General features: G+C 42.0%; 3 protein-coding genes across 3 annotated transcripts; 2 read left to right on the top strand and 1 right to left on the bottom strand.

Moving 5' to 3' along the window:
• Nucleotides 1-37,616: 37,616 nt before the first annotated feature.
• Nucleotides 37,617-120,062, bottom strand: HOOK3 (hook microtubule tethering protein 3). The gene is made up of 24 exons (XM_063455352.1): nucleotides 119,515-120,062; nucleotides 98,015-98,100; nucleotides 87,676-87,748; nucleotides 81,401-81,451; nucleotides 79,689-79,821; nucleotides 77,854-77,921; nucleotides 76,277-76,339; nucleotides 75,237-75,320; nucleotides 73,607-73,669; nucleotides 69,640-69,803; nucleotides 66,413-66,553; nucleotides 62,322-62,523; nucleotides 61,200-61,310; nucleotides 59,210-59,297; nucleotides 55,434-55,503; nucleotides 54,124-54,264; nucleotides 53,920-54,007; nucleotides 51,318-51,352; nucleotides 50,163-50,245; nucleotides 48,742-48,842; nucleotides 47,993-48,097; nucleotides 47,346-47,417; nucleotides 46,157-46,293; nucleotides 37,617-38,965 (listed from the first exon to the last, which is right to left on the bottom strand). The coding sequence occupies exons 1-24, from the start codon at nucleotides 119,569-119,571 to the stop codon at nucleotides 38,950-38,952; spliced, it is 2,232 nt and encodes a 743-aa protein (XP_063311422.1). The 5' UTR covers nucleotides 119,572-120,062; the 3' UTR covers nucleotides 37,617-38,949.
• A 17,642-nt stretch (nucleotides 120,063-137,704) lies between these two features.
• Nucleotides 137,705-159,726, top strand: RNF170 (ring finger protein 170). The gene is made up of 7 exons (XM_063455351.1): nucleotides 137,705-137,781; nucleotides 140,306-140,452; nucleotides 142,236-142,311; nucleotides 153,885-153,996; nucleotides 157,251-157,324; nucleotides 158,024-158,131; nucleotides 159,074-159,726. Exons 2-7 carry the CDS (start codon nucleotides 140,328-140,330, stop codon nucleotides 159,341-159,343), a joined length of 765 nt encoding a protein of 254 aa, XP_063311421.1. The 5' UTR covers nucleotides 137,705-137,781; nucleotides 140,306-140,327; the 3' UTR covers nucleotides 159,344-159,726.
• An 8,648-nt stretch (nucleotides 159,727-168,374) lies between these two features.
• Nucleotides 168,375-210,554, top strand: SPINK2 (serine peptidase inhibitor Kazal type 2). Its single transcript, XM_063457285.1, has 4 exons — nucleotides 168,375-168,447; nucleotides 169,738-169,775; nucleotides 200,836-200,945; nucleotides 210,426-210,554. Exons 1-4 carry the CDS (start codon nucleotides 168,402-168,404, stop codon nucleotides 210,469-210,471), a joined length of 240 nt encoding a protein of 79 aa, XP_063313355.1. The 5' UTR covers nucleotides 168,375-168,401; the 3' UTR covers nucleotides 210,472-210,554.
• The last annotated feature ends 13,252 nt before the right edge of the window (nucleotides 210,555-223,806 follow it).

The following is a 223,806-nucleotide window of genomic DNA, read 5'->3' as shown; positions in this document are numbered from 1 at the left end:
AGATAGTCAAATAGGAATAATTATCCTGTCAATTCCACACTGTGTCTGATTTAGTCAGTCATTGTGTAGGTGTTAAGTGCATATATATTAAAGACTACTAATCACTGAAATAGAAGAGTAATATTGCCAATGAAATAATCAAAAGAACACATATCCCTGAATTGCTGAAGTAAATTACATAGCAGGAAGCTAGCAGCTGCCTTACCAGCAGAATGGTGAACGATAAATAATACGATCATCAGCTCAAACAAATGTTCCATTAAAGCCAATTTGTGCCATTGCTATGAGCATGAAAGGTCAGGGAACCTTTACGAACTCTCTTTCTGCATGAAAAGGCCGGGTAAAAGCAGAGGTTGCCTTTGATTTTTGGTCCCCTTGAGTACCATATATCTATTGTATCATAAGTCTTTGATTCAGCATTGCCTCTTCTGTGTATTATTGTACACACACACAAATATATATATATATATATAGTTAATTAAAATTATTTAAAGGGGCAATAGACAATTCACATCAAACTAAAGCTAACTAGGAAAAATAGCAAAAGAATTGATGAAACATTAACTGAAATGTAATTGCTGTATGTGCCTTTGGTATATTTTAACTCCTACCTGCCAATCTTACCTGCCCACCTTGCAGGACAAAGAGAGCTCCTAAAGAGGGTGGGCAGACTAACTCTGAACTGGCTTAGTGCCCAGTCCCTTCCTGCATTTTGACATCTGCCTGGCAGATTTCAAAATGCAGGACAAGTCCCCAGGACTTATTTTTGCTGGAATAGTAACTCAAAATGCAGATCTTCATTACATTTTCAGAAAATTAAAAGTAGAGGAGTCAGCACTGGAATGTGATTGCTGGCTCCACTGGTTTCCATAGTGATTGCCCCACTTTTAGTACTTTAGACCACTTTTTACAAAATTAGGTGGTCTGCTAAAATGGAACACTGTCACTTTTCAGAACACTTTCAAAAATATCCCCAGAGCCGGCATGTCACTCCTCCCTGGCTGAAGGTAACACGGTATGGTGTAATAAATGTTATTATTACCTTTATCCCCCTACACACACACATACTATAGCTGCACCAATGACACCTATGTTAATCTGACTCTGACTTGATGGGCTTATCAGTAAAAAAAGATTTATGAGTTTAGCACCAAAGTGCCCCAAATGATTGTACCTGACCTCTGATTGTGTCTTCAAGTGTCTTCTTCCCCCAGTATGCACATTGCCTAGAATTCATTTTCTCAGTGTCCTGTGTGCCAGCATCGATTAATACTAGCCCCCTGCGTCTCAAGAGTATATATCCATCAGTCCCTTGGCCTTGGCCCACAGTCCCCTAATCTGTTACCCACTATGTCTTTATGTTTGCATACTTATAAAGTGCTTTGAGTCTCACAGGGAGAAAAGCGCTATAAAAATCACAATTTATTATTATTATTATTATCAGGAGATCTCCTACAACCAATAGCTCTATTTTCCTCCGCATTCTATCCCTAACTGCTGCCTCCCCATTTTTTCCCACTGATTTTACCCCCTTCTTTTCTTAAATACCTTTTCCCCGTCTTATCTATTGCTATCTCTGCTCTTATGTATTAACACTGAATTAAGAAACTCCGTTTTTTATACTAAAATTTAATGTGGTTAATCGTAAGATTTAAAAAGCAGACTCCACTGAATATATTTTATATATTTTTGTTAAAAAATGAAGAAAACTTTTTCATGCTGCATTATTCTAGCCACTTTAAAAAAAAAATATTTTGCAGCCTAGAAAATCTGAATTATTTTTCAATATAAAGCACAATAGACAATTACTAGTTTTTTCCCATCTCGATTCAGTGTTTGGCACACTAGCAACTTGTTCTTTAGGAACGTGCCTACTCTCACTGCTGGGAAATGTGTCTGTGAATAATGATCCCTCTCTCTGTTCTTTTACGGAAGACAAACAATTTGACATGTTTGGGGTCTATACATCAAAGGTTCTTTTTTTCTGGGTATAAGAGATATATGACACCTACTTATGTTTTTCTATCGAGTGTTCTTCGCCTAAGAAAAGTATGAAATGTCTCAGCCATTGAGGAATAACCTTCATAAAAAAACATAAGATGTTTTATTCCCCTCAATAGATACACAGCACAGCAGTCTTTGATCCCTTTTTGTTTTGTTGCAATTCTATACATGATTGACAAGTCAGCATTTTACATTTCACACTTGTCTAGCCTCCATCATGCTACATAATATGAGCCGTTCCCCTTTTACCAGCCATGGAAAACTTTAAACATGAACTGACGAAGAAATTTACCTATACACAGTTCAACACAAAAGGCATCGTTCATAAAAGAGATGCTGATCGAAAAGTGAGGCAAACTTCTGAAAGCTGTGTTATCACAGTGGAAACCTGCAGAACCAGCAGGAATATTCGATTAATATTTGTGGAAATTGCTCAACTAAAGTAAATAAAATAGTAAATAAAGTTCTAAAAGTGGAGCAATCTCTCTGTAAATCATTGATTTCATTGGATTCCACCATGACTCTTCGCTTTTTGTTTAGCTTACTGTCTCCTCTGCCAACAGTAGATCTTACATGTCCTAAGCAGCACTTCACAAATAAGAATACAAACTGTTCACTCTAAACATTCACTGCGCATGTATAACATAACTTCAGCAAAGAGTGTCAAAATTCTGTACTAGGCTGCAATCTGCAAACATATCCTGTACATTAGCTATAGATGCAGCACTTACTTAGCCTTAGACTTCTACATTCAGTTTAAACATATTGCGATTAGTCAGAATTATGGGAATATGGAATTCATCCAAATTCTGCAACTCCGAAACGCCATCACAAAACTAACAAAATGGGCAAAATGAGTGAGCTGTTTCATTTATTTGGGGATTCAGAGTTTCATCTTTGGAGAAGGTAGAGGGAATGGAGAAGAAGCTGATTTCTTTTGTTATGGTACCTAAAAAGCTTATTTTGTAATGATGGACAGTGAGGTCTGCCCAGTTATGTCGCTACATATTCTGTCCAATCAGAAAAAGATGATTGCTAGAAAACTATTGATGATTTTAGGACAGCCACTAAATGTTGATTTTATTAACAGATGAAGTGGACAATAGTGGGGAAAAAGGGTGAACAGTAATACATTTATTTAATAACAATCAGAGGCAGACCAAAAGTTATTGTATGTTTGCTGTTGCTGTGCCTGTGTGGGAGTGTGAGAGCCTGTGAGGTGTTTGTCTGATGAGATGGCTATTGCTAAGGTTATTGTTGTGCTTAGCCATTGCCAGTGCCAGTTACACCAAACTAATATAGGATTATTTACTGATTTAGTTTAATCCTATATCTTGTGAGAGACCAATAATTTTCGATTTTCTTGATGCTTCAATGCCACTGCCTGTGCTTTGCAAGTTGCCTTGAAATTCAAATCTTTTTTCCAAATTTCTAAAAGTATTCTAAAATGTGATGGTGGTTGTAATCTTTTAAAATGTCTTTAATGGTAGGGTTTTTGCCTGACTTGCTGAATCTTGCAGTGCAACCACACCTGCTACCTCCTCAGAGGCAAACTGCTGTCTATTTTTTTGTTGTTGTTGTATATGTCTAAAAGTATTTAAACATGTGGTGTGAAAATGCCCTTATTGGTTTCTGTGAACCCTACCTGACTGAGTCTATAGTGCTTTCTTAATGCATGGGCACACTGGGCAGTTGCCTGGGGGGGGGGGCACATGCATAAGGGACTTATAGGCTTGCCAACTTTTCAGCATGTTATTCCAGGAATTTTATGAGAACTTTTTAGATCCTCTTTATTAAAAGAGTACATGTGATATTGCTGTTGCGAATATATACCTTGACCCTGAAAACAACGTACACGCACTAATTGTACATAAGCAAGACAAAATCAACACACATAGTTTGCTGAAGCCATGTACCTATAATAAAGTCAAGGCCTGCTTTAACGCGGGGCAAATGGGGCAGCTGCCCCGGGCCCAGTGATTTCAGGGCTGCCAAAGCAGCTGCCCCGTGGGCCCCACTGCCCTCATGAAAAAAAAATCGCCATTGCCGCCAGCCGGGGACTAAATAGGCCCATCGGGGGACCCATCCACTTAGGGCCACCCGGTGGGCTTCTTTTTAGCAAGGGTCCGGTTGAGCGTTGTGGCTCTTTAACAGGGCCCCTTGCTTTTCGGCAGCAGTCTGGGAGGAAGTGACAGCCGCAAGTCACTTCTTGCCATAAAGAGAGGAGTCGTGCAGGAGGGGGCAGAAGGAGCCGCCGAGAGGGAGGAGGAGAAGGAGGCAGTGAGAAGGGAGGCTGCTCACTCCCATCAGCCTCAGGCATTGCACTGGACCCCAGGGAAGCCACCCTCCAGAAAAAGGTAAGACACTGGAGGGTGGGTTTAACAATGTAAATTTTACATGTATGTCAGCATGTCTGTCTGTGTGCGTGTCAGTATGTCTGTGTGTGTGTGTCAGTATGTCTGTGTGTGTGTCAGTATGTCTTTCTGTGTGTGTCAGTATGTCTGTCTGTGTTTGTGTCAGTATGTCTGTCTGTCTCTGTCAGTATGTCTGTGGGTGTGTGCATGTTTGTGTCAGTATGTCTGTCAGTGTATGTATCTGTGTGTGTTAGTATTTATGTCAGTATATGTGAATGTGTGTGATGGTCAGTATGTCTGCCTGTGTGTCAGTATGTCGGTTAGTGTATGTGCCTGTGTGTGTCAGTGTGTCTGAGTGTCATTGTGTCTATCAGTCCATGTGTCTGTGTGTATGTGTGAATATGTCTGTCAGTATGTGTATCTGTGTGAATCAGTATGTCTGTCAGTGTATGTGCTTCTGTCTGTGTGTGTTTGTGTCAGTATGTATATCAGTGTGTGTCAGTATGTCTGTCAGTGTATGTATGTGTGTCAGTATGTCTGTCAGTGTATGCGCCTTTGTCTGTGTATGTTTGTGTCAGTGTATCTATCGGTGTGTGTTTGTGCGTCAGTATGTCTATCAGTGTATGTGTCTGTGTGTCTCAGTATGTCAGTCAGTGTATGTGCCTGTGTGTGTGTGTGTGTGTCAGTATGTCTGTCAGTGTATGTATCAGTATGTCTGCCCGTGTATGTTTCTGTGTGTGTCAGTATGTCTGTCAGTGTATGTATCTGTGTGTGTCAGTATGTTGTCAGTGTGTGTATCTGTATGTAGTCAGTGTGTGTATCTGTATATCTGCATGTGTGTCAGATACACATACACATATACATACACTGGCAGACGTTATGTCTGTCAGTGCATTTGTGTGTGCCAGTATGTCTGTTAGTGTATGTATCAGTATATCTGACAGTGTATGTGTATGTGCGTTTGTTTGCCTGACAGTATATGTGTCTGTGTGTGTATCTGTATGTTATCAGTGTGTGTATCTGTAGTATCTGTGTCTAGTCAGTGTGTATAAGATGTCTGTATCTGCGTCAGTTTATGTGTCTGTATCTGCATGTGTGTGCATATGTGCCTGCATATCTGCACGTCTGTATATCTGTGTATCTGCATGTGTTTCACTGTGTCAGTGTATATCTGTGTATATGTGTATCACAGTGTGTGTGTGGCAGTGTATGTGCATATGTGCATACATCTCAGCATTGATACACCAACACAACACACAAATACACCGCTGCATTCAAACTTCAACACTACATACAAACACACTCCCGCATTGAAACATCAACACTACATACAAACACACACATTTTGGTGTTAACCACCAATAATATATAAACACACCCCTACATTCAAAAACCAACACTACACATAAATGCACGCTTGCATTCAAAAGCCACAAACAAACACAACCCTACATTCACACAAACATACTCCATACAAAAACATACTTACATTCAAACACACAAATATGGATCAGTGCTAAATGCAACCCTGCAAGCATTAGAAAATGGTAGAGCCCCGGCTGTCAAAGCATTGTTGGAATTGCGTGACAGATATCTACCTTCTGGCCACCCTTGCGATTGGGGGGCCCAAACAAATTCTTGCACCAGGGCTATTTCTACTTTAGTCCGTCACTGCGTTAGGGTGGAGGGCTTGATTGCATGCCAGGGAGTTAAGCGGGGGTGGCTGGGGCAGGGTCCAGAGGGCCCAACCAAATGCTTTCCCAGGGTCCAATCGATATTAAAGACGGCCCTGAATAAAGTTCTTCTAATATTTTAACAGACCATGTTACTGCATGTTTTTTTTTAATGTTTAAACACTAATTTTGTTGGAGGTACCAATAAATATAAGTTTGATTTTATCGATAATTTACATTTTCATTCTGTGAGTGGTTGTGTTGGCAGGGTCCCAGTGCACTGCTTTACCTAAGGGGATTATCCTGGTGTTAAGATTGCACTGTGGCTACACCTGCTACCTCTGCAGATGCAGTTGGTACATGCCAGAATGGTTAAAATGGGTCAATTGTCCACTCACCTTCTTCTTTCATTTTAAAAAAAAGCTTCATGCTGCTCCCTTTTTTTAAATTAACTTACAAAATTACAAAAGGAAAAATAATCATAATCAATAAAACTCACTTAATATAGCAGTGTATATATTTGTACTGCAGTACACTAATACGAACATTTATGTCCAAATATTTCCCAAATATTTAATTTTTTTTTAATGATTCAGATGACTGCATTTTTTTTGCTGTGCACAGGTCTATTGAGCCTGCCTTGAAAATGTCCAGTCTCATCCCTTACATTAGATATCAAATTCTGTACTGTGAGTCTGTCCTGATGATGTATGATCTTATCTCCCTACATTAGATATAAACCCAGCACTGACTGAGTCTGTACTGATAATATTTAGTCAGATCACCCTGCATTAGATATAATGCCAGCACTGTGGAGTTTTTTGATACTCAGACACACTAGTTTGCTTGACGGTCTGTGATGCACTCATACATATTGCATATTAGAGGGATTTTTTTTTTTCTGTATGTTTGGAACAGGGTCGGACTGGTAATGCAAATCAGAACTGGAAAAAATGTATGCCAGCCCTATAAGCATCGTGACCAGAGTTTGAAAATAAAAAACCAGGACACCCATTAGCGATATAAAAATCGCTAAAAAAATACATTAAAAAAAAAGCCCTGAGAAATACACACACACACATACACACACATACACATACACATAACCTATTCCTGGCCAGAAGTGGCTGTTACAGCGCATCCCCTTCCTGGTACTCAAATGAGTGTCTTTTCAGTTACATTGTGTAGGAGCATAATCAGAGCACATTACACACATATACTAGACTAGGGCCATCTTAACAGCACAATAGGCCCCTGGGCAAAGCAATGCACTAGGGCAGGCATAGGCAACCTTCGGCACTACAGATGTTTTGGACTACACCTCCCATGATGCTTTGCCAGCATTATGGGTGTAAGAGCTTTATGGGGGATGTAGTCCACAACATCTGGAGTGCCAAAAGTTGCCTATCCCTGCACTAGAGCCCTGCCTAGGCAACCACTCACATGAAAAATATATAAATTATCAGTAAAATTAAGCTTATATTTATTGGTACCTCCAACAAATACAATACATACAGACTGCTGAATACACACACACAGAGACTGCTGAATAAACAAACACAGACTGCTGAATACACACAAACTTTTACACACAGTCTGCTGAAAACATGCACACAGACTGCTAAATATACAGAGACTGTTACACACAGACGGCTAAAAACATATACACAGACTGCTGAATGCACACACAGATTGCTGAATACACACACAGACGGCTGAATACACACACCCACACACACAGACTGCTGAATACATATACAGGCTACTGAATACACACAGACTCCTGAATATACACACAGATTCCTGAATACACACAGAGACTGCTATACACACACACAGACAGACAGACTGCTGAATACATACACACAGGCTTCTGAAATACACACACATCCACACAGACTGTTGAATACAGACTGTTGAATACACACACACAGCTTGCTGAATACACACACAAACTGTGAAATACATACACACACAGACTGCTGAATACACACACAGACTGTGAAATACATACACACAGACTGCTGAATACACACACACATAGACTGTGAAATACACACAACAGACTGCTAAATACACACACACACATACAGCAAAATATATACACACACAGTTGACGTTCTAAGCCAATCGCTAGTTCCAGGTTCATAAAAATGCTTTACTTTTTTATAAATAGGGAGCTACTGATTGGCTTAGAGTGCCAGCTAACCGCTCTAGCCAATCAGCGACACCCCTACAGAACAGCACTCTGTGCTTCCTGACACTCAGTAAATAAAAGTGAACACATTAACACTGATATTTTTTTTACCTGGGGAGATGAGAAGGTCCAAAGTTTCCCTGCCAAGCCCAGGTACCAAAGCCTTATGATAGAGTATCCAGAATAAAGTGGAGGGTTCACTTCACTTGTCTTTCCTGCTCCAATCTCCTTTTCTTCTCCTTCATTTGACAGTCTTCTTTTTCTTCTGACACTGTCTTATTTTGTGCCCTTCTACTCCTTTCTCTTTCTGATCCCTTTATGTCCCTTGCAAACCCTTTCTGCTCCGTCTCCTACTTTATCTTTGTGCTCATTGCTGTCCCTTCATGTTCCTTTCTGCTCCTTCTCATACGTTACCTTTGTGCTCCTTCTGATTCTTTCTGCTCATTTACCTTTGTCCTCCTTCTGTCCCTTTCTGCTCATTGCTGCCCCTTTCTGCTTCTTGCTGACCCTTCCTCCTTCTTGCTGACCTTTCCTGCTTCTTGCTTACCCTTCCTGCTCATCTCTGCTCCTTATCCTACTTTACCTTTGTGCTCCTTTTGTCCCTCCCTGCTCCTTACTGTCCTTTCCAGCTCCTTGCTGAGCCTTTCTGTTCCTTTCTGCTCCTTTTACTTTACCTTTGTGCTGCTTTACCTTCCAGCTCCTTGCTGACCCTTCCTGCTTCTTGCTGACCCTTCGTGCTCCTTGCTGACAATTTGTGCTCCTTGCTGTCCCTTCCAGTTCCTTGCTGCCCCTTTCTGCTCCTTGATGTCCCTTCCTGCTCATTTCTGTTCCTTCTCCTTTCTGCCCCTTCTCTTACTTTACCTTCCTGCTCCTTGCTGACCCTTCCTGTAGGCTGTCTCCCCCATCCCTCACTTCATCTATAGGCTGCCTCCCTGTGCACCCCCCTCCACCCATCCATCATTTAGCTGATCTGTATGGGGATCCTCCTCTCTCTAACTTACCTGATCTATAGACTGTCTTTCCTTCCCCCCCCCCATCCCTCACTTACCTGATCTATAGGTTACAGAGACCGGACATATCCCATTTTAAATAGCCTGTGTTATCTACTTTTGCAAATGCATGCTATGATGGCACTCATTTTCATTCCTGGGCTACCGATCTCAAACGCAACATAGGCCCATCATACCACTCTGGCAAAATTCAATGTGTGAAACCTGTAATGGACAAGCCCTATATTTGACCCTGTAACTTTTCAAAACCCCATAAAACCTGTACATTAGGGGTAACGTTGTACTCATGAGAAATCGCTGAACACAGATATGTGTATTTTATTGCAGTAAAAGCCAACAGAATTATGACATTCACAGTTAAAATGCTATGCAGCACTTGGAGAATAAAAATAAAATTGTATTTTATTTATTTTATTCATTTTTAATTATGTTTCATATATAAATATCTGATGTGAAATAAAACACCCTATTTCTCCTGAGCAAAATGATGCATAATAAGTGTGACTGTACTTAATATGAAAGAGGTAAATTACGGTTGAACAGACATGTAGCTGAAACTCCTGGTTTTGTATTGGTTCAGAACTTCTGTCATTGACTAATCTGTTTATGCAAAAAAAACATCCAGGTCTTTTTAAAAATATCTATAGAATCTGATAACACAACCTCTTTAGGCAGTGAATTTCATCTTTATTGTTCTTTCTGTGAAGAACACTTTATTTTGTTATAAATAAAACTAATTTCTTCCAGTCTCAGTGGGTCTCATGGAAGAAGAGTTTTTTTGATACGTCTTTATATAAATATCAAAACAGGATTGATGGTATTTTTTTTTTACTACATAATAGGTTTATTTATTCACACACACTCACACATTTTCTATTTATTTATTCCATTAGATGTAAAATAGATTTATAGTGCCATCTTTTGGCATGAAAATTAAGTATATTTTTTATTCCGCCTGCTGTAGAAAATTAACTGTTTATTTATTTGTTTTGTATTTTATTTCATTTTTTTAATCTATATTTTTGGCAATCATTATTTATTTGATAATAAATACAAATGTAATCAAGATAGACTGAGAAAGAGAACAAAGGTAGATAACAATGAGTGTATAAAATAAACAAAGGTCGAGAATAAATCATTTTGCAACAACAACATCAAGCCAAGTATGACACCAGCTAGCTCACTGGAGACCACTTCATTTAAATAATAAGACTGTCAAAAGTATTCTGGCACCAAGTTATAGTTTTCTGATCTATTGTATAAAGCAGTCAAGGCTTTCATCCAATTAATTTCCTTGACCTTTGCCATCCATTGCTGTAGTGTGGGCTCCTCTTGAAATTCCAGTACAATGGGATCAATGATTTGGCAGCATTTACAAAATGTTTTATCTGTGATTTTGTAAATATATTTAGAAAGTATGGAAGAGAAAAAATTATACTAGGTGAAGTGTGTCAGTACCCATCAGAAATATGTAAAATTAAAAAATGTTTTTTTTTTTGTGGATGTGTTTGTGGGAGGATGGGGAGGGGGTGTGAAATGAAATATGAAAAAAGTACATTAACTCTACCCATTTCCTTTATGTGTAAAATAAAAAACAAATCAGTGCATATATAATTCGGTAACACAGTGGTTCCCAATCTTTCTAGGTTCAAGGCGCCCTTAATATTTCAGTATTTTTCCAAGGCACCCCAAGTCAAAATTTCTAGGTTGTATATCCTGACAGCGCCCCCTCCCCCCATCTTCATCCATGTATAGTGTGTGTGTGTGTGTGTAGGGGTGTAGTGTTTGTATAGGGAACAGTCATACACACAGTTAGTAATACACACACACATATACAATCACACACACTTGCAGTCACACACAGTTACAATCATATACACAAAAGCAGACAGTCACACACACACACACACACACAGTTACAGTTTCACACACAGGCAGACAGTCTCACACACACACAGTCACACACACATGGTTACAGTTTCACACACAGGCAGACAGTCACACACACACAGTTTCACACACAGGCAGACAGTCACACACACACACACACACACAGTTACAGTCATACACAGTTACAGACACGCGCAGTTAGTCATACACAGTTACAGTCATAGACACACAGTTACAGACACACACACACAGTTACAGTCATACACAGTTACAGACACACACACACACAGTTACAGACACACACACACAGTTGCAGTCACACACACACACACACTCAGTTACAGACACACACACACAGTTGCAGTCACACACACACACACACATACACACAGAGTTACAGACACACATACACAGTTACAGTCGCATACACACAGTTACAGACACACCCACACAGTTACAGTCACACACACACACACACACACACACAGTTACAGTCACACACACACACACACAGACACACAGTTACAGTCATACACAGTTACAGACACACACACACACACAGTTACAGACACACACACATAGTTACAGTCATACACAGTTACAGACACAAATACCCAAATGGAAGGTTACCTCTCTCTATTATGGTCAGTAATTGTAAGTGAGAAGTGGAAGCAGTGCAGCTCCTGGAGTTGTTGGGGAAGCAGGTACTCCTTCCTGCTTCCCTTTTCCTGTGCAGCACCAACACCGGCTTCTGGGCGCCCTTAGCTCCGCCTCTGCTGTCATTTATATCCCTGCCTCCTCATAAGCTCGGCCCACCGCTCAGTAAGCAACGCCCACTCGCACGTGTGTGTTTTGGGATAGTCGGCTACCCGGGTGGTGAAAAATGAAATCCTCCACCCGGGTAGCAGGTGCACACAGTTCACATCCGCCCATGAGTGAGCTGTGTCGGCTGCCAGGGCGCCCCTGTTGCCATGGTGCCCTGTGCGGCCGCACAGCTCGCACACCCCTAAGGCCGGCCATGTATGTAATGTTTGCGTTTGATTGCAGGGGTGTGTCTGAATTTAATGTTTACTTTTAAATGCGGATGTACATTTATGTGAAGTATTTGTGTTTGAGTGAAGGGGTGTGTTTGTATGTAATATTTGTGTTAAAGCAGAAAAAAGGAACCTGTAAAACAGGAACAGTGTAGTGTGTCCTGAGAATATCCTATAATAGGGGTTAACCCTAAATATATGGACTGACAAAAAAGGAGAAGGGAGGGAACCCTAGGACAAAAAGTCCAGGATACCCAAGTAGGATATCTCAGTGTGAACTGATACTGTTAAAAAGCCATAATTTTATTTATACATACTAGACATCAACAAAAAAAGAAAGAGTATAACTCCAAACCATGGGGACAGGAAAGTAGGTATTTATACTAGGAAGGGACCCCAAGCACAAAAGGGAGACAATCAAAGTATGTTGCTCATAGCCAGAAAAGCTGCTAAAGGTACTATAACCTAGAGTAGAAATGTCCTATATAAAGTTATAGAGCATAGAATCAAAACCCCCAGGGGTTAACTGCCTTTAGGAAATCTATAAGCAACTTTGTGTCCCATAGGTCACCCAGTTCTAAGAGTAGCAGGATATAGGTTTGTAGGTATATGCCAGTGAATCAAAAGTCTCTCTGCTGCACTTCTCTATACAAGACAGCTATGCTTTAAGACTGCATATCCCAAAATTACCTCCTAGTAATCCTTACTCATACTGAGGTACGTAAGTACAGGTCAATGTCCTACCTAGATTACATCGAACAAAATACCATTTAAAACTGAAAATTCCCCATAGAAAAACACACCCCAATTAAAGTGTAGAAACAATAAAGTGAGTTAAAAACCCATCCAATGGCAACGTTAAAATGCATTCTCTGTGGTCTCGGCACTAAGCCCCGCCCACTCTCTGATAGGCTTCTGACAATATGATGGACAGAGACAATCTCAAATTGCATTGATGAGGGCTGTACCAAGGGCAACCGAGAAGGGAAAAAACGCTCTCTCAGAAATTCCGGCACTAAGCCCCGCCCACTCTCTGATTGGCTTCCGGGAGTATGACGGACAGAGACAACATCCAATCGCATCGATGGGGGACGTGCAAACGGATACGCCCCCTATCCACGATCGGATTGGTTTTAGAACTGGACATGAGGTATAAAGACACGCTCAGGTAAGCGTCCTCATTGATAGCCTTTGAGAAAGGCGCTAGTTTAAGCGCCGAAACGCGTTAGGCATAGGATGGGTTTTTAACTCACTTTATTGTTTCTACACTTTAATTGGGGTGTGTTTTTCTATGGGGAATTTTCAGTTTTAAATGGTATTTTGTTCGATGTAATCTAGGTAGGACATTGACCTGTACTTAGGTACCTCAGTATGAGTAAGGATTACTAGGAGGTGATTTTGGGATATGCAGTCTTAAAGCATAGCTGTCTTGTATAGAGAAGTGCAGCAGAGAGACTTTTGATTCACTGGCATATACCTACAAACCTATATCCTGCTACTCTTAGAACTGGGTGACCTATGGGACACAAAGTTGCTTATAGATTTCCTAAAGGCAGTTAACCCCTGGGGGTTTTGATTCTATGTTCTATAACTTTATATAGGACATTTCTACTCTAGGTTATAGTACCTTTAGCAGCTTTTCTGGCTATGAGCAACATACTTTGATTGTCTCCCTTTTGTGCTTGGGGTCCCTTCCTAGTATAAATACCTACTTTCCTGTCCCCATGGTTTGGAGTTATACTCTTTCTTTTTTTGTTGATGTCTAGTATGTATAAATAAAATTATGGCTTTTTAACAGTATCAGTTCACACTGAGATATCCTACTTGGGTATCCTGGACTTTTTGTCCTAGGGTTCCCTCCCTTCAGAAGTCTTTATGTATGTATTCAGCAGTCTGTGTATGTGTATTCAGCAGTCTGTCTGTGTGTATTCAGCAGTCTGTGTGTGTGTGTGTATTCAGTAGTCCGTGTGTATTCAGCAGTCTGTCTCTGTGTTTGTGTATTCAACTTTCTGTGTGTGTATTCAGTAGTTTGTGTGTATTCAGCAGTCTGTCTGTGTGTGTATTCATCAGTCTGTGTGTGTGTGTGTGAATTCAGCAGTCGCTCTGTGTGTGTATTCAGCAGTATGTGTGTGTATTCAGCAGTCTGTCTGTGTGTGTGTGTGTTTAGCAGTTCGTATGTATTCAGCTGTCTACGTGTGTATATTTAGCAGTCTGTGTGTATTCACCAGTCTGTTTTTGTGTGTGTATTCAGCAGTTTGTATGTGTATTCAGCAGCCTGTGTGTATGTATTCAGCAGTGTGTGTGTGTGTGTGTGTGTGTGTCCAGTAGTCTGTGTGTATATGTATTCAGTAGTCTGTGTGTATTCAGCAGTCTGTTTGTGTATTCATCAGTCAGTGTGTGTATGTATTCAGCCATCTATGTGTGTATTCAGTAGTCTGTTTGTGTGTGTACTCAGCAGTCTGTGTGTGTGTGTTTTAAGCAGTCTGTATGTATTCAGCTGTCTATGTGTGTGTATTCAACAGTCTGTGTGTATTCAGCAGTCTGTCTTTGTGTGTATTCAGCAATTTGTCTGTGTGTGTATTCAGCAGTCTGTGTGTCTGTGTATTCAGCAGTCTGTGTGTCTGTGTATTCAGCAGTCTGTGTGTATGTTTTTAGCAGTCTGTTTGTAACAGTCTGAGTGTATTCAGCAGTCTGTGTTTGTGTATTCAGCAGTATGTCTGTGTACTCAGCAGTCTGTGTGTGTGTGTATGTATTGTATGTCTTGGAGGTACCAATAAATATAAGCTTTCCTCAGGGGCTTATTATGCGGGGTTTTTGTTGTTTTTTGCTTGTAACTTGTCTCTGGTGTCTCCATAAATGGGATACCAGGAGACAAAAATGCCAGGAAAGAGTATCGTGCATGTGTTTGGAGCCTGCTTGTGGGATTGCGTGTGTATTGAGCTAGTTGTGGTGTGTTATTGTGTAAATAGGTTGGTTTCAGTCGTGTTTTGTTTGTGGTATAATGTAATGTGTGTGTGTATAGGGGGCATAGTGTATATAGGGGATGTAGCAAGAGTGTGCATATGGGCTGTAGTGTGTGTATAGGTGATGTAGTGTGTGTAGGGGTTGTAGAGAGTGTGTGTTTCAGGAAAGTAGTATGTGTTTGCTTACATGGAATTTAGTGTGTGCATAGGGAATCCAAAATGTGTATGTCAGGAATGTAGTGTGTGTGTATAGGCAGGGCCGTCTTTAATATTGATTGAACCCTGGGTAAGCATTTGCTTGGGCCACCTGTACCCTGCCCTCCACCTCACCCCTACTCCCAACCCCCAGCTCCCTGGTATGCACTCACAGCCTCCACCCCAACCTACTGATGGAACTAATGTAGAGAGGGCTGGAATTTTGGGGGGGTCTCCCCTATAGCACAACAGTGGAGAAAAGATAGATACCCATCTATCGTACAACTTCCACTATGCTATGCCAGGGGATCTACCATTTGGCCATTCTTGTAGGGTTGTATTTGTGAGCAGTGTTTGTGCATTTGAATGTAAGCATGTTTTTGTATAGAGTATATGTGTACATGTAGGAGTGTATTGTATGTAATGTTACCATTGGAATGCAGCGGTGTACTTGTGTGTAGTGTTTGCGTTTGAATGCAGGGGTGTGTGTTTTTTATGTAGTGTTGGATTTTAAACACTTTTGTGTATTGAGTTGGTGTTTGTATATAATTTTAGTGTTTTAATAAAGGGGTGTGTTTGTATGTACCGTTTGTAATTGCATGCAGTGGTGTGTTTGGATGTAGTGTTGTCTTTTAAATGCAGATGTACATTTGTGTGCAGTATTGGTGAGTGAAGGGTGTGTTTGTATACAATTTTGGAGTTTGTATTCAGGGGAGTGTTTGTATGTAATGATTGTGTTTGCAGCGGTGTGTTTGCTTGCCTGGTTGTTTGCACATACATACTAACACAGATATACATACACACTGACACACAGATACACACATAAACACATTGATACATGCACACATCTTAACACAAAGATACACACTAACACAAACACACTGGCATATACACACACACAAGGACATGCACACACTCATATACACACTTTGACACACAGATACACACACTTTAATACAGACAATGGTGCACACACACAGATACACATACTGGCACATCCACACACATAGATACACACTGTCACAGATATGTACAAACACTCACACAGGTTTTCATGCAGGGGTGTATTTGTGTGCAGTGTTGGCGTTGGAATGCTGGGATGTATGCATTGCCACATACACACAGATGCACACTTACACAAACACTAAGATACACACAGAAACACAGACACATATGCAGTGGTGTATTTGTGTGCAATTTTGTTGGAAAGCTGGGGTGTATTTGTGTGCAGTGTTAGCATATGTGTGTGCAGTGTTGGCATTGGAATGGTGGGATGAATGCATTGCCACACGCATAGATACACACACATAAACATATATATATATATATATATATATACACACACACACATATACACACACACATACACTTTCACACACAAGTACACATACACTCATATACATTCATATACATTCATACAGATACACATACACACAGTTGTACATACACAGACACATATAGCCAGATACACATACACACAGATGTACATACACAGACACATATAGCTAGAGACACATAAGCCAGATACACACACTGACACACATAGCCAGACACAAACACAGACAGATACACAAACACAGCCAAATATACACACACAGCCAGGTACACACACACATACTGCCAGATACACACACACACACATCCAAATACACACACTGACATACACACAGCCAGATACACACACACGCACAGTCGGATACACACAAACATAGCCAGATAAACACACAAATACAGCCAGATAAACGCATACACATAGCCAGATAAGCACACACATATGGCCGGATGCACTGACTCAGACCTAGGTACACACACACATATCAATTTACATCATATTTTCGCCACTCTCTTTTCTCCTTACCTTTTGGGTACAAAAGGTTGGCTTCCCTGGGGTCCAGTGGGAGCTGGATGGCCAAGGCTGATGGGAGTCTGACTTCCTCAGTCCCTTTCCTCTTCCTGTGTATGCTTCCTCTACCTCCCCAGCTGCACTCTGTTACTTGGGAGGAAGTGATCTCACCTCACTTCCTCCCAGCAGGCAACATGAAAGGGGCCCAAGCCGGAGCACTCTTTTTTTTTTTTAATTCTTTATTTTTGTAGTGCTTTGCAAATCTTACAGAGTAACAGAGACATTGCATTTGGTATCAGAAAATATTAACTGGTAGAGTACATTACATGTCTGATTCACTGCACTTTTTGTTTAAAATTACATTATAACATCAAGATATTCATGCTTATGAGACGTATGGTAGGTGATGGTAGGTTGCTAAACACTCGTTAAGCATGCCGAGAAAGGTTGGAAAGGCCCTTCAGAACTTTTGCACATTTTGTTTCTAAATGCAAGCTTATCCTTCCTATCTAACCATGGAGGTGGGAGGTCGATTTGATATTCTCAGGTGCAAAAGGGCGCCCTTAAACTTATAAACATGAAACATAATGAGGAATTATCTGCCTAGTTAAGTTCGAAGAGAGGTAGTCTAGGCTGAAAATACACACCGCAGTTTAAATGCTAAACAATACTGTTGTTACTCTACTGGGTGCTGGTGGCCAGCTTCTGAGTTGGAAGTAGTTCTATGTTTCCCTACATGTTAACATTGGGAAGCTTATGGGCTATGAGTCTAGCTAGCAGGTAATACACACATATGGGGCTCAGAGAAAAAAAACCATAAGAATAAACATATGAAAAATCCCTCAGCAGGCACATTGAGAGTAACGGGCAGGCTAGGGTATCGCTTTAGGAAACTGGGCTGAGCACATCTATCCACAAAACTAACCATTCATGGTTATACAGTCAACACACTAGGTCTGGTTCAGGCTATTAGTAGTAAACGAGCTACGTTGAGTAAATCAAAAATAGACAGAAGGAGCTGAGTGGATTGTGAGTAAGCCAAGACAAAGCAGGTGTTAGATGGAGTTGGATTGGACATTCTGACTGTTGTTAAGGTTAAGATTGGGTAAATACACACTTAATAGGGACATTTCCTGGTTTGTCAGGGGATACTTATACAAGGCTGGAAATGTCTAATGTCTATAGGGTATATCTTACCGGGAGACCCTCTATGCGGCAGTCTCAGACTCCCTTAGGGTATGGGCATGACACTGCCTGCACCCTGGCACATCACATTAAATCAACCAATCAGTGGTGAATAGTTAAAGAAACAAGTAGCAAACTTAGTGAAGTCAACTATACAAATAAACAGATAAACATTATGTTCATAAGGTAACGTCACTTTTGTGGAAGAGATATTTCCATGCTGCCAGCACCCAGTTCCAGGGAGGAGCAAGTCCCAAGGGGTCCCGCACAGCCCCCTCATTTAGCCTATGCCTTCCAGTGTCAGAGCCTCTACTTGCAGCCCATCGCGGGACTCAGCCACCACACATCCCCCAACCCGAGGTCCCTGATGTCAGGCCCTTCTGCTCACAGAAGTGGAGGTATGCCGCAGGGCGATCAGTGTGGAACCTGTCCCCAGCATCCCGTCTGTTTCTTGCCCACAGTGTTCGGGTGGCGCTCGTCATGTATTGTAGGTTTACATGTGGCCCTTGACGCAGGGCTCCGCGCGAAGGCCGTGGTAGTATCGTGCTGAAGCTTGGAGGTAGGCTCACTTTCGGCCTCCAAGGCCTTTCCAGCATGCCTGGCTCTCTGATTGGCTTAAGGGTAGCCCCATGTTGCGCTGGTGATTTGCATTTGGCTTGGGTCACTCTGCGGGAATACATGCGTTTCCGACGCCATTTGGCTCGGGGCAGACACGAAGCTGAAGTCAGTCGCTGAGGGTGCCGGTGGTGTTCCCGAGATGGCTGCGTTCGGGTCTCGAGGATGGTATGATGTTGCTGGTACTCACTGGCTCTTCGTTGCAGCCGGCTCCAGAAGTTGGTGAGTATTTCGTCAACTTTTTCTTCGAGTGTAAGTGGTGCGGAGCTGGGTTGGTGGAGGCATGTGGTCTCCACCATCTTGGGTAGCTGGAGGTGCGTGGCTACTGCTTCTGCAGGTTCACCCCTCTGGTGCACTGTGTCCCAGTGGTTTCCAATGTGTGGATCGGGATCACCCCCACCGCTGCAAAGAGGGGGGGAACGGGGCAGCAGGGTGGCTTCAGCCAGTAGCGCTCACTAGGACAGGAGATCGGCTGCCTCTCCCATACACCGGGCACACTAGGCCGCAGATCAAAGTCGAGGTGAGTACTTGTCAGACCAGGCAAAAAAATGACGGATTACGATGCAGGCAGGTGTAATCTTGGTCTGTAGTTGATTTGGTATGATTTCTGCATTGCTTATATGCAATTTAGCCGTAGTTTTATTATTAGAGGGCCAGAGCTAGAAGAAAGCATGTCCGGCCATCTTGATACACCTCCCCCCCCCCCCCCCGAAGCGAAGCACTCTTAAAGGTCTGAAGGCCCCTGATTACATCAGGTGCTGCAGATTTGGATGCCGGCAGGGGTCCCACTGGGCAGCTACTTTGTGAGCAGTTACCCCCCAGGAGTAACTGGGTCCGGGGAAGCTGCCCCTTTTGCCCCCCTTTAAAGATGGCCCTGTGTATAGGTGATGTAGTGTGTGTAGGGGTTATAGAGAGTGTGTGTTTAGGGAATGTAGTATGTGTTTGCTTACAAGGAATCTAGTATGTGCATTGGGAATCCAGAGTGTGTATATCATGAATCTAGTGTGTGTGAAGTGTGTGTGTAGGGGATCTAGTGTTTGTTTTAAAGACCCAGAGTGTGTATAGGAGATCAAGTGTGTGTGTGTGTGTAGAGGATTCAGAGTGTATATAGGGAGCTAGTGTGTGTGTGTGTGTGTGTGTGTGTGTAGATGATCCAGAGTTTGGTAAGGGATCTAGTCTGTGTCTGGAATCTAATATGTTTAAGGGTGTAGTATGTGTGTTAAGGTGCAGTGAGTGTGTGAGGGGTTCTGTAGTGTATATATCTGTTTGGAAGTATTGTGAGAGTGGTGTAGTGTGTTGGGGGATGCTGTGTATATGTATGTCTGAGGGGTGTAGTGTGTGTGAAGGGTGTAATGGGTGTGTGTGAGGGGTTCAGTGTGTGTGTGAGGGGTGCGTTGTGTGTGAGAAGGATGCTGTGTGTGAGGGTGCTGAGTGTGATTGAGGGATGCAGTGTTTGAATGAAGGTGCTGTGTGTGTGAGTGTAGTGTGTGTGAGGGTGCTGTTTGTGAATATGTTTGAAGGGTTTGTGTGTTGGGGAGGCAGATGTCAATATAAATGCCTTATTTATTTATTTTTATTAAAAACAAACAAAAAAACGAGCATTGTATCCCCCCTTCCTTCTTACGCCTTGGAGGGGGGACCATACTGCAATCCCTGATGGTCCTAGTGGTGAGTGAACTCTAGCCTGCAAGGCTAGAGTTCACTGTCGCAAGACAGAGGGTTGCCCAGCAGAGCTGCAAGATAGAGCTCCTCTAGGTCCTCTCCTGTCTCCCTCCCCCGCTGGCAGCCGCATTACACTGCTTGTGGGCTGGTGAGGGAGATCTTTGATCTGACCACTAGCCCTTCATGAAATACAGCAGGGCCGGCACTTGGATAGCACAGGCCCTGCATGGACTGGCCGGGGAGATCTCGTGACCTCCCCTGCTGGCCTCAGCCCATGGCGGCCCACCGGGCATTTGTCCGGTGTGCCCAGGGGAGGGCTGGCAGCCTTAGGCCTGAGGGGCAAAACCAGTCAAGTGGCCCATTGCGCCACCAAATCAGTTCACCATCCATGCCCACCTTTTCCTGGTTTTATAACGGATATTGATGTTATGCTAATTAGTAGCTCTTTGCCATACCCGCTCCTTCACGGCTCTGACTTTCAATGTTGTCAGAGCACAGGCTGAGAATCTCTGATCCTGTGCTCCGACTCACTAACTGAGCGCCGGAACCACGAGGGAGAGGATATGATCTGACTGCACCTACTGCTGGTGCGCACCAGTGGACCACCAGCGAATCGTTTAAATTAAATATGCTGGTGTACCCAACTTGTGGGCTGTGTTGGCCGCCGGGTGCCTCTGTTGTCATGGCACCCTGCGTGACCGCACAGCTTGCCCACCCCAACGGCTGGCCCTGCTGACACACACTGACGTTACTACTTAGACATCCCTCAATATTAATACAGACATCAGAGTAAACACCAATAAACTGTGGAAACAGAGCTGATCCCCCCAAATTTATAAAGGTTTGCTTAGAGGATTTATTGTAAGATTAAATCATGCCTCCTCCTCTCTCTCCCCCATGTGCTGCTCTGTAGGCTGGGAGGAAGTGAAGAGTAATCACAGTCTCCCAGCACAACGCCACCTGTGGCTGCATGGGGAACAGCTGTTTAATGTAATGCTTGCAGGACGGCCATCTGCCGCAGAACCTCTTTGTTTCCGTCTCTGCAAAGGGCTCCAGGCACTGCTTGTTCTGAGTGTGAGCCACTGTAAATTAGGGGCAGAGGGCACTTGCACTGCGGTCAAGACGGGTCTGGACAGGAGGAGAGTGCAGTGCAATCAGTGCACTCCCCTCCTGTGGGTCACCAGTAGACTGGTGCACCTGCCCAGGATCAGAGCCGGTGCAAGGATTTTTGCCGCCCTAGACAAAATATAAATTTACCGCCCCCCCATGTGACATCACAATGCCCCACCCATATGATCTGCCATATGAACTAACGCCAGTGCTGCACACAGTGTGTGTTTACATTAAAAAGCCTGCAGGGACCAGCTATAGACACCAGAACCACTTCATTAAGCTATAGTGTCCCTTTAATGTGAGGTAAATTATAGATTAGTGTCACTAATAATATACTAGATTGCCTACTTACAATTAGATGAGGATGATGATGGGCTGCAGTTTGGCTCCACTGGTCTGGTGTAGAACAGGATCTCTGGAGGCTGTTTGCAACTGTGGTCACAAAATTCAATGTTCTGGGAGAATTGGAAGCAGCTCCATTTTTGGGGGGCCTCTTACACAGCTCAAGGTCTGGGCCCCAGGGCCTGACGGTGAGTATGCCCATAAGGCCCACTCATAAGTCCACTTATATGTTCCACCCACCCATGAGTTCGCTCACAGGGAGTGGAGTGTGTAGGGGATGTGTTATGTGTTATTGTAGAGGATCTAATATGTGTGCTTATGGTATGTAGTGTATAGGGATACCAGTTTGTGCAGGTGATGCAGTGTGTTTGTGTGTAGTGGAAGCAGTTTGTATTTGTGTATAAGGGATGTATTATGTGTTTCTGGTTGTGTGTAAGGGATGCATTGTGTGAATCTGTGTTTGTATGCATAAGGGATGCGAGGTGTGTGTCTGTATGTGTGTGCATTGAGTGTAAGAGATGCATTGTGTTTCTGTGTGTATGTAAGAAAAACAGTGTGTGTGTTTGCATGTGTGTGTAAGGGTTTGCATTGTATGTTTCTGTGTATGTGTGCAAATGATGCATTGTCTTTGTGTGTAAGGGTTGCATTGTGTGTGTGTGTAATGGATGCATTGTGTGTTTCTCTGTGTGTAAGGGAGGCATGTTGTGTTTCTGTGTATGTATAGGGATGCATTGTGTTTTTCTGTGTACGTATAGGGATGCATTGGGTGTGTGTGTGTGTGTGTGCGCGCGTAGTGTGAAAGAGCTCCCTGTCTTGCCCCCTGTCCTATAGAGCTGTCCCTTCTGTCCCTTAGAGCTCTCCCCTGCCCCTTAGTGGTCTCTCCTCTCCCCCACCCTCCCCTAGCAGTCTCTTCTAACACTTACCCACCCTCCCTGTGCTCTTCTCATCCACCCTCCACCCTCCCTGTGTTCTTCTCACTCCTCCCTCTGTGTGTTCTCCTCACCCCCCTGTGTTCTTCTTACCCCCCCTGTGTTCTTCTTACTTCCCCCCTTTTTCTTCTTACTCCCCCCTTGTTCTTCTTACCCCCTTCTTCTTACCCCACTCTTCTTCTTCTTACCCCCTCTTCTTCTTCTTACCCCCACTTCTTCTTCTTCTTAACCCCTTCTTCTTCTTACCCCATTCTTCTTCCCCCATTCTTCTTCTTCTTACACCCCCTTCTTCTTCTTACACCCCCTTCTTCTTCTTACCCCATCTTCTTCTTACTCCCCCTCTTCTTCTTACTCCCCCTTCTTCTTCTTACTTCCCCCTCTTCTTCTTACTCCCCCTTCTTCTTCTTACCCCCCTCTTCTTCTTACCCCTTCTTCTAATTACTCCCCACTCTTGTTCTTCTTACTCCCCACTCTTTTTCTTACCCCCCTTCTTCTTCTTACCCCCCTCTTTTTCTTATCCCCCCTTCTTCTTACTCCCCCCTCTTCTTACTCCCCCCTTCTTCGTCTTACTCTCCACTCTTCTTCATCTTACTCTCCACTCTTCTTTTTCTTACTCCCTCCTCTTCTTCTTCTTACTCCCCCCTCTTTTTCTTACTCCCTCCTTCTTCTTCTTACCCCCTCTTTTTCTTATCTCCCCTCCTTCTTACTCCCCCCTCCCCTTACTCCCCTCCCCCTCTTCTTCCCCCCTCTTTTTCTTTTCTCCCCTCCTTCTTACACTCCCCCTCCCCGCTTCTTACTCCCCCTCTTCTTACTCCCCCTCTTCTTACTCCCCCTCTTCTTACTCCCCCTCCCCTTACTCCCCCCTCCTCTTACTCCCCCCTCCCCTTACTCCCCCCTCCCCTCTTACTCCCCCCTCTTATTATCCCCATCCCCTCTTCTTACTCTCCCCCCTCGCCTTTTCTTACTCCCCCCTCCTCTTACTCCCCCCTCCTCTTACTCCCTTCTCCCCTCTTCTTACTCCCCCTCCCATCTTCTTACTCCCCCTCCCATCTTCTTACTCCCCCCTCCCCTCTTCTTACTCCCCCCCCTCCCCTCTTCTTACTCCCCCCTCCCCTCTTCTTACTCCCCCTTCTTCTTACTCTCCCCCTCCCCTCTTCTTACTCCCCACTCCCCCCTCTTCTTACTCCCCCCTCCCCTCTTCCTACTCCCCCTCCCCTCTTCTTACTCCCCCCTCCCCTCTTCTTACTCCCCCCCTCCCCTCTTCTTACTCTCCCCCCTCCCCTCTTCTTACTCTCCCCCTCCCCTCTTCTTACACCCCCCTCCCCTCTTCTTACTCCCCCTTCTTCTTACTCTCCCCTCTTCTTACTCCCCCCTCCTCCCCTCTTCTTACTCCCCCCTCTTCTTACTCCCCCCTCCCCTCTTCTTACTCCCCCATCCCCTCTTCTTACACCCCCCTCTTCTTACACCCCCCTCTTCTTACTCTTTCCCCCTCCCCTCTTCTTACTCTCCCCCCTCCCCTCTTCTTACTCTCCCCCCCTCCCCTCTTTTTACTCTCCCCCCTCCCCTCTTCTTAGTCCCCACCCCCTTCTTCTTACCCCCTCCCCTGTAGCGTGGCCGAGCTGCTCTCCGGTCCGCGGTGCCCGGCCGGAGTGATGGGAAGGTGCACGCTCAGTGTGCACTTCCTGTCAGTCCGGCCGGTTACAGGAAACAGAAACTCTGCGCGGAACAGGAGTTTCTGTTTCCTTTACCCGGCCGGACTGACAGGAAGGTGCACACTCAGTGTGCACCTTCCTATCACTCCGGCCGGGCACCGCGGACCGGAGAGCAGCTCGGCCACGCTACAGGGGAGGGGAGGGGAGGGAGGGAAAAGCAGCTGCAGCCGTCTGAGCGCTCTTTACAGAGCGCTCAGGCGGCTGCAGCATTTAAAGGGCCGGTCCGCCGCGGCCGGTCCTAAAAGAATTTGGGCGGCCTGGGGGGCAATTGCCTCCCTGCCCCCCGGCCCAGCCCGCCCCTGATCACAATGCCCCACCCATATGATCTGCCATATGAACTAACGCCAGTGCTGCACACAGTGTGTGTTTACATTAAAAAGCCTGCAGGGACCAGCTATAGACACCAGAACCACTTCATTAAGCTATAGTGTCCCTTTAATGTGAGGTAAATTATAGATTAGTGTCACTAATAATATACTAGATTGCCTACTTACAATTAGATGAGGATGATGATGGGCTGCAGTTTGGCTCCACTGGTCTGGTGTAGAACATGATCTCTGGAGGCTGTTTGCAACTGTGGTCACAAAAGTCAATGTTCTGGGAGAATTGGAAGCAGCTCCATTGTTGGGGGGCCTCTTACACAGCTCAAGGTCTGGGCCCCAGGGCCTGACGGTGGGTATGCCCATAAGGCCCACTCATAAGTCCACTTATATGTTCCACCCACCCATGAGTTCGCTCACAGGGAGTGGAGTGTGTAGGGGATGTGTTATGTGTTATTGTAGAGGATCTAATATGTGTGCTTGTGGTATGTAGTGTATAGGGATACCAGTTTGTGCAGGTGATGCAGTGTGTTTGTGTGTAGTGGAAGCAGTGTGTATTTGTGTATAAGGGATGTATTATGTGTTTCTGGTTGTGTGTAAGGGATGCATTGTGTGGATCTGTGTTTGTATGCATAAGGGATGCAAGGTGTGTGTCTGTATGTGTGTGCATTGAGTGTAAGAGATGCATTGTGTTTCTGTGTGTATGTAAGAAAAACAGTGTGTGTGTTTGCATGTGTGTGTAAGGGTTTGCATTGTATGTTTCTGTGTATGTGTGCAAATGATGCATTGTCTTTGTGTGTAAGGGTTGCATTGTGTGTGTGTGTAATGGATGCATTGTGTGTTTCTCTGTGTGTAAGGGAAGCATGTTGTGTTTCTGTGTATGTATAGGGATGCATTGTGTGTTTCTGTGTATGTATAGGGATGCATTGTGTGTGTGTGTGTGTGTGTGTGTGTGTGTGCGCGTAGTGTGAAAGAGCTCCCTGTCTTGCCCCCTGTCCTATAGAGCTGTCCCTTCTGTCCCTTAGAGCTCTCCCCTGCCCCTTAGTGGTCTCTCCTCTCCCCCACACTCCCCTAGCGGTCTCTTCTCACACTCACCCACCCTCCCTGTGCTCTTCTCATCCCCCCTCCACCCTCCCTGTGTTCTTCTCACTCCTCCCTCTGTGTGTTCTCCTCACCCCCCTGTGTTCTTCTTACCCCCTCCTCCCTGTGTTCTTCTTGCTTGCCCCCATTGTTCTTCTTACTCCCCCCCTTGTTCTTCTTACCCCCTTCTTCGTATTACTCCCCCCTTCTTCTTACACCCTTCTACTTCTTCTTACCCCCCTTCTTCTTACACCCTTCTACTTCTTCTTACCCCCTTCTTCTTCTTAACCCTCCAACTTCTTCTTACTCCCCCTTCTTCTTCTTCTTACCCCCTCTTCTTACCCCCACTTCTTCTTCTTAACCCCTTCTTCTTCTTACCCCATTCTTCTTCTGACCCCATTCTTCTTACCACTCTTCTTCTTCTTACCCCCTTCTTCTTCTTACTCCCCCTTCTTCTTCTTACTCCCCCTTCTTCTTACTTCCCCCTCTTCTTCTTACCCCCCTTTCTTCTTCTTACCCCCCTTCATCTTACCTCCCACCTTCTTCTTACCCCTCCCCTTCTTCTTACCCCCTTCTTCTTACCCCCCTTCTTCTTACCCCCTCTTTTTCTTATCTCCCCTCCTTCTTACTCCCCCCTCCCCCTCTTCTTCCCCCCTCTTTTTCTTTTCTCCCCTCCTTCTTACACTACCCTCCCCTCTTCTTACTCCCCCCTCCTCTTACTCCCCCCTCCCCTCTTACTCCCCCCTCTTATTATCCCCCCTGCCCTCTTCTTACTCTCTCCCTCCCCTCTTCTTACTCCCCCCTTCTTCTTACTCTCCCCCCTCGCCTCTTCTTACTCCGCCCCTCCACTTACTCCCCCCTGCCTCTTACTCCCCTCTCCCCTCTTACTCCCCCCTCCCCTCTTCTTACTCCCCTCCCCTCTTACTCCCCCCTCCCCTCTTCTTACTCCCCCCTCCCTCTTCTTACTCCCCCCTCCCCTCTTCATACTCTCCCCCCTCCCCTCTTCTTACTCTCCCCCCTCCTCTTACTCCCCCTCCCCTCTTCATACTCCCCCCTCCCCACTTCATACTCCCCCCTCCCCTCTTCTTACTCTCCCCCCTCCCCTCTTCTTACTCCCCCCTCCCCTCTTCTTACTCCCCCCTCCCCTCTTCATACTCCCCCCTCCCCTCTTCATACTCCCCCCTCCCCTCTTCATATTCTCCCCCTCCCCTCTTCATACTCTCCCCCTCCCCTCTTCTTACTCTCCCCCCTCCCCTCTTCTTACTCTCCCCCCCTCCCCTCCTCTTACTCCCCCCCTCCCCTCTTCTTACTCCCCCCTCCCCTCTTCATACTCCCCCCTCCCCTCTTCATACTCCCCCCTCCCCTCTTCATATTCTCCCCCCTCCCCTCTTCATACTCTCCCCCCTCCCCTCTTCTTACTCTCCCCCCTCCCCTCTTTTTACTCTCCCCCTCCCCTCCTCTTACTCTCCCCCCTCCCCTCTTCTTACTCCCCCCTCCTCTTACTCTCCCCCTCCCCTTACTCCCCCCTCCCCCCCCCTCTTCTTACTCTCCCCCCTCCCCTCCCCTCTTCTTACTCTCCCCCCTCCCCTTACTCTCCCCCCTCCCCTCCTCTTACTCTCCCCCCTCCCCTCTTCTTACTTCCCCCCCTCCCCTCTTCTTCCTTCCCCCCTCCCCTCTTCTTCCTTCCCCCCTCCCCTCCCCTCTTCTTCCTACCCCCTCCCCTCTTCTTCCTACCCCCTCCCCTGTAGCGTGGCCGAGCTGCTCTCTGGTCCGCGGTCACGGCCGGAGTGATGGGAAGGTGCATGCTCAGTGTGCACTTCCTGTCAGTCCGGCCGGTCACAGGAAACAGAAACTCCGCACGGAACAGGAGTTTCTGTTTCCTGTAACCGGCCGGACTGAAAGGAAGTGCACACTGAGCGTGCACCTTCCCATCACTCCGGCCTGGACCGCAGACCAGAGAGCAGCTCGGCCACGCTACAGGGGAGGGGAGGTGAGGCAGTGCGGCAGCCGCCTGAGCGCTCTTTACATAGCGCTCAGGCGGCTGCAGCATTTAAAGGGACGGCCCGCCGCGGCCGGTCTTAATAGGATTTAGGGCGGCCTGGGGGGCAATTGCCTCCCTGCCCCCCGGCCCAGGGAATTTTGTATGCATCTTTGTTGACTGCAGACCATGTAACTGTCTTGCAAGCTCAGGTTCTTACAGTGTGAGAGCTTTACTGTGGTAATCTGCGTCAACGCTCTGATCGGCTAGAGCTTGGGAGACATCTACTCATGATCTGCAGCCAACAGAGGGGCAAGCCAGGGATACCAGACTGCCTCGCAATACATTACAGAAGGGTAACAAGTCGTAAAGTTGTATTTCTGTGGAGCTCTATATTTTTCATATTTACTTTGACTTCCTTGGCATAAAAACTCACTGTAATGTGCTGTTGTTTCCATTTATCACTGAGCAATAGCGCCCCAAAAAAAAAAGCCCTCACAGTACTATATGGTGTGGACAGGTTTACCACAGATTTCCACAAAACTAGAACTCCCAGTAATGTGCCTGTTAGTGTATCACAGAGCTTCCCAACTACAAAACCCAGTGTAATGTGGATCTCACAATAACATGATGTAATGTTTCTATAGGTGTGTTGGCTGTGTGTGATATTTGTAATGAGTGTATTGAATGTGTGTGTGATATATTTGTGTATTGGCTGTTTGATGGGCGTAAATAAATGCATGTAGGCCCATGTGTGAATGCAGGTGTGTATTTGTGCCGAGTCACACACAGTCCTACAGTTATACACATACACTGTCATACATACATACATACAGCCACATGCACACAGTCCCAGGCACATTGTTACACTCATTACCAGGCATACAGTCAAACACGCACAGTTATATTCAGTCTCACACTCACAGACTCCGTGCACCTTTTATGGAATTCACTATTTCATGTGGGGTCCTTTTGTCTAATGCATGTTTATATTGGAGACTCTTGTGACAGATTTTATTTGTTTCATATGGTGTAACACAAATCACCTTGATAGTACACATAGGTTACTTTTTTCTCTTTTATTTTCTTATTTTTATTTATATTTTAATGATATCCATAAATAAAAAAAAATTCCAGATTTTTTATTTTTTTAATTCTTTATTTTGTCGTGCACGAATAATACAAAGAAGCAAGCAATGCCACAACAGCTATTGCCAGTTTTGAGGTCAACATTTAAAGACAATTGTTTGGCGTTTCTGAACATTGCACATTTTTGTTATAAAGTAGTTTTAACAATGGTTAAACCAACACGTCTGTTGTAAGGTAAGGCAGGCGAGGCCCTGATGCAGGTTAACAGGCTGACATGTGGAGGTGCTAGTGCTAACAGTATAATTAGCTAAGGCACATCTTTTGTTTGCGTGAGTTAATAATAAAAGGGGAATCACTAGGAAAAACATTGCTAACAAATAACTGGAGCAGGCTGGATCTTCCATGCTTATTAACTACTAAAATAAAAATAAAAATACATCCTGCTAGCAAAATATAACTGGCTAGTACTGCACACTGTTAAGTTAGTGGAACACGCTTATGCTGGGTATGTCAGTGGATGGGTAATTATGCTAGACGTTAAACTGGGTACTCGGCCTGGCACTTTAGTTGTGAGACACATGAGTAAATCACACACGTTTGGTAAGGAGTTATACATTGTTAGCCAGGTTTCTAGACCAGCTTGGCCATATTTTAGCGTTGGTACATATAAAACAAAATCATATAGGTTAGGCAAAATAGAGACTATAACGCTGAATCAAATGCTGCATAGGTAGTAAAGTGTGTTATGGTTAGTTACGTGGGTAGGTGCGGTTGCGTTTCTGAGTGTCCAGCTAAGTAAGTCCTGTATGGGAAAACAGACTGAATGTTGGTGCCGGAATGGCCACTGATCTCAGCCGATGCCTCTGGTATGTGCCTGTGGGTAGGTTGTGCAGTGGCACAGCTCGGCATCTTCCCGGTTGTTGCACCGCCATTTGCTCGGACCATGAGGGTCTGCTTCCGGACTGATGTGGTATACCACGTAGCCCCCTTCTCTAGTGTGCGCCGGGAAGACTGTGTTATAGCTGCTTGTCCACCGTTCGTTGGGAGGTGGGTGCTTGATCTGTACGGATCGCTCTGGTCCTTGTGCCCGACTGGTCGCTCTTGCCGCAGAGGTGGGTATATAGGCGGCTGTTTGATGGGGGTGAGGTGCGTCCTCCCTCCAGCCCCGGGCCGGGATGAAGGCCAGCATCTTTACTCCATGTACCCAAGTACTTCTGTGGGCCGGGTCCATCCCATAGCGGGAGTAACGGGGGGAGTAGATGGTTTGCTGCCTTCTGTGGTGGCCTCCCCTCCGTCCATGTGGGTGATGCCTTCAGGTCATGCCCTTCTTGGCCCTCGGCCCAGGTGGGCCAGCAGTGTGAGGTGTAGGCTTGTCTGGGTGCGTTAGGCCCGAGGGGGTCCTCTTCACCCTCCGTTTCTTGCCACCCCGTCCTCCATCTCGGGGATCAGGCACCATATAGATTATGTGGGTCTCCAGTTTGACCCATAGCTGGTGGAAGTGCTCGTTTAGTCTCTGCAGCATGCGGTCCACAGAGCACAGGGCTGGTTCACGCCGTTCATTTGCCGACTCAGCTGGCCATGTGGCAGTCGCCATTTTGGGTCGGGTCTCTTCGCTTGGATGTGCCCCGTGCGAGGTTCGCATGTAGAGATGTTTGCGTGGGACAGTCGAGTGGGGACCGGGATAACCCCCACCGTCCAAGAGGGGGGGGGTAGAAGCGTGCGTGGTCTCGTGTGTTACCGGGAAGCAGGGAGGTCGTCCGCCTCTCCTCCGCTCTGGTTTGGTAGGCCGCAGCGGCGTCTCTCCAGTCTCCCGCAGATTAGGGTCTTGTGGTTTGTCTCAGAGGTCCCTCTGGGTCATGCACCGCCCGTCAGTGGGTTTGATTTCAGTTTTTTTTGTGGTTTAAACCGCGTTTGTCGCTTGTTTAGCGGGAGCTCAGGACCCACACGTCTGCTCCTCTTGCCTGTCAGGCTCCGCCCCCTTTTTCCAGATTTTTATGTATTAAAAATAACAAAAATAAATAAACATTTTATCTTAGTTAGTTTAACAGTATATCAAGCACTTTATATTTTTTTCTTGATGAATTTTGCCATATATTGTACAAATGTGTCTATACACTAAGCACATTTCTAACTGCACTACTCTTAGTAAATTAGTGGCATTTTCTTTTCCTCTTTTCTGATGAGAGCAACTTTTGCATCTCATTTGGAAACCAAGGACCCAGAGTCTGGAGGAAGAATGGAGAGGCACACACTGCAAGATGCTTGAAGTCCAGTGTGAAGTTTCCACAGTCTGTGTTGATTTGGGGAGCCATGTCATCTGCTGGTGTTGGTTCACTATGCTTCATTAAGTCCAGGGTCAACGCAGCCGTCTACCAGGAGATTTTGGAGCACTTCATGCTTCCTTCTGCAGACGAGCTTTATGGAGATGCTGACTTCATTTTCCAGCAGGACTTGGCACCTGCCCACACTGCCAAAAGCACCAAAGCCTGGTTCAATGACCGTGGGATTACTGTTCTTGATTGGCCAACAAACTCGTTGCAAAACAAATTGTTGCAAAAGGGGCCCAAACCAAGTACTGAGTCCATATGCATGCTTATACTTTACAGAGGTGTGATATTGTTCTTGTTTTATTGATTGCATGTAATATTCTAATTTACTGAGATTGTGGATTTGGGGTTTTCATGAGCTGTAAGCCATAATGATTACACTTATGACAAATCACGACTTGAACTATCTTGCTTTGCATGTAATGCGTCTATCTCATATTAGTTTCCCCTTTTACGTTGCATTACTGAAATAAATGAACTTTTGCATGATATTCTAATTTTTCGAGTATCACCAGTATAAGAAAATACAGCATCATATAAAATAAGGCCAACAGAATTCAGAAAATTGTGATACACCATAAGATTTTTGCAAGTGCTCGCTGGTGTAAATAAAATATTCAGTCGGACATAAATAACCACTTTCCCACGCAGGGATATGCGCCTATGCTGGATGCCTCTGCTGTGTCGTGAAATGTTCTACACTTCCGTGGGTTTTTTCTACAAACATGGGGAGCCATTGTGGTGTTATACTGGGGTAGAAATCTTTATAAGGGTGTTGTAGCTGTAAAAAATAATAAGGTATGTATCAGCTGCCTGAAAAACACAAAAACACATTAATAAATTCTGGTTATGTTGCAGAAAGCGTTTATCGTTCACAGCGCATCCTCTGCTTAAAAGTACCTTTTAAAGAATTGATGAGGGCAGGGAGGCTGGTAATTTATGTGATTCTGTGTAGCATGTTAATTCTAATAAATCTCGCAGTTTACAACATCAGAAGATGGTCTTATCAGAACTCTGCTCAGAGAAAAATTGATCTAATCTAAAATGTTAATCTAAACATGGTATAGCTATATTTGAAAATTATACGCATGTCTTCACTCAAAAGGTTATATATGAAGAAATAATTTAACAAAAAGGTTTTTAAAAATCTTTTATTATCATAATCTTTTTCATTTACATTTTCCTTTATGGAGCCTTGTGAAATGTTCATATTCCAAACATGACTTGTAAAAGTAGTTAGATATTCGGATGATCTGGTGTCTGTCTAGGCTGATCAAACTAAGTTGGAAAATGTACTTATTTTGTAACTATAAACCAGGGGTGTCAAACTCAAATTCATCGGGGCCGCATCAGCAGTTTGGTCACCCTCAAAGGGCCGGTTGTGTCTGTAGGACTATGTGTCCACTCTTTATTATCATAAATTATTACACACACACACTGACAGAGACATACACACACACACAGACAGACTGACAGACACACACACACACACACTGACAGACAGACATATACACACACACACTGACAGACATATACACACACACACACTGACAGACATATACACACACACACACTGACAGACATACACACACACTGACAGACAAACCTATACACACACACACACTGACAGAGACATACACACACACACTGACAGACACACAACACTGACACACACACACTGACAGACACACACACACAGACAGACAGACATACACACACTGACAGACACACACACACAGACAGACAGGTTCAGGAGGGTGGCTTACCTGGGATCCAGAGTGCTGCCTTAGGTAGTTGGGAGTTGGAGGAGCTGGTTCTGCCCAGCCCCCCTCCTCTCTGCCCTCTGCTGTCTTCTTGGGAGGACTTCCTCCCAGGCTGACGTGAGGGGGCCGGCGGTAGCTCCGCCCCTGCTGGGCGCCAGCTGCGCTGTGTGCTACAGAGGGAGCAGGGATATGACGTGTTCATATCCCCGCCACCTCCACACAGTCCGCGGCACTGCAGCTTGGCGCTCGGCCACGCTAGAAGAAGTGACCGGCAGGAGAGAGGAGCTGTGCGCTTCCCTCCTGCTGGTCACCCGGACATTTGCGCCCCCGGGCCGGTGCGCCCTAAGGCGGCTGCCTGAGCCGCCTTATGGACGCGCCGGCCCTGGGTGAAGGCTGGCAGCGGCTACACGGGCCACATGACGAGGTCTGGCGGGCCGGATTTGGCCCGCGGGCCTTGTGTTTGACACCCGTGCTATAAACCAACCCCCTTGCCTATATAAGATGTTGTATGCTTTATGTAAGGAAATAAAGATATTTCTGTACCATTTGTCAGCTTGTTGATGGCTGCTATATTTATTCAAGTATGGGGCTATCATTTCAGCTTTTGCACAGGTTTTATTCATGAAGAAAACATCAAAGGAGCCATCAATTGGTTAAAATAAGATACACCAGTTTTTATATAGGTATCTGCCAGGGAAAATACCTGAATAATACACTTCAAGGTTTCCAGATTAGAAAATATTGAGTGCTCGTGAAATCAGACACGTAGACACAGGTGGTGTGTAAACCTGTGTTTAAACATAGAGATTGTGTAAAGGCAAACACGTACTGGCTCTATGGATGTAGAGGAACAGAGAAAAAAGTAGACATGTGCAATTCGTTTCGGTCCGAATTCTAACAAATTTCAGGCAATTCGGACATTTGGGTACTTCCGAATGTCCAAATAGCTGAATTGCCAAATTCCTTTAGTCCCGAAATTGCAGAAATTCCGAAGTTCTGAAGTACAGTATTGCCTAAGTACTAATATATTTACCCAGTGGAAGTATGAAGAATGTTACACTGTATACAATTTTAAATAGAAAGTATACAAACATAGCCAGGATTCAGCTGTAAGCATTTGCAACACTTACAACAATCAAGTAACACACATTCATATAAAATGTAAGCTACTTAGTCTGTCACGGTATTAGGGAGCTATCTACTAAAAGGCTGAAAGACCTGAATTGGTCTTTCAGCCACATTTACTAATACTATACAATAGGTCATCCCCCCTTATTTTACTTTAGGGCCCCCAACCTCCGTTCAGGGAGATGTTTGTTTTTTACAGTGAGCAGCCACAGACTGTTTTACTTAGTATTAGTAATTTGGGCTGAAAGACCAATTTAGGTCTTTCAGCCTTTTGGTAGATAACTCCCTAATACCGTGGGAATTAGGGAGTTATCTACTAAGCGGCTGCAAGCAAAGTGCCGAAGTGCCAAAGTACCGAAGTTGTCAAAGTTCCGAAGTCCTGAATTTTGGAATGCCGAACCCAAATTTTTCCCCATGCACATCCCTAGAAAAAAGCATTTGCCAAATCAATTACAGTAAGAGGGGACCTGGGAAAGCAAGGTGTGTGGGTTTGGGACATTAGGGGCAATGAGCTCTGTGACAGTATTTAAAGCTCTAAGGTCATACACCATAGCAGTTGACCTTTCACAAGTTTCTTTTTCACTGGGTATAGTGGTGTATTATATATAGATTGATAAATAATTCCACAAAAATTGTGTTAAAAGTACATTCCATGAATAATAAATTGCAGTTTCACTAAAAGTTCTAAAACTATATTCAGTGATCATCAGAAAAATATATTTCAGTAAGTAGTCCTTCACATATCTCTACATGTATGATTAGGTGTTTGCGAATTATATGTAGTTTGCGGTGTCTTTGCAAAAAATAATATCAAGTTAGAACCATAAGATAAACTGTAGCAAATTGAGATTGCTGTGATATTTAGTAATATAGGCATCTTTTCAAATGCTGACAAGTACTCAACACCCTGTGTTTAAAACTGTCTGTTTCAAGGGGTATCTTCAGAAATGTCATACGAAGTCTGAAACACAATGTGCGTATTTGCATGTCATGCTGGGAACTCTGGGATAGTTGTGAAAACATAGTTTCTCGTTATATATTTCAGATTTTTACACATTTGTTTCATGGAAGTCTACAATGTCTGTCTTATCCCAAACTGACAAAGCTGCCAATATCTAAATTATACAACTCCACCGGGGATTCAATATAGATTAATTCATATGGAGAAATAAACTCTTAAAACAAGGTCAGACAATATAAAAAAGCAAACTATTCTCCAATACTACAAAAAGCATTGTGTTTCCATTGGCAACAGCAATTTGTTTTTGATAGTGAATCACAATTATTAGAACAGAAATATGTACCAGCTATACCAAAATAAAAAAATTTGATCTAGATTGTATGCAGGTACTTTGTCTCAAGTAATATATAAAAACTATTATTTTTAGATCACATTCTTGTAATACTGTCTGACTGTATGTGATGTTTAAAAAAAAAAAAAGAATAAAATTAATAATAATTGCTATGTACTAACAAAAAGTCCTGATAGCCCATATATAGTATATGCATAAATACATGACATGCAGATGCAATGGCAAAGCATATTTTATAATGGATAATATGTAGTGTTAGAGATTGAGCAATTATTCATACATACCGGTAACCCAAAAGTTATTGTTTTTTTTTTTAGTTATTTTGTGAAATAATTTATAGTAAGTTATTATTCTTCTATACCTTTAAGCTAGCATGCAAAAATGATCTGGTCATTACTTCTTTAGACAGTCACTGTGTAATAATGACCATTAAGTTCTTTTCTTTCTGATGTTGGAGCCAGAGAGGTGGATACTGTAATGTTCAACCAACACAGATTTTCAACCGCTATAACATATGTATAGAGCCCATCTTCAAAATGAAGCACACAACTCACCATTTTTTTTTTAAAATAATTCTTTATTTACATATTCCTTAACAAAAGTACACTTCTGGTAGCACTGGAAGCATTGATGTCTGAATGGTAAAAAGTACATTGCATGTTCAAAATAACCCTTTCATCCTATATACATTTGTTTGTGTCTTAAAGTCAGAGCTTCCATAGTGGCCGGCTACATGCATGGCTAACTGCATTGACATAGTGATTATTTTGCTGATTTTTCATTCATTGATGTAAAACGGAACAGTCACAATCCACTGATAACAAAATAGTCAATGAGAAAGCTTTTATTACAGAAACCTTTTATTTATTTTTTTTCTGTTCCAGAAAAAATGATTTTCAATTTCTCAAGGACCACACACAAAACCTAAGAATTCCAATATTCACACCTCTGCACAGATAAGCTAATTTAGCAGACTTGCATGCAGATGTAGATGGATATTCTTAAAATCTGGACAGCATGTTATCCTTAAGGAAAAGATTTTGAGAAACGTATGTAGCGTAGAGAAAAGGTTGTACAGTTTTATTTTTCTTCTTCTATGTTTAGCATATCGAAATGGACGGTTTATGCCATGATACAGGGGTCAGCAACCTATGGTACTTAAGGTGCCTTTGCACGGCAATCAGGAGTCGCTGGTTGCTAGTGCAACCAGAGCAATGACTGCAGGTGGTGAGGGACAATCCTCAATTTATGCATTGCAGCACTTTGAGAAAGTGATTTCAGATCACTTCCTCCCAGCACTTGTGAACGGAAATCCTCACTGGAGTAGAGCAGCCTGCAGCAGCTCCTGTCCTTGACCTGTTGCTGGCCAGCCTGGTCCCAATTGGACCCCTGGGAAGCCACCCACACTACTAGATATACACAGAGCTGCAGAAAAAGCCTCCCCTCATACAAACAGCCCACACACACACAGTACCTACAAAGACAGCACCACTGACAATCCACATACATGCACACAACTCCACAAGCAGCTTCTCACATGCAACTCCACAAGCAGCCCCACACATACATAACATTTCCGGTTACATTATAAGAAACCAGTAACTAGTGGCTTCTGACTGCCTTAGTTCTGGGGAACGTAGCAGTTGTTCACATTCCATATCTCTTCAAATGGATCCACTTTAGTGATTTACAGCAAGACTCGAAAGCGATTGATCCACTTTTAGACTACACTTGCGTTTTTCAATACAAAATCCCAGTTTTCAAAACAGCACAGATTGCACAGTCACATTTAATAAATGCTACTGAGAAAAAAAATAATTATATTTTATTTCTCTAGGACCCCAGTATTCAGAGTAATACCTATTACAATGATTTGAGGTACGCAAATGGTGTTTGGCTAATTATAATAATATTTTAGAAAAATGCTAAAACTTAACCTTGATTATGATGCTATATAACAGCTTTGAATATCTTTGGCCTGGAAGCATGCTATCGTTTTTTTTTTTTTAGCAATTGTGGGGAAATGGCTAAAATGTTACGACAAAAGGAAATGGTGCCCTCCAGGGGAAGGTAAAATATTAAATAGTCCAATCTTTTTAACTCAACAGAGCCATAAGTTACATTATGTAGGTCTCCTAAATAATAATAAGAAAAGAAAACATTAAAATGTACAACCAGTCTCCAGCTTTCCAAATTCGCAGAAATATGAAATTTTATTTAGAGAACAGCAAAATTAAAATAGATCAAATAAAATGAAAAGTACATTAAAGCTATTTTGAAGTTTTAAAAAATGTAACGCTTATGTTTTGTTTGTCTATATGTAATACTGACGAAAGAAAATTTAATTTTAATTAATTTTATAAAATAAAACAGGCAGCAATTTTCTATGTCTACACACAAATACATTTTTTTTTTTTATAAATAGATGTGAGTAGATATACATTGATGTAAGAGTATGGTTCGTTTAAATAAAATACTAAGGCAGCCAGTATATGGAAATTAATTACAAAGTATTTTAGAAACAAAGAATCTATAACATAATATAATACAATAAGCAGCAGGATATAATTTAGCATAAAATCTTATAAGAAAAGCAAAACATGAAATGTAAACATAAAAATATTGTTCTTTGTTAAACACCAAAATGTACATGTTGCAAATTATAAAGAATTATACAAGATAAAGTGTAAAATAAACAATTATGGACTTATATACACACTCCTTCATAAAACCAAGGCTGTCATTTAGGCATGGGTAGTGGTTCCTTTAAATGCAAGGTTGAAACTTGTGAGGACTGCAGCTCAATAAATCAGTCTTACTTAGTCGGGCATCATTCAAATCATACATACTAGGATTTGCCCACATTCTTTGATTCCTTATTTTTAATGTATTTAAATATGTATTTTGAAGCCACATATTTAGTGTAAGAATTATATGAGCACTCGCATTCCCACTTAAACGTATAAAGCAAAATGTTTTAAACGCTAAATCATTTTTTAAAAACATGGTTAAAATGTGCACCATACCTGATCGGCAGGCTACTAGGACTGAGGAACTAAGAGGGACAAAAAAACAAAACAAAAAACAGATAATATATTCAAGCTTTGTTCTCATAGGCAATGTGTGTTAGCTTGCAGCACCTAAAGTTGGTTAGTCTGTAGGTTAGGAGGTCCGAACAATAAAAAATTATCATGCAACGAGCAGCCCCATACTGCAAAACCAAGATGAGATCATGCAATCACATCACTGCAAATGAAAAGTAAAAGGAAATATGTTAATAGAATACTAACATAGCGGAGTTTTAATAAATCTAACAGAAAACAAAAAAGTGAAAAGTAAAATCTCTATATGGAAGTGAAGTTGGATGTTACCTTAACCCCTTAAGGACACATGACATGTGTGACATGTCATGATTCCCTTTTATTCCAGAAGTTTGGTCCTTAAGGGGTTAAAAAGTGTAGTTTACTAGAACTATACTATTTATTGATGCAGTGTTAATCTCACATGGATTAATAAATTGTTCAAAGACAATTTTTGGGTGCAGCCATTTTTTTTTTTCTTAGCAGAGCACACATGACACGGTATGAGAATATTTCAAGTGGCACATTTGTGAGTGTTCTAAAGGGTCATTAATATTCATTATTTTACAAAGGTATCCTAAACAGTACATCTTAAGGTCAACCAGAAAAGATAAATTACTGCTCTCTGCAAATTTGTTATATCCATTAGAAAACATGTACATCAAAATGAAAGATAAGGGCAATCTCATTTTTCCAATTTAAAAGGACAACTGTCGCCTCATGAAACAAACATAAAGCCCCCACGAAAACAATATAATAATCTTCTCATCAAATTTTAAAAGGAAATATATATATTTTTTAAATCAAGTATATGTAAAGGAAATGAGAAAACGTAATCCCAACCTTGAGTATATAACAGGATTCTTCATATATATATATATATATATATATATATATATATATATATATATATATATATATATATATATATATACACACACACACACACACACACGGGTCAGACGGTGTTTGAAAACCAACAGTCTCTATGGTTTTCGCTGTTTGTGTGCAGGGAGTGAAGCAGGAAAAACCATAGAGACTGTCTGTTTTCAAACACTGCCTGACCCAATGTGTATATTTATTTATATGGCTGAAGGATCCTACCATATAATAAAGGTAAGAATTAGTTTTTCATTTTATTGCATATACTTAATTTAAAAAAAAAAATCTATTTTATTTCAAAACTTGATGAAAGGATTATTATATATAAAAAAATAAATTTGAGGCAACAGTTGTCCTTTAAGTAAATATTGTGTTGAAATGTACATGTATAATGGCAAGCATTAAAATTTGTGGATTGTATGACTACCCTCCAAAGTCAATATCACGCTTTCACAAAATATAGTCTGGGGATGATATGATGATAAACAGATATGTACATATGTGCAATACACAGGGCAACAATTCTTACTGCTTTATAGATCAGTGGTACTATTCACAGTCCCTAAAATACTCAACCGAGATTTGACAGTACTCCCACTGGAACAAAACTGGAAAATGTCCAAATACTAAAATGTTCCCAAATGATCTAATATGTGATCTAATAAGTTGGAAGAGGAGGATTCTGAGCGGACAATTAAATTCTACACAATATGCCTATTTCTTCCTTTTTCTTATTGGTAGATGATGAGAAACAATTTAGTATACAAGGTAGAAATTCTTAAATTAAAGTGAGGTTGTCTGCAAGTATTTGAAGAGGTTTTGATAAAATATGTGAGGGCTGTATAAGAAGGTTCTCTGGGGATATATATATATATATATATATATATATAATTTTTTTTTTGTAAGTTCGTATGATTTAAGTAGAAAAGCCACAAACAAAATTAAAATAGCATGTTATACATCACAAAGATACGAGTAGCATCCTATATCCTAAACCATTGTCTGTGTCACCAGATTTATGACATGCCCTAAAGAACAAAAACAAATTGTACCAGAATCTTCTCCAAAATGTGGTCCCCTAAAGTTAAACTCAAACAGGTTAAAGGTCTTTCAATATATTTAATGTAGTGGTTTTGGTACAAAGACCTAGACCCTGCAGTATGACAAATAGAAATATTGAGGTTTCTGAGAATCATCAATGTTTACATTTGTTTGAGAACACACCTCTAGTGATTATCTTAAAGACAGTACTTAGAGGCACTTCCACATTAAGACCTTCAAAAACTGAAGTTATTCAACTTCAACATCATAATGCTGGGTGTGAAAATATTGAACTATGCTAATTATTACCACAGTGAAATCATACTTCTCTGTGAGAAACATCAACATGTGTGCAGTTCCCCAGTGCTTTCCTAAGAGAAGCTTTGGATTAGACTATATAGATAATCAGAATTAAGCTCTCACAGGGGAAGGAGCGGCTGGCGAGAACGGCGTGGTGCAGAATAAAAAGTTTAAAAGAACACGGAAATTACATAAATATATTTAAATATATTTATAACAGAGTGTTCAGCTTTTCAGTAAAACACATTTTAAACATGAACATGGGGCTTGGTATTACTCAAATTCTAAACAAGTTGTTAACAGCAAGGAGGGTGGATAAAAATTAAAAAAAAAAAAAACTTTGCGGATTTAAATTTAAAAAAAATCTGTTTTGATTTGAATCTGATTTCTTTGAATAAAATGCTTTGGGAGGAAAGATCTATATCTAGATTGTTTTCTATTTAGGATGCATTATAGTCCAAAGGTTGTTCAGTATGAAATATGGATTAGATATGCATACAATATTTACATTCTTGGTAAATGAATTACATTTATCCAAGTTAATTGAACTTGTGTCTGCAGAGAGAACATGTAAAATAAACATACAAAGACTTTAATCCCATTGTTATTCTGCAAATCAATGCACACACAATTTATACCTTTAATTCAAGTTGCTCTCCAAACAGGAGTGATAAGCCTATTAGTTCACCTTGGAATAATTTCATCATTATCTATGAATTTCTAATGATATATATAACACAATTAGTCCTGATAGCACTGTAAAACTATCCTGGAAAGTTATTATTTTAAATATGGAATCCTCACCTCATTGCAAATATTAAAGATAACAACCAGCAAGAAAGCTTCTTTACATTTAAAAATCTTGATTTAAAGGACCAGTTTGGGCACCATAATAACACTAAATTACGTTATGGTGCGAGGAGGCCTTTGGTGCTGGATCACCTTCAGGGGTTAAACCATTCTCGAACAGTTTGACCCCAAAGTCTGTTTTCCAGTGTAAGATCTTTTCTGATCCTCTGTCTTGAATTTGATAATAGCCCAGAGTGTTCCTTTTAGTTAAATCTTACTGACTACAGAAATTTAAATAGGCCTTCAGATTCCCATGTAATAAAGAACCCTGAACCACAGCCAACTAAAATTGTCAAAATCTGCATTGTCTATTAATTGGACCACATTCTTGAAAAAGCCCCCCGGCTTTTCAAGCAGACAGCTGGTCATGTCACTTCCTGGTTTGGTTAGCTTATTTGCACTAAACACAAGAGGCAGCAATTGCCTTGCAAAGACTTCTTATTGAGCTACACTGGGGGTAGTCTGTGATTGGACAGCCACAGAAAGTCTGGGCGGGGTTAATAGGAGGCGGCCTGGCAAAGGCAGCAGACTAGAGATCTGCAGTTTTTGTAAGCTGTTTATAGATATAACTCCAATGGGGGGGAAAAAAAACACATAATTAAACACATTCACGTTTTCCTTTGAGGTATATCTTCTAAACAGTGATTTTTGTATTTATTTTGTATTTGTGCAGTTGAGTGTCCCTTTAAAGAATATGCTATGTCAAGATTTATTTCTTGTTCCCTTCAGAATGTGCTGCATCAACTCCTTTCACATCTCAACCTTGGCATCCTCAAACAACTGGTGTTGAAATTAGAATCGGTGGTGGAACAAAGCTGGTTTAAGTGATCATATCAACGTTCTTCTAAATTATGCTATAACATCTACAAGCCCACACTTTCCCCGTATTGCATGCTACTACAACAAACACCAACCCATGTTGGTGAGCAGAATATGTTTCACAACACATTACACTATTTTTGATCAGTGCAAAACTTGTATGTTTTAAGCAACAACTGTAAGCAGTAGGCAAGCGTGCAGTTTTCAGCATTCACTTGGTTAAAATGTTAGTGATTGAGTTAGCAGCAATGAATGAATCATGCTCTGTATTCTTTTATTCATATCAAGTTGATCATAAACATTAGTTCTACCTACGAGTGGTTAATACAAATACAACAGTCTGTTTACCAAGAGCAATAGGTCTTTCTATAGTATGAATCCATTTGGCATCTATGGCAGTATCTGTGTCTGGAGCAATGCAGGTGAAAAGAAGTAGGAACTGGTTTATTTAGAGCAACGGTTTGGTAAAATCTAAAATCCTTTGGAGCACTCAAGTTTAAACTGAAAGTGGAATTTGAGTAGTAGGATTGCGGCCAATTCATAGTGAACAAAAAATAATGGTCAGGCTCTATTAAACTAGATTATTGGTGGTCCTTACAGAACACAACATCATCTACCTTCAGCCACTCCACGCATACAGTTGACCTTAGCCCCTTTGTCCATGGGTCTTAAAGGGACACTATTGTCACCAGAACAACTACAGCTTAATGTAGTTGCTCTGGTGAGTAAAATAGCTCCCTTCAGGCATTTTCATGTAAACACTGCCTTTTCAGAGAAAATACAGTGTTTACATTGCCTCTAGGGACACCTCCAAGTGGACACTCCTTAGATGGCCACTGGAGGGGCTTCCTGGCTCAGGGCTGCACAGTAAGCAGCCCTGCCGTTCGGCGTCCCAATGCTCTGCATAGAGGTGCTGAATTTTCCTCATAGAGATGCATTGATTCAATGCATTTCTATGAGGAGGTCCTGATTGGCCAAAATGGAATTTGGCCCCGCCCCTGTGGCGATTTGAGCAAATCCAATGATTTTCCCTATGGGAAAGCATTGGATTGGCTAAAAATCTGCCATTTTGATGATGTCACAAAGGGGGCGGAGCGAGCACAGCAGACCCGCGCAGCACTGGAAATAAGGCAAGTTTTATACTTTTATAGGGGGGGCAAGCCACCTATATGGTGGGTTTAGCACTATAGGGTCAGGAATACATGTGTGTGTTCCTCACCCTATAGTGATCCATTAAATAAAAATATATCATACTGGTCAAGCCAAAATTGGTGAAAGTCTATAAATTAGTTGACATTAGGAAAGAGCTTTCTAGCACAAGATCCAATATAAGGCCAAATTGTCATCTATGCTTTGGGTATAATTTAATAATATTCTGTAATTAGCAGTATTGATTATATCATGCAGGTTTATGCAGATTGTTCTGCAGAAAACCAACAGTTACTTTTAACAAGAGGAGAAGTAACCTCCACTGGCTAAAGGGAAGCAATAACTAAAGGTGAATTAAGGTTTTTAGTAAATTAACATTTTATAACATTCGTGCCAGATGGCCTTATATAATTTATGTACACAAGCAAAGTAACACTTGTTACCATTGTTTCCCTTCAAATTACAGATTTAGATTTTTATATATCAAGACCAAATTGGTCTGGTTTTATCCCTTTGTGTAGAATAAGAGCAAAACGCTTTATCAGGAAGACCGCATTGCAAATAAATATATATATCTCCATAATTTAGATCTACTGAAATTTTAGATTTAAGATAGGTTCACAGATTTTAGTGACATTTATTTATATGATGAATGATCAATTTCTCAAAACATATCTGACAACTTTAAAATAGACTTGTAATCAAAAGTAAGGATAACAATATTAGAGTCGATGAAGGTATAAAAAAAAAAAAAATGAATTCAAAATTAATCGGTGCGGTGCAGTACCCACCATTTGGACACAGAGTGAATTAAAATGGCTTCCTCAGCAGTCATAGCATGAAAGCCAACAGCACCAGGTTAAAAAACATGAAAATAAATACGTAAAACATGCAAACTATGCATTTGCTGCATGACATTTTGTTCAGTTGCTCCATTACAGTTTTATGAGTTAAAGCTGCAGATTTTTAAAAAACAAAAAATAAAAGTAAAATAGGATTTGTAAATCAAAAAACCTAGAACATGGAGAGGCTTTATTCAAAAGTTAAAGGGGAAAAAAGTTATAATCAATTACCAGTTAAAATGTATATTTGAGATATACATGCTGTAGTAAACAATATTTGCTTGTGCTTGGAATTGTGAAATTGACTGAAAACCAAAAACCCTCTTGCCTTATGTATTTTGACACAATGCTCATTGATACATTTCACTACACTGTCCAACTCTTACCCCTGTACGAAGTAACAAGTGAAAAACAACTTGACATACAGAGATCCATGTATAAAAACAACAAGCATTTTAAAGTGCTACATCATCATTCATTGGCACTTGACAGACTACATTTAAACATTTACAATGCAACAGTTCTACATTCACTTTGTGTGACCAAAAGAAAGAAAATATGGTAAAAATAAAATCATCGCATGGCAAGGCAGCTATCCCTGCCTACTGCTTTTTATCTTAGGAACAATCAAATATTACTTTAAGGAATTAGATGAGCATGTTGACAAACCAACCTGAGCCACATTTTCTTTAAAAAAACAAAGAAAAAAACGTTTTTTGCTTCTCCAAAATACAAGCCATAATTACGTTAACAGAATACGCAGCAAAAAGAGGCACTTTGCTGTAGTTCTCTGCCTGCTGTGAGTGGTCAATATGTCCTTATCACGTCGGCTGCATCAACACACCAACAGCGCTACCAAATATCACCAATGTACAGAGAGGATCTTCATTTGAATCCCTGTTTATGTACATATTCCTGAAAGTCCATTTCAATTTCATTATTCATGTCTAGATCCATCGGAGCCGTGCTTTCACAACATACAAACTGACAGAAGGTAATCAATCACATGCTTGCATTTATGAAGAAACCATGTCAAGACGCAGATACCAATTCTTGGCTGACCTAGTGCTGAGCCAATTTTGAGGTTTATTCAGACTACAAATATATGTACTACACCCCTTTATGTGTTGGTGTAACACATTCTAGCACATTCCTTTCATACAACGCAGTATTGTGACCAATTAATTTTTGTTTTTCATACCAAGATTTTGATAAAAAATGTTTTTTTACATTTCAAATGAAGGACTTAAAAGTTCAGCATTAAAAAAAAAATTATGATATATCCTTGTGAGGGTGCATAGGATATTTTTGGCACATTAAAAAAATGGACATGTAAAAGGTATAGAAAAGACAAACAAAATCTGTATTAAAAAAACAGATCAAACAAATAAAAGCACATTGGTTACATTTCCTGAAATGCTGTCATGTGCAACACAAGGTTATGTTGTAGATTCCCTTGCACAAGACTCTTCTACCTCGCTGTGGCTGGCTGGACGTGACCTGGGTAAGACCTCCGCGTGCTTGTTGCTTGTCTTTGCCTGGCCAGGAATGACTGTCCAGAGCCTGTATTTGCAAGTCTGTCTTCAGCAGCCTTTTTATGCAATGCCATACCCTACAGATTAACGAGTAAAAAAGTTAATTAAATATAAAAATAAAAAAAACACAACAACAACATAAAACAAAAAAGGATTATGATTCCATGCCTTTTAAGCAAATGCTCTATTGTTCATTTGTTTAACTGTGGAAGCAAATACCTTAAAACTATTCATTAATCATTAAAAAAAAGAAAAAAAAGAAAAAGAGTATGATCATATGTATGCTATGTAGAAATAAGAAAGTAAATCTACTTAAAGAAGGTCTAATAAATAAACAAATGTTTCAACATTAGCTGTGCTTTTTTCCCCCCTTTGAAATTCTCAGATTTTTAGATTTTCTAAAGCACACATAAAGATGGCCTTACAGACATCTTAATTTAACAACAAGATTAAAGGGACACTGTAGGCACCCAGACCACTTCAGCTCATTGAAGTGGTCTGGGTGCAGTGCCCTTATCCCCTTAACCTTGCATTTGTAATGATTGCAGTTTCTGAGATTGCCTCTAGTGGCTGTCAATCAGATAGCAACTAGAGGCACTTCCTAGTGGTTAGGCAACTTTTGGTCGCCTAACTAACGTTGAACGCCCTTATGCTCTGCTATGCTTTCTTATGGGGAGTGCCTAATGCGCATTAGCGTTCCCGTCTGGTGACATTAGAGGGGGAGCACTGTCCCAGTGTCAAGGGACATCGGCGCTTGAATTGGCGAAGTACAGTAAGGATTTATTCAAACTTACATTGTAGGGGGGGGGGGGGGGGGGAGGCAGGGAGCTATAGTGCTAGGAATAAAACTTTTTTTTTAGAATGCATATGTCAAACTGTTATTAATCATAATTTGTCAGAATTGTATTGGACCTGTTAGCAGATGTGTAAATTCAAGAACTACTCTAGATATAGCTCTTTAAAAAAAAAAAAAAATGCTAAACACATTTTTACAAATTACATTTGTGATAAAACCTAATGCAGGTGAGGGATTGCAATGAAGATAGATGGGTCAAAGCTCTGCTGTACTATAAATTTTTTAATATTTTCCTGCGTACCTTATATAACATTTTTTTTTTATAGATCTTACCATATTGTACCAAGCGCTAACAATCAATTTCTCTTCTTGGTCTCTTTGTGTCTTTGTTTTCTCAAATTCTTTCTACAAAAGGTATACAACAATACCAAATTTCATTTTCTTGTAAAGAGAATGTGATTTTCTGATTTATACATGCAACATCAAAATTAGACCTAGCTAAAGAGAGGCAGGTTTCCGTATTTACTATGCTCTATTCATTAAAGTTGGTTAAGGTATCCCTTTAACGTTTCTGTTGGGGAAGGGAGGCATACATTTTCGTATGTCATTGCAGGAATAGGACATGAGGTCCCGCTCAGCGGTTTGGATGGGTCCATAAAATATATTGAAAGTGGTTCTATGAACTCCAGTTGCATATATTATTTTATACCAATAATCAAGGGCCCTGATTTAATAGAGTCTGTCCCGACAGCAGGACCCAATTGTACGTGAATATAAAAGTATAGGGAATATGAAGATACATAAACTAAGACATGCCAGGTTTTGGGATGATTGCACATTTAGTGAATAAAGGTTTTTGCAATAAGGTTCAGTTAGGCACATACAAGATGTGAACACAGTTACCACAAGCCATGGGTTGTAGAAATCATAAAACAAAAATTGTGGTTTGGGCCAATGTTATTTCTAAAAGTTATCCTTACCTCTAAAGAAATGAACATCTTGTCCCTTTCCTGCAGTTGGTTCTTTAAAGCTTGTATCTCTGGGCCCGTCCCTTGATTCTGCTTTGGATCCAATGTGCGAATAACCTATAAAGAAAGAACAAAATGCAAAGGTATATTTTTAGCCAACATACTTTACTATGAACTGTAGGAAGACATGACAGAAAGAAGATCAGTGCACAAGAGAAACCAGCAAACATTCAGAGGTAAATAACCTTCAGTAAATAATATACATTTCAGGCCCAAGAGGCAGTTCCACTCAGCTGATCTGATGAGGGGAACTAAGAAATCAGCAGATAGAAGCCCTATCGCAGTGGCTATTAGCCTACTGAAAGCCAGGCGTTAATAGAGTTAATAGAGTCTCTGGGTCCATAAGACGTAAATAAAGGATTGGTATTTCCGGGTTTCATTTGTCAGGGGGTGTAGCAGGTGGGAACCAAAAAAGCAGCAGTAAGTTGCTGAGAATAATACACAAAAAGAACGTCCAAGGGAAACAAAGCAAGGACAATCCAGGTAGTGTAGTCACACAGTCCAAGTTACTAAATCCAGGAAGTAAAGAGTCAGAATAATAAGCCAAGGGTCAAGTACCTGAAGACAATACAGTTTTTAATGAAGCCAATGAAAATAAAAAATGAGCAGCTCAGTGTTTAAATAGGGCACCCTTTTTTATTGATGCCAACACCCTGCCCTATTTAATGTATTTCCTTTCTAAAAAAAAAAACATAACTTACACTTTTTGCTTTTTCTAGATATCTTTTGTAGCGCTCTTCCATGTGTTTCATATCATCATCTTTCCTACGCAAAGCATCTTGCAATTCTTCAATTTTCAGTGCTTGATTACGAAAGAAGGAAAACACCAACATTACTCTCACAAAAGTTGTTCAAAACAGCAACTACCGTAAGTTGTTTTTATTGCACAGTTAACATTAAGAAGCTAATGGTTTTAACAAAGAACACTTGCTGTTAGTATCCAAACAGCTTTGTGAACACTTTGTGGTATCCAAAACAATCACTTCGATAAGTTAAAGAATGAAGGAGTAAATTAGTGATAGACTCAAATAATAGCTAAAGAGGACAAGTAAATTCTTTATTTTAATTTAAGGCATCTGAGAGCATCCAAAAAAAATATTTCTTAGGAATAACAACATTTTGTTAACTGGGTAGTGGCAGTTTAACTTCTGTGTTATTCAGAAAAATAAAATAATTCTGAAAACCTTACAAATGGGCTCATGGATTTAATAAAAAAAAAAAAATGATTTTAAGACAAATTATATGTATATAAAAAAAAAGTGTAATATTAATGTAAATAAATATCTTGTTGCATGTACACATCCAGACTGTAAATAGATCTCCTATTGTTAAACCTTAGGATTTTGCATTTGCTCAGTGAGATGCCACAGGCATCTATTGTTTATTATGCACAATGACGCTTGTTACTATCAGTTGTCACAGAGTAATGGAAATAAGCCACCTTAATTATTGACATTACTTCTTGGGAGGGCTTTGCAAAAAATGCTCCACAAGTGACACAGATACTTTAAGAATCTCAGGGAATACAAATAGTACCTTTGCATTATTAAAACTAAATAAAATGTTATTAAACCGAATACAGAACAGACAAACCACATTAAAATAATGTGAAGAAATGTCTTCTATTGTGTCATGTGTAGTTATGCTACATGTCAAAGTGTTAGTAGAAGATTACTGCTATTGGCCAATGTGTGTTAGCTGCTTGAGGAACTAGTCTCTGCATGAGATAAGACATACCTAAATTTTCAATTCACTACCCATGTATTTAACATCAGTGGGCTCTGGGGTACAAGTATGTAGAGGTCAACCTGTTGTTTCAAGCTCATAACTGGTAGCTTCATCCAGGTAGTACAAGTGTCAAGTGTTACAAGTACTGGTAATAAGGTCATAATGATAGAAGACTCTTGGATCATTTCTAGATCACCGATTGGTTGGGAAATAACATCTATTTATTGTTTTCTTGGATTTTGCACAAGAGGGCCTTTTCTGTGCACCCATAAAGTCTAAACATAAATAAAAGTTTTAAGAGGTTTTTTTTTTTCTAATTATTTTTTTTTTTCAAGATGTTTACTATTTTGTGTGCATATTAACAGTAAACGATGTGAAAGTGAAATAAACATACAGCTATTGTTATATCTCGGTTCCAGATCTTCAATAATTGCACGTTTTTTCTGTAGTTCATTGTTGGCTTCATGAAGCTTTTCCCTGTTTGCAAAAACAAACATATAACAGTTATGTTAACAAGAATACCATGATTACAATGAAAACCACATTGAAAGAGTGCAAGGTTAACAAAAACAATGGCCAAGAAAAATATTGCTAAACAAAACAAACAAAAAAATTTGTTTATTTACAAATTTTGTGGTACTGTTCAAATATTTGCCGTTTAGGAGTTAAATCACTTTTTTTGTTTATGTAGCTCTAGTCATAACTCTCTGCATGTGACTTGCACAGCCTTCCTAAACACTTCCAGTAAAGAGAGATCGAATGTTTAAATTTCCTTTACTGCACATTGTGTCTAATTTAAAATTTCTTATCTCCTGCTCTGTTAATAGACCCCGCGGAAGTCTCCTGTGTGTGATTCAAGTTCAATTCACAGAGCAGGAGCTAAACGCTTCTAAAGCATGTTAACATCTGACTGAATATTAAAAAAAAAAATCATGCAGACTGTGTTAGTCACATCCAGGGGAAGTGTGGCTAGGGATGCATGAACAAAAATAAGAGTGATTTAACTCCTAAATGGCAGAGATTTGAGCTGTGAACTGCAGGGGTATGGCAAATACCTGAACCTGTCTCTTGCAGGCACTGCAATCTTCTTCCTCCTGGCTCTTTAGTGCCAGGAGTTAACGTCACTGCTGTAGTCTCGCACATGCACGCGAGTAGAGCCAGTGAGGTCTATCGAGGGTCTTGCAAGACCACTGAAGCCTCCATTGGTAAAGCTAATTCCCTGCAGCAGTCACTGGTGACGGGTAAAGGGACTGACATTTCTAGACTGTGGTAGCTCCGGCAAGTGTCTAGAAGTGTCATGCGTAGGAAAAATACTGAAACAAAGTAGGAAATACTTTGTCTCAGTATATCTCCTGACCGGGTTGGAATTTCAGTGAAATTCCAACACAATAAATGTGAATATTTGAGAAAGATGCAATTAAATTTTTCAGAGGGGTAACAGTGCCACTTTAAGCTAAAGTAATTTAAGTGCCCACAGTATGCTTTAACTTTGGTTAACAAGGGGAAAAACAAAATTCTGAAAACTCCATCTAAAATAAACAGTACTCACAGATGTTCTTCAAGCTTCTTCTTCAAAAGAATTGACTACATAGGAAAGAAAAAAAAAGTAAAAAAAAATTAAAAAATAAGAAAATAAAAAAAGTATGATCGTCATACACAATTGAGCATACAAAAATTGAACACAGTGAATCTAAACCTCACGATCTGCTTTAAATTCATTTTAGAAATTCCATCTAGCTTCAGGAGAGGAACAGAAATTATTCTTTACAAAATGTAATTATTTCCTTCTAACAACTGTTAAAATGATAAAAAAAAAACAAGTGCAGATTAAAGTGTATTTTGATGCATGGTACACTCAAACAGGACCATATTTATACATATGTGCATTTGGGCAGGACCTCATATGCCTTCTGTCATTTGTCTCTTAAACCCTACTGTAAATACGCTAAAGATCTGCAGAAAAGTTGGCGTTATACAAGTAATATTTATTTTATTATAATTTGCCATTTTGTAATACCATACTAACAGCGACTGATGACCAATCAATCTATTATTTATTACAACTAGCATATTAAAAATATACTGCATGATACATAATGTCTTCACTGTATAAAGATACTACAGTATGTTTTGAAGCACTGTCTCCGATTGGACTTCTGCATGTTTTAAAGATGGAATGGTCACTTCTTTATAAATTTATACCGTTGTACAAAAACATTGAAAATCACCTATAACTTATGCTAACATTTTTTCATGAAATGCTTTTAAGTTTATATTAAAGGGAATACTACAGTCACTCAGAACACTTCATATGAATTTTTATGGCAAACGGTGGGGCGGCGTGACCCAGGGGCAGATCCAGAACCTAGTCTCGAGATGGGCACAGAGAAGCTCAGTTGCAGGATATAGAGGTGTGGATTTCTACATTTATTTTTAATTTTGACACGTCACAAATGCATGGTTGTTAAATATAGGGATAAGTAAACACAATGTTAAAAATCCTGGTAAAGTGAACAAAATAGGCTAAATTACAGCATAGTAGAAAGAAAGAAATATATAAAATAAAATTTAAAAAAAAAAAGCACAAAACAAAAAAAACAAAAGACAAAAAGCAATTAAACTATACTCACAATGGCCTTGCAAAATCAAGCCAACAAACAGAAGCATTAGTAAAAAGAGCAAGAAAAAGAAACCGGGTTAACAAAGGCATGAAAATGTCTCAAAATAAGCATTAAAGAACACGAAGAAATGAACAAGAGTGTTTTGCTTTCTTCTAACAGTATGTTGAAAACGGTTTCATTCAACAAGCTATGGGGTAGACATCAGAAGGAAAGATGCACAGCCATGTCAGAAACAGCAAGGGTTGTTAAACCAAGCTTTGGCATCAAAGTGACATGTTTGTTTATGAGTTGGGGCTTCTGTAAGCCTGGCTCACTTGGCTAATATGTTGGAAGTAGGAGCCCATAACCAAACAGCAAGAAGAGATGCTCAAACAGAACAATTATATTGTATGGATAAACCGGGGTATAGGTCTATAAATTAATATTTCTTGCCACAAACATAAGCAACAAAACAGAAGCAGGAATGACCACGTAAGAGCAAAAGGTTATACCATCATGAAAGAATCTTGGCATCAAATCTACTTGCCATTGCAAGTAGAAAATGAATAATCAATTAACCTTGAATATTTTTTTCCCACTGTGGTAAAAAGAGGAGAAGAAAAATGTGCATAGACTGATGTTTGGTGTCAATATCATTTACCTTTATCTTGTTGGTAATTCCACCTATCTCGACCCATTAATTCTGGCTTTGGAGCCGTATCACTTTCAGGAAGTACTAAAGATTTGTTGATCCGTAATTTAAATCAATGAAGTATTAAACCTCATCTATGCTCTATTGGTTCCATATTAAAAAAGCAACACATAACCCTAAATTTGTTTCAGATTTCTGCTATTGTAAGTGGTTCACAGAAAGTCTAGAGGTTTAAGGCAAAATAAAGTTTTCCAAATTAGTAATATATGGCTTTTAAACAAAGTTATTACAACCTTAATGAGCTACGACTACATTTTTATTACTTGGCAGACACCAGCCTGTACGATTATATGTATTGTGTTTTCTTTTTTTCTTTTACATTTGATAGCACTAATTCCGATTAAAAAAAATAAATAAATAAAAATGATGTTTACCTATTGAAATTGTCTGATGATAGGTTTTGCTGTTATAATTTTAGGGGATACTTTACATATTTCTTTCTCTCTAATATTTTGCCTGGGCACCTGTAAGTAAATATTTTACTACAATTTTTTTTTTTTTTTTTTATCTGATTCATCCATGTTAAGGACCAGTGGAAAAGTATGTACAGGACAGGGCACTTTTGTTATATTAGTATTGCAAAGAAGGGTGTTTCCACAAGTACCAGATTTAAGTAAATGAAACCAAAGGCAAAGCTGTTAAGGAGTACAAAAGCAAAATATTTAATAATGCACAAATAATAATGCAATATAATGCAATTTCCCTTCACCTACAGATCCTTCCTTTAAAAGGGAAAGGGGAGATGTATGGCAAAATGAAGACAGAAGTCGCCATTGTATCCCCATATCTCATTTGGGAAAATAAATCTGTGAAATGCTAAAATGCATTCGATTACTTACATCCTCAGCTTTTGCGCCTTGTTCTTGTAAGGATTTCTGAAGTTCTTCTACTTGAGACTGGACTTCCAATAGCCTCTGGTTTACCAGTCTACAAAAATAAAATAATAATAATACAGTGGATTATCTGTCACGCCTTCAAGCAACAAAGGTTAAAAAGTATACTGGGTGATGAGAATTTAAAATAATCTCTTAAAGGAAAAATACCTGTTCTCTGTCTCCAACTCATTTTTGCGCATGTTTGCATCGTCTAGTAAACTTTGTAAAAGTGATATTTTTTCATTATCTGAACCTTCTTGGTTTATTTTTAACATCTTATTTTCATGTTGAAGACGGATAAGTTTCTCCCTAAAGGGGGAATAAAAACACAACCTATAAACATCATTGAATAGCTTTACATTTCAAAATTAAATTCATGTTACACAAGGTATAAGAAAACATAGCTATTTTAATAGTTAAAGGAACACTATAGTCACCAGAACAACTACTGCAGGCTTTTTTCTCCTGTATGGAACACCTCTAGTGGCAGTCACTCAGACAGTTACTAGAGGTGCTTCCTAGGTCAATGCTGCACAATGTGGTTTTGCCATGCATGCGCAATAGCTTCCCAATGCTTTCCCATAGGATTTTAATGATCACAGTTAAGGTGGCAGGACAAGGGCAAGGGCGCTGGAAAAAAGTGGGTTTTACACCTTTTTAACAAGGGACATGGGTGGTAACCTAAATGGTGGTTTCAAAACTAGAGAGTCAGGAATAATTGCTTGTATTTCTGACACTATAGTTTTCCATTAAGTCAAGAAGTGAGATACGTTACTTCCATATTAAGATCATGGCATCCAGAGAATGAGGCAAAAAGCCAGAGTTTAAAATATTTTCAGATACAACTTTAAAAGAAAACCTTTAATGACAGATTTAACTGAATTATAATGGCTCTCAAAGCAACAAATAAATAACTAATCAATGATTCTGTGCTGCCATTGCCAGAGGTTCCTTCATTGTTTCACTACGATAACATCCACACTCTGGCCATTCTTGCTCATGCTCTCTCTGCGCAGAGATTATCCCTTTTTTTTTTTTATACTTTGCATGCAGGACAATCATATCAGATGACACAGCCATCACGGTCAAGAGTGTCCTATACTCCCTCTGCAAGTGTGAGAAAGAGTAGCTGGGTGAATATCACTGTGACAAAGAAGGAGAACCCCCTACAGAAGGATTGAGAGAATCTCCCTCTCAATCGAATGTTGCCATAGGCCTCTACACTACCAGCATAGAAAGGTCTATTGCAAAAAATTTACATGTAAAAGGGAAGGCAGGGCAAATGTCAAAGAATTTTGAACTAATTTATTTCACATAAATTAAAGCATTTCCAAATGTTTTTCTCTGAACTGCTACTTAACTTTGGTCAACCTGCTAGATTTATCATTAAAAACATCAGCTGATGCAAAGCAACCAAACAGAATATAGAATAATATAATATATTGGCAAACCCCTCACCTCCCCCCAAAACTACTTACTTTATTTCAGGGGTAACAATCTCTGCGGCTAAGCTGTCAGAAGGTTCTTGGCTACTCAATGGCAGTAACCCTGTGTAAACAAAAAACAAAAGAAAACAAACAAACGGAAAAAAAAAAAAAGGTAAATGCAATAATTCAAGTTAAAATTAACCTGTTATGAAGAAAAACAAGCTTACCTGAAATTGCTCCCGAACACATTGAATACACCATGTATCACAAAGGTACATGGTGTATTCAAAATAAAATATAAAGAATTTTCCAGCGCTGCTTCATGAGAGTTACTTTTCATCCAAAAACCTAACTCTTGGCCACCCTCGGCTATGCCTGCTCCACTCCTGAAGTCTTTATTGATTTACCCTGCTTGGCGCACATCCCAAGCAGGGCAAATCTCATCAGTGATGTTGGCACGCTGGCTTTCCTGCCAGTGTCGGGACGGAGTGACGTCACGTCACTCCGTTCCTACATTCCCACGCCAGTACAAGAAGCACTGCTGTGGTATGTGCTATAGTTGGAGAGGAAAGGTCGTTTCTGCTCTCCTTTGTCAGCACACCAAGGCATTGACTGACAGCTGGGAGAAACAAATATTTTTAAACCATTTTTTTCTTCTTAAATATACATTTAGAAACATAGAAACATAGAATGTGACGGCAGATAAGAACCATTCGGCCCATCTAGTCTGCCCAGTTTTCTAAATACTTTCATTAGTCCCTGGCCTTATCTTATAGTTAGGATAGCCTTATGCCTATCCCACGCATGCTTAAACTCCTTTACTGTGTTAACCTCTACCACTTCAGCTGGAAGGCTATTCCATGCATCCACTACCCTCTCAGTAAAGTAATACTTCCTGATATTATTTTTAAACCTTTGTCCCTCTAATTTAAGACTATGTCCTCAGAAAAACTGCTAGCACAATGTAGAGATAAAATCTTATGCTCAATCTAATGAAAGTAAATTGTTTGGAGCATGACAGGTGCTTTTTAATACTGCAGAATGGTGGCATTATTGGTGTTGTCTTTTCAATATGACATTTACATTTAGCCAACATCCATTTAAAATCAGTTTTTGTGAAACTGCTTCAGGGTTTTTCTCCTGTCCACAGAACTTTCCCCAGTGCTAAACGTCTTCATTAAACAGACAAATCTGGACAGTAAAGATATCAAACACAAAACAAAGAACATGAATTAGAAGCCACACTGGTTTTATTTGGAGCTTGGACTTTTACATGTGGAGGTCTACATTCAAAATAGGTCAAAAGGTTCCACTGCCACAATAAAATAATTGTAAGTCAAATGATCTTGTAGATAATCTTTTTTTTCCCATTGTGATAAAATATGAGAATTTTGCGTTCCTTAAACTGGTGTTTGCAGTTCATAAAAAATAAACCCAAGTACACATACAAAACTTTATTTAGTCTTTATCTTGAAATATTTTTGAAAGCAATAAAATTACAAGTGAGTGAGTGTGTCCCTCATTTCAGTTCTGTAATATTTGTGCACAATGACACATCACTTCACCAGAACATATTGTAAAGTGAAAAATATTTTTAAGAAAAAAATTGCTTTTGGGTGCGAGGCCTAACAGTTTTGATACATGGATGCACTATCCGTTATCCGTGCTGGTGCTTCTTATTTTAGAATATTTTCAAATCATGCCTATTTGACACTTGTCTGGGATAAAATCTTTGAGGAGAGACCAGTGAATGTTCTCACGGGTGCCAAGGTATTTTTTTGGTTATGATTAAATAATAGCCAAAATGCTCAGGACCCTGCCAGTGCTTGCGATATGGACATATATCTGAAGGCATTTCATCAACACATGACAATACTCCTTTCCCCTGGTTAGGAATGGAACAAGTCCATCCGCCAGGTTGTGATGGTTGAGAGATACAATGGGGCCTAACCCCTAGAAATGCAAAGAAAAAATAGGACTAATGGGTTGCAGATTAAAGACAATCTGCCTCCCAAAAAGACCTTGTATCATTATGTGAAAAAAACTACTCTGCAATAATAAATATAAAAGTGGAGCGCAGAGAGCAAAAAACGAAAAACTCTTTATTAATCCCTCTTGGGGGAGAAACACACAGATACTAGACAAACAAGTAATAAAATTAGGATCTAATAGGATAGAATCGACTAGTCCAAAAATAATAGTAATATGGTCAGAAGAAATGCTATAAGTATGTGTGTGGCAGAATTGCCATAAATAGTAGCAAATAACTATGACCAAAAATTGTTCTAATTATAGAGTTTATTTACTTTTGTATTTAGAGATCTTCAGTTTGCTACATTTAATGTACCTCCCCCCTTTTTGGTCATAATTATTTGCTACTACTTATGGCAATTTTGCCACACACATGGTGGGATCAGATACTAGTCTATTACCAGCATGATACCAGGGACTCCTTCCCCCAAATCTCCTACAGCTGCTTAGACAGTTCGTTTAACATTTATATTGCTGGCTATTTAGACTGCAGGCCTCTTTCCTGCAATGTTGCAAACGTATTCTGGTAGATCTTTGTACATATATATTTGTTATGCACTTGATATACTCTTTGTTCTATTTATAGAATTTATTTACTTTTGTATTTAGAGATCTTCAGTTTGCTACATAAAATGTATCTCCCCCCTTTCGGTCATAGTTATTTGCTACTATTTATGGCAATTCTGCCACACACATACTTATAGCATTTCTTCTGACCATATTACTATTATTTTTGGACTACTCGATTCTATCCTATTAGATCCTCATTTTATTACTTGTTTGTTTAGTATTTGTGTGTTTCTCCCCCAAGAGGGATTAATAAAGAGTTTTTCGTTTTTTGCTCTCTGCGCTCCACTTTTATATTTATTATTGCAGAGTAGCTTTTTTCACATAATGATACAAGGTCTTTTTGGGAGGCAGATTGTCTTTAATCTGCAACCCATTAGTCCTATGTTTTCTTTACAATTACAATGATACTACTGTTGCAGCAGACTCCTAACATGGCAACTGACCACGTGTCGGAGCAGTTACGTTGTCAGTGACACACTTCTGATGCAAATTTTTGCCTGCTTTTTAAGAGGAGTTATAGCGAATACTCTGAAGGGGCCAGATGTGAGTATTAGAAAGTCACAACCTTTAACTTAAAGGAGGACTATAGGACCAGGAACACAAATATATATTTCTGACCCTTTAGTGTAAAAACCACCATCTAGCCCCCCTGGCCATCTCTTGCCTCCCTAAATAGAGTAAAATCTTACTTGTATTCAAGCCTGAAGCTGCTGGCTCTGCATCTGTCTGCCTCAGAATAGCAAGCTGTGTGCTGACATAATCAGAAGTGTTGTTCTGCGCCAATTACAATGCTTCCCCATAGGATTGGTTGAGACTGTGAAGGAGGCAGATCAGGGGCAGAGCCAACACAAGTCAAACACAGCCCTGGCCAATCAGTATCTCCTCATAGAGATGAATGAAATGAAATAAATGAATCTCTATGAGGAAAGTTCAGTGTCTCCATGCAGAGCGTAGAGATGCTGACCATCAGTGTTGCATGTTGTGCAGCACTGCCCCATGAAGCATATCTAGTAGCCATCTGAGGAGTGGCCACTGTAAGTATCCCTAGGCTGTAATGTAAACACTGCATTTTCTTGGAAAAGACCGTGTTTACAGCAAAAGGCATGAAGAGTATGATTATACTCACCAGAACAAATTCAATAAGCTGTAGTTGTTCTCGTGACTACGGTGTCTCTTTAATAATGTTCATTGAATAAACCCCACACAAATACAGTTTAGTGTTTTACCTGCTGTTGTGAGTTGTCCCTCCTGAGCTTGTACACATCGGAGCTCTTCAATAGTTTCCTTCAGAGAATCCCTTTCTGTTCTTAATCTCTGGAAAGAAAATATTATATACTTTATATTATGTCTAAAATGTTTAAACAAATATGATGGCTTAAAAATAAACACCAAAAGATGTGTAAAGCTTCAAAATATAGAATGTGAAGTATTCTTTGTTTTATGGTGATTGCATATCTGCACAGTCCATACTTTATCTTGTGAAAGCAGAAAGGTCTGCATGCCACATCACAAGCTTTTCTGATTTGAGAAAAATGGTTGATTCTTAAAAAGTTCAAATCATGAAAAAAACATTTCCTAACAAAATTTGGATAATTTGGTTTTCCTGTGATATGCAGAGCTTGCCTGAGGGTTTTTCTGCCTTTATATTTTTCTAATTTGCACATCTGTTTCATATGCCATTTCTTATGAATGTTGCTTCAAGAGATGCAATTTCTTATGAATACAGCTTCAAGAAAGGCTAACTGGTGTATGGCCTAAGAGATTAAAAATGGAAGAAAAAAAACCAAACAAAAACAGTGAAGACACTCTAAGCTAGAAATGAAATTATGCTACAAACTGAAAACGAGTTATTATCGAGCAGTTTCACGTGTAGCTCAAACGTGTAAAAGTGAAATATGTAATGTATATCCAACATCAAAGTGAAGATTCGAACAATAGGGACAATTTAACCAACCAATCTCAATCAGTTATTGTCATCTAATATGACAAAAGACGGACATTGATAATGCAGAAGTGCAACATCCACATTATCACTGTGGTTGAGGATAAGTTGTTCTCTGGATCTTGTGAAAAGTTCTTATTTTTGCCAATCTGCTTCCAAATGGCCTATGAACAGCATTTAAAGTCTGACAACAACAAAACCACTACACTAAGTGTAAGGGTAGTGCTGCTTAAAGCCTACCTTTCCCCAATCGCTTCCACTTCTCTCCCTCTCTCAGGTCAAAGGAATTTTCCCGCAATTCTCACCTAATCTCGCAATGCCTCCCTTCACTATTCCCCAGCGTCCTGTCAGACAGGACGCCAGCGAAACTACCAAATTCCGTCCTAAAAGAATGTTTAGGACGGAATTTAGTTAGAATGGCATTCGGTAGTTTCTGTTCGAATCGGAATTTCATTTGAATTAATGAAATTGCAACCCTATTCGTGCCACAGGTGCATCTTGCAGCCGCATAGTAAATAGCTCTCTAATTCCCACGGTATCAGGGAGCTATCTACAACAAGGTTGAAAGAGGCGTCAGCTCCCTGCTTGTAATAAACGAATGAACAAACGAACACCGACATTCGGTCTTTGTTTGTTAGTTTGACATTTCTATTCATTAATTCGTCTTTCTGACGAATGAATGGTCAAAATTCCCGTCCGAATGTCTAACTTGGCATGCGCGGAAATTTCACAGCGCTATCTAGTGTGGGCAGATGACGTTTCCCCCCCGGACTTCATCTACCCACACAAAGATGGCTGTGCCCAGGACCTAGGTCCGGGCAGAAAATAAACATTAAATATAGGTAATATGGGGGGCTTAGGGGCGACCAGGGGGCTATTAGATGTATTAGAGTCTGGAGGGGGTTAAAAAAAAAAAAAAAAAAAGATTCGCTTTAAAGTGTCCCTTTAATACACTTTTAAGAATTACTTAAAAGCAATAAAAATGTTTCTTTGTTCATCAGGATATTTATTTCACAATGATCAAAAACTTCATCCTTTTCCAATATATTTTGAAAAGTTAACGTTCTAATGACCACAACATAGCTTGCTTCAGTTGTTGAGGCTTTTCACCTATTTAGGTCTACCAACAATTCAGAAAAATACCATAAATGACAAAGAAAATCCTCTTGAGCAACAGAAAAACAAACTGGGATGGCAAAATTAAAAATGCACACAAGCTTGTATCCTTTAGAACAAAGTCTCAAATTACACCGTTGATAAAATTCAATACTTACATCTTTTTCTTTCTGTAAACTGTCAATTTTTTCCTTTAGTCTTTTGTATTCAAACTCCAATTTGTCAGCTTTTTTAGACTCTTCAGAAAGTCTATTTTGAAGTTCTACTACCTGTTAGAATAATTAAGAAATAAATGTTTTATCCTTCAAGGACCAGTGTACTGACAATTAAATATACATTGTTTTACGGTAAAGAGAGGACTTTATTGTTTGATGTACATGCATAACATATTAATGCAACACTCCAAGCACCACAATACTACAAGGTTTGCCAATGACTTTACTACTTAAACTCAGAGGATGATATGATACTTCTGGCACTGTAACCACTACAGCTCTCTGTAGTTATTATGGTGCTCTGAGTGTTCCTTTAATAAAACTGTAGCAACAAATGGTAACATTTGGGGGTAAAATTTATATTTTACAGTTTTTGCTAAATTCGTATACAATTACTGCAGTAAAAAAAAAAAAATCTATATATTTTAGAATACAAAACAATTGGCAATGTGTCCCTGATTTGGGACACATTGCTAATATTATAATCATCATTAATATTACATTAGTAACATGGAGCACATTACAACTAAGACTTATTAGAGGTAAGAGAATTTAAAACCTTCGCACAAAAGTTTAATCTTTTTTAAAAGTAGATACCAGAAGGTATTGCCACTATAGAAATAGGACGGCCATTATAGAATCATTGATATAGACATGCCTCATTACAATATGGGAGGGGGTGTACCCATGTACAAATACAGTTGTATAAGGGGAATTTATGGTTGGCTGGGAGTAACTGCATTTGAAGTGTTGCAAACATTAACTCTCATTATTCTTATTATAACCTGAAAGGGTATAAACCTTCAAGACACTTTGGACTTTAATTTCCTTTATTCTATAGGTAACTAAGTTCTATCACTAAATCTCCCCAACCCTTCTTCTAAACCACTCACTATATGCAACAGGTTGTCATACATCCAATTAAGAATATCTAAATAAAGATAAAATACAGATACGGTGACCATACCAAGGTTCACCTAACACTAATGACACTGGCACAGTGTGGGTGATCATTGCTGAGAGAGATGCATGAAGACCTGATTATTATGAAATGGAGAAAGGTACCTGTCTCTTATAGGTTTCCAGCTGACTCCTGGCAGCATTGGCTTTCCTGAGTTCCTCTTCAAGACTGACCGTATTCTGCATGTACATTGTGTTCTTCTCCTCCAAAAGCTTCACTTGCCTTCGTAAATCCCCAAGATCCTCCAGTTTTTTCTTATAGGACTCTACTTGACTTTCCAGTTTGGACACCTTATCAGAGGAATGCCTGTACATAACCAAATCAAGAGAATTAATTGTTTTTCAGATCAAAACTTTTTTCCCTTGAGTTTTTCTTTATTTACGGTGTCATTAAATGTATAACATATCCATTACATTTAAACCAAGTGTGTAAGAGCTGCAAAATAAAGAAAGAAAGATTTGTTGAAAAATGTATTCCTCACAAATGTTTTAATCAATTTGCTTAAGGTGGCAACAGCATCGTCTAAGGACTTTGCATTATTAGCAATCCCCAGTTCTGGTGTTTATAGTATATCCCTGCAGTCTTAGCACTGTAAACGTTGCCTTTTCATAGAAAAGGCAGCATTTACATTAATTAAAAACGTTTTAGGATCAGTGGCGCTGTAAAAATTTGAGATTGATAAAATGCCTATCCAGTCTAGAGCCAACTGGCTCTTTGTGAGTGTTCCAATTTATCTCACCATTCTGATTTATGTGTATATACTACACTATGCTGTGTTTCATTTTTCATACCATCTATGTTTACTTATCATAACCAGATGTAAGGAACTTTAACCATAGTGTGTTCAATCACCTTGTTTCCTGTTTGTTTTACGTATGTGTTTACATAGCTGCATAGGAATGACTCTAGTGACAGTCACTCAGATGGCCACTAGAGGTGACTCTAAATCCACACTGTGCAGCACATTGTGGAGTACCTACCTTCAGCACCTCCACGCTCTGCATGGAGATGCTGAACGCTCCCCATATAGATGCATTGATTCAATACATCTCTACGAGGAGATACTGAATGGCGCCCCGTAATACACAAGACCTCAACAGGGGGTTCACTGCTTAAACTACGCAAACCCCAACCTGATGCATCTGAATATGAGAGATAATTAGATCAGAAATCACTAAGTTAATTATCCCCAGGCATCAGGGCACCATTACAATACATCCCAAAACATACAAAATGACACAAATAACCCCACAACATGTCCCGGGATAGCTCTCCATCTCCTTTGGTCAAAAGAGCACAGAATCATCCCCGGTGAAAGTCTTAACCTTGGATTGAAGTAAGGGCAATCTTCAGGACTGTGCCTAGTAAAGTACAGGGGGAACCAGGGAGGGTGACTTTAGCTTTATTAGTGAGAAATTGGGTCTGCAAAGTGGTAGAACTGCAGCTCTGTCACACAAAGTATGTGTTCGCCAAGTGTAGTTACAAAGGCTTATTATATTATATAACAATTGCTGTATTAAAGCTTTATAATAGTGTGCAGTCCCTCCAAGGCATCAGTAAATATGAGGAGTTTTATGGTGGACTACAAAAAATGGTTTTGAACACTGCCACAATCAGTTCTCTGTCCATTTTATAAATAGGCAACTGGTATCAGAGGGATCGATTGTTACAATCAGAAACAGTGAAAATCTACCCACACACTTTAGCATCTAGAAGTCACTAGTTGAAGCAAGAAAGGAGAAATCACATTATCATTAAGTCACCCTCTTTTACAACAGACATAAGAATGAGAACACAGCTGCACAGGAAATTGCTATGGCTCTGCCTTCAAACTATTTGGGCCTCATGTCAAGCTTCGACACATTATTCCGTTCTACACTGTGGTAAAGCAAACCATTTACAAAACCCATAAAAATAATTTTTAAAAACACAAAAACCTGTAATAAAACTAAAAGAAAAACAAAAATTAATATATTTTTTTTTTTTTAAATCAGAATTTTATTTGCAGGGTGATTTGCCATTTTCTGCTTATGCACCAAGGTAAGAGACCGCCATTTTAGACGTGTAAGTAGCCTAAAATGTTTTTCAAGTGATTAAGTGAAATATTTTTTAAAGTTTCGCAAATATCTGAATTAAAACATTTTTTTACGGTGCAATATCCATACTATAGCTTTAAAAAAAAAAAAAAAAAGCAGAAACATTAAAAAAAAACTTTATTTTATTTTAAACACATTTTGGACAGCAGGTGTAGCATGAGCCTAGAACTGCTTTGCCTCCAAGCTGTAGTCTTTACAGTGATAAGAAAATTCCTTTAAATAAAATAAATATGTGAATTTGTATTTTCACAAGGAAGATGCCCTCTAACACTTTGCTCCTTCCGATGACACCTTTTATATATGTGCAGTTTTAAGCCATTTAAAACCACCACAGTCATAAAGTACCATTCGAGATTGCCAATATATATACCAATTTACTAACAGGCTCATTGATCACGCATATTATTGTTCTTAGTTTTTGCACTAGATTTTATAGTTAATAAATATATATATTTTTGTACAATATTGTTTCTTATTGTGTTACCATTATCATCAATCAAAAATCCAGGGTAATGCATTAATTTAAAGTGATTAGTATTGTATCTCCACATTATCAGATTCTTGCCTCTCTGAATATAAGAATTACTGATTCCACAGATAAGAACATCTGACACACTAAATATGTACCAATAACAACTCAAACTAACCCCTTTGAAGTTCATTCAGACTATGGTCAATTCTTAAAGTGCTCTCTTCATTATTATTATTATACACAAAACCTAATCTTTTATCTTATCCTGGCTCATAAAATGTAATCCTGTGCCAAAATGGCAATAACCATAAATAGCAGACATGCCAAGTCTCCCGGTAGTTCCATTTTGCATGCGGCTCCCTGACACCCGCAGAACATGTATAATATCCTTGAAATCACACACACACAATCTGACATACAATGTATATCAGATTGTGTGTGTTGGTTTCCAGGATATTATACATGATTTGTGGCCCCTGGTCCCTTCCCTCATATTCACTAAGCAGGGCCCGGTAAGAGTGCCAGCACTTTAAGAGCCGAGTATCAGCCGGCAGGAGGACTGGAGGGAGGAGGCAGCAGAGACACAAAGTAGGATGGAGGGAGAAGAGAGGTTGGAGTGAGCTGCCACTGCATGCTCTCTCACATCAGCCTCAGCCAGGAGCAGAGCAGCAAGCAAGTCACCCTCCCGGAGAAAAAAGTAAGCTATCAGGAGTGTATCTGAGCATGTGTCAGTTTGAGTGTATCTATGTGTTTGAGTCAATCTGTAGGTCAGCGTGTGTATCTGTATCTGTGTGTTTGTGTCAGTGGGTGTGTGTATCTGTATGTCACTGTGTGTTTGTGTTAGTATGTGCATATGTATGTCAGTGTGTATCTGTATGTCAGTGTGTATCTGGTGCAGCCACCTCCCTAAAATGCATTTTTTGCAAGTTAGGATGTCTGCAATAGGATAAAAGGGAAGCTCAATAATGAATGAATGTAATGGCTTTGGATGTTTCTGAAATCAGTAATCCACTTTTTTGAAGAGAGGGATAATGATATAAACATAAATAGGATAAAGGGAAGCTCAATAATGTATGAATCTAAATGGCAAATATCATTACTAGGAAGGAAGTTATCTCCCTGCCATAATTTATCCATCAAGAAATCATAACTTCATAATTATTAGAGACATTGAGATGAGAAATTGTGAACTTTCTTGCAGCTCAAATGTCAAAGCATGATCTTTAAGAAGGGCACTGAAAACACTAGTAGGGCTAATAATGAGCCCAGCATGTGCTACGATCTTTCTAATCAGCAAAAGAACACAACCAAAAACTGCAAGGGAAAAAAAAAACAGAAGAGCACGGTCAAAAAAATGTATATTACATGGTTATGTTTTTAATAAATGCACTTAGTAAAAAGAAGAGGCAGTACATTAGCTCTAGAAAATACAGGAAAGATGCAGGTACGTTATCCACTCTCAAGGACACTTGAAAACCGCAAATAATAATTAGTTCTAAATATATTTTTCTAAAATGGTGTTCCTTAGAAAACAATACATCCTCTTCCCTCCCCCGAAATGGTACTGAGTAGGTCGCACTCACAAGAAAAGCTATTCAAAAGGCATGTGGCAACCAATACTGATTACCTTAATACATCCATTTCATCCTTAAGTGACTGAGCTTCATCTGCAAGAGTTGTTAAATCGTCATTCTGTTGTCTTAATTCTGTTATTTCTTTTTCCAGCTCTTCACATCGTATCCTGTAATCATCTTTGGATGCTTCAAGCCTATTAGAGAAGAAATAGAGACAGAACAAAAAAAAAAAAAAAAGCTATGGTTAGAACAGTGGTGTCATCATTAAAATGTTCAGTTAATGTTCCTGAAAATTGCAGAAAGAGTGGGAGCAGCTACGAAGAAAGAACAAGATGATAAAGTGAGACAGAGCTGTCACAAATCTTCTTTTCCTGTTCAATCTACTGTAAGCTACAGTGACCACTATATATACGTGTTGGACTTTATTGTCCCATATGGCATATGTTTTCTCACTTTCAGAGCAGTGTTAATTTTAGCAGCAAATTTTAATTTAGTTTTAATTACAGTCTTTTGACTAAAAATCCCTTTTAGTTTTAGTCGTATTTTATTCATCTGAATTGTTTTAGTTTTAGTCGACTAAATCTCCAGAAGATTTTAGCCAAGACAACTAAAATCTAATGGGTTTAATAAAGCCTTGCTCTCTTTGCCCCTTCCCCAGCCCCTGTGTCCCCTAACCCCATGTGTCTCATTCCCTAAGCCTGACTAAAAAGCCATTATCATTTTAGTAGTATTTTATCATCTGATTTGTTTTAGTTTTACTCTACTAAATCTCAACTAAAATTGTTAGTCGACAAAATTAACAATCTTTCAGAGTACATTTTGTGCTTATGTGAAGAACTGCAATAGTTATCCATTTTAACCAATTTTCAATAAACATACCGATATACAGTATATGGTTACATGATATGGTGTACTCAGGTACACTTCATTGTAATTTACTGTGGGCATCTTTATTTGCATGCAGTCTTGTGTATTACGCAATTAACATTTTTACTAGCTTTATCATTTTAAGAAAATATTTTAAAGCTTTAAAAACACATTTCCGTTTTAGTACTTGATAAAACTACTGACTTAAAATGAAAAAGAAAAAAAAAAAAAGTGACAGAAAATCTCAAACATCCCATATGAAACCTCATGAAAAACAAACGGAAAAATGCTACTTCTGGTTAAAAAGAGGTTTTTTTTTTATCATAAGGAAGTCAGTCAAACTAAAAAATAAAAAAATGTCAGTATCAGCATTTGGTTAAGGAACAAAGTGTATACAATTTTTGAAAGAGTGTTGCATAAAAAGCACATCTTCCCACATATATGCTTTGTTAGAGGAAGCTTAACTCTTTATAGAACAAGGGCTTTGTGTACGCAACACAGATTAAAGACACCATATTTGTGTTCCAAATCTCTAATTTGTAATAAACCTTGAGAAAGTATGTGATTAGCACAAAACAAACTTGTAGGACACATGCAGAGGGAAAGCTAGAGTAACCCAAGGGCAAGGTGCTGCATTTAGAGACAGAACAATCCATATTACGCCAAATACATTGCAACCTTAAAGGGAAACTATAGTGCCAGGAAAACAAACTAGTTTTTCTGGCACTATAGCTTCCCCCTCTGTCAAGGCCCCCTCCTGTGGTGCTGAAGGGGTTAATAACCCCTTCAGTCACTTACCTGTGTCCAGCTGCGCCCATGCTCCTCCCGCGCCGACGTCTGCTGGCGGGGGGAGACCTAATGTGCATGACTGTGCTCGCATTAGGATTTCCCTATAGGAAAGCATTATTCAATGCTTTCCTATGGGGGGAAAAAAAAATCTGACGCTGGAAGTCCTCATGCTCCGTCCAGCGTCAGATAACGGACCAAAGGTCCGTTTCGATTACGGAAGTCCCTCTAGTGGTTGTCTAGTAGACAGCCACTAGAGGAGGAGTTAACCCTAGCAGGAAATTATTGCAGTTTATAAAAACGACAATAATTACATGCTCAGGGTCAAGAGTGATGGGAGTTTGCACCCAGACCACATCAATGAGATATTATCTTAAGAAATAAGATTACACCTAAAACTCCTGTCACTAATTAAAAGTACTAGGAGATGTTTACTAATGTGAGAATTGCAGGGGGATTCAAAGTGCATTTCAAAATTTAGGCCAAAAAAGCCAAAAATTCTCTAAGTTAATTCTGCTTTCAGTTCAGTTATTTTGGTCTTTTATTTGTAATTCACTTTTAAGTTCTGAAAATTCTCACTTTTGTAAATATCCCAGAGTGTTTAATTTGTGACAACAATATTTTTGGTATTTTTTTGATGCAATTTTAATACATACGAAGGTAATCAATTCTCCCGTTTTCCCCCCAAAAAGGTACTTAAAGGGACACTAATGGCATTCAGACCACTTCAGCTCATTAAAGTTGTCTGGGTCCACTATCCGAGGTCCCTTAACCCTGCAATTGTAATTATTGCAGTTTTGAAAAAAAATGTAATAGTTACCTGTCAGGGTTAACTCCACCTCTAGGGGCTATCAACCAGACAGCCACTAGAGGGGTTTCTGGGTGGTTAGGTGAATTTTGGTCGCCGAACTGAAGCTGGACGTCATCATGCTATGCTTGAGATTATCCAGTAGCACACCAAAACCCACAGGAAAGCCTTATATAATGCTTTCTGATGGGGGAATTTCTAATGCGATCATGGCGTTCGACGCGCATGTGCATTAGGTACCCCCTTGCCGGCTGACGTGGCAGGAGCGGAAGCGGAGCCTGAAGCGGAGCCTGAACCATCGCCGATATAGGGGGCCATATAGGGAGTTATAGTGCCAGGAAAACAACTTTGTGTTCCTGGCACAATAATTTCTCTTTAAAGCCAATTTGTCACCAAAAATAAACTTAATCTAATATGCTATTACATAGCTTTGCGTCCCTGAATACCCTAGTCAGGACTAGTTTTCTTTATGTATAGCAGTTAAGGTAACAATTTCCAATAGGCAGAGCTGAAAGCAATACTGTGTTTCAGTTACCAAATGTACACCCAATCCATTGGTAAAAATCAATTCTGCAAAATGGTAAAAACAGCAGACATCATGAGCAGAGGTGAACCAAATGGCTGCACCAATGTATTGAGATCGAACACAAGAAAGAAATTGTAATAAATACAAATAAAGGCAAGTGGCAGTGGAAGGTAATATAATCATAGGATACAGTGGGCATGAGGGTTTCTTTAATTTGCAAGAAACATAAATATATGATCAACTACCAGAAAAAAATAAAATAAATGTTTACCATTATTCATCACCGGTCTTACCTAAAGGTTTCCTCCTGGAGTTGTTCAAGTTGCGTTTGAAGTTGCAAATGTCTACGTCCAGCTGGGCTATTGGGATCTTCTAAAGAATCTGACTGGTTCAATCGTTCCATCAAAATCTGGTTCTCAGCAAGCAAACTACTCTTCTCCTCTTGAAGACCAGCAACCTACAACAATAACACATGTTCTGAGTATGTGTTCCATGACACAAAGGGTATCATGATGCTTCCTCTGGGTCATGTTATTCAATCAGCATGCCAGCCACACACAGATTGCCACTGCAGCAACAGTAAATTCCACAACAGAAAAGTCTTACAGTCATTTTATATCATTATTGCATTTAAAGTGACAAAAAAGGTTTAATAACCCATTCACCCCACTCTCAAGTCTCAACAAAGTGGTTTAGAAGGAAGAAAGCATTTTGCCTTTGATATATTCCAGAAAAGTAATGATGGTCCAAGAACTCAGGGTAAATCCAGTGAGCAGATGTACTGAAGAAGATGAAAAGCAATGTTTCAGCCCACAACGGGGCTTTTGTCAATATATTCCAGTAATATATATCGTGACATATAAAAAACACTTTAATGTCAGTTGCTCCATCATTCTAAATGTCTTTTATATAAAACATAATGGTGTAGGAATTTAAAGGATCACTATAGGGTAAGGAACACAAACATGTATTCCTGACCCTGTAGTGTGAACACCACCATCTAGCCCCCTGGGCCCCTCATGTCTCCATAAATATAGCAAAATTCAAGCCTGAAGCTGTAACTCTGCATGCTGTTTGCCTCAGAAAAAGAAGCAGTCTGCTGACATCATTAGAAGTGGTGGCCTGATCCAATCATAGTGCTTCCCCATAGGATTGGCTGAGACTGACAAAGAGGCAGATCAGGGGCAGAGCCAGCATGATTCAAACACAGCCCTGGCCAATCAGCATCTCCTCATAGAGATTAATTAAATCAATGAATCTCTATTAGGAAAGTTAAGTGTCTGCATGCAGAGGGAGGAGATACTGAATGTTTGGATGCATTTTAGGCAGCCATGACCCAGGAAGGATCTCTAACAGCGATCTAAGGAGTGGCCAGTGAAGTGATCACTAGGCTGTAATGTAAACACACATTTTCTCTGAAAAGACAGTGTTTACAGCAAAAAGCCTGAAGGTAGTGATTCTATTCACCAGAACAAATTCAACAAGCTGTAGTTGTTCTTGTGACTATAGAGTCCCTTCATACAAAAAAGTATTGACCATGTAAAGCAGCATGCAAATCATGAAGATTAACAAAAATAAAAGGTGTAAAACACAAAAATATAGGATATATCTGACATCAATACTGAATTGTGAACATAGAACTAAAAGCATAGCTTCAGAAAGAGATACTTGCAAAAACTAAATACCGGTAGCTACAATTCCAATCAACCTAGTGTGCATCATAGGAAATAAACAAAAATAATAATCTTCCTGAAGATAAACTGAAATTGTGCAAGTTACTTAACGTCAACTTATGCAGAAACTTTTCTAAACACGCACTTTTCTCAAATCAATAAATGTTTAATCATCACAGTCTCTTTAAGAAATCCTCACTGACCTTTACAGTAATCCCCTCTCTATCTTTAGAAGGTTACAACTAAACTCCTTGTTCTGGGATACATCCAAGTCCATGAACAACAAAGGCAGACGCATTGAACACAAAATCATTAATAGGTGCCGGTCATCACTTTTAAATGCAGTCATTACTGAGCAGTATACAGTTAGTATCAACCTATAAACTACACCTTTTTATAACCTGTTCCTATAAAAAAATGCGAGTGCACACAAGCATACAAAGAAAACTTGCCGTGAGCCACCTTGCTATCTGATGTGACACGTTTGAGAAAGCTTGTGTGATTTTTCTACAAAACAAATCAGCATTGAAAGCTATTTTATTTCCCCTGCATAATGTCGCTGCAAGTATGAAGCTTTTCAAAGGATCTGACATTTACATAATTTTATCTCGGCTAAAAACCACTTTACCAGTAATACGATCACTAAAGGGCTCTCCTCATCCCTCTCAGATATTATATCTAAAATTAATCAATGATGATAAACATATATTCATCGCATATTATGTATAATAGGTTGCGATGGACACTAGAGTCCGAAAGCACTACGGAAGCATTTCCTGGTGTGATATGCACAGAGATAAGTATAAAACAAACTTGGCTCCCTGTAGAACTTCCCAGTGCTGTTGCGGACTTTTTTTTCTGTGATTGCATACACTTCTACATGCTGGGGTATCAGGTCCCCATGATGGTCGGCCATTATCATCCCAGGAAGCCCTTCGAAGGCATGCATGCTAATGCAAATATAACGGGATACCTTAAGTTTACAATTTATGCTTGGGTGTACTTTTACAGTGCTATGTATGTTTTAATTTAAAATATCGAAAAATATATATACTAAAAGCACTAATACAGCATTTTGAAAAAAAAGACAGCATAGCTCATAGGTGCAGAGGAAGGGTGTGGTATGCTACATTTCTGTGATGTGATATTCCCATTTTTCGGTAGAAAAGGTTAATAGTTTCTAAATTAGATTTGCAATCTAAAACGGTTATTATAAACTACGCGCATCCCTCTAATGCGCAACACTGGGCTAAGTGTACAATGCTCTAGAACAGGCATAGGCAACCTTCGGAACTCCAGATGTTTTGGACTACACCTCCCATGATGCTTTGTCAGAATTATGGGTGTAAGAGCATTATGGGAGATGTAGTCCACAACAACTGGAGTGCCGAAGGTTGCCTATCCCTGCTCTAGAAAAAGCTTTTTCTTATGTTTACAGTAAGAAACTTATAAAGACATTTTTCCCTTTACGAAACAATCTTACTACGGCATTTAAATATAGGAACAGGTTACAATACTACTATTCATATGTCTTTAAGAAGCACTATCGTATTTCAGTAAATATTAAAAACACCATGCATTATATTAGAGCCCAATTTCTCAACAACAATCACTTGTTAAGAAAGTCTTGCTTATGTTACAATTACAAAAGGTTATAAGCTAAAGGAAGACAAAACATTCACATAATATATAAAGACCTTATTGTATATTTCCTTAAATTGTTTACTATTTATGGAACAATTTATATAAAGCTTAAAGGAACACTCTAAGAGATATAAACACTAAAGCACACTGCAATAGTTATGGTACAGGAGTGCCCTGGCTATATCCCACCCCATATACCGCGCAATGTGAGTAGTCAAACCATTTGCTAACAGCTTGACATCTTACCTGAGGCCACTTCCTGCAATGAGGCTAGAAGCTCCTGGAGCTTCTGTTAGCTCTCCTGAGCTTAACCTTGATGTGCAGAATCAGCTGACCATTCTCAGCCAATGAGGCTTAGCACAATGCAGAGAGCTTACAGCTCCAATGGAAAATGTGAATGGCACCTGGCACACCCCAGGCGAGTTCTCAAATGTTTGACTATTACATAGATGGGTGCCAGGGCACTGCTGACACTAAAACCACCACAGTGAACAGCCTTGGTTATAGTGCTTTGAGTTTTTTTGAATTGGTTTACCTCTGTAAACTGAAAAAAAAAATCTAAACACATACAAAACATATAGAATGTAGAATAATGTTGAAGGCTGACATTAAAATACAGTTTTATAACTAAAGAGAAAACTGTAAAACAATTGAAAAGTAAACTATTGCTCCTTTTTAAACGCTTTGGTATTATTCACTAATTATTATTATTATCATTGCCATTTATCGCCATTGTGCAGAGTTATAGAAAGAGAGAGAGATAGAGAAAAATAAGACCCAAATACCTGTCTACCACAACAAAACATGTCTGAGTGATGTTAAATATTCCTGTGCATTTAAAGTTAGTATTTACAAAGTAATAAAACCATGTGCAAACACAAGCAGGTTTGTATTAGTAGTCGTGGGACAATGCTTTAATGTGAGCATTACATTCACAATTTACCCTTTCTTCTAGCTCATTACATTCAAATCTCAGTTTATCTCGCTCTTCTTGAATAGCATACGCCTTCAATTGAATAAAAAGCAAAGCAAGAGAATAGTTAGGAGATAACCTGGAAATGTATCATCATCATCATCATTTTTATAATCATTTCATCCTAAAAGAGCATTTAACAAGACAGAAACCTTGCCGTACTGCCCATTGATAACTAAAGCCAATCTAAAGCAAGAGAAAATAAAATGTTTATACATGCTGTAGGGAAACATTACTAAAATACTCACCTTACATACCTCCTGATTTTGTTGATAAAGTCCGTCAGATTTCACGATGGAACCTAGTGCAGACCTACATGTAAGCAGTAATTATGTCTATACAAGGTAGCAAAAAATGCTGGTGGGCTTCACCCCAGTGGTAATTTGTATGGCTCAGCCCACATATGTTACATAGTTACATAGCTGAAAAGAGACTTGCGTCCATCAAGTTCAGCCTTCCTCACATATGTTGTTGCTGTTAATCCAAAAGAAGGCAAAAAACCCAGTCTGAAGCGCTTCCAATTTTGCCACAAACTAGGAAAAAATTCCTTCTTGACCCCAAAATAGCAGTCAGATGTCTCCTTGGATCAAGCAGCTATTACCCCACTAATTAGTTGACTCATACCCTTCACCAAACACTACCCTATACCATGCACTGTGTCCAGCCCTAAACCCCCACATGTTTTATGAATCATATTAAGACATCAAATCTTTAAATAAATTCATAGCATTATATAAACCTATATTTTAAGACACCTGCTTTATTAACCCTCTAGCCAGAGCATAAACCCTGAGTTTACAGCAATTAAACCTGCACCTGCACCGATTTAAAACCCTCCACTTACCCACAGCAATATCCCCACACTGTACAGTAGAATTAATGCACCATATTAAGAGTTAAAATGGGACTTTCACAGTTTATGTAACTGGCAGTGTTATTCCTGTCCTAATAATAAAGAGTACCTGAGGCCAGCAATGAAAGAGTGCTAAAACTTGGGTCCTTTTGCAGACCCTGACCCAGCCCAAGTCAACCTTCCCCTAACAATAGTTTATTTTCAGTGACTGACCATCATAACCTCTGTATACTGTGGCAGCCTGGAAAAAAGGGGGCAGGGGTGTCAGGAGCCGTAGGATTAACTTTGGAGTTAACCTGTTGGAAAAAGGTTTAATTCACTGAAGGTGGAGCAAAGACACTGCACCTATATCAACTTCAGTAAGCCAAAGCTATAGGGTGTAGAGCAGGGATAGGCAACCTTCGGCTCTACAGATGTTGTGGACTACATCCCCCATAATGCTCTTACACACATAATGCTGGCAAAGCATCATGGGAGGTGTAGTCCAAAACATCTGCAGAGCCGAAGGTTGCCTATCCCTGGTGTAGAGGGTACCTTTAACCCCTTAAGGACCAAACTTCTGGAATAAAAGGGAATCATGACATGTCACACATGTCATGTGTCCTTAAGGGGTTAAAGATATTATGAAATCAAGTTTTGTATGATACATACAACTGACCAAGAGTGCAAACTATTTTATCAGTAATACATAACATACACCAGCTTTTGATCATTAAATTGCTGTATTATTAAAGAAAAAACACTAACCTGCATATCTAATTCATGGCACCGCTGTGCAATTTCTTCTTTCGCTGATAAAGCATCATTTAACTCTTCAGTTGCCTTCTTTAACTACAGTTTTAAGCAAAACAAAAAAAATGAGTATCTTCAAAAGCATTTATGTTTGAAAGATTGAATAGAAAGGAAAAAAAAACAGCCAATGATCTGTTACAAACTAACGGAAAACCAGTTGTTGTTATTATAAACTAAAGGCTGGTTTTATATGTCTAACCTCTTAGCTGGTACGGCTGGTGTGATCGCTCTCAGCCAATTATTGAAACTCTGCACATAGAAATATGCACAGAATTGACACTAGCAATCCCTGAACTCTTGTTCACGGTTGACTAACGATGCAGCCATATTTGGAGTTAAACTCTATATGTGCAGCATTTTATAGTAAAAAAATGCACATAAATATGCTAGGCACCATGACTACTTGAAATCCCTCATGTGTCCATGATGCTCGGAGTAATCCTTTACTATTTTGCATGATTCATGCTTTACCAGATACCCATCAGATGTCTCCAAAACTTAAGCTCTGGTTAAGCCATTATATTAAGCCACCTATAGGATGACAAAGAATTAGGGACTTTGAAGTATATTAATTGATAGAGAGCTACTTATTGAAGACAGATAAAAGATCATAATTAAAAAAGGTACACTACAGACTATAGCGTACTGATATAGTGATGGTGGTTATCTAGGCAGCCAAGTCCTTCCTACTCTGATGCAGCTGAGTTAATGTTTTAAATTAACGATACAAATATGGACAAGAATGCTATGTTGCAAGTGCTGGAGGCAAATGTGGACAGATTTGTACAGATAATACAGAAACCAGGCTTTAGCATTCTGGTGAGTTCATGGAAAACCTAGAAAATGTATTGAAAAAGACTGAGAATTTCACACACTAACTCCATAAACCATAAGCACTGCAATATCCAGCATGGATTATGGTACTTGGAGTAGATAAATCAAGCCCAACGAATACACCATGCACTGCTTTGTCTTAAATATAAAATAACTGTTACCTGGCGATCAAGCTCAGCGTATGCATCGGTTCCAATAGAGACAGGCGTTTCTTTACTCATCAACTGTAAGAAGAAAATATTACAATAAAAGGGGGGGACAAATTAAAAATGTCTCAATTTTCAAAGAGCTTTCCATGAGTGTAGATTAACTAATGTTATGTTAACATACAAGTGACTCAAAAGCTTACAGCAACACAGCCACTACAGTAAGCAGGGGAGTTATGGTGCTTTAAGTGCTACTTTGAATAAGTACCAGCAACAATGTACAATTTTAACAAAATAATTTTATTATTAAATACTTTTTAAAGGGATACTAGAGTCACCAAAACAACATCAGATTAATGAATAAAGCAGTTTGGGTGCACAGATCATGCTCCTGCAGTCTCACTGCTCAATATTCTGTCACTCAGGAATTACATCACTTTGTTAATGCAGACCCAACCAAAATGTCCTGTAAAGAGAGATCTAATGTTTATACTTCCTTTATAGCAAATTCTGTTTAATTTAGAATTTCTTATCTCGTACTCTTTTAGTAGCCTTCAAGATCATGCAAGATCCTCCTGTGTGTGATTAAAGTTTAATTTATACAGCAGAATATAAAAATTACTAAAGCAAGTTAACAACTGATTGAAAATAAAACCAATTTTTCCACATAGGCTGTATGAGCCAGATGCAGAGGAGTTGAGGCAAGCATTGCATAAACAGAAACTAAAATGACTTAAAGGACCACTCTAGGCACCCAGACCACTTCAGCTTAATGAAGTGGTTTGGGTGCCAGGTCCCTCTAGGATTAACCCTTTTTTTTTTATAAACATAGAAGTTTCAGAGAAACTGCTATGTTTATAATGAGGGTTAATCCAGCCTCCAAATCCTCTAGTGGCTGTCTCACTGACAGCCGCTAGAGGCGCTTGCGTGATTCTCACTGTGAAAATCACAGTGAGAGCACGCAAGCGTCCATAGGAAAGCATTGTAAATGCTTTCCTATGAGACCGGCTGAATGCGCGCGCAGCTCTTGCCGCGCATGCGCATTCAGCCGAAAGGGAGGATCGGAGGCAGAGAGGAGGAGGAGAGCTCCCCACCCGGCGTTGGAATAAAGGTAAGTTTTAACCCTTTCCTCATCCCAGAGCCCGGCGGGAGGGGGTCCCTGAGGGTGGGGGCACCCTCAGGGCACTATAGTGCCAGGAAAACAAGTATGTTTTCCTGGCACTTTAGGGGTCCTTTAACGCCTAAATGACAGTGAATTAAGCAGCAAGACTGCAGGTGCATGATCTATACACCAAAACAGCTTTGTTAAGCTAAAGTTATTGTGAAGCCTATAATGTCCTTTTAACATTTCATGCTTTGGCATGATCTTCACATGATATTACATTTGTTCCGCTGAAGCCTTAAAGTGTACCAGTCATTGTACACACAAATTAGAATTAAGAATAGAAAATGTAATCTTTATTATGCAAGCAAATGAACAAACTTTATTTAACAGGTTACTCCAACCACCATTATGATTTTAGTGATTTGAAGTGGTCATGGTGGTAGGAGTCTGGATGTGCAGTATTTCAGCTTGAGTGAATCCAACATACCTCCTGAATGGCAGTCATCACCATGTGTTGTACAGCCTCCTCCATCATCATGATTGTTTGGATGTACTCTACAAATTAAGATAGAATATCATCATTTCAGTACATTCGAGTTAAGTAATTATATTGATAATAGCTCTATCCCAGGGAATAGCAAGTACATTTACAAATCATGGGATGGTAATTTTATGTCTAAAGTAATAGACAGTCATTGTCGTGTAAATAAAAAAAAAATGTATTAGAGGAGACCCTTGCATTGCAATACTTCAGACAGATTCAAAAGTATCTGTGCTACATGGCAATACAATCTTCATCACATCCAGGAGAGAGAGAAAAATAAATAATACTGTAACTCCTGTAATGAGTTACACGTTACATACAATTAGTATACAGTACTCAGAGGGAATCCCAAGATATTTTAGGGAATACAAAATTATTTAACTGCCATCGGAAGTTAAACATCACAACCATATCTATAAAGTACAAAAACAAACTAAGTGTTACTCTGGGGCAAAGTCCTAAATGTTGAGAGACATTTTATTGGTTCCCATGGTAATTACTGTTTACTTAGCACTTTGCCACTGAATAACACCCATTCACCCTGATAAATAGGACTTTACGTCTGTGTGTAATATCTCTGCCACTGCTATATGGGATGTTCAGAATGATACAGCAGCTTTATCATAAGTCTTGGAGGATGCATGAGAGCCAGCCTTCTCTGTTATTTTTTTATTATTAATTTAAGATTTTACAGTTTTCCAATATGAGAACATAGTATAAGAATACAGTAAAAAATACTCTAGTGTTGTTCCACAGTAATGGGCTGTTGGGCACCTGGTCTCCTCTGCAAAAGGCTTACAACATCAGGCTTCTGCAGTGCAGCAGAACAAAAAAACCAAATAATAGAAATATGCACAGAATTAACATTAACCAGCCATGCTGCTTGTATTAAGCTTCAAAGCAGCAGTCAAAGACCAATAAAGTCAAGGCACTCAACAGAGGTTCAGGATATATATGCCAATGTTGGTCTAGGTGAGAAATTATCCAACCCATGTGTCGAGAATGAATTTGTCTGCCTCTTTGTGGTATCAATTATATTAACAGAACAGGCAGAAGTAAACAACGTGCTAAGTTGTAATTTTGCAAACAGGACTATCATAAACTAAAAAGGTTCCAAGTAAAGTGTATACAGATCGTAGCTTGTTAATATAAATGAATACATTAAACTATATTTATATATATTAAAGGACCATTATAGGCACCCAGACCACTTCAGCTTAATGAAGTGGTCTGGGTGCCTGGTCCAGCTAGGTTTAACCCTTTTTTTCTATAAACATAGCAGTTTCAGAGAAACTGCTATGTTTATATTAGGGTTAATCCAGCCTCTAGTGGCTGTCTCATAGACAGCCGCTAGAGGCGCTTCCGCGCTTCTCACTGTGATTTTCACAGTGAGAAGATACCAGCGTCCATAGGAAAGCATTGTGAATGCTTTCCTATGAGACTGGCTGAATGCGCATTCAGCCAAGGAGGCGGAGAGGAGGAGGAGAGTCCCCCGCCCGGGGCTGGAGAAAGAGGTAAGTTTAACCCCTTCCACCCCCTAGAGCCCGGCAGGAGGGGGACCCTGAGGGTGGGGGCACCCTCAGGGCACTATAGTGCCAGGAAAACGAGTATGTTTTCCTGGCACTATAGCGGTCCTTTAAATGTAAAAAAGAAAATTGCTGCAGCAGAGTAAATCTGTATGAATCAAAAGCTTCTGATTTAAAAGATAAATGTTAATGGTCTGCAATAGGCCATGATGCCAGATTAGCTGTGCAGTGTGGAGAGGCACTATGAGTTACCTTGCTTTTGTTCACATTTTACAGCACAGCCAAGAATAAGTTGCAACATTCTGCCAAGTTCAGATGCGTCTGCGTGCTCTCCAACCAAATTAACATCCGGAAGTGTAAAGTCATTTATCTGATGTCCCAGAATCTGAAAACAATGCAAAGCAAAACTGCAGGTTATGAAAACAAGAACTAATGTGTCACATGATTTATTATGAATACACTAATTTGAACACGTTGATATGCCAAGGAGTGTGCAGTGCAACTATTCGTTATATTTTGCACATTAATTCAGAAACTGAGCAGCTAAACTAGAATAAAAATTTAAATGAGCCACAATGCTTCAAAATGGAATTAGGAAAGAAAAAGGCTTGTACTAAATAGGTCCATTTCAAATACAGAGCTCCAGTTTAAAAAAAAAAAAAAATATTACCCACACACACTTGTTTCTTAAAAGGTTACTCCAAGTATTCTGACTACTTCAGTTATTTGAGATGATAAAGGTGCTTGGAGTCTACATGTACAGCATTTCTGTAGGAAACACTGCACATATAGATACACATGATGAAACTGCTAGTTGTGTATCTCCACCTCCATTAGCATTATTAGCAGCGGGCTGAGGTTGTTATGGTGTTTGAACGGTTTCTTTAAAGGGGGCCTCCATGCTTCAATCATAGTGGATTGCTTGCTGCAGTTAACGTTAAAGTGTCAGGATTCTGGATTAAAACAACATTACATAACTTTTGACTCGCTATTGAGCTGTGCAAAAAGGGGACTAGTTCACTTCATTTAATAAAATAAATGAATAAAATCAACAGCACCCCAAGCTGTAAATCAGACAAGTCATGTTACTTCCTGGTTTGCTTAGTTCAAAGGTGCAAAAAAAAAAAAAAAATAAGACAGGCAATTGCTTAGAGCACCTGCCTTGCAAAGACTTTTAATTGAGCTGCATTGGGATGTTTAATTGGACAGGCACAGAAGGTCTACAGCTTTTTGTGAGAACAAATCTCTAGGAGCCGCATTTGATTATGAACCAAGTCTGACTCGGTTCTTAACACGGAAGTGCCTTTAGCGGCTGTCTGGAAGAATACAAGCCTAGCGCACTCAGACCAATTCATTCAAATTAAGTGGTCTGGGTGCTTTTAGTGGTACTTTAAAGGAACACTATAGTATCTGGAATATAATTGTGTATTCCTGGCCCTATAGCTCTAAGATCTATAGTTTTCGGTCGCCTCACCTTTTTCCAGCGCTGCGCTGGTCTCATTGTGGCTGGCTCTGTCCCTTTGGCTGAGATCAGCAATCATTATGAACTCCAATTCTTGGCCATAGGAAAGCAGTCAGAGGCCATCGCGCATGTGTGGCAAAACGCTGTGCTGCGCCAATCAGCATAGCCTTAGACAGATGCGTTTAATTAACATGGAGACGCTGAAAGGCAGTACTGTACTGACCCAGGAAGCCCCTCAAGTGGTTGCCTGAATGACTCCAACTGGAGGTGTTCCTATGCAGTAATGTAAACACTGTCTTTCAATTAAAAAGCCTGCAGGGACATACTATACATACCAGAACAATTACATTAAGCTGTAGTTGTTCTGGTGAGTGTAGTGTCCCTTTAAAGACAGAGATAAATAAAATAAATAATAAAATAAATAAAAAATACAATCTATGGGGAGTATGTTTCAATTTACATTTTGAAATGAAAACCTTTGATGATCTTTCAAATAAATTACCTCATGATTGTAATCCAAGATGCCTTTTAAAATCTTCTTCAGGTTACTGATCTACAAAAAGAAAAAAAAAAAAAAAAAAAAAAATGATGATTATGTACCATTTAATAAGATTATGTTAAATGCTTTTTTTTTTTTTTTTTTTTTTTGCAGTTCAAGTAGTGCTGCCTATGGTAGTAGTTTGCTACATTTTTACAAATTGAAGAATGGAAGAGATCTAGGCTCTGATAAATTGTTTCTAAAATGCACGTCACAGAATGTTAACATTTAGCCATCAAACAAAATCCCAGAAAGAAAGAAAAAATGGAAACATCCATCAGATAGAAAAATGTGTTCCCTATTGTCCTTGATCTATCTTTTGGGACAACTCTCTAGGTTTAGCTATAAACCTTGTGTTAAAGTTCTGGCTCAAGGGGGCGGAGCTTGACCACCAGCCTGAACAGACGCCATGCTTGCAGGCTCCTCCGAGCAACCTTACTAAAACGAGAATATCCCGAAAAGTAAAGCCCATCCAGCTCTCAAAAGCCAACAGGCACACTCCATAACGCCTTCTGAGGCGATAGATGCCTTTCTTTCTTCCATCGCACCAGCCTAGACGGAGGCGGAAAATCGGGGCCTACCCCGCGTTGACGCTCCCGAGCCTGGAGGCGCTCCTCTCCCAACAAGTAAGGGACGACTATCCCCAGACCTCACCGGGCACCCAGGCCCAAATGCCAGCAATGGGCCGTCGCTCGCAGAAAGCGGCGACTGACAGCAGAGACATCGGGACAATGTTACAGAGGCCCACGCAGCCCAAACCCGTGCTCGCGGCAACCCCGCAGCCCGACTCCCGCACTTACCCAACTGAGCAGATGGGGCCCGAACGCCCGCTGGCCGCACAGCCGACGACACCTGCGGCCCACACCGACTCCACACCGACGACCAGACACGACCTGAAGGTCTTACTGGCTGACTTCCACAAGATCCTGGCAACGGAACTCGCCCCTATCAAACAGGATATGAAAGCCATTGCAGACCGAGTACAGGCCTCCGAGAGAGACATTTCGGACATACAATCGCACGTGTCAGAGCTCCAAAACTCGGTCCAACAAGTTTGGTCACAACAACGAGCAATGTCTGCACAGTTGACGGCTATGGAGGACCGCCACCGCCGCACCAATATAAAAATAAGGGGGGTCCCAATGACAATCTCCGCAGACGAACTCCCACATTATGTCAGGCGCCTACTAGCCTCTATCCTGCCACATGCAGTGGCAAAAAAGCTGTCAATTGAGGGGATATACCGCCTACCTGGGTCAGCAAGTGCAGCCACCAAAATGCCAAAAGACGTCATCCTTAGATGCCTCACTACACAGGACAAAATACAGATAATGGCAGCAGTCAAAGGCAAAACGCCGATAAACTTCGAAGAGGCCGCCCTGACATTCTATCAGGACTTAACAAAAGCAACCCTCCTGTGGCGAAAAACTTTCCAACCAGTGACAACCCAGCTCCGAACAGCAAACCTAAGCTACAGGTGGGGAGCAAACGGTTCCCTGACGGTGACCCGAAACGGAAGCCTGCACACACTCACCTCGATTGAAGAAGCTGCACCATTCCTGACAGCGTTGGACCTGGCACCCTTGGCGGTCAGTGAACCCCAGAGAACCCCCACTGCCGCGACCACTAGGAACCCAGAACGCATAGCATCATTCGTCCCGAGGTCCGAGAGCACACACGAGACGGAAACAGGAACAAGCACAAGAAGCGACCCGACATAGGGCTCTGGAGAACCGGACAGGGACTTACTTACCCAACACAACAGTCCCAAGTCCTCCCATGACACCACTTGGTCAGGACTCAAGGCTCAGAACAATAGGTTCAGTTATTATGTGTTAACTTACACTTCAGTGCTTCCCTCCCCTTTACTTTATTTCACCCACCAAGATTGCTCAATAAGGAAGAGCTAGCTAGCAACATGGCGCACAGCCCAGGGTCAGGGACACCACCATGACACTAACCCTCCCTGCAACAGGGAACGACCACACCCACCACACATAACCCCATGGGCGACCCCAGAACCCAGCGCACACGCCGACCCCCGCCACTCCCTTGGTTAGGAGTGAACATACACAGCGCATAGACCCAGCCACGGCACATCATACGCACCCTCTCAGCCAACATAACAGCCATATTCTACCAAAGCCCGCACTGCTACATGCGCTTATCGCTGCCTCACCTTGCAAACGTACACAGGCACACATGCCAAATATCCAGCTTAACACCCCTCCACCGGCACTCTAAACAAGCTGAGAAATCACCCTTAGGTTAGCGTAGGAACTCCGTACGCCCGCTCCACACAAGCTACCTAGACTTACACAACCTTGTAAAACTAAAAAAAAAGTGCACGAACCAAACGCTAACCATCTAAACTCATACAGCATGTTATATACCTAATGTTTACCACTGTATTATGTACACTGTGCACTGAAAAATAAAGAATTAAAAAAAAAAAAAAAAAAAAAAAAAAAAAGTTCTGGCTCAAAGGCAGCCAAGAAAAAGATTATGGTTAGTCTGCATGAATCTTCAACAATATATTAATGGCATACAAAGTGTCTGCTACTACATTTGTGGCATATTGCACAATACACCAAGAAAATATTTGTATTTGTTCATGTACTCTGACATTGCCATGTTCCAGGATCATTCTATATAAGGCAAAGAGAGAATTAATTGTGTTCTTAGTTTTGCTTAGAAAAAAAAAATAAAAAATTTGGGGGGGGGGGGGGGGAGCATAATTGAAATATAAATTGCCATCTTTTTGATTACATGCCAATTAAGAATAAACAAAATCCTGATCACTTACATAGAGAACACAGTTGGTGGTCAGACTGTAGACCGCTATCCAGGTTCTCAAGGTAACTAAATAGTTACATATCAAACAACTATTGCTCTAAAGCATGGTTCGTCAACCTGGTCCCTACCGCCCAGTGGGCGTTTCAGGATTCCAGGTGGGCGGTAGGGATTTCCAGGTTGATCGGGCGGGTGCAAGCCGGCGGTACCCGTGCGACTGGGTACCGCTGTGACCATTTGCGGCTCCGGCCCGCCCGGTAAACCGCCGGGGCCGCCTTCCAAAGTGTCCATCGGGTGGCCCATGCTGTCAGGGCCACCCGATGGATGCGGATTGTAAGGGGGCCCGGTCAGCGCTGGGCGCTTTAACAGCGCGACCGGGCCCCCTGTGATGACATCAGAGCTGGGAGGAAGTGATTCCCCGGTCACTCCTCCCAGCTAAAACTGAGAGCCGCGCGGGAGGATCACCAGGGAGTCAGTGTGAGAACTCTGACTCCCATCCACCTGAGCTAAAACTGAGAGCCGCGCGGGAGGATCACCAGGGAGTCAGAGTGGGAACTCTGACTCCCATCCACCTGAGCCACCACTGGACCCCAGGGAAAGTCACCCTCCTGCACCTTAAAGGTAGGAAACAGGAGGGTGACTTAAATATAATGTGTGTGTGTGTGTCTGTATGTGTCTTTGTATGTATGTCTTGTGTATGTGTCTGTCTGTGTATATGTGTGTGTGTGTGTGTGTGTCTGTATGTGTCTTTGTATGTATGTCTTGTGTGTGTGTATGTGTCTGTCTGTGTATATATGTGTGTGTGTGTGTCTCTGTATGTATGTGTGTCTTGTCTTTGTATGTATGTCTTGTGTATGTGTCTGTCTGTGTATATGTGTGTGTGTGTGTGTGTGTCTGTATGTGTCTTTGTATGTATGTCTAGTGTGTGTGTATGTGTCTGTCTGTGTATATATGTGTGTGTGTGTGTGTCTGTATGTATGTGTGTCTTGTCTTTGTATGTATGTGTCATTGTATGTGTGTCTTGTGTCTGCATGTGTGTGTGCATGTCTGTGTGTCTGTTTGTATGTATGTGTCTTGTGTGTATGTGTGCCTGTCTGTGTCTTTGTGTGTGTCTGTATGTATGTCTTGTGTGTGTCGTATGTGTGTCTGTATGTGTCTTGTGTGTGTGTATGTGTCTGTCTGTATGTGTGTATGTGTCTGTCTGCATGTATGTGTGTCTTGTCTTTGTATGTATGTGTCATTGTTTGTGTGTCTGCATGTGTGTGTGTCTATGTATGTCTTATGTGTGTGTGCATGTCTGTCTGTATGTGTGCCTGTCTGTTTGTATGTGTGCCTGTCTGTTTGTATGTGTGCCTGTCTGTTTGTATGTGTGCCTGTCTGTTTGTATGTGTGCCTGTCTGTTTGTATGTGTGCCTGTCTGTTTGTATGTGTGCCTGTCTGTTTGTATGTGTGCCTGTCTGTTTGTATGTGTGCCTGTCTGTTTGTATGTATATGCTGCGAGACTAAATATTTGATATCTGGTTCGATTTTCGTAAGGAACAAACAAAGGTCTCTTTCAGTGATATTCAGACGACTTCTCTGTTTGCGCATAATAGGATTTCTCATTTGTGCGTCAGCTCATCTCCTCTCCCTCCTCAATTCCCCTCCCCACCTTTTTTCCCCCTTTTTTCTATTTTTTAACCATCCTTAAAGCAATGCCCAGTAGGAAGGCTGAGCTAGGTAGCCCACTTACTATAGTCCACTATAACATACAGACACATACACAGGACACACACACACACACAGGACACACACACACAGGACACACACACACACACACAGGACACACACACACAGGACACACACACACAGGACACACATACAAAGACATAGACAGGGACACATATGTGTGTGTGTGTGTATGTGTGCCTGTCTGTGTCTTTGTATGTGTGCCTGTCTGTGTCTTTGTGTGTGTGTCCTGTGTGTGTGTCCTGTGTGTGTGTCTGTATGTTATAGTGGACTATAGTAAGTGGGCTACCTAGCTCAGCCTTCCTACTGGGCATTGCTATAAGGACGGTTAAAAAATAGAAAAAAAGGGGAATAAAAGGTGGGGAGGGGAATTGAGGAGGGAGAGGAGATGAGCTGACGCACAAATGAGAAATCCTATTATGCGCAAACAGAGAAGTCGTCTGAATATCACTGAAAGAGACCTTTGTTTGTTCCTTACGAAAATCGAACCAGATATCAAATATTTAGTCTCGCAGCATCAACCTCAAGGATCTCATTAATCACTAGTAAAGGTAATTTCAATTTACTTTATTGTTTTCTCATTAAACGTTAGAAAGTTAAAAACCTTATAAACCTGCATTAAGTAGAAATAAAAAGATAAATGTACGTACATTTATTTTTTTAAAAAACACCCCCCTTTCTTAAAAATATTCCGCATTTGCGCGAAAACTGGTGGGCGGTAAGGAAATTTTTTCAACCAAAAAGATGCATTAGTGGGCGGTAGGTAGAAAAAGGTTGACTACCACTGCTCTAAAGCAAGCATGTCAAACTCGCGGCCCATGGGCCGCATGCGGCCCACAAGGACCATCTTTGTTCCACAGTAGTGCATGCTTGGTGTTATAGCAGAGTAGGCACCTGCTTTCCCCATATTTCAGGTGCCTACTCCGCTAACATTTACCCGGCCGGGGAGGATGGCCGCGAGGGAGCTCAGTGTTCCAGCTCCTCACTGCTCCCTCGCGCACGCCGACTGAAGTGAAGCCGGGCGCCGGAATATGAAACTGTGCGCCGGAATTAGTGAAACTGTGCGCGGGTGCAGTGAGGAGCAGGAAGGACCCCTGGGAGATGCCCCCCATCGGCTCCTTAAGTTAAGAAGCAATAATGAAAAGTATGTGTGTGTAAGTGTGTGTGTCTGTGTGTGTGTTTCAGTGTGTGTATGTGTGTGTGTCTGTCAGTGAGTATGTATGTGTGTGTCTGTCAGTGAGTATGTATGTGTCTGTCTGTCAGTGAGTATGTATGTGTCTGTCTGTCAGTGAGTATGTGTGTGTCAGTGTGACTGTCTGTGTGTCTGTCTGTCAGCAAGTATGTGTGTGTGTGTCAGTGAGTAGGTGTGTGTCAGCAAGTATGTGCGTGTCTGTATGCGTGTCTGTCTGTCAGTGAGTGTGTGTGTGTGTGTCAGTGTGACTGTATGTGTGTCTGTCTGTCAGTGTGTGTGTGTGTCAGTGTGACTGTATGTGTGTCTGTCTGTGTGTGTGTCAGTGAGTGTGTGTGTGTCTGTCAGTGAGTGTGTGTGTGTGTGTGTGTGTGTGTGTGTGTGTGTGTGTCAGTGAGTGTGTGTGTTTGTGTGTGGCCCACATAAACTTGAACCTTGTTTATGTGGCCCATGCCACACTTTGAGTTTGACATGCTTGCTCTAAAGCAACTGATGTGAATTTAGTTCCCTCCGAAAAAACAACACTTACCTTAAGTCTCCAATTGTCTCCAACATCTGTTTTAATTCTATTTAACCAGTTTTCATCAAAGTATGCAGGATCGCTGAGATATATAAAAAAAAAAAAAAAAAAAAAAAACAATCATAAAATTACAGCAGTTAAATACATGTCAAACATTCTGTGTAGTCTGGGCATAGACAATCAATTTTAAGAATATACAATATACTGTATTGTGTGGCTGCTGTTTTTATTTTATTATATATTTTTGCATCGTTCACTAATGTAAACTTCCCCATTTTTTTATACAAAATTAATATTTTTTGTCAGCATTTTAACAAAACTATGCAGGTGTAGAGGAAAACAGTAGATGGTGAAATAAAGTGAATGGAGGGTTTTCTAAGAAATACGTATATAAAATTTGCATTGTTTTGGAGAGTGAATAAAATCACTACTGGTATAGTGTATTACATGTACTCATGTTGCAAACCACTTTGTAATTCCCAGGCCTATTGTGATATAAATTAAAACATTCTGTAGATAGCATTAATGAGCTCGGGGCTATAAAGATAAAATCACAAAGAAAATAACAGCATAAAGATAAATGAAATCCAAATAAGCATCAGTAGCGTCATGATGTCTTCAATGGTAGGTGTTAACTAAAAGGACTTATCGATCCCTTACAAGTCTCAGGTTGTAGCAGCCTCATATAGGTCCTGTGTAACTCTTCGTGGGATAAAGGGTGTTGCAGTAGATGGATCCCAGCGATGGAAAGAAGCCTCTGAAGCACCTTGCGGGGTAACCTGGAGTGCATCCTGTGTTAAGCGCAAAGTCCCCAAGACAGCAGATGCTTCATGAATGACCCGGACATGCAGCTGCACTCCCCCATAGGACATCAGGAGAATGAGGAAAAGACTCCATCTATAAGAATGATGTATGTTCTCAAGTGGTCGGTAAAGGGTTGAAGAGATCTTCACCAGGTTAGCATATCATTAGAAAGGCCAGCAAAGAAGGTAAGTTGCATAGATTCAAATGGAAGAGGTGATATCTCCTTGACAGAGGTAACAATTGTTCTCAAATTGTACCACAAGATCTCTGTGATCTTGGCTCCTTGTACCATGCTTTGGCTGGTACAAGGAGCCAAAAGAAGACTTCCAGATGTTTTCTGCTTGTCGAGGCGATAGTAAGGACTTGAAGAGGCATCTCAGGAAATATTGTAATTATGTGGCCACAACATCCTCTGTGATGCCCCAGATCTTAAGGCTTTAACTGTCACGTGCACCTTCACAAGTGGAAAAGTGGCGTTCATGCATATTTAGAGTATGCTGCATTGCCTGATGATTGCTCAAGACACGTGAGTCTTGGAGTCTACCTTGTAACGTCCTACACTGCAGTGAGCTGCCCCACTAGTTCCATGAGGTCTGTCCGGAGCGCAGCCATATTCGCCAATATTGTTTTCTGCAAATCGGCAGCAAATTTTTTTTAATACAGCCGTTGTTACTGACGAGGCATCCACAGTCTGTGGGAGACTAGTCATTTTCATCGGGAAAGATGCTGCTCATCCTCTGCTCCTCCCGGCAACTCCTCATAGCATTCCAAGCAATCCCCCATTTTGAAGGCTGTTGTAGGCCTGAGGGTGCCATGTGCTTGGTGGAATATAGGTCTGATATCACACCCCAGCCGGGACCTCTACATTCATGATTTCTTCGTCTTACGAGCCATGATATAATAGGCCAAGCAGATTGTCAATAATATTTCAAGTAATGGCTCTGTGATAAAGGCTGTAGTAGGACAATTTGGCTCAGAGCTCATGAAACACACATCCACCTAAAGCAAAGACTCCACCCCCGAAAAAGACACGTGACTCCTGTTTTACAGATAAACAGAGTAGATACATTTTATGGGACAGTGAAGATTTTTTGTAAACTCTGGTACAAGCCAATGTGATGTGATGTAAAACCATACTGGAAAAATATGGAAGATATATTCATAGTCCCAAAATTCCATTTGCAACATTCGGAAAGGTCTCAGCAACATTACAAAGTGAGTGAACTTGTGGAAATCAATCTTATTCTATGCTGGGATTCCGGCACCTTCTAACACTGTGTATTAATAGCATCAAAGATGGTCCCAAATATAACACAGAGTGCATGGTTGAGTGAACGGCAGTGTCACTTAATACACATACAGGGAGTGCAGAATTATTAGGCAAGTTGTATTTTTGAGGATTAATTTTATTATTGAACAACAACCATGTTCTCAATGAACCCAAAAAACTCATTAATATCAAAGCTGAATATTTTTGGAAGTAGTTTTTAGTTTGTTTTTAGTTTTAGCTATTTTAGGGGGATATCTGTGTGTGCAGGTGACTATTACTGTGCATAATTATTAGGCAACTTAACAAAAAACAAATATATACCCATTTCAATTATTTATTTTTACCAGTGAAACCAATATAACATCTCAACATTCACAAATATACATTTCTGACATTCAAAAACATAACAAAAACAAATCAGTGACCTATATAGCCACCTTTCTTTGCAAGGACACTCAAAAGCCTGCCATCCATGGATTCTGTCAGTGTTTTGATCTGTTCACCATCAACATTGCGTGCAGAAGCAACCACAGCCTCCCAGACACTGTTCAGAGAGGTGTACTGTTTTCCCTCCTTGTAAATCTCACATTTGATGATGGACCACAGGTTCTCAATGGGGTTCAGATCAGGTGAACAAGGAGGCCTTGTCATTAGATTTTCTTCTTTTATACCCTTTCTTGCCAGCCACGCTGTGGAGTACTTGGACGCATGTGATGGAGCATTGTCCTGCATGAAAATCATGTTTTTCTTGAAGGATGCAGACTTCTTCCTGTACCACTGCTTGAAGAAGGTGTCTTCCAGAAACTGGCAGTAGGACTGGGAGTTGAGCTTGACTCCATCCTCAACCCAAAAAGGCCCCACAAGCTCATCTTTGATGATACCAGCCCAAACCAGTACTCCACCTCCACCTTGCTGGCGTCTGAGTCGGACTGGACAGAGGCGGCTCTCTAATTAGGCGGTTTAGGCGGCCGCCTAAGGCCTCGCGCTGGCGGGGGCCTCGCGGCCGCCTAAACCGCCTGTTAGCAGAGTGTGTCAGGTCCTCGGTCAGTGACCGAAGACCTGACACCAGGAGGGGGCCCGGCGGCTTGCCCAGTATGCCGCCGGGTGCGAGGCCCCTCCTTGCTGCCAGGCCGGCCACCGCAGACACTGGTCTGCAGCTCCGCAGTGTGCAGAGCTGCAGACCATGTGACTCGCGAGAATTGGCCAATCAGAGCGTTGCCGCGGGTTACCACGGCAACGCTCTGAATCTCGCGAGATTACACGGTCTGCAGCTCTGTGGAGCTGCAGACCGGGAGCAGGGGCCACCGGACCACCAGGGAGCCCACTGGACCACCAGGGAAAGGTAGGCTCACCCACCACCATCACCCCCACCACCCTTAGCTTCACCCCCCACCACCATCACCCCCAACACCCTCAGCCTCACCCCCACCACCATCACCCCCCACCACCCTCAGCTTCACCCCCCACCACCACCATCACCCCCACCACCCTCAGCCTCACCCCCACCATCACCCCCACCACCCTCAGCTTCACCCCCCCACCACCACCATCACCCCCCACCACCCTCAGCTTCACCCCCCACCATCACCCCCCACCAACCTCAGCTTCAACCCCCACCACCATCACCCCCACCACCCTCAGCCTCACCCCCACCACCCCACCCTCAGCCTCACCACCACCATCACCCTCACCACCCTCAGCCTCACCCCCACCACCATCACCCCCACCACCCTCAGCTTCACCCCCCACCACCATCAGCCTCACCCCCACCCTCACCATCACCCCCCACCACCCTCAGCCTCACCCCCCACCACCATCACCCCCACCACCCTCAGCCTCACCACCACCATCACCCTCACCACCCTCAGCCTCACCCCCACCACCCTCAGCTTCACCCCCCACCACCATCAGCCTCACCCCCACCCTCACCATCACCCCCCACCACCCTCAGCCTCACCCCCCACCACCATCACCCCCACCACCCTCAGCTTCACCCCCCACCACCATCAGCCTCACCCCCACTGTCACCATCACCCCCCACCACCCTCAGCCTCACCCCCCACCACCATCACCCCCCACCACCCTCAGCTTCACCCCCCACCACCATCAACCCCACCACCCTCAGCCTCACCCCCACCACCATCACCCCCACCACCCTCAGGTACACCCACCACCACCATCAGCTTCACCCCCCCCCCACCACCATCACCCCCACCAACCTCAGCCTCATTCCCCACCACCATCACCCACCATCACCACCCTCAGCCTCACCCCACCACCATCACCCCACCCTCAGCCTCACCCCCACCACCATCACCCCACCCTCAGCCTCACCCCCACCACCATCTCCCCACCCTCAGCCTCACCCCCCACCACCCTCAGCCTCACCACCCACCACCATCACCCCCACCACCCTCACCATCACCCCTCCCTACCATCACCCCCACCACCCTCAGCCTCACCCCCACCACCCTCAGCTACACCCACCACCACCATCAGCTTCACCCCCCCACCACCGTCACCATCACCCCCCACCAACCTCAGCCTCATTCCCCACCACCATCATCCACCATCACCACCCTCAGCCTCACCCCCCACCACCCTCAGCTTAACCCCCACCACCATCACCCCTCACCACCCTCACCATCACCCCTCCCCACCATCACCCCCACCACCCTCAGCTTCACCCCTGCCCACCCTCAGCTTCACCCCTGCCCACCCTCAGCTTCACCCCTGCCCACCCTCAGCTTCACCCCTGCCCACCCTCACCATTACCCCTTCACCCTCAGCCTCACCCCCCCACCACCCTCAGCCTCACCCCACCCTCAGCTTCACCACCCCTCAGCATCACTCCCCCCACCACCTTCAGCATCACCCCCCTCAGCATCACCCCCCACCACCCTCAGCATCACCACCCTCAGCATCACCCCTCACCACCCTCAGCATTACCCCCCACCACCCTCAGCATCACCACCCTCAGCATAACCCTCCGTCACCACCCTCAGCTTCCCCCCACTCACCATCACCCCCTCCTTCTCACATCACCCCCTTCTCACTCTCACATTACCCCCTCTCACTCTCACATTACCCCCCCACTCTCACATTACCCCCCCACTCTCACATTACCCCCCCACTCTCACATTACGCGCCCCACTCTCACATTACCCCCCTCTCACTCTCACATTACCCCCCTCTCACTCTCACATTACCCCCCTCTCACTCTCACATTACCCCCCTCTCACTCTCACATTACCCCTCTCTCACTCTCACATTACCCCCCTCTCACTCTCACATTACCCCCTCTCACTCTCACATTAACCCCCTCACTCTCACATTAACCCCCTCACTCTCACATTAACCCCCTCACTCTCACATTACCCCCTCTCACTCTCACATTACTATCACCCCCTGCTCCCTCTCACATTACCATCAACCCCCCGCTCCCTTTCACCATCACCGTCCACTCCCTCTCACCATCACACCCCCCGCTCCCTCTCACCATCAGCTACCCCATACACATAGGGTCTCAGACAAAAACACAAACATGCTCACAGAGACATACATTTGCACACACAAGGATACTCTCTGTCAGACACACTCTCAGGCACATACACAGGTAGACAGTGCGTCAATGTGTATATGTGACGCTTTTTTGTTAGTGGGGCCTCATGTTTGCGTTTCGCCTAAGGCCTCATAAAGTCTAGAGCCGCCTCTGGGACTGGAGCTCTCTGCCCTTTACCAATCCAGTGGGTAAGAAAGAAATGAGTTCGATTCCCAGCAAGGGGAAAAGACTTCATGTGTGTCCGGGGGCGACCAGACCAGGGGGTAACCCTTACACAATTGTATGAAAAATAGAGAAGCAGACCTGGTGGGTCAGAAAAAATTGGGCGCCCCCTAGTGGAGATCCATGCATATATACAGAGGGTAAAGCGTAACCTTTAATGAATGCTGTATAAAAAAGGTATAGTAACCTATAATAGGATCGCAAATAAGCGATAAACAAAAAAGAAAAAAGAAAACAAATATATAGGAGGTTATAATAGAGAGAACACGTTGGATGGGGTGAAGTGTCCTAAAATAAGTTCCCTGGAGGATACTTCAATGGTTCCCCCAACGTGTGAAAATAGCTCTCAAGTGCACTGGTAACTCGATGCAGTTATACTATATAGCACCCTCCAGTCAGTACCCAAAAATCGAACCCAACAAACCGGGATCAATGAGGGTGGATAGAGTAGCAAAAACCTGCATACTCAGGAGAGAACTGTGGCAATAGGAAATAACCAAACGAGGTATGTATACTAATGTGATAACACACTGTCCAGGATATATACAATGTAGCTGAGACAGCGATCTGGTAATTGGAGCCTAGCCTCCAGTGGCCAGGGGAACAGAACTGTGGGAGAGAGAGAATCAACTGTGCTGAACAGAGTTCCCCACCCCAACCCCATACGTCCCTTCCCTCTTACTGCCTCTGAGGTGACTATCTCACAATCCAGATTACTAGTATCACTCGTGGTATCAACCTTGATTGCTAACTGAATCTTTGCCGAGAGCAATGACACCGGATAACCTCCCTGCCTGCCTGACACGTGTTTCGGCGCCACTATCTGCGCCTTCTTCGGAGGCTTAACCAAAAAGGTATGCGAGCTCAGGGGGCTCCTTAAATAGCCCATAACCTGTGGGCGTGTACTGTAGTGTCCGCGCCAAAATGGCCGGATTCAGACAGCCCCTGCTGAGATATAATTGGGTTATGCTAATGAGGCCTGATTAACCCCTCGAGTGCCAAAACCATATCGTAGAAGAATTAGTTCGTGATGTGGGAAATCATAGGACCAACAGCGGTGGCACACATGTCTGGGTAAACCCAAGATTCAGCACGGCTATAAGTAAAGTAGCTGCTGTGACTGCAATATGTCATAGTATTACAGCGTTAAGAGAGGGGAAAGTGGATATAACACAAACGTTTAGCCCAATCACTTACTCGTTAACACGAGCAAAATAAGTGTTAACGTTGGGACCAGGACAGTGGTATCCAAACGGCGCATCCACTGGGGTAGACCGCCGGGTAGAATTACTAATGATGGTCTACTGGGTTCGTGGATGTCCCTCTCTCTGCAATTACGAATATAGGGTAAATTCACACATGTAGGGGGGTGCTTGCCATGTGTAAGTGTATGTGCAAAGGGTTAAGCTGGACCCCTGATGTTACAGAAAAGGATGAGCATACCAAATGGAAATAATAATAACGATAACAAAAGTATATACAGTCATAATAAAGAAAAATGGAAATATATGTACATATATGGTTTAATCATAAAATGATTATCTTGGTGTGGTTTATTTTTCAATAAAGGGAGTGAATGTGAATCCCTCATTTAATCCATTGGGGGCCAAGGTTTTGAATCTGTAGATCCAGAAACACTCTCTTTTGAGCAACATGTGATCCAAGTCCCCCCCTCTACGGCCTACAGTCACCTTTTCAATACCTGCAAACCTCACTCCCTTGGAGTCACCAGAGTGTTGGCTTCTTATGTGTCTTGCCACAGGTGTATCCCTCAGGTTTCTCACGGAGTGTATATGCTCCATAATGCGTCTCTTGAAGGGGCGGATTGTTTTGCCCACATATCTGAGGCCGCACGTGCATATCAAGAGGTATACTATACCTTTGGTGCAGCAATTAAAAAATTGCTTAACACTGCAGGCTACTTGATCACACGAATCCTTGAGATGTTTGGAGTCTCTGCATGCCACACATTTGCCACATTTATACGTGCCCTGTAAAGATAGCCAGTTGCACCCGGCTTTTCTAGAGGATAAATGGCTTGGCACTAGTGTCTCCTTAAGGTTTTTCCCTTGCCTTGCTGTAAGGGATACATAGGGGGTGACTGCTCCTTTGAAGTGGGGATCTTGTGATATGAGTGGCCAGAACCTCCCTAGTATCTTTTTTTTTGTCTTGGGGTTTGTCTGAATCCGGCCATTTTGGCGTGGACACTACAGTACACGCCCACAGGTTATGGGCTATTTAAGGAGCCCCCTGAGCTCGCATACCTTTTTGGTTAAGCCTCCGAAGAAGGCGCAGATAGCGGCGCCGAAACACGTGTCAGGCAGGCAGGGAGGTTATCCGGTGTCATTGCTCTCGGCAAAGATTCAGTTGGCAATCAAGGTTGATACCACGAGTGATACTAGTAATCTGGATTGTGAGATGGTCACCTCAGAGGCAGTAAGAGGGAAGGGACGTATGGGGTTGGGGTGGGGAACTCTGTTCAGCACAGTTGATTCTCTCTCTCCCACAGTTCTGTTCCCCTGGCCACTGGAGGCTAGGCTCCAATTACCAGATCGCTGTCTCAGCTACATTGTATATATCCTGGACAGTGTGTTATCACATTAGTATACATACCTCGTTTTGTTATTTCCTATTGCCACAGTTCTCTCCTGAGTATGCAGGTTTTTGCTACTCTATCCACCCTCATTGATCCCGGTTTGTTGGGTTCGATTTTTGGGTACTGACTGGAGGGTGCTATATAGTATAACTGCATCGAGTTACCAGTGCACTTGAGAGCTATTTTCACACGTTGGGGGGACCATTGAAGTATCCTCCAGGGAACTTATTTTAGGACACTTCACCCCATCCAACGTGTTCTCTCTATTATAACCTCCTATATAGGCAGGCAGGGAGGTTATCCGGTGTCTTTGCTCTCGGCAAAGATTTAGTTAGCAATCAAGGTTGATTCCACGAGTCATACTAGTAATCTGGATTGTGAGATAGTCACCTCAGAGGCAGTAAGAGGGAAGGGACGTATGGGGTTGGGGTGGGGAACTCTGTTCAGCACAGTTGATTCTCTCTCTCCCACAGTTCTGTTCCCCTGGCCACTGGAGGTTAGGCTCCAATAACCAGATCGCTGTCTCAGCTACATTGTATATATCCTGGACAGTGTGTTATCACATTAGTATACATACCTCGTTTGGTTATTTCCTATTGCCACAGTTCTCTCCTGAGTATGCAGGTTTTTGCTACTCTATCCACCCTCATTGATCCCGGTTTGTTGGGTTCGATTTTTGGGTACTGACTGGAGAGTGCTATATAGTATTACTGCATCGAGTTACCAGTGCACTTGAGAGCTATTTTTACACGTTGGGGGGACAATTGAAGTGTCCTCCAGGGAACTTATTTTAGGACACTTCACCCCATCCAACGTGTTCTCTCTATTATAACCTCCTATATATTTGTTTTATTTTTTATTTTTTGTTTATCGCTTATTTGCGATCCTATTATAGGTTACTATACCTTTTTATACAGCATTCATTAAAGGTTACGCTTTACCCTCTGTATATATGCATGGATCTCCACTAGGGGGCGCCCAATTTTTTCTGACCCACCAGGTCTGCTTCTCCCCTTTACCAATCCAGCCACGGGCCCATCCATCTGGCCCATCAAGACTCACTTTCATTTCATCAGTCCATAAAACCTTAGAAAAATCAGTCTTGAGATATTTCTTGGCCCAGTCTTGACGTTTCAGCTTGTGTGTCTTGTTCAGTGGTGGTCGTCTTTCAGCCTTTCTTACCTTGGCCATGTCTCTGAGTATTGCACACCTTGTGCTTTTGGGCACTCCAGTGATGTTGCAGCTCTGAAATATGGCCAAACTGGTGGCAAGTGGCATCTTGGCAGCAGCACGCTTGACTTTTCTCAGTTCATGGGCAGTTATTTTGCGCCTTGGTGTTTCCACACGCTTCTTGCGACCCTGTTGACTATTTTGAATGAAACGCTTGATTGTTCGATGATCACGCTTCAGAAGCTTTGCAATTTTAAGAGTGCTGCATCCCTCTGCAAGATATCTCACTATTTTTGACTTTTCTGAGCCTGTCAAGTCCTTCTTTTGACCCATTTTGCCAAAGGAAAGGAAGTTGCCTAATAATTATGCACACCTGATATAGGGTGTTGATGTCATTAGACCACACCCCTTCTCATTACAGAGATGCACATCACCTAATATGCTTAATTGGTAGTAGGCTTTCGAGCCTATACAGCTTGGAGTAAGACAACATGCATAAAGAGGATGATGTGGTCAAAATACTCATTTGCCTAATAATTCTGCACTCCCTGTACAGACCACCATTAACATGCAAGTGGCTTGACTGGGAGGCATGAATTTTGCAAATTCTGGTTGGGTTCAGGAGTTTAGATAAACTAATATATGTAGATCGAGGCAGCACATTTTGTGATGTACAAGTTTTAAAATGTTATGCAACCTCAATTCATGAATATTGGTCACTTACATTTTTTGAAGGACTATAGCCATCGCTACTCCACTCGTTAAGTCTTCCACAGTTTTACATGGTGCCTCTACGTGAAATGTCTGTATCTAAAGAGAACAAAACAAAATAAAATCAGAAAAAAAGTTTCATTATAGAAATAGACTCTAAGCTTGTGAAGAAGATATGTAGAATTTCTTGGTAGTATTACAGCGAGCTGTAGTAGTTATGGTGTCAGGAGTGTCCTGGCATCCCCTCAGGGTAGTATTCAAACAATTTTAGAATGGTTTGACTTCTTATTTGTGGCCTGCCAGACACAGCTCCCTGCCTCCACTACATCCTTCAGTAGAGCTGAATGTCTGAGTTAAGCCTGGCAGTGCAGAGCATTGCTGATTGGCTGATATCAATTACTGCCCTGTGAGACTTAGCAGTAGCTTACAGCTCTCCTGTCTGCTGTGAGGAGGCAGGAAGTGGCAGCCAGGCTACCATAACCATAACAAAATGTTGCAGTGGTTATGGTACTTGGAGTGTTTCTTTAAACTACTTTGTCATAGTCTTTGGATTCATACTCTACTTTAATGCTATAACATTATGCAGTTATACACCTAAACGGTCACTGGATATTTCAATTATGTAAATATGTATTCCTTATTCATCTGCTGTTTATTATATTGAATTTTCCTGTATACACTTACTTTTGTTACAATATGTTTATTCATTCAATATCTTTTTGTTTTGTCATGTTCTGCTTTGTTTAGTAACAAGATATATGCAGAGACATAACATCATTGAGCAGGGCCCTCCACCTCTCTGTTCCTGTACATCTAGTTGTCTGGTTACAATTACATGTCTGTTAGTCTACCCATTGTACAGCGCTACGGAATCTGATGGCGCTATATAAATAATAAAACAATAATAATAATAATAAATGGTATTTAAATATAAAAAAATAAGAAGCCTCTAGATTTTCATTAAATAGCAGCAAGTGAAATGGTATTGCTAGTATTTATGATAGGTTGCAGAATTGTAGAGCACAATTTGATCAAAACTAATTTAAAAATACATATTTGAAATTAAAATACTACCGTAATAATAAAACTAGCTTTAAACTTCATTTTCTATTAGTGCATTAAAAATCAAGCCACAGTCACATATCCTACAAAGAAGCTCCTGGTAAGGCGATAGGAGTTTGGGGATAAGAAAGAAAAATCCGAGCTAAGCTTTGCTAATCTTTGGGGTCAAGCTGTGAATTACGTTACAAGTTCTACGGAAGTATGCCCACACTGCATGTGATAACAGCTGAATGCCAAGTTCTTGCTGACTTTGACGGAAAAACATAGCTCAATGGCCACACCAGAAAAAACAGAACAAAACAAAAGATAAACAACAAACTGTTAAGTACAAAAGAGTCAATCACTAGGTATTCTAACGTTGCTGGAGGGATCTCCTTTTTGTGCTTTAATAAAAAAAAAAAGTTATACATAAAATTACATTTCTCTTTATTGTAGCACTGAAAGGGTTACAAAAGATCTTGAGGATCAAAGGCAGACAGTGGTTTGAGCATTTGCATAATGTGGCAGGAGATCATAATTTCCCCCTGGAACTCCAGAACAAGAATTTGCCAAAGCACTTTTATTATTATATATTTACTTATTTATTATATATATACTATTGAGATTTCATACAAAGGTCATCCACGAGTACCTGAACAACAAAATAAACTTAGAAGTCACTTTAATATTAGTATTATTTTTTTGAAACCAAAGTCAAAAATGTACTTCACTAACCATATGGCGATGCAACTATGTCCAAAAATGGGGAAACCATTCTCAGCAAAAGCAAGGCAATTGAGAACCCCCCCTACAAAAAGCAATAAATACAATTCCATGCAAATCAGGTCTCTAATGCCCCTATATAAGAAGCAGTGTATTGGATTGTCACAGAGTAAGCCATACCTCCTCAATGATGTCACTGGGGGCGGAGAAGTAAGCAGCACCTTGGCATTGGAAAGTGAACTAAAACTTTAACTTTTTTACATGTTTTATTACACACGGAGTGTGGACCTGTATATAACTAGGGACAGTGGCAATACAGCTTCAGGAATACAGGTTTTTATACCCAACGCTATAGCATTCCTTTAATCCTTGTTGTGCCTAAAATGTGTGGAAGATAGAAATTTGAATAGCTCTTAGGGTACAGGCTGCAGCCGAGTGTGAACCCCATAGCGACCAGTGCATTATATTGACCTAAATCAAACTTGCAAAGAAATAGTGTCTAAATAGATAAGTACTTAAAGGACCACTACAGTCACCCAGACCACTTCAGCTCAATGAAGTGGTCTGGGTGCTAAGGTCCCCAAGGTTTTAACTCTGCAGCTGTAAACATAGTTTCAGAGAAACTGCTATGTTTACATTGCAGGGTTAATCCAGCCTCTAGTGGCTGTCTTCCTGACAGCCGCTAGAGGTGCTTCCACAACGCTCAATGCGAAAATCGCATTGAGCACCCAGAACGTCCATAGGAAAGCATTAAGTTAATCTTTCTTATGGAAGGTTTGAGTGCGCATGCGCATTCGGCTCCACTCGGGAGCCGACGTTGGAGGGGGAGGAGAGGTCACCAGTGCCGAGGGAGGACGCCGCTGGATTAAGGTAAATGGTTGAAGGGGTTTTAACCCTGAGGGTGGGGGGAACCTAAGGACTATATAGTGCCAGGAAACCAAGTTTGTTTTCCTGGCACTATAGTGGTCCTTTAAAATTACACTTAAATATTTGAAGAAAAAAAAAATAGAAAAATGAATAAAACTCTTAATACAATTTTTCTAACTAGTTATTGTACCTATCCATGTTATCTGTCATCCTGAAAACGATATATAATTGTACCAATGAGAAATTCTGTAAACTTGATATCTATATGTTTCACTGAATTCTATTGTCTTTTAAGCACAATCATCATTTATGGAAAACTTGAATAAATACAAAATAAACAAAAAATATTTTCTAACTAGTGCATTAAAGATATAACAAAATTATTGTACATATAAAATATATAGATACAATGTAAATGCTTTCCCTAAAGTTTCATTTTTGATTCATGTCCTTTTCAAATAGTCAACAGGAAACAGTAGACAAGGCTGTTTACAAACACTGTAAAATAATATTATCAGTGTATTGACAGGAATTCTGTATGCTTTACTTACTATGTATTGTCAGCTGTGAAATATTTGTACCATGATTCACATGAAAACTGATGTACATTTAGAAATATAATGTTGCTCATTTTTAGAAACAATTTCATGTTAAAAATCTTCAAAGATGTTCCAATGCAAAGGTATGCTTTTTCAGAACTATGAAAAGTATGTGAAGATCGTTTTAGCCAATCCAGCAACAGGTATGACCGTCTAAAGAAAACAAACAAACAAACACAAAAAAAAACAGAAAACAAGAAAACGGTCTTTAAAACTACATCACAATTCTAATACACACCAGTGAATTCTAGTTGCTAGTGGAAAAGTGGCCTGTCTCTAAAGATTGCGGCAGCCAAAAGTAACTTCTAGTGACAACTCCACAAGAACAGGTCACATCAAATGATAATTATGTAACAAGTGCAGAAACCTTTGTTTCAAAATGACAAATGGACAGCAAAGCATAGCATTACCAACATCATTTTTTTTAAAGGGGAAGTATTTGTTTATTTTCCATCCAGAGTTTCACTGTGCATTTCTCAGTCTATTTCCTAAAACCACTCTCTCCTAACATCATCTGTACACATGTGTGAAAATCACTTAAAGGAACACTATAGTGTCAGGAGCACAAACGTGTATTCCTTATACTATAGGTGTGAAAACATTGTTTAGGGCCATGGCCCCCCTTGTCCCAAGTGAAAAAGGTAGTTTACTTACCTTTTTCCAACAATGCGCAGGTTTTGTTGCAGATGGCCCCAACAATGTTTCACCTCCTTGGCTGAGATCATCAATTTTGCTATAGGAAAGCATTGGGAGGCTATTGAGCGTGCAAGGCAAATCGTGTGTAAACGTGCAATACTGACCCAGTAAACCCCTCAATAATGTAAACACTGACTTTCTCCAAAATTAAAATGCGTGTAGGGACATACTATACACACCACATTACACTGTAGTTGCTCAGATGATTATAGTGTCCTTTTAAAGGTGATTTTACTCACCTTTTTTTTTCCACGCTGTGCTGTTCTCACAACGTCTGAGTCTGCCTACATGGCACAGAATATAAATTTTGATACTCTTAGCCAATTCAATCCTTTCCCATGGGAAGTATTTGGAGACTATGTGCACACACGCAGTAAATCGCCACGCACCACCAATCAGCGTCTCCCCATAGAAATGCATTTTATAAGTTCATCTGTATAATCAACGTTCAACAACTCCATACATAGCATTGAGACATTGAACAAAAGAAGCACCTCTAGTGGTCGAGTGACTGCCACAAGAAGTGTTACTAGGTAGCAATGTAAACACTGCAGTTTCTCTAAAAAGGCAGTGTTAACAGTGTTAAGGCTGCAGGGACATGCTATAAACACCAGAACGACTACATTAACCTGGCGACTTTAGTGACATTTAAGAGTCCAGAGAGAGGGTAGCTAGGGGCATAATGAGACATTCCAGCACTTTCAGGAAAACATGTTTGTATGCCTGATACTATAGTATTCCTTTAAGGACAAAAAATCTGAACTGCAAACACAACTGACATGGGAGAATTTTTCCAGTTTGGATACTTTGTCCTTAAATTTCACTGAATTCCCCATAATTCTCACTTTGGTAAATAACCCTGGTTTGTGTAGTTTTCTTTTTCATAACTGGGATACAAAACACAACATGGACCTATTTTATTAGTTACACGGTTTTCCTCATCAACAAGCTTTATAGCACCGGTCTCTTCTTAATCAGTAGATAACACATTTCATGATTTTTTGTCTTAACAAATAGAAAACAAGCTTGTCTTTTAATACAATAGGTCTGGGATGTGGTGGGTTATGCTGACACACAAAAAAAAAACAAATAAAAGTAATACATTTGCATCACACATGAACTTATTTCTCATTTACGTTTACATTTTATACCGATTTAGCGTTTCTTATTTAAAGTGGAACTGTCAATTTTCTGATCAAGACATTCCTTATATTACTTTCAAATAAACGCTAATGAAGAGATTACTGTAGTGCACAGTAGTGAAGAGGCAAGTATAAAGAGGGAGGCAAGTCTCCACACTCTGCATGGAGCCACTAAACTTTCATCATAGAGATGCATTGATTCAGTGCATCTCTATGAGGAGATGCAGATTGGTCTGGGCGCCGCTTGGCTCCGTCCGCCTCAATGATGATTATAACCAATCCAGCTCTGTCCTAGGGGAAAACATTGTGATTGGCTGAGATCATCACATCTGATGATGTCTGCCAAGAAGGTGGTTCGGGCAGAGCCAGCACCTGGAAATAAGGTGAGATTTTACTATATTTAGAGCAAGGGCGGCCAGAGTGCTAGATAGATTTTAACATCATATGGTCCGGAAAATATGTTTGTGTTCCTTACCCAAAAGTGTTCCTTTAACCTTACTTGTCATTGAGCTCAGCCATCTCAAGCCAATATCAGAGGACATCTTGCAGTTTTTCCCAAGGTACTATCAAGCAGTCCCTGATTGACTGTGCAAATAAATTAATATATTTTTGTTGTAGCAGAAACTAGATCTTAATAAAATTGCCTGCTATCCAGTACAAGAGTAACCATGAGATTCTCTAAAATTAAGTACCACACAAAAAGGTACTTTAATAAAGGTATTCTTTAATAGGTCCAATGTGTTTTGCTTATGGAACAGATTTGAGTAGATTATGGGTGAGGAATTAGCTTTGTTACACTTGACAGTGTGGATCCTATCAGCATCCTCTGCAGTCTTTTTCACACAAGAATAGGACTGTGATCTCAGCTAAAATCTTGACTTCATGTCTATGAATTATTCAGCATGATTGAATGTAAGATTGGTCTTCCATCATTCCGATTGTGTTTCCTGCATGTACTCTGCTCAACCAGCACAGCACAAGTGCATCATTAGATGTGCTTGCACTTTGCAGCGGGCACGAGGACCATGCAGAGAGTGCTTCAGAAGCGCTCCCTGCATGATCTTAAATGCTGGGGGCCAGCTAGAGAGACTGTCAGTCAGGCTAGTGTGTTTGAAGTCAGGCTGTCAATCTCTTTCAGTGGATGTACCTGCCCCCAATATAGCCAATGACACAATTTGTGTTACTGGCAATGCCAGGGACCATCCACACCCGGATGTTGGGAGATATGGCATGAGGTAGCACAAATCATTTAATAAGATGAGTGGATATGCTGAGTATGTGGATAGTAAACATAATGCAGCCATCACGAGACTACTGATAACCCCATTCACAGTTTTTTTTAAGTAGACCTGTGCACAGCTGTCAATGATCATGTTTTCAAAGAAAGCAGGGCAACACAGGGGGAGACTATGATGTTCATGGAGAAATCTGCACTTCCTTCTTGCAATAATCAGAGGGATAAAGGACAGGCTTATAGTTGCAATAACTTAAAATTGCAGTTGCATGTTGTGGGAAACAAAATCATCCCAGGATGCCTCGGTGCACTCATGTGCATTTCAGCATCAATGGAGAAATGCCATACAAGTGCATGTGCTCTGTGTATTATCTAAAACAGTGGATGGTTAAAATAATTCACATGCTTTTCATTGGCACAGCATGTCAATTAAAAACAAAAGAAATCTAGTGTGCTAAAAAAAAAAATATATAGGCAACTTTCTACATGAGACAAGGTACCTACAAACACCACATAACATGGGGATATTGGAACCTACATCGCAAATAACACAAGCAATGAGCATGGGTTGTAACAGTGCTTGAAGAACTTATGGTGTAGCCAATCTTGAATTTGATTGTTTCCAGAAACTTACATTTTACAAACTAGATGTGTGTAATAACATTCCTTCTTGATTATCCATGTAAACAAATTGTATTTTTTTTAATTTCCACAAGTACATGGAAAGGAGGCTTTGAAAGTCCTCCAGATGAGATGCTTTTGTTAGGACACACCAAATATGCATGACCTCAGCATTCTCGTGAGCAGCATATGAAGCCTTTACAAAGTAGCTGCTAATTACACAACTTAATGCTGCTCTTAGCTTCCTCGGGATATCACCATCTTCTGAGCAGATGACATCTGTGATAGTCATCAGCTGGGCAAGTGCCAGACAACGGAAAGCTATTCTGAAAATGCCATAGAGGTCATCCACGTTACAGATCTCTCACAAACCCTTGAAATGCAATGCAGAATTATTTGCTGCAGAAATCTGTAGCAGAAAAAATAAATAAAACATTTGCACAAAATCTATTCAAAATAAAACAGAAAGGAAATCTCCAAGCGCTATAACCATATGGTGCCTCCCCAATGTAACTAGTCAAACCATTTAAGAACAGTCTGACTTCTAACCTGGATTCTGCAGGGCTCTACTCTCTACTTCCCATCCGGTCTGAGAGCCTTTTGCTACTGCTGGGAGTTTCCATTAGCTCTACTGAGCTACTTTCCAGCTGACCGAACAGAAGGGGTAGGAAGAGGTGTGGTGCCCAAGGTACCCCAGGTAAGAAGTCAAACTGTTATAAAACTGTACATGTCCCAAGTAAACCAGTTACATCAGATGAATTTTCCTACAGATTTCAGCAACTGAGTTTTAAAGGTACACTATAGGCAACTACACCACTGCAGCTCATTGAATTGGTCTGGGTGCAGTGTCCCTGGCCCCTTAACCTTGCAGCATAAAACATTGCATTTTTTGAGAAGGTTGGCTCCACTGAACGTTACGCTTTGCATGATGTCCAGCTTATTGCAAAACCCCATAGGAAATTGTTGATTCAATTCTTTCCTATGAAAAAGGCCTAATGCGTATGTGGTGCTCGCTGCCCATGCACATTAGGTTCCCCCTCACAGTGGCGTCTGAGGAGGTGGAGGCAGTGTATAGTGTTTAAAGAGCCCTATTTGCCCTGGGAGGGGGAGGGGGTTATTCCTAATACTATAGTGTTCCTTTAACTTTCAAGGAATGCTCTGTCTCCTGAATACTGCAATTAAACAGCACTGGTGGAAGCTATAATTTTTTTCTTTAATATTTAGTGTTATATTACTGTATCATTGTTAAGAAGAAAGTTTCTGGAAGAATGAAATATCTGTTTTTGTTTATTATTGACAAAAAGTACACAATAATGTTAATCACAATTTATTCTGAAGGGTTTATTTATTATTAAACAATATTTGAAAAACAAATTTTGAAATTTAGTTTTAAATAGCCAAGCTGTTGCGATAATCAAATTGAAGAATTTTTCAAATTCCCTTCTTTTGGTCTGAATTTTGCAGTTCAGTTTTTCAACTCATTATAATCCATACTTGGGGTGGTATACACAAAACAGAATGCAGAGTACTGCCAGAACTATGTGTGCCAAGCATTAAAAAATGGCGGCATTGGAAAACGTTTATAAATGGACTATTTTGTCCTAAAATCCTTTACAACATATCAAAGCAAAGAAGCAAGATGAAAAAAGCAACTTACAATAAAATAAAAAAATGCTAAAAAAAAACACAAAACACACCACTTTTTCCCTCCTGATACATACTCTTCTATTGCCTTCTAATTCTGCATACAGCATCAGTCTAAGCACCATAACCACTACAGAGCACTGTAATCAGTATGGTGTCACGAGTCCACTGATGTCCCAGGTAAGAGTCAAACGATTGTCAAAACGGTTTGACAATTACTTGGGTACCCCAAGTGTCCAATGTCACTTTCTTTCTGCAAAAAAAGGCTGTGGATATCCTGGGGCTTAGGTAGGCGGTAACCCTCCTAAAGTGGGCTATAGTGGTTATGGTCTATAGAGATTGTTGCAAACTTTTATACAATTTTCCCCCCCCGAAAAGTCCTAAATCCATTAAACAGTAAATGTGACTTATTGAAATAAAATGGAAATCCTTTCATGGCCCTTATGTTCTAAAGTGAGGGGAACTATTATAGATTTATCATCCACTGCCTTCTAATATCACAGTTGAAGAAATGAAACCAGTCAGGTCAGGAAAGCAACCTTATGGCCATCCAAATGTCACATTGCAAGATTATATTACATTTCCTTGGACCAAGCATGCTCCCAATATACCAACAGCATCAAATCAGCTGAAACAGGAGATGGACACTTCATTCTGCAAAATATCCCCCCTTTTTTGTATACTTGAAACACATAGATAGATAGATAGATAGATAGATAGATAGATAGATAGATATTGTCAAGAAAGTTTAAAAAAAAAAAAAAAAGTTCAGAGGGGATTGTGGGATAAGTCATTTATTCTCCAAAGAGCAGTTCCAGTCATTGCACTGGATGATTGGAACTACTCAAACAAATAGCAGCCAGAACGCATTTATCCACAGCTCAGTTCACTATTTAGAGAAAAAGAGAAGTGTTTAGAGCGTGCATTCCATGGTCCGGTTCACCCTCTGAAGAGGAGAGAGAGCCTTCCTGATTGTGCATATTTTGTATACATTGTGCAAGGGACAAATCGGACACTGGCAAACAGGAAATTAAATTCTCAAAGATGTTCAATTGACAGCGATGGTTGGGAGTCTAATCTCAGGCTCAATGTGCTCTAAGCAAAAATCATTTTGCAATAATACAGTGTTTATGGTGCTAAGGCTGACCTTGTTCTAATTTTCTTTATATCTATGACTGTTAACATGTAACTACCGGTATGTTCCTGTATTGTATTAGATTTCAGTTCTACTAAAGGAACGTATGTGATTTTGTATCAACCCTAATCCAGTTTTTATCCTGTTACATGTTGACTCTTGATAAAGAATTAAAACACAGATGCAAAATAAATATTTTAAAATATAAGTTGGGGAGGCAATGCCTCGTCCATGCAAATCTATGCAAAGAACATGGGTTGCAGTGTTGCATATACAGTCTCATTAAAATATAGGGTTTATTAATCTACTTAAAGTTGTTTTCCCCTCTTATTTTTCCATAAACCGAAAACCAGTGGCGGATTATTTAGATCAGAAACTAAATCTGAAATGCAATACTGACAAAACTATAAAACACAAAAATGCCATAATGTTATACAACATGAAAAACTGTACATTAAAAGGGATACTATAGTGCTAGGAATACAAAGCTGTATTCCTAGCACTATAGCTACCTCTGCCTAACTCGCACCCCCACGTCCCCTTAAAAAAACATTTATTTACTTTCCTGGTCCCAGTGCTGGGTCAAGGCTCCAGGTCCAAAAGTCTGTTAGCAGCCAGAAAGAGCCTCCCAGACAGCCACTGGAGGCAGACTTAGTGCTGCAATGTAAACATTGCAGTTTCTCAATGTTTTATTGCAGCACTAAGTTCAATAGGGACACTGTACCCAGATGAGCTGGTCTGGGTGCCATTAATCAGGACTGTATGTACCGCGAGGTTAACAAGGGATTTGCTTTGGGCGGCAAAAAACGCAGCTCCCAAATGCCCAAGCTAATGCCTTGTTATATGAGGGCCCAAGAGCTGGCCGGCTGGCCACCTTTGCCCACCCCCTCCCCCGGGGAAGGCAGCCATTTGTGTTCTGGGCAGGCAGTGAGGGAACGCTGATCTGTGATTTCTTGATCAGCTCCCTAGTGCGACCTGTAGTAATGCCGGGAGCCGTAATATGACGTCGGTCCGGCTCCCTGCATCACTAAGCAGCAAACGAGGAAACTGAGCAGGAAAATCACAGCTCCCTCGCTGCCTAATTTGGCCTCTTACCTGCCTTCCTGCCTGACAGCATGCCTGCACACCCAGCTGCCCCACTGGACCCCAGGTAAATAATCCACCCAGCTCTCCCAAAATTAGGCTGGGTGGATTTAAATAAAAAACCAAAAATTATATTTGTGAGTTTTGGGGGGGAAACTGTGGGTGTGCGCGCGTTTGTTTGCCAGTGAATGTGTGTGTGTGTGTCAATGAATGTGGGTGTGCGTATCTGTCAGTGTGTCTGTGAGTGAGTGTGTCAGTGTATGTATGTCTGTCAGTGAGTGTGTGTGTGTGTCTGTTAGTGAGTGTGCATGTTTGTCAGTGTGTGTCTGAATGATTATATGTGTCAGATTGTGTCAAATTAGTGAGAGCGTGTGTGTGTGTGTGTGTATGTCAGTGTATCAGAGTATGTTCTTCTGTGAGTGTGTGTCAGTCAAAATGTGTGTTAGTTAACAGAAGGAGGAGTAGCCTTGGCAGGAAGGTGCGGATACATTTAAATTAGGGGGTGCCTGAGTTCCGCCATGCCTAGGGCAGCACCAATCCAAAATACATCACTGCCTATAATGTCCCTTTACACATGATTACAAAAAAAGTGATCATGTGTCTAATGATGCACAAACACTGCACAGATAGGGGTATTTCACTGACATCCCCAGATGCAGGGCACCAAGGAACAAACCAGAGACATAAAAATGAATTAGGAACGGTTCTGCTGTAGGAAAGCTAGAAGCATGATGTAGAAGCTATGGGTCCCAGACTGCTGTAATTTGCCAGACCATAGCTGAAAAACTATTTTGAAAAAAAATTGCTATAATATATCGTAATGTGTTTCCTTTTAGAAAAAGTCAGCTGCTAATTTTAATTAGATGCTGTGAACAAAGGAGAGAACAGGGTTTGGTTTCCTGAAACATGACGGGAAACTTTGTGTTGTGTTTAAACTATAGTGTGACATATGCTATGCCAAGCTAACACTTTATCAGCTAGATTCTGAACCCATTTTCATTTCACAAGCTCAGAATATATCAAAACAGCAGCAATACGTGTTTCTACCACTGGAAATACTAGTATAAGCACTTTGTCCCTCCACACACTGGGTAGGGGGAAGGGGGTCGGACTCCACCCTAATTCCTTAAAAGGACACTCAAATCTATTAACAAGCTTGTATGTCATTGGCACGTTGAGAATTCAGCTACACTATCAGAGATATTTCAAGTTTGTGCACAATCCTAATATGAATAGAGAAGCAACGATAGAATAGATTGTGAATGGTTATGCAAAGAGAAGAAGTGTACATTTAATCGATTGAAGTAGCTAGTTCAATTAATACGGATTCTATTTAATATCGGTTTGATCTATTTTTTACAATCACTCCCTTTTTATTTATAAAGAGATTAAGTCACCAAAACAGTCTGTGCATCATCGTGGAGCATTGCAAATATTGTCTATACTTTGTAATGATTATGCATAATTCCAATTCACGGGTCTTTTTCTTTTTATAAAAAAAAAAAAAAAGAAAATATCAAAGATTTCCAGCTAACCTTGGGCACTCTGGACATAAGACATCAACAGTGCTGAACCATTTCCCCCTGCACAAATGGAAAGATGGGAGCTGCTGGGTAATTTCAACATTTTGATCAAATTCCAGTATCATGTTTTCATTTCAGATTTCTCTTTATTAGTAAGTGTCACTAAGGGTTTAAAAGCGGTGATATACTTTAAAGGGACACTATAGTCACCCAGACCACTTCAGCTCAATGAAGTGGCCTGGGTCCCTCAGAGAAACTGCTATATTTACATTTGGGGTTAATCCTTTAGTGGCTGTCTTCCTGAGGCAAATTTTGCCTCTATCGTGCAGAGCGTCCATAAGAAAGCATTGAGAAATGCTTTCCTGTGGACAATTTAAATGTACGCGCATGCGGCTCCAGTGACGTCGGACGGAGGAGCTGATGTCGGACGGGGAGGAGAGGTCACCAGTGCCGAGGGAGCCCGGCGCTGGATTAAAGTAAGTAACTGAAGGGGTTTCAGTTACTTACTTTCAGCGCCATGGGAGGGGGACCCAGAGGGTGGGGGCACCCTCAGGACACTATAGTGTCAGGAAAACCACTTTGTTTTCCTGACACTATAGTGATCCTTTAAGTTACAGATCCAAAAGTTGTGTAGTGGTTTGGAATCATATTTAGGAGCATTTTTACAGCCTGCTATAGTGGTTATGATCCTGCCTGGTTTCCCAGTAATGGAGCAAACCATATAGGCTCTCACCCTTCCTGAGTGACATGCTTCCAATGTCTGAAGAGCTGCAAATAGTAGGAAGCTGATCAAGGGGCCATTCTAAGCCTGAGAATGCCAGCTGACTACTCTCAGCCAATCAATGGCACATTGTGCAAAAAAAAAAAAAAAAAATACAAATAAGAATATTGCACATTATAAAAAGTAATTGGTGTAGGCAGCACTCAGCAGCAGGCCTTTAATGCAAAATGCATATAAAGTCTGCATGGAGACGCTGAATGTTCCAATAGAGATGCACTGATTCAACACACCTCAATGAGGTGATGCTTATTGGCGCAGCATGGCGTTTTTGGTGCGCTTGCGCAATAGCCTCCCAATGCTTTCCTATAAGAAAGCATTGGATTGGTCGGGATCATCAAGGTTGATGATGACAACCAAGGAGGTGGGGCCAGCCACAGTGAGACCGGCATGGCATGGGAGAACAGGAGAGTTAATATATTTTTAATGCATTAGAAATGTGTATCTTTGAGTGTCCCTACTTGATCGAGACAGTTTACTACACCCACAATGAAAAGAGATAACATTGAACAATAAAGAAAGAGGATTCATTACAAAACAGATACAATCACAAAAACAAGGCACCATAAATCACAGACAGACTTCAGAGTCTCCAGTAAAGCAAGTTATTGGTTAATTAACCTGGAAAACATCTGATACATCATGAAAGGCATTAGATGCAAAGAATGTGTTTGATTTATAAAATAAACATTCCAAGGAAACCAATCCACTCAAGCAATGTCTTTCCCCTATTATTATTATTTATATTTTATTTTTTTAACAGAAAACCAAGATATTTTTACTGCAAGGGGAAACAGACTACTGCAGACTAGAATCCGTCTGGTTTCAGTTTCAAGTAGACACAACTGGATGTTGAAGAAAACAGCACATGACTCAAAAAATGTACCCTTTTCTCCACTGTTTTATGTGCTAAGAGAAACTAAAAGTTATTTTAAGAATTACTTTAGACTGTAATTTTGTTTGAGAAGGGCCCTCATAACTTCTTCTACTATACATCAAACTTGTTTTGTCGCGATTATTTGTATCCGTGTTAATTTTGGCAGCAAATTTCAATTTAGTTTTAGTCAGTCTTTTGACTAAAAAGCCCTTTTAGTTTTAGTCATATTTTAGTTGACTAAATCTCTAGATTTTTTTTCGACACGACTACAATCTAATGGGTTTAGTTAAAGCCTCTGTCTCTTTTGCCCCTTCCCCAGCCCTTCTGTGTCTCGTTGTGTCCCCCCAGCCCCTCTAGGTGTCTCTCTCCCAAGCACTGTTTGCCCCTTCCATAGCCCCTCTGCAGTATTAATTTTGGCGGGAAATTTCTATTTAGTTTTAGTCATAGTCTTTAGACTAAAAAGCCATTTTTATATTAGTCGTATTTATGTCATCTAAATTGTTTTAGGTTCAGTCTAGTTTTAGTCGACTAAAATTGTTAGTCGATAAAAATTAACACTGACTTGTAGGTTCACGGTGCAGCGTGACAGGAAATATTACCATAAATAATACACTATATTAACCAATATACATATAGATAAAACACTGAAAGAAAGATACTGCAGCCATCTAGAGGAAGTTGAACCCTGTATACTGGGTATTAAATTAGATCTATCACTAAATGTATATAGGCGAGTCAGCAAATCAAATGTAAGATGCCAGGCTGCCCTGGGAGATACTTGCAGCTGTGTGTGATGTGTAAAACATTATCTGTGCTTCCTTAGACTTTCTGTTGGATTTTGAACCAAATGTCTTATCGGAAATTGCTAGAAAAAGCTCTTCTAGGTCCTGTTTTAGCTCATATGAAAATGCTCAATAAAAAAAACTTACATAATGTTTGCCCTGACCAGCAATTCTCTAATGCTCTGAATGAGGCCGACCATCTTTAAATAAAAAATAAAATATGCATGTTGAAAGAACATTCTTTCACAAACTACTAAAAAGGAGAGAAGGAATGTTAAAAATGTTGGGTTAAACTATTCTAGCGGTAAAACTAAACATATAACGTTGTAAGAGGTACAGTATGTGCTTTCATTCAGAAGCAACTTGTATTTTAGCTTCATTTTACTTTTGTCTTTTGTCTCAAATATTTGATATGATAACTGAATTAATGTTAATATTGGACAAGCAACAGCGGCTTCTTCCTAAAGTTCTAGGTTCAGGCAGTACATTATGTGCAACAAAAAAATACATAAGTCAACCAAAATACATTCATATGACCTACATCACCCATGGCATTCACATAAAACACAACAGTCATCTCTCACGCACATGGTACAGACATGCCTTGTGAAGCCCATTAATTACACATACCTATGACATATAACCCACTTACATGCACTCACAAGATCTATAGCCCGTCCATTACCCAAGAAATCCATCACACAATTTAATCTAGATTTACAAAAATTGTTATTCAGCTTGTATACCTTTGACCCAAAACTACTTACTATATAAACCCCATGTATCTCTTCAGGTTTCTAGTGAGAGAGACATTATACCATTTATATCACAAATAAGATCAGAACAGGTTTTCTTCCTGTCTGGGAAAATAGTTTAACTAAACATTTTTGACATTCCTTTGCTGCTTTTCACATATGAGAACGAAGTACTAAACACATTAGTTTCCAAATAATACAACCTTTCAATAAGCAGATTTAGACTAACCCTCTCTACTTATCTCAAAACAGAAAGCAACGGTCATGGCTGATTATGTATTTCTTACCTGTTCCATGTTAAATTTTGTATACGTGTTGTGTATTAATATTGTTTTTCTATTTTTACTATTTTATTGAACCCTAGTTTAACAATGCAATGTTTGTGCACCCAGGACATACTTGAAAACACGACAAATCTCTATATATCCTTCCTGGTAAAATATTTTTTATAAATAAAATAAATTTAATGGCCTTAATATTGCTAACATTTCATGTTTTGTTTTGTTTTTTGAACTTTCACTCCCCCCACAATATGGCATGCAAGGAACAGCTAACGATATCCTAAGAAGACACACAGCAATTCTAGCACACCACTGGTTAGAGTTACACTCCCAGCCCCAAGGGACCAATGGGTTTAACCATGGGAAAACCATTTAAACCAAAAGTAAGACTGGGCCCTGATAATCCTGCTCCATAACAACTTCAAAGAGCTGAAGTTATAATTTGGGTGGAAGTGTTCCTTTACACAATTCAATTAACTCCTCCAGGACTGGAGAGGTGTTTACATATTATTAACAACACTGCAAAAACATATCATATGAATGGATATGCTATTTGAAAAAAATCACATATCCCCAGATGTTGAAATATGTTCCTTAATTCAAGACAATCATGCCAAATCTGAAACTGAAAAAAGTGCATGTATGTTCTGACAGTGGAATTTATATTTGCCATGCATCTTCTGTTAGCTCCCCTGAGTTAACCCCTACAGTGAAAGGCCAGCTGATTGGCTAAGTGCGTGAGCTAAATGCTTTCAGCCAATGAAGAAAGCCATGCACTGCTAGGCTTAGCTCTGGAAGAGAGCCCTAGTTCCCCTGGAGGAGCTGACAATTGCTTTGGTGCCCAGCATGCTGTAATGCAAGCATGTCAAACCCGTGGCCCACAATGAATATCTTTGCAGCCCGGCGAGCCCTGAGTTTGACTTGCTTACTAAGTTAGAGGAGGCACCTGCTCTCCTCACATTGCAGGTGCCTACTCTGCTAAAATTTACCAGGCCAGGGAGGAGAGGGCCCTGTCGGCAGCGAGAGAGCTCAGTTTTCCTGCTACTCACTGCTCCCTCGTGCGTGCCCTGTGTGGTGATGCCGGGTGCCGAAATATGACTTCATTCCGGCACTTGGCATCACTAAACTGCACGCATGAGGGAGCAGAGAGGAGCCGTAAGACTGAGCTCACCAGAAAAGATCCCCACTGAACCCCAGGGAGAGGCCCCACACCAGCTCCCAAAGATAGGGAGCAATAAAGAAAATGATGTTAGTGTGTGCAAGAATGTGAAAGTGTGTGTGTGTGTGTCTGTCTGTCTGTCCGACTGAGAGTGTGTGTGTGTGTGTGTGTGTTGGTCGACGTTATGATGGCTGAGGCTGGACAGTGGAGGACCTGGAGGTGCACAGAGGTACGGAATGCCACATCACATTAGAACATGACGTCAACATGCTCCACCTTCTCACGGTTTCAAGGAGTAGCGGGAGGATCCGCTTTGGCACAGGGTGCGGACGGCGCCATTGGGGGTATACCAGAGGCTGGACTCTGGAGTCGCATACTGGTAGCGGCAATGTGAGTGGAGTCTGCTTGTTGGCTAATATTGTAGAGGGGGGGTGCTGGGATTTAGTCGAGGGGACGACGACTGCGATTTAGTATAGAGGGAATTAGTATAGAGGGGGGCTGGGATTTAGTACAGGGGGATGCTGTTTTTTTTTTTTATACTGTACTTTTCAAAACAAACCTATGTTTCTATGAAAATGTACGTTTTAGGGGGGGGTTTGCAGCCCACATAAACTTAAACCTTGTTTATTTGGCCCGTGCTAGCCTTTGAGTTTGATATGCTTGCGGTATTGTTTATGGTGCTAGGGGTATTCCTTTAATGAGCTAGGTACCATGTAATATGATCTTCATAACCAGTGCTGATGCAAAAGCATATATGTAATAAACTATATCTGAAAGGTGTGAAAATGCCTAGTATAAATTATACCACAGAGCTACTTTTTTAAATACCTTTTTTGTATGGGAGAGAATAGCAATTTGTACACCGCTAAACTGCCCCAAATTTAAAGGACACTGAAGGCACTATAACCATTTGATCTCACTGAATTGTTTATAGTGCCTGGAGTTCCCTGGTGATATTCCTCCATTCACTATTAAACTATTTCTGGGCAGTTTACACTGAATGAGTGTCCCAGACTTCCCATAGAATCAACTGGAGGTGAGGTCAAGGCAGAGATTACAGTACACACTTCCTTCTAGTCATACCGATTCAAACCTGAATAGGCGCTGTGATAGAATTAAAGTGATCACTTGACACTCTCAGCCAATCACAGCCACTCCTTGCTCCTCGGGCTAATCCTTTGTCCGAGCCGCACAAGGGGATGAGCTGCTGGGAACTATATCGCATTAAAGGGACTCTCCAGGGAGGCAATTTTACTCACCTGGTTCCAGCGCCGGGAGCCTCGTGAAGCCGCGCCCCCTATTTCGTCAAAATGACGAGATAGGCGGGCGCGAGCAGGGAGCAATCAGACGCTTCCATTTGGAAGCGTCATTGCTCCCTTGTGCGCATGGGCGGCTTCGCCACACATGCGCACATACTTCAGAGGGCGGTATTCATGCCGCCCTCTGAAGTCCTGAGCGCACTACCGTGCATGCGCACGGTGTGCGCGGCCGCGAGCTGAGCAACAGCTCAGCTCGCGGTCTTTGCCCGCCCTCCTCCTCCGCTGACAGGCTGGAGAGAGAAGGCGCGCACACGGTGCCTTCTCTCTCCTGCACACATCAGACGTATTTTCAAACGTCTGACGTGTACAGGGCCTTTTTAGGTATTCCTATCAATCAATGTAAACACTGTATTTTCTCTGAAAATACAGTGTTTACATTAGATTGCCTGCAGGGAGCTATAGATCTCACCTGAACAACTACATTAAGCTGTAGTTGTTCAGGTGACTATAGTGTCCCTTTAAAACATAAAAATAACTATTAAAGGGACCGTTTAGGTATCATATGGCACCATAACATTGGAATGATGTTGTTATGGTGCCAGGACGCCCCATGGTGGAGGTCTCTTAATTTAGATTAAAGGGAGACTATAGGCACCCAGGCCACTTCAGCTCATTAAAGTGTTCTGGGTGCAGTGTCCTAGTTTCCTTAACCCTGCCAACGGTAATTATTGCAGTTTTTAACTCCAGACAGCCACTAGATGGGCTTCCGGGTCATTAGGAAACTTTTGGTCGCCTGACGCTGGACTTCCTCACTCTATGCATGAGGACATCCAACCTAACCAAAAAACCCATAGGAAAGCATTATACAATGCTTTCCTTTTGGAAAAGCCTTCTGCAATCTGGCCACAGCCACGCATGCGCATTTGGTCTCCCCCACCAGCTTATGCCAGCAGAGGAGAAGCAAAGGCATAGCCTAAAACAATAGAATAGAAAGAATAGAAATATTTCAAACACTTTTTCTTTTCTCATTTTAAAATAAATGAATATAAAACATGGATTATAAAAGGAATATCCTAGTTTTGCTTGTAAGACAGATAGAACATTTGTGCGGGTTCAACAAATATGAAGGAGTGCATTAGTAGACGTCATAAACATAACAAAAGTGCTTTAAATATATTTTTCAAAATACTGTTGGTCATAAAGGAGCTAATGAGGTTTAAACTTGCATCCAAATGTCTTGGTTTATGGTTAGGATCCTCTAACAATGTGTGGATGTATAACAAACATGGCCTGTTACCATAGATGCCCACTCCTGGGTAGATTATCCTACTCTAAACCAGTTGAAAGGGAGATAAGTAGAAATCTCATTTAAATGGTAAATAACGGGAGTGGTGAATACAAATTTAGAAGTTCGCCTAAGCAAGAAAGAAACTATTTGTATTGTAAATGAAATAGAAACCAATTTAGACAAAATAGCATGATCACGGTATCACACATTATTAACACACTGAAATATCTCAAGTGGGAAGTCTGTTTCAGAAGTCATTTTAAAATAACCACTAAGCAAGAAAGAATAAAAGCATTAGCACCACCCACTTCCTGGTAGATAGTTTCTAGACAAACACAAAGACAATCAGAATAATTGACAATAGGTTTTTATCTACTCAACTGTGGAGCATTGACAATGGAATTTAAAAATATAGATAAAAAACAAAAACTGGATTTCCCGCCACAATCCAATAGTTTTGGTATGAAATTGTCAACCCCTTGTCAGTTCTCCACAATTCCCTGTTTCTCCTACAGGATCACGTCTCTCCAATGTGTACACACGCTCAATATGAAACCACAAATTTGTGAACTCTGTTTCATCACAGAAACATAGAATGTGACGGCAGATAAGAACCATTTGGCCCATCTAGTCTGCCCAATTTTCTAAATACTTTCATTAGTCTCTGGCCTTATCTTATAGTTAGGATAGCCTTATGCCTATCCCACGCAAGCTTAAACTCCTTGACTGTGTTAACCTGTGCCACTTCAGCTGGAAGGCTAGTCCATACGTCCACTACCCTCTCTGTAAAGTAATACAGTAATGATTATTATGATGGTTTCTTCACATGTAGTATAGTGATAAGTCTTTACTCATCTCAGATGGCCAAGGTGCCACCGGGCCTGCTCCAACATTACCATGATTTTAACCATTCTATGGGAAGAAAAACCCAATGCTGTCTGCTTTACCAACTCTACTCTGAGCACAGAATAAAATGTTATAGTGTTAACACACAGAACAAAGCAATAGATGATGCAATACATACTGCAGTTCATGGAGGTAGGTTTGCACAGCCTTAGTAGGCAGTCTGTGCCTATATGGAACAAGTAATTAGACTACTGAATAAGACAATGAGCCCTGTGCAGATTAGAAGGTTAGGAGTGGAGTTTGACTGCTACATATTTTACGGAATGTCTGATAAACCGCAAATAAAATAAGAAGGATGCAGGGACATCTTAATGGCATCTTAGCCACGACAATAAGCTGATGATTCATTTGCTTTGAATGTACTATTAATTGTATAAACACCAACATGGTTTCAAGACAGCATTTCCATTTTGTTTATATAAAAATTACGGTAATGGCGTATTTTATAATTTGCCGTTTCGCTCAAGTGTGATTTAAGCAAAATAAACTCATATAGTACTTGTCTTACCTAGAATGTGGGGGGGGGGGGGGGGAGAGTGTATTTTAGCATTTTATTATTTGGAGGTTATTTTGCTTATTGTGCCACTTAATCACTTCTGAACGAAAAGGCAAATAAAATACACCTTTACCAAAATTACCACATGACCTATTAGAGGGGCAGGTATCAAGAGAAAATGGGGAGGGGGGCAACATTCTATAAGTATAACAATCACCATGGAAACCAGTAACCCTCATAGTAACACACCAGGGACCTGAATATAGGCAATGACAGCGCCCCCTCTCCCAAATTTTAGATATTTGCAGCATTTAGTTATATGTGCCTTTTCACACATTTAGAGCACTACAAAATAAAAAAAACACAAATGAACGAAATAACACAATAAAGCCAATTTCCCACATACTTAACCCCTCAGTAAGCATTAAGTTCTCAGACATTTACTATAATCAAGCTTGGGTCCAAATAAAATGTCCCAATCCCCTGGATAAAGCCAGTAAGTGTGAGTCATCTTATTGCCACATTTCCAATGTCCAGACCAGTGTTTGCACTATTTACTAAGGCCTCACACTTTAGCAAGGAAGAAGGGAGAGGAGGGTAATGGGAGATCCCTTTAACACTTACCCACGTCAACAGACTCTCGCAGAGATCCACCCGATCCAAGCTCTCCACGTTTAACATCCTCTCTGTCCTCCGCCTAGCAGGCAGCCCCAGCCTGAGCCCTGATCTACTAACCGCAGTCAGCCTCCCACAATACAGGAATAATAATAAAAAGAATGATGATGATACAATAAATTCCAATGACCAGCAGCTGTTTGTATGTATTAGAACGTTCCTCGAGGGAGAGCCCCCTCTTGCCAGGTGATAGGGGGTGAGTGCACTGACACTGTCAGCTGATGGGGAAGTGGAATTGGGGTGGGGAGGAGGTAACAGTCCAGCAGTACCTCTATTATCTCTGTTACACGGAGGGAGCTGGGGGTCTTATAGCTCTGGTTTCCTATATAGCAGCAGTCACGGTGCTCCCTACGTTGTTAGGTGCTGGCTGTCCTGTCTGCAATGTTTCCCCCTGTCTGTGCTGCCTGGTGGTGGTGGTCGTTGGGGCCCTGGTACTCCAGCTCTGTCTGGGGGATGGGTGGTCGGCCCACTGGCTGCTGCTCCTCCTCTTCCCCCTGCTGCCTGTGCCTGTCTATGGATGATACACACAGCTGACACCCAGCGCTCAGTGCGCACAATCACAGCATCCAGCGGCTGCTTGGCAAAGCGTGGCCCTGGGGCCAGTCATTTCTTCCATCCCAGCTATAGTCATGCAATGACAAGCAGGCATTGCTATTATTATTACTAAGTCTATTGGGAGGCCGAGAGAGAATGTCAGGGCGATTCACTAAACTGCGAGTTGTGAATTTAAAACTCAGTTGAAAAATTAAGGCTAGTTAGAGCTGGTTTGGATGAAATATTTCCATTCCGTTATAGTAACATATTCACTAAATGCAGACATTTCTCAGTTTAAGTATAATGACAGCTTGCCTGGATTAGTTTAAATTGTGATATTTGTATTTCAGGTCGCTATGATTTGGAGTTCAGTTTCCTGGCAAAATATGTTGCAATTCAGTTTTAAGTTCATCATAGTTTGGTTTTAGTGACTAAACCCTTTTTTATTTTGTTGTGGTAAGACTGGGCTGGCAAACATGCTATTAAAGGACCACTCTAGGCACCCAGACCACTTCAGCTTAATGAAGTGGTCTGGGTGCCAGGTCCCTCTAGGATTAACCCTTTTTATTATAAACATAGCAGTTTCACAGAAACTGCTATGTTTATAATAGGGTTAATCCAGCCTCCAAATCCTCTAGTGGCTGTCTCACTGACAGCCGCTAGAGGCGCTTGCGTGATTCTCACTGTGAAAATCACAGTGAGAGCACGCAAGCGTCCATAGGAAAGCATTGTAAATGCTTTCCTATGAGACCGGCTGAATGCGCGCGCAGCTCTTGCCGCGCATGCGCATTCAGCCGAAAGGGAGGAGAGGAGGAGGAGAGCTCCCCGCCCGGCGCTGGAGAAAGAGGTAAGTTTAACCCCTTCCTCACACCAGAGCCCGGCAGGAGGGGGTCCCCGAGGGTGGGGGCACCCTCAGGGCACTATAGTGCCAGGACAATGAGTGTTTTCCTGGCACTATAGTGGTCCTTTAAAGCGGCTCTGTCACCGTCTGGGTTCTTTGCAAAATTAACAAAAATTCCTGACGATGTCTGCTCCGCTGGGTGTCTAGTGGTCGCGAGTTGCAGGGGAAGGTGAGTAATACTGTTTACTGCACTGTATCTCTAACGAGGCTAACAAGGCATTTGTCTTGGGCAGCAAAACCGCAGCTCCCAAACGCCCTTCCGTGACACCCTCCGCAAGGCTGTAACTATCTGCAAATGGAGCTTTACTGCCCCTTTTGTCACTGTCAGAGGGTACAGCCAATAATTGGCCCCACATTGCTAATATACACATATATAAATAGAAATTATATATATATACATATATAATGTGCCAGTGCGGGCTCCTGGCTGCATGTATAGTGAAGAGGGGACCCAGCAAACGTGATCTTCAGCTGCTCCTCTCTCTCACTCTTGCGAGTCCCTAGCTTTCATAGCTTTGCCATGGCAATGCTCCATGTGGCATGCAGACCGGGATCACAAGAGTTGGAGAGAGGAGCTGGCGGAAGCTGAAGATTGTGTTTCCTGGGTCCCCTCTTTACTATGGCAGCCTACATGATGACAGCGGACGGCCAGAGAGCGCAATGTCCCCACTCCCTGGCCACTGGTAAGAGGTCCCTGCTCCCTCCTATACTGACAGTGACCCTCCTCCAACCTTATGAGTGAAACCTGGCAGCGGTCCTGCTCTGCTTGCCAGGTCTCCTTTGTGGGTGCAGTGAGAGAGGGGAATAGGCGGGGCAGGAGGATGAAGTGACCTCACTTCCTGTATTCTCCTGTCCTGCGGAGTTAAGAGGAAGAGCAACCTGTCAGAGACACCAGGTATGCTCTTCCCTGCACAGATCCCCTCTCACCCTCCCTCCCGCGTACAGTTCCCCTCCCTCCCCTGCACAGATCCCCTCTCCTCCTGCCTCCCCTGCACCCCAACAGTCTTCCTCCCTCCCCTGCACAGATCCCCCCTCCCATGCACTGATGCCCTCTCCCTCCCTGCACAGATCTCATCTCTCCCCTGCACCCTGCATAGACCCCCTCCCTCCCTGTACCTATCCCACTCCCTCCACGTACCGATCCCACTCCCTTCCTCCCTGCACAGATCCCGTCTCTCCCCTCCACAGCCCCCCTTCCCATCCCTCCCTGCACCCTCCCCAACACACCTCCACACACCCCATCCTTCCCTGCCAAAAATTAAAAGTATATTAAAGGGACACTATAGTCACCAAAACAACTTTATCTTAATGAATCTGTTTTCGTGTATAGATCATGCCTCTTAAGTTTCACTGCTCAATTCTCTGCCATTTATGAGTTAAATCACTTTTGCTTCTGTTTATGCAGCCCTAACCACACTTCACCTGACTGTGACTGACACGGCCTACACGAAAAAATGGTTTCAATTTCGATCATATGTTACTACCTTTAAATGTTTTTATATCCTGCTTTGTAAATTGAGCTTTTAAGGGAAACTATAGTGCTAGGAAAACAAACTCGTTTTCCTGGCACTGTAGCTTCCTCTTCTGTCAAGAAGGTGCAGAAGGGGTTAATAACCCCTTCTGTCACATACCTGGGTCCAGCGCCGATGTCCCTTAGTGCTGTCTCAGCTCCGCCCACGCTCCTCCCCCGCTGCCGGCCACCGGCGGGGGAGACCTAATGCGCATGAACGGCAATGGGGATTCCTTCAATGCTGGAAGTCCTCATGCATAGCGTGAGGATGTCCAGCATCCTGGACAGATAGCCACTATCCCTGGTAGATAGCCACTAGAGGAGGACTTAACCCTACAAGGTAATTATTGCAGTTTATAAAAACTTTTCAATTAAAAAAAAATCACTTCAATGGGCTGAAGTGGTCTGGGTTCCTACAGTGTCCCTCTAATCACACACAGGAGGCTCAGGGTCTAGCAAGCTATTAACAGAGCAGGAGATAAGAAATTCGAAATTAATCAGAATTTGCAATAAAGGAAGTATAAACTATTTAAAGTAATACTCCCCCCTTATAAAATCAATGTTTAGTAGATATGTTCCTAATGTATTACATGCATGAATATTTCAGGCATGCATTCATTGGGTGTATATCTTCAAAAAGGTTGCAAACTGTGTTGGGCGTTGAGTGCTTAAAAGTGGTATGTCTGGTGCAGCCACGGACATCTGCGACGGCACCGGACATGACGTTGTTCGAGATAGGGGCGGCAAACTCGGGCAGCCCCGTGCTGCAAAATTTCCACTGGGCACTTGTTATCCACATTTAATGTACAGGAAGGAATAGATGGAAAGGTGGAGCCTAAAGAGGAACGGGTAGAGTTTACAGGGGAAGAGGTGGGGTTTAAACTGGAAAATGTGCTGCTTTGATGGGAAGGTGTGGGGTACATTTAGATTGGGGGGTGCCTGAGTTTAGTGGTAGTGGCTGTAGTGGGGGGGGACTGCCTAATGGTAAAGTATCCTACTTTCTTATACCACTGTTTCCTTTAATGGATTGGTGAAAAAGTGCCCTGTACTTTATGTCAGGATTAGGGGAAAACTGTGAACCATTGTACACATATCAAATCAACAACTAAAAGCACTTTTTCATGAAATTACATTAAATGCTTTTTAAATCATTAAAGGGACACTCCAGGCACCCAGACCACTTCTGCTCATTGGAGTGGTCTGGGTGCCAACTCCCACTACTTCTAACCCTGCAAGTGTAATTATTGCAGTTTTTTATAAACTGCAATAAACACCTTGCAGGGTTAACTCCACCTCTAGTGGCTGTCTACTAGACAGCCACTAGAGGTCACTTCCTGATTTCTAGCAAGGATTTTACTTGCTAGAGCGTCGCTCATTTCCCCATAGGAAAGCATTGAAAATCTTTTTCAATGCTTTCCTATGGGGAGCGCTAATGCACATGCGCGGCATTGCCGCGCATGCACATTAGGTCTCCTCGGCCGGTGGGCGGGATCAGTCTCGCCCACCGGCCAACGGAATCAGAGGGAGGAGCGGCACGGAGGAGGAGACAGCGACGAGGGACATCGTTGCTGCCTCAGGTAAGTGACTGAAGGGATTTTCACCCCTTCAGTAACCGGGGATTGGTGGGTGGGAGGGAGAGGGAACCTCCAGTGCCCAGAAAACGGATTGTTTTCCTGGCACTGGAGATTCCCTTTGACAAATATCACCAAAATCTTCAAATGTTTGCTCGTGAGCAGAACAAACACCACAAAAACCATTGCAAGCAACATCACCAAAGAAATATAAACAATTCCACCGTCAAGGGACACTCTGAAGTTAGGAATACAAACATTTATTATTTGACCTTCCCAGAAGTAAGAAAATAAAGCTTTTTACGTACTGGTGTGCCTTGTTCTCTTGCTGGTGCCGCTGCTACTGTGGCTGAGATAATGAGTATTGATGATCTCAGTCAATCTAATGCTTCCCCATTAGTAATAGCATCATCATGAAGTTGTGATGCAAGGGACACATGGTCAACCGTGGAGAGGAACTGGTTAGGTGAGAGATCAGTTCATTCATGGAGATCAGTTCATTCAGGATCTCCTGCGAGATATGCAGTTGTTTTTTACACTGAAATGTAATTTTGAACTATTTGTACTCATGTATTGAACCATTCCATTAACACTGTAGATGTTACACACATTATGTGATGGAAAAAGTATGCAAAATACTATATAGTCTTATCACCATATGTACAGTGAGCAAATGGTAAATGACATGACACATACTTTTAGTGCATATATATCCACAATAAAAAAAAAGAGCTTCAGATACAACGTGAGTATCGAAGAGCTACACTACATATTCCAGCCACTAATATAAAGTTATGCCAACATTGAGTAAACAGGAAGCTGTGATATAATGTACAGTTGTGCTCAAAAGTTTGCATACCCCGGCAGAAATTGTGAAATTTTGGCATTGATTTTGAAAATATGACTGAGCATGCAAAAAAATGTATTTTATTGAAGGACTGTGATCATATGAAGGCATTTATTATCACATAGCTGTTTGGTTCATTTTTAAATCATAATGATAACAGAAATCAACCAAATGGCCCTGATCAAAAGGTTACATACCTTTGAATGTTTGGCCTTGTTACAGACACACAATGTGACACACACAGGTTAAAATGGCAATTAAAGGTTAATTTCCCACATCTGTGGCTTTTTAAATTGCAATTAGTGTCTGTGTATAAATAGTCAATGAGCTTGTTAGCTCTCAATTGGATGCACTGAGCAGACTAGATACTGAACCATGGGGAGCAGAAAAAAACTGTCAAAGGACCTGCGTAACAAAGTAATGGAACTTTATAAAGATGGAAAAGGATATAAAAAGATATCCAAAGCCTTGAAAATGCCAGTTGTACTGTTCAATCACTTATTAAGAAGTGGAAAATTAAGGAATCTCTTGATGCCAAGGTGAGGTAGACCCAGGGCCGGACTGGCCCACCGGGATACCGGGAAATTTCCCGGTGGGCCGCGGCATCTGGGGGCTGCGCAGGTATGTGCCACCGGGTGGCCGGTCCGGTGGCACACTTAGAGGGGGCCGGCCGTGCTCCACGCTGGAGCAGCCGGGCTGCAGCCTCGCCAGCACTCCTAATGCTGAGGACTGAAGGAGGAGGGAGCATGTCTCTCTACCATGCTCCCTCGCGGTTCCCACAATTCACAGCAGCAGCTGCTGTGAATTGTGGGAACCGCGAGGGAGCATGGTAGAAAGACATGCTCCCTCCTCCTTCAGTCCTCAGCATTAGGAGTGCCGCCGGTCCGGCGAGGCTGCAGCCCGGCAGCTCCAGCGTGGAACACGGCCGGTCCCCTGACTCCTCTAAGGTAAATTGGGGGGGGAGAAAGAGACAGCGAAAAAGAGAGAGAAAGAGAGAGAGAGAAAGAGACCCAGAAAGAGAGAGAGAGAGAGAGAAAGAGACCCAGAAAGAGAGAGAGAGAGAGAGAGAGAGAGAGAGAAAAAGATACCCAGAAAGAGAGAGAGAGAAAGAGACCCAGAGAGAGAGAGAGAGAGACCCAGAGAGAGAGAGAGAAAGAGACCCAGAGAGAGAGAGAGAAAGAGACCCAGAGAGAGAGAGAGAAAGAGACCCAGAAAGAGAGAGAGAAAAAGAGACCCAGAAAGAGAGAGAGAAAAAGAGACCCAGAAAGAGAGAGAAAGAGACCCAGAAAGAGAGAGAAAAAGAGACCCAGAAAGAGAGAGAAAGAGACCCAGAAAGAGAGAGAAAAAGAGACCCAGAAAGAGAGAGAAAAAGAGAGAGAGAAAGAGACCCAGAAAGAGAGAGAGAAAGTGACCCAGAAAGAGAGAAAAAGAGACCCAGAAAGAGAGAAAAAGAGACCCAGAAAGAGAGAAAGAGACCCAAGAGAGAAAGAAAGAGACCCAAGAGAGAGAGAAAGAGACCCAAGAGAGAGAGAAAGAGACCCAAGAGAGAGAGAAAGAGACCCAAGAGAGAAAGAGACCCAAGAGAGAGAGAAAGAGACCCAGAAAGAGAGAGAAAGAGACCCAGAAAGAGAGAGAAAGAGACCCAGAAAGAGAGAGAAAGAGACCCAGAAAGAGAGAGAAAGAGACACAGAAAGAGAGAGAAAGAGACACAGAAAGAGAGAGAAAGAGACACAGAAAGAGACACAGAAAGAGAGAGAAAGAGACACAGAAAGAGAGAGAGAAAGAGACACAGAAAGAGACACAGAAGGAGACACAGAAAGAGAGAGAGAAAGAGACACAGAAAGAGAGAGAAAGAGACACGAGAGAGAGAGACAAGCGAGAGAAAAAGAGACACAAGAAAGAGAAAGACACAAGAGAGAGAGAAAGAGACACACGAGAGGACGAAAGAGACACAAGAGAGAAAGAGACACAAGAGAGAAAGAGACACAAGAGAAAGATAAATAGACACAAGAGAAAGAAAGAGACACGAGAGAGAGAGAGACACGAGAGAAAGAGACACAAGAGAAAGAAAGAGAGAGACACGAGAGAGAGAGAGAAAGAGACACGAGAGAGAGAGAGAAAGAGACACGAGAGAGAGACACGAGAGAGAGAGAAAGACACAAGAGAGAGATATATATATAAATAATTATGCCTTTAATATTTACACATATATTAATGTACATTTATATATGCATAATACACAGAGAAATGTCATTAATATGTACCATATGTAATGAGCAGATATTGGCCCAGTCTTGTTGCTAGGTAGGTGCACACTCCAGTACAATAACATATTTAAAGTGAAGAGCGCACCCACAGGACTTCAAAATAAACAAGAGAACGTCAATTTTTCACAGTTGTGCCCTACATACATTCACCATTTCAGTCCCATTACCAAGCTTCCCTTAATATGTCATGGTAGTTGGACTGAAACATTGATTACATGCAAAGGCACGTCTGCTTAAAATAAATCTGCACTCTTGTTTTTTTTTTAAGCTTATATGTGCTTTTTTTCCACGTTGGAGTAATAATTTTTAATTTTAAGTTATCTTTTCTAACTCTGTATCTGCACACTATGCTGGCGCAACGCATTATGGGGCTGGTAAATATTTTTTTTCCAGGGCTGCTTTTAATTCCCAGTCCGGCCCTGGGTAGACCAAGAAAGATTTCAGCAACAACTGGCAGAAGAATTGTTCGGGATACAAAGAAAAACTCGCCGGTAACCTCAGTAGAAATACAGGCTGCTCTGGAAAGAGCCGATGTGGTTGTTTCAAGAAGCACAATACCACGATACTTGAACAAAGTGAGCTGCATGGTCAAGTTGCCAGAAAGAAGCATTTACTGGGCTAATGCCACAAAAAAGCCAGTGACAATATGCCCGACAACACCTTGACACGCCTCACAGCTTCTGGCACACTGGAATTTGGAGTGACAAGACCAAAGTAGAGCTTTATGGTCTCAACCATAAGCTCTATGTTTGGAGAGGGATCAACAAGACCTATAGTGAAGCATGGTGGTGGCTCACTGATGTTTTGGGGGGAGGGTGGGAGCTCTAAAGGCACGGGAATCTTGTTAAATTTGATGGTAAGATGAGAGCAGCATGTTATCAAAAAAATACTTGCAGACAAATTGCATTCTTCTGTAATTAAGGCTGCGCATGGGACACTCTTTGACTTTCCACAATGCCAAGTTGACTCTCCATGGTTACAGCAGAAAAAGTTTAAGGTTCTAGAGTGGCCATCACAGTCTCCTGACCTTAATATCATCGAGCCACTCTGGGGAGATCTCAAATGTGCGGTTCATGCACGACAACCAAAGACTCTGCATGACCTGAAGGCATTCTGCCAAGACGAATGGCCAGCTGAAGTTCAAGAAAAATAGCAATGGCTTTTTATATATAGCGTATATATGAAACAAACACAGTTTTCATAGGGGTGTATCCAACAAAAGACAAAATCAACCAATCATAGACGTTCAGTGCAAAAAGTATAATTTTTCATATAACATTACGTATTACAGGAAATCTACTGCACATGTCTAGCACATCTTCTCTAAACTATTTAGGGTTATCTTGTAAGAAAAAAGGGAGTATGTGTGAAACTGTAACTGATTGAAAACAGGAGAGAGAAAATTCTTGTGCTTAACCCTTGCAGACGTGGAAAGACTTAACTAAGACAAAAAAGGCTTTTTAACCCTTTATTTACCTGAATCTTTGACAAGTCCCCTTTTCTCTGGTACTGCAGGTGAGAGTTAGGTAAGGTATCTCCAGATGTACTAATTACACCTATGGGTCTTTAATTAGCCTTTCACCTCTATTCCCTCGCCCCCCTTCCCACCAACTAAACATCGAGGAAGACCTGTCCATGTATTTGTAGATACAGGATAAAATATGTTGTTAAATCCACGTCTCAGTATGCAATAAATCGATAGGTTACTGTATATATTTATTTATAGCTTTGTATGTCTAGAGGAATATTCACTAAGCATTGCATGGGGAAAATAATTAATTTTCCATCATACACATTATTAAAGAAAAACTCCAGTGCCAGGAAAACAATCCATTTTCCTGGCACTGCAGGTTCCCTCTCCCTCCCACCCCCCAATCCCCAGTTGCTGAAGGGGTGAAAACCCCTTCAGTCACTTACCTGAGGCAGCGACGGTGTTCCTCGTCGCTGCCTCCTCCTCCGCGCCGCTCCTCCTACTGTCTCCGTCGACCAGTGGGTGAGACTGATCCCACCCACCGGCCGAGGAGACCTAATGCGCATGCGCGGAAAAAGATTTTCAATGCTTTCCTATGAGGAAATGAGCAACTCTGGAGGTCCTCACACAGCGTGAGGACGTCCAGCGACGCTCTAGCACAGATAATCTGTGCTATGAGTCAGGAAGTGACCTCTAGTGGCTGTCTAGTAGACAGCCACTAGAGGTGGAGTTAAACCTGCAAGGTAATTATTGCAGTTTATAAAAAAAACTGCAATAATTACACTTGCAGGGTTAAGGGTAGTGGGAGTTGGCACCCAGACCACTCCAATGGGCAGAAGTGGTCTGGGTGCCTGGAGTGTCCCTTTAAGAACTAAGGGCATGCAGACTTTTGAACAGGGGTCATTTTGTTTTTTTTTTTGTTTTTTTTGTTGCTATGTTTTGCTTTATGATTGTGTCATTCAGTTACAACCTACAGTTGAGTATGAATCCCATAAGAAATAAAATAAATGTGTTTTGCCTGCTCACTCATGTTTTCTTTAAAAGTGGTACATATATTACCAATTCTTCAAGGGTATGCAAACTTTTGAGCACAACTGTATAATTAACTTCTAGTATAACACCATACTGCCATTTGAGGTGCACAAATTCAAACAAAAACAGACAACAGCAACTTGACGCTTTGTGTATTGTTATGTATACAGCTGAGCTACTTATTATTGTAACACCGTACTGCCTCTCCATAAAGAATTGAAAATAAGCTGCAGATAATGAGAAAAAAAAATCATGACATAACAGAAATGTGTAAACATTGTTTAACAAGAAATAGCATGCAAAAACATTTTGCTTGCACAGACATATATACAAATGTGTGCGCACTCAAATGAGAAATACAATCAGACATAAATATCTGCTGCAGGCCCTCACCTTGTCAATCACTTTATTTACCCTTCTACCATTCATACCTTAAGTTGCTTTCACTTTGCTGACTTTTATTGGACTATTGCCTGTTGGATCTCTTTCCCAGTTTATGGCAAGATCCACTTTGATGGCAGTTTTTTTTGTTGGTGGTCTCAAACATTCAACTTGCGACAAAATTGTAAAATGAATGTAAAACATTCCTTTGGTACTATTGGCAGTAATGAAAGAGTTAAGCTTACTATTTTCCTCTGTATTACAATTATAATATTACATTTTGTTTATGGTTAACCTGGAAATGTCACGCTACTTATGACACCGAAGGTTAATCCGTGGTTTTAATCGTTATTGTTTTTTATTAGCACCAGAAATGTGGACCATGAATTATAGATGGAAGACATTGACACAAAACAAACCAAAATTCACAAAATATTATTGATCGAATGCCGATGCTGACTTGTAATCAACGGCAAAGAGTGCTCCCATCCTAACTCCTTTTACTGTTAACCTTCCAGCTCTTCTATCTTCTGAACGACCTTCCAGATAGTGTCTCTCCTGCACGCTCCCATATATTTTTCTTACTTTGATTTTATTGGTCATTCCCATTTCCACTCCTCCTAATTTTCCTAAACATTTTCTTTCAATGTTGACATATTCCCTTTCTGCTAGCAATGTACCGCTGCTATCCACTTAATGTCATGTCATTCTTTAATAATGTCCCACTGTCCTTTCCCTCTTCTGCTCATAATAGTCTCAGCACAGCCAATCATCTGAGCAATGCAACCAGTGTATTGCTCTATAATCTACAGCGAATTGTACTGTTCCAGTGCTATAACTACAGTGTCAAAAAGAAAGATGACAAAAGCTTGTAAATAATTACCTTGAATCGAGAGAAATAGGAACATAGCTTATATGTTAAGGATGTAGTGTTCAATGGACCAAGATAAATTAACAGTAACTCGGTAATCTGCAGCAAGACATATTAACAGTAGCTCGGTCTTCTGAACCAAGACGTAGTAAAGTGGCACAGTTTACCAAAGCATAACATATTTAGCAGAGCTGTACAATGGGTGCAATTGATATACAAGGAAATTCAAGAAGTTTGAAATACAGAATATAAAAGAAGTGCAATGGCTCTGTTCAAATGATCCAACAAGTAAGTAGGGAGTAAAATTAAACAAAAAGCCATGGCACAGTACTATCAGAGGTGTAACTAGAAACCACTGGATCCCGGTGTGAAAATTGCACTGGGCCCCCTCCCCATGTTTAACATTCCCTCAGTCCCTCCAAGAGTCTCATTTCCTCCCCCCCAGCCCCTCCATGTTTCTTTTCCCCCCACCCAGCCCCTCCATGTGCCTCATTCCATTCCCCCCAGGTGTATCATTCCCTATCTGCCCCAGCCCCTCCACGTGTCTCCCTCCCCCTCCATGTATCTCATTCCGTTCCCCCCCATCCCCCTATATGTATCATTCTTTCCCTTCCGCGCAGCCCCTCCATGTGTCTCTCCTCCTGTACCTGGCTCACAGCGGTAACCTTCTCTCTCTCTCTCTGCTCGGTCACGCTACAGACAGTGGCAGGAGGGGAGCAGTACAGTGCTCCCTTCCTGTCGGTTAGCAGGCACCTGCGGGCCCCAGGCTGGTGCAGTGCATCGGCCCTAAAGGTATGCAGGTGGTCCACGGTCGCATGGGTCGCAGCTGCGGCCACCCCCCCTGGAGTGACAGGCCTGGTTGCAGCTGTGACCCCTGTGACTGTGGTAGTTACGTCAATGAGTACTATATAATAATATATATTTGCAAATAATAATTTAAATGAAAAGTGTTTTCAATAACTCCAGTGTAATTACAGAGTAATTTGTCAGACCAGGAGAAGACTTCCAGACTGGCTAATGCCAATTCTGTGCGCTTAGCCAACGAATGACCAGTAGGATCAGCATCAGGCTACTGCAGCTCTGCAGAAGCTGGAATGGACCTCACCTGATAGCAGAGGAGCAACAACGCTGTTGCAAAATGGTGGTGCCAGCATCATGAACACTGCAGTGATTGTATCTGTGTTGCTTATGTTTTTTTTTATAGTTGGTGTGGCCTCTTGCTGTTCTTTCTCTGTAGACTGTTTACATATTAACAATGATTGATGGCTCCCAGGCGATAATGCTGTTTATTTGCTAGTGGGGATATAGTACTCCTGCTGACTGACAGCTTAGGGAGGTGGCCCTACACAGAAAAAAGGGCATTTTTATTTGGAATTAAAAAAAATGTAAAGAAAAAAAGGGGGGACAGGGAATTTTAAAGACCTTTTAAAAAATTAAGTGGTTTAAGTGCTTAGAATGAACCTTTAACATGAGATAACTTTAAAGTACATCACAATTACATGGACAGCCAGGTACAGAAAAGGACAGAATAAGGTGATTGCGTTCATACAAATGTGGAACTAGTGCTGGTGCACTAGAGCCCCAATGATTTAGGGGGCCCGCTAATGCCTGGTCCTTTCACAAGTGCCATGGGGCCCTTCCTGGTCATTCCCGCGCTGACACAGCTGTAAGTTCAAACACCGACACTACACATGAATTCTAACATCCGATATATATAGAGGAAGGTAGGGCTGCAGGGAGGGGCAGCTGGAGAGACGGTGAGTGTAGCTATGTGTGTGTATAGTGTGCATATGGGACAGCATTTGTGGAATAGGTGCATGTGTGTCCATCTTTGCATATGTGACAGTGTGCATGTGTTCAGTATATCTGTACGTGTGTGTGTGCCTATCTGTGCATGTTTGTGTTACTGTATCTGTTCATATGTATCAATCTGTGTCTATCAGTGTGTATTTCTTAGTGTGTCTGTGCATGTATCTGTCTGTGAGCATCTGAGTGTGGCAGTAGAGATATCTGTTTCTTTGTGTGTCAGTGTCTGTGTTTCTATTTGTGGCAATGTATGAATATATGTAAACAAGCGCCTGCATGCAAACATCACACACAACAACACACCTGTACTCAAATAGTAACACTACACACAAACACATGCTGTCAAACACTAACCTCAAATACAAACTCCTACATACAAATGCCTACACTGTATGCCAAAACACTCCTGCATTCAAACATTAACATTACACTTAAATCCATCTCTGCCTTCTAACATATCTATATACACAAACATTCACACATTCCATATTTACACAGAGGCACTGCCACACATACAATCCTGCAAAAATGGACATATAGTAGATCTCCCGCTGACAAAGTATCGTCACCCCAGTGTCACCTGTTAAGTGACACTTCAGCAAGTATCTGCACATAAGATGTACATACATCACTTAGACCACATTTTGTACTACCTAGCTCTTGTAATACACAACGTCATGCAATGCATATATGGAACTATTGCACATCATCAATAATGGGATACTTTCAAAATGTGTGAACATCCTGGATAACCATCATGGGGGTTGGAGTCAGTTGGCTAGCTAGCAATAAGCAATCCATGGTAAATCCTTAATATCAATGCAGACACAGTAATATAGCGACACACAATATAGCAGTATTGTTAATGCAAACAAATGAGGACTGTGCATTGTATTAGAGCTTGTAAAACCATAGTTATACTATTTATAAAAATCAATATTCCTTTATATAACCTGAATAGAAAACTATTTATATCTACCTCTACTGTACTGTTAGGTATTATTAGTATGTAATGCATATTCAGAACTATATGATTTTAATTGTAAATTGTTGAGATAATGTTTAGGTTGTGTTGATTTATGGTGCCATCTAGTGTTGACAGATTTTGTAAGTCTAAAAATTAGATTTAAAAAATTAGATTTTACAGGAAGACTCTAAGTACCAAAAGCATAGGCATGTACCGCGTGTATATGTATGTATGTATGTATATATATATATATATATATATATATATATATATATATAAAATAGATAAACATATGGGCTGCACTCACGGTCTTTCTTTTATGAAGTTCTTTTATTCCATATAGTAAATGAGCAGATCAACGTTTCAGTCCTCTCTGTATGTGTGTGGGTGCTGTGTGTGTGTGGGTGCTGTTTGTGTGCTGTGTGTGTGAGGCTGCTGTTTGTGTGCTGTGTGTCTGAGGGTGCTGTTTGTGTGTGTGTGTAAGGGTGCTGTATGTGTGTAGGTTCTGTGTGTGTGTGTGGGTGCTGTTTGTGTGCTATGTGTGTAGGTGCTGTGTGTGTGTGGGTGCTGTTTGTGTCCTGTGTGTGTGAGGGTGTTGTTACTGTTACTATTTGGGGCATGTGCTGTATTTCTAAAGTCCCCCAACAATGACATGGCCACTGGTGGTCCGGGGGCCAGGTAAAGGTGAGATTACTTATGTGACATTGTCCCTTCCGGGTGCTGCCATCTTTTTTTTCGCTGCTCCTTTTCAACTGCGCATATGTGAGAGTACAGCATTGAAGTCTATGGGGGACCCTCCACAGACACAGCCAATTCCCTGCAGCCTTGTGTCTAAGAAAGTTAGGCAGAGGAGAAATACAAAGTAGTCCATACTTTGTCTCTATATATCTCATGACTTGGAATTTCATTGAATACAAATCTTTCGGGCTGGGGGTGGTGACAGTGCCGCTTCATAGTGCCTGAAAGCCCCAGGCACATTTGCACATAGTCAAATGGATTTGTATTTACCTGGTGTCTCATGTCTGGTGTCTTGTATGCTGTACTTCTCATATAGATAAAGTTAAACTTCTTATTTGGCTTCAACTATGTCAATTTTGGACCTTGACTGCTAGGGACCCAGGTAATTGTCGAACCATTTAACAACGGTGTAACTACTTACTGTGGTGTCGGAGGACTACTGTCACTATAACCACTATAGTGGACTGCAGTACTAAGGCACCCCTGTATTTTCAAAGGAAACATCAATTTTGGATTATTCTATTACTATTTTGTGACGAAACACACAGTTCAGTACATAGCATAGTAAAGCTGTTCTTTTTTGTTTCTTACAAGCTCTATACCTAGAAATATGAGTTATAAATGTCATATTCATAGTGGATTATTTAGAATTGTTGTTGTCTTAGAATTACAAATGTCTATGCAACCTTCCTGTGCAATGCATTTGTCCCAGTATATTTCCTACACTTGACACTTCTAGACACTGGACAGAGTGACTGCTGTCTAGAAATGTCAATATCCAAGCCATAACCACTGACATTGGTTTGTGGTGCTGAAGCACAGGAACAGGGACCAGCTGGAAGAAGATGGTGGCCCCCATAAGAGACTGGTTCAGGTAAGTAAATGTCACTTTTCCCTTCCCTCCCTCCCCTAAATTAAAAGTATGTCCCAGACAGTGACAGTGCTGCTCTAAAGGACAACTCCAAATCCAGCTTGCTGAAGTGATTTATGGTTGAGGAGTGGTTCTTCCTATTACCGTCAGTTCCCCAGAGGAGTGGTTCTTCCTATTACCGTCAGTTCCCCAGAGAAAACAGAAGTGGCAGGCATCAGGGGCGTATTTCCCCCGAGGCAAACAAGGCATTTGCCTTGGGTGGCACTTTCTTGGGAGGCGGCCAAAAAAAGCCGCCCCCCCCCCCAATCGCCCTGGCAAATGCCTTGCCAGCCTCTTGTCCTGGGGGCAACGGCAGTACTTTCCGGGCGGGCGGCAAGGGAGCACTAATCCTCCTGTTCAGCTATCTCGCGCGCACCGCAGTGATGCCGGAGCCGGAATATGACGTCATTCCGGCGCCGGCATCACTACGCGGCGCGCTAGGGAGCTGAACAGGAGGATTAGTGCTCCCTCGCCGACTGTACTCACCGACCGGCCGCTCAGCAGCCCCACTTGACCCCAGGGAAAATGAGAATTCCCAAAGGTAGGGAGGCTGGGGGGATTGAATTTTTTAAATAATAATAAAAAAAAAATGTGAGTATGTTTGTGTGTGTGTGTGTCTGTTAGTGTGTGTGTCTGTTAGGGAGTGTCTTACTATGTGTGTATCTGTTAGTTAGTGTGTTAGTGTGTGTGTTAGTGTGTATGTGTCTGTTAGAGTATGTGTGTGTCTGTCTGTTAGGGAGTGTGTTACAATGTGTGTGCCTGTTAGTGAATGTGCTAGTATGTGTGTGTCAGTGTGCGTGTGTCTGTTAGTAGGTGTGTTACTATGTGTGTGTCTATTAGAGAGTGTGTTAGTGTGTTTGTCTGTTAGTTAGTGTGTATGTGTCTGTTAGAGAGTGTGTGTGTCTGTTAGTGAGTGTGTTACTATGTGTGTGTCTGTTAGTGAATGTGTTACTATGTGTGTGTCTATTAGAGAGTGTGTTAGTATGTTTGTGTCTGTTAGTGAGTGTGTTACTATGCGTGTGTCTGTTAGTGTGTCTGTCTGTGTGTGTGTGTGTGTGAACATATATATATTTTTTCAGCCCATACATTGTCCATATTCTGTAATCGGCGCCATGCAGTGAAAGGGTTTACCCTGCCATTTTCTATAACTATGACTTAGCAGCTTAGCTGCATTAGCCACAATTCTGAGGATTCAAAGTTCAACCATAAATGCTTAAAGTGATGAAGAGGTGTTTCTAAACAAAGTGTGCGAATAAGCTGCTAACAAATACAAATTGGCACTGTATTGACAGAAAATGGCCCAGTGGGCAGGTTTATTTTACTTTTTCTCCCAGTTTAAGGTTGTCAGATGAGTAAAACATTAAAGAACCACTATAGTGCCAGGAAAACATACTCGCCGGCTCTAGGGGGAGGAAGGGGTTAAACTTACCTCTTTCTCCAGCGCCGGGCGGGGGACTCTCCTCCTCCTCTCCATCGGCTGAATGCGCATGCGCGGCACGAGCTTTCCTATAGACGCTGGCGTCTTCTCACTGTGATTTTCACAGTGAGAAGCGCGGAAGCGCCTCTAGCGGCTGTCAGTGAGACAGCCACTAGAGGCTGGATTAACCCTAAAGCAAACATAGCAGTTTCTCTGAAACTGCTATCTTTATAGAAAAAGGGTTAAACCTAGCTGGACCAGGCACCTAGACCACTTAATTAAGCTGAAGTGGTCTGGGTGCCTATAGTGGTCCTTTAAAGATAAATGGTACAATTTGGAATGTGATTTTTTATTTTTTTTTTACGGTTTGTTTTAACTGAATAAAAGCCCACTGGAAATCACTAAATAAATCACTGGAAATAAAATCACTGGAAATCTGCAGTTGCAGTATCAGTTATGCCTGTAAATTACTATTGCAATGCAGTACATGCATTGGGAAGTGAAAAAAGGTATTGCTTTACTTTAAGTACATTTTCGTTTTACATACATGCTCTGGTCCCATTGTGTACTTAAAAGTGGGGTATGCCTGTATTCAATGAATGTTCACTTTTTATAATACAAAATATATTTTCCCGAGTGCACATACATCCTAATGTAACATGCTGTACACAGCTCTGAGTCAGAGGCTCTGACCACATACATAATGCTTTAAGTTCGTCTGGATTTCCTGCTGCTACTAATCAGTGAATGATTTAGCACATGTGATTATTGTCAGTCTTACTGAATATCGCTTGGTGTTACATCCGAAGTGTTAGTACATACAGACACACAGTAATTATGATAATAAATAATGTAGTCACTCGTGGAATGCAGGAAGTGATACAATGTGTTTCCTGCACTGGTCCAGCCCCCAGGAAGAGATCGGGCTTCCCTGTGTGTCACTGGCAAGCTGTCCGAATGCAGGAAGAGGCCAGGCTTGCTGGGCTGAGAAACGTATGTACTAACTGTGTGCTACTGAAAGGGAGTCAGTCAGCCCCTGTGCTCTGCAACAGTGTCAGTACTAGCTGTCTCTGCTTGCTTGACATTTTATTTTTTTAGAACAGAGAAACTCCACTAATCTTCCACCTTCTTCTTGTTGGATGATAACATAACTACTTGCTTTCTTGACTTTGGCTTGCGTTTAAACTTGACTGGCCTGTGCTGTGTGTGAGACTGCTGACAGTCTGTCATAGTTGTAATTGTTTTTATTTTTTTAGATTGTCTAATATAAACCACTCCACAGGTTCTAAGAGATTGCACATTCATGTCTTGCGTTCACCAACTTGCTAGTTAGTGATCTGTGTAAGCCTTTAATCTTTTGAATTTGTTTCTGTAGTTCACCTACCTGCGAACCTAATCCACCCATAATCTATATATAGACACATCTCACCCATTCCTATATATAGATATGTGACTGTGTTATTTGTATAAACCAGAGCTAATGATAATTTAGCATTTTGCTGTGGGATCTTGTATTTATACATTTTGAATATTAAAAGATGCTGGTTATGTTTTTGCATCCAAAAATAATTTCAGATTTAGGTTGTACTACTATTATTTATTGTAGTGTTGACGTGTTGAAATTTAAATTCATATTTATATTCTTATAAAGTTCTATGTATAACTAATTGAATTTTAGCAAATCTGAATTGAAAGGGACACTCCAGGCACCCAGACCACTTCTGCCCATTGGAGTGGTCTTGGGGCCAACTCCCACTACCCTTAACCCTGCAACTGTAATTATTGCAATTTTCATAAACTGCAATATTTACCTTGCAGGGTTAAATCCTCCTCTCGTGGCTGTCTACTAGACAGCCACTAGAGGGCACTTCCTGGTCTATAGCACAGGTTTTCTGTGAGGACCTCCAGCGTCACTAAAATCCCCATAGGAAAGCATTGAAAGCATGCACATTAGGTCTCATCCTGCCGGCGGCCGCGCATGTGCAATCTGTCTCCCCCGCCAGGCTGACGTCGACGGGGGAGGAGCGTGGGCAGACCCTAAACCACCGCCGAGGGACATCGTCGGTGGTCTCAGGTAAGTCACTAAAGGGGTTCTAACCCCTTCTGCAACATGGGGTGGGAGGGAGAGGGGACCTGCAGTGCCAGGAAAACGATTTGTTCTCCTGTCACTGGAGTGTCCCTTTAAAGCTTGGCTATTGTAGTCTACATTTTGCATTCAGATTTAATTAAAAGGACATTATAGTTATAAGAAAAACTACAGCTTAATTAAGTTGTTAAGGTGTCTGCAACCTGCCCCTGTAGGCTTTTTAATGTAAACACTGCCTTTTCAGAGCAGTGTTGACATTACAGCCTAGGAACATCTCTAGTGACAGTCACTTAGAGGGCCACTAGAGGTGCTTCCTGGGTGTGCAGCAATGATGTTCAGCGCATGGAGACGCTGAACGCTCTTCATAGAGATGCATTGATTCAATGCATCTCTATGAGGAGATGCTGATTGGCGCAGCGTTTTTACACACATGCGCAATAGCCTCCTAATGCTTTCCTATGGGAAAGCATTGGATTGGCTGAGATCATCAATTTTCATGATTTTTGGAAATGATGCAGTATGGAGACCTGCGTGGTAATGGAAATAAGGTGAGTAAAACCAACCTTTAGTTTTTTTTGTCATGGGGCGGGGCACCTACACTTTGTTTTTACAACTATAGTGTCAGGAATACACTTTGTATTCCTGACACTATTGTGTTTCTTTAACTTATAAGTTGGTGTTTAGTGAATCATTTTGTCAAAAATTCCTCCTGCATTCCTGTGCTGTCATACCTTATGTTTGTTTTGAAGTATAATAATAGATATACCGGTATATATAATTTTGTAGCTTTTATCCAACTGTGGTAAACTATTAAATAAGATCTACTCAAGCCTGGATGATCTCACTTTTTACAGCTAACAGAACAGTGAGAATCTATATTATTAAACCTTTTTTTTTATCTGACATAAACAAGCGTAGTTGCCTAAAAGCTAATGTGGTTATGTGCCAACTTCCTAGAGAACATCCTTGTTCATAGCGAGGCTGCTCTCGGGCAATCAGGTGACTTGGTCTTCTGCTTATTTTGGGAAACATCATATGGTTAGACATAGCCACTTCATGGATGTGAGCATATCATGTGGAAAGAGAATGGGGGCCCTTAGCTTCAATGCCACCAAGGGGCTGTGGACAAAAGGAAAGCCATTCATGCCCAAATACATGAGAAGGTAAACCGTTTGAGATTTCAAATCGGGGTCACAAGTCTAATGAAGCCAATTTCTATCCATCTTAAAGCTATTCCAGCATTACGCAGCTTTTATAGTTTATGCTAGCTTACCATAACCTTTTTTCTGACCCTACTAATTGCACCAAATATATCTGACAAATTGATATTGTTAAGTATATATAGATATAGGTGAGATTTTTCCCTGCTGCTTTGATGTTATTGTACCATCCAGTAGTAAAGATAATTTATCTTTCCATATTCTGATCTAGATTTTAATGCCTGAATTCTGGAATGGCTGAAATCCTACATGCACAGCTAGACGAAGGTTCGTTTATTGAAGGAGTAAGCGATCAAGTGATTGCTGCTGTTGTCCTCAGCTTGTCCTTCATTGCCACGCTGCTCTTTTTTCTCTTGAGGTAGGATGAAATCCAAAATACAGTTTGTACTCATTTCTGAGGTTTATTCATTAAATTGGAAATTGTGGAGAGCTTACCAGAGAATTGCAAACTAGCTCAATTGGAAAAATTCTTAAACTCTGCTATTTGGCCAGCTCACCTCTTTTGGCCCATGAATTGCAATTCCTTGGTCAATTCCCAAACTTTTTTTATCTAGTGCATATGCTCACTCTTAGTCTGTGTGGATAAAAATGTATAATATATATGTGTGTGTTCAATCATTTCACAGTATAAATCTGAGCTCACAATGAACAATTTTAAAAAAATATATATATATATATATATATATTTTTTTTTTAAAGGAACACTCCTGCTGTAGAGGCTATGGTGACAGGAGTGCCCTGTTTTTGTTCCACAGTCAACCCATTTTTCAGTAACATGGGTTCCCCAGTAGTCCCCACTGCATCTAGGCCTCTCATACAGGAGAAACATGATGTCCCTATAAAATAATGCAAGGCCGGTCCAGGACAGCACTCATTGGCTTAAAGCAACCAGTTGATGTATTCAGCCAATAAGTATGGCCCTACTCTGTAAATAACTGAATTCTCCTGCAGTAAAATACTGAAAGTAGGGGTTGTAGGTGGCCAGTAGGACACAGGAAAGTTGTCAAACCATACTAAATCAGTTGGACTACTTACAGAGGGCATTCTTGGCATCATAACCACTACAGTGGGCTGCAGTGGTTATGGTGTGTGGGGTGTTCCTTTAACACACTTCTGAGAACATGACAGCCGGTTTCTTAAAGCACATTCTGGGCTTTTTCTTCATCAGATAATGCATTAAAACAAATTTGTGCAGCTACTCATGTTGTTTTACGTGGGAACCCCATACGTTCATACATGCAAAAACATGAAGGTAGAGGAATCTGTGCAAGTGACCTAGGATTCAATGTCCTGATGTGAAGGAAGCACTAACAGACTATTCTTTTCACCATAAGCCATGAAAATAGACGGCCATGGTGCTTGGCATGTTTCTCTATCATATAACACTCTGAATGAAGTACGATAGCAGTTGTCTGTGCTGCAGTTTTTCTGACAGGGGGTGCAGAGCAGCACACATCCAGCATTCCAGCTGAAGATAACTGCCATAACTGACAAGACTACCTAACCAATGGTTCTCCCTGGAATTGCTGGGTGGAGAGCTTACACCCTCTACTCTGCAATGTCTGCACAGTACGGCAAGATGCCTTATGTAATGTGGGTGTATCTTTATATTTGGATTACACATTCAGTATCAATGAGTGAATATTGCTTTTGGAGACATTGGTGTTTAAGTGTATAGAGGATAATAGGACCTATAGTACCCAAACTGTTTTACGATGGGCTCGTAATCTTCATGGAACTTCAGATCCAGGCCACCTCTATCCAGCCATGCTTTAAAGTGTATATATATCAAAGAGATTATTATCTAATGGTACTATTTATATTGAGTATTTCATCTTTTCAATGCTATTCAAATATAGGTTAGCTAATGTGAAAGTGGGAATTCTGCATTGGCAATACACAGAGCAGCGTCTGGGCTGCAGGAAATTCTGCTTTAGGTCAAACACAGCTGGTTTAACCTAGAACCAGGAATTGCACCCGCTGACCAGGACACTAGCCACTATAACAAGATGTAGTGATTATGGTGCTTAGACTACACCTTTAAACATGTACTGTGAAAGCTTAATTGTACAGTGCCAGCAGTTATTTTTGTTTTTGTCTTTGTCTTTTTTTTTTTTTTTACATTTGTGTTTATTTTATAGGAGTGAACAGCAAAACATTCACCCTGAGAATCAGGAAAGAGTGAGAGCAGTTCGAGAACAGCTACAAAATGAACAAGTAAGAATTTTGGCTTCATAGCACAGCTGTATTATTTGCGAGTGGTTTGTTCGTTTTGTCTCTACAAATTGTATGAGTTATCCTTCAATCCTTATAGAATGAAATACTATACTAAGCTATCTGTTTTTTTCTTAAAGTAAGCAATATCCCCTGCTACCTCTTGTCTCAAATCCCCACGGTATCCTTTAGATTGCAAGCTCACGGGCTATCTACCTATGCAAAAAGAGAAGAGACTGAAAATAAGGGATATTCTCCCAGATATCAGTCCCTATACCCTTAGGAAAAGATTGTTCCACTTTTATAAGGCAATAAATTGCCAATTTTGAACGTAGGACATTTTTTTTCATAAAAATAATAAACCTTTATTGAGCCCCCTTAGGGGAGGAGATAAGTGAAATAAAACTTAATGAAAGTGTATTTACAATAAAATAAAATAAAGTGAAAACCAGCAGATAAGGGCGGTAACATAGTTATCATGAAATCAACAAACTATGTTGGATTGGCCCTTAAAATTCTAGATAATAAGGACACTTATCATACACTCCAAAGAGATCCTACCAACTCCTTTTTGGAGGAGTATAAACAGATCCTGGATGTAGGTCGCAGTAGAGAGGGAGGAATATGAATTCATCCTCAATAGGAACCCGAGGATAGCGACCTTCCATTGCCTACCAAAAATTCACAAGAATAAATTGGACCCTCCAGGACGCCCGATTGTGTCAGGCATCAATAATCTCACACAGAATGGGAGCATTTATTTAGATAACATTTTGCGCCCATTTGTGGAGCCTTTACCGTCCTTTATTCAGGACACCAAGCAGACCCTGGCACTTCTTTGAAATCTCACACTCCCTGAACCTGTTAACCCATGTAACCTGGACGTAGAGGCCCTTTATTCCTTCATACCACACGAGGAAGGCATACAACACGCCCAGTACTACCTAGAGAAAAGAGGAACACATTTTACTGCACACTCTGAGTTCACTGCAGAACTACTCAGATATGTTATTACACATAACTACTTTACATTTAATGACCGGTTCTACCACCAGGTGCGGGGGACAGCGATGGGAACAGCTTGTGCCCCATCGTATGCAAACCTACACCTGGAATGGTGGGAGGAAACAGTCATCAGATCAGCCAAATTTTTACCTTTTGCACCTATGATACATCTATGGGCAAGATACATAGATGATATCCTAATAGTATGGAAAGGTACATCAAAAGAATTTGATACCTTTGTGGCTCTTCTAAATGAAAATGACTTGAATATTAGATTTACATCGGAGTTCGGAGGGAAAACTCTCAATTTCTTAGTTCTGACGTTATCCGTCGATAAAGAATCATCCATTCAGACTACTCTTTTCAAGAAGCCTACAGCTTCTAACAGTTTACTTGACTGGGATAGCTTCCATCCAAAGCCCTTAAAACAGGCATCCCTATAGGCCAATACCTAAGGGCCCGTAGAAACTGCACTACCATCCAAGACTTTAAAATTCAAGCGGACATACTGCGACAGCAGTTTAAGGACTACCCCAATCGTTGTCTGAAAAAAAGCGTATAAGAGAGCTTTAGAGTCGGACAAAGAAACACTATTGAGTAATATTAAACCTGTGACACCTACTACCATTGCTCCTCGCATGATTGCAACGTACGATGCCGGCTGGGACAGAGTAAAATCTGGTATCCAGAGGTTCTCGCCCATTTTAACAGGGGATGTCCATCTTAAAAAGATCTTGGGACAAAAAGTGGAACTGACAGCACGTAGAGGAAAAACTTGAGACTTTCTAGTTCCTAGCCATTTTCAACCAATACGCACTGATACTAAGACCTGACTCAATAGACCTATCACTGGCACATTTCAATGCGGGCACTGTGTTGCCTGCAAACATATAAAACGTGATTCCAAGAAAGCGCTTGACAGTGAAAATAAACAGGTCTTTGATATCACTTCATTCTTCAATTGCAATACTTCAGGGTTGGTATATCTGCTTACCTGTGAATGCAGATGTAAATATGTGGGAAAAACATTTCGTCCCTTTAAGGAGAGTATCAAAGAACATGTCAGGTCACCTAAACTCACCACTGAGACACCAATTGCTCGCCATCTTAAGGAACATCATGAAGAAAAATCACATGGCCTGCGATTTTCCGGACTAGAATTAGTAAATAAGTGGAGAGGTGACTATGATAGGTTTTTAAGGCAGCGAGAGAGTTTCTGGATATACAGACTCAAAACGTTGCAACCCAAAGGTTTAAACGAAGGCTTCTCCTTTGCACCAATTATTTAACATCTGTGTTTCTCTATCTATTAGGAAACCCTAATGACAAAAGGACACGAGGGGTATGCTCATCATCCTAAATCCCCCATTGACCCCTGAAACTTTGTTGGGGGGTCTTATCCAGAAGAGGGGTGAGATGGATGAGAATAAAGACCCACTGGATACCTTAATTTATTAGACACACAGATAATTCATTTTGATCAATAGCATTTATATGTCAAAAAGGAGTAGGAATACTACTCAATTTTTCTTGTCACTGTGACTATTTAATGTGCTTCTTTTCTATTGAGGGGTTATTGTCCCCCCTATGCCGAGCAGCAACCCAATTCACGCCACTCTTAGCCCACTCCCCGCCCGTTTACTGACGCGTCTGGGCGTGACGATGACGTCACGAAGAGGAGGGGCGGAGTCTAGAGGGTTTAAATTGCGACGCTTTCTCACTTCCCGGTAAGCTCTTGAAAAAGGTGCATCTTGGCGTCGAAACGCGCGTTGAGCTACACAGAGACCACAGGGTCTGCCTTCCAATAACGTCTGTTCCTCTGTTCTGTCCTGGTGACTTGGGAGGGGGGTTTCGTTACCTTCAGCTATCCGTCAGGTCTTAGGCATAATATCCATCCGCCACCTAGGAGCTGATAGGAGTTGTTAGCCATGTGAGTATTAGACTAGCAGACTAATAGCTGACTCAATATTTATTTACTGATATGTTTTGGCAAGATTGCCTTAGATGATACTATACTAGATAACAATACTAGTGTTAAATGACTAAGACTTGACATAAGTACGTGTGACTAAGAGAGCATATAGTTGACTGCATTTTGGGTCCGGCTGGACTCTCTCTGACACTTAAGCTCCTCTCCTCACTATATCTCCCTTCAGCTGTAACTAAGGGGTGTTTTCTTTTGAGCATCAAAATATGGGCTGTTATATTGTTTTAACGGCTATTATACCGGTTTAGTGATACTACCGCCTATTTACCCCAGACGCTCTATTTTTACGGCTATAACTCCCACCCATTTGTTAGGAACAAGTGCCCTACATTTCGGAGGGGTTACTATACCCATAACAGGCAGGGTTTAATCACCCACTATCCAATAAGTGGCACTTGTTTCACTTTTTCTTTTTAAGTTATGTCACTTTGGTTGGTCAAATATTGACCCTGTTAGATCCACACACAAATATATACTGGTTACTGAGACACTGTTGCACTATCGGTATCAGCAACAGTGTAGACTTTAATTCCAGTTGCTACAAACAGGAGCTCCTAAGTGTGGTGTATATATTATCTAACAATCAGAACAGCAGACGTTTTCACTTTATTTTATTTTATTGTAAATACACTTTTATTAAGTTTTATTTCACTTATCTCCTCCCTTAAGGGGGCTCAATAAAGGTTTATTATTTTTATGAAAACATTTTTCCTACGTTCAAAATGGCCAATTTATTGCCTTATAACAGTGGAACAACCTTTTTCTAAGGGTATAGGGACTGATATCTGGGAGAATATCCCTTATTTTCAGTCTCTTCTCTTTTTACATTGATATCCCTGGGTTATGCCCTGATACCCTACAACCCACTCAACTCCAGTGGAGGTGGGATCTCTTCTCTCCTTCACTGTTGCTGTGTTTTTTCTTTTATCTACCTATGCACTTCGTATAAAAGAGCTTAAATGTCAAGATTTCAGCTTACGGGCAGGGCACTCTCTACCTTTTGTATTTGTGTGTGTGTATATTGTATGTTCTCCACTAATTGTACAGCGCTGCGGAATTTGTTGGCGCTTTATAAATACCAGTAATAAATAAATGTCAAAATTAAATTGAAAAAACATCTGTTGTGTTAAATTGTTAGCAAGGTATTATTGGGAATATGTTGTTATGAGTTGGATAGAGCGGGGCTTGACATTTCTGGATTACCATGGATACAGAGAAATGGGACCTGTAGGCAGAGTTCAATAGATTTTCATCATCGGTCCCTATACAGGGAGTGCAGAATTATCAGGCAAGTTGTATTTTTGAGGATTAATTTTATTATTGAACAACAACCATGTTCTCAATGAACCCAAAAAACTCATTAATATCAAAGCTGAATATTTTTGGAAGTAGTTTTTAGTTTGTTTTTAGTTATAGCTATTTCAGGGGGATATCTGTGTGTGCAGGTGACTATTACTGTGCATAATTATTAGGCAACTTAACAAAAAACAAATATATACCCATTTCAATTATTTATTTTTACCAGTGAAACCAATATAACATCTCAACATTCACAAATATACATTTCTGACATTCAAAAACATAACAAAAACAAATCCGTGACCAATATAGCCACCTTTCTTTGCAAGGACACTCAAAAGCCTGCCATCCATGGATTCTGTCAGTGTTTTGATCTGTTCACCATCAACATTGCGTGCAGAAGCAACCACAGCCTCCCAGACACTGTTCAGAGAGGTGTACTGTTTTCCCTCCTTGTAAATCTCACATTTGATGATGGATCACAGGTTCTCAATGGGGTTCAGATCAGGTGAACAAGGAGGCCATGTCATTAGATTTTCTTCTTTTATACCCTTTCTTGCCAGCCACGCTGTGGAGTAATTGGACGCGTGTGATGGAGCATTGTCCTGCATGAAAATCATGTTTTTCTTGAAGGATGCAGACTTCTTCCTGTACCACTGCTTGAAGAAGGTGTCTTCCAGAAACTGGCAGTAGGACTGGGAGTTGAGCTTGACTCCATCCTCAACCCGAAAAGGCCCCACAAGCTCATCTTTGATGATACCAGCCCAAACCAGTACTCCATCTCCACCTTGCTGGCGTCTGAGTCGGACTGGAGCTCTCTGCCCTTTACCAATCCTGCCACGGGCCCATCCATCTGGCCCATCAAGACTCACTCTCATTTCATCAGTCCATAAAACCTTAGAAAAATCAGTCTTGAGATATTTCTTGGCCCAGTCTTGACGTTTCAGCTTGTGTGTCTTGTTCAGTGGTGGTTGTCTTTCAGCCTTTCTTACCTTGGCCATGTCTCTGAGTATTGCACACCTTGTGCTTTTGGGCACTCCAATGATGTTGCAGCTCTGAAATATGGCCAAACTGGTGGCAAGTGGCATCTTGGCAGCTGCACGCTTGACTTTTCTCAGTTCATGGGCAGTTATTTTGCGCCTTGGTTTTTCCACACGCTTCTTGCGACCCTGTTGACTATTTTGAATGAAACGCTTGATTGTTCGATGATCACGCTTCAGAAGCTTTGCAATTTTAAGAGTGCTGCATCCCTCTGCAAGATGGCTCACTATTTTTGACTTTTCTGAGCCTGTCAAGTCCTTCTTTTGACCCATTTTGCCAAAGGAAAGGAAGTTACCTAATAATTATGCACACCTGATATAGGGTGTTGATGTCATTAGACCACACCCCTTCTCATTACAGAGATGCACATCACCTAATATGCTTAATTGGTAGTAGGCTTTCGAGCCTATACAGCTTGGAGTAAGACATGCATAAAGAGGATGATGTGGTCAAAATACTCATTTGCCTAATAATTCTGCACTCCCTGTATGCTACAAGGGAAGAAGCTGTCTGTACACTATGGTGGCAGAGACGGCTTCAAGATTCTTTTGCATTTCTGTGAAGTGTAATGAATCTGAGCACTGGGAGGATGTTACATGGCATGTGAGCTGCCTGAATACAGATATGTATAAGTAAGGAGGCTCTGAAGAGGCACTGGGATAGCAGCCATTCTCCCGCCATATATAAAATAAATTAACTGGACGGTGGCTGTGAATATTTATGGGCAAAGGGTCTAGGAAAACAATGGAAAGGGTTGTGTAGGGCAGCAATGAAAAATTCAGCTTAGGAATAACTCTAGTCCTGATACCATAAGTAATTTTAATACTAAATTTCATACTAAACCTACATTTAATACCTAGTGTTGTCACAATTATTTATAAACTTTCTGTTTTGGCTCTAAACTTTTGGCCGTGGCTATAGTAATTTTTTGTGCTAGAGTTTTTACCAAAAAATAACAAACTTTCCAACATTGAACCGAAGTGACCCCTTTCCTAGTCATAGGATTGTTTTTTAAGATTGGCACTCCTGAGCTAATGAAATACCAGCAGTGATCAGAAGAACCAGTGTTAATTTCGTTGAATAACAATAGAGATTTAGTCAACTAAAACAAGTCAGATTAATAAAATATGACTAAAACGGCTTTTTAGTCAAAAGACTATAACTAAAAGTAAATTTAAATTTGCAGCCAAAAGTAACACTGTCAAGTAAGACACATTGTGGGAGGGAGGAGAGGAAATGAGACACATGGGGAGCTGGGGGATTGAGACACATGGGGAGCTGGGGGATTGAGAAACATGGGGAGCTGGGGGATTGAGACACATGGGGAGCTGGGGGATTGAGACACATGGGGAGCTGGGGGATTGAGACACATGGGGAGCTGGGGGATTGAGACACATGGGGAGCTGGGGGATTGAGACACATGGGGAGCTGGGGGATTGAGACACATGGGGAGCTGGGGGATTGAGACACATGGGGAGCTGGGGGATTGAGACACATGGGGAGCTGGGGGATTGAGACACATGGGGAGCTGGGGGATTGAGACAAATGGGGAGCTGGGGGATTGAGACACATGGGGAGCTGGGGGATTGAGACACATGGGGAGCTGGGGGATTGAGACACATGGGGAGCTGGGGGATTGAGACACATGGGGAGCTGGGGGATTGAGACAAATGGGGAGCTGGGGGATTGAGACACATGGGGAGCTGGGGGATTGAGACACATGGGGAGCTGGGGGATTGAGACACATGGGGAGCTGGGGGATTGAGACACATGGGGAGCTGGGGGATTGAGACACATGGGGAGCTGGGGGATTGAGACACATGGGGAGCTGGGGGATTGAGACACATGGGGAGCTGGGGGATTGAGACACATGGGGAGCTGGGGGATTGAGACACATGGGGAGCTGGGGGATTGAGACACATGGGGAGCTGGGGGATTGAGACACATGGGGAGCTGGGGGATTGAGACACATGGGGAGCTGGGGGATTGAGACACATGGGGAGCTGGGGGATTGAGACACATGGGGAGCTGGGGGATTGAGACACATGGGGAGCTGGGGGATTGAGACAAATGGGGAGCTGGGGGATTGAGACACATGGGGAGCTGGGGGATTGAGACACATGGGGAGCTGGGGGATTGAGACACATGGGGAGCTGGGGGATTGAGACACATGGGGAGCTGGGGGATTGAGACAAATGGGGAGCTGGGGGATTGAGACACATGGGGAGCTGGGGGATTGAGACACATGGGGAGCTGGGGGATTGAGACACATGGGGAGCTGGGGGATTGAGACACATGGGGAGCTGGGGGATTGAGACACATGGGGAGCTGGGGGATTGAGACACATGGGGAGCTGGGGGATTGAGACACATGGGGAGCTGGGGGATTGAGACACATGGGGAGCTGGGGGATTGAGACACATGGGGAGCTGGGGGATTGAGACACATGGGGAGCTGGGGGATTGAGACACATGGGGAGCTGGGGGATTGAGACACATGGGGAGCTGGGGGATTGAGACACATGGGGAGCTGGGGGATTGAGACACATGGGGAGCTGGGGGATTGAGACACATGGGGAGCTGGGGGATTGAGACACATGGGGAGCTGGGGGATTGAGACACATGGGGAGCTGGGGGATTGAGACACATGGGGAGCTGGGGGATTGAGACACATGGGGAGCTGGGGGATTGAGACACATGGGGAGCTGGGGGATTGAGACACATGGGGAGCTGGGGGATTGAGGGGGCTGATGGACCGAGGCGCGTCGAGGGGGCTGATGGACCGAGGCGCGTCGAGGGGGCTGATGGACCGATGCGCGTCGAGGGGGCTGATGGACCGAGGCGCGTCGAGGGGGCTGATGGACCGAGGCGCGTCGAGGGGGCTGATGGACCGAGGCGCGTCGAGGGGGCTGAGGGACCGAGGCGCGTCGAGGGGGCTGAGGGACCGAGGCGCGTCGAGGGGGCTGAGGGACCGAGGCGCGTCGAGGGGGCTGAGGGACCGAGGCGCGTCGAGGGGGCTGAGGGACCGAGGCGCGTCGAGGGGGCTGAGGGACCGAGGCGCGTCGAGGGGGCTGAGGGACCGAGGCGCGTCGAGGGGGCTGAGGGACCGAGGCGCGTCGAGGGGGCTGGGGGACCGAGGCGCGTCGAGGGGGCCGGGGGACCGAGGCGCGTCGAGGGGGCCGGGGGACCGAGGCGCGTCGAGGGGGCCGGGGGACCGAGGCGCGTCGAGGGGGCCGGGGGACCGAGGCGCGTCGAGGGGGCCGGGGGACCGAGGCGCGTCGAGGGGGCCGGGGGACCGAGGCGCGTCGAGGGGGCCGGGGGACCGAGGCGCGTCGAGGGGGCCGAGGGACCGAGGCGCGTCGAGGGGGCCGAGGGACCGAGGCGCGTCGAGGGGGCCGAGGGACCGAGGCGCGTCGAGGGGGCCGAGGGACCGAGGCGCGTCGAGGGGGCCGAGGGACCGAGGCGCGTCGAGGGGGCCGAGGGACCGAGGCGCGTCGAGGGGGCCGAGGGACCGAGGCGCGTCGAGGGGGCCGAGGGACCGAGGCGCGTCGAGGGGGCCGAGGGACCGAGGCGCGTCGAGGGGGCCGAGGGACCGAGGCGCGTCGAGGGGGCCGAGGGACCGAGGCGCGTCGAGGGGGCCGAGGGACCGAGGCGCGTCGAGGGGGCCGAGGGACCGAGGCGCGTCGAGGGGGCCGAGGGACCGAGGCGCGTCGAGGGACCGAGGCGCGTCGAGGGACCGAGGCGCGTCGAGGGACCGAGGCGCGTCGAGGGGGCCGAGGGACCGAGGCGCGTCGAGGGACCGAGGCGCGTCGAGGGGGCCGAGGCGCGTCGAGGGGGCCGAGGGACCGAGGCGCGTCGAGGGGGCCGAGGGACCGAGGCGCGTCGAGGGGGCCGAGGGACCGAGGCGCGTCGAGGGGGCCGAGGGACCGAGGCGCGTCGAGGGGGCCGAGGGACCGAGGCGCGTCGAGGGGGCCGAGGGACCGAGGCGCGTCGAGGGGGCCGAGGGACCGAGGCGCGTCGAGGGGGCCGAGGGACCGAGGCGCGTCGAGGCGCGTCGAGGGGGCCGAGGCGCGTCGAGGGGGCCGAGGGGGCCGAGGCGCGTCGAGGGGGCCGAGGGGCCCGAGGCGCGTCGAGGGGGCCGAGGGGCCGAGGCGCGCCGAGGGGGCCGAGGGGCCGAGGCGCGCCGAGGGGCCGAGGCGCGCCGAGGGGGCCGAGGGGCCGAGGCGCGCCGAGGGGGCCGAGGCGCGCCGAGGGGGCCCAGGGGCCGAGGCGCGCCGAGGGGGCCGAGGCGCGCCGAGGGGGCCCAGGGGCCGAGGCGCGCCGAGGGGGCCCAGGGGCCGAGGCGCGCCGAGGGGGCCGAGGGGCCGAGGCGCGCCGAGGGGGCCGAGGGGCCGAGGCGCGCCGAGGGGGCCGAGGGGCCGAGGGGCCGAGGCGCGCCGAGGGGGCCGAGGGGCGCCGAGGGGGCCGAGGGGCCGAGGCGCGCCGAGGGGGCTGAGGGGCCGAGGCGCAAAGAGACAGTCTTTAACTAAACCCATTACATTTTGGTCGTGTCAACTAAAATCTACTGGAGATTTAGTCGACTAAAACCTAGAATAAAACTAAAACAATTCAGATGACTAAAATGCGACTAAAACTCAAATGGCTTTTTAGTCAAAAGACTAAATTGGAATTTGCCGCTAAAATTAACACTGATCAGAACTGGTGGTCAGTTTTGACCAATCTTGACTATGGGGTCTATACAGAAATTGTTCAGTGTTTTGATATGTAGATTGCAAAGGACCATCGTGTTTTTTTTTGATGCGTCTAAACATTTATTGCTCTATTTCGTATCAATTACAATTAACGAGTTCCTTAATATAAAACGGCGGTGTTCTACATCATGATTGCATGTATGTATATCGAGTCTCTTTACATACGATTCAGCATCAAAAATCTGGTTACCCAGGCTATTTTCAGCAGATTGTTAATGGTTGAAATTGGGATAATATTGACCTGGCTCAAGCAGCTACCAATACGATGTTTACTGCAGCAGAACCACCCTCTCCAACTTCCACTGAAAACAGACTAGGGGATATGTTTGCTGAATTTTCCCTGTGTATTCTAATGGTTCTTTGAGCCACTTTTATGTTTGAATAATGAGTTTCAAAGCTATTGCCATATACACAGTTTGAGTCTCTATCAAAATACATAAAAACACAGCTTTAAAGGACCACTATAGTGCCTGGGGGTGGGGGGGACCTAAGGACTATATAGTGCCAGGAAACAAACTTGTTTTCCTGGCACTATATAGTCCTTAGGTCGCCCCCACCTTAGGGCCCCTGTCCCACTAGCCTGAAGGGGTTAAAACCTCTCCAGCCACTTACCTTAATCCAGCACCACGCTCCCTCGGCGCTGGTGACCTCTCCTTCCCTTCCAACGTTAGCTACCGAGTGGAGCCAAATGCGCATGCATGGCCAGAGCCTCGTGCGCATTCAAACCGCGCATAGGAAAGCAATTCAATGCTTTCCTATGGATGTTCTGCGTGCTCAATGCGATTTTCGCATTGAGCGTTGTGGAAGCGCCTCTGGCTGTGTTTGCATAGCGCCTCTGCTATGTTTACAGCTGCAGGGTTAAAACCTGGGGGACCTGGGACCAAGACTACTTCATTGAGCTGATGTGGTATGGGTGACTATAGTGGTCCTTTAAATGAAAGCTAGACTGGTAGTTTTGACTTGTGAGGCCTGTACTCTTACTTTGCTGGTTAGTGGGATTCCCTAGGCACCATGACCTCTACATCTAGGCATTACGTAGCTAAAGTACCTTGGCTCCATCACACTGTTTATTCAATGTTAAACCGATCAAAAACAGTTTAGCAATGGTGTCCTGCAGCTTGGTCCTTTTCTGCTGCTCAGACTAAAGCCATACAAGTAATGGGTTGCCGTGATCAGCAGAACACTCTTTCCCTGCTGCTGCTATAAATTGGTATGGCTACTGGGAATATAATCTCTGCATTGGTTATACCTTCCAGCAGGGATAAAAGCCAGAGGCACCGGGGGGGGGCCTTCGTTAAGTGTCTCCGTAATTGTAATAGACTTAATACTGAACATATTGACCATAAAATGGTCCAGTGGATTCCTGTCATCATAGCCTCAGTAAAATGAAGTGGTTATGTTGCCTAGCATGTTGATTAGGCTGACGTAATGTTTTTAGATTAGAAAATGTGTCCATAGATATGTTGCCTAAATTTGAATTCTTGCTTTTTCTCAGGAGGACACACCTACTGCACCTCGCCTGCAGTTCTACTCAGACATGTCTTGTCCAGTCTGTTTACAGCAAGCCACTCTTCCTGTCGAAACAAACTGTGGACATCTTTTCTGTGGTAAAAAAACTTTTTTAATGTTTATTATTTTTATTTATTTTTTAAGATAGGAATTTTACTCCCCTTTGTACAATCAGGGCCGGCCTTAGGCATTTAGACGCCCTGTGCGAAAAATCTTCACAGCGCCCCCCCCCCCCCCCGTCATCCATGTATGCTGTTATGTTTGTGTTGTCTGTGTATGTAATAGTACGTGTGATGACTGTGTGTGATATGTATGCTATGTGTGATATTTGTAATGGGTATATTAACAGTGTGTGATATGCGTGTATTGGTTGTATGTGACACACACACACACACAGAGTCAGACGGCCATACACACACAGGAAGACATCCACACACGCACAAGCAGTCATACACACACACACAGGCAGACAGTCATACACACACGCACACACACACACACACACGCAGACAGTCATACACACAGACACACAGAGGCAGACAGTCATACACACAGAGGCAGACAGTCATACACACAGAGGCAGACAGTCATACACACAGAGGCAGGCAGTCATACACACAGAGGCAGTCATACACACAGAGGCAGTCATACACACAGAGGCAGTCATACACACAGAGGCAGTCATACACAGTCACACACACAGAGGCAGACAGTAATACACACAGACAAACACACAGAGGCATACAGTAATACACACAGACACACAGTGGCAGACAGTAATACACACAGACACACAGTGGCAGACAGTCATATACACACACACGCAGACAGTCATACACACACACACGCAGACAGTCATACACACACACACACACAGACAAACACACAGGCAGATAGTCACACACACAGAGGCAGACAATAATACACACAGACAAACACACAGAGGCAGACAGTTATACACACACACACACACACGCAGACAGTCATACACACACACACAGACACACACAGGCAGATAGTCATACACACAGAGGCAGACAGTCATACACACAGACACACACACAGAGGCAGACAGTCATACACACAGACACACAGAGGCAGACAGTCATACACACAGACACACAGAGGCAGACAGTCATACACACACACACACAGACAGTAACACACACACACACACACACAGAGGCAGACAGTCATACACATAGGCAGAGAGTCACACTCACATGACAATCACACAGTTACCTGTGGAGTTAATTGTGGAGGCAGTGCAGCTCCTGGTGACTGGTGGGGAAGCAGGGACTCCTTCCTGCTTCCCCTGCAGCAGTTTTCCGGCGCTTTTAGCTCCGCCCCCGCCGCATGGTAAGCTCCGCCCCCGCTGCAAATTTAAAAAAAAAAAAAAAAAAAAAAATTTTTTTTTTTTTTAAATCGGCTGTGCGGCCGCACGGCGCCCCCTGCTCCATGGCGCCCTGTGCGGCCGCACAGCTCGCACACCCCTAAGGCCGGCCCTGTGTACAATAAATTATAAGTATATTAGTTGACACCACTTTAGTAACTCAAATGAAAACTGCGTTTTTATTTTTTTAATGCAGAAGATTAAGAGATATTTAGCAATGTTAAACAGGCACTCTTTGGTGCTAAATGTTGAGACTTTCTGTTAGTTTCCATGGTGATTGTTTCTTAATATCACTTTGCCCCCAGAATAGCACCTGTTTTTGCCTTGATAAATCTCCTCTTATATGTATTCTAGGCTTTTTGCAAGTAATAAAGAGCTAGGATTTATTTATGCCTCCTGACAACATCTGCGGGGTATCATATGCATTCTGGGATTGTTAAAGGACCACTCTAGTGCCAGGAAAACATACTCGTTTTCCTGGCACTAGAGTACCCTGAGGGTGCCCCCACCCTCAGGGACCCCCTCCCGCCGGGCTCTGGAGAGAGGAAGGGGTTAAACTTACCTCTTTTTCCAGCGCCGGGCGGGGAGCTTTCCTCCTCCTCTCCATCTTGATCGCGACGTCATCGGCTGAATGCGCATGCGCGGCAGGAGCCGCGCTCGCATTCAGCCGGTCGCATAGGAAAGCATTTACAATGCTCTCCTATGGACGCTTGCGTGCTCTCACTGTGATTTTCACAGTGAGAATCACGCAAGCGCCTCTAGCGGCTGTCAGTGAGACAGCCACTAGAGGATTTGGAGGCTGGATTAACCCTCATTATAAACATAGCAGTTTCTCTGAAACTGCTATGTTTATAAAAAAAAGGGTTAATCCTAGAGGTACCTGGCACCCAGACCACTTCATTAAGCTGAAGTGGTCTGGGTGCCTAGAGTGGTCCTTTAAAGCTCATGAAATTGTACTAGTGCTTCTAACCTATAAGGACCGTATCTGGACATCCATGAGCAGTGGTGAGCCAGGAGATAGTAGAGAGAGATATATTAACGTGCTTACTCATTATAAGGCTATTACATGTAACTCTTTTATTTTCAGTGATAATCAAAAAATTGAAAAAACAACTATCTGCTTTTCTTTAAATATTCTATCCTCATATGTTTTTTTTTAATCTTGAGTGTCAAATTCAGGGCCAGTGGTTGGTGTGTATTAAAAATACAGAAATGTTGTGTCAAGTTAAAGGAAAACTATGACTTTTTTTTTTTTTTTTTTTTAAATGCATTATATAGATAATAAACAATAATGCAAACAAAAAAAAAACTACTTGCCACCAAAGTTCCCTGCAGATGCACTGTTTTAGACCGTTCCCTCATCAAGTGTAAGCATTCCAATTAGGAGCCTCTCATTCTGGTCTTCAGATCTATTCTTATCCAATAAGTCACTCTCTAGTAAGACTTTATGAGATAAACATTTTTATTCCTCATCACTGAGGACATCCACCTTAATGTGACAGTTTTTTTTTTTAGCTCAGTTTAGTCAACCAGACTTTGTGCTCTGATCAGGGGGAGAGAGAGCTCAACCCAAGGCATGGATGGATAACATGCATGGATAAACACTACCTGAACAACTTGGACAAATTTGACATCAGGTTTGCTGCTGTTCTAAGCCTCTATCAGAGCTGAGAATTGGTGTGTAGTTTTCTGTGCCCGATCAGCTTTGCAACAATACAAAGTTGTAAGGGTGCATAGAGTAACTTTTTGAAAATAATTGTGAAACATCTGGAAGCCTGGGGGAATCGAATCTGCTTTGGGATAGTGTGCTGTGTGTGTGAATAATTATTCATGGTTTAGTGCTAAGCAATTTTGTATATCAAGAGAAATGTTCCCAGTAAACAAATTCCAGAGGATTGTTTAATTTTGATATGTGTATATATATATTTTTTTTAATTTTTAATTTCCTTTAATTTAAAGGCCAATGTATTATTGCATACTGGAGATATGGCACCTGGCTTGGTGCAATCAGTTGCCCTATTTGCCGTCAAACGGTAAGATTCCATACGATATAACACTGGTGATCAGCAGTCAAAGACTACATTTTTTAATTTGCTTATCCTTCAGAAAAGAATAAAGCACGCCGTTAATGTATAGGGCAAGTGGGAAAATTACACTGTAAAAAAATAATTCAAATCTTACAAATAGTCACATATAGTGTCCCATACAAATAGTCTTGGTGTGCTGCCAGAGATGGGGATCCCCCACCATACTGAATGGTTAAAAGTAGAAAACTGAGAAGGGGTCTGAGTGGGTTCAGTGCCTGTATATGAAATCCTTGGGGTCCATACTTGTTGGGAACCCAGAAATAGTTCTGTCATATAGCCATATTATGTACATAATTAAGTTTCTGGAAAAATTAAGAATTAGAAGGGACCACTCCCTTTCTTACTTGGGCAATACAGCATCTAGAAGCTATGCAAATTTGGAAACTAATTTTATTCAAAATTTAGATTTTTATACGCTAGGAGGGAGACCTAGGAGTCTGGGTTAACGGTTATCTCTAGCAGTTCACTAATATGGTCAAGAATCCTGTGTTGCTGTGTAGCTCCACTCCACCTCATGTGGAGCATAGGTGTAGACACTATAAAACATCTAAACCTAAAACAAGAGGCAGGTGCAAGCTAACCTCATCATTACTTTCTATGCATGTTTGTGTTTTTGTCTCATGTTTTGTGTCATGACCCCTGCAGGTAACACTACTTTTTCCAATGTTTGAAGTTGGTGAACAGCAAGATGCGCAGCAGCTATTCCAGGAAGTAAATAGTTATAATCGAAGATTTTCTGGACAGCCACGCTCTGTAAGTAGCAATGAATAAATAAATAATATATACGGATGTACAACATCTACATATGATTTATTTACTATGTAAAAGCATATACACCTGCACACAATAGCTCAGATTTTTTTTTCCCCACTTCACTTCTAGATTGACGGGCGGTATACAAACTACAGCTATTTGCAGCTGCTGTCCTTAATTCAGTTCCTATCCCTTTTAGACTGAGGTATGTCAGGAGAGGAAAATCAGAATAACTTTTTCTTAACTTCTTCTCTTGCAGGTTAGATTTAAAGGAGAAGGCAACAAATTAATTTTGGCAGCTGCAATTAGCATCGTAGACTTTGAAAACATTCTGCTCATTGAAATACTGGGCCGACAATGTAATACATATCTCCAGTCAAAGTACAGAAGTAAGAGAGTAAACAAGGCTTTACAAGTTTCCTAAGAAACTACTACAACTCCTGTGTGATTTGTCCATTAAGGTCTCTTAAAGAAACATTTTAAGCACCATAACCACTGCAGTCTACAATAGTAGTTATGGTGCCAGGAGTGCCGTGGCACCTTTACATAGTCAACCTGTGTAAGAATGCTTTGACAATTTACATGGGTCCTGCTTAGTGCTCATTGCTGCCTCCCCTGGTTCCATTAGCTCCACTGAGCTAAGCCCAGCCATGCAGGACCACGTTCATTGGCTGAGAACACCCAGCTAACAGACCTTTAATGAACGTGGCATTAGCCCAGGGGAGCCAACGGAAGGTCCTTGCAGGGGTTTTTGACACTAATGAGGTGCCAGTGACACTAATGCAAGTTGTCATGTATTGTATGTAATATCACGCCTTTTAATAGAACACATCATAAAATTTTAAAAAAATAATATATATTTATACATTTTTTTATATTTTTCCCTTTAATATATATCTTGCTTAGTAAAAGATAACGCAATGTTGTTTTTCATCTCCTTAGTTAATGGAGAGAATTATGGACTTGCCCACATTGCTGCGCCACGCTTTCCGGGAGATGTTTTCTGTGGGTGGCCTCTTTTGGATGTTCCGGATTAGGATTGTCCTCTGTGTGCTTGGAGCCTTGTTCTACATTGTGTTACCCTTGGACATTATTCCAGAAGCTCTCTTTGGTATTCTAGGCTTTCTGGATGATTTTTTTGTCTTCTTTTTATTGCTTATATACATTTCTATCATGTATCGTGAGGTAGTAACTCAGAGGTTAAACAGGTGAAAAATGTGTGTTGTTTTTTTTTTGTTTGTTTGTTTTTTTGCATTCAAAACCTTTAAATAAACTCTATGCAGGATTGCTCAAAAGCAACATACAAATACATAACTGGAATTTTTAAAAATGAGTATTCTTGCATTTTGTGGAGAATAAGGCTAACATTTAGGTTTAGTTGCCACTTACCAGTGTTTACTTCACCGTTTTTATATTTGCGTCCAAAAGTCTGGATAACTTGGCAATGTTTGTTTATTTCAAAAATAGGTGCTACGGGGGAATTCTAAGCAAGTGAAATTTTGGCTTACTTACCCTTAAATGTAAAGTCTTCCTTCCAATACATTATATTTATGAAGCCTCCAAAATAAAATGTAAAGCCACGTTTGCATTGCTAATAGGTGTTACTTGATGTTTCCAAAATTTACCATAATCCAGTTTAAATGTCAAAGTGACTGAAAGGGATACTCCACCCCTTATAACTTTAAAAACAAATAATGCCTTATGTGGGCATTATTCCTTAGGTCCCCACTCCCAAATGCTGCAAGTATTAACATTTACGTTTTACTCACTAGAAATCTACGCCCCCTACTGACGTTACGCCTGTGCTCACGAGATCCAATCAAAGGCTTTTTATTGAGACACCTGTAAATGGAGCGATTAGCTGGCTCAGTGTGCATCATAGAAGAATAAAAATGATTCTGCTAATATAAGAGTTTAGTTTCGTGGGCACATGGTAATTGGGATATCCTTAGAGAGTTAAGAGGGGTTTGTGGTAGCATTAAGGAGTTGTAGGATTATTGTATTTAGACATTTGAGTGCAGGGAAATGGAATAAATGAATGATGTCAATTTGATTGCAATTTGACTATCTGTGAATAGCTGAATCTGCAAGCATCATAGCCAATTCAGTATATAACCCTGGCCGGTTCACACAGGAATGGAGCAATTATTAATTTTTTGCACAAAATCTTTCAAATACAAAAAAAATAGATAACCGCACCTTTAAAACACAGTAATGTACAAAAATGAAGTCCAATATAAATCATATGTACATACTTTTTTGTTAAAAGCCTATGAAGTCTTTGGCTGTTATACAGTGCATGGTATCTCAAGGAAAAAGAGAGACAATAATAGTGCAGTATGAATTTAACACCGTGAAGTAGAGTGCTATAGCAAAAACTCACTCACAATCTATAGAGCTACAAAGAGCTTTGCTGTGTAGTGTGTAGACGGTACAATCCCCGTCACTGGATATATTTTCAGCTACAGTGGTGGTAGACTTTATCTGTGTCTCGAATATGTGAAGACAAAAAATGGAATATCCAGTAGTGCAATATGTATATCAAAGTGGTAGTGCATATTTGAAAAGGAAGGTATCTTACTCACATGAACTAGAGCATAGACCTGCTCTAGTATAAAGCACTTTGGTGGTATGATCCCCACCTGGGATATATGTGGATCAGTAAGCCCCCCCCCCCAAAAAAATAAAATTTCCAAATAGATAAAATTTATTTTTAAAAGGATTACTTTTATTATGATAAACAAGATAGATATAAATATTATATAATTATATAATATTTATATCTATCTTGTTAATTATAATAAAATTAATCCTTTTAAGCATAAATTTTATCTATTTAGAATTTATATATTTTTTGGCTTCCTGATCCACATATTTCCCAGGTGGGGATCATACCACCAAAGCGCTTTATACTAGAGCAGGTCTATGCTCTAGTTCAGGGATAGGCAACCTTCGGCACTCCAGATGTTGTGGACTACATCCCCATAATGCTCTTACAACCATAATGCTAAAAAAGCCTCATTGGAGGTGTAGTCCAAAACATCTGGAGTGCCAAAGGTAGCCTATGCCTGCTCTAGTTCATGTGAGTAAGATAACTTCCTTTTCAAATATGCACAACCACTTTGGTATACATATTGCACTACTGGATATTCCAATTTTTGTCTTCACATATTCTTGACACAGATAAAGTCTACCACCACTGTAGCTGAAAATATATCCAGTGACGGGGATTGTACCGTCTACACACTACACAGCAGAGCTCTTTGTAGCTCTATAGATTGAGTGAGTTTTTGCTATAGCACTCTACTTCACTGTGTTAGTCATACTGCACTATTATTGTCTCTCTTTTTCCTTTTTCTTTGAGATACCATGCACTGTATAACAGCCAAATAGTTTTAGCAAAAAAGTATGTACATATGATTTATATTTGACTTCATTTTTGTACATTACTGTGTTTTAAGGCGCGGTTATCTGTTTTTTGTATTTGTCTTCTGTCTCTATTCCTACAAGGTTTTGGGGAATCCTTGTAAGATTTACTGCTGCCTTAAAGTATATAGTGAGCACCTAATTTTTGTGTTTTTTAACTAAATCTTTCAGACAAGAAAGCTAGTGGGTGTATGTACATTAAATTACAAACTACATTTAGTTCTCTTTTTACTTTGTTTAAGCATTTGGATAATATAACTGTCCATCTGCAAACTTGGATTTTCGCTGTGTATTAAGAGACACTTCAAGAATTATAAATACCACTGCTTCTAGCATAGTTTGTTGTGCCCAATATTCTCTTGATCATTATAACTGCAGAAAAATGTCAAACTGTTGCTGCAGCCAAATATGTACACAAGTAAAGGACAAGTGCTGTTATTGTTTCATGTGAGAGGTTCTGTGCAAGATGCAAAGACGTCTCACACTACCTGAACTACATATCCCATGATTCCTACTCCATAGAGGTTTATGGGATTTGCACAGCTATCCTTACCAGACAAAAGGAAGGTGGGATTGGCTGGTAAAATATACATGCTGGAAAACTGGCTTTATACAAACCTTTATCAAATTTTAACTTCAATGATCACTATGAGTGCTAGTGATCTAGACAGATAGGACACATCATTTTATTCTGGTCATGAGGCTCCAAGAGAGATTGTTCTACCACAATTGTTAGAACAACACCAGATTTGGAGTTTAGGTAATAACCCTGTAAGTGTTCTCTTTAAAAATCCATTTCTAAGTAAAATACATTTTATGTATTACACCGTTATGGTCCTGTATTAATATCTCCACTATTTTTTTATCTATGATTGTTTTTTATAACTGAAATGGTGTGGTAAAATTTGGCCAGCACTAAACAGTGTGCATGTTTATGTATGGGGCAATAAGTGAGTTTTATATTGGGTAGACACTGCTGCAAACTCTGCTGTATTGTTCGTAATGGGAATGCACGATTACCATACTGATGCAAATTGCTACTCTAATCATTTTCACTTAATTAAAATACAGTAGATGCATATGTCCAATGTGTATGTTCGTGTCCTCAATAGTGTACCATATTTAGTATTTTTGAATTATACTGTTGCAGTCTTCATATGTCTATCTCAAAATGTGGATTAGATATTTTGCTGCCCTCCCTTTTTTTTTTTATTGATTTTATTAAATTTATAAATTAAGTGTAAACCATAACTTCATTTTCTGCTGATAGTGGTGCTATTGGAGGCAAAATAGGGCTAGAACATAGAATACACAATAAATGCATCTAAATAAATCACATTCAAAAGCTGTGTGTTGATTGGCAGATGTTAAAGTGCCGTGGGACCTTTATGCTGTTAGGGCATCCCATATGCAGGCATGGCAATTCCCAGCAAGTGCTAGATGTTGGATGAAACTGTAATCTGACGTGACTGGTTTCAGTCTGCTACAATTTTTGAAATGGATGCCAGAATCACAAAGATCTCCGTAATGGCCAGCATTCTTGAATAATATTACTATCCGGGCAGTATTGCTATTCTGACTTCCCTTTTCTCCAATCCTCTGAAATAGAGCTTTTCTCTCTGGGATGATACCGATTACATTGTAGAGCTTTAGTTGATGTTGGTGTCCAGTTATACCCGGATCAATATGAACAGGGCAAAACCGGGTCCTTTTAATATGTTGCAGGAGACAGGTCACCTCACCCTGAGGGACTTTTACCATTATTTCAAGATACACAGGATTCTACGGATGGGGTCGCACCCTGTGCCTCGAGGACAATATCTGGTTGGAATGCACATCTTAAATGTTTTGAGTTACTCTGGTACCCACGCTCTGCTCCTGCGTCACCAGCTGAGTGGATGTTTAAAGGCTTGGGAGCCCAAAGACAGACTTGGTATATTTGGTATAAATGTGCATTTATTGTTCCTTTAACCAAAGAGAAATGCTGAAAAAAAATAAACAAAAAACATAGTGGTGTTTTTATGGAACTAAATTCCTGCACTGTACATCTTTTCAAGTTGTGAAGGAGCAATCTTCTTTCATAGCATTTTAGAAAGCCTTGGTAAGTGGCTCATTCATTTACTATATGGTTGCCTTTAAAAATGTGTGTTTTTTTACTTTTTTTGTGGTGGGGAGACGGAGCGGTTTGTTTATTATGTGTGCTTTTTAAATATCAAATGTACAACCAAACCCAGTTAGTACATTTTGGGAAGGTCTAAGGTGATCCTCAATAGACAGAGGTTTTTTTTTTTTCTACCTCCCTCTTTTATCAGGCATAGGAAAATTCCTGAGTACCTACTTTTGTCTTAGTATATCTTTAGACTTGTTTTGGCATTTAAGTAAAATCGATCTTAATCAATTAGTCATTGGAGGGGAGAGCTGTGATGACAGAGCTGTTTTCAGTCGTTATCTAATTGTACACTGATATTTGTTTGAAAGCACAATCCAAGCACCACTTATCTCCAAAATAAGCATTTGATAACTTACCTGGGGTATGTGTGGCACCACTCACAGCCAGAAGTGAGAGCTAGGAGCTTCTATTAGTTCTTATGAGCTAAGCCCTGTAACGTGAGTGTCCAGCTGTGAGGAGGCATGGTGTGGCACCTTGCGGACTCCAAATATGATGATAAACTGTTGGCAAACGGTTTGACTACTTACAATGGGATAATCCTGGCACCAAAACACTGCAGCGTACTGTAATGCCAATGATGCATGGGTTGTTCTTTTAAAATGAATGTAATGCTAAAGAGGAATACAAACTATGACACTACATATTTTCTATTTTAAGGAAGACCACAGTAATATGTCACACAGCAAGCTACTCCACGAGGGAATGTAAGACATGAAAATATTAGAACAATATCAGTCAGCTTTTTTCAGTTCCTTCCTGTGTGCAAAATGCATTGCTCAATCTTCTAGCGCTCAGAATTAGCAATATGCGTCAACTGCATATAATCCTAGTGTGAGGATTGTATTTGACGTTTCTAAGGCAATATTTAATGTGAATGTAACTAAAAAAAATTAAAGCTGTTTCTATTTTACACAATTAAACAAAATAATAATGTATTGTTGAACTTGTGTTCACGTGCGCAGTCCTCTTCTGGATTTGGTGATGAACTAGCAAGCCTGATTTCTTGGCTGTCTGAGCAAAGTTTGTGATTGCAAGCCTGCGCAGCCTATAGACATGGTTTGCAGAAGATGCTACAAAACTGCTTTGTATAAAGATCTAGATCCATCTATGCTCTGTTATTCTAAGCGTGTTGTTCAGCAGTGTAATAATACTTCCTGGTCATTTGCTTTTCAAGAGGGGGGAAATGTATATTTTACTAATCTATATGTTTGGAATTTTAGTTGACACACTATACAAACACAGCCTGATTTAAAAAAAAAAAAATGTTTTCCCTTTCTGATAAAGCACACTTTTTATATATGATTGTATATTATCTCTGAATGTGTTAATAAGAGTTAACACCTGAGTATTTTGTTAACATTACCGATATGGGTACAAGAGCTTACAACTTCCAGGAATAAGTGTTTTTCTGCAAAGTCAGTATTTTTAACCAAACATTCTGTGGATGCTACAATGTACTGCATACAATATTAAAACTGGACAGTTACGCTTTTGTGTGTCTTTTGTGCATTTCTTTTCCTGATACTTTTAGATTTTGAGAAATATCGAAATTTGTGGTACGAAAGAGTATCAAAGTCAAAATATTTAAAGGCAGAGCTGTCCAGTAAGACTGCCAAATAGGAAGTGATATTGTGTCATCACCAATGACCTGCTCAACCCCAAAGTGGACATGTCAGATCAGTGCACAGTTCCCTTTGTGCTCTTACATTGGGGGAAAAGCCCTGTGTTTCATTCTAAGCAAATCAAGTGAGTTTAATGACGCACTTGCACTGTTTCTGCCGTAAGTGGGACACCACAGTAGAAAAGCAGAACAGGGCTACGTTGTTCATGTGTGAGGCTTCCTTTGGTGTTGCATGTGTTTTGGAGGCTGCTTGGGCTGATATATGCATATGTGCATGTCTGTCTATGTTTCGATCTGTCTACTCTCCAGTAGTCCAGCACTCTGCTTGATTAAACATCCAGTAACCACTCAGGCTGTGTCTCAATCGCAAAATACAGGTGGTTGTTTTGCGATATACCTGTTTTACAACGGCTCGCACTTACGACCAGCTCTCTCGATGGGTGGCAGGTGCGAGCCTTTGTGGGAATTAGAGGGATTCCCTGCTCTGCTGTGTTCGTCTATGTTCAGGGAAATTTCACCAAACATAGACATGCACACTAGAGCAGGGAATCCGTTAAATCTATGTTCGGGTAAATTTCCCAAGTATAGATTGGAGGGATTCCCTGCTCTGGTGCGTTCGTCTATGTTCAGGAAAATTTCCCCGAACATATACAAGCGCACCAGAGCAGGGAATCCCTTAACTCCTCACTTACCAACCAATTTGCTTTATGACCAGGTCGTAGGAACGGAATCTGGTCGGTAGGTACACAAACCAAAAAAAATAAAACAAAATGCTCAGGATTTTCAGTAAAAATGTCACAGCGTAAGAATTCACAGCTGGAATTCTTGAGATTTATCCGTGTGTGTGTGTATTAAATATTGATTTTATTTTCATGTAAACATTTTACTAGATGAAATAAGAAAAAGTCTAGCACTTTCCAAAAATGTTGTTTAATGCATTACAAAAAGTACACAAATTGCAATGATTTAACTAACACAGCGTTCTGAATCAAGTATAACATCGCTCAGTAGTGCATACCAATAAATAGTGGTAATCACAAATAGCGGGGACATATGGGAAAATATCATCACATGATAAAACGCACATAATGCATCGCATAATAAAAAATAAAAAAAACACTCAGACTCATGAGCAAATAAATACACAATATGTTGGTGATATTATAAATAACTCTCATTAATGATAAAATTGATTTAAGAAGTGATAATTAACTTGTAGATATTTAATAAGGTAACATTGAGGTTATAATAAGATAGTGAGTATAAAGTAATAGTGTATAAGAGGGCAAAACCCATAAGTGCAAAATAAAAAAATAAAATAATTTACAGAGTTAAAAGAAAATCTCCTTAATATCTTAAATTTTGTTTAAATTGTATTCAACTAAGCGTTAAAATACGCAATACTCTGAAAGGGATGTATAGTAATACACAAAAGGATTGTTTTCCGTGACAAAATACCACCCCTTAAATAAAGATACCACTCAGAGGATATGATTATTGACTAGGTTTTTTAAACTATGACAGAATTATTTAATGAAGTGAGAATTCAAGTTGAATGTCAATTTTAGGACCATACTAGCCAAACTGAAAACATAGTTGACTTGGAAAATTTTGCTTTGAATTCTCACTTTTGAGAATAACCGTGCTAGTGGAAAAAATTGACAACCAAAAGAATCTCTTCGAGGCAAGTGTAGAAATCCACATATGGTATGATTACTCATGGCAAAAACAGTAAATTTTGAATCACTGATGGTAAACAGTGGTATAAAAATCATGCCTCACAACTTCGCCCGGACATGAATATGAAAGGGTGTGGGTAACGTTTCTGAAGAGTCATGAATGTTGGCAGCCAAATGTGTGGGATGGCGACTGTATCTTGTAGAGCTTTATGGTATAAATCAGGGCTGGACAAAAGGTAGACTATAAAAGTTGCTGAGCTACAACTGGCATGATGCTTTACCAGCTTTTAGAATTGTTGAGCATCCTGGAAGTTAGGGATCTATGTTCTTTCTAGACATAGAAGAAAGTCTCAGGTGGTGATTAAAAGCCTGAAGTTTCACAATAGGTCACCATAGAAATGTTCCAAGCAGAATTTAAAGCAAGACATCTGGTAAGCAAATGAGAAATTCCTTCCTTTAAACTAAAGATTTCAAAACAGTTGTGATTCATTTGACAATTATAAATCTAATTCCTCATTATAAGTCTTCAGAATTCTTGAGAGGGTGGAATAGAACTGATAGTCTGATAAGGGGAGTGGGAATTGAACTTACTGACTTAAAGTCAGCAGAAGTCTCCAATAGGAGACTTGGCATTAAACAAATGGATTTTCCAACAAATTCTGCTGAGAATGGGTTGGCTCCAGATCAAACTAAAGGCAAACAGACAAAATGCTTTATAGATCTCCTAATGCAAAGCTGACCCGGAAGCGCCTCTATTGGCTGTCTAGTAGACAGCCACTAGAGGTGGTGTTAATCCTGCAATGTAATTATTGCAGTTTCTCAATAACTGCAATAATGACAATTGCAGGATTAAGTGGACAGGGACAATGAGCTGAAGTGGTCTGGGTGCCTATAATGTCCCTTTAATCAATTTTGGGGAGATCTTGAGTGCGTATATACATATATAATATTATTCATCTGAACTGGGTAGTTACTACACAGGGAAGATGGTAATAACCCATTAAAATTTAGGCCGAGGGTGGGACTTCAATTCTGTTGTAGGGCTTGCTGCCAGCCTTTTATGTTTTGTATCCCTCAGTCCTTTTATTCTTCAATCCTTCTCCTGTGCTTGTGCTTTGCAGTTCTTCATTTCTTCATTCTTGTTTTATTCATATCTTTTCCCTTTGCATTTTTTCACGTCCCCTTTGTCTTTATTGCCATTGAACCAAAGATACGATGAAAAAGGATGTCACTATACACTGAGTCTAGGAGTGTTCTACTTCTTATGACATCATACGTTTTGTCCTACAAATCTGGCAAACAAGTGAGGAGCTCAGTGCTGTTCTCTGCACACAGTTTCTGAGCACACAAGACTGAAAACAACAAAAGGGAGGAATGGAGCTGAAATGTTCTTCTGCTGTGTTCGTCTTTATCGCAACAGGTACCTCTGAGAGAGCATTGTTAGGGAAACAGATTCTTCTGTATTTTGAAGTCTATCTGGGAAGAATGAGAAAATTATGTGTAGGTCCGTGTATTCTGTTTTGTTACGTTTCATTTCTTTGAGGGAGAACATGATTATTTAGGGTTATTTACTAAAATGAATTACACATTTATGGCCAGAGAAGCAGAACTGAAAGTATAGCTGATTTAGAGAATTTTTCTAGTTCAGCTATTTTGGACTTGAATTTGAATTTCATCTTAAATTCTCACTTTAGTGAAAAACCCTCTTAATCTTTAATAATATGCGTGGTTTCTATATAGTAGGTGATCAAATCATTGTACCCTTTGTTCTAGAACAGTTTGTTAAATTACACTGAGTCAATATTATTAGGACATTTATTCATGACAAATTATGAACTGTTATTGCTTAATTTATAAGTATATTGTAGGTCAATAATTTATTTAATTATTTTTGGATCCATGAGTATATATTGGTATATGCTAATGTTAAGTGGTCATGCTAAGCACCATAAAAACTTTTGTAATGGTTATGGTGCTATAAGTCTTTTGTCACCTTCCCCCCCCTGATTTTTTTGTTGTTTTTTTTCAAATTGTTTGCCAAAACTGTTTTCCTAGGCATCAACAGCCTGCCCCTTCTGCAGATGCCGAGGTAATGCAGGTAATACACCAGGGATAGGCAACCTTTTTGGCACTCCAGATGTTGTGGACTACATCACCCATAATGCCCTTACACCTATAATGCTGGTAAAGCATCATGGGAGGTGTAGTCCAAAACATCTGGAGTGCCGAAGGTTTCCTATGCCTGTAATACACTGTCACATAATCAAATGTGATTCAATCCAATCCCTTCAGCAACGAGCCTGAAATCTCAAGCAGTGGGTTAGCCTATCTTTGAATGAGGATTTCTGAATTTTGGTAATTTAATTAGCCAAATTTACAGCTAACTCAGGCTTTGCTACACGATGGATAAACTTTCCAAATTACTTAACGTGCGTGTGTGTATGTGTTTATATATATTAAGCAGGTGCATGTATTAATTTGTAATAGATCCTTGTTCTATTGGGTTTCTTGGCTGTCAACATCTAGTAGCAACCAGTTTTAACCAATTACCATGGGTCTGATCTAGTAGCACTGAATATCAAGCCTAGTTTAGCAATCATATATAAATGGAAATGTCTTGTTTTGTCTGTTCCGTTTGCCATTTTTGTTTAACTATAGTCTATATGGCGTTTCTCTTCGTATTAACTAAGATCTCTGGTTTCATTTATAGTTGCCTTATCCCTCTCAAATGTTAACGAAGGACAAAATGTAAGTATTTCTGAATTTCTCAAAAAAACTCAAAAAAAAAAGTAGTTTGTAATTTTAGGAGCTACCTGAACCATACAAAGCAAATATATGTAACCTCCTTCAAGCTTGGTTCCTGAAGCCCTAAACAGACCCATTAAATTCTTCCCAGGTCTTGATGAAAAGTACTAAGACTCGCACAAAACAGTTCCAAGATATGGAAACATTTCTTTTTTATTTTCTTTTTCAATTTGACAGTTTTTTTTGTTTTTGGATACAGAAAGAAGGGAGAACAGAGAAAAAAAGGGGGTTACACATACATAGTTACATAGTTACATAGCTGAAAAGAGACTTGCGTCCATCAAGTTTAGCCTTCCTAACAAATGCTTTTGCTGTTGATCCAAAAGAAGGCAAAAAACCCAGTCTGAAGCGCTTCCAATTTTGCAACAAACTAGGAGAAAATTCCTTCTTGACCCAAAAATAGCAGTCAGATGTCTCCTTGGATCAAGCAGCTATTACCCCACTAATTAGAAATTGTATCCCTGTATGTTATGTTTTTGCAAGTATTTATCCAATTGCAACTTAAACATCTGTATAGACTCTGACAAAACCACCTCTTCCGGCAATGAATTCCATATCCTTATTGCTCTTACTGTAAAAAAACCTTTTCTTTGCCTTAGATGAAATCTCCTTTCTTCAAGCCTAAATGTGTGACCTTGTGTCCTATGTATAGCCCTGTTTATGAATAGATTTCCAGATAATGGTTTGTACTGGCCCCGAATATATTTGTATAAAGTTATCATATCCCCTCTAAGGTGCCGTTTTTCCAAACTGAAGAGATTTAAATTTTTTAACCTTTCTTCATAACTAAAATGCTCCATTCCTTTTATCAATTTTGTAGCTCGTCTCTGCACTTTTTCTAGTGCCATGATATCATTCTTTAGAACAGGTGCCCAAAATTGCACAGCATATTCAAGGTGTGGTCTTACCAGCGATTTATAAAGAGGCAAAATTATATTTTCATCTCGAGAATTTATGCCCCTATTTATACATGACAAAACCTTACTGGCCTTAGCAACGGCAGATTGACATTGCATATTGCTACCTAATTTGTTGTCTATAACAATTCCCAAATCCTTCTCGTATGTGGTTATCCCTAGTTCACTACCATTTAGGGTGTAAATTGCTTGTGCATTCTTAACCCCGAAGTGCATAACTTTGCATTTTTCTACGTTAAATTTCATCTGCCATTTTAGTGCCCAGTCCCCCAATTTATCCAAATCCCTCTGAAGCAAGGCAATATCCTGCTCACATTTTATTACTTTACAAAGTTTTGTGTCATCTGCAAACACTGATACATGGCTTTCAATGCCCATTTCAAGATCATTTATAAATATGTTAAATAGAGGCGGTCCCAAAACAGAACCCTGAGGGACACCACTTACCACTTTTGTCCAGCTTGAAAATTTACCATTTATGACAACTCGCTGTACTCTATCCTTAAGCCAATGTTCTACCCAAGAACAAGAATATTCATCTAGACCAATTTCTTTTAGTTTGAAGACTAACCTATTGTGAGGAACCGTATCAAATGCCTTGGCAAAATCCAAGTAGATCACATCCACTGCAACACACTGATCTATATTTCTACTTACTTCTTCGTAGAATGCAATTAGGTTAGTTTGACATGACCTATGTTTCATAAAACCATGCTGATTATTGCTAATAACACAGTTCTTCCCAATGAATTCCTGAATATTATCCCTTAATAGCCGTTCAAATAATTTCCCTGTCACAGAAGTTAAGCTCACAGGTCTATAATTCCCAGGCAAGGATTTTTAACCCTTTTTAAATATAGGAACAACATCTGCCTTCCTCCAATCCTCCGGTACAATACCTGAAACAAAAGAATCTTGAAAAATTAAATACAGAGGTTCACTTATTTCCCCACTTAGCTCCTTAAGTACTCGTGGGTGGATACCGTCAGGCCCCGGAGCTTTATTTACATTAATTTTCTTTAATAGCTGTAGCACCTTGTCTCGAGTTATCCAATCACAAGTTATCTGCAAGTTTGTTGCAGCAATCATATGCATATCTCTTGCCATAGGATCCTCATTAATATATACCGAAGAAAAATAGTTATTTAAAATTTCTGCCTTTTCCTGGTCATCATTGACTAACAGACCCATCTCTGTTTTCAGTGTACCTACGCTTTCATTTTTTGTTTTTTTAGAATTAATGTACTTGAAAAAATGTTTGGGGTTGGTTTGCATTCTTTGGCTATCAATTTCTCATTTTCTAGTTTAGCCACTTTAATTGCCTTTTTGCAAGTCTTATTGGCTTCCTTATATCTTATATAGGATGCATCTGATTGGTCCGATTTAAATGCTTTAAAAGCCCTTTTCTTATTTTGAATCTCTTGTTTTACTTCTCTACTAAGCCACATTGGTTTTAATTTGTTTCTTTTATATTTATTACCCAATGGTACATACTGTGAAATGTACCTTTCTAATATTTGTTTGAATAGTTTCCATTTTTCCTCGGTGTTTTTATCACTAAGGCGTTTATGCCAGTCGATATGTTGTAGAGCTGCCCTAATCTTATTAAAATTGGCTTTTTAAAAATTATACGTTTTAATATACCCCACATGCTTTTGCTTTTTTGAGTTTATTTCAAAAGTTACCATATTGTGATCACTATTTCCCAAATGCTCCCCTACTTTAATGTTGGTTAAAAGATTAACATTGTTTGTTATAACGAGATCCAGACAAGCATCCTTTCTAGTTGGTCCTTGTACCAGTTGTGACATAAAGGTGTCATTTAACACATTCAAAAAACGGATTCCCCTAGCTGAAGTACTAGTCCCTCTATCCCAATTTATGTCCGGGTAATTAAAATCTCCAATAATTAATGTTTTCCCCCGATTGGCAGCTTCACCAATTTGCTCTAACAGCAGTTCTTCCTCATTAATATTTACATTTGGTGGTTTATAACATATCCCAACCAATAACGTATTTCCCTTTGTTTGCCCCAAGCAGATATCTACCCATAAAGCTTCCACATTTTCCTTGTCACACTCCACATGCCTAAGATTTGACTTGAACTCATAGCTGACATACAAACATACCCCACCACCCTTCTTGTTTTTCCTATCCCTCCTAAATAATGTGTACCCATTTAAGTTAACTGCCCAGTCATGTGTCTCATCCCACCATGTTTCTGTTATGCCTATTATATCGTATTGTTTAGTGTATGCTATTGCCTCTAGTTCCCCCATTTTGTTATATAGGCTCCTTGCATTCGTAAGCATACATTTAATATTACCATGAGTCATTTGTACTTTTTGTGAATCATCAATATTACATACCTCCTCTGTTCTGAGCTTCCCCCTCCCCCATCTCCACCCCCATTGTTCTGAGCTAAGGCCCATCTCATTTCTATCCTATCTCCATTTTCTAGATTGCTTTGAGCCTCCCCCCCTACTACTAGTTTAAAATCTCCTCCAACCTTCTAGCCATCCTATCCCCCAGCACAGCAGACCCTCTTCTGTTTAGGTGCAATCCATCACGACTATACAGGTTGTACCCAAGCGCAAAATCGGCCCAGTGCTCTAAAAACCCAAAACCCTCTTTCCTGCACCAAGACTTCAGCCACGCATTGACCTCTCTAATCTCCCGCTGCCTTTCTGCTGTAGCGCGCGGCACAGGTAATATTTCTGAAAATATTACCTTGGAGGTCCTTTTCTTAAGCTTACTTCCTAGATCCCTGAACTCACTCTTTAGGACCTTCCATTTTCCTCTGACTTTGTCATTGGTACCAATATGGACCATGACAGCTGGGTCATCCCCAGCCCCTCCCAATAATCCCTCCAATCTGTCGGCAACATGCCGGACCCGAGCACCCGGGAGACAGCAAACTGTCCGGTTGAGTCGATCAGAGTGGCAGATTACCCTATCTACTCTCTTAATAATAGAGTCCCCTACCACCACAACCTGTCTAGACTTCCTTACCCTCTCAACCCCACCCGTACTAGAGGGGCTGTTCCCACGGCTGTTAGAAGGAACAGCTTCCTGCAGTACAGCTACTCCTGAGCTGATGCACCCAACATCTTCACTCAAACGGGCATCAATCACATCAAGGTATACTAGGTCCTCTTGTTACATGTCACAAGGTCATTGTCCAATAGGCCTATAAATACAAAGTAAACAGTTCTTTGATACATAACTTGATGAGGTACATATCTCTGTGATGTGGTTAATTAAATCACGTAATATCTGTCCTCGTCGTCTTTTTGCAGACTGGGTTTGTTATGTCTTGTGTGGAAGGAGAGCCTAAATACCTCGTGTGGCTTTCTGAGCATTTTAGCGGCAAGGGCTCTGCATTTCCGCTATTGTGGGGTTGTTTTGGGGTGTATCTGCTGTGTGGTCTGGGACCGTGTACTAGTAGAACTATTTACAGGTTATGGCTGGTGGATGACTATGGGATGACCGTTAGGGATCATGATTTTTGTACCTTTTTTAGAGTGTATGTACGCTAAACTCTGGTTGGCTTGCTTAATTTTAATATGTGATGCCAGCAACTTGCTAGCCCTATTCCCCTGTGTGTAATACTTAAGCGTTAGTCTTTTGATGTGTTATGCCTTATGTTCTAAGGCTTTTCAGTGTATAAGCTGTGTAAGTTGTGAGATTCTGGTTTTTAGCTCCTGGGATGGTGCATTTTGGTTCTGAATGTTAATACGGTACAATTCAGGTTGCCAGTGATTGGGTGATTTGCGAACTTTCTTCCGTAGGAAGGATGCTCGTCTTATAAGTTCACCCCTAATTACAGCTCTGTGCGCCGCCCAGACTGTGCTTGGAGACATTCCTGGTGTACTGTTATCTGTAAAGTAGTAAGTGAGTTTAGTCTGTAATTCTTGTACAAAAGTGGACTTTCTCAATAAGGTCTCATTGAGCCTCAAATGGGCTGTTATGTTGGTACTCATATTGATACTTTAGCTCTAGAGTGACCGGGGCATGGTCAGGCCAAGTAATGTTGTCGATTTCACATCGTATAACTTGGGAGAGTGCAGAGCCATGTATGAAGAAGCCATCAATGCGGGAGTATGAATTATGTACCGGGGAAAAGTGTGTATAGGAACATTCTTGAGTGTGAGTGACACGCCATGCGTCATAATAGTGTTGTTTATGTAGGAGCTTTTGCAGTTGCTGGCATCCTCTTTTGAGGGTCCTAAAGCTTTTACTAAACAGGGATATGTAAACATTTCTAACGTTCTATGAATAAGTTTATTAATGTTTGAAAACCATCCCACTCTTACTTTTTGAGATTATTCCAACCTAGTTACCCTATTCCAACCTAGTTCACCCAGTTTCTGAAGCAGACCACCTTCAACATAACTCTTGATCACCTATACATGCCTCTGAAGATCTTCTAGTTTAGACTTACTCAAATTTGACCTGCTTATTCTGTAATGTCAACCGTTCCATTAAAGTAAAAGATTTGTAATTTACCTGAAGGCCTCCAACTTTATATGCATACTTACAAACTCATCCAAGAATACTCAAGCCACCTAAAAATACACACCTGCTTTCAATGCTCTGTACAAATCCTAGGTCCATGGAATAGCAACTGATTGACCTTAAAGGATTATAAAATTCCAAGTTCTGCTATACTAGCCAGGCCTTAAGAGTTACTCACATCTGCAAGCCTGGAGGGTCCATGGCATACTCAGCAGGGCTGATTTTTTTTTTCCTGTCATTTATATTTTTATAGTAGCACATGAAAGATCATACAATCAGTTAGATGCACATTTTGCTACATTTTATGTGCAGCAAATAAGAGCAGAGGATAGTGATAGCTGATGTACGCCATAAAGTAAAACAAACTAGTGTGACTGTCCTGTAAAATATTATCAGATATATAATGCACAATTTTATGTGCATTTTATATATATATATATATATATATATGTATATGTATAGGAGACTGAATATGCTGAAACAATCATTTGCCAATGGGAGGGTCTGAGTCCTGAGAAAGTTTGTCATTTGTACGGTCATAAAAGAAAGGTTGCTAATATATACTTATATTCATAGTTAGCTAAAATAATAATAAGTCAAGATAAGAAAAATCATAGAAGAATTTTGAGTGTCCACTTACATGATTCTTTCGTTATACAGTTTTGCTATCAGGCCTCAGGTGCCAGTCGAATTCAGCGGACCCGCTGCCTGTCTAATTTTCGGGTAAAAAGGCTCCATGTCGTGCATGTCCCATAGCTGAGCTGAGGATGTATGACTTGACCCGATGTAGGCCTCGCTGAGATGTTTGGTAAGCGTAAACCCAGTTGTTACGACACTCACCGCCAGGGGAATGAAGCCGCCGTTTAATCGATAATCCCCTTTCTCTAGAAATGCAATTTCAGTCCAACCGATCATAAAACTCCCGAACGGAGCATACGAATGCGGTAACTCCCGATCAGCAATCCATCCGAAATCCTTCCACAGCTAGAAATAAATGAAAACGCTGTCCCAATAGTAAATCCCTCCACAAACAAGACAAAGCTCCGTCTTGAAGGTCAAGCAGTAATGTGTTTAATGGGGGCTACCTGCCCGGTATTTATGCAGGTCTCCACAAGGTAGACACTAGCCTAGGGGACCTTGTGGAAGACTGTAAAATATATTATACAGTAGCCAATCGCAGTGGCTATAACACAAGCCCTTCCCATTTTACCCACAAGTCATTCTTTCCTATCCCGGAGATAATTAGGGAGAAACCTAATTAACTCCGAGGATAGGGACCATCGCCATTTTAAAATAAAATACGAAAAATACAATAAAATACATAAAATCAGAAGTACCGAATGTATAGTGTTCGTGCAACGTATCCCCAGATAGCCTGGATCTGAGGGCATATTCCTACCGAATAGCGCTCAGGTCCGATGTACACAGTCCAATCGCCATGGAGTCAAAGTCTCTCAGAAGTCCTTCGGTATACGAATGACTCCATGGGACGGCTACCTGGGTAAGTCCATACGAATTAGAGAAACTCCCGAACTGACCGGTGTTCTACGCCTCAAAGGAAATAGAAGGGGCGGCCGTCTCCAGCGGTGTTCGGTAGATAAAGAGTCCGTTTTTAGATCCATAGGTTTTGCTCCGAACACCGCTGATTCGCCTCGTGTCCAAAATGGCCGCCGCCTCGTGTTCGGCATACGAACGACGACCACCCGTACGAATGGAATGGAGAGGTGTTTGCGGTTAACCACAACGTTCTAATTGTGGTCAAAGTGTTAATAAGCCGCACACTCCTCTCCTGGGTGGCCGATGGTTCGGTAGTTTCAATCGGTACTTAGGGAAACATACGAACGAGGGCATACAGACAGGAAATCCACGAACCCAAGGCAAACAGACGAACCAGCAATGCAGGTCTATGCAGCAGGGTTCGTCACACGGCTCCCCCCTTGTGGAACACTCCGGCAGACCCGGCTTGGCCCTTTAGCGGGTCAACTTGGGGATGACCGGACTAGGAGGTAGCAAGAACGTCGGTTTGCCGTGACAATCCATCTGCATTCCCATTCTGCTTACCGGGTCGGTAGCTGATGGTGAAGTTGTACGGTTGTAATGCTAAACTCCACCGCAGCAGTCTACCATTGTCTCCTGAGACCCGGTTAAGCCAGACAAGGGGATTGTGGTCCGTGATAAGGGAAAATTCCTGTCCATACAAATAGGGGCTCAACTTTTTCAATGCCCAGACCAGGGCCAAACATTCTTTCTCCACTGCCGCATAACTCACTTCTCGGGGTAACAGCTTTCGACTGAGATATGCGACAGGGTGTTCTCCTCCATCTTCCCCGACCTGGCTTAGCACAGCCCCCAGTCCATACATGGAAGCATCTGTATGGACGAGAAAACGTTTGTTAGGAACTGGGGCAGCCAGGACAGGGGCATTCACGAGAGCCTGCTTAAGTGCTCGAAACGCAGCTTCACAAGCTGGAGACCACAGGACCTGCTTAGGGAAGTTTTTCTTAGTCAGGTCAGTCAGGGGTTTAGCGATAGAGCTGTAGTCGGGGACAAAGCGTCTGTAGTACCCTGCTGTCCCTAGGAAGGCCAATACTTGGGTCTTAGTGATAGGAGTGGGCCAGTTCGCTACTGCCTCTATCTTGGCTGGCTCTGGTCTCTGGCTCCCACACCCAACTCTGTGACCCAAGTATTGTACCTCGGCCATGCCTAGATGACACTTCTCTGGCTTCAATGTCAGGCCGGCGGCCCGGATTTTATCCAGTACTACCCCTACATGCACCAGGTGTTCCTCCCAGGACCCACTGTAGATCGCAATATCATCCAAGTATGCACAAGCAAATTCCTGGAATCCATCAAGGAGCCTGTCCACCATACGTTGGAAGGTAGCTGGGGCGTTCTTCATCCCAAATGGCATGACCTTAAATTGGTATAAGCCAAATGGGGTGACGAAGGCCGACTGATAGCGTCCTTGGCCAGGGGAATCTGCCAGTAGCCCTTACACAGGTCTATGGTGGTCAGATAGCATCCCCTGGCAATGCGATCTAGTAATTCGTCTACCCGGGGCATCAGGTAGGCGTCAGTGGTGGTCCGCTCGTTGAGCCTCCTGTAGTCCACACAGAACCGGGTGGTCCCATCCTTCTTAGGCACCAGGACTACAGGGGAGGCCCAAGGGCTATCGGAGTGCTCGATGACCCCAAGCTGGGTCATCTCCTCGATCTCCTTCCGCATTCCTGCTCGGACTGCTTCAGGGATACGGTAAGGGGGCTGTCGCAGGGGGTTCTGTCCAGGGGTCTCTACCTTATGTACAGCTAGGGTAGTGTAGCCGGGCTCTTGGGAGAACGTTGCCTGCTTCTCCCACAGAAGCTGTCTGGCCTGTCCTTTCTCTGCGGGGCTTAACCTGTCCCCTAGCTGTACGAGGCTAGTCATGTCCGTCTGGGAATCTCTTGCTAACAAGTCAGGTAAAGGTAAACTTTCAGTATCGTCTGCAGCGGGGGCACATACTGCAGCTACATCCTCAGGTCGTTCCTGATACTCCTTTAGCATGTTCACATGAAAGGATCGCTGGATCCTATCATCTGAACAGCTGGCTATAAGGTAGGTAGTATCACACACCTGAGCTAACACCTTATACGGGCCCTGCCAAGATGCCTGCATCTTGTTCGCCTTCACAGGTTTGAGCACTAACACTTTCTGCCCAACCTGGAAGACCCGCTGCCGGGCACCCCGATCGTACCATTCCCTCTGTCTCCCCTGGGCCACCTGGAGATTCTCTCTTACCATCAGAGACAGTTTCTCCATGCGGTCCCGGAGCTCCAGAACATACGGTACTATGGGGGTCCCTTCCTGCTCGGTCTCCCCCTCCCAGTGGCCTCTAATGAGATCTAGGGGTCCGCGGACCCTTCTCCCATAAAGCAGCTCAAAGGGGGAGAACCCAGTAGATTCCTGGGGCACCTCTCTGTAAGCAAACAACAGATGAGGCAGGAATCGCTCCCAGTCTCTGCAAGTGTCAGAAAAGGTCCTCAGCATCTGTTTGAGGGTGCCATTAAATCGCTCGCAGAGACCGTTAGTCTGTGGATGGTATGGGGAACTAAGTATCGGTTTAATGCCGCATACCCTCCACAGCTGCTGGGTGAGCACAGCGGTAAATTGGGTTCCCTGGTCAGAGAGGATCTCTTTAGGGAACCCAACCCTGGTAAAAATCCTAACCAGGGCATCAGCAACTGTCTCTGCCTCTATGTTAGACAGCGCTACTGCCTCTGGATAGCGAGTGGCATAGTCCACCACGGTGAGAATGTATTTCTTACCGGATGGACTCGCCCTGGCCAGTGGACCCACAATATCAACAGCTATGCGGGCAAGGGGCTCCCCAATAATAGGCATTGACATAAGCCTAGCTCTTGGGTGGTCCCCCCGCTTACCTACCCGTTGACAAGTGTCACACGTGCTACAATATATCCGCACAGCCTGGTTAATCCCTGGCCAAAAAAAGTTCTGCATGATCCTATGGGCTGTGCGGCGGGACCCTAGATGTCCGGCTAGCGGAACATCATGCCCTATCCGCAGAATCTCCTGCCGGTATTTCGCGGGCACTACCAGCTGTCGATTCGGCGGAGGGGCAACACTTTTCTGGGACGGCTTAGGGATCCGGTATAACCTGTCCCCCACCCACTCATACCGCTCCCCCTCTGTTCCTTCTTCTCCAGTATCGGCTCTACCCCTATATCTCTGGAGAGATGGATCTGTCTGGGTCTCCCTCCCGAACTCCTCTGGAGAATCCCAGCTAACTAAAGTCTGCCCTGGGGTGTCAGTCGGGGAATCGGTTCTTACCTGGGTCTCAGCAGCAGGTGGGCCGGTTCCAGCAGCACGGGTCTGAGCACGGGTAGTCACTGGGTTGGCCTCGGCAGGTCCCATGGGAGCATAGGCAGAAACCAGAGGGGCCAAATCATTTCCTAGCAAAACATCAGCAGGCAAGTCCTTCATAACTCCCACATTCACATGTCCGGATCCCACTCCCCAGTCCAAATGAACCCGGGCAACAGGCAGACGGAACACGGCGCCTCCTGCCACCCTTACTGCTACAGTATTTCCAGTATGTTGGTGTTCAGAAACCAGGTTCTTTTGGAGCAGGGTCATAGTAGCTCCGGTGTCTCTCAGACCAGTGACCACTTTCCCATTCAGCTTAACGGTCTGTCTGTGTTGTTGGCGGTTGTCCTGTTGAGCGGCTTGCACTGGGTCTGCTTCATGTAGGATACCCCAAAACTCCTCCTGCTCAAAGCAGTGAACAGAAGGCTGAGGTGGCTGCTGGGCTCCGCCGGCTGGTCTTCTCCAGGACTGTGCTTGGCTGGCATTGTTTAATGGGCACTCTGGTCTTTTATGCCCCAGTTGCTTGCATCCATAGCACCGGATTTGATTTGAGTAATCCCGGGCGTTGAATCGGGCTGACTGCCCATAGTTGGTCGCTGGCGGCATAGTGGGGGTACGTTGTGCTGGGGGGTGATATACATTGGTGGTTGGAGGTGCTGCCGGTTTGTACTCTACTCGGGCAGGGACCTTGGCTGCTGTCTGATCTAGCTTACGTGCATCAGTGTATTCGTCGGCCAGACGAGCAGCTTCATGGAAGGTAGCGGGTTTACGGTCCCTGACCCACTCACGAACTCCTGCAGGTAACCTGTCAAAGCAGTGTTCTAGCAGGAATACTTGCAGCACCTCTTCCCCAGTTACCGCTTGGCACCCTGTCATCCAGTGGGATGCCGTGCGGTGTACCCTGCATGCCCATTCTACATAGGAATCACCAGCCTGTTTGTTAGTGTCCCGGAATCGCCTCCGGTACGCCTCAGGAGTGACAGCGTATCGGGCCAAAAGGGCATCTTTTACTGCCCGGTAGCTAGTGATTTCCTCCTCTGGGATGGCCCGAAAAGCCTCACTGGCCCGGCCGGATAATTTCCCAGAGAGGATAGTGACCCATTCTTCTGCGGGCACCTGGTGTAAAGCACACTGTCTTTCAAAGTCCACCAGGAACCCGTCTATCTCTCCTTCAGTCTCAATAAAATTTCTGAAAGCAGCAAATGGTACCTTTTTCTTTCCATTATTATTATAGGGTACCTCTGCTGCTGCAGCTCCTCTCCTCTGGAGCGCCTGTTGTGCTGTCACTGCGGCTTGTACTTGCACCACAATATCCGCTGCAGGGTTGGGGCCAAAGTGTGCCAGCCTTATCTGAACTGCCCGGTTAAACGATATCTCCTCGGGTGTTAAATCCAGCAGGCCCGGCACATTAGCTCTCTCCATTCCCTGTGCTGCGTCCATCTCCACCAATATAGCAATAATCTCCCTTTTCTTGAGATTGCTCGCTGATCGTCCTCTGCGCTCCAAAATGTCTTTAAGGGTAGCACGCCTTAATTCCTCATATTGCATTTCCAATCTGGGGTGTGTAGCTGGCCTTCAGGGCAGTGGGATTCATCCCGTCGCTTGCCACCAATTGTTACGACACTCACCGCCAGGGGAATGAAGCCGCCGTTTAATCGATAATCCCCTTTCTCTAGAAATGCAATTTCAGTCCAACCGATCATAAAACTCCCGAACGGAGCATACGAATGCGGTAACTCCCGATCAGCAATCCATCCGAAATCCTTCCACAGCTAGAAATAAACGAAAACGCTGTCCCAATAGTAAATCCCTCCACAAACGAGACAAAGCTCCGTCTTGAAGGTCAAGCAGTAATGTGTTTAATGGGGGCTACCTGCCCGGTATTTATGCAGGTCTCCACAAGGTAGACACTCCCCTAGGGGACCTTGTGGAAGACTGTAAAATATATTATACAGTAGCCAATCGCAGTGGCTATAACACAAGCCCTTCCCATTTTACCCACAAGTCATTCTTTCCTATCCCGGAGATAATTAGGGAGAAACCTAATTAACTCCGAGGATAGGGACCATCGCCATTTTAAAATAAAATACGAAAAATACAATAAAATACATAAAATCAGAAGTACCGAATGTATAGTGTTCGTGCAACGTATCCCCAGATAGCCTGGATCTGAGGGCATATTCCTACCGAATAGCGCTCAGGTCCGATGTACACAGTCCAATCGCCATGGAGTCAAAGTCTCTCAGAAGTCCTTCGGTATACGAATGACTCCATGGGACGGCTACCTGGGTAAGTCCATACGAATTAGAGAAACTCCCGAACTGACCGGTGTTCGTACGCCTCAAAGGAAATAGAAGGGGCGGCCGTCTCCAGCGGTGTTCGGTAGATAAAGAGTCCGTTTTTAGATCCATAGGTTTTGCACCGAACACCGCTGATTCGCCTCGTGTCCAAAATGGCCGCCGCCTCGTGTTCGGCATATGAACGACGACCACCCGTACGAATGGAATGGAGAGGTGTTTGCGGTTAACCACAATGTTCTAATTGTGGTCAAGGTGTTAATAAGCCGCACACTCCTCTCCTGGGTGGCCGATGGTTCGGGTAGTTTCAATCGGTACTTAGGGAAACATACGAACGAGGGCATACGGACAGGAAATCCACGAACCCAAGGCAAACAGACGAACCAGCAATGCAGGTCTATGCAGCAGGGTTCGTCACACCAGTGCCGCTAGAAACTTCTCCATGTCTGACATGAAAACTTTAAATTTGCTTCTCTTTATGTGGCGCCAACAGTTTGCAGCCTGGGCCCCACTAATATTGGGTGTCATGAGCGTCTGTGTCACAGGTTTCAAAGATTATCACCAAAGTATGGTGGACCTATATAGGTCATTAAAGAAGGAGAGTTCAGAACCAGTTCACGAGTAGCAGCCTGTACAAGTTGCTTGTGTGATATCAGAAGCAAAAGGGCCTTCAGCTCTTTCAGGAGATGTTGCATGTCCGCTCCAGAGTTGGATTTGTGCTTACTCATTTATCACTTTGCCCAAATGAGTTATATGGATCGCTCTCTTCAGATGTAATGTATAGTTGGAGACCTCTCACACGAGCACCATCTTGACCGGCCGTTGCTGCGGAGTTACTCCGAGCAAGTTGCCAATATCTTTAGAAGAGCTAGCTGCTTCACTCTGGTATGGCTTTGTCTTTCCTCCCATGGTATCTGAAACAACTTTAGAAAGTTTATATTTTGTTTTTGAGGCGAAATTTCCGTATATGTTTATAGATTCTCTGAATGTACCTTTCCTGGTTAAAGACTTTGTTATTTGTAATCTTGCCTACCTTTGGAAAGCCTGGGATGGATGCCCTATGACTGGCACAGTCCCATTTGATAATGTTGGTATGCTGGCTTCATTGCCAGCTCACTGGCAATTGAACAGAGTGACGTCAGACGCCACTCTGTTCTTATTTGATGTCTAGTGCAAGCTTGTTGGTTGAAGGGAGGACACTTAGTGCTTTGTAGGAACCTCGCCACAAAACAGTCATTCAATTGGAGAGGTGATAAATACGAGCAGCCTTCTTGTGCACTTTTTGATGAGCTTTCCTGCACAATAAATGCAAAAAACAGGTAATATGAGCTATATTGCCAGTTATACAGAGGGATGCTGGAGAAATGCAAACTGTAAACGTAACACATGGTTACTACATTTGAAGACCGCAAGAAAACAGGCTCTAGGCATGTTTACTTGCTAATAGACATTGGCACAGACTCTGTGCCAATAGTCTGAGTGAGGCGGGTGCCATTTTTTTCTATAATCTAATTATTATTTGTTTGTTTGTTTTCCTAATTATTATTATTGGTATTTAGATAGCGCTAAGTAATTCTGCAGCGCTTATAATAAGCTATAAGTTGCACAACGTATAAATATATTTACATGAGGAATAAAAGTAAATTAAGTAATATTCACCCTGACAAATTCCCTTTAAATGTTGATAATTCAGAGTGAATTTCCAATTATATGGTACAAGAGCTAAATTAAACAAACAAAAAAAAAATTGGAAGAGATTCCCAGTTAGCTATATTTTCAGTTCAATCTCAGTTGGCCTATTTTATTTTTTATTTTTTTAATTCACTCTGAATTCCTAGCAGTTCATCGCAGAGTTGATATACTAAACTGAATTTTAGGGAATAAAAATCCTAATGGCCCGGCGGAGGTTATCCCGGTCCCCACTGAAGCGACACACATGGCTACACGGATGGCATCTGCCCACACGGGGTCGGGCGCCAGGCCTAGCACTACTGCAGAAGCCCCTTGCCTTACAGAACCTGTACCCGTACAAGCCACAAGCCTGGATCTAATCTTCCAACAATTCATGGAAAAGCTGGACAGACTCTTTGCAACACCCTGCGTGCAATACGGAGGTACAGCATGTGGGCCGGGGAAACAGGGATGGAACGGGCCTACTAAGGGCACTACACACCCTTTAGCGCCAAAGTTGAGCACTGACTGCCCACCCGGGCCGGGGGTCACCAGGAGGATAACTCCACAGCATCAGCCACATCGCCGGAAGCCTAACCGCCGCTGGCGGCGCCCTAACACCAGGGCTCTCCGAAGCGCCCTTACAGGGAAGAACTGGGCCTCTTGTAGCACCCGAGTTCGTGGAGCCAGGATGCAGACCCCACTCGGAGCCTGGGGCCACGGGGAGACCCGACCACCCTTGCACCCCTCCCACACTCGACGACCACAGCCCCTCACCAGCAGCAGACTTGGACTGAGCTTCTCCCCAAATCTGTCGGAAAGGACGACTCACAGAAGCAACAATCCGACCACGATATTTGGCCCGTCCAACCAGCACTCAGAACCGGCATAGGCTAAGCAAATCGGACTGCATATACGATAACCCTGCAGATATCACTGCGGAGGCAAGACTGGACCCCATCGTGCAATTTATCATATGACAAGTCGTGAGCAGTATAGTGCCTAAGCAATATGTATTTGCCTTTCCCTGTATACTGCTAACAGAATCTCACTGTTCACACCACTGATAAGTTTTAAGCTTCAGTTCACAAGAATATATTGTTTACACTAGACTATCAGCTAAGACAAGTGATGTACGTAGCCTATGTCCTAACCGACAGACACTAGGCCTGACTTTAGCAATGTTTGAAGCACTACTTGTATTGACTGTATTTGCATGCCAATAATATGTTCAGCATTTAGCCTGCTCCATCTGTTACGTGACGCTAGTGACCAAACAAGCTTGATTAATCTTTCGCTATTAGTGCAGCTTGTTTGTTTAGGTTGTAAAGCTCTTGGGCTCAGACAACTATCCTCATGTCCCTCAAGTTATTCATACTATTAAGCCTGACACAGTCTCCCAGCGTGTATTTACCCATGCTTTACTCTAATAATTACTCGCCGGTTACTGCTAACTTGTAAATTTGATGTTGAAATATAAAAATCGCCTGCGCACTGTTAACTCGACATGCTACATACTAGATCAAACAATCCTGTAATATTCCTGTTATCAAGCCTGGCGCAACTTCTTAGCGTGTTTTAACCCATGTTTCACTATAACAATCACTCGCATGTTACTGCTAAGAACCTACGTTATTAAGCCATGTATATCATACTGAATGTCCATCACCTTGACCTTTTTACTTTATGTTGTACTCTCTCAGTTAAGCTTGTTTATATAATATAAAACGAGGCCGTTAATCCAAAGAGATATTGCAAATTGCCATGATGTGTACATGTATGACCCCCGCATGTCTCCCTTTCTTTATTCTGTACCACCATAACCACATGGCTCAATAAAAGAAAGATTGACAAAAAAAAAAAAAAAAAATCCTAATGGCAACATTGAGGCTAAAGTAGCCAAGCTATGTATTGAGAATAGAGTGGGAGAATTTGCATATGGTTCTAGAAAAGTAAACAAGTGGGAAAAACTGTGTGCGTGTGCATTTTCTGAAAATTCTGCTAATTTATCTATAAAACATTTATAAAGGTTAACTTAAATTGGAACAGATCCTATTGTAAGAGATCAAAAGGAACAGTAAATCCAGATCATTTTACTGCCCCTTCTAAGTCCTTGTTCATTAACCTTTTTTTTTTTTTTGCAGAATATTGGCTTCCATTTCTTTCCTACAGCCAGAGAGCACTGTAATCCAATAGTGTTCTTACCAATAACAACCATGGATCTATTGTTAAATAGCCAACTGAAGGCAGCACCTGATTTGAACTCTATTCATTTGCAATCTTGCATCCAACTTTCATTCCCCAATGACATTTTAGCCTGAGATCTCTACTTGGGAACAAGCATTTGGAGCAGGCGTGCTCTTCTGTAATTCATCTGATTTTTAGCAGAATATTACAGTTATAAAATAAATTATAGAAAAAGGAATAATTATTTCTTTAACACCTTAAGAACACAGGCTTTTTTTTAGATGCAACTCTGGATGTAAACAAGGGCTTTTTGGCGTCTTGCCATGCATTCATTCGCACAGCCATAATATCCCTCTTTCTTTTGTGCACCCATACATATTATAAATTACTTTTTAACCCCTTAAGGACCAAACTTCTGGAATAAAAGGGAATCATGACATGTCACACATGTCATGTGTCCTTAAGGGGTTAAAGGAGAAATTGGCTTTTTTTTTTCCAGATACCCAATATGTATACATAACGCAATATTATATAGGTAGAAAATATTTTAAAATGGAAAATAATAAAAAAAAAATAAACACTTGCACACCAAGTGCAGGTAAAGAAAACTCACTCAAAATAGATTCACCAATTAGTTCTGATTGTTAACATGCCCAATAAGTCTAGAATTTTCATTTCTAAATTCTAAAACAAATAGTGCAAGGAGTGAATTGCGGTTGTTTAGTTAAAACTTCAAAATTTTGCATGCTGAGATTACAATTTAAGTAGTAGTCCTGGAATCCAAAACCGCTAACAAAAGTATATATTTGTAGAAAGTACATGCCCCAGGCTATGTAATTATAATTATATGCATTTTGACACTCATTAAACCACTTTATCACAAACCTAGGTTAAATATATTTTTTTTGTAAATTTTTCCCACAAATTTATTTTGGGAGAATTCACAGACCACGAGTGTCCCACTACGGCAAACAACACATTTATATTCTGCTACTGTTCGCGAGTACAGTGAACCCCACTTGTATACTTTTTTCCCTAATCCGAACTTTAATCTAACCCTTTTTCCTACCCCTAATCCAACCCATAATCCAACCCTATTCCTATTTATAATCCAACGCTGATCCCACTTCTAATTCCACCCTCTAATTCCACCTATCAAGGGATTCCCTCTGTTGATGTCAGTATTGATATCAGCAGAGGGATTTCCTAGTTCACACAGAGTTTGACTCCGTGAAATGATGCTGGACGTTCTCACGCTCTGCATGACGACATCCAGCATCAGAGATTCATTGAAGCAGTAATTTTTTTATGAGGAAGGCCTAATGCTCATGTGGCACTCGCCGTGAATGTGCATTAGGTCCCCCCTAACCGCATGACATCTGAGGAGGAGTACTGTGACCCAGTGTCACAACCTCTGTGCTGGAATCGGCTAAATTAATAAATGGTTATTTAACCCTTTGCATCACTGGGAGGGGTCTGCAGGGCCAGAGGAACATCTTTGCATTCCTAACACTAAAGTGTTAATTTGAGCTATTGTAACATGACAGTAGTGAAATGTGCTGCAGCTATATTATGATATTAACTGGAGACATCTTTGCCAAGAGAAAAAAAATATATATTTCCTTTAATATTGATTAAACGGTTTCCGTTATGAAGATGTAGCATGGGACATTGATAAAGATTCAATTTGTAAAATATATATTTCCTTTAATATTGATTAAACGGTTTCCGTTATGAAGATGTAGCATGGGACATTGATAAAGATTCAATTTGTAAAATATATTTGTGTACAGGTCCATACATCTATCATTCCTCCATTGATGGTTCTGAACTAATCATTGTCATAAATAATCTGCTTTTCAGTCAAATTGGATCCAAAACAGAAACTGGTTGAGATCAGAAGAGGAAATGACAGAGTAGCAGTCTATGAGCTACTAGTCTCTAGAAATACACAGAGAAAAATATATATTTGGAATTTCACAAAGCTATTTATGCATGTGCAAGGTAGTGAGAAACAAACAATAAAAGCATACAGAATACAAGAGGTGACTGTCCCTCTAAGATAATGTTCGAATGTAAATATTTTTGTCAAATTTATGGTTCCTAAATACAAAGTTCCAAAGAAATGATCACTGGGAAACAAGAAATACTATGGTATCAATGAAATGTAGATTAGGTTAGAGCAGGCTTCCCCAAACTCCGGCCCTCCAGATGTTGCTGGACTACAACTCACATGATTCTCAGCCCATCTATTTCATTCATAGCATCATTGGAATTGTAGTTTAGCAACATCTGGAGGGCCGGAGTTTGGGGAAGCCTGGGTTAGAGCTTCAACAAGTGGGCCTGTGTATTCAAAAAACAGTTTTGGATGTGAAAAAAATGTTGCATTTTCAAAAATTATGGTTAGTGCGCTAAAAAAACAATAGATGAAACTTCTATTGGGAATCAAGGGAATCAACACCGTAAAGGAGGAGACTATATTTAAAAGAAGAAAAACTACCACAACATGAGGACATAGTCTTAAATTAGAGGGGCAAAGGTTTACAAATAATATCAGGAAGTATTACTTTACTGAGAGGGTAGTGGATGCATGGAATAGCCTTCCAGCTGAAGTGGTAGAGGTTAACACAGTAAAGGAGTTTAAGCTTGCGTGGGATAGGCATAAGGCTATCTTAAAGGATCACTCTAGGCACCCAGACCACTTCAGCTTAATTAGGTGGTCTGGGTGCCAGGTCCCTCTAGGATTAACCCTTTTTATTATAAACATAGCAGTTTCAGAGAAACTGCTATGTTTATAAATGGGTTAATCCAGCCTCCAAATCCTCTAGTGGCTGTCTCACTGACAGCCGCTAGAGGCGCTTGCGTGATTCTCACTGTGAAAATCACAGTGAGAGCACGCAAGCGTCCATAGGAAAGCATTGTAAATGCTTTCCTATGAGACCGGCTGAATGCGCGCGCAGCTCTTGCCGCGCATTCGCATTCAGCCGAAAGGGAGGATCGGAGGCGGAGAGGAGGAGGGGAGCTCCCCGCCGGGCGCTGGAGAAAGAGGTAAGTTTAACCCCTTCCTCACACCAGAGCCTGGCGGGAGGGGGTCCCTGAGGGTGGGGGCACCCTCAGGGCACTATAGTGCCAGGAAAACGAGTATGTTTTCCTGGCACTATAGTGGTCCTTTAACTATAAGATAAGGCCGGGGACTAATGAAAGTATTTAGAAAATTGGGTAGACTAGATGGGCCGAATAATTCTTATCTGCCGTCACATTCTATGTTTCTATCTGACAGATTTAAAAAATTGCAACAAAATTCCATTGAAAATTGGGCAGAAAAGTGTCAGTGACACTTTGATAATTACCCCCCTTTGATTTATTAAGACATGCTGGTGTCTAAACTAAGTGACTTAAGTCACTTGTAAAATAAGCATAAGTTGTGTGTACCATAACACATGCACTTTAAGGTAATGGTGTTTACTGAAATATTGGATATCTTCTTGCACATTTGCCAGTCTAGAATTTGAAGTTTTAGTTCACCATAAATTTGCTGAAATTTGTGCCTTTGTATATTTTAATTTGCTAAATAAAGTTTATACTGTTTTTATGTTTGGTGTGCATATCACTTATTAGTAAAAGGTTACTCCAATCATCATTGCCATTTCAAATGCGAAGGGACAATATAGTGTTAGGAATACAATTTAGTATTCCTAACACTATAGTGTAACAATTTAGTATTCCTAACACTACAATGTTCCTTTAAGTTGGCTATTTGTGCATGCTGGGATATACAGTGATTTTGCACCTAGGAAGTTAGAAGTTGGAAATTGTTGCAATTGAAGACTTATATTTGTGTGCTATGGAATCTTGATAAATTCTTTGTAAATTCTGATTCAAAGCTATTCACTAAAGTCAGAATTGATGTGAATTTTAAGTGAATTTCAAATTTAAGTCCAGACTAGCCAAACAGAATTGACATCGATATTTGTATCTAATTTGGCTATTTTAGATTAAGTTTTGAAATTCACTTTGCAATTCTCTCTTTACCCGTAACCTTAATCATACATTATCCCTGGCATTAAAACAGCTTTAACCCTTAACGCCATACCCTACACTTACCATCCAATAGCACTAACCCTACCCACATTTCATAGGAATTCCCTGCTCTAACTCAGTAGAGATTGGTCTGTGACTGTTAGCTGCTGGCTATTTGCAACATAAGGAGATCCCCCTCTCATGCTGCAAATGTCCCAACATCCTTAAGTGGTTAAACTCCAGTTTAAAGTCGAATTATACAGGATTATTGAGTATATTACCTATCAGTTGCTCTACTTTCTTCGAATCATATAATACAGTCATAGATGTTGTCATGAGCTATATCAAAAATTCAATTAGTTAGTGAAAATTCACTACTGTTGAGTCTGCCATTGACCCTCCAGGCTTGTAGTGTAAAGTAACCTATTGGTCTCTTTAGATAACAAAACTTGACACTTTGATCCTTGATTATATATCGTATTTTATTAAATTATGTATTATATATATTGGATGCCATAATATAAACCATAAATGAACACAAAAACCACGTAAAAACCAGGACACCATGTGTCATGTTTTATTCTTTTGGTCTTGTCATCCCAGGGCTAGTATCACTGGGTTCTAATGATTATATACGCACCTCATTTTGATAAATGAATGTAAAGCTGCTTCACGGTAATTTTACCCTGATATTTCGTGCAGTTAGAATCATGAATCATCTTATGTTCCACTATCTTGGTTCCGAACTGTGTATTTAATACTCTGATGCAGTATCCAAAATGAAGACTATCAAATAAAAAAAATAAAAAATAGGACATAGAGCAAACAAAAAAAAAACAAAAAAAAAAATATAATGTGAATCAGAGTTTAGAAGAGTTAGTTGGAGATGCAGTACTTTCCACTCTTACTTTCTAAAAATGTATTAATCTGTCCATTACCATCTTCACAATTGCTTTATATCGGCACAACACTTTTATTTCTCTACAAATGTTTTCTTCTGGCTGCTGACCCATCTATTATTATTTATCTGTTATTAGTTATCTAAAATAACTTTTCCGACTGTATGGGGGTTGTTGAATCATTCTGGAGCAATCAGCAAGAACATTCCATTGGTTTCCTTAGTGAATACCCCAGTTTTAGATCTTTGCCAAAAAATTATCCTTTAAACCTTATCCTCAAAACCTTAATGATTTGCTCAATAAAAATAGAATTAACAAAAAAAACATTGTGAGATCAGTTGGTAATGAATTGCATGTGTGCCAATACTTTTGCAGTTATAGACAGAATTGATTTAGTAGTCTTCATCCAGCAGGTGGCGATAAAGAGCTTTCTATATTAAGCTGATGTTTATTTACTATTTGTAAATTTGTCTGCGTGGACAACAATTCATACAGTATGGCATTTACTCAATAAACACTAACTTATAGTGAACTCAAATATTAAAAAAAAAAATTGATTAAAACAAATAAAAAATAAGGCTTACATAGGCAAGCTAAACCTGAGTTGGAGTTGTTTTTTTGCCTAAATTTTGCAATTCCGTTATCAATTCACTACATTTCTGTGTTTATTGTGATAACTACTGAGTTATTGTTTTTTTTTGTTTTCCTTTTTTTTTTTACCGAAGTGGTGGTGTTTTCCTGAATATAAGGGTTTAAGTAGCTGTTTAGGACCCTGGAACCTCCTGCCCCCTTATTAAAAAAAAATAAAAAAAAATAAAAATAAGTGATTTACAAACTTGATTATCTCAGCCAATCCAATGCTTTCCCATAGGGAGGCTATTGCTCATGCATCTCTATGAGGAGCGTTCAGCGTGGACATGACTGTGGACCCAGGAAGCACCTCTACTGGCCGTTTTAATGACTGTCACTGGAGGTGTACATAGGCAGTAATGCAAACATTGCCTTTTCTCTGAAAATACAGTGTCTACTTTAAAAAAGCCTGCATGGACAGACAGTAGACACCAGAACAACTACATTAAGCTGTAGTTCTTCTGGTGACTATAGTGTCCCTTTAAGTTGGCACTGTCACAAATGATCTAATGTTAAATCATCATTTGCGACCCTGGCCCGCGCGGCAAACTGCCGGGGCCGCATGTTATGGTGCCCATTGGGTGGCCCATGCTGTCAGGGCCACCTCATGGGTATGGATTTTCAGGGGGCCCGGTCAGCGCTGCGGCGCTTTAACAGCGCGACCGGGCCCCCTGTGATAAGATCATCACACGCTGGGAGGAAGCGACTCCCCGTCACTCCTCCCGGCTATCACTGAGAGCACGCGTGGGAGGAAGCAGAGGGAGTCAGAGTGGGAACTCTGACTCCCCATCAACCTGAGCCACCACTGGACCCAAGGGAAAGTCACCCTCCTTTACCTAAAAGGTAGGAAACAGGACGGTGACTTAAATATTATGTGTGTGTGTTTGTTTGTATGTATGTGTCTGTGTCTATCTGTCTGTATGTATGCCTGTCTGTTTGTATGTATGTCTTTGCATGTATGTCATGTGTGTGTGTGTATGGCTGTCTGTATGTATGTATGTGTCTTTGTATGTGTGTCGTGTTTCTGTTTGTGTGTGTGTCTGTGTCTGTCTGTATGTCCTAATAGAGGTGTAGACCACAACGCTCCCTCAACAAATTGAGAGTGTTCATGGTCAAGGAGGGAAATCTACTGATCTCCCAGCCACATCAAGGAGGGCCCCCTCACAGCCAGAATTGTTGCACGAGGCCCAGTCAGGGGACCATCAAGCCTGCCTAATGGGTAATCTGGCTCTGGATATACTAATCTCACTTTGTCTAATATAACCAGTTGGTTGGCAACTCAGCCTATAATTTGCTATACTGCTAAAGTGGGACTTTATAATTAGTTGGTTGCTATCCCTATCTAAGTTCAGGTGTCATTTTAAACCTCTGTCATTCATCACATCATAATACCAGCTCCAAGCACCAAGTGTTCTCATTACAGTAAAACATGACTTGAAAGATGAGCTCAATATAGTCATCTCTTAATAATCTCTAATTATCACACATGTGTGTGTAAGTAATATGCCACCAAAAGTAGTATTTTAAACAGGGTTGGATTAATGGAAATGTCTCCAGGCAGTGTGTAAAAAACGAATAATGACTGTTCAGGTGAAAACAGACAGCTATGATCCATGTGTTGAGCTTACATATAGAAAAGAGGCATGTTAACTAAATGTCATATATGCAGCAGCAAGTTAGTCATAGTCAAAGTTAATCCTTCAATTCAACTGCAATTTTTTTATGTTTACTATTTGAGGACAATTTTAGCAGAACCGAATTATCCCTTATTTGAGACCAAACAATTCCGAATCTATTTAAAAAAATAAAAAAGCAATAGACTCACTAGCTACATAAACTGCAAGTGAGTACAGATACAAAATAAACAAATAGAATGCATAGAGTGGATCTAAGATGAAACCAAATACAATAATGTATCGGAAGTTGAAATTCCATAGACTAGGACAGGGATAGGCAACCTTCGGCTCTCCAGATGTTGTGGACTACATCCCCCATAATGCTCTTACACACATAATGCTGGCAAAGCATCATGGGAGGTGTAGTCAAAAACATCTGCAGAGCCGAAGGTTGCCTATGCCTGGACTAGGATGAAAGGGTCCTGTTTCCAGGATTGGGCATAATTGATAATATAATGTGTGGAGATTTGCATTATTCCGTCTAACTTGATTTAAAAAAAAATGTATTCTAAATTTCAAAATGTGTTTATTAACAAGCATGGTAAAATTGACGTGCTTATATAGAAAAATGGGAGATGGTCTCCCAGCCAAATGGAGCACAGTTGATAGACAACTTCCACAGGGTCGCCTAGACTGTGCTCCCTAAATACATAGGTAACTTGGGTAGAAATAAAGGCATACTATAGTTCCAGGAATACAATGCTATATTCCTAGCACTACTATAGCTCCCTCTGCCTCCCCCCACTCTACTACCCCCCACCGGAGTAAAGAAAGAGTTTAAAAACCCTTCATTTCATGAGAGAATGAACCTGGAGTCTCAGGGTGAATGCTTTTAAGACTGTGGGCATTTGTACACTTTAACTACACAGTTAAAAGTGTATAATGTATAATGATTTCTGACATTTCTGTACGTTTCTAATTTTTTTTGTTAGAAGTACATTTTTTGTTTAAAAATACCACAACTAAATATATTTCCCCTCTTCTTTCAATTTTTTTTACATTTTGTTCAATGTACTAGGAGATTAATTTTAGTGCATATGTGATTCTGCCCTGTAGCATTTTAAAGTGTAATTTAGATCATACAAGAAAGTAATTGTTTTAATTCCAAATGCAATGTAAATTTTAAAAACCGTTTTACAGCATACAATAATAATGATCTCCCCTAAATGCTACAATCCTATTTCCTGAGCAATCCAATATTGGAAAATGTATGTCTTTAAATTTATTTGCACAAGCACCTTACTATTGATCAATGTTTTTAGATTGCTTTGTTTTACACAGAAATAAGAAGGAATATATAATTGGGATACGTGTAGGTGTTTTTAGCCGCAGGAAAACAAAACGTTGATCCTGTCCCTTTTAAGTATAATAATTGATAATGTTTTAAAGACTTGGATTAGAAAACTTTTTCCCTTTTCCATGTTACCTTGTTAAATATGTTAATATTTTCCATAGATGCTAGGTTTCGCACATTAAACTCTCTTAGACAGCATCAGTTGCATGGAAACTCCGGATAGTGTTTATTTTCTGTGTGAATTTTTTTTTTTTTTTTTAACATCTGTTAGTTTGATCGTTTTATGTCATATCTGTATAATTTTCCATGCTGTATTGACTTTTCCATTCCATTATCTCCAATACGGTTCACTTATTTTTATTTACTAAGGTTCATCCGGGATGATAATTAGTCTAGTCTTTTAACTTTTTTAAAAAAAAAATATGAATTGTTTTATTTTATTTAATGTGCTTCTCCTTTCTGGTGGTTAGTTAAAATGATAAGGTGAGAGAGTTGATAGGTGAAGTGTACTTTTTATCGTGGATCGAATCAATGAGTTGCCACTGTGCCTGGATAATGTGGTAAATGCAATTGCACAGAAATATTACTTTCTTGATCAGGAGATGACACTGACAAGTATAATTATGTTCATCATAGAATTTACTTTTTTGGCAAGATTTATCATGCAATCACTTTAGTTAAGGAACACTCAAAGCACCAAAATTATATCGAATCAGGCCCCAAAAAGTCCCAATTTCAGGGTCCTGTCCTGCCATCCCAATTGTTCTTCTTGGTGACAGTAAACTATCCTTGGAATGCTCTTGTAATGTAAATTGGCACTAGAAGTATTTCAGCAGCATATTCTGCAAGGTCCTATAGGATGGGGGTGGCCAGACAGGCTTCTTCAGTGGGCAGGCTGCCCCTTATTGGCGTCACTAGTGTTGCAATTCACATAATTGTTGATGCCCCTCTCAGGGCCTGCCCCGTCCCAATCTCATACCTCACAAAGTTGGTAGGAATGCATAGACGCTGGCACAGCTCCTCATGCAGCATATAAAAACACTTATTTCTTTTAAATGGCAATGTTTATATATTGCAGTTTCCACACCTTATAGAACAATTACCTAGTCAGCCATTAGGGGCTTCCAACACAAATCAATTCAATTATTGAATCCATTCGACATCCATTGCTAGCATGCACAGTATACTAACATTGTGTGCATCTAATGCTTCTCTCTGAGAAGGATTTCTCATAGAGAATCATTGGATTTTCAGATCACAACAATTCCGGCACACGTGCCCTCAATGCTGTTAAGAATCTGGTCAGGATTGATGACTTCAATGAAGAAAGTTTAGCAGGACCGGTGCTAGGATTTTTAGTTACACAGGCGAAGATGCATTTTGGTGCCCCCCACCCTCGTTTAAAATAAGGTTCATACAAACACAGAAATAATCATACAGAGACATACAGACAGAGACATACATGCATACAGAGACATGCAGGCATATAAAGACATACATACAGAGGCATACCGTCATACAGACACACATACATAGACATACAGAAACATCCAGGCATACAGACACATACATACAGGCATACAAAGACATACAGGCATACAGACACATACGTACAAAGACATACAGGCATACAGACACATACATTTGTACATACAGAGACATACAGGCATACGGACACATACATTTGTACATACAGACATACAGAAACATACAGACACATACATTTTGTACAGACATACAGGCATACAGAGACATACAGGCATACAGAAACATACATACAAAGACATACAGGCATACAGAGACCTACATACATACATACATACATACACAATTACATACTTACATCAGTTCAATCTTGTCCCCTGGATGCATGCTGTCTGGGGGTTAATTCAGCCTCTAGTGGATGTCTCACTGACAGCCACTAGAGGAGCTTCCGCTATTCTAAAACACTGAACGTCCATAGGAAAGCATTGAGTAATTCTTTCCTATGGGCGGTTTGAATGCGTGCGCGGCAAGAGCATTCGGAGCTGAGACGCGGAGGAATCCCCAGCGCCAAGGGAGAAAGGTAAGTGCTGAAGACACACACACACTCTCACGAACAGATGCATACACACCAGCTAACGGACACACATTTACTGACAGACACACTCAGCGACAGACATACACACACACACTCACTTACAAAACATACACTCTCACTGACAAACACACACTCACTAACAGACATCAAACAGACTCACTAATACACACACAAACACACTCAGTAAGAGACTCACTAGCAGACACACTCACTGACACACACACTAGCAGACACACACTGACACTCACTAGCAGACACACACTGACACTCACTAGCAGACACTCACTGACACACTCACTGACACTAGCAGACACTCACTGACACTAGCAGACACACTCACTGACACTAGCAGACACACTCACTGACACTAGCAGACACACACACTGACACTCACTAGCAGACACACACACTGACGCTCACTAGCAGACACACTCACTGACGCTCACTAGCAGACACACTCACTGACGCTCACTAGCAGACACACTCACTGACGCTCAGTAGCAGACACACACACTGACGCTCACTAGCAGACACACACACTGACGCTCACTAGCAGACACACACACTGACGCTCACTAGCAGACACACACACTGACGCTCACTAGCAGACACACACACTGACGCTCACTAGCAGACACACACACTGACACTCACTAGCAGACACACACGCAGACACACACACTGACACTAGCAGACACTCACTGACACTAGCAGACACACTCACTGACACTAGCAGACACACTCACTGACACTAGCAGACACACACTGACACTCACTAGCAGACACACACTGACGCTCACTAGCAGACACACTCACTGACGCTCACTAGCAGACACACTCACTGACGCTCACTAGCAGACACACTCACTGACGCTCACTAGCAGACACACTCACTGACGCTCACTAGCAGACACACTCACTGACGCTCACTAGCAGACACACTCACTGACGCTCACTAGCAGACACACTCACTGACGCTCACTAGCAGACACACACACTGACGCTCACTAGCAGACACACACACTGACACTAGCAGACACACACACTGACACTAGCAGACACTCACTGACACACTCACTGACACTAGCAGACACTCACTGACACTAGCAGACACACTCACTGACACTAGCAGACACACTCACTGACACTAGCAGACACACTCACTGACACTCACTAGCAGACACACTAGCAGACACACTCACTGACGCTCACTAGCAGACACACTCACTGACGCTCACTAGCAGACACACTCACTGACGCTCACTAGCAGACACACACACACACACTAACACGTTTTTTTTTTTAAATTTAATCCCCCAGCCTCCTTACCTTTTTGGAGTGCTGAAGGGATTCCCTGGGGTCCAGTGGTGCTGCTGGGCTCCTGGGCGGGTAGGCAGGCTGGCTGGCGGGCGGGTAGGCAGGCTGGCTGGCGGGCGCGAGGGAGCGTAGGGATGCCGGAGCCGGAAGATGACATCATCTTCCGGCTCCGGTATCAGTATGCGGCGTGCGAGGGAGCTGAAGAGGAAGCACACATGGGAGAGTGCTCCCTCGCACGCCCGCAGAACCGGGCGCTCGGCCACGCTACAATAGGTCGTCGGTTGGAGGGGAGCGCAGTGCGCTTCCCTCCTTCCGGTCACCCTGATTTTGCGCCCCCAGGGCCGGTGCGCCCTAAGGCGGCCGCCTGGGCCGCCTTATGGTAGCGCCGGCCCTGAAGTTTAGGCTGCACTGAGACTGCCTGGCGCTGGAACAGAGGTAACTTTTATAGAGTGATAGTTTAAAATAATGAAATCATCACACCGAATTAAAAAAATTATATGTTGCGTATGCTTTTCACTTTGTCCAGTTACTCTCATTACATCCCATTACGATTGCTCCTGGCAGTAAGCATAAAGAAAACAAGATAAACTAAACAAATATTTAATATATAAATATTTAAACAAATATTTCTGTTTATCCTCCTATTGTTTGCATGCACATTGCCTAGACTAAACTACACTGTGAAGTAATTTGCTAAAACTTTAATGTAAATTTAAAAGAAACAGGAATGCCACCTTGTTTAATCAGTGGTGTATTTTCAATGTTTGTTTTTTTTGACAATCTTTTATTTTAGTTTTTTTCAATTATTGACATGAAATAAAGACATATGCACCTCCATCTCCGAACCGGAGCTGAAACATCTTACATGGGCAGTGCCATCACTGTTTTTCCGGTCCCTTAAGGATGTGTTTCGGTTGTTTCTCTATGCCATTGTAACTATTACAAAAACATTTTCAAAGGTACAGATACATTCCAAGCTATTACATTTAAAAATAATTCTCTAATCTGAGCCACTCGTCGTTCACCAGAGTGACGTTAGGTGTTAAGAGAACAGAAGGAGATGGGTGGTACGGGGTAAGGGTCAGGTTGAGGTAAGTGGTAGGGAGGAAGAGAGAGAAGAAAAAAGCGAAAGAAAAAAAGGGGTGGGTAATGGGGAGGGGTTGTGGGTGGTTTGCTGGTAGCAGTATCGTCCTACAGGTAGACCGATACTGTCATTTTTGCCTTGCATGTCCCCTGTTTGTGTAGGCGTGGTTTATCAAGCCGCCTCAGGGAGTTTCATTTTGTGTCTGTGTGGGGAGTATGTGTTTGTGTTTTGATGATATACTTGATTACGCGTCATTTCCCTGTCCTGATATTTATTCCAGCCATAGGGTCCATACCTGGACGCATTTGTCAGCGTTACCCTTAAGCTGCACGGTCAAGGATTCCATATTGTAGATTTCCTCCACTTTTGCTATCCACTGCAGGAAGATTGGCACACCAGTTTACTTCCATTGTAGGGGAATCAGTACTTTTGCGGCATTTAGTAAATGTTTGGTGATTTTTTTATTTAGAGATAATGGATTAGGTGTGGTGTAATAGAGTAGGAAGGGGTTGGAATGGAAGGTCAGAATCAGTGATGCTATTAACTGTATAGTGTATCTGTTTCTAGAATGGTACCAGTCTTGGGCATGACCATCATATGTGGACGGTGGTCCTGGTCTCATCCCCGCATCTCCAGCACATATCTGTCACCACCGGGTCTATACGATGTTGGACTTCAGGAGTTCTTTACCACTGTATCAATATTTTGTAATTCGTTTCTTTCACTTTGGAGCATTGAGAGCTTTGATGTGAGAGTATATAGATTTTTTTTTTTCCCATTCTTGTATTTTCAATGTTATACCATGTTATAGGTAATTTTAATGTTTTATTCAGTGATGAAAATATCAAGTAGTCCAATGTATTATAATTGTCAATATTTTACTCCAGTATCACTATATTTCATGGTGCTACAGGAGTAAGATATCACAAGCGTAAATATAAACACTTGTGTTTGGCTCTTAAAGTAGATTAATAAATTAATCTAATTAAATTGTGAAAACTTGTACAAAGGTGGAATAAATTGTGGCAAGGAAAAATCACATAGCTGCAAAATTCCTCAAAGGCATAAACCCAACCAATTTTTCTTATTAAAGGGTAAATTTCAGCATCCCGAGATAAACATAATACTATTTAAAGTGCTTCTGTCACCTTCTATTATGTTTGCCACTCGGGGGTGAGGAGGCCCAGGGGTGCAGCATTGGTAAGTTGTACTTGCCTGATGCTGTTCTCCAAGTAAGCTGCTATCAGTTTTCTGCTCTTGGGGTTTCATCTACCACGAGTGCATGTCAGTGGTGTACTCTTGGATATGTGTGAGTGTACAGCACAATGTCATTGGAGCATTCTGATGGATCATGGAAGCCTCCATAGATATTGTCTCATGACTTTGTCTTTTGGTAAATTATGTCAAGACCTCAAGTTGACAAAACACAAAACAGGTCCCTACTTTGTCTTATATCTTTTGACTGTGTTGGAATTTCATTGAAATCTTCATAATATGTTCAAAAAACGTATTTAATGTATTTTACAATATATTTTTTAACTTGTGTTTTCTAGCCAAAATGTGATTTATACAAATTGCCTGGATGTCCAAGAGACTTACACCCTGTTTGTGGGACAAATGGAGTCACATATTCAAATGAATGCATGTTGTGTTACTTTAACAGGTAAGACTAATTGATAAACTCTTATGGAGCATGTTTCCACTTTGACATCATCACAGGCAGGTCCCAGAAGCTATCGTGCCAGCATATTTAGAAGCTCACAGCCCTGCAGCAGTTAAATATATTGGATATTAAATTAGCATAAGCCATTATGCAATAGGCACTTAGATGCCTATTGCTTCTGCCAGGCCCGTCGCTAACAGACAGGCAAAACAAGCAATTGCTTGGGGCCCCGAGCTGGCCCAGGGCCCCAAGCAGAGTCGGTGCTTGTTTTGCTTCCTTTAAGGCTGCAGCCGCCTGAGCGCTCTATAGAGAGCCTCAGGCGGCTGCAGCACTCCTGGTTACCTCCCGAGTTCCTCCTCTGCTGAGTGCTGACTGCTGCTCTGTAGCGTGGCCGAGCTCTACTCCTCTACCTCCTGCCTGTCACTCAGTCCGGCCGGGTACCGCGCGGTACAGGAACAGGGGATTCAGTTTCCTGTTCCCGGCCGGCAGGGCTGCCATCAGAAATTTTGGGGCCCCTGACAAAGCACAAGGTCTGGGCCCCCCCCCTCCCTCCCGGGCCCGTCCACACCCTACCTAGTCCGTTGACAATGATGCAGGACTGAATGTGGTGTGTATGGTGGAAGTAAATTAGAATGTGTGTAATGGATGTAGTGTTTGTGTGTATTAGATACTGTTTGTGCAGTGAATGCAGAGTGTGTGTTTGTGTAGCGGATGCAGTGTGTATAGTGAACATAGAGTGTGTTTGAGTAGTGCATGTAGTGTGTGTTTGTGTAGTGGATGTAGTGTTTGTATGTACTATATGAAATGTGTTTAGTGGATGCAGTGTCTGTAGTGGATGTAGTGTGTGTATTAGACGCAGTGTCTGTGTATAGTGAATGCAGAGTGTTTCAATTTATGGTGGATGTAGTGTGTGTACTGTGAATACAGGATGTTTGTGTAGTGGATGCTGTGTGTACAGTTAATGCAGAGTGTATGTTAGTGTAGTGAATGCAGAGTGTGTGTCAGTATAGTGAATCCAGAGTGTGTGCATAGTTTAGTGAATGCAGAGTGTGTGTTAGGGTGTAATAAATGCAGAGTGTGTGTTAGTGTGTAATAAATGCAGAGTGTATGTTAGTGTGTAATAAATGCAGAGTGTGTGTTAGGGTGTAATAAATGCAGAGTGTGTTAGTGTGTAATAAATGCAGAGTGTATGTTAGTGTGTAATAAATGCAGAGTGTGTGTTAGGGTGTAGTGAATGCAGAGTGTGTCAGTGTAATGAATGTAGTGTGTGTAAATTTGTAGTGAATGCAGAGTGTGTGTTAATGTGTAGCGGATGCAGAGTGTGTGTTAATGTGTAGCAGATGCAGAGTGTGTGTTAATGTGTAGCGGATGCAGAGTGTGTGTTAGTGTAGTGAATGCAGAGTGTTAATGTGTAGTGAATGCAGAGAGTGTGTTAGTGTGTAGCGGATGCAGAGTGTGTGTTAGTGTAGTGAATGCAGAGTGTGTGTCAGTATAGTGGATGCAGTGAGTGTGTTAGTGTGTAGTGTATGCAGAGTGCATGTTGTATTAGTGAATGCAGTGTGTGTATTGTATTAGTGTATGCAGTGTGTGTGTGTGTTAGTGTATGCAGTGTGTGTGTGTTAGTGTATGCAGTGTGTGTGTGTTGTATTCGTGTATGCAGTGTGTGTTGTGTCAGTGTATGCAGAGTGTGTGTTGTGTCAGTGTATGCAGTGTGTGTGTTGTGTCAGTGTATGCAGTGTGTGTGTTGTGTTAGTGTATGCAGTGTGTGTGTTGTGTCAGTGTATGCAGTGTGTGTGTGCAGGGCCGTCTTTAATAACGACTGCACCCTGGGCAAGCGCTTGCTTGGGCCCCCTGGGCCCTGCCGCCGTCGCCCCTCACTCCCTGGTATGCAATCACGGCATCCATCCCAATGCAGTGACGGCATTAAATAGAATGAATTTTATTGGGACACCCAATTGCAAGATTGGACTAAAGGTAGAACCCCATCTGTCGTGCAACTCCAACAATCCTTTGACAGGTGAGGCTCTACCAATTTCCCATGCTTGCAGGGTTGTATTTAGCACTGTTTTGTGTGTTTGAATGTAAGCATGTGTTTGTATGAAGTATGTTTGTGTTAATGTGTTTGTATGTGGTACTGGAGTTTGAATGCAAGTGTGCATTTATGTGTAGTGTTTGTTTTTAAATGTAGGAGTGTGCTTGTATGTAGTGTTGAAGTTTGAATGGAGGGGTGTATTTGTATATAAAGCTGCGGCTCAGATGCACAGGTACATACTCTGACACACAAGCAGATACACAGATACATACACTGACTACATACAGATAAGCAGGCACATACACTGACAGACATACTGACACACAGGTACATATATATTGACACACACAGACACATACACTGGTAGACGTACTGACAGACACACACAGGCTCATATACAGACATACTGACACACACACTGATCAACATACTGACACACATACACTGACAGAAATACGGACACCCACACACAGGCACATACACTGACCGAGATACTGACACACACACACACACACACACACACTGACAGACACACTGACACCCATATACACTGAGAAATACTGACACACATCCAGGCACATATACTGACACACACAGACACATACAGAGACTGACACATGCATGCACATGCACTGACAGACATACTGACACACACACAAATATTTTGACACACAGATAGACCTACTGACACACAGATATATTGACACATAGACACACAGACAAACAGACATACTGACACACAGACAAACAGACATATACAGACACACAGACAGATATATTGACACACAGACAAACAGACATACTGACACACAGACATACTGACACACATGTAAAATGTAAATTTTTAAATCCACCCTCCAGTTTCCTACCTTTTGCTGGAGGGTGGATTCCCTGGGGTCCAGTGTGGTGCCTGAGGATGATGGGAGTGAGGATCTCCCATCCTCACTCCCTCCCAGCCGGCTGCCGGAAAGCAAGGGGCCCGGTCGTGGGGGGAAAGAGCGCCCGACCAGGCCCCTGCTGATACAAGCCCTCCGGGTGGCCCTAAGTGCATGGGCCACCCGGTGGGACTCGGAGGAAGGGGGAAAATTTTTTACATAATTTTTATTTTTTATTTTAATTAAATGGTTTCTCCCCCCTCCCTGCTTACCTTGTCCAGGGAGGGGGGAGATTCCATGATCCCTGGTGGTCCGGTGGGGGGCTCCCCGCTCCCCTTTACCGCAGAGGGGGCCCAGGCAGCACACAGCCTCTCTTCTCTCCTCTGTTCCAATAACTCTCGCGAGACCCGCGGAGCGTTGCCATGGCAACCGGGTCTCGCGAGAGTTATTACAAGAGAGAAGAAGCTGTGTGCTGCCTGGGCCCCCTCTGCGGTAACAGGGAGCCGGGGGCCCGCGGCTGCACACATAGATAGCGATATTCGCTATCTATGTGTGCAGGGAGGGAAAGTGGGGCCCAGGACTGCCAGAGCAGTCCGGGCCCCCCAGGGCCGCCGGGCCCGTGACAACCGTCATGGTTGTCACCCCCTGATGGCGGCCCTGCCGGCCGGACTGACATGAAGTGTACACTGAGTGCTCACTTCCTTTTAGTCCGGCCGCGGCCAGGAACAGGAAACTGTCTGAATCTCCTGACCTGTACCACGCGGTTCCCGGCCGCACTGAGTGACAGCCAGGAGTCAGGACTGGAGGTAGAGAGCGAGGAGCTCGGCCATGCTACAGGGTCCAGGGAAGGAGCCGGAGGACTGAATTACCTAAGTAAGTAGGACACAGGGAGGGGGAAGTAAGAAGGACACGGGGAGGGGGGACTAAGAAGGACATGGGGTAGTGGAATAAGAAGGGAGGGGGGGGAAGTAAGAAGGACATGGGGTGGGGGAATAAGAAGGACACAGGGAGGGGGGAGTAAGAAGGACAGGGGGGAGTAAGAAGGACAGGGGGAGGGGGGACTAAGAAGGACATGGGGTAGTGGAATAACGTAAGAAGGGAGGGGGGAGTAAGAAGGACATGGGGTGGGGGAATAAGAAGGACACAGGGAAGGGGAGGGGGACTAAGAATGACATGGGGTAGTGTAATAAGAAGGGAGGGGGAGTAAGAAGCACATGGGGAGGGGAATAAGAAGGACACAGGGAGGGGGAGGGGGAGTAAGAAGGACAGGGGAAGGGGGGAGTAAGAAGGACAGGGGACGGGGGGAGTAAGAAGGACAGGGGAAGGGGGGAGTAAGAAGGACAGGGGAAGGGGGAGTAAGAAGGACATGGGGTGGGGTAATAAGAATGACACATGGAGGGGAGGGGGGACTAAGAAGGACATGGGGTAGACAGTGGATAAGAAGGGAGGGAGGAGTAAGAAGCACACGGGGAGGGGAATAAGAAGGACACAGGGAGGGGGAGGGGGAGTAAGAAGGACAGGGGAAGGGGGGAATAAGAAGGACACAGGGAGGAGGAGGGGGAGTAAGAAGGACAAAGGGAGGGGGGAGTAAGAAGGAAATGGGGGAGGGGAATAAGAAGGACACAGGGAGGAGGAGGGGGGAGTAAGAAGGACACAGGGAGGAGGAGGGGGGAGTAAGAAGGACACAGGGAGGAGGGGGAGTAAGAAGGACACAGGGAGGAGGAGGGGCGAGTAAGAAGGACAAAGGGAGGGGGGGAGGAGATGAGGAGAACACAGGGAAGGGGGGTGAGGAGAACACAGAGAGGGGGCAGGTGCAGAGCTCTATGGGACGAAAGAGAGTGCACTTTGTTAATGTATATTGGATTTTATGGTACAGTGGTGTTTTTTGCAAATGTTCATTTGTTGAAAATGTTCAAATTTCATGCACATTAAATGCAACAGTAGTATTTGCACTGTAAACCTCCTTTTTTATTTATATAAGGTGTGGGTGAACTTAAACTGTATGGCTATATTGTGGTTCCTGTAGGCTTTGCGTGCGTGTGGAGGGGGGGGCCTCCATGTCTATTTTGCTTGGGGCCCCCAAATTCCTTCAAACGGCCCTGGCTTCTGCATATCCTACCTGCATATCCTACCTAGCATTTGGCCACCTGGAAAACACTTCCTGTGCTGCTGCTGCTGCTGCTTCCAATGACCTAATGACACAACAGCAGGTTTTCGCCCAACTGATGCCACTGGAAATGGCACCCATGGCACTTTATGTATAATGTGTTTAGGCCACATAGATTACTTTTAAAGGTAACCAAGTGTGTGTGTGTGTAGGCTGCACACATTGCATAAAATGTAGAGTCATTGACATACACAGCCACACGCTGATGATAATCTACTGTATTTTTTTTTAATAATAATAAATGTATTTAATGTGATGCTCATTTTACTTTAAATTGTATATTAACCCCTTAGTGACCAGACCATTTTTACATTTTTTCTTACCAGGGCTCTTTTTACATTTCTGCGGTGTTTGTGTTTAGCTGTAATTTTCCTCTTACTCATTTACTGTACCCACACATATTATATACCGTTTTTCTCGCCATTAGTCTTTCTAAAGATACCACAATTTTCATCATATCATATAATTTACCAAAAACAAAAATGATAAAATATGATGAAAAAATTAAAAAAAAAACACACTTTGGAGTGTTCCTTTCATTTAGGTAGGGCTGACCCCCAAATCGGTTACGCATATACAACCACCAAAAAACACCCATGCTAAATAGTTTCTAAATTTTGTCCTTTTGTCCTGAGTTTAGAAAGGCCCAATGTAACATGTTCTCGGCTTTTTTTTTGGAAAGTTATAGGGCTATGAGTACAAATAGCACTTTGCTATTTCCAAACAGTTTTTTTTCAAAACGCAAGTTACATTGTAACACTGATATCTGTCAGGAATCCCTGAATAACCCTTCACATGTATATATTTTTTAAAAGAAGTCAACCTAAGATATTAAACCTGGGGTATTTTGATTCTTTTCATGCAACCATTTTACCACCAATCTATGCCAAATTATATATATATATATTTTTTTTTTTAAATTTTTTTTTTGACACACATAGCAATTTAAGAATACATGTATGGAGAACTTGGTTTACTGCCAAAGAAAACCCCAATATGTGTTCAGCAACATCTCTTGAGTACAGTGATACCCCCCATGTATAGGTGTGTCGGGTTCTCTGGACCTTATTTGGAGGGTGCGCATTCCAGTTTTCCAACTTGGAATTTTCTCAACTGGTCATCATGCACCCATGTCCTATTTGGGACATTTTTGAAGCCAGCCAATGCAATTTACCCCCATCAAAACATAGATTTTTGAAAAGAAGACACCCTAGGATATTTCAAATGGTGGTATTTTAACACTTTCCATGCACTAATTCTACCACCAGTTTTTTTTTTTTTCAAACTTTTGGGTAGTCATTTATTTGTTATTTTTCTCTCACATTGTACTTTAAGCATGGATTCTCAGTTCCTGTTATGTGTTACTGACAAAGAACACCCCAATATGTGTTCAGCAACATCTCCCGCACTCAACCGTGCCCCCAATGTACAGGTTTTATGGGTTTTTACAAATTTAAAGGGGTCATATGTAGGGCTTTCCCCTTTTCCATGTTTGCACATTGAAATTTGCCAAATTGGTTTGCTGGGCCTATGTAGCAGTCCAGGAATGAAAATTAACCCCATCATGGCATACCATTTGTAAAAGTAGACAACCCACGGTATTCAAAATGGGGTATGTCCAGTCTTTTGTAGTAGCCACATAGCCACAAACGCTTGCCAAAGTTAGAGTTCATATTTGTTTTTTGCATTTTTTTTTTTTTACACAAAAACTGCACTTTTACTGGTGATTTAATCGTCGTGATAAGTTTTACTGTTTTAAACACTCATGTTTGTGTTCAGCGAAGTCTATATATATATATATATATATATGCACACACACACATAATACATGTGTATGTATGTGCAACGCTACGGCATCTGATGGCGCTATACACATATATATATATATATATATATATATATATATATATATATATATATATATATATATATATATACACACACACACACACACACTTTTATTTCCTATATATGTATAATATAATTAAAGCATTTTATAATATATTATACATATATAATGCATATATATGATTTAATTATACGTGTATTTTGAGATATATATGTATATAATATATATTTGATATATTTTTTTACTTTTATGCAGCCTGGGGGACTGTCTGACAGCTCAGACAGTCCCCCTGCTGGCAGCTCCTAGACTCCTATTGCAGCGATGTGATCATGGTAACCCCTTGATGCACTCAGTACAGGCAGTGCTTTGAAAGCCTGCCTGATGGCTTCCGATGCTCTGCCTCACTGCCGGGTGCCACGTGTTCTCCGGGGGCCACCGGCAGTGAGGGGGATATTGCAGCGATGCTTCAACATCGAGGCATCGCTGCAATACCATTAGAGCTTCCAGCACTCTAATTCCTCACGGACGTATCAGGTACATCCGCGGTCCATAAGGACCGATTTTTGTCGGTCCTACCGGATACGTTCTTGGTCGGGAAGGGGTTAAAGATTTAGTTGCATGTGTCACATTTCAGATCAGTCCAGGCACATGTTGCTTTGCTTTATTGGGGTAGAACACGGAATATTGCCTTTTCTCCACCTCCACACATAGTATGTTTAAAGAGACATTACAGGTCCCCAGACAACTTAATCTGTCCCACTTAGTCCTGCAATATAAAGAGAATCTGCAATGATTACATTGCAGCAATAACACTGCCTCTAGTGGCTGTCAATCAAACATCCATGAGATGCTCTTCCTGGTGGCTAACCGACCAGACTCCTGAAGCACTATGTGAAGAGTGTGCCCTATTTTTTTTTTTTTTTTTAAAAGAGGGGACCAGAGGGCACTATACTGTTCGGAATACAGATTTATATTCCTAACTCTATAGAACCCCTTTAATGACAAAGATGATATAAATACTGTCCTTGAATTTCTGTCATTAAACCAAAATATCTCCAGGAGATATATGTGAATTTCCACATTTAATGTTAGTTTTTAGACCTCACTAACACATATTTGTTAAATATATATAAGTAAGCCTGTTATTCAAAATGCTGGAAGATGACAGTTGAGCAGCTAAGTACCTGTCAATTTCTACAACTCTTTACAGCCTGTGCTCAGATTTTCTTATTCTGTCACATAGGAGAGAATTGTCCTCTTTTTTTTTTTTGTGGGTGGCACTTTACATAAAGAAGTCGTTCCCCAGAATCTGATGAAATTTGTTATTCCCTGCTATAGCTGCTATGGACTGCAGTACAATAAGGAATGGCTGAGATTACTGAGAGTGATAGTCCACAGCAACTGGGTAAGCAGCAGTTGACGGCTTGTTCAGGAATAGCTGCTGTATAATACAATGCGATCAAGCTCAGACAAACACAGGCTGAGTTGCCTAATCCACTGTGGTATGCACTCGGTTTCCAACATGCTTACCCAGCCTGGGCCTGTAAGGCACAGTGTGGCATATGGGCTCTGCACGCTTTGAAGGGTGTGCCAGAGCAGTAAACTATACCAGTCTGCCAAGGTTAAGGGATTGGCTTGCATCTCCATTTACTTTCATGAATGAGTGATCAGGTATTAACCTCTATTAATAATGGATTGCAAAGGAGCACTGCCTGCCTGTATCTGCCAATGTATACCGGCTAACAAACAGTACATCATATCAAGAATTGCATGTCACGTCACCGATTTTATATACAGACAGAGTGTAACATTAAATATAAACTTTACTTAGATAAAGATAATAGATAGATTATACTATTATGTAGGGTTATCCACTAAACTGGGAAATATGGAAAAACCGACAAAGAATTAGAAGTTCTAGGCTATGACTGAATTGGAAAAATGATTCAACTTGGATATATTTAGCAGATATAGTGAAATGTTAAAAATTTGCATATTTTCCATAATGAATTAAAGCTGAGCTGGGCAAACGGTAGATCCCCAGATGTGGAAGAACTCCAACGACCATGACATCATGTTAGTTGCCACTCTACAACATCCGGATATCTACTATTTGCCCAGCCCTAAATGAAAGGAACACTCCAAGCACCATAACCACTATAGCTTACTGCGGTGGTTAAGGTGCCAGGATTGTCCATTTAGAACACTAACAATTTACCTGGGCTCCCTGAGTGCTTGCTCTGCATTTGATCTTCTGTAGCAGAAACAAGAAGGCTATCCAGCTAGGCATGGCCAATGCAGGATAGCGCTCACTGGTCTGAGAGAGCTCATTTGACGCTTTCAGCCAATGAGCATGGGTCTGCACGGCCATGCTTTGTTCAGTAGAGCGAACAGGATTCTCCTGCAGGTGAAGACCAGATGCAGTGCAGATACCCCGGCAATACAGGTAAGCTGTAAAACTGTTCAAAAATGATTTGACAAATTACAATGACAGTGCTCTCCTTGCACAAACCACTACAATGCAAACGTTTTACAGAAGTATTATTTTCTCTTACAGAATCCGTGGTGAGGACGTTAAAATAAAGCGGATGACAGAATGCTGATTGAATCACACAAATCATGGAGAACTCCAAGTTGTCCCTTTAAGCCCACGGTCTTTACATATACATTATTGGTGTAAACTAACCACAAGAGTTAACCTAAAGTGTCATGGTGAATAATAAATTGATAAATGAGGAAATATCTGTGCACTGTTTGCGAGCATGTTATGGGTTAAAAGATTATCACCATTTAACACGTTATTCTGTTCTGGAGCCAGTGTTGCATGCAAAGACTTGTAACATTTTTATTGACACCCTCTTGACTTACTTTAAAATCTTCAGTACAATTATATTTAGCTTGCTGAGAAACCTCACAGGAGTAATTACTTTGAATGGGTTTGACAATAATCCACTGATGAAGATGAAGACGTTTGATGACAACACCTACACAAGCACAACTGTTATAGGATCTGAAAATGTTAGATCACTGTTTACAGTGGGTGTAGAACACCCGTATTCAAAAGCCATATATACGCATCTGATTTAAATATTAATAGATAGACATTTATCACTGCTACACAATGTTAAGGTGAATCTCAAAGTGCAGGGCATCAAACCTTCATTTATACACTGTATTAGCCATAATGCTAAAAAAAAAAAAAAGATACTATAGATACCATTTTATATTTGCCACCAGTTTCCACAAGCAGACGTCCTTTTGTTTGTGCTTTTGCATTGTTCTCTTCTTTTGGTTCACATGGGAACTAGAAGAACAATCAAATTAGTAACTGCCAGATATACTATACATTATTGCTGAGAACACATCGACTGCTTCTTTTGAAGAGCTCACTTCTTACGTCAGATAATGATAGCCATTTAATTGCACACTCTATCACCATGGAGCTGCATTGAACGCATTTTTCAGAATTTTAACTCTTTGAACACCAAAGATCTATCTCTTACACTCGAATGCCGACTTTTCAAAGCATTAATATATTTGGAGAGGTATTAATTTTAAAGAATATGCTAAGCACTAAAATTGCTTAATCTTTTCTGAGAAGCAGCACTGGCTACAATTTCCATACCTACTTGTAACTGTCAGTTAGACATACAGCCACTTGGGGCTTCCAACACAATTAAATCTAATTATTGAATATATTTTAAGTGTGGCATCAGAATGCAAAGCATGCAGATAACTGATTCTGTGTACCTCCAATACTTCTCTTTGAGAAGCACTGGATTTGGCATCCTGGCACATATATGTATGTCTGCAGTTCTCCTCTGTGGGAAACACTTGATTGGAGAAAAGTAATCAGTAATGATGATTTCACGATTGGGTGAAAGGGCATCTGTAAGGATGAAATAAAGGGAAGTATAATTAAATTTTTTTATGTTTTGTTTTTGTAAATGTTTCTTAATTCTTAATAAAAGAATAACATAGTATGGCATTCAGATATGCATCAAACATTAGATATATAAAATACAACATGTCGTATGCCAAAAAATGGTAGAATCAGCAGGTCGAGTTTTTTTTAAAATTTTTACAATAATAAAATATTACACGTATAACATCTAGCTGAAGATAGGCAATTACTAGATCAGCTGTGAGTGAGAGCTGTAAATATAGTTGAAAAACTCAGCCTGATAGGCAAGACAAAAAAAAATAGTCAAAGGCTGAAAATAAAAGATTCACAGTCAACAGGTAATAACTTGTGCTGGGACCCCTCCTCACTGGGGCTTATAAAACTAAGAGTCAGCCCATGTTAGGAAACACACCTGCTGTAAGGCATTGGGGCCTAGTAGGCCAATATGAACAGGATGATTCACCATGCGGAAGACTTCACTGGAGCCAGGCTTGGAACAGGGCACGGTGCTAGAGTAGAGTTGCGATGTCTCCAGGCAAGAATCTGTGTCGCCAACTGGGATCCCTCCAAAGGTGCAGGCAGGGCATGGCAGAGTATCTTGCAAAGGCTTGTGGCCGAGCTAAGAGAGGATGGGTAGCTTTCGCTATAGGAGCCCCATCCCAGGTTCCTAGCCAACAGACCTCATGGTGGGTGGAAGAGGTGACCCATTCCTGTACTTAGAACACCGGGCATCAAATGCATGGAGATGGATAGTACTCTGTTGGTGCAATGTTTACTGCATCTGTTGAAGAGCTGACATGGGTCCAGCAGCCATTTTAGTGTCCACACAGGAGAGACCAGCTGATAAAAGGAGCTGCTCCAGAGTGGACTGGAATAACCCCCGCCGGTTCAATGAGGAAGTGAACAAAAGCTTGCAGGTGCTTCAATTGAGGGCAATTTAAAGGAGTGGCTCTCTTCTCCACGCGCAGTCTCCACGCTGAATGGTCAAACCCAGGGTTAGAAGAAGCAAATAAGACACCAGCACACCATTTAGCAATTACCCCAGCTAAGCAATGGAGAATAATACTCCTAGATCGTTTAAAAAGCAAAAAGTCTCGGGAGCTGTACTGCAATGCAACCCTCCAGCATGGTGCCATGCCCCCATATTTTTATTTTTTTTTAAAGGTTGGGTGCCAGGAATTCAAGAAAATAAAAGAAACAAATGTAATAATAAATAAATAGATACAGGTCTCCCAACCCTCCCAATTTTCAGCTCCTGTCTTGCCATCCTGCCAAGCTCACAGTGTGTTTGTTAAGGACAGTCCCTAAAAGCATAACACCCAGTAACTGTCCTTAACAAGCATAATACAAGCACATCATTAGACGTTGTACTCTGCTCAGGACACTAGGTCCCTGCAAAGAGCACTGAAACAGTGATCCCTGCATGGTCTGCCCTCAGTGGGTCAGCCTGCTTAATTGTCAGCGAGCATGACATGCATTCACGCCATGCTGGCCTGTCAATGTTATGGGTGGACACGCCCATAGGGGCAGAATCTGTGACGCAAAATACCTGACTGGCCAGCACCCATTTCTCCCCACCCACTGCACAGGATGCTGAATTTGCTGACAGAGTTAAATCCCCTCTCATAATATTGTAAAGCGCTACGGAATCTGTTGGCGCTATATAAATGGCAATAATAATAATAATAATAATAATAATACAGGCATTTCCTGGTTTACAAACTCCTGCTTTACGTTTTCCCGTCTTTACGAATGTTTTTCAGATGCAGGCGCCATTTTATTTCCGCCGCCATTTTGTTTCGGTGATTCGTGGATGCGGACCGCGGAGCGTGTTAGGAGGCACTTGAAAAAGGAATTTGAGGGGGGGCGGGGCCGGACCGCAGAGCTGAGCGGCAGCAATCCTTACCAGCTCCTGCTGCCAGCTGCTGTAAAAGCAACATTAAACTGCTGAAACTGCACCAAAACGCCAAGCTACAGCCACCAAGTGAAGGGGGAAATCGGGGCAAACAAAATGATACCCCACAAGCGACACCCGACCCGATCGGAGCCCGATGCACTGATGAGGCACGCTGGCATGGCGGGCGCGGGAGAGGCGGCCGCTCTCCTGATGCCCAGAACACTGGAAAAGCAGACTCAGAGCCCTCGTTCCCCCCCCTCTGGACCGGCGGGAGTTATCCCGGTCCTCCCTCACACGATCAGCCAGACAAGCCATACCCAAGAGTCAGGACCACGGAGTCCGGAGGCCACATGCGGAGAAAACAAAATGGCGGCCGGCCCACACACCACTACTAGGTGCGAGATCAGAAGGGACATGGAACTCAGGTACGAGCGCATGTTCAGGGTGGTCTGGGAGAGGCTGGAGGCCCTACTGCAGTCCCCACTCACAGAACCCTCAGCTGGCAAGAAGTGGCAGGACCCGACACATAAAGGCAATAGGAGAGATGGGACAAACCCCACTTTCGAAAAGTTCACCCATCCCAAGGTGTTGCTGATACGTTCCCAATGCGGGCGCACACTCCCTCCGGCAATCAGAGCCCGTAAAAGGCGCAGAAAGAAACAAGGCCCCCTGAGGAACCGCAGCCCTACGCAATCAACCCAGTCGATGGGGCCAACAAGCGGCAACAACAATCCAGCCAAACCCAGCCTGCCATCAAAGCAAGCGGGGAGGACCCCACAGGAACCGCTCCCTACTACATGCTGGGACCGGGTGCAACTGCGGAGGTCGAGACAGCACCCACTGAACCTCTTCCACCTTCACCGCCCGGATGCAGGCCACAGGAGAACTCAACGCTCACCTCCCTCATGTAAAGCTAGTAAGCAGAGGAGATCGGTGAAGCCACGACCCCCTCAGGTGCCCTACACAACTATGCATGAACGACACCGCCCCAGGTATGCAGAAAAGGCCTCCAAAACAGGCATTGGCTGAAGCAGCCTAGACTGACACGTTACACGGCTCACAGCCTGTGCCCCTGCTCATAATGCAGAGACTCTCGTTACCCAGAGGCAACAAAAGTTTACTCAGTTTACTCAGTTTTAATCAGTTAAATGTGTGACCAGAAGCCCAGTATACTTATGCTTCCCTCTTTTATTTTATTGTATCATAATAAGGTCTCCTGAATCCCTCCTGTATAGAGGAAAATGTATGCCACTCAAAACTTTTACCTTGCATGTTGGGGTTACTTATGTTTATTCCTTGAGATGTTAATCCACAGCCTGTACTCACTGGGCCTTTAAACCCTGTCTAACTCCCTGGATGACTCATAAAGCCCAGCTACAAGCCCATTTTAAAGGGGCTACACTGTAAAGTTAAGCTTGCTATCTATATAACTCAAATCTAAAAAACCCAATACATGGAAGCTTTCCCCACCTAACATCTAGAGCAGGGGTAGGCAACCTACGGCACTAGTGCCATGCGCGGCACTCGAGGTGTCTTTGCACGGCACTCAAGGCTGCTAGAGCCAAACAGGCTCTGGCCTATCAGGAGTCCCAGTAAAACTTCAGATATCTGCTAATCCGAAAAGGTGGTGAAGGACAATGCTCAATTTATGTATTGCAGCACGTAGAGGTAGTTATCTCAGATCACTTCCTCCCAGCACTTGTGAATAGGAATCCACACTGTAGTAGAGCAGCTTGCAGTTGCTGTTGCAGTTGTCCTTGACCTGTACCTGGCCGGCCTAGTCCCCACTGGAAGCCACCCACACTGCTAGATATACACAGAAATGCAGAATAACCCTCCCCTGATACAAATAATACGGACAGCCCACACACAATCCGCACAAATGAAACACCACTAACAATCCACATACATGCACACAAGCCCAAATGCAATACCCCAAACAGCCCCCCCCACACACTGTGACATATCCATCCACACACACACACACAATTCCACAAGCAGCCCCCATACCCTGCCACAATTCATATGTATCATACACAATACCATAAACTACTCATGAACATATACAATGTAATAGCTCATATACGCAGGGCCGTCTTTAACGCGGGGCAAACTGGCCAGCTGCACCGGGAGCCCTGCTGGCCTCAACTATTTCTAACTTTCTGGCCGGTAACCCACACACTAAGGAGGCCCACCGGGTGGCCCATGCACAAAGGACCACCCGGTGGGCTTCTGTCAGCAGGGGCCCGGTCGCACGCTGAGGCGCTTTAACAGCGCAAGCGGGCACCTTGCTTTTCGGCAGCAGGCTGGGAGGAAGTGACGGCCACGCATCACTTCCTCCTACAAAGAGAGGAGCGCACGGGAAAGAAGAGTAGGCAGATTGGAGGGGGGCTTATGTCTTTGTGTGTCAGTATATCTGTGTGTGTGTGTGTGTGTCAGCATCTCTCTGTGTCAGGATGTGTGTCAGTATGTTTGTATGTCAGCATGTCTGTGTGTGTCAGTATATCTGTGTGTATATCTGTGTGTGTGTGCGCGCATTTCAGTGTGTATATATCTGTGTGTGTGTGTGTATATGTGCATACATCTCAGCATTCACACACTAACACTACACACAAATACACCCCTGCATTCAAATTTCAACACTACGTACAAACACATGTCTGTGTTACACACCAAAATTATATGTAAATACACCCCTGCATTCAAAAACCAACACTACACAAATACATGCTTGCAATCACGCCAACACCACATACAAACATATTCCATACAAAAACCTGTTTACATTCTAACACACAAAAACTGCTTAGTGCAAAGTACAGACCTGTAAACATGGGTAAATGGTAGAGCCCCAGCTGTCAATGCATTCTGGAGTTGCACGACAGATGGGGATCTACCTTTTAATCACCCGTGCAACAGGGAGACCCCAAAAAATTCTTGCACCTCTCTACTTTAGGTCCGCCACTGCGCTGAGGTGGAGGACGTGATTGCATGCCTGGGGAGGGGGAGCAGGGACCAGGGGGCCCCAAGCAAATGATTTGCCCAGGGTCCAGTCACTATTAAAGAAGGCCCTGCAAATACGCACAAATACAACGATACAAAGCAATTACAGTAAAAATAACAAGCAGAATACGGCAGCATACACACCTCGATTTAAAAAAAAAAAAAATTAAATAGGACCGGCATGCCTAGGGACATCACAATCCTATAACGGCACAGTGTTGCTAAAAGGTTGCCTACCCCTGATCTAGAGGGTTGAAGCCTGTTTACACATATCTTACGAAAAAGTGCATGCTCCTCATGTGTCATTTACTGCTTTAAATATGTTTAGTGATCCGTGCCCATGTTGAGGCGACATATGATTAGCCTATCTGTATAACTTTCCTTCACTGAAAACTAAAATGTTAATCTTTGTTAAAATATATCCTTAAAAATGTAAGCATAGGAACTATCAGTCAAAGCGCAAACTCTGACCAATAGTTAAGGAGGGGTTACAGGGGTAGTATAGGGCTTAACCCTGAATATATAGCTATCAAACAGAAGGAGTGAGAAAAGCTCCCCGTGGGAACGGGGTCCTTAATCTCACAACCACTACCCCCAGTCTTAATATCAAAGCAGTTAAAACAAAGAAAATAACAAAAACTTTAATAGAACAAATATTATCCAAAATGAAGAAAAAGAGTGTAATATCAAAAAACACACCACCTATTAAATCACCCCACAAAGTGAGGGTTAAAAAACAAAATGTTAATAGTCTGCGACTGTAAATGTAAACTGGCGGACCAGTCTGACTGGAAACCTAATGGAGTACAGCAACAGCAATCAAAAAACTGCTAGTGTATCAAATTACTAAGCAAGATTGCAATTGTAGAGATACATAGTTGCTAGTACAGCCTCCCTTGGAACCTCAGCCTACCTGTCACTTAATTTGTGCCAGAAGACAAAAAAATCCTTAAAAATGTGCCTGTTCAACGAATGCCACAACATGTAATACAAATGACTGCTATCTTACCCTGATGTCGCTGTTGTGGCGCACCAAGGCTACTTGTTGATTTTGTGCACAACAAAAATAAAGAATAAAAAAAAAAAAAAAAAAGGAATTTGAGAATTTGTAAAATTTCCTGGTCAGGAACGGAACCTATGCTTATGACATTGCGGTCTTTGGGAAATTAGTTCTCACTTTATGAACTCTCACTTTATGAACTAGGCTGCGGAACCAATTAGTTTGTAAAGTCGAGAACTACCTGTACATATAAATTACAGTATTCAGTTAGTGGATTGAATTTTCTACTAGAATCCAACTCTCTCACAAATCTTTGTTTAGATTTATGGCATTTACAGAACGATAACAATAGAAACTGCCTATTTACCTTAAAATATTCATGGAATGAAATTAGTCATTTTGCTCCAGTGAGAATGTAATATTCATATTCTGAGTTCAGAATTTTATAATGTATTCATCATTTGAAGGAAATTGTCTAAGCCTTCTGCTGTTCATGATCTCACCTACACCACATGAACCCAAAATATCCTAAACGGTAAAACCAGCGGTAAAACTTGCTTTCTCTTTCTTATTCCAGATCAGGTCTACAAGCCCAGGAACAAAGCCCAATTTCCAGATGTGAATTCTTAGACTTTCAATATGCATATTCAATCTATCTAATTCCTGATGTCAGTAACTCATTCGATGCTGCAGAAAAGAGTAGCAATGCAATACACTGTCTTCTACAGTAACTAAAACAGCAATAACACAAACAAATAATGACATCAAAACCTCTCTGTAAAACCAAAGGAAAGCTAGCAATCACTTATTTGCCCTCCCCAAATCATGTGCAAATAGCTAGGGTGCATACGTTTGTTACATATTTCCATACCTACCAACGTACCATATTTGTTCGGGACAGTCCCTATTTTTGGCCCCAAATACATTTGCCCCCTTTTCTAATATTTTTTTGTTCTTGTTGTGACTGAATTTATATCAGAGCTCCACGGCAATAATACTCACAATAATGTGTTTTTATTCTACAATAATAATCTGTGTTTAGAAATCAGTCTGTGTAAATAAAATACATTGTTCTTGTTGTAAATTACATTTTAGTTCCCTACATTTTTATTAGTAAGTCACCTACAATTTCAAAGAACAGCCCTGCCCCTGGCCACACCGCCACTCACACCCCTAAAATTAAAGTAACCCTCTTTGTCCTTGAAATGTGGGGATGTATGTGTTTCCACCCACTGAATTTGTAGATTGGGATACTGAAAGATAAAAAGTACCAGGGAGATCCCAATTCTAAGAGGTGGGTGATTGTTCCTCCAATAGTATTAAACACAAAGATAGGTATGTAAATCCCTGAAAATAAAACGCAATAGTCAAAGTATTTACAGATGTCATGCTTAGCCTTTCTTCTTGAAACAAACAAATACAATTCGGCAAGTCAGATATGTTGTAGGTTTTGTAACCCTCATTAACCAATCCATGCACACTAATAGATACTATAGTAAGGGTTTTCTTATAAGAGCATGTGCAATACAGCACAGAATACCTACCCATTGACTTCAATACTTCAATGTATTTTCTTTAGTCTACAAAACACTGTTCTTTATGCAAATTGTTCGTGGAGACGTTATTGATGTGGCTAGCATAATATTATGCTAAGGAGATTGTTAGGATATATGGATGTAGCCTACTTTCAACATCTGCATGCATATAGATATTATGTAGCATTCTGCATTTTCATTCAAACATATTTATTGGAATCAGTGGCGTCTCCAGGATTCATACTTAGGGGGGGCACATAAGGGGCCAGGGACAAAATAAGGGGGGCACATACATACACACAAAGAGGGCTCGACAAATTCCAGGCGCCAGGTCGCCATGACAACTAGACATTTCACCCTGGCACCTGGCATTTGTCAGCCCTTTGCTAAGCCGCGCAGGAAACATTAGAGCCGGCCGCCGCAGGGAGCATGGAGATGGTGCGTGAGGGAGCAGTAACCTTCCTAAAGTTCCTCTCTGCTCCCTTGTGCGCTGTTTAGTAACATGACGTCACTCCGCCCCCAAAGGCTGGGTGGATTTAAATTGAAACAAAAGTATTAAATTGTGATTGTGTGAGAAAATATGTGTGTGTGTGTGCTGGAAGGGCCTGTAAAGTGTGTGCGTGTGCATTTAGGGGCTGCATTGTGAGTATATGTGTATTGGGATTGCACTGTGTGCTTATTAAGGAGTTGTAGTTGTTGTTACCTATATATATATATATATTTAAAGGACCACTATAGTGCCCGGAAAACAAACTCGTTTTCCTGGCACTATAGGGTCTTTAGGTCCCCCCCACCCTCAGGGTCCCACTCCCGCTGGGCTGAAGGGGTTAGAAACACTTACCTTTCTCCAGCGCCGGGCTCCCTCGGCGCTGGGAACTCTCCTCCTTCTGCCCATGTCAGCGCCAAATGCGCATGCGGGGCAAGACCCGCGTGCACATTCAAACCGCTCATAGGAAAGCATTTCTCAATGCTTTCCTATGGACGTCAGAGTCTTCTCACTGTGATTTTCACAGTGAGAAGCGCGGAAGCGCCTCTAGCGACTGTTTGTAAGAAAACCACTAGAGGCTGGATTAACCCTAGTGTAAACATAGCAGTTTCTCTGAAACTGCTATGTTTATAGCTGCGGGGTTAACACTAGAGTGACCTGGTACCCAGACCACTTCATTGAGATGAAGTGGTGAAGTTGTCTGGGTGCCTATAGTGGTCCTTTAATTAATTAATATATATATATATATATATATATATATATATATATATATATATAAATATGAGATATGGTGTGTAATGGGGTAAAGCATGTATGTATGTATGTATGCATGTGTTTGTGGGGCTAAAGGTATTTTGGGTGAAGAGATGATGTGTGAGGTGTGCACTGTGTGTGTATGCAAAGGTGTACTCTGTGTTGGTGGGAGTGTACTGTATGTGGGGTTCACTGTCTTTGAGGGTGTACTGTGTTCAGGGGGTGTAGAGAGTGGGACAGTGAACAGCTTTACAATTTTTACTTCAATAATTGTTAAAAAAAAAAAAAAAGAATACTGTATTCCCCTTTCCCTCATCTTACCTTGCAGGGAGGGGGTGTCACAATCAGATCCATGGTGGTTGAGAAGGCTGCCTATCCATCGGGTACAGGGGTAGTCACGAGATGAGAGTTCTGTCTCTTGGAGCTCAAGCACTTACAGAGACTGACCCATACAAACCCACAGACTGACCCATACACATACACAGACCCATACACATACACAGACATACCCATACACAGACTGACCCATACACTCACAGACTGACCCATACATACACAGACTGACCCCCCCACACCCATACACTCACTGGCTGACCCATACACCCACAGACTGCCCCCCCCCCCACACACACACAGACTGACCCCCCTACACACAGACTAATCCATACACACAGGGGCGTATTAGCCGCGAGGCAAACAAGGCATTTGCCTTGGGCGGCATTTTCCAGGGAGCGGCAAAAAAAGCCGCCCCCAAACGCCCAGGGCAAATGTCTTGTTAGCCTTGCGGCTAACAGACATGCCGGATGGGCTGGCTGCTAGGCGCGGGCGGCACTGGCGAGGGAGCACTTTCCTCTGAGCTCTCTGCTCAGCTCCCTCGCACGCCGCACGCAGAGTGAGGCTGGGAGCCGGAATATGATGTCATATTCTGGCTCCACCTCCCAGCCTCACTCTGCGGGAGGCGCGCGAGGGAGCTGAGCAGAGAGCTCAGGGGAAAGTGCTCCCTCGCCAGCCGCCCACGCCTAACAGCCAGCCCAGCAGCCCGACCGACAGCCCCAGGAAGAGGGAGAACTCCCCCCCACCCCAGCATTCCTAAAGGTAAGGAGGCTGGGGGGGTTGTTAAATAAATAAAATAAAAAAAGTGAGTGTTAATGTGAGTGAGTGTGTGTGTCTGCTAGTGTGTGTGTCTCTTAGTGTGTGTCTCTTAGTGTGTGTGTCTGTCTGTTAGTCTGTCTGTTAGTCTGTCTCTTAGTTTTAGTGTGCGTCTCTTAGTGTCTGTATGTTAGTGTTAGTGTGCATCTCTTAGTGTCTGTATGTTAGTGTTAGTGTGCGTCTCTTAGTGTCTGTATGTTAGTGTTAGTGTGCGTCTCTTAGTGTCTGTATGTTAGTGTTAGTGTGCGTCTCTTAGTGTCTGTATGTTAGTGTTAGTGTGCGTCTCTTAGTGTCTGTATGTTAGTGTTAGTGTGCGTCTCTTAGTGTCTGTATGTTAGTGTTAGTGTGCGTCTCTTAGTGTGCGTCTCTTAGTGTGCGTCTCTTAGTTTGCGTCTCTTAGTGTGCGTCTCTTAGTGTGCGTCTCTTAGTGTCTGTCTGTCTGTTAGTGTGTCTGTCTGTAAGTGTGTGTGTCTGTCTGTCAGTGTGTGTCTGTTAGTGAGTGTGAGTGTGTTAGTGAGTGTGAGTGTGTTTGCCCTACACACAGACTGACCCCCCTTACACACAGACTGACCCATACATACACAGACTGATCCATACACACACAGACTGACCCCCCTACACACAGACTGATCCATACACACTGACTGATCCATACATACACAGACTGACCCCCTACACACAGACTGACCCATACATACACAGACTGACCACCCCCTACACACAGACTGATCCATACACACACTGACTGACCCCCCCTACACACAGACTGATCCATACACACAGACTGATCCATACATACACAGACTGACCCCCCTACACACAGACTGACCTATACACACACAGACTGACCCCCCCTACACACAGACTGACCCATACATACACAGACTGATCCATACACACAGACTGACCCATACATACACAGACTGATCCATACACACACATACTGACCCATACATACACAGGCTGACCACCCCCTACACACAGACTGATCCATACACACACAGACTGACCCCCCTACACACAGACTGACCCCCCTACACACAGACTGACCACCCCTACACACAGACTGACCAATACACACACAGACTGACCCCCCTACACACAGACTGATCCATACACACACAGACTGACCACCCCTACACACAGAAAGATCCATACATACACAGACTGACCCCCCTACACACAGACTGACCAATACACACACAGACTAACCCCCTACACACGGACGGATCCATACACACAGACTGACCCCCCCATACACACAGACTGACCCCCCTACACACAGACTGACCCATACATACAAGACTGACCCATACATACACAGACTGATCCATACACACACAGACTGATCCATACACACAGACTGATCCATACATACACAGACTGATCCATAAACACACAGACTGACCCCCCCTACACACAGACTGATCCATAAACACACAGACTGATCCATAAACACACAGACTGATCCATACACATACAGACTGATCCATACACACACAGACTGATCCATACGCACAGACTGATCCATACACACAGACTGCACCGTACACACACAGACTGATCCATACACACACATACTGACCCATACATACACAGGCTGACCACCCCCTACACACAGACTGATCCATACACACACAGACTGACCCCCCTACACACAGACTGATCCATACACACACAGACTGACCACCCCTACACACAGACTGACCAATACACACACAGACTGACCCCCCTACACACAGACTGATCCATACACACACAGACTGACCACCCCTACACACAGACTGATCCATACATACACAGACTGACCCCCTACACACAGACTGACCAATACACACACAGACTAACCCCCTACACACGGATGGATCCATACACACAGACTGACCCCCCCTACACACAGACTGACCCCCCCTACACACAGACTGACCCATACATACAAGACTGACCCATACATACACAGACTGATCCATACACACACAGACTGATCCATACACACAGACTGATCCATACATACACAGACTGATCCATAAACACACAGACTGACCCCCCCTACACACAGACTGATCCATAAACACACAGACTGATCCATACATACAGACTGATCCATACACACACAGACTGATCCATACACACAGACTGATCCATACACACAGACTGATCCGTACACACACAGACTGATCCGTACACACACAGACTGACCCCACCTACAC

This window comes from Pelobates fuscus, chromosome 5 (assembly GCF_036172605.1).
Source record: "Pelobates fuscus isolate aPelFus1 chromosome 5, aPelFus1.pri, whole genome shotgun sequence".
NCBI lineage: Eukaryota > Metazoa > Chordata > Amphibia > Anura > Pelobatidae > Pelobates > Pelobates fuscus.
This window is presented reverse-complemented; position numbering and strand designations above follow the sequence as displayed.

Bases quoted from the DNA above. Each gene is read 5' to 3' on its own strand.
- HOOK3 (XM_063455352.1), bottom strand. From the start codon at position 119,571: ATGTTAAACGTGGAGAGCTTGGATCGGGTGGATCTCTGCGAGAGTCTG. The intron at 66,554-69,639 runs GTAAGACCGGTG...CTTCTCTAATAG, and splicing joins CTCCAGGAGGAAACCTTTAG to GCTTGAAGCATCCAAAGATG. The intron at 48,843-50,162 runs GTATGTTTATTT...TTCGTAATCAAG, and splicing joins ACCGAGATATAACAATAGCT to CACTGAAAATTGAAGAATTG.
- RNF170 (XM_063455351.1), top strand. From the start codon at position 140,328: ATGGCTGAAATCCTACATGCACAGCTAGACGAAGGTTCGTTTATTGAA. The intron at 153,997-157,250 runs GTAAAAAAACTT...TTTAATTTAAAG, and splicing joins CTGTGGACATCTTTTCTGTG to GCCAATGTATTATTGCATAC. The intron at 157,325-158,023 runs GTAAGATTCCAT...TGACCCCTGCAG, and splicing joins GCCCTATTTGCCGTCAAACG to GTAACACTACTTTTTCCAAT.
- SPINK2 (XM_063457285.1), top strand. From the start codon at position 168,402: ATGGAGCTGAAATGTTCTTCTGCTGTGTTCGTCTTTATCGCAACAG. The intron at 168,448-169,737 runs GTACCTCTGAGA...TTTCATTTATAG, and splicing joins GTTCGTCTTTATCGCAACAG to TTGCCTTATCCCTCTCAAAT. The intron at 169,776-200,835 runs GTAAGTATTTCT...TGTGTTTTCTAG, and splicing joins ATGTTAACGAAGGACAAAAT to CCAAAATGTGATTTATACAA.